General features: G+C 54.0%; 18 protein-coding genes, 1 long non-coding RNA gene and 3 pseudogenes across 38 annotated transcripts in view; 8 read left to right on the forward strand and 14 right to left on the reverse strand.

Moving 5' to 3' along the window:
* The first annotated feature begins 12,748 nt into the window (after positions 1-12,748).
* BAX (BCL2 associated X, apoptosis regulator) lies at positions 12,749-20,220 on the forward strand. 3 transcript variants are annotated; one of them, XM_010368617.2, is made up of 6 exons: positions 12,751-12,887; positions 13,474-13,525; positions 13,613-13,759; positions 14,121-14,256; positions 19,248-19,352; positions 19,956-20,220. In XM_010368617.2, exons 1-6 carry the CDS (start codon positions 12,854-12,856, stop codon positions 20,058-20,060), a joined length of 579 nt encoding a protein of 192 aa, XP_010366919.1. In that variant the 5' UTR covers positions 12,751-12,853; the 3' UTR covers positions 20,061-20,220. The 3 variants fall into 3 exon arrangements, with proteins under 3 accessions (XP_010366920.1, XP_010366919.1, XP_010366921.1); XM_010368618.2 differs by lacking the exon at positions 13,613-13,759 and having other exon boundaries at positions 12,749-12,887; XM_010368619.2 differs by lacking the exons at positions 13,474-13,525; positions 13,613-13,759 and having other exon boundaries at positions 12,793-12,887.
* Positions 20,221-23,878: 3,658 nt separating this feature from the next.
* Positions 23,879-25,787, forward strand: FTL (ferritin light chain). Its single transcript, XM_010368616.2, has 4 exons — positions 23,879-24,180; positions 24,342-24,488; positions 24,858-24,983; positions 25,487-25,787. Exons 1-4 carry the CDS (start codon positions 24,079-24,081, stop codon positions 25,637-25,639), a joined length of 528 nt encoding a protein of 175 aa, XP_010366918.1. The 5' UTR covers positions 23,879-24,078; the 3' UTR covers positions 25,640-25,787.
* Positions 25,788-27,993: 2,206 nt separating this feature from the next.
* On the reverse strand, positions 27,994-53,821 carry GYS1 (glycogen synthase 1). Of its 2 annotated transcripts, none has more exons than XM_010368614.2 (16): positions 53,443-53,821; positions 51,714-51,895; positions 46,210-46,401; positions 44,906-45,091; positions 44,519-44,663; positions 41,786-41,903; positions 41,319-41,439; positions 40,589-40,695; positions 36,922-36,981; positions 36,748-36,826; positions 35,244-35,357; positions 34,843-34,969; positions 30,791-30,886; positions 30,409-30,572; positions 29,616-29,696; positions 27,994-29,482 (listed from the first exon to the last, which is right to left on the reverse strand). In XM_010368614.2, exons 1-16 carry the CDS (start codon positions 53,558-53,560, stop codon positions 29,159-29,161), a joined length of 2,214 nt encoding a protein of 737 aa, XP_010366916.1. In that variant the 5' UTR covers positions 53,561-53,821; the 3' UTR covers positions 27,994-29,158. The 2 variants fall into 2 exon arrangements, with proteins under 2 accessions (XP_010366916.1, XP_030798121.1); XM_030942261.1 differs by having other exon boundaries at positions 27,999-29,482; positions 51,714-51,950; positions 53,443-53,772.
* On the forward strand, positions 33,633-41,895 carry LOC115900714. Of its 2 annotated transcripts, none has more exons than XR_004060389.1 (3): positions 33,633-33,891; positions 41,307-41,460; positions 41,622-41,791. It is a non-coding gene; the product is annotated as an uncharacterized LOC115900714 (long non-coding RNA). The 2 variants fall into 2 exon arrangements; XR_004060390.1 differs by having other exon boundaries at positions 33,636-33,891; positions 41,763-41,895.
* Positions 53,822-53,892: 71 nt separating the features above from the next.
* On the forward strand, positions 53,893-76,496 carry RUVBL2 (RuvB like AAA ATPase 2). 2 transcript variants are annotated; one of them, XM_010368613.2, is made up of 15 exons: positions 53,893-54,368; positions 60,300-60,354; positions 63,647-63,702; positions 64,626-64,767; positions 67,648-67,777; positions 67,932-67,998; positions 70,199-70,305; positions 70,396-70,489; positions 70,911-71,034; positions 71,412-71,506; positions 71,605-71,723; positions 75,057-75,176; positions 75,593-75,722; positions 76,144-76,258; positions 76,386-76,496. In XM_010368613.2, exons 1-15 carry the CDS (start codon positions 54,357-54,359, stop codon positions 76,409-76,411), a joined length of 1,392 nt encoding a protein of 463 aa, XP_010366915.1. In that variant the 5' UTR covers positions 53,893-54,356; the 3' UTR covers positions 76,412-76,496. The 2 variants fall into 2 exon arrangements, with proteins under 2 accessions (XP_010366915.1, XP_030798123.1); XM_030942263.1 differs by having other exon boundaries at positions 54,007-54,293.
* Positions 76,497-76,545: 49 nt separating this feature from the next.
* LHB (luteinizing hormone subunit beta) lies at positions 76,546-77,642 on the reverse strand. The gene is made up of 3 exons (XM_010368612.2): positions 77,627-77,642; positions 77,107-77,274; positions 76,546-76,878 (listed from the first exon to the last, which is right to left on the reverse strand). Exons 1-3 carry the CDS (start codon positions 77,639-77,641, stop codon positions 76,636-76,638), a joined length of 426 nt encoding a protein of 141 aa, XP_010366914.2. The 5' UTR covers position 77,642; the 3' UTR covers positions 76,546-76,635.
* Positions 77,643-78,374: 732 nt separating this feature from the next.
* Positions 78,375-80,025, reverse strand: LOC104666579 (annotated as a pseudogene).
* Positions 80,026-83,991: 3,966 nt separating this feature from the next.
* On the reverse strand, positions 83,992-86,510 carry LOC104666578 (annotated as a pseudogene).
* A 201-nt stretch (positions 86,511-86,711) lies between these two features.
* On the reverse strand, positions 86,712-87,439 carry LOC104659065 (choriogonadotropin subunit beta-like). Its single transcript, XM_030942264.1, has 2 exons — positions 87,263-87,439; positions 86,712-87,026 (listed from the first exon to the last, which is right to left on the reverse strand). Exons 1-2 carry the CDS (start codon positions 87,413-87,415, stop codon positions 86,712-86,714), a joined length of 468 nt encoding a protein of 155 aa, XP_030798124.1. The 5' UTR covers positions 87,416-87,439.
* Positions 87,440-93,704: 6,265 nt separating this feature from the next.
* On the reverse strand, positions 93,705-95,210 carry LOC115892045 (choriogonadotropin subunit beta-like). Of its 3 annotated transcripts, none has more exons than XM_030942266.1 (3): positions 94,793-95,210; positions 94,273-94,440; positions 93,705-94,036 (listed from the first exon to the last, which is right to left on the reverse strand). In XM_030942266.1, exons 1-3 carry the CDS (start codon positions 94,805-94,807, stop codon positions 93,722-93,724), a joined length of 498 nt encoding a protein of 165 aa, XP_030798126.1. In that variant the 5' UTR covers positions 94,808-95,210; the 3' UTR covers positions 93,705-93,721. The 3 variants fall into 3 exon arrangements, with proteins under 3 accessions (XP_030798126.1, XP_030798127.1, XP_030798125.1); XM_030942267.1 differs by having other exon boundaries at positions 94,674-94,816; XM_030942265.1 differs by having other exon boundaries at positions 93,722-94,036; positions 94,663-94,816.
* Positions 95,211-100,812: 5,602 nt separating this feature from the next.
* Positions 100,813-101,898, reverse strand: LOC104665000 (choriogonadotropin subunit beta-like). The gene is made up of 3 exons (XM_030942268.1): positions 101,884-101,898; positions 101,364-101,531; positions 100,813-101,127 (listed from the first exon to the last, which is right to left on the reverse strand). The coding sequence occupies exons 1-3, from the start codon at positions 101,896-101,898 to the stop codon at positions 100,813-100,815; spliced, it is 498 nt and encodes a 165-aa protein (XP_030798128.1).
* A 5,917-nt stretch (positions 101,899-107,815) lies between these two features.
* On the reverse strand, positions 107,816-109,241 carry LOC104665237 (choriogonadotropin subunit beta). The gene is made up of 3 exons (XM_030942943.1): positions 108,903-109,241; positions 108,383-108,550; positions 107,816-108,147 (listed from the first exon to the last, which is right to left on the reverse strand). Exons 1-3 carry the CDS (start codon positions 108,915-108,917, stop codon positions 107,833-107,835), a joined length of 498 nt encoding a protein of 165 aa, XP_030798803.1. The 5' UTR covers positions 108,918-109,241; the 3' UTR covers positions 107,816-107,832.
* Positions 109,242-114,715: 5,474 nt separating this feature from the next.
* Positions 114,716-116,179, reverse strand: LOC104666576 (choriogonadotropin subunit beta-like). Its single transcript, XM_030912586.1, has 3 exons — positions 115,805-116,179; positions 115,285-115,452; positions 114,716-115,047 (listed from the first exon to the last, which is right to left on the reverse strand). The coding sequence occupies exons 1-3, from the start codon at positions 115,817-115,819 to the stop codon at positions 114,733-114,735; spliced, it is 498 nt and encodes a 165-aa protein (XP_030768446.1). The 5' UTR covers positions 115,820-116,179; the 3' UTR covers positions 114,716-114,732.
* A 279-nt stretch (positions 116,180-116,458) lies between these two features.
* LOC104667174 lies at positions 116,459-118,721 on the reverse strand (annotated as a pseudogene).
* A 3,149-nt stretch (positions 118,722-121,870) lies between these two features.
* NTF4 (neurotrophin 4) lies at positions 121,871-126,336 on the reverse strand. Of its 4 annotated transcripts, none has more exons than XM_010369435.2 (3): positions 126,215-126,336; positions 125,100-125,223; positions 121,871-122,756 (listed from the first exon to the last, which is right to left on the reverse strand). In XM_010369435.2, the coding sequence occupies exon 3, from the start codon at positions 122,742-122,744 to the stop codon at positions 122,112-122,114; it is 633 nt and encodes a 210-aa protein (XP_010367737.1). In that variant the 5' UTR covers positions 122,745-122,756; positions 125,100-125,223; positions 126,215-126,336; the 3' UTR covers positions 121,871-122,111. The 4 variants fall into 4 exon arrangements, with proteins under 4 accessions (XP_010367737.1, XP_030768901.1, XP_030768903.1 ...); XM_030913041.1 differs by having other exon boundaries at positions 122,073-122,756; positions 124,977-125,223; XM_030913043.1 differs by lacking the exon at positions 126,215-126,336 and adding an exon at positions 125,952-126,088 and having other exon boundaries at positions 122,073-122,756; positions 124,977-125,223.
* A 2,372-nt stretch (positions 126,337-128,708) lies between these two features.
* Positions 128,709-134,222, reverse strand: KCNA7 (potassium voltage-gated channel subfamily A member 7). The gene is made up of 2 exons (XM_010369437.2): positions 133,336-134,222; positions 128,709-132,152 (listed from the first exon to the last, which is right to left on the reverse strand). The coding sequence occupies exons 1-2, from the start codon at positions 133,888-133,890 to the stop codon at positions 131,337-131,339; spliced, it is 1,371 nt and encodes a 456-aa protein (XP_010367739.1). The 5' UTR covers positions 133,891-134,222; the 3' UTR covers positions 128,709-131,336.
* A 12,487-nt stretch (positions 134,223-146,709) lies between these two features.
* Positions 146,710-169,714, forward strand: SNRNP70 (small nuclear ribonucleoprotein U1 subunit 70). 2 transcript variants are annotated; one of them, XM_010369438.2, is made up of 10 exons: positions 146,710-147,160; positions 147,924-148,080; positions 151,650-151,712; positions 151,817-151,871; positions 159,295-159,359; positions 159,510-159,572; positions 162,257-162,338; positions 165,470-165,571; positions 168,733-168,820; positions 168,901-169,714. In XM_010369438.2, exons 2-10 carry the CDS (start codon positions 147,934-147,936, stop codon positions 169,547-169,549), a joined length of 1,314 nt encoding a protein of 437 aa, XP_010367740.1. In that variant the 5' UTR covers positions 146,710-147,160; positions 147,924-147,933; the 3' UTR covers positions 169,550-169,714. The 2 variants fall into 2 exon arrangements, with proteins under 2 accessions (XP_010367740.1, XP_010367741.1); XM_010369439.2 differs by having other exon boundaries at positions 168,928-169,714.
* An 8,468-nt stretch (positions 169,715-178,182) lies between these two features.
* Positions 178,183-182,287, forward strand: LIN7B (lin-7 homolog B, crumbs cell polarity complex component). 2 transcript variants are annotated; one of them, XM_030912870.1, is made up of 6 exons: positions 178,183-178,292; positions 178,688-178,806; positions 179,099-179,170; positions 180,093-180,302; positions 181,683-181,846; positions 182,179-182,287. In XM_030912870.1, exons 1-6 carry the CDS (start codon positions 178,256-178,258, stop codon positions 182,198-182,200), a joined length of 624 nt encoding a protein of 207 aa, XP_030768730.1. In that variant the 5' UTR covers positions 178,183-178,255; the 3' UTR covers positions 182,201-182,287. The 2 variants fall into 2 exon arrangements, with proteins under 2 accessions (XP_030768730.1, XP_030768731.1); XM_030912871.1 differs by lacking the exon at positions 179,099-179,170 and having other exon boundaries at positions 178,203-178,292.
* C12H19orf73 (chromosome 12 C19orf73 homolog) lies at positions 182,228-182,954 on the reverse strand. The gene has a single exon (XM_010369440.2). The coding sequence runs from the start codon at positions 182,840-182,842 to the stop codon at positions 182,285-182,287; it is 558 nt and encodes a 185-aa protein (XP_010367742.1). The 5' UTR covers positions 182,843-182,954; the 3' UTR covers positions 182,228-182,284.
* A 382-nt stretch (positions 182,955-183,336) lies between these two features.
* Positions 183,337-214,673, forward strand: PPFIA3 (PTPRF interacting protein alpha 3). The gene is made up of 29 exons (XM_030912867.1): positions 183,337-183,542; positions 190,594-190,848; positions 191,099-191,200; positions 191,589-191,753; positions 192,120-192,194; positions 192,729-192,803; positions 193,114-193,335; positions 196,141-196,287; positions 196,394-196,528; positions 196,924-197,007; positions 197,161-197,292; positions 197,766-197,828; positions 197,963-198,042; positions 198,862-199,006; positions 199,805-199,992; positions 201,603-201,825; positions 202,704-202,867; positions 202,996-203,123; positions 204,451-204,544; positions 205,379-205,460; positions 206,168-206,368; positions 209,600-209,662; positions 211,730-211,905; positions 212,313-212,410; positions 212,639-212,814; positions 212,903-212,971; positions 213,205-213,376; positions 213,727-213,798; positions 213,883-214,673. The coding sequence occupies exons 2-28, from the start codon at positions 190,609-190,611 to the stop codon at positions 213,783-213,785; spliced, it is 3,558 nt and encodes a 1,185-aa protein (XP_030768727.1). The 5' UTR covers positions 183,337-183,542; positions 190,594-190,608; the 3' UTR covers positions 213,786-213,798; positions 213,883-214,673.
* A 159-nt stretch (positions 214,674-214,832) lies between these two features.
* On the reverse strand, positions 214,833-220,075 carry HRC (histidine rich calcium binding protein). 2 transcript variants are annotated; one of them, XM_010369444.2, is made up of 6 exons: positions 217,686-220,075; positions 217,540-217,610; positions 215,964-216,032; positions 215,659-215,713; positions 215,159-215,195; positions 214,833-214,972 (listed from the first exon to the last, which is right to left on the reverse strand). In XM_010369444.2, exons 1-6 carry the CDS (start codon positions 219,841-219,843, stop codon positions 214,936-214,938), a joined length of 2,427 nt encoding a protein of 808 aa, XP_010367746.2. In that variant the 5' UTR covers positions 219,844-220,075; the 3' UTR covers positions 214,833-214,935. The 2 variants fall into 2 exon arrangements, with proteins under 2 accessions (XP_010367746.2, XP_030768728.1); XM_030912868.1 differs by lacking the exon at positions 215,659-215,713.
* A 2,225-nt stretch (positions 220,076-222,300) lies between these two features.
* Positions 222,301-252,304, forward strand: part of TRPM4 (transient receptor potential cation channel subfamily M member 4) — a 46,417-nt gene continuing 16,413 nt past the window's right edge. For 2 of the 7 annotated variants that reach the window (XR_748648.2, XM_010369445.2), the window contains exons 1-16: positions 222,301-222,425; positions 222,716-222,783; positions 230,760-230,934; positions 231,696-231,876; positions 232,041-232,204; positions 232,506-232,689; positions 238,046-238,107; positions 238,247-238,438; positions 238,678-238,777; positions 243,245-243,357; positions 243,860-244,204; positions 244,379-244,513; positions 248,336-248,465; positions 248,640-248,785; positions 249,915-250,027; positions 250,399-250,476. Coding sequence is in view for 6 of the 7 variants with exons in the window: in XM_010369445.2 (XP_010367747.1) it covers positions 222,402-222,425; positions 222,716-222,783; positions 230,760-230,934; positions 231,696-231,876; positions 232,041-232,204; positions 232,506-232,689; positions 238,046-238,107; positions 238,247-238,438; positions 238,678-238,777; positions 243,245-243,357; positions 243,860-244,204; positions 244,379-244,513; positions 248,336-248,465; positions 248,640-248,785; positions 249,915-250,027; positions 250,399-250,476 (2,210 nt within the window). In the remaining variant the exon portion in view is untranslated. Of the gene's footprint in view, positions 222,426-222,715; positions 222,784-230,759; positions 230,935-231,695; positions 231,877-232,040; positions 232,205-232,505; positions 232,690-238,045; positions 238,108-238,246; positions 238,439-238,677; positions 238,778-243,244; positions 243,358-243,859; positions 244,205-244,378; positions 244,514-248,335; positions 248,466-248,639; positions 248,786-249,914; positions 250,028-250,398; positions 250,477-252,304 lie in introns of those variants that run through there. The other 5 variants (XM_030913425.1, XM_030913422.1, XM_010369447.2 and 2 more) reach the window with 5 other exon arrangements.

Here is a 252,304-nt window from a genome sequence, read left to right on the forward strand (position 1 = left end):
AAGAAAGAAAGAAAGAAAGAAAGAAAGAAAGAAAGAAAGAAAGAAAGAAAGAAAGAAAGAAAGAAAGAAAGAGAGAGGAAATAATTCGGGCAGAATGATGTGGGAAGGCCAGGCGTGGTGGCTCACACCTGCAATCTCAGCACTTTGAGAGGCCAAGGTGGGAGGCTTGCTTGAGGCCAGGATTTCGAGACCAGCCTGGGTAACATGGCAAGATCTTGTCTCTACAAAAAATAAAAATATTATCCAGGCATGGTGGCCTGCACCTGTAGTCCTAGCTACTTGGGAGGCTGAAGTGGGAGGACTACTTGATTCCAGGAGGTTGAAACTGCAGTGAGCCATGATTGCACCACTGCACTTCAGCCTGGGTGACAGAGAGAGACCCAGTCTCAAGAAAAAAAGAAAAAAAAAAAAAAGATTTTGGAGAGGGAGGAATGTGCAGGGTCAGGAACACATTCCCAGAAGCACCTGGTACAGACACCTATGGGCAGATCCACCGTTTACCTGCCATGGCCTCTCTGGGGTGTGACCCTCATTGCCTTGGAGTGACTTTTGCAAAACAGCCTGATTTCTCATCTCAGAAATCAGTCTGTTTCTGGACTCCTGAAAGCTACTCAACTTTTGTTCTTTTTGCTCTTCCTGCCTGTAATTGCCTTTCCTTGAATTCAGCATAGTAGTCAGGCTGTTCCTTTGGAAAGTGTCAGAAACACAACTCAGAATGTCTCCACAAGGCCAGGCATGGGGGCTCACACCTGTAATCACAGCACTTTGAGAGGCTGAAACAGGAGGATCACTTGAGGCTAGGAGTTTGAGACCAGACTGGGCAATATAGTGAGAACCCATCTATAAAAAAAAGGAAAAAAGCCTGCACAGGAATGGAGTGCTTGGTAATTAAAGCCTTCAGGGCAGGGCAGGCATCAGCCCAGGACTCTGTTTTTCTCTGTCTCTTGACTTTCCTTGGCTTGGGTTTTTTTTTTTTTTTTTTTATTGAGACGGAGTCTCGCTCTATCACCCAGGCTGGAGTGCTGTGGCCGGATCTCAGCTCACTGCAAGCTCCGCCTCCCGGGTTCACGCCATTCTCCTGTCTCAGCCTCCCCGGTAGCTGGGACTACAGGCGCCGCTACGTCGCCCGGCTAGTTTTTTGTAGTTTTTAGTAGAGACGGGGTTTCACCGTGTTAGCCAGGATGGTCTCCATCTCCTGACCTCGTGATCCTCCCGTCTCGGCCTCCCAAAGTGCTGGGATTACAGGCTTGAGCCACCGCGCCCGGCCAGCTTGGGTTTTAATGGCAGCAGTGGGTTGTCTGGTACAGCTGCTGCCATCACACTGGCTGCTGTCGGCGGGGGGCACAGAAAAGAGATGGACAGCCCCTCACCGCTGCAGTCTGCTTCCCTGGGGGCTTCCCCCATGGGACTGGGCTGGGTTTTGTGCCAGGGGAGGGGGAGCTCCAGGCCATCTCTGAGTGCCAGGGTCACAGGAGGAGCTCACAGCCATATTTCCCCTGCCTCCGATGCCAGCCCAGTCCTAGCGAGGACCCAGAGCCCCCACCTCAGGCTGCACAGGGGTACAGTCAGGTGCCATGCTTCATGGAGCCAGCAGGAGTTGGGGACACGCGGCAGCCCTGCCCCTTCCAAGCTCAGGGCGGTGAGAGCTTCCCAGGAGCAACTGCAGCTGTCCAGGCCGTGGCTGCAACCCAGATACCCCTGTGCTATTGGGAGCTGGGAGTAGACAGGAGCCCCACCCAGTTGTGTCTGTGGCTGTGGGTCTCCTGCTCTACAGTGCAGGCAGGAGCCCCGCCCCCCAGGACACAACTGCAGCCCCCCAAACCAGGGCTGTAGACCCAGGCATCCTTGCACTCCTGAGAGGCCTGGTAAGGCCTCCTTTGTCCTTGTAGGCTCAGAGGTGCCTGCTACCACTGCCTGGCCTCTCCCCACCCCGTCTCCTGCTCCGATCTCAGAGTGGGGTTGGGGCTGAGCCCAGGTGCTGACATTGTCTGCCAGGTGTGCACATGCTCAGAGCAGTGCTAACATGCGAGCACCCTGCCACCTCAGCCTCCTCCAGACATTAGGTGCCAAGGAGTGCAAAAGAGGAACCTGAAGGGGTGCTAAGGGTGGCTGGGCGCTGGCCTGAAGGTGCCCCTTGGTGCCAGCAGCCTGGGCACCATGGATGGCCATGGGAGGCAGACAGGTTCCTGGGCAGAAGGGGGCAGGTCCCCAGTGAAGCACCACCTTCAGGCCAGGGCAGATCTGAAGCCTGGGGGCCAGGGTGCCAGTCCTGTGGACTGAAAGGGAAACTCATGGTGCTTTTTCCTGGGCCCTCCCATGGCTGCCATGGACCAATAAGCATGCACTTCCCCTCTCTGAGGCTCATAAAAGCCCCAGGCTCAGCCACAGCAGGCAGAGGACAGAGAGACAACAGGATGACCAGCTATAGAGTGGAGCTACCCTTTCCAGGGCCTCCTCTCTGCTGAGAGCTGAGCAGAGACAACCTGCCTACAGAGAGGAACTACCCACTGCGGGTCTCCTCTGAGCTGTTGTAATACTCAATAAAGCTCCTATTTGTCTTGTTCACCCTTCGCTTGTCTGCGTACCTCATTCTTCCTGGACACAGGACAAGAACTAGGGCAAAGGCACCACCAACCACAGAGGTTTCTGGCCAGAAAAGCAACACCCCAAAGATCCCATAACAGTTTCACCAATTAAGTGTAGGCCTGGGCACTGGAGCCGGACGGCGCCTGTGACCTCAGGAAACTAACAGTGTGTGGGTAGGAAGTGCCCCTAAATATACTCCGCCTGTGACCTCAGGAAGCTAACAGTGTGTGGGTAGGAAGTGCCCCTAAATATACTCCGCCTGTGACCTCAGGAAACTAACAGTGTGTGGGTAGGAAGTGCCCCTAAATATACTCCGCCTGTGACCTCAGGAAGCTAACAGTGTGTGGGTAGGAAGTGCCCCTAAATATACTCCGCCTGTGACCTCAGGAAACTAACAGTGTGTGGGTAGGAAGTGCCCCTAAATATACTCCGCCTGTGACCTCAGGAAACTAACAGTGTGTGGGTAGGAAGTGCCCCTAAATATACTCCGCCTGTGACCTCAGGAAACTAACAGTGTGTGGGTAGGAAGTGCCCCTAAATATACTCCGCCTGTGACCTCAGGAAGCTAACAGTGTGTGGGTAGGAAGTGCCCCTAAATATACTCCGCCTGTGACCTCAGGAAGCTAACAGTGTGTGGGTAGGAAGTGCCCCTAAATATACTCCGCCTGTGACCTCAGGAAGCTAACAGTGTGTGGGTAGGAAGTGCCCCTAAATATACTCCGCCTGTGACCTCAGGAAGCTAACAGTGTGTGGGTAGGAAGTGCCCCTAAATATACTCCGCCTGTGACCTCAGGAAGCTAACAGTGTGTGGGTAGGAAGTGTCCCTAAATATACTCCGCCTGTGACCTCAGGAAGCTAACAGTGTGTGGGTAGGAAGTGTCCCTAAATATACTCCGCCTGTGACCTCAGGAAACTAACAGTGTGTGGGTAGGAAGTGCCCCTAAATATACTCCGCCTGTGACCTCAGGAAACTAACAGTGTGTGGGTAGGAAGTGCCCCTAAATATACTCCGCCTGTGACCTCAGGAAACTAACAGTGTGTGGGTAGGAAGTGCCCCTAAATATACTCCGCCTGTGACCTCAGGAAGCTAACAGTGTGTGGGTAGGAAGTGCCCCTAAATATACTCCGCCTGTGACCTCAGGAAGCTAACAGTGTGTGGGTAGGAAGTGCCCCTAAATATACTCCGCCTGTGACCTCAGGAAGCTAACAGTGTGTGGGTAGGAAGTGCCCCTAAATATACTCCGCCTGTGACCTCAGGAAGCTAACAGTGTGTGGGTAGGAAGTGCCCCTAAATATACTCCGCCTGTGACCTCAGGAAACTAACAGTGTGTGGGTAGGAAGTGCCCCTAAATATACTCCGCCTGTGACCTCAGGAAGCTAACAGTGTGTGGGTAGGAAGTGCCCCTAAATATACTCCGCCTGTGACCTCAGGAAACTAACAGTGTGTGGGTAGGAGGTAGAAGTGCCCTAAGATATACTCCGCCTGTGACCTCAGGAACTAACAGTGGTGGGTAGGAATGCCCCAATATACTCCGCCTGTGACCTCAGGAAGCTAACAGTGTGTGGGTAGGAAGTGTCCCTAAATATTCTCTCTCCCAGCCTCTTTGTTGCTTCATCAGTAAAGGGGTGCTACTACCTTTCCTCTGCTGAGGAACAAATGAGATGCTGACTGATACGTAGCTTGGATCTGAATCCCTGCCCAAATCTCATCTTGAAATTTAATTTCCAGTTTTGGAGGCAGGGCCTGGTGCGAGGTGATTGGCTCATGGCATCATGCGGCAGCTTTCTCATGAATGGTTTAGCACCATCACCTTGGTACCACTCTCACGACAGTGAGTTCTCTCGAGATCTGGTCGTTTAAAAGTGTGTAGTGTTGGGAACAGGCCCCCAAACTCTGGCCATAAATTGGCCCCAAAACTGGCCATAGACAAAATCTCTGCAACACTGTGACATGTTGGTAATGGCCATGACGCCCACGCTGGAAGGTTGTGAGTTTACCGGAATGAGGGCAAGGAACACCTGGCCCGCCCAGGGCAGAAAACCGCTTAAAGGCATTCTTAAATCACAAACAATAGCATGAGTGATCTGTGCCTTAAGGACATGCTCCTGCTGCAGATAACTAGCCAGAGCCCATCCCTTTATTTCGGCCCATCCCTTTGTTTCCTGTAAGGAATACTTTTTGTTAATCTACAATCTATAGAAACAGTGCTTATCTCTGGCTTGCTGTCAATAAATACATGGGTAAATCTCTGTTCAAGGCTCTCAGCTCTGAAGGCTATGAGACCCCTGATTTCCCACTCCACACCTCTATATTTCTGTGTGTGTCTTTAATTCCTCTAGTGCCGCTGGGTTAGGGTCTCCACCGCTGAGCTGGTCTTAGCAGTGTAGCACCTTCCCTACTCTCTCCTGCTCATTCTCCCGCCATGTGAGACGCCTGCTCCCCCTTCACCTTCTGCCATGAGTGGAAGCTTCCTGAGGCCTCCTCAGAAGCAGATGCCTGTGTTACACTTCCTGTACACAGTCTGCAGAACCATGAGCCAATTAAACCTCTTTTTTTTTTTGAGATGAAGTCTCACTCTGTGGCCTAGGGTGGAGTGCAGTGGCACGATCTCACCTCACTACAACCTCCGCTTCCTGGGTTCAAGCGATTCTCCTGCCTCAGCTTCCCGAGTACCTAGGATTACAGATGTGCACCACTGCACCTGGCTAATTTCTTTTTTGGTAATTTTGGTAGAGACGGGGTTTCACCATGTTGGCCAGGCTGATCTTGAACCCCTGACGTTAGATAATCTGCCCACCTTGGCCTCCCAAAGTGCTACAGGATTATAGGCGTGAGTCACTGAGCCCGGCAAACCTCTTCTGTTTATAAATTACCCAGCCTCTGTCAGGTGCAGTGGTTCATGCCTGTAATTTGAGCACTTTGGGAGGCTGAGGAAGATCAATTCAGGTCAGGAGTTCAAGACCAACCTGGCCAACACAGTTAAACCCCATCTCTACTAAAAATACAAAAATTACTGGCTGCAGTGGCTCATGCCTGTAATTCCAGCACTTTGGGAGGCCGAGGCGGGCGGATCATGAGGTCAGGACATCGAGACCACCCTGGCTAATACGGTGAAACTCCATCTCTACTAAAAATACAAAAAATTAGCTGGGCATGGTGGTGGGCGCCTGTAGTCCCAGCTACTCGGGAGACTGAGGCAGGAGAATGGCGTGAATCTGGGAGGCGGAGCTTGCAGTGAACCAAGATCGCGCCACTGCACTCCAGCCTGGGTGATAGAGCGAGACTGTCTCAAAAAAAAAAAAAAAAAAAAAAAAAATCAGCTGGGCATGGTGATGTATTCCTGTAATCCCAGCTACTTGGGAGGCTGAGGAGGCAGAGATCTCTAACCCAGGAGGCAGAGGTTTCTGTGAGCCGAGATCACACCACTCCACTCCAGCCGGGGTGACAGAGTAAAACTCCATCTCATAGAAAGAAAAGAAAAAGAAAGAAAGAAAGAAAGAAAGAAAGAAAGAAGAAAGAAGAAAGAAGAAAGAAAGAAAGAAAGAAAGAAGAAAGAAGAAGAAGAAGGAAGGAAGAGGAAGGAAGGAAGGAGGAAGGAAGGAAGGAAGGAAGGAAGAAGGAAGGAAGGAAGAAGGAGGAAGGAGAAGAAGAAGGAAGGAAGGAGGAAGGAGAAAAGAAAAGATCCGAAGAAAAACGACACAGACAGACAGACCCCTCCTAACGAAACTCCCGCTAGACCACCACCCTAAATACCGAAATCCCAAAAACCTAAAAAGAAGGCCTTCTTCCGTAAGCCTTACTGCCTTCCTTACCTTCCTTCCTTACGCGGAATAAGGCGAGAAGTCGAGGAAAACTCAATGGTTTAGCTTAGGTGGGTGACTCCAGCTCAGGGTCTCCCTGAAAATTGCAGTCATGATACCAGTCAGGGCTATCTTCACCTGAAAGCTTGACTGGGGCTGAAGAATCCCTTTCCAAAGTGATTAACTCACCTGGCCAGAGGACTTGGTTTCCTGCCACCCATGTTCCACCAGAGTATGACTGCTTGAGTGTCCTCACTGTCACACACGTCCATGTGAAGAGAACACCAAACGGGCTTTGTGTGAGCAACAAGGCTGTTTATTTCACCTGGGTGTAGGCGGGCTGAGTCCAAAAAGAAAGTCAGCAAAGGGTGGTGGGATTATCATTAGTTTTTATTTATTTATTTTTTGAGATGGAGTCTTGCTCTGTTGCCCAGGCCGGAGTGCAGTGGTGAGATCTCGGCTCACTGCAAGCTCCACCTCCCGGGTTCACACCATTCTCCTGCCTCAGCCTCCTGAGTAGCTGGGACTACAGGTGCCTGCCACCACGCCCGGCTAATTTTTTTGTATTTTTAGTAGAGACGGAGTTTCACGATGTTAGCCAGGATGGTCTCGATCTCCTGACCTCATGATCCGCCCACCTTGGCCTCCTGAAGTGCTGGGATTACAGGCGTGAGCCACCGCGCCCGGCAATCATTAGTTCTTATAGGTTTGGGATGGGGTACAAAGTACATTCTCAAAGGCAGGGAGAATATTACAAAGTACCTTCTTAAGGGCAGGAGAGATTATATCATATCAGGGTGGGGCAGGAACAAATCACAGTGGTGGAATGACTTCAGTGAAGGCAGGAACTGGCTGTTTTCACTTCTTTTGTGGCTCTTCAGTTGCTTCAGTCCATCTGGATGTCTACGTGCAGGTCACAGGGGATGTGATGGCTTCGCTAGGGCTTGGAGGCCTGACACTCACAACGTGGCAGCTGGCTTTCCCTAAAGGAAGTGATCTGAAAGGGAATGAGGTGGAAGCTGTAGTGACTTTTCTGACCTAACCTGTGAAATCACACACTGTCATTTCCACAGTATCCTCTTGGTCACACTGTTTAGCTCTATGGAGTGTGGGCGGAGACCACACAGGAGCGTGAATACCTGGAGGTGAGACTCCTCAGGTGCCATCTTTGAGGTGGGCTTAATAGTTGTGATACAGCATCTTTATTATTATAAAGAGTGTGGTCGGGCGCAGTGGCTCACGCCTGTAATCCCAGCACTTTGGGAGGCTAAGGCGGGTGGATCATGAGGTGACGACATCGAGACCATCCTGGCCAACATGGCATGGCGAAACCCCCGTCTCTAATAAAAATACTAAAATTAGCGGAGCGTGGTGGCGGGCGCCTGTAGTCCCAGCTACTCAGGAGGCAGAGGCAGGAGAATCACTTGAACCCGGGAGGCAGAGCTTGCAGTGAGCTGAGATGGTGCCACTGCACTCCAGCCTGGAGACAGAGCAAGACTCCCTCTCAAAAAACAAAAACAAAAACAAAAACAAAGAGTTGGCCGGTCACAGTGGCTCACGCCTGTAATCCCAGCACTTTGGGAGGGGGGCGGGTGGATCACGAGGTCAGGAGATCGAGACCATCCTGTCTAACATGGTCAAATCCCGTCTCTACTAAAAATACAAAAAATTAGCCGGGCGTGGTGTTGGGCGCCTGTAGTCCCAGCTACTCGGAAGGCTGAGGCAGGAGAATGGTGTGAACCCGGGAGGCAGAGTTTGCAGTGAGCCGAGATCTTGCCACTGCACTCCAGCCTGGGCAACAGAGTGAGACTCCATCTCACACACACACACACATACAAGTTTTAGTCAGTCACAGTGACGCATGTCTGTAGTCCCAACACTGTAGGAAGCTGAGGCAGGTGGATCACTTGAGCCCAGGGGTTTGAGACCAGCCTGGGCAACATGGCAAAACCCTCTCTCTATATAAAATACAAAATTAGCAGTGCGTGGTGGTGCACACGTGTAGTCCCAGCTACTCCAGAGGCTGAAGTGGGAGGATCCCTTGACCCCAGGAGGTTGAGGCTGCAGTGAGCCACAGTTGTGTCATTGCACTCCAGCCTGGACGACAGAGGGAGACCCTGTCTCAAAATAAATAAATAAAAATAAAAACAAACAGTTTTGACTTCACAGCTAGCTAAAAAGTGTATTCCCGGCCGGGCGCGGTGGTTCAAGCCTGTAATCCCAGCACTTTGGGAGGCCGAGAGGGGCGGATCACGAGGTCAGGAGATCGAGAACATCCTGGCTAACACGGTGACACCCCGTCTCTACTAAAAAAAATACAAAAAACTAGCTGGGTGTGGTGGCGGGTGCCTGTAGTCCCAGCTACTCGGGAGGCTGAGGCAGGAGAATGGCGTAAATCCGGGAGGCGGAGCTTGCAGTGAACTGAGATCGCGCCACTGCACTCCAGCCTGGGCGACAGAGCGAGACTCCGTCTCAAAAAAAAAAAAAAAAGTATATTCCCTCACTCAGTGATTGTACTGTTCAGAGGCGTGTAGCTGCATTAAAAGCCCTTTCTTTCCTTCTCTGTAACTGGGGTCGGAGGAGGGCTATCTCACTGAACTGGAGTAACACAGATAAAGCTGGCTGCCAAGTTAACAAGAGACACTATGTCTCTCAAGGATATGCTTTGTTTGTTTTTTTTGAGATGAAGTCTCGCTCTGTCATCCAAGCTGGAGTGCAATGGCATGATCTCTGCTCACTGCAGCCTCTGCCTCCTGGGTTCAAGTGATTCTCTTGCCTCAGTTCCTCGAGTAGCTGGGATTACAGAAGCACACCACTATGCCCGGCTAATTTTTGTATTTTTAGTAGAGACAAGGTTTAGTTGGCCAGGCTGGTCTCGAACTCCTGACCTCAGGTGATCTGCCGTCTTGGACTCCCAAAGTGCTGGAATTACAGGTATGAGCCACCGTGCTGGCCAAGGACATGGTTTTTTTTACCCATGGAGAGACTTTGTTCTCTAAATTCATAAATTGTTGGAAATTCTATCAGTAAAAATGAAACATCTGACTCTTGCTTGGAGGATCTAATCCACTTGATACAGAGTAGCAGCCTTGATTTCCAAAGCAGGTGCAGCGCTTCAGATAAAGGGTTTCTGGATGCAACATTTCACATGTACCTTCTTGTTTCCAATGATTCAGGACACTGGTTTCACTTGACAGTCCTGACCCGATGTTGACCTTGTTTTGCTCTAAGCTAGTCATTTGGTTGTCACCTAAACTCTACCCTCCCCCTTTATCTTGGCTTTTTCTTTTTGAGACAGGCTCTGACTCTGTCACCCAGTCTGACTGCAGTGGTGCAATTGATCACAGCTCACTGCAGCCAGGACCTCCCAAGCTCAAACAATCTTCTCACCTCAGCCTCCCAAGTAGCTGGGACTACAGGCATGCACCGTTTTTTTGTTTTGTTTTGTTTTGTTTTGTTTTTTTTGAGATAGAGGCTCGATCGGCTGCCTAGGCTGGGGTGCAGTGGCACGATCTTGGCTCACTGCAACCTCTGCCTCTCGGGTTCAAGCGATTCTCCTGCCTCAGCCTTCCAAACAGCTGGGACTACAGGCACGCACCACCACTCCCAGCTAATTTTTTTTGTATTTTTAGCGGAGATGGAGTTTCGCCATGTTGGCCAGGCTGGTCACAAACTCCTGACCTCAGATGATACACCCACCTCGGCCTACCAAAGTACTGGGATTATGGGAGTGAGCTACCACGCCCGGCCCCCACCCACCTTTCTTTTTTTTGTTTTAGTTGATACAGGGTCTCACCATGGTACAGCCCAGGCTGGTCCTGAACTCCTGGCTTCAAGTGATCCTCCTGCCTTGGCCTCCCAAAGTGCTGGGACTATAGGAATGAGCCATCACACCTAGCCCCTTTCTTCAGTTTTCAAATCAAAATGATCCTTCAAGATCAAAGGGAAATACTTCCTCTGAGAAGTCTCTGAATGTCAGAGACAGACAATGTCTTCTTTCTTTTTTTTTTTTTTGAGATGGAGTCTCGCTCTGTCACCCAGGCTGGAGTGCAGTGGCCCGATCTTGGCTCACTGCAAGCTCCGTTTCCCGGGTTCACGCCATTCTCCTGCCTCAGACTCCCGAGTAGCTGGGACTACAGGTGCCCACCACTCACGCCCAGCTAATTTCTTTTTGTATTTTTAGTAGAGACGGGGTTTCACCGTGTTAGCCAGGATGTTCTCGATCTCCTGACCTCGTGATCCGCCCAACTCGGCCTCCCAAAGTGCTGGGATTACAGGCGTGAGCCGCCGCGCCCGGCTGACAATGTCTTATTTCTGTGTGCTCCCCAACATTCAGTCATGCAGTTATTGAATAACACATTTTGAGAGATAACTATGAATCAAGTAACATGCTGGTTTCTGGGAGAATTGAGGACAAATTAACCTTGTCGAAATTTTAGGTGGATGAAAAAGACCAAATTAAATTAAAACACTGCACACATCTACAGTTGTGAGAAGCATTATAAATCCTGGGTGCTATGGGAGTTTTTGTTTGTTTGTTTGTTTGTTTGTTTTGAGTTGGAGTTTCCCTCTTGTTACTGAGGCTGGAGTGGAAGGTCATGATCTCGGCTCACTGCAACCTCTGCTTCCAGATTCAGACGATTCCCCTGCCTCAGCTCCCGAGTAACTGGGACTACAGGTGCCTGCCACCACACCTGGCTACTTTAGAATTTTTAGTAGAGATGGGGTTTCACCATGTTGGCCAGGTTGGTCTCAAACTCTTGACCTCAGGTGATCCACCCATCTTGGCCTCCCAAAGTGCTGGGATTACAGAAGTGAGCCACTGTACCCAACCAGGAGCTCTTTTGAGAAAGAAGGAAGTCCAAGAGATCTTCCTGACACCCTAGTCTGACTCTGCCCTTTGCCTGCTCAAAACTTTCCCATGGTTCCCAGCTGCCTTCTAGACATAAATCAAGTCCCTTCTCTGATAGGCCCAACCCCTTTATCATCTGATCCTAGCTCATTTTTCTGAATTTTCCTTAGTTGCTATTATTTTCTTTCTAAAGTGACACGTCATAATATTCACAAAGCACACAAGTCTTACGTGTACAGCTCAATGAATTGTAAATATGTGTATACCTGGCTGGGCACAGTGACTCACGCCTGTAATCCCAGAACTTTGGGAGGCCGAGGCGGGTGGATCACTTGAGGTCAGGAGCTTGAGACCAGCCTGACCAACTTGGTGAAACCCCGTCTCTATTAAAAATACAAAATTAGCTGGGCGTGGTGGCTCATGCCTGCAATCCCAGCTACTTGGGAGGCTGAGGCAAGAGAATCACTTGAACTCAGGAGGCAGAGGTTGCAGTGAGCCGAGATCGTGCCATTGCACTCTATCCTGGGCAACAAGAGTGAAACTCTGTCTCAATAATAATAATAATAATAATATAAGTGTATACCCATGCAAATACCATTCAGATAAAAATATGGCATATTTGGGGCACCCGAGGAGTCTCTCTTGTGGCCCCTCCCTTCCATACCCTGCTGATCTATCAGCACAGATTAGTTTTTGTCACCTTTTGAACTTCGTATTCCTTTTCTTTTTATACAAACACAAACACTCGAGTCATGACTGGGTAGGGTGGTTGAAGCCTGTAATCTCAGCACTTTGGGAGGCCAAGATGTGAGGATCGCTTGAGCCTGGGATTTCAGAGACCAGCCTGAGCAACATAGAGAGACCTCATCGCCACAAAAAAATTAAAAAAAATTAACCAGGGGCGGTGTAGTCCCAGCTACTTAGGAGGCTGAGGTGGGAGGCTTGAGCCCGGGAATTCCAGGCTGCAGTGAGCCATGATTGGGCCACTGCACTCCAGCCTGGGCAACACAGCCAGACCCTGACTCAAAACAAGCAAACATACAAACAACAGAAAAGCAGGACTGGCTCGGTAGCTCATGCCTGCAATCCCAGCGCTTTGGAAGGCTGAGACGGGGGTATCGCTTGAGCTCACAAGTTAAGAGACAAGCCTGGGCGTGGGCTATATAGCGAGATCCAGGTCTCTACCAAAAACAAAACCACTCAGTTTTTAGTCATCTACAACGCCCTGCCTGGAAGCACGCTATTTTGGGCCTCTGAGCCTTTGCACTTGCTATTCCTTCTGCGCTGGGGAGAGCACAAACCCTGCCCGAAACTTCTAAAAATGGTGCCTGGATAAATGAAGGCATCAGAGTTGCGATTGGACGGGCGTCTGTTGGATGGCGCCACGGCTGGCACTTATTGGGAGATGCTCATTGGACAGTCACGTGACTGGACCAAGCCTCCCGAGGGAGCGAGGCAGGTGCGGTCACATGACCCGGCGGCGCTGCGGGGCAGCGGCCATTTTGCGGGGCGGCCACGTGAGGGACGCACGTTCAGTGGGGCTCTCACGTGACCCGGGGCGCGCTGCGGCCGCCCGCGCGGACCCGGCGAGAGGCGGCGGCGGGAGCGGCGGTGATGGACGGGTCCGGGGAGCAGCCCAGAGGCGGGGGTGAGGCGGGAGGCAGACGGGCGGGAGGAGGGCGAGCCCCCTCGCCGGCGGGTCCCAAGATCCTTCCTCTCGGCCTGGGGCTGTGCGATCTCCAAGCACTGAGGGGCAGAAACTCCCGGATCGGGCGCTGCCACACTGCAGCCCCCTCCGTCCTCGGAGGTTCCTGGCTCTCTGATCCCCGTGCCCCGATCCCTGCCTGTCTGGCGCTCTCGGACCCCCGAGAACTAGGGGATCTCGGAAGCCAAGCCCCCGGGCAGGCCCGGGCTTGTCGCCCGCACCACTTCCTGCCTCTGGCACTGGTGGGAGGGGCGGGTCTCGCCTCTGCCCCCTCAGGCCAGGGGTCCGGATGCATTTAGTGTTCCGCTACCCTCTTTCCCCAGGGAGAATGTAGGATACAGGCCCAGCGTCCTGGCCTTTCTCCATCAGGGACTCAGTTGTCTGGGCCTCCCCGTCACATCATCTGCTAGGGTCCCAGAAGTCCAGGGTCCCCAGCTCTGCCCTCCTTCAGGGACCGTGAGCCTCCGCAGCCTCCTGATCCCCTAGAACCCAAGAGTCCAGGCACCTCTTCCCTTCCTTTCTCCTCTAGGGCCCACCAGCTCTGAGCAGATCATGAAGACAGGGGCCCTTTTGCTTCAGGGGTGAGTTTGAGGTCTGATTATTGTGGCACAGATTTGAGGAGCGACACCCCGTTCTGATTCTGCACCCTCACTCCATCCCCACTCTAGTTTCATCCAGGATCGAGCAGGGCGAATGGGGGGGGAGACACCCGAGCTGGCCCTGGACCCAGTGCCTCAGGATGCGTCCACCAAGAGGCTGAGCGAGTGTCTCAAGCGCATCGGGGACGAACTGGACAGTAACATGGAGCTGCAGAGGTGTGGGCCCCGGGACCCAGAAATCCAGCCACTGGGCTCCCTGAGAACACAGGAGTCTCAGCCCCGCATTCTCCTCCTCCCCTAAGAATTAGAAGTCTTGGCCCTACAACTCAGCGCAAGCGTTCTGGGCTCCCAGCCGTCCTCTCCACCAGGATCTTAAAACCCTCCTTCAGGGAGTCATTTTTCCCACCTTCCTCAATGTGTGTCTTGTCCCCTTCCCTTGCCCCCCGTTGGCCTGTTGTTTTTCATGTCAGCCTGGCTTGGGCCTCAGTCTCCTCATCTTTAGTGTGCGGTGGATGTGGGGATGTCCACCATCAGCCTGATGCTGGCTCCCCAGCACTGGTTCTCCTCTCTCCTGCAGGATGATTGCCGCCGTGGACACAGACTCCCCCCGAGAGGTCTTTTTCCGAGTGGCAGCTGACATGTTTTCTGACGGCAACTTCAACTGGGGCCGTGTTGTCGCCCTTTTCTACTTTGCCAGCAAACTGGTGCTCAAGGTGGGCAGCTGCAGGGCAGTGAGCCCAGGGGTGCTCCCCTCAGACCTGTGAGGACCTAGGGATCGTGGGATCAACCCCCTGCAGTGGCCCAGTGACCACAGAGGGCATGGAGAGAGATGGCTGTGCGCTGGGTGTCTGCTTATTTTATTCATTCAACAAGCATTTACTGGGCCTGCTATGTGCCAGGCCTGTACCTGGCACCTGGGACACAGCACCGTACAAAGCAGGCTGCATCCCTGCTCTCAGGGACTTCACATACAGGGGCGAAGTAAAGGGGACAGTGTGATTTAGCAGAGTGGTCAGGAAAGACTTCTATTTTTTTTTTTTTTTTTTTTTAGACGGAGTCTTCCTCTGTCGCCCAGGCTGGAGTGCAGTGGTGCGATCTTGGCTCACTGCAAGCTCTGCCTCCCAGGTTCACACCATTCTCCTGCCTCAGCCTCCCGAGTAGCTGGGACTACAGGCGCCCGCCACCACGCCCCGCTAATTTTTTTTTGTATTTTTAGTAGAGACGGGGTTTCACCGTGTTAGCCTGGATGGTCTTGATCTCCCGACCTCGTGATCCACCCGCCTCAGCCTCCCAAAGTGCTGGGATTACAGGCGTGAGCCACTATGCCCGGCCTATTTTTTTTTTTTTTGAGATGGAGTTTTGCTCTTGTTGCCCTGGCTGGAGTGCAATGGCATGATCTTGGCTCACTGCAACCTCTGCCTCCCAGGTTCAAGCGATTCTCCTGCCTCAGCCTCCTGAGTAGCTGGGATTACGGGTGTGCACCATTATCCCTGGCTAGCTTTTTTTTTTTTTTTTTTTTTTTTTTGTAGTTTTAGTAGAGACAGGGTTTCACCATGTTGGTCAGGCTGGTTTTGAACTCCTGACCTCACGTGATCCACCCACTTTGGCCTCCCAGAGTGCTGGGATTACAGGCATGAGCCACTGCAACCAGCCAGGAAAGACTTCTAAGAGCAGGTGACATTAAAGCCAGAGTTGGAATGACAAGAAGGATGCATTGATCTATAGTGATTGGGGGAAGAGGCATCCGGTAGAGGGAACAGCAAGTGCAAAGGCCCTGAGGTAGGACCAAGCCTTGTGTTCTGACGGTAGGGAGGAAGCCAGTGCTGTTGGAACAGAGTGAGCTGGGGGAGACGGTGGGAAAGGAGGGCACAGTTGGGCAGGGGCAGATTGTGTGGAGTTTTTTGGGCTGCTGGAAAGACTTTTTTTTTTTTTTTTGAGACAGGGTCTCGCTTTGTTGCCGAGGCTCGAGTGCAATGGCACCATCTCAGCTCACTGCAACCTCCACCTCACAGGTTCAAGTGATTCTCATGCTTTTTAGCCTTCCAAGTAGCTAGAATTACAGGCACGTACCACCATGCCTGGCTAGCTTTTATATTTTTAGTACGGGGTTTTGCTGTGTTTTCCAGGCTAGTCTTAAACTCCTGGCCTCAAGTGATCCGTCCACCTTGGTCTCCCTAAGTGCTGGGATTACAGGCGTGAGCCACCGCGCCCAGCCTGGAAAGACTTTAAATTTACTCTGAGTGTTATGGGAGTGACTGGCTGGTTTTAAATATGGAAGTGACGTAACCTGATTTATAAATTTAAGGGATTATTCTAGGAAGTATAGATGCCCCTTGACTCGCAATGGTGTTACATGTACCTAGTAATCCCATCATAAATTGAAAATAACATAAGTTGAAAATGCATTCAATGCCCTGATAAACCCATAGTAGGGTCAAAATTGTAAGTCGAACCATCGTAAGTTGGGGACTGTCTGTATAGCAAAATGTTCATTGTAGAACCTAGGTGGCGGTTATATGGCTGTTAACTGTGGAATTTTTTTCACTTTTCTTTATGAAGATTCTCATAAGGAAATATGATGGGGGAGGTGGTGAAATGATCCTGGCTGTTGGCCAAAAAGAGATCATGGGGTACAAGGGCAGAAGCAAGGAGGCTGGAGAGGTGGCACCTGTCATAGTCTTGCTGAAAGATGACAAGCCCAGGCCTGGGTGGTAGCAGCAGAGGTGGGGGGGTGGATTTAAAGAAGTGGGGTCTTGCTCTGTTGCCCAGACTGGAGTGTAGTAGTGATCATAGCTCACTGCAGCCTCAAACTGCTAGGCCCAAGCAGTTCTCCCACCTCAGCCTCCAGAGTAGCTGGGACTATAGGAGCATGCCACCATGCCCCACTAACTGTGGCATTAGCCTTTTTCTGTAGAGATGGGGTCTCGCTATGTTGTCCAGGCTGGTCTCCAACAGGGAGGGATATTTCTTTTTGGAAGTTTTGTTTGTTTGTTTTGAGACAGGGTCTTGCTCTGTCACCAAGGCTGAAGTGCAGTGGCGTGACTTGGGCTCACTGCAGTCTTCACCTCCCGGGTTCAAGTGATTCTCCTACCTCAGCCTCCTGAGACGCTGGGATTACAGGTGCTCCCCACCATACCAGCTAATGGGAGGGATGTTTCTTTCTTTTTTTTTTTTTTTTTCCTGAGATGGAGTCTCGCTCTGTTGCACCCAGGCTAGAGTACAATGGCGCGATCTCGGCTCACTGCAACCTCCACCTCCTGGGTTCAAGCGATTCTCCTGCCTCAGCCTCCAGAGTTGCTTGGGATTATAGGCGTCCGCTACCACACCTGGCTAATTTTTGCATTTTTAGTGGAGATGAGGTTTCACCATGTTGGCAGGCTGTTCTCGAACTCCTGACCTCAGGTGATCTGCCTGCCTCAGCCTCCCAACGTGCTGGGATTACAGGCCTGAGCCACCACGCTCGGCCGAGAGGAATATTTCTTGATGTGTTTTCAAGATTGAGCTGATGGGGCTTGAACGTCGGAGGTGAGGGGAATAGTAGTGCAGGTGACGGTGGGGCCTACAGAGCGGGGATGACAGAATAGAAGTGGCCAGATAAAGGCTGAAGGAGAAGTCTTGGGAGTTGGGAGAGAAGGTCAAGGATCCATGGGCAGGGGCTAGTCTTCTCTGGCCGGGCGCGGTGGCTCATGCCTGTAATCCCAGCACTTTGGGAGGCTGAGGTGGGTGGATCACAAGGTCAGGAGATCGAGACCATCTTGGCTAACACCGTGAAACCCTGTCTCTACTAAACATACAAAAAATTAGCCGGGCATGGTGACGGGCTCCTGTAGTCCCAGCTACTCGGGAGGCTGAGGCAGGAGAATGGTGTGAACCCGGGAGGCGGAGCTTGCAGTGAGCCGAGATCATGCCACTGCACTCCAGCCTGGGCGACAGAGCGAGACTCCGTCTCAAAGAAAAAAAAAAGAAAATTCCTCTCTGGAGAAGTGACATTTGCCCTGAACGCTGAAGGGTGAGAATTTGCTTGGTTGAGGCCCGTTTGGGCGGAAACAGGAGCACATGAAGAGGTCCCGAGGCAGGAAGAATTTGATGGGAATTAAAAAAAAAAAAAAAAAAAAGGGGGCCGGGCGCGATGGTTCACATGCAGCACTTTGGGAGGCTGAAGCCCACAGATCACCTAAGGTCAGGAGTTTGAGACCATCCCGACCAACATGGTGAAACCTGTCTGTACTAAAAATACAAAAAAAAATTAGCCCAGTGTGGTGGCAAATGCCTGTAGTACCAGCTGCTTGGGAAGCTCAGACAGGAGAATAACTTAAATCCGGGAGGTGGAGGTTGCAATGAGCCGAGACTGCGCTATTGCACTCCAGCCTGGGCAACAAGATCAAAACTCCATCTCAAAAAAAAAAAAAAAAAAATTAGCCAGGCATGTTGGCAGGCACCTGTAATCCCAGCTCTTTGGGAGGCTGAGGCAGGAGAATTGCTTGAACCCGGAAGGCAGAGCTTTCAGTGAGCCGAGATTACGCCACTGCCCTCCATCCTGGGTGACAGAGCAAGACTCCATCTTAAAAAATAAAAAAAAAATGGAAGCAGCTCAGTGAGGCACAAAACAGGAAGTGGAAAGGTGGAGCGAGGTCAGGCTAGAGCCTGCACACAGGGCTTGTGGGCTGCGTTGTGCCTTCAGGTCTTCATCCTGAGGGTACTGGGGAGCCACAGAAGGCTCAGGGGTAGGGCAGTTGAGAGTAACATGATCTTGTTTACAATTTTATTTAATTAATTAATTTATTTTTTGAGACAGACTCTTGCTCTATTGCCCAGGCTGCAGTGAAGTGGTGTGATCTGGGCTCACTGCAGCCTTTGTCCCCTGGGTTCAAGCGATTCACCTGCCTCAGCATCCCAAGGAGCTGGGATTACAGGTGCTTGCCACCACACCCAACTGATTTTTGTATTTATTTATTTATTTTGAGATGGAGTTTTGCTCTTGTTGCCCAGGCTGGAGTGCAATGGCGCGACCTCGGCTCACCGCAACCTCCGCCTCCCGGGTTCAAGCGATTCTCCTGCCTCAGCCTCCCAAGTAGCTGGGAGTACAGGCATGCACCATCATGCCCGGCTAATTTTGTATTTTTAGTAGAGATGGGATTACTCTGTGTTGGTCAGGGTGTTCTTGAACTCCCAACCATAAGTGATCCGTCTGCCTTGGCCTCCCAAAGTGCTGGGATTACAGGCATGAGCTGGCGCACCTGGCCATGTTTACAATTTTTTTTTTTTTTTTTGAGACGGAGTATCGCTCTGTCACCCAGGCTGGAGTGCTGTGGCCGGATCTCAGCTCACTGCAAGCTCCGCCTCCCGGGTTTATGCCATTCTCCTGTTCAGCCTCCTGGGTAGCTGGGACTACAGGCGCCGCCACGTCGCCCGGCTAGTTTTTTGTAGTTTTTAGTAGAGACGGGGTTTCACCATGTTAGCCAGGATGGTCTCGATCTCCTGACCTCGTGATCCGCCCGTCTCGGCCTCCCAAAGTGCTGGGATTACAGGCTTGAGCCACCGTGCCCGGCCCATGTTTACCATTTTTGAAGCCGACTTCAATTGTGGGTGGCAGAAATCTTTGAGGGGAGGCAAAGAATTGAGAAAGGAGGCTTGGGGCCACTATCGCCAGGCACAGGCACTGGGGACAAGGTTCAGTCCGTAACACCCACTCCACTCCCCACAGGCCCTGTGTACCAAGGTGCCCGAACTGATCAGAACCATCATGGGCTGGACACTGGACTTCCTCCGGGAGCGGCTGTTGGGCTGGATCCAAGACCAGGGTGGTTGGGTGAGACTCCTCAACCCTCCTCACCCCAACCACCGCCCCTGCCCCACTGTCCCTGCCCACCCGCCACTCCTCTGGGACCCTGGGCCTTCTGGAGCAGGTCATAGTGGTGCCCTCTCCCCATCTTTGGATCATCAGATGTGGTCTATAATGCATTTCCTTACGTGTCTGATCAATCCCTGATTCATCTATCCCGCTGACCTCCCGGTGACTTCTGACCTCACTGTGACCTTGACTTGATTAGTGCCTTCTGCCCTCCCTGGAGCCTCCACTGCCTCCGGAATTGCTCAAGTTCATTGATGATCCTCTGACCCCAACTCTTTCCTTTTTTTTTCCCCCACTGAGAAGGGGTCTCGCTATGTTGCCCAGGTTGGTCTCGAACTCCTGGCCTCAAGCAATCCTCCTGCCTCAGCCTCTCAAAGTGCTGGGATTACAGGTGTGAGCCACCATGCCTGGCCTGAGCCCAGCTCTTTAATGCCCATTCATGTTAGTCCCCTGCCCACAATCCTGCGTTCTGACCTCCTCCTCCCTCCCTGATCCTGCCTGTGCCTGCCCAGGGGCTGCCCCTGGCTGAGTCGCTGAAGCGACTGATGTCCCTGTCTCCAGGACGGCCTCCTCTCCTACTTTGGGACGCCCACGTGGCAGACCGTGACCATCTTGGTGGCTGGAGTACTCACCGCCTCCCTCACCATCTGGAAGAAGATGGGCTGAGGCCCCCAGCTGCCTTGAACTGTGTTTTCCTCCATAAATTATGGCATTTTTCTGGGAGGGGTGGGGATTGGGGGACATGGGCATTTTTCTTACTTTTGTAATTATTGGGGGGGTGGGGAAGAGTGGTCTTGAGGGGGTAATAAACCTCCTTCGGGACACACTGCGGCATCTGAGTCACTGGGCCTCTGCCCTGCTCCCTGGCACATCAGGAGAGCAGGCCCTGCCCACCGCCCCATGCCAGGCCTGCCGTCTGCTCACCTAGAGATACCTGCTCGGGCCACTCAGGGACATGGGGCTCTCTGCACTCCCTTGACATCTTTTTCTGAGGTGCCCAGTGGGGTCTGTGGGTTAGGGATGAGTTGGTCCCGGGCCTGCCCCGCAGGAGCCCACAGTCCTGAAGGGAAAGGAAGGTGACTGGTAGCACATCTGTCGCAGCCCAGGATGATCTGTGCAGGACGGAGGCAGTGGCCTGTGAGACCTGAGCAGGTGTGTGCGTAGGGGGAAGAACAGCACAGCTGGCTGCAAAGCAAGCCTCCAGGGCCTGGGACCAGAGCCTGGAGTGTCACACATGGGACCTCAGGAGGCCATACCTTTACTGAGCTGGAGAATGGGGGTGGGAGGAGGAGGGATGGGAGGACCAGGGAAGCAGGAAGGGCTCTGGAGCCTGGTGGTGATGTCACTGGAAGGTGGCAGGCTGAGGACACCAGGGAAATAGGGCCCACGGAAGAGGCCTCCTGAGCTGGGCTGATGACAGAGAGGAAGGGACCTGGCTGGGGACTGAGAGGCTGGAGGGCAGGGCAGAGGAGAAGGAACCTGGTCTGGCCCCGCAGCTGGGTGGGGCCCCCCTGGAGAGGAACTCCCGGAAGAAGCTGCTGAACTCAGAGGCCCAGTGACCTCAGACAAGGGCGGAGCGAAGACAAGGGGGTCAGAGGATGTGGGTTCTCAGTCACAGAGTCTCTGGCGCCCCCTCTCTCTGGCTCTGTCATTCCCCTCTGGGTCTTTACCCCCTCCCATCTCTGGGCCTCTGTCCCCACTTCTCTCTCTGAGTCTCTGTTCCCACCCCACCTTTGGCCCTCTTTCTCTGGGCTCTTTCCACCCCTCATCCCCAGACCTCTGGCCTCCTCTCTCTGGATCTCTGTCCCCCCCTCTGAATCTGTGGCCCCCCATCTCTGTGTCTCTGTCCCCCCACCCTGAGTCTCTGTCCCCCTCCCTCTGGGTCTCTGTCCTCCTCTCTCTGGGTCTCTGTCTCCCTCTCTTGGGTCTCTGTACCTCCCCTCTCTCTGGGTCTCTTCTCCCCTGCCCTGTCTCTGTCCCCCCCCATCCCTGTCCCACCCTCTCCCTGGGTCTCTGTTCTTCCACCTAGTCCCTGTCCCCTTCTGAGTCCCTGTTCCCCCTCTCTCTGGGTCTCTGTCACCCTCTCTCTCTGGATCTCTGACCCCACCTCTCTCTGGATCTCTGTCCCCCCTTCTCTCTGGATCTCTGTCCCCTACTCTGGATCTGTACCCCCACTCTGGATTTCTACTCCCCCCGGGTCCCTCTGGGCCTCTGTCCCCCCCACCCCTGGGTCTCTGTACCTCCCTGCCTCTGCTCCCCCCACCTCTGTCCTCCTCTCTCTGGGTTTCTGTCCCCCTCTCTCTGGGTCTCTGTCCCCTCCTCTCTCTAGATCTCTGTTCCCCTCTCTCTGGATCTCTGTCCCCCTCTCTCTGGATCTCTGTCCCCCTCTCTCTCAGGGTCTCTGTCCCCCTCTCTCTCAGGGTCTCTGTCCCCTCCTCTCTCTCAGGGTCTCTGTCCCCCTCTCTCTGGATCTCTGTACCCCTCTCTCTGGGTTTCTGTCCCCCTCTCTCTCTGTCCCTCTCTCTCTGGGTCTCTGTCCCTCCCCCTCTCCCAGGGTCTTTGTCTGAGTCTCTTTTTCTCTGGGCCTCTGTCCCCACCCCACGTTCTCTGTGGTCTTAAGATCCTGTCTCTCTCAGCCCCTCCTCTACCTCCACCTATGGGCCCCAAGGCCCCTCTCGGGACTAAAGGTCTCTGGGCTGAGGTATGACATTTGGTAAATGAGTAACTCGGGTCCCACAGTCAACAGGGTGCTTTGGGTGGCTGCCCCTCCTCCATGGACTCTTCCCAGAGACCCTAAGTGAGGGGAGAGAGAGGAGAATAGGATCAATGAGTGTCCACTGAGCCACCACCCAGAGTGAGGGGACAATATGGCCACAGGCAGGATCCCAGGGGAAAAAAAAACATGGGAACCAAAAAGACACGGAGACAAAGCACACAGCCGGCTTCCAACAAGAGGGAATCTGGGGGGTGGGGGCCCGATTTGGGTCTGAGCCAGGTCTAGTTCTGAGGGTCCCACCAAAAAACTCGGGGAGTGCCAAGGGGATGAGGTCAGCGAGTGGCCCCACCCCCATCCTTTCCCGCGGGGGCCCCTTCCCGCGCTGAGCTCAGCATGACTCAGCAGTCGCTGCCTGCAACAAGGACCCCAGATACCGGCCTAGCGAGGCATCTGCAGATCCCCTCAGTCAGGGGCTGCCCCGCCTGGGCTGCTCGGAGCGGCTCCTCTGTAGAGCGGGGCCTGACCTCACACCCCACGCCCCAGTGGCTTCAGCTCCCTGCCCAGCGCACGGGCTACCTGCATCGGGGCACTTAAGCAGGGTCAAGGTTTGCGCCTACTCCGTCTCCCAGAAATCAACATGGACCAGGTCCACTTAAAAAATACGCATTAGTTGAAGACAGACGTCTCGTCCATAGGTCCCCAGACTGTTTGTCCACAACGCAGGGCTTCTCTTTGTGGGCCTGAAAGAGCACACCTCAGGCAAGACACGAGGGCAACTTCAGAGACACTGTTTTCAGGGCCAAGGAGAATTCTCGGAGTCTATGAGTTGCCTCCAAAACAGCCCCCAGGACATGCAGTCCCAGAGACACCGCAAAGCTGGAAACAGACATTTCATTCCTTCCCATTTCCACTGCCAGAAAACGACTGGGCCCTTGAAAGAGCTCCAAGGTATCCCCAAAGTCCCAGCCAGTCTTTGGAGGGTTTCAGAGGGCTGTCTAGGGTTCCAGAAGTCACCCTACCTCATACAATGCTCCTCCTGGGCTTCCCGCACGGGGTGAACCCCACGGCTCCAGAACAACTGCCCTTTCCAACTTGCAGAGCACCTCAAGGACCTAAAGATCGCCCCGGGGAGGGCTCCAAAATATAGAGTTTGCATCGTGAACTCCCACCTCTGTAAAGCCCAGGACTCCAGTCCTCGCACCCCTCCGTCTCCCAGAGAACCCCAGGGGTCCAGAAATACCATCTCACTGCCTTCCAAGCTTCCCAAGGATCCGGAGACTCCTTAGCTCGCAGCACAAACCTCAGGCAACTACAGGTCCTCCCTGCAACTCTGAGTTGCCCCTCCCCCCAACTCAAGGTTCCAGAAAAATCCATGCCCTCCAAAACCCCAGAATCTGACTTACTTTCCCGAGGCACCCCCAGGACCCCAGGGTCATCATTTCACGGGACTCTTAATGCTCCCATAAAACTATGGCCTCCCAGAGGGACCCCAGCCCCCATCCCCCCGCCCACGAAACCCTCCATTCCTCGAATCAGCCCCTGGGCCTCAACCCCACCAAGCCCCCATTTCACAACACACTCGCGCTACAGGCGCGTGACTTCCCCCTGCTTTGGGGCGGGGGCTGAGACTCCTGTGTGCTCCGGATTGGTCAGGCACGGCCTTCGGCCCCGCCTCCTGCCACCGCAGATTGGCCGGTAGCCCGCTCCGAGCGCCCCGCCTCCGAGGGCCAGCGCACTATAAAAGAAGCCGCCCTAGCCACGTCCCCTCGCAGTTCGGCGGTCCTGCGGGTCTGTTTCTTGCTTCAACAGTGTTTGGACGGAACAGATCCGGGGACTCTTTCTTCCAGGCCCCGAGCGCCCTTCGATTTCATCTCCACTTGCAACCTCCGGGACCACTTCTCGGCCATCTCCTGATTCTGGGACCTGCCAGCACCGTTTTTGTGGTTAGCTCCCTCTTGCCGACCAACCATGAGCTCCCAGATTCGTCAGAATTATTCCACCGACGTGGAGGCAGCCGTCAACAGCCTGGTCAATTTGTACCTGCAGGCCTCCTACACCTACCTCTCTCTGGTGAGTCCCCAGGACGCCCCTGGCCCTAATTTCCCCCAGCTGCGCACGTTCGGCCCTCAGCGCAGGCGCCGGCCTTCTTTGTCCGGTCGAGTAAACAGAGGGCGGAGTCCCCCTTGGCCTCGCCTCCCGCTAAGCATTGTTCCCTCCATCTCTTTCCGTAGGGCTTCTATTTCGACCGCGATGATGTGGCTCTGGAAGGCGTGAGCCACTTCTTCCGCGAATTGGCCGAGGAGAAGCGCGAGGGCTACGAGCGTCTCCTGAAGATGCAAAACCAGCGTGGCGGTCGCGCTCTTTTTCAGGACGTCAAGGTAACTAGTGTGTGGGTAGGGTAATGGACTACATCTCCCAGCAGGCCGTGCGCGCGAGGAGCCTTGATTTGAGGGCTTAGATGTCGCGTGGGCTTCGGGGAGATTGAGTTCGGTCTTGTGAGCCCTTTTACGGCTGGAAATAGAGGCGCACGTCGTGCAGTACCCCCAAGACGCGGCTGTCCACACCGCTGCGTAGTCTTAAGGACGTGTAGCTGTAAGAGCTAGGACGGGGTGCGGAGAGTGATAAATACAAGCTATCACATGTCTTTGTGGCCTGGGCCTCTGACCCCCACCAACTCTTGGGAAATGTAGGTTTAGTTCCATGTGCCGAGTGTGTGTATTCTGAAGCCATTTCTCCTTTCCGTATAGAAGCCAGCTGAAGATGAGTGGGGTAAAACCCCGGATGCCATGAAAGCCGCCATGGCCCTGGAGAAAAAGCTCAATCAGGCCCTTTTGGATCTTCATGCCCTGGGTTCTGCCCACACGGATCCCCATGTACGTACCCCCTGCATCCATGGCTACCCAATCATACCCTTCAAGCCTTTGCTCTCTTTGGGCAGATTCCCTTCAGAGCCTCATTAATTTTTTTTTTTTTTTTTTTTTTTTTTTTTTTTGAGACGGAGTCTCGCTCTGTCGCCCAGGCTGGAGTGCAGTGGCGGGATCTCGGCACACTGCAAGCTCCGCCTCCCGGGTTCACGCTTCTCCTGCCTCAGCCTCCCGAGTAGCTGGGACTACGGGCGCCCGCCACCTCGCCCGGCTAGTTTTTTGTATTTATTTAGTAGAGATGGCGTTTCACCGCGTTAGCTAGGATGGTCTCCATCTCCTGACCTCGTGATCCGCCCGTCTCGGCCTCCCAAAGTGCTGGGATTACACGCTTGAGCCACCGCGCCCGGCCCAGAGCCTCATTTAACACCTGTCATATTTTAATCTGCAATTGGCAGCTCTTTCTCCCTCTTTTCCAGGGATCGGGTTTCTAATTTCTTCCTCTTCTCTCTCAGCTCTGTGACTTCCTGGAGACTCACTTCCTAGATGAGGAAGTGAAGCTCATCAAAAAGATGGGTGACCACCTGACCAACCTCAACAGGCTGGCCGGCCCGGAGGCTGGGCTGGGCGAGTATCTCTTCGAAAGGCTCACTCTCAAGCACGACTAAGATCTTGCCTTCTGAGCCCAGCGACTTCTGAAGGGCCCCTTGCAAAATAATAGGGCTTCTGCCTAAGCCTCTCCCTTCAGCCACTAGGCAGCTTTCTTAACGACCCTAACAAGCCTTGGACCAAATGGAAATAAAGCTTTTTGATGCAGCTGGTGGTTTTGTGTGTGGTATGGAAGATGAGGTGGGATCTGTTCTCATAAAGCTTCTGGCTGGGTTGGGGATGCCAGTGAAAGAGGAGTTGGCCTCATCTCCCATTTTCTTTTTTTTTTTTTTTTTTTTTTTTTTGAGGCGGAGTCTCGCTCTGTCGCCCGGACTGGAGTGCAATGGCCAGATCTCAGCTCACTGCAAGCTCCGCCTCCCGGGTTTACGCCATTCTCCTGCCTCAGCCTCCCGAGTAGCTGGGACTACAGGCGCCCGCCACCTCGCCCGGCTAGTTTTTGTATTTTTAGTAGAGACGGGGTTTCACCGTGTTAGCCAGGATGGTCTCGATCTCCTGACCTCGTGATCCGCCCGTCTCGGCCTCCCAAAGTGCTGGGATTACAGGCTTGAGCCACCGCGCCCGGCCCCATTTTCTTATCTCTTCTAAGACAAGAAGCTAACTGGGTAGTGTTGAACTTGAGGGTTCTCTGCTTGCCTGGCTGTTAACTGTCCCTCGCAGATGACAGAGAGAGCCTCCAGGGAGTTGAATTAAGACCTGGGTTGGTACCTGGAAACAGATCTGTTCGGTCTCAGCCAGAAACAGCACTATTTAACGAGTGATTATGGGCCCAGGTGGGCCAATGAGCTGATGTCAGGAGTTCGAGACCAGCCTGACCAACATGGAGACACCCCGTCTCTACTAAAAATATAAAATTAGCCGGGTGTGGTGGTGCATGCCTGTAATCCCAGCTAGTCAGGAGGTTGAGGCAGGATAATCGCTGGAACCTGGGAGGTGGAGGTTGCGGTGAGCCGAGATCAATGTCATTGCACTCCAGCCTGGGCAACAAGAGCGAAACTCCCCTCTCAAAAAAAACCAAAAAACATGTCTGCCTCACGGAGGTTGCAGTGAGCTGATACCGCGCCAATACGCTCCAGACTGGGCAACAGAGACTCGGTCTCAAAAAAAAAAAACCCTTCAATTTTGGGAGGCAGCTGAAATTATTAGGCCCTTTATGTGGGCACATTGAGGCTATTGCTATGCAACTTGCATGGCAACCAGGAGGCTCACTGAGGTCTTTGCTCCAGAGTTTACAGATTATGGCCCAAGCTTCAGTAATCCCAATGTGAGGCGCACACTGCGGAACTGACAAGTGGAGCTGAGCGGCCAGGCACACGTGATGCCCAAGCAATGCTGGACAAGGTGTTTAGGGTTCATCACAGAAATGGGATGTGAAACTTTGGGCCTGATTCTCCAAGCGGGAACTGAAAAAGCTGAAAACAGGCCTTAAAAAGCATCTGCTGCGTCCTAGCTGCAAAACTGCTATGTCAGCTCTGACTCCTCCCCTTCTTCCCCTGGGGCTGGGGTGGGGTGGCTCAAGCCTGTAACCCCAGCACTTTGCGAGGCCGAGGCAGGAGGATCACTTGAGCCCAGGAGTTTCAGACCAGCCTAGGCAACATAGGGAGCCCCCCATTCTCTAAAAAAAATAAATAAATGTAACGAGGTGTGGTGGCACGTGCCTATAGTCCCCGTTACTTGGAAGTCTGAGGTGAGGATCACTTGAGCTTGGGAGGTTGAGGCTGCAGTGAGCCATGATTTCTCCACTGCACTCCAGTCTGGGATTCAGAGGGAGATCCTGTTATCAAAAAAAGAAGTGGCCAGGCACGGTGGGTCACACCTGTAATTCCAGCACTTTGAGAGTCCGAGGCAGACAGATCACCTGAGTTTAGGAGTTTGGAGACCACCCTGGCCAACATGGTCAAACCCTGCCTCTACTAAAAATACAAAAATTAGCCCAGTGTAGTGGCGTGCTCCTGTAGTTCCAGCTACTCAGGGGGCTAAGGCAGGAGAATTGCTTAAACCCAGGAGGTGGAGGTTACAGTGAGCCGAGATGGCTCTCCACTGCACTCCAGGCTGGTGACACAGCCAGACTCCGTCTCAAAAAAAAAAAGCTACACAAGGTTCACAGCTGTCCTATAGATCTTCTTCCTAGTCACATAGCCCCTTTATGCCAAAGATGTCTTAAGCCAAATTTTTGCCACTTGCAAATCAAGGCCCAAGTAAGCAATCAGAGGTACCTTCCGTGAATGACACTGGAATTTTAGAACAGTAAAATCCAAGTCTCTCTAGAATAGGAGGATGAGCTCAGACCAGGGAAGGGGTGGCATTGGGGGGACGTCAGACCCAGGCCCACCAAGTATTCATGTCTGACCACACCTGGGATTCTTAAATATAGATGTATTTTTTTCATCTCATCTCCGGACACACTCCAATCACACCCCTCCTTCCCTCCCCTCCCAACTGCAAACCAAGCGGTGCAGACACAGCACAGCACACATGAGGGTCCCTCCTTTTCACCAAAGCTGAAGGCAGGGCACAGTTTGGGGATGGAAGAGCCTCGAGGTAAATGTGGGGGTTCTAGAACCCAGTGACCTCAGTTCCGGATCATGGGAAAGGGACTAGTATGCAGCAACGTGGTAAGGTTCCAGATCTAGAAGCCAGGACCTAGAACCTAGTGGTTTCACAGTGGGCTGAGCGGTTGGGAATAAGCCAGGTCAGGGGTGGGGGAAGACAGCCAGCTCTGTCCTCTGCAGGCAGATTCCCTGGAGGGAGATCTCAGATAAAGAAAGGAGGAGTAGGATCTGGTCCAGAAAAGGCCAGAAAGGCAGGAAGGCATCTGGACTGAGACTGTGTGTCCTCCAGAAGGAATGAGCAGCCAAGTGGTTCTGCCACCTCTGGCTTGGCCAAAGTGTAGGGGATGACAGGAGCTGGATGGAGGGATCCTCCAGGCAAAGCCTGGCTCTGACATGCCAGGGAGGGCTAGAACATGAGCCCATCCCAGAGCCCAAGTTCTGGAGTTGAAATGGAGGACCATCTGCTCTCAGTTACCTTCAAACTCTGAAAAGTGCCCCGGCTCTGGACTTGATTGCCCCATTCGCAGGGACACCACGTGGTTTCCAGCACTTGGTGGCCCGCATGCTGGGCCTGAGCGTGGCCTGCTCTGTATGCTGTAGAATTTGCAAGCCTCACGGGGGCTCTAGGAGCCCCAGACCTGAAAGCACCATGCCAGGTTTCCTAAAACCTCTGGCACCACCGCAGAGTAATGGCAGATGCCTGGCCTCTGGGAAGCGGTCCAGGCCCAGGGGATTCCAGGGCGCGGATTATGCACTCTGGAATCAGAGAAAGGCACGGCTTTGTGGATTCTGGAGTGCAGGAACTTGGAAAGTGGAGGTGGAGGGGCTGGAGTGTTTGGCGGACTGAGGGAGGGCACGGCGGGGCCACACCCAGTGCGGATCTGGAGCAGGGGTTTAGGAGCAGTCCCGCTCTGCATCCTCTCTCTGGAGCAGGGAGGCAGGACAGGCAGGGAGTGTGGTGGGGGGGACTTAGTTACGCTCCTCGCCCAGAGAGCTGGTGGGGCTGAGGGGCTCGCTGGGGGTGCTGAGCGAGCTGGAGGTGGCCGTGTCCACAGAGTTGCGCTTGCTCCCGCTGGTGGAGGAGGTGCAGGACGCTCGGCGCGGCCACTCTGGTGCACGAATGTTGCGCCTGTCCTTGGCAGCCTCCTCGTCCTCATCGTAGCGCTCGCTGTCTTCCTCCAGAGGCCCGTTCCGGGGATCCTCCTCGTCCTCGCTCTGGTGCGGGCTGGAGTGTCGTGACAGCGAGGGCGACGGTGGCACCGAGGCCGGCCGTGGGTAGCGGTACCCTTGGGCCTGCATACGGGGATATGGGTGCATATACCTCACAGTCCCACCCAGGCATCCAGCCACCTCTAGGCCTTCCCACTCCAGGAGGAACCCCCAGCCCTTTAGCTCCCGGCTAAGCAGAAATCCAGGGTCCACTCACCGCATCCGCCTCGCTGGGCTCGTAGGTGAAGTGCTCTGGAAAGGCCTTGGACAGCGCCATGTGGCGTGCAGACATATAATACTAGGGGAAAGGAAGGGAGGGGACAGAGGACGTGAGAGCCAGGCCGTGCCACTCCCAGGCAGATGATGGGGCTCCTGGCCATACCCTTTATGCAGATAAGCACACCCTGCTGCACCATTGAGCCTGCCCCATGCAAATAATCCATCTGACTCCACCCCTTATGGAAATAAGCAGACCTATGAATGGACAGTTTCTGAGCCACACCCCTCAAACAGGGGCCAAATTCTCAAGCAGGCACCTCTTTGGCCACACCTTTATGCAAATGAGAATGCCTGACCAATGTTCTTTTTTTCTTTTTAAACAGGGTCTTGCTCTGTTACCCTAGGATGGAGTGCAGTGAGGTTGATCAAGGCTCACTGCAGCCTCAACCTCCGGGGCTCAAGAGACCCTACCACCTCAGCCTGCCCAGTAGCTGGGACTAGAGGCACGCACCACCACACTCGGCTGATTTTTTTTTTATTTTTAGTAGAAATAAAATGTTGCCCAGGCTGGTCTCTTAACTCCTGAGCTCAAGCAATCCTCCCTCTTAGGCCTCCCAAGTGCTGGGATTACAGGGATGAGCCACCACCGCCATCGGCCTGGTTCATTGCTTAAAGGGACAGCAACTGTTGCAAGTAGGATGAGACCCTTCACCCTGCACCAAAGACCCAGAGCCAGGAGCGGCTGATTTCCCAGGAGAGGGTAGGAAGTGCGGGGGCGGGGGAGGTCCTACCCGGCCTAAGTATTTCCAGTCCAGAAGGTCGGAGAGCCGCTCCGTGCGGTTCCGCTGGATGATACGCTGCCGCCGGCTCTGCTGACAGAAGCTGTAGAGGAAGGAGGTGAGCTGCGAGCAGGAATCATCCAGGCTGCGGAACCGCCGGTCGAGAATGTAGATACCTGCGGAGGCCAGGACCTGGGTTCAGAAAATGTTCTGGGGAGATCTTCATTGTCTCCAGGACTCTGTGGCACCAGGACCCCTCCTCTCCAAGGGACCCAAGAGCCCCCCCATTTCCTGGTGCCCCTGGTCCCCAAGGGTGCAAGCTCCTCCTTCCCAGGATCCAGGAGTCCCGGCTCTCAAGCCCCCTTCTGGAATCCTCAGGGGCCTGGGCGCTGACCGTAAGCTGAGGGGTCTGCGATGTGTTCCTCCATGAAGCAGCCGAAGCCGGAGAGATTGGTGGAGACACTGGGGATGCCCATAACCGTGCACTCAGCTGCGGGAAGGCAGGAAAGAGACCCACTTAGCTTCCCCCATCTCCTACCGTCTTCATCGCAATAGACGCCTCAACAGCGCCCTCTACCAGTGCCTGTACCAAGTGCCAGGCGCGGTGCGGAGCGTCGCTGTGCAGAGCATCGCTGAGCCCCCACAACCAAGCTGTGCATTTCCCTGTTTCTCAGAGGGTATGCTAAGAAGCTCAGAAAAGAGAATTACTTGCTCTTGTTCCAAGGTCTCGGGATGCGGGAAAGTCTATAGTTGGGAGATAAGGATGCTAATTTATTGAGCGTTCCAATGTCCGTTTGACTTAACTCTCACAACCTGTAGGATTGGGCCAAGGTCCATCATTCTACTTAATTGTTCACAACCTGTAAGATCCTTTCTTGTGCCAGTATCTTGTACAGACTTAGTCTATTTTGATGGGGGGTAAGATAAGGTCTCTCATTATTAGTATCCCTGTGTACAGAGCATCTACTGCGTCTTGTTTAATACCTTTAACAACCTTGAGAAATAGTTCAAGGAATGTATTATAATTTTTTGATGGATTTTTATGCTTTTTTTCTTTTTTTCCTTTTGAGACAGAGTCTCACTCTGTCACCCAAACTGTAGTGCAGTAGCACAATCTCGGCTCACTGCAACCTTCACCTCCCAGGTTCAAGCGATTCTCGTGCCTTAGCCACCCGAGTAGCTGGGACTACAGGCGTACGCCACCATGCCCAGTTAGTTATTGTATTTTTAGTAGAGATGGGGTTTCACCATGCTGGTCAGGCTGGTCGCGAACTCCTGACCTTAGGTGATCCACCCATCTCGGCTTCTGAAAGTGGTGAGATTATAGGCGTGAGCCAGTGCACCTGGCCCAATGCTATTTTTTTTTTCTTGAGACAAAGTCTCACTTTATCACCCAAGCTGGAGGACAGTGGCTTGATCACAGCTCACTGCAGCCTTGACCTCCTAAGCTCAAGCAATTCTCCCACCTCAGCCACCCAAGTAGTTGGGACTACAAGCACACAACACTACGCCTGGCTAAAAAAAAACAAAAACAAAAACAAAAACAGCCAGGCATGGTGGCTTAAAAAAAAAAACAACAGCCAGGCATGGTGGCTTATGCCTGTAATCCCAGCACTTTGGGAGGCTGAGGTAGGTGGATCACGAGGTCAAGAAGAAAAAAAAAACATCCTGGCCAACATGGTGAAACCCTGTGTCTACTAAAAATACAAAAATTAGCTGGGTGTGGTGGCACGCACCTATAGTCCCAGCTACTCCAGAGGCTGAAGCAGGAGAATCACTTGAACCCGGGAGGCGGAGGTTGCAGTGAGCCAAGATTGTGCCACTGCACTCCAGCCTGGTGATAGAGCAAGACTCTGTTTCAAAGGAAAAAAAAAAATCTTTTATAGAGACAGGGTCTCACCATGTTGTCCAGACTGGTCTTGAACTCCTGGGTTCAAGTTATCCTCTCACCTCAGCCTTCCAAGGTGCTAGGATTATAGGTGTGAGCCACTGCTCCTGACCTATAATAATAATAATAATTATTATTATTATTTTAGACAGGGTCTGACTTTGTCGCCCAGGCTGGAGTGCAGTGGCGCGATCTCAGCTCACTGCAACCTCTGCCTCTGGGGTTCAAACAATTCTCCCACCTCAACCTCCTGAGGGACTGGGATTACAGGTGCCTGCCACCATGCCCAGTTAACTTTTGTATTTTTAGTAGAGATAGGGTTTCACCATGTTGGCCAGGCTGGTCTCAAACTCCTGTCCTCAAGTGATCCTCCCACCTTGGCCTCCCAAAGTGCTGGGATTATAGGCGTGAGCCACCATGCCTGGCTTGATCTATAATTCTTATTTAAGTGTTTCTAAAAACCTCTGTAAACTGCAAAAATAGGCACTAAATATAATAGGTCTGGGCCAGGCACGGTGGCTCAAGCCTGTAATCCCAGCACTTTGGGAGGCCGAGATGGGCAGATCACGAGGTCAGGAGATCGAGACCATCTTGGCTAACACGGTGAAACCCCATCTCTACTAAAAAAAGTACAAAAAACTAGCCGGGCGAGGTGGCGGGCGCCTGTAGTCCCAGCTACTTGGGAGGCTGAGGCAGGAGAATGGCGTAAACCCGGGAGGCGGAGCTTGCAGTGAGCTGAGATCTGGCCACTGCACTCCAGCCTGGGCAACAGAGCGAGACTCCGTCTCAAAAAAAAAAAAAAAAAGGCCGGGCGCGGTGGCTCAAGCCTGTAATCCCAGCGCTTTGGGAGGCCGAGACGGGCGGATCACGAGGTCAGAAGATCGAGACCATCCTGGCTAACATGGTGAAACCCCGTCTCTACTAAAAAATACAAAAAACTAGCCGGGTGAGGTGGCGGGCGCCTGTAGTCCCAGCTACTCGGGAGGCTGAGGCAGGAGAATGGCGTAAACCCGGGAGGCGGAGCTTGCAGTGAGCTGAGATCCGGCCACTGCACTCCAGCCCGGGCGACAGAGCGAGACTCCGTCTCAAAAAAAAAAAAAAAAAAAAAAAAAAAAAAAAATATATATATATATATATATATATATATATATATATATATATTAGGTCTGTGAGGCATAGTGGGGTGCACCTGTAATGAGGAAAACAGATACTCAAGAGGCTGAAGCAGGAGCATCACCTGAACCTAGGAGTTCCAGGTGAGTCTGGGCAACATAGTAACACCCCCATCTCAAAAAACAAACAAATAGTAAAAAGTATTAAATATATATTTATGATATAGTTTGACTCTGTGTTCCCCCCCCACCAAATTTTATCTTGAAATGTAACCCCACGTGTCGAGGGAGGGAAATGATTGGATTATGGGGGTGGTTTCCCCCTCTGCTGTTCTCATGCTAGTGAGCGAATTCTCACAAGATCTCATGGTTTTATAAATGTTCGTTTTTCCCGCCCCTCACATACTTCTCTTTCCTGCCGCCAGGTGAAGAAGCTCCTTGCTTCCCCTTCTGCCATGACTGAGTTTTCTGAGGCCTCCCCAGCCATGTGGAACTGTGAGTCAATTACACCTCTTTCCATGATAAATTACCCAGTCTTGGATTTTTTTTTTATATAGCAGTGTAAAAACAGACTAATACTATCTATCAATCTATCTATCTATAAAACAAGCCCTATGGGAAAAGGGGAATTGGGGCCAACCACATGACTCCTAATTATCATGCCAGCACAGTTTGCAAGACTTGTTAAATTACTAATAAATTAGGAAATGGCACTTATTTAGCTTTTATTTATTTATTTATTTATTTTTGAGATGGAGTCTTGCTCTGTCACCCAGAGCACTGCACTGCTGGAGCACAGTGGCGTGATCTCAGCTCACTGCAACCTCCACCTCCCAAGTTCAAGCAGTTCTCTGCCTCAGCCTCCCGAGTAGCTGGGACTACAGGTGCGTACCACCACACCTGGCTAATTTTTGTATTTTTAGTACAGACAGGGTTTCACCATATTGGCCAGGCTGATTTCAAACTCCTGACCTCCTGATCTGCCCATCTCGGCCTCCCCAGGTGTTGGGATTACAGGCGTGAGCCACCACGCCCGGGCTTATTTAGCTTTAAAAACACTGGCTAATCTGAACCAACAAGAGGAAGGTAGAGTCGATGGGCACTGGCAATGTCTTGCGAGGAGACTTGGCCACACTCAGCTGTGTTTGTGAATTGTGCATTTCATTGCTGCTATTTGGGGGGCCAAATGCCCACACACTGGGACAAATCAGTGTGAACTGTGATATCCATTTGACACTAACTAGTCCTCAAAAGTCAGTCTTCTAGTTTCTCAATACATGAGCTATTGTGTCACAAAAGCAGGCGCTGTAGCAGAACAGATGACTACCATTGTTCCCGTTTTGCCAAGAAGGCAACAGGCTCAGAGAAGGCCAGTGCCTTGCCCCAGGACATGCTAGCTCTGACTAGGACGCCATGACCACGCTGTCCCCTGCCCACTACACTCACCCGGCGTGTAGCCCCAAGGCTCATAGTAGGATGGGAAGACCCCAAGGTGACAGCCACGGACAAACTCCTCATAGTCCACCGGGAGCAGGGGGCTTGTGGAGGAGAGGAACTCTGGGTGGAAAATCACCTGGTAGTGAAAAAGAAGGGCTCAGCCCAGGCGCCTTATTTAGCTAAGCCCTGAGATCCCAAGGTGGCCCAGAGAGGGTAAAAAGCTTGTCTAGCATCACACAGCATGTGTTTGGCAGGACCAGTATTCAAATCCAGGTCTGTTTGAAGCCAGGGTTCCTTCTAACCACAGCAATGCATTTGATAAAACACATGGGGGAATGGAGTGTGTGAGACCCAGGACCCAACCCCTTCCCTCTGCCGTGCCCAACCCAGCCCTGACCAAATGCCCTCACCTTCACCCTGTCGGCACTGCTATTGAAGAGGCCGATTCGGCGGATGGTGGTCAGGATGGGGTCTGAGGAGTCATCCAGCATATTGTGGGTGCACACAGGGGGAAAAGACTGCCGCTGTAGGAGCCACAAGAAGGGTAGGGGGTCATGGAAGGGACAGAGAACTCCCTACTTCCCCATGAGCCATGCTGACTCCAGGGAAGTCAAGGAGGCCACAAGTGCCACCAGGCCAAGGAGCAGCAAACCCGAGTGATTACTAGGAGTTGTGGATCCACCAGGCTCTGGTAAAACTCCTAAAAATACAAAAAATAGCCAGGCGTGGTGGCGGGCATCTGTGGTCCCAGCTACTTGGGAAGCTGAGGCAGGAGAATGGTGTGAACCCTGGAGGCAGAGCTTGCAGTGAGCCGAGATTGCACCACTGCACTCCAGCCTGGGAGACAGCAAAACTCCGTCTCAATAAAAAAAAAAAAAAAAAAAAAAAAAAAAAAAAGAACTACAATTCCCAGCTGTCTTTGAGGCAAAGCCAGTGTTAGCAACTCCCTTACCTCCAACGACTAAGAGGAGTTGTAGCTATCTTGTTATGTACTCTGGGCTCTATCATTAAAGAAACCCAAAGAAAGTATAACTGTCCTCAGTCAATGGGGGTGAAGACTGTACCAATATGGCAGCAAGCTTTGGAGGCTGCTGGGAGTTGTAGTTTCCTTATGAAAATTCACCTCCAATCGCCAGGGGCAGTGGCTCACGCCTGTAATCCCAGCACTTTGGGAGGTTGAGGCGGGAGGATGACAAGGTCAGGAGATCGAGACCCTCATGGCTAACACGGTGAAACCCTGTCTCTACTAAAAATACAAAAAAAATAGCCGGGTGTGGTGGTAGGCGCCTGTAGTCCCAGCTACTCGGGAGGCTGAGGCAGGAGAATGGCGTGAACCCAGGAGGCGGAGCTTGCAGTGAGCCAAGATCCGGCCACTGCACTTCACTGATACAACTTCACTTACGGAGGAACTTAGGGTGGGCGGTTTTCTGTGGCTTATTCTGCCACGGGGGTTGCTGGGAGGTGTGGCTTCTCTGGGACTCTGAGGTCAGTGAGCAAAGGGAAGCTTATTTATTTATTTTTATTGTATTTATTTATTTTGAGACGGAGTCTCACTCTGTCGCCCAGGCTGGAGTGCAGTGGTGCCATCTCGGCTCACTGCAACCTCCACCTCCCGGGTTCAGGCGATACTCCTGTCTCAGCCTCCCAAGTACCTGGGATTACAGGTACCCACCACCACGCCCGGCTAATTTTTGTATTTTTAGTAGAGACGGGATTTCACCATGTTGTGCCTCCGTAGGTGAAGTTGTACCAGTCAGCACATGCCCTTCTGTGGATCTCAGAATAGATCCCTTAATAAAGGGCTGCAGGAGAAAGCAGCACTCCCGGCAATCTCTGGGGTCTGAGCTGGCGTGGCAAGCTGCCTCTGGGGCTACCGGGAACTGCCATCTCTCTGCACAGAGGTCCAATCCATACCTGCGTTGCAAAGATGGCTCTCTTCATCATAGTGAAGTCTTCCTTATCCAGCATCTTGTTCATGTCAGGAAGGCTCCCACTGCCAGGCAAGCAGGGGCATGCATGTGAGAATGGAGTGGTGAGAGGGCTTAGTCAGGGCCTGGGAGGGCACAGGGCTGAGGGCGGGGCACTCACACCAGTAAGGATTCATAAAGCTTCCTCCCGAACTTCTCCTTCACCGTGTTGGCCGTGTCCCTGGAGGAAGCAGAGCAACAGGGTCACATACACACCAGCTGTCATTTACTGTTAGGCTTCTTTAGTTTGTTTGTTTATTTTGAGACAGAGTTTGGCTCTTGTCGCCCAGGCTGGAGTACAATGGCGTGATCTCAGCTCACCGCAACCTCCGCCTCCCGGGTTCAAGCGATTCTCCTGCCTCAGCCTCCCAAGTAGCTGGGATTACAGGCATGTGCCACCATGCCTGGCTAATTTTTAGGAGAGACGGGGTTTGTCCATGTTGGTCAGGCTGGTCTTAAACTCCGGACCTCAGATGACCTGCCCACCTCGGCCTCCCAAAGTGCTGGGATTATAGGCTTCAGCCACCACACCGGAAGTTTATTTCTTTTTTTTTTTTTTTTGACAGAGTTACTCTGTCACCCAGACTGGAGTGCAGTGGTACAATCTTGGCTCACTGCAACCTCTGCCTCCCAGGTCTAAGCAATTCTCCTGCCTCATCCTCCTGAGTAGCTGGGATTACAGGCACCTGCCACCATGCCTGGCTAATTTTTGTATTTTTAGCAGAGACGGGGTTTCACCATGTTGGCCAGTCTGGTGTTGAACTCCTGACCTCTGATTGGTAATTGGCCACCTCAGCCTCCCAAAGTGCTGAGATTACAGGCGTGAGCCACCGTGCCTGGCTACTCTTAGGTTTCTAGGGTAGCAAGGAAACTGAGGTGTGAGCAGGGAAGCCGTGCCCTGGGGCCTCCAAGCTGGAGGATGGGGACCGAGGGGGCAGGCCCTGGAAGGCTTAGATCCCACGTGCCTGACATCAGCTGTGTGGTCAGGGACAGTTGGCCTTCCCTCTCTGACTGCAGTGACTCACTTTTCAGATGAGGATGAAAATAGAATCGACCTCAGAGGTTTGCAATGAGGACCCAATGATGTCATGTGAAAAAGTACACATAGCAAGCCTTCTAGAAATGTCAGCTATTATTAGGACTTGTACTTGTCCTGCAGATGGCAATGCTAAGCCCCATGTTATACGAAAAGAAACATTCTGAAAAAGGACCATTTAGGCACACAAGTAAAACTAGCAGTGTCACATGACACCCCACGGTCACTCTTCTACTTAAAATCCTCCCATAGCTCTGGCCTCGTTTATTTTTCTTTTTCTTTTTTTCTTTTTTCTTTTGAGACAGAGTCTCGCTCTGTTGCCCAGGCTGGCGCAATCTCAGCCACTTTCTAGGTTCAAGAAATTCTCCTGTCTCAGCCTCCTGAGTAGCTGCAATTACAAGCATGCGCCACCACGTCTGGCTAATTTTTATATTTTTAGTACTGATGGGATTTCACCATGTGGACCAGGCTGGTCTCAAACTCCTGACCTCAAGTGATCCGCCCGCCTCAGCCTCCCAAAGTGCTGGGATTGTGAGTCACCACGCCCAGCCTCCTCTTTCTTTCTTTCTTTTTTTTTTTTTTTTGAGACAGAGTCTGGCTGTCACCCATGCTGGAGTGTATTGGCGCAATCTTGGCTCACTGCAACCTCTGCCTCCCAGGTTCGAGCGATTTTCCTGCCTCAGCCTCCTGAGTAGCTAGGACTACAGATGTGCATCACCACGCCTAGCTAATTTTTGTATCTTTAGTAAAGACGGGCTTTCACCATGTTGGTCAGGCTGGTCTCAAACTTCCAGCCTCAGGTGATCCACCCACCTCAGCCTCCCAAAGTGCTGGGATTACAGGTGTGAGCCACCACGCCTAACTTCTTTTTTCTATTTTTGAGACGGAGTTTCACTCTGTCCCCTAGGCTGGAGTGCAGTGGCGCAATCAGGCCTCACTACAGCCTCAACCTCCAGGGCTGAAATGATCCTCCTGCCTTAACCTCCCAGGTAGCTGGGTCTACAGGAGCACCCCACCATCCTGCCTCACTTTCTACCCCTTCTCTATGAGACATGCCGCTCCAGCCCCATGGGCCTACCCACCGTGTCTCAATCATGCCTCAGGGCCTTTGCATTTACTGTTCCCCAGATACCCACAGGGTTTGTTCCCTCATCACCTTCCCTCGTCTCTGCCCAATAACACTTTCTCAGTGTGGCCTGTCCTGACAACCCCATCTCATATTCCAGTTCTGCTTTATTTTTGCCCGAAAATATATTCCATCTACAGGATTTTCTAGCACACAAGCTCCATGAGGAAAGGGATCTTATCTTTCTGGTTCACAGCTGTATTCCCAGGACCTGGAATACCTGAGGGCGGATCACTTGAGGTCAGGAGTTCGAGACCAGCCTAGTCAACATGGTGAAATCTCATTGGTACTAAAAATATAAAAATTAGTCAGCACATAGTAGATACTCAGTATCTGCTGCTAATGAATGAACGGTTTTACAGATGAAGAAACTGAGGTTCGCTGGGAGGTAGAGGTTGTAGTGAGCCGAGATCACGCCACTGCACTCCAGCCTGGACAACAGAGACTTTTTTGAGACAGAGCTTCAAAAAAACACAAAAAACAAAAAACAAAAAAATCAGAGAAAAGAAAAAGAAACTAAGCTGGGCACAGTGGCTCACCCCTGTAATCCCAGCACTTTGGGATGCCAACGCGGCTGGATCACCTGAGGTCAGGTGTTCAAGATCAGCATGGCCAACATGGTGAAACCCCGTCTCTACTAAAAATACAAAAAAAGGCAAGGCATGGTGGCTCACGCCTGGAATCCCAGGACTTTGGGAGGCCGAGATGACTGGATCACCTGAGGTCAGGTGTTTGAGATCAGCCTCGCCAACATGGTGAAACCCCGTATCTACTAAAAATACAAAAAAAAGGTAAGTGTAGTGGCTCACGCCTGGAATCCCAGGGAGGATTCCTTGGCCAGGCAGGTGGATCACCTGAAGTCAGGAGTTCAAGACCAGCCTGGCCAACATAGTGAAACCCCATCTCTCATAAAAATAAAAAGTTAGCCAGGTGTGGTGGCACTCAGCTACTTGAGAGGCTGAGGCAGGAAAATCACTTGAACCCAGGAGGCGGAGGTTGCAGTGAGTTGAGATCGCGCCATCACACTCCAGCCTGGGTGACAGAGCAAGACTCTATCTCAAAAGAAAAAAAAAAAAAAAAGGTCGGGTGTGGTGGCTCATGCCTGTAATCCCAGCACTTTGGGAGGCCGAGGCAGGCGGATCACAAGGTCAGGAGTTTGAGACCAACCTGGCCAACATGGTGAAACCCCGTCTCTACTGAAAATACAAAAATTAGCCGGGCATGGTGGCGTACACCTGTAGTCCCAGCTACTCGAGAGGTTGAGGCAGAACTGCTTGAACCCAGGAGGCAGAGGTTGCAGTGAGCCAAGATCGTGCCAGTACACTCCAGCGTGGGTGACAGAGGGAGACTCTGTCTCAAAAAAAAAAAAAGAGCCGGGTATGGCAGTGGGTGCCTGTAGTCCCAGCTACTTGGGAGGCTGAGGCAGGAGAATTGCTTGAATCCGGGAGGTTGCAGTGAGCCAAGATTGCGCCACTGCACTCCAGCCTGAGCGACAGAGTGAGAGTGTCTCAAAACAAAAACAAAAACAAAACAAAACCAAAAGGCTGAGACTCTAGGAGAAACACAGGACCCAAAGTACACAGCTGGGAGTGGGCTGGGCCGGGGTCTGGAGTGAGGGCTGCTGACCAAAGCTGTTTGCGCACGGCTTGGCCTTTGAGGGTTTCCACGTTGAAATTGTTGGTCCGCGCCGGCATGATGAAGAAGGCAACCACAGTCTGCTCGCTGCCATTCACCTGCGCAGAAAGAAAGCAGGGGAAGGCCAGGATCATGTCGGGGAAGCCTGGGTCCAGCCAGCCTTTCTGCCAAGACTGCTGGGATCCTGCCATACCCCTTCCTGTCAAGGAGAATTATAGGACAGTCGCCACTTGGACTCTGCCCTTCTTTCTGGGTCTCTATACTCCCCTCACGGCACCCCAACACACACAGGTGCTTTCCTACCCCCATCTTCCTGGCTTCCTGGGTTTCTGTTCTCTCTGTTATTTTTTGTTTTGTTTGTTTGTTTTTGAGACAGCGTTCTTTTTCTGTCGACCAGGCTGGAGTGCAGTGGTGTGATCTCGGCTCACTGCAACCTCCGCCTCCCGGGCTCACGTGATCCTCTCCGTTCACCCTCCCTAGTAGCTGGGACTACAGGTGTGAGCCACCATGCCTGGCTAATTTAATTTTTGTATTTTTTGTAGAGATGGGGTTTCACCATGTTGCCCAGGCTGGTCTCCATCTCCTGGGCTCAAGTGATCCTCCTGCCATGGCCTCCCAAAGTGTTGGGATTACAGGCGTGAGCCACTGCGCCTGGCTATTCTCCCCAGTTATAAACTGCTTTGCTTGCCCTCCCTCTGTCCCCTCATAGCCCAGGCCTCACTCTGAGCAGATAGTTGAGCCGGGCCAAGGCCTCCAGGAAGACGTCGGCACCCTTGTTGGAGAACTCATAGCGGCCAGCGATAAAGAAGTACAAGGTCTTGTCCAAGTTGAAGTCCAGATGCCTAAAGAACCCACAAGGCACGGTAAGGCCCAAAGCCCTCACCCGCTAGCCCTGGCCTCAAAACTATAAATCCCAGAAGCTATGGGTAGGGGCAGAGGATGTCTTAGGTAATACAGAGGCATCATGGGGCCTCCTGGAAGTTGTAGTTCTTCTCTTCAGATGGGGCTTTCCTTTAATCCTCAGCCCATTGTTCCGGTGCTCAAGAACTAAGGAGGCCGAATACCCAGGTGCCCCCTCCCTCAGACCCAGGAGTCTGGGCCCCCAGCTGCCCTCTCCCTCCCCCAGACCTAGATGGTTAGGCTCCCAACGCCCTCCTCTCTTAAGACCTAGGTATATGCCCCACGTACCCATAAAAATGGCCCCGCACAAACTCCTGGATTCGAGCCTTGCTCTGAGCATGGAGGTTCTGGAACTCATGCATGGCAGAAAACTTCTTCACATTCAGCCCATTGGGGGTCACAATATCTGGGATTGGGGGTGAGGGTCCCATGTTTTATTTGTTCATTCAGATCAATGTTGTGGTTGAATGAATACATGAAGAAAACACCCTTTATCTGCCTTTTGCAATTTCTTTGTTTTAATAACGTTCCTTTGAGGTCCCCCCTCCTGCCTTTTTTTTTTTTCTTTGGAGACAGGGTTTTCCTCTGTCGCTCAGGCTGAAGAGCAGTGAGTGGCACAATCACAGCTCATAGCATCTCTGACCTCCTGGGGTCAAGCAATCCTCCCACCTCAGCCTCCCAAGTAGCTGGGACTACAGGTGTGTACTACCACACCCGGCTAATTTATTTATTTTACTTTTGTAGTGATGGGGTCTTGTCATGTTGCCCAGGCTGATCTCAAATTCCTGGCTTCAAGCAGTCTTCCTGCCTTGGTCTCCTAAAGTGCTGGGATTACAGGTGTGAACCACCATGGCTGGTCAGTTACCTTGGTGACACATGTACCCTGACTCTGAGATGCCTTCTTGCCTAATATTACTTGCACAAGTTCATAAGCACAAGTATAAGTCTCCTTGGCTCCTGCAAATGGCTTCCAGGGATCTGATCCACACTGGTGATTCTAGGAAAGCTGTAGTTCTTTTGTTTCCCCTTAGTCCACCCTAAGATGGAAATGATTAAACATCCCCAAAGTCCTGCTTCTCCTAGGATATATCCTCTACTTCCAAGCTTCTTACAGGGACCCAATCATTTCTTTTCCTCACAGAAATTAAAGTATATCAATGAAAAACTACAACCCCCATCAGCTCCTAGGGCAAAGTTCTGGGAACAAATGGAGCTAACCAGTCAAAGGCTTTCTGGGAGTTGTAGTTCTCACCTTATACTCACTGAGAAGGGATACCAAGGGCTGGGAAGAATGCCCAGTTCCGACCTTACCTTTTTCAAAAACAAAGTCCACTGATCTTCCATTCCCTTTCATAAGACCAATCTACATTAGTCAATTATAGAATTTTATCATATCTGAAATTAACATGAAAGAAATTATACCTCCCATTAGCCTCCAGAGTATATAGTCAGAGGGCCTCAAATATAGGTCACAACCCCCACAGCCTTCTGGGAGCTGTAGTTCTCTATTCTTCAGGAAAATAATGGTAACTGATGGCCCCCAACTTAGGACTTAGGATGGTCCAAGTTATGATTTTTCTTTTCTTTTTTGAGACAGAGTTGTGCTCTTGTTGCCTAGGCTGGAGTGCAGTGGCACAATCTTGGCTCACTGCAACCTCCACCTCTTGGGTTCAAGAGATTCTCCTGCCTCAGCCTCCCAAATAGCTGGGTAGCCAGGATTACAGGTGCCGGCCACCATGCCCAGCTAATTTTTGTATTTTTGGTAGAGACGGGGTTTCACCTCGTTGGCCAGGCTGGTCTTGAGCACAAGATCTCAGGTGATCTGCCCACCTCGGCCTCCCAAAGTGCTGGGATTACAGATGTAAGCCACCGTACCCAGCCAAGTTATGATTTTTCAACTTTATGATAGTGTGAAAGTTACACACATCCACATGTGTCCAATTTTGAATTTTGATGAGATATTCAACACTTTATTTTTTGAGATGGAGTCTCGCTCTGTCATCCAGGCTGGAGTGCAGTGGTGTGATCTCAGCCCACTGCAACCTCTGCCTCCCAGGTTCAAGCGATTATCCTGCCTCAGCCTCCCGAGTAGCTGGGATTACAGGCGCCCACCACCACACCCAGCTAATTTTTGTATTTTTAGTAGAGATGGAGTTTCACCATGTTGGCCAGGCTGGTCTCGATCTCCTGACCTCCCCTTCTGCCCGCCTTGGCCTCCCAAAGTGTTAGGATTACAGGTGTGAGCCACTGTGCCCGGCCTATTCAACACTTTATTATAAAATACGTTTGTATTAAAATTAGCCAGGCGGGTGCCTGTAGTCCCAGCTACTCGGGAGGCTGAGGCAGGAGAATGGCATGAACCTGGGAGGCGCAGCTTGTAGTGAGCCGAGATAGTGCCACTGCACTCCAGCCTGGGCAACAGAGTGAGACTCTGTCTCAAAAATAAATAAATAAATAAATAAATAATAAAATAGGTTTGTATTGGATGATTTTGCCCAGTTGTAGGCTAACATAAAGTGTTCTGGGTACATTTAAGGTATACTAGCCTAAGCTATGATGTTCACTAGGTTAGGTATATTAAATGCATTTTTTTATTTTTTGAGACAGGGTCTCACTGTGTCACCCAGGCTGTGACAAGGTCTCTCTGGGCCACCCAAATCATGCAATGGCACAATCACAGCTCACTGCACCCTTGACCTCCTAGGCTCGAGCAATCCTCCCACCTCAGCCTCCTGAGTCGCTAGGGATACAGGCAAACACCACAATGTCTGGCAAATTTTTTAGCCAGGGATTCACCATGTTGCCCAGGCTGGTCTCAAATTTCCGGGCTCAAGTGGTCCTCCTGCCTTGGCCTCTCAAAGTGCTGGGATTACAGGTATAAGCCACCATGCCCAGCCGAAATACGTTTTCGGTTTCTGCTATTTCAGCTTACAGTGGGTTTCTTGGGATGACGAGCAACTGGCTTTGGCATAGACAGCTGCCTACCTCATTCATGTCTGGGGACTTTAGCCCAGCCCCTACCTGGTTTCCTTTTGAGCAAGTGCTGTGCCTCGATGGCGGTGATCTGGGACACAGTAGTGAAGACGTGAGCGCAGTGGGCTGCCGCTCTTTCCATGCAGTAGCGGTGATAAATCTGCCTCTCCCCTGCTTCCTTGTCCACATTGAACTGGGTGGGAGGTGACAGCATTCAGGTTAGAAGGACTGGGGAGAAGAGTCTGGAGGTCCAGACACTGGGGTCCTAAGATAAATTGGTGCCTGCGGCTGGATTATTGGGTCTGAGGTAGGAAGGGTCTGGGCACTTGGACTCCTGGATCCTGGGAGAAGAGGGGGCCGTCCCCTTGGGCCCCCTGGAGCTTTGGGTTTCCCTGGCATACTCGCAGTCCCCCATCTGCCACGGTCCCAGCTCACGTTCTCCAGGTTGTTGTAGAAGTCCACAGCACCGGCACACAGGTAGCGCCCCAGCAGCGTGGCATGGGTGGTGAAGATGGTTGCTACAGGCAGTCGTCGGGCACGACACAGGCAGAGTCCAATGCCTGCCAACCACTCATGGAAGTGAGCAACCACGTGTGGCTTCTCCTCACTCTGCGCGAGGAACTGTGGGCAACAGGGACAGGGCTGCTGTCTCCACGAGTGTCGGGAAGAGAATTGGTAATCCCCAATAGGGACAAGCACTCGGGGAGAGGCAAATCTGTCACCACTACTGCACAGAGTGGGCGGCGGCCCACTGCAGCAATCCCTACCGGATGGGGACCTGTAAATCTCTGAGCCACCCCAGGCTGGTCTTGAACTCCTGGGCTCAAGTAATTGCCCCTCCAGGGGTTGACAAGAACTGAGGATCTTTTGGCCAGCCTTCTAAGTCCTGGCAGGGTAAGACTGGAAAGACCGAAGTTTTCACGTCCCCAGGTCCTGGACATAGTCCCTAAAGAACCCTTGTCTCAAGGGTATGCTGTCTGCACCCAACACTGGCAAAAAAGGACTACAACTCCCAGAATGCCATAGGAGCAGCCAGTTCCTGAATTATTTGTCTCAGGGCATGGGAAATTAAGCTTTTTTTTTTCTCCTCTGTCGCCCAGGCTGGAGTGCTGTGACACGATCTCAGCTCACTGCAATTCCCACCTCCTAGGTTTAAGCAATTATCCTGTCTCAGCCTCCCAAGTAGCTGGGATTTGGGATTATAGGTGCCCACCACCATGCCCAACTAATTTTTTTTGTATTTTTAGTAGAGACGAGGTTCGGCCATCTTGCACTCCTGGCCTCAAGTGATCTTCCCCCATCGGCCTCCCAAAGTGCTGGGATTACAGGCGTAAGCCACCGCATCCAGCCTGGAAACTAAGCTTCTTGAGCCTTTTAAAACCTAGAAGGGGGTCAAAACCAGGTCAGTCTGGAGATTTATAAGCATCCAGGGCAGCATCTGAGAGCTGAGCCCAGCAATATCACACTAGAGAACTACAACTCCCAGAATTCCTTGGATAAGCCCACCTGCCTCACTTTGCGCTATAATCCCTGCGCTTGGAAGACTGGAGTAAATGAAGTTGGCATCAAGAGTAGAGCCTGGGCCCTGGATGTCCACGTCCCCAAAGGCCAGGGCTAATCCTTGGATTAAAGGACCCTATGGCTCCCAGAATGCCCAGGGAGAAACCCCAGCCTCTGGCCCAGGGGTTGATGGTCATTGTAGTTTCAGGTATGGGTGGAACGTGTCAGACAGGGCCTACCTCACCCAGGAACCAGGTGGTGAGAAAGCCAAAGAGGACAGCATCGTTGGCCTCGCGGTCGTACCACGGCACTCCGATGTTGCAGGTATCCCAGAGCTCTCCCTTCCAGCGCTCCAGGGCCCAGGCTGAGGCCCCCACATCCAGGAGCACCACCAGAGGGCCTCCCTCGATCAACCAGCGCCCAAAATACACCTGGAAGGGGGTAGGGTGGGCACCATAGGGAGGCTCAGGGCTTCAACCTCGCATATGTATGCATCTGTGGTTCTTCCATTTGCAGGCAAATGTCTAGACTTAAGCCTTAGCTTCCTTACCTTCTGTTTCCGTATCTGCTGCTAATTTCTCACCTGCTGCCTTAGCTTTATTTTTCTATTTGCATGATTTATTCCTGCCACACATTTTTTTCCATTTCTGTTGCAATATTTTCCCTGCCACACATTTTTTCCATCTCTGTTGCAATATTTTCCCTGCCCCTTGCTTTCTTTCTTTCTTTCTTTCTTTTTTTTTTTTTTTGAGACGGAGTCTCGCTCTGTTGCCCAGGCTGGAGTGCAGTGACCAGATCTCAGCTCACTGCAAGCTCCGCCTCCCGGGTTTACCGCCATTCTCCTGCCTCAGCCTCCCGAGTAGCTGGGACTACAGGCGCCCGCCACCTCGCCCGGCTAGTTTTTTCTATTTTTTAGTAGAGACGGGGTTTCACAGTGCTAACCAGGATGGTCTCAATCTCCTGACCTCGTGATCCGCCCGTCTTGGCCTCCCAAAGTGCTGGGATTACAGGCTTGAGCCACCGTGCCCGGCCTTTCTTTTTTTTTTAAGATGGAGTCTCGCTCTATGGCCCAGGCTGGAGTGCAGTGGCGCAATCTCAGCTCACTACAACCTCCACCTCCCGGGTTGAAGCAATTCTCCTGCCTCAGCCTCACAAGTAGCTGGGATTACAGGCACCCACCCCAACACCTGGCTAATTTTTTGTATTTTTAGTAGAGATGGAGTTTCACCATGTTGGCCAGGCTGGTATCAAACTCCTGACCTCAAGTGATCTGCCCTCCTTGGCCTCCCAAAGTGTTGGGATCACAGGCTTGAGCCACCGCACCTGGCCTCATCTTTAATTTCTTTTTTTTTTTTTTTTTGAGGTGGAGTCTTGCTCTGTCGCCCAGGCTGGAGTGCAGTGGCATGATCTTGGCTCACTGCAAGCTCCGCCTCCCAGGTTCAAGTGATTCTCCTGCCTCAGCCTCCCAAGTAGCTGGGACTATAGGCACCTGCCACCACGCCTGGCTAACTTTTTTTGTATTTTTAGTAGAGACAGGGTTTCACAGTGTTAGCCAGGATATTCTCCATCTCCTGACCTTGTGATCCACCCGCCTCAGCCTCCCAAAGTGCTGGGATTACAGGCATGAGCTACCACACCCAGTTTAATTCCTGTTTAATTCCTATAACTGCTACCCTTCTCCCACTCGCTGCCTCCTTTCTCTGCTTATAACCACACATGTCACATGTCCTGTCTCTCTGCCCCCACTGCCCTGTCTGACCACTCTGCAAATAATTTCTCCTACCTGCTGCCTGGTTTCTGTAATTGTTGCCACATTTCTCTTACCAACCATCTGCATCTCCCACTGTCTTTTCTTTCTGATGCTAATTCCTTCCATGGGATGCTTCTTTTTTGTTTTGAGACAGGGTCTTGCTCTGTTACCCAGGCTGGAGTGCAGTGGTGTGCACATGGTTCACTGCAGCCTCAACCTCCCTGGTTCCATTCCCCCACCTCACCTCCTATGGGTGTGGGCCACCATGCCAGGCTAAGTTTTCAATTTTTTGTGGAGATGGGGTCTCACTATGTTGCCCAGGCTGATCGTGAACTTCTATGTTCAAGCAATTTTCCTGCTTAGCGTCCCAAAGTATTGGATTAGAAGTGTGAGCCACCAAACCAGGCCCTTTTTTATTTTCAGAGACAGGGTCTTGCTCTGTCCTCCAGCCTGGAATGGAGTGGTGCAATTATGGTTCACTGAAGCTTCGACCTCCCAGGCTCAAGCAATCCTCCCACCGCAGCTTCCCACATAGCTGGGACCACAGGTACACGGTACCACAACCCGGCTAATTTTTTAATTTTTTATAAGGACAGGGTTTCACCATGTTGCCCAGGCCGGTCTCAAACTCCTGGTCTCAAGTGATCCACCTGCCTCGGCCTACCAAAGTGCTGGGATTACAGGCGTGAGCTACTGCACCCAGTCTGTAATTATTCTCTTACTGTCCATGCTGCCTCTTTTCTTCCCCTTGCCACCTTGTTTCTCTTCCTTTCGTCACATATCTGTCACCTGTGACCTCTTTCCTCTATCCATAGGCCCATTTTGTAGTACACAACCACCTTCCTCCCTCCTTCCCTTCCTTCTTCCTTCCCTCCCTCCGTCTCTCCTTTCTTTTTCTTTCTTTCCTTTCTTTCTTTCTTTTTTTTGACAGGGTCTCACTCCAGTCGCCCAGGCTTGAGTGCAGTGGTGCAATCGTGGCTCACTGGGCAGGGCACAGTGGCTCCCGCCTGTAATCCTAGCACTTTGGGAGCTTGAGGCAAGCGGACTGCCTGAGCTCAGGAATTTGAGACCAGCCTGGGCAACATGGTGAAACCCTGTCTCTACTAAAATACAAAAACTTAGCCGGGCGTGGCAGCATGCGCCTGAGGTCCCAGCTATTCGGGAGGCTGAGGCAGGAGAATTGCTTGAACACGGGAGACGGAGGTTGCAGTGAGCCGAGATTGCACCACTGCACTCCAGCCTGAGCAACAGAGTGAGACTCTAGCTCCAAAAAAAAAAAAAACATGGCTCACTACAGCCTTGACATCCCATCCTCCCACCTCAGCCTCCTGAGTAACTGGGATCACAGGCACGCACCACCACGCCTGGCTAATTTTTTGTATTTTTTTTTTTTGAGATGGAGTCTTGCTCAGTCACCCAGGCTGGAGTGCCGTGGGCGGATCTCAGCTCACTGCAAGCAAAGCCTCCCGGGTTCCCGCCATTCTCCTGCCTCAGCCTCCCAAGTAGCTGGGACTACAGGCGCCCGCCATCTCGCCCGGCTAGTTTTTTGTATTTTTTAGTAGAGACGGGGTTTCACCGTGTTAGCCAGGATGGTCTTGATCTCCTGACCTCGTGATCCGCCCATCTTGGCCTCCCAAAGTGCTGGGATTACAGGCTTGAGCCACCGCACCCGGCCTAATTTTTTGTATTTTTAGTAGAGACGGAGTTTCACCATGTTGCCCATGCTGGTCACGAACTCCTGGGCTCAAGCTACCCTCCCACCTTGGCCTCCCGAAGTGCTGGGATTCCAGGCATGAGCCACCACGCCCGGCCATGCTGCACATTTCTAACATAGCCCATCCTCTGTCCATGCCCCAGGGCTGCATTTTTCTTTTCTTTTCTTTTTTTCTTTTTTTTGAGATGGAGTCTCGCCCTGTCACCCAGGCTGCAGTGCAGTGGCGCAATCTTGGCTCACTGCAAGCTCCGCCTCCCAGGTTCACACCATTCTCCTGCCTCAGCCTCCTGAGTACCTGGGACTACAGGCGCCCACCACCATGCCCGGCTAAGTTTTTGTATTTTTAGTAGAGACGGGGTTTCACCGTGTTAGCCAGGATGGTCTCCATCTCCTGACCTTGTGATCCGCCCGCCTCGGCCTCCCAAAGTGCTGGGATTACAGGCGTGAGCCACCACGCCCGGCAAGGGCTGCATTTTTCTAGCCACTGCCATGTTTCTAAGACTTGCTGTCTCACTTCTGCCTCTGCCACATTTCTCCAGTTGGCTGCTTTCCTCCCTGAGACTGTGGCCTTGGTTCTGGGCCTGCTGCCACAGCAGCGAAGAAGCCCCACTCCTCGCCGACCTGGCTTTTTCCTGCCTGGAGCCTCACTCTGAGGTCCCTCCCCCTCCCAGCTGTTGTCTGCCCTTTTGCTGGGGGGGATATTCTTAGGCCCCCAGCACGTGGGAAGCAGCTGCCCTCAGGAAGGGACTGGGCTGTTCTGGGTTCCCTTAGGGACACAGTCGGGCCTGAATGGATTCCAGACCCCACCCCAAACACGAGGCTGTGAATGAGTGAAGGAATCACAGTGCCTCTCCGTCCCCGGCCCGGACCTGTCTGTCCCTCAGCCTGCTGCCCGATGGCTTTCTCCTTGGACAACAGTGTGTCTCTTTCCATCTTCATCCTGGGGCCCTGGATCTCCCCCTCCTCTCTAATCCCTCATCTGCCCATCTCAGACTCTGTCCTGTGGATCTGTCCACTGACCTCTCCTCTCTTCCCCGATATTCCATGCTTCTCTCTCCTTCTAGGACTGACTTTCTGAAACATCTGGCGGCCTCTCTTCTGTCCCTAGTCTGTCTATTACTCTTGCCCATGGCTCCATCCACCCTTCTCCCTTTGTCTGCCTGGCCCCCTCACTCTCCAAGCTTGGCTGTTAGTAACAATAATGATGACGATCATAATAATAACAATGACGGCCAGGCGCGGTGGCTCAAGCCTGTAATCCCAGCACTTTGGGAGGCCGAGACGGGCGGATCACGAGGTCAGGAGATCGAGACCATCCTGGTCTACACGGTGAAACCCCGTCTCTACTTAAAAATAGAAAAAACTAGCCGGGCGAGATGGCGGGCGCCTGTAGTCCCAGCTACTTGGGAGGCTGAGGCAGAAGAATGGCGTAAACCCGGGAGGCAGAGCTTGCAGTGAGCCGAGATCGCGCCACTGCACTCCAGCCTGGGCGACAGAGCGAGACTCCGTCTCAAAATAATAATAATAATAATAATAATAACAATGACAATCACGGCCCACACACTGTGCTAACTTCATGCCAAGAACTCTACTAACCACTTTATCCTTATTAACTGCTTCCTCCTCCTGGCACCTCTAGAAGGTAGATGCTATTAGCATGTCCCTTAGCCAAGGACACACAGGGGCAAGTGGAGGGGTGAACTTGAACTTCAGGCTCCAGAATCCTGTTCCTGCCTGAACCCAGGCCCACTTCTCCCCAGCTCTGCCTGGCTGACTGGCTTTCTTTTATGAGACAGAGTCTCGCTCCATTGCCCAGGCTGGAGTGCAGTGGCCCAATCGCAGTTCACTGCAACCTCTGCCTCCCGGGTTCAAGCGATTCTCCTGCCTCAGCCTCCCGAGTAGCTGGGATTACAGGCGCCTGCCACCACGCCTGGCTAATTTTTGTATTTTTAGTAGAGACGAGTTTCACCATGTCGACCAGGCTGTCTTTCGATCTTGCTCTCTTTCTCTCTGTAAACGTGAGGACCTTGGCCTCTTGGATCTCCGTCTCAGTCTGCCTCACACTTGCCATCTGTCTGTCCATTTGCCCATGTCTGGGATCCACCCGCCCACTTCCAGGCCCTGCATCTGTCTGGGTGTCCTATCACACCTCCTGCCTGTGTCCAAGCCTGCCTCGTTCTCTGGCTAGGGCTGTCCACCCTGCCCCCTCTCTGTCTGTGGCTCCCACCCGGATGTCAGGCTGTCCACCCACTTCTGCCCTGGGCTGGGCCATGTCCCACCTTGCAACCCTTGCTGTTCATGGAATCCAGTGTCTTCTTCAGGGCCGGGGTGGGGGCCTCCAGCAGTTCCACCTGGGTCCTCACGCCCTGCTCCGTGTACGGCCCCACCAGGTAGTAGTTGTCGCCCCATTCGTCCCCCGTCACCTTCGCCTTCGTCTGCAGCACCGTGTAGATGCCACCCACTGCGGGCCCAAGCGTGTGAGGGCAGGCCCCGGCCGAGGTCCATAGTTCTGGGGCCTGGGGTGGGGTGGGCCGGGGATATAGGGGGCACTCAGGCCCCAGACAGCTAGCTCAGGGGGAAGAGGGGACTGGGAGCCCGCAGTTTGGAGTAGGGGTTGGAGGCTTGGATGAAGGGAACAGGGGGGCTGGGGGGCAGTCCTCCTGGGTCTAAGGGAGAAGGGGCTGGGGTCAGGACTCTGAGGGAGGAAGGGGCTCAGGTTATACTTCTGGGTGTGAGAGAGAAGGAGCTGGGTGCTGGGACCCCTGGGTTAGAGGGAATTAGGTACGGGGGCTCTAAGGACGGCAGACCTGAGGACTACCTGGACCCAGGTTCTCGAGTTCCCAGCTCACAGGAGCTGGGTTTAAATCACAGCCAGGCTCCAAAACCCCATGAAGGAGACCTCCTCATGGCCAATTCAGCGTCTCACCATTGCCCAAGAGAAGCCTGCATGGTCATTCCCTGCCCCCAGGGACCCTGCTGACCTGCCTCCCAATTTCCTCTCCCTGACTAGGGACACGAACATGCAGGGCCCTGCCTCTCCCATGACCCCATCCCAGACCCTGGAGCCCCAGCCCCCAGCCTCCTCCCCTCCTGGAGCCCAGGCCCTGGCGATATCTGGCTGTGTGTTCATCGGCCCCCTGTTCTCCTGGGAGACACAGTCCCTTTCCCCTCCAAGACCCAGCAAAACAACCCCCCAGACCCTGCTCTTTGAAGTGTGAGATTGGCTTGTTCCTGCGGATTTCAGCCCCAGCGTTCTCCAAGGCCAGAACCTCAGCTTTTTGAAGCCCAAGACACAGAAAAGCGGGCTCCTGGCCCCTCCCATCCTAGGGCCCAGCCCCTGACTAACTCAGGACTTCCCAGCCTTCCCCTATTCCAGCATGCACGTGTCCCAGGCCACGGGCTCCTCTACTCCTAGGAACTAATAGCTCAGGCCCTCAGCTCCTTGAAAGCCCAGGCATTCAGGCCCGCAAGCCTCTCCCACCATAGGATCTAAGGATTAGAGTCTCCAGCCCGTCCCATCTTTATTCTTAAGCAGCCAGGTCCTCAGGTCCTCCCATCGCCGCTCAGGCCTCCTATCTCCCAGTCAGCTCTCTCTCAAATCTGGAGTTTTATCCCCTAGACTATGCTGTTAGGGTCACAGGTCTGAAACCCCGGCAGCTTCCCAGGTTTGCACGCAGAAATCCCATCCCTCCATCCCCTTCCCTGTTCAGGACCCAGGTATCTAGTCTCTCGGAAGCCTCCCTCCAGGACCTAGGAGTCTCATTTTAGCGCCCTCTTCCCTAGGACCCAGAACCTGGGCTTCCAGCCTCCTTTCATCGCAAGTCAAACTAACCATCGCTCTCCCACCCACCTCCGGCCTCCCAGCCCCTCAAGGACACAGGAGTCACAGCCTCCTTGCCCTGGTCCCAAGGGTTCCCCTCGTAGCCCCGTTCTCCTACAACTCAGAGTTCTGGGCCCCCATCCACTACTGTCCTTCTCGTCAAGGAACCCGACGCCTGGCGTGCTCACCCTTGTTGGCCACCTCCCAGGCCACTTCGAAGAGCACTGTGTTCTCCAGGTCGAATTCATCCTCCCAGTCCTCCAGTCCTGGCAGTGAGGACATGGACAAAGTGCGGTTTAAAGGCATGGCTGGCACAGGAAGGGGGCTCCGGGGACCTCAAGGTAGGCACCCCGGAGGTGTCCAGGGAATGCACCAGGTAGGGTGCGGGGCCGAGTAGCTGGCGCCGACGGGAAGCTTGCAAGAAGCTCAGCTTCCTATTGCAAGACCGCACCCCCGCCCCGAAGCCTCCGGACCTAGGCAGAAGGCGGCCGCAGCGTCACTGAGCCCAGTGGCACCCCTGCAGTGAAACCTCGCAGCCGTCAGGAGGCAGTGGCCGCCTCCGCAGCCAGCGCCATTGGCTCACGCCCGGGGGCGGGGATTTCCGCGTGTCCTCATTGGTGGAACGGGTTGGAGTCGCTGTGTCCCGGCCCCGCCTCGGCCGTGAGATCTCCAGGGGGCGGAGCTTGCCGCTGCGCTCTACGGAAACGATTGGCCTTCAGCTCTGTCAATCTGAAGCTGGAGGCCTCAAAGTTGGGGGGAGGAGGAGGGTGGGATAAAGAGGAAAGGAGCGTGGAGGACGTGTGGTTACTCAAAGAACAGCTAAGAATTTTGCAATCAGCCTGAGCGGGGCGGTGGTGGGGCTGAGCAAAAGGAGGAGGAGCCAGGAGGCACTGGGAATGGACCCAGGAGTTCCGGACACCCGTCTTCCAGCGCAGCCTCTGTGGGAGGGCAGGACCTAAAGTCCCGTCACGCCCCCACAGGATTTACATATTTATGAGGAACCATCGAGATCTTTGGAGAACCAGCTAGCCTAGAGGAGGTAGGACATCTCGCTCCTCGCGCGTTTCCGTTTCCGCTAGGACACTGGCGGTTGGTGAGCATCATGGCAACCGTGGTAAGTGTGGGTGAGTGGAGGGTGAGGAGCGAGCTCGCAGTCTCGAGTTTGAGAGAGGAGGATGCTGGAGGCCCTCACTCCTGGGTCTGAGGGAGGAGGGATATGGGGGTCCAGACTCCTGAGTCTGAAGGAGGAGGAAGCTCAGCCTCCCACATCTGGGGGAGAAGGGGACATGGGGGCTGGACTTTCTGGATCTGAGGGAAGGAGGGAGCTGGGTACCAGGGCTCCTGGGTCTGAGGGAGTGAAATAAAGAAGGGGCTGGGATCCCGGAATCTCAGGTCTGCCCCATCATGCTATAGGGAACTCCAACTTTCAAAATCCTCTTGGCGCAACGGCGGGTTCCGCAGTCCTTGGCGCCAGTGTGATGAGGAATATTGTAGGACCTTGCGCTTCGAGCCATTTGGGAGCCTTGGATTGTTAGTGGTGCTAATGGCACTTGAGTTCCAAGCTGGAAGCACAGGCGGGTACCTGTTGTGTGTGTCTGAGAGCGCGAGGGCGCCTAGTGAGCCTTTAATGGGAAGAAATTGTCGAGGAACAAGAGAGTCTTCGTGGAGAGGACTAAAAGATTAGGGACCCAGAAATCGGGATCTTGTCATGCGACCGTTTTGGCCATTTTCATATTTCCAGTATTTCACATGGGCTATGTCTCGGTGTGAATGCTCAATAAATTATCACTTGAATATTTGAATGAATGTATGCACGTGAATGAAGTAGAGGCCAGGAAACGGCCTGGCACCTGCGCAAGAAATACCTGAATAAAGAAGTGATTTTGGCCGGGCGCGGTGGCTCAAGCCTGTAATCCCAGCACTTTGGGAGGCCGAGGTGGGCTGACTAGGTCAGGAGATCGAGACCATCCTGGCTAACACGGTGAAACCCTGTCTCTGCTAAAAATACAAAAAATCAGCCAGGCGTGGTGGCGGGCGCCTGTAGTCCCAGCTACTCAAGGAGAATGGCGTGAACCCGGGAGGCAGAGCTTGCAGTGAACCCAGATCGCGCCACTGCACTCCAGCCTGGGCGACAAAGTGAGACTCTGTCTCCAAAAAAAAGAAAAAGGTGATGTGACCTGAACTTAGGGACTGGGCTGGGCTTCCAGGTGCCTCAGTTTCCATGATGAGCCCAGTCAAGACGGAGGAAGGGAGGGAGAGAAAGTTGCTGGTAGCTGGGGTGAGATTTGAGTCTGTTGCTGTCACCAGGGTGAGGAGGAGGAGAAGGTGGATAGGGAAGTAGAAGAGAAAGGCTATGACCAGAACTTCTGTGGAGAAAGTATTGGAAGTATGAGGGAATGGTGGGTACTAAGTTTTGAAATGATCTTGGTTTTCATGGGGCCAGCAGGCAGCAAGGTTTTGGAGAGACTTACGGTGAAAGAGAAAGTCTCTGTAGCAGACAGTCTTTGGTAAGGGGCCTGTTTATGTTGACAGAGCTAAATTTGGGATTCCTGGATTCATGTCTTTTTTGTCGGGCGGGGATGCCTAGTCTTCTGGTTGTAGTCTGGGGGTAATATCCTATGTTCCTGGGTTCCAGCTTTCTATAGGAGACAGTAGGTGGGAAGGTTCACACAGTGACAGGGAAAGCTTGTGACCATTGATGGCCAGAAAGTCTAGACGATTGGCTCCAGAGGGAGGAGTCTTCCTTTGGGCTAGATAACTGTATGTCCTCTCCGGGGGAAGAAGAAAAGAAAGACCTGTAGGCTGGGCACAGTGGCTCACGCCTGTAATCCCACACTTTGGGAGGCCGAGGTAGAAAGATTGCTTGAGCCCAGGAATTTAAGACAAGCCGTGGCAACATAGTGAAACCTTGTCTCTACAAAAAAAATAAGAAAATTAGGCCGGATATGGTGGCTCACACCTGTAATCTTAGCACTTTGGGAGGCTGAGGTGGGCAGGTCACGAGGTCGAGAGTTCGAGAGCAGCCTGGCCAATATGGTGAAACCCCATCTCTACTAAAAATACAAAAAAAAAATTAGCCAGGCGTGGTGGCACATGCCTGTAGTCCCAGCTACTCTGGAGGCTGAGGCAGGAGAAGTGCTTGAACCCAGGAGGCAAAGGTTGCAGTGAGCCAAGATCGTGCCACTGGGTCGACCCAGCCTGGGTGACAAAGTGAGGCTCTGTCTCAAAAAAAAAAAAAAAGAAAGAAAAAAGAAAATTAGCCAAGTGTGGTGGGACTCACCTGTAGTCCCAACTCCTTGGGAGGCTGAGGTGGGAGGATTGCTTGAGCCTGGGAGGTGGAGGCCATGGCAGTCCAGCCTGGGTGACAGAATGAGATCTTGTCTCAAAAAAAAAAAAAAAAAAAAAAAACACACACACACACACACACACACACAAACCTGTGGGAAGGAAGAAGAGTTGGGGATAGGTGGCCTAGGTTAGCGTGCTGGCTTCTTAGCCTTCCTTTTCCTCATTAGAAATTATGAATTATTCCTCGGGAGGCTGAGGCAGGAGAATGGCGTAAACCCGGGAGGCGGAGCTTGCAGTGAGCTGAGATCCGGCCACTGCACTCCAGCCTGGGCGACAGAGCGAGACTCCATCTCAAAAAAAAAAAAAAATTATGGGCCGGGCGCGGTGGCTCAAGCCTGTAATCCCAGCACTTTGGGAGGCCGAGACGGGCGGATCACGAGGTCAGGAGATCGAGACCATCCTGGCTAACACGGTGAAACCCCGTCTCTACTAAAAATACAAAAACTAGCCGGGCGAGGTGGCGGGCGCCTGTAGTCCCAGCTACTCGGGAGGCTGAGGCAGGAGAATGGCGTAAACCCGGGAGGCGGAGCTTGCAGTGAGCTGAGATCTGGCCACTGCACTCCAGTCTGGGCGACAGAGCAAGACTCCGCCTCAAAAAAAAAAAAAAAAAAAAAAAAAATTATGAACTATTCCGAAGTGTCAGAAAATAATGTAACAGACGTGCAAAGATCCAGCATCCAGGATTGTTTCTTTGTTTTGCTTTTTTTCAAGACAGAGTCTCACTCTGTCTCTCAGGTGTAGTGCAATGGTGTGATCTTGGCTCCCTGCAGCCTCTGCCTCCCAGGTTCAAATGATCCTCCTGCCTCAGCCTCCTGAGTAGCTGGGACTACAGGTGCACCATGCCCAGCTAATTTTTGTATTTGTGTGTGTGTGTGTGTGTGTGTGTGTGTGTGTGCGCGCACATGTGTTAGTGATAGGGTCTTGCTCTGTCTGTCGCCCAGTCTGGAGTGCAGTGGTGCGATCTGTGCTCACTACAACCGTCTCCTCCTGGGTTCAAGCATTTCTCCTGCCTCAGCCTCCCAAGTAGCTGGGATTACAGGCACCCGCCACCACGCCTGGCTAATTTTTTATATTTTTAGTGTAGACTGGGTTTCACAATGTTGCCCAGACTGGTCTCGAACTCCTGACCTCAAGTGATCCACCTGCCTTGACCTCCCAAAGTGCTAGAATTACAGGTGTGAGCCACCGTGCCTGGCCTAATTTTTGTATTTTTAGTAGAGACAGGGTTTCACCATGTTGGCCAGGCTGGTCTTAAACCCCTGACCTCAAGTGATTTGCCTGCCTCAGCCTTCCAAAGTGCTGGTATTACAGGTGGGAGCCACTACGCCCAGCCTGTTGTTTTTCTTCTTAATAGCTTTATTGAGATAGAATTCACATACTACATAATTCACCCATTTAAAGTATACAGCTCAGTGTTTTCTAGCATATTCACAATTGTGCAGCCATTTCCACAGTCAATTTTAGAACATTGTCATCACGCCAAAAAGAAACGCCATGCTACTTACCTGTCACCGCTAATCCTCCCATACCTCCCGTCTTCAGTTCTAGGCAGCCACTAGTCTTTCTCTGTATATGGATTTGCTTATTGTGGCTACTTCATGTAGCCACATACAATACGTGTCTTTCGTGTGTGGCATCTTTCAGTCAGCATAACGTTTTCAAAGTTCATCCACGTTGTAGCATGTATTAGAACTCCATTCCTGGCCAGGAATGGTGACTCACACATGTAATCCCAACACGTTGGGGTGCCAAGGCTGGTGGATCTCCTGAAGTCAGGAGATCAAGACCAGCCTGGCCAACATGGTGAAACCCCATCTCTACTGAAAAATACAAAAAAAAAAAAAAAAAAAAAAAAAATTAGCCAGGCATGGTGGCAGGTGCCTGTAATCCCAGCTACTCGGGAGGCTGAGGCAGGAGAATCGCTTGAACCTAGGAAGCGGAGGTGGTAGTGAGCCAAGATTGTGCCATTGCACTCCAGCCTGGGTGACAGAGTGAGACTCTGTCTCAAAAACAAGGAAAAAGAACTCCATTCCTTTTTATGACTGAATAATATTCCGTTGCACAAATAGACCACATTTTAGTTCGCCGTTCATCAGCTGATGGACATGTGGGTTGTTTCTACCTTTTAGCTGCTGTGAATACTAGTGTCCATGTTTAGTGTGGACCTCCAGAGGGGCTCCTGAATTGTCCCAGGTGGTGTTTACTCACCTCCCTCTCCCATGTGAGAAGGCGTGGTAGCTGGCTTCTCTCTTTGGAGAACTGTCAACATGGGAGGCCTCAGTGTATTCTTGTTGAATGAGCTCAACACTTTAGAGTATCCCTTATGCAAACCACAGACATTGAGTCCCGAGGTAAACAAGAGAGACACAGGCTGTGCCCTTCATGGGACTCATGTCCACTGGAGCTGAGAATGTTGATCCATCCATCCCCCTTAGGAATGTGAGATTAGGCTCCCGGGGAGGACTTTCAACTGTCTGAATGTCTAGAGGTCCTAAAACTAGGGTGGCAGGGGTGGTGGTCAGAAAGGGCCTCCCCTAGGGGGCAGCACTTGATCTAATTCAGCGAGAAAGCAGGGAGCGCAGTCTGGACTCAGGCCAGCATGTGCGAGGCCTGGTGGTTGAGAACTGGGGCCGCCTGGTACAAGGGATGCTGGGAAATTAGCAGGGGCCAGACCATGTCCAGCTTCATGCCTGCTCCTCATTGATGTCTGTCCTTAAGGAGCTCACAGTTATTAGAAATGGGGAGGACTTGTCAGGGCACGGTGGTTCACACCTATAATCCCAGCACTTTGGGAGGACGTGGCGGGCAGATCACTTGAGGTCAGGGGTTTGAGACCAGCCTGGCCAACATGGCAAAACCCCATCTCTATTAAAAATACAAGAAAAATTAGCCAGGTGTGGTGGTGTGTGCCTGTAGGCCCAGCTACTCAGGAGGCTGAGGCAGGAGAATCGCTTAAACCCAGGAGGCAGAGGTTGCAGTGAGCTGAGATTGGGCCACTGCACTCCAACCTGGGTGACAGAGCAGACTCCATCTCAAAAAATAAAATAAAATAAAGAAATAGGGAGGACTTGGACAGGCATAGTGGCTCATGCCCATAATCCCAGCCCTCTGGGAAGCCAAGGCTCGCATATCACTTTAGGCTAGGAGTTTGAGACCAGCCTGGCCAACATGGCAAAAACCCATCTCTACTAAAAATACAAAAATCAGCCAGGTGTGTTGACACGTACCTGTAATCCCAGCTACTCAGGAGGCTGAGGCAGAGAACTGCTTGAACCCAGGAGGCAGAGGTTGCAGTGAGCCGAGATTGGGCCACTGCACTCCAGCCTGGGTGACAGAGTGAGACTTTGTCTCAAAAAAAAAAAGAGAGAAAGAAAGAAAGACAGAAAGAAAGAAAAGAAAGAAAGAAAGAAAAGAAAAGAAAAGAGGGAGGACTTAATTCTTTCACCAAATAACCAAATACGTGCTGGACCCTGAGGACCGAGCTGTGGATGAGACAGACAGTCCTTGTCTTCTTGGGGCTCAACCAAGCAGCCATTAGGCTGTAACAGGCAAGAGGGGTGGGGGTGACTGGCACCTGACCCATCGCCTACCTGTGAGGGGAAGGAGTGGAAAGGACCATCTCATGGGAGGGACAGAGGGGCCGTTGGTGAAAGCTGGGACCACACTAGTCCTCTGACACATCTTCTTGCACCCCCAGACAGCCACAACCAAAGTCCCGGAGATCCGTGACGTGACAAGGATTGAGCGAATCGGTGAGTGAGTTGGGTCAGGAATAGGAGCTAAGCCCTGCCTGCCATATGCCCTGATTGAGCAAACCTATTGAGGACCCCTAAGATGGAGAGGGAGGTGGTCTGCACACCAACTGCCCCCCACTACTGTTCCCCCTCTCCCTCTGTCTGCTGGGGGAGGAGGATCCTCAGTTCCAGAGTTGGGTCAGATGATGCAGTGGGGGCCAGGCTGCTAGCTTGGCTATCCTGGTGGGGTTCCCGGGTGTATTTGCCTGGAGGTCATAGATATTTATTGGGTGCTTTACTGGGTTTGACCTCGTATACCCAGTACACACTGTGGGGTGAGTGCCCTGAGGGCAGGGACCGGGTCTGTCTCATTCCTAGCTGTGTCCCTAGCACAGGACCTGACAGAGCAGATGATCAAGAGATAACCATTGAATGCACGAGTTTGCGTCCCGTGGAACCCTTGCAGTAACCCCATGAGGTGCATATTACAACTGTTAGCTGACTGAACTGAATTTTCAGAACAGCGAAATCACTGGCCCCAGCTCACAGAGCAGGAAGCTGAGGTGCAGTGAGGCCAGCAGGGTGCGCTCTCACAAAGAGCTTTACCGTCAGGAAAGAGACCGCATTCATTCATGCAGCAGACTCATTCAGGGCCTCTGAGAAAGGCAGTAAGGGCTCCTGGCTGTGAACATGGGTTTTAGAAGCCCAGTGCTGGATTCCTGAAGCTTAGCTCTGCCACTTTTCCACCATGTGGCCAAGGACTAGTTCCTCTCTGTGCCTCAGTTTCCTAATCTGCAAGATAGTTCACCTCATCAGTTAATGTAAGATTCAATAAAGTAGTTGATATAAAACACTTCGGGGCTGTGTGCCAACACTGTTTCATCTATTAAAAGTACCAGGGTGCTGAGCACAGTGGCTCACGCCTGTAATTCCAGCACTTTGGGAGGCCGAGACCAGTGGATCACCTGAGGTCAGGAGTTTGAGACCAGCCTGGCCAACATGGTGAAACCTCGTCTCTACTAAAAATATGAACATTTGCTGGGCGTGGTGGCGCACACCTGTAATCCCAGCTGCTCAGAGGCTTAGGTAGGAGAACCCCTTGAACCGGGAGGCAGAGGTTGCAGTGAGCCAAGATCATGCCATTGTATTCCAGCCTGGGTGACAAGAGTGAAACTCTGTCTCTAAATAAATAAATAAATAAAAGTGCTGAGGCTAGGTTAAGTGTCTCATACCTGTAATCCCAGCACTTTGGGAGGCCAAGGCAGGTGGATCACCTGAAGTCAGGAGTTTGAGACCAGCCTGGCCAACATGGTGAAATCCCGTCTCTACTAAAAATACAAAACTTAGCCAGGCATGGTGGTGCATGCCTGTAATCCCAGCTACTAGGGAGGATGGCTTGAACCTGGGAGGCAGAGGTTGCAGTGAGCCAATATCGTGCCACTGCGCTCCAGTTTAGGTGACAAAGTGAGACTCCATCTCAAAAACAAATAAAAAGTGCCAAGTATGGCCGGGCATGATGGGTCATGCCTGTAATCCAAACACTTTGAGAGGCGGAGGCAGGAGGACTGCTTGAATCAGGAGTTCAAGACCAGCCTGAGTCACATAGTCACATGACCCTGTCTCTAAAAGAAATAATAAAATAAAATGAAAAAATTAGCAGACAGTGGTGGTGCATGCCTGAGTCCCAGCTACTTGGGAGAACTGCTTGAACCAAGGAGGTTCAGGCTGTGGTGAGATGTGACTGTACCACCGCACTGCAGCCTGGGTGACAAAGTGAGACCCTCTCTCAAAAAAAAACAATAAAAAATTTTAAAAAATTAAAAAAAAAGAAAAGATGAACAGCCAAGCACTACTTGGGAGCTGAGGACCCAGTAGAGACTAACTGCACCCAGGAGCCACCCTTGGGGTGCTCATAGTCAAGCACTGGTGTCAGCAAATCTTTCTTAAAGTGTCAGATGGTAAATCTTTCCTCGTTGAAACTACTCAACTCTCCTCTTGCAGTGCGAAGGCAGCCCCAGACAGTATGTAAATGAACTGGCATGGCAGTGTTCCAACACAAAGATTTTTTGGTTGGGTTTTTTTTGTTTTGTTTTTTTTGAGATGGAGTCTCACTGTGTTGCCCAGGCTGGAGTGCAGTGGGGCGATCTCAGCTCACTGCAACCTCCACCTCCCAGGTTTAAGCGACTCTAGTGCCTCAGCCTCCCAAGTATCTGAGACTACAGGTGCATGCCACCATGCCAGGCTAATTTTTGTATTTTTTAGTAGAGATGGAGTTTCACCATGTTGACCAGGCTAGTCTCAAACTCCTGACCTCAGGTGATCTGCTTGCCTCTGCCTCCCAAAGTGCTGGAATTATAGCCATGAGCCACCATGCCCAGCTCCAATAAAATTTTATTTGCAAAAATAGGTGGCTGATCTACAGGCTGAGGTTTGCTTAACCCTTAGCTAATGTAAAGCATTGGAATCCCATCTTCCCCTCTCGCTGGCTGTGTGGCTGGGGCTTGGGACCTAACGTCTGTGAGCTCCCTCCCCATTCATATCAATAGGTCCTGGGACTCTGGCCATTTTGATACCCAGGAGTGTTTTCAGGGTGATAGCAGCCAGGACTCTTGTTTCATTGTATTTTGTTTTATTGAGACAGGTCTTGCTCTGTCGCCCAGGCTGGAGTGCAGTGGTACAATCTCGGCTCACTGCAACCTCCGCCTCCCAGGTTCAAGCAATTCTCCTGCCTCAGCCTCCTGAGAAGCTGGGATTATAGTCATCTGCCACCACGCCTGGCTAATTTTTGTATTTTTAAGAGAGACGGGGTTTCACCATGTTGGCCAGGCTGGTCTCGAACTCCTGACCTCCAGTGATCCGCCTGCCTTGGCCTCCCAAAGTGCTGGGATTACAGGCATGAGCCACCGCGCCCGGCCCCGGCCAGGGCTCTTTTTTTGCAGGGTCATATGGAATAAACTGAGAACATGTGGGTGCTGTGTAGGCCATAAACACGAAGTAATTGTGATCGTTAGCCCTTGTGGTTAGTTCTTAGTACGATGATGTGCTTAATCAGGTCTCATTGACTTTCATTTAACTAGGATGCATCCTCAGAGCAGCTCCAGTTCATTGAGTATTTACCACCTTCAGCCATCTTGCTAGGGAGGTGCCAATTTGGGATATCCTTCCCCTGTGCCCCTTCATTCCCCCAACCCCCTACTCCCTACTCCCACCCACCCCTTTGACAAGGAAGGAAACCAGGGCTCAGAGGGGTCAGGCCACACGTGCAGCAAGCTGGCTAGTAACTGAGTCTTTGTTCTTTCCCTTCACATAGGTGCCCACTCCCACATTCGGGGACTGGGGCTGGACGATGCTTTGGAGCCTCGGCAGGTAGAGCAGAGGAGGCTGGGGTGTGAGGGCCTCTCCATGAAGGTCTTAGGTGGTGGGTACCCAGGGCCCTGGGGAGTGTGGGGACTACGTTACGGTCTTCTGGACCTTTGGCTACATATCCATAAACTTCAGCCACACGTGGGTTTTCTTGGTACTAAAGAATTGGTTAGGCTGGGTGTGGTGGCTCATGCGTGTAATCCCAGCACTTTGGGAGGTCCAGGTGGGTGGATCACCTGAGGTCAGAGTTCAAGACCAGCCTGGCCAACATGGTGAAACCCCATCTCTACAAAAAATACAAAAATTAGCCGGACGTGGTGGTGCATGCCTGTAATCCCAGCTACTCAAGAGGCTGAGGCAGGAGAATCGCTTGAACCTGGGAGGTAGAGGTTGCAGTGAGCTGAGATTGTGCCACTGCACTCCAGCCTGGGTGACATCTCAAAAAAAAAAAAAAAGAATTGGAATTGGGTAGCAATTACTTTGCCACCTTAAAAAAAAATTTGGCTGAGTGCAATGGCTCATGCTTGTAATCCCAACACTTTGGGAGGCTGAGGTGGGAAGATTGCTTGAGCCTAAGAGTTTGAGGCCAGTCTGGGTAACATAATGAGACCCCGTCTCTACAAAAAATTTTAAAAATTAACTGGACATGGTGGCGCACATTTGTGGTCCCAGCTACTCAAGAGGCTAAGGTGGAAGGATCTCTTGATCCCTAGAAGTCAAGGCTACAGTGAGCCATGATCGTACCACTGTACTTCAGCCTGGGTGACAGAGTGAGATCTTGTCGCAAAAAAAATGGAGAAAGCTTTTTTGGCTTTTCCCAGAAGTCCTGCTAGTAATATCTGCTTCCATCTCACTAGCCAGGATGTGGTAGAAATGCAGTGGTAGCCCCGTAGGAAATCACCTCATGTGCTGCCTCCCACCCACAGGCTTCGCAGGGCATGGTGGGTCAGCTGGCGGCACGGCGGGCAGCTGGAGTGGTGCTGGAGATGATCCGGGAGGGGAAGATTGCCGGGCGGGCAGTCCTTATTGCTGGCCAGCCAGGGACGGGGAAGACGGCCATCGCCATGGGTAAGAAACCTCCCAGGGCAGGAACTCTCCTTGTCCCTGGTAAATAACTCCTCCTATGTGGGTCAGGGTCAGGATCAGCCACATTTAACCGATGACCCAAAGTGACGGTGGCTTAAACACTCAGAATTCATTCTCGGCTGTGGAAGAATCTAGAGGTAGGCCATTTGGGACTTATTAAGTAGTTCCAGGAAGTCTTCCATCTTCCTGCCTCATCATCCCCTGCACTTGGTTCCAGTGTCAAGAGGACGTCATGTTCTAAGAGGGCTGCCGGAGCTCCAGCCTTCCCATTCATAATCCAGGCAGCAGGAAGAAAAGAGCATGATGGTGAACCCCCTCGAGTTGGCTTCCTTTAAGCAGTCATCTTGGAAATCCTCCATGCTTCTGCTTATATCTCATTGACTAGAATTTAATCATATGATCACACTCTGTTTTTGGGGAGGCTGGGACATTAAATGTTTTTTAAAATTTCATAATTCGGACCATTTTTGCCTTAAGAAAATGAAGATTCTTCTGTTGGACAACAGGTTGTAAAAATAAAAAATTTTAAAAAAGAAAACAGGAGGGCCGGGCACGGTGGCTCAAGCCTGTAATCCCAGCACTTTGGGAGGCCGAGACGGGCGGATCACGAGGTCAGGAGATCGAGACCATCCTGGCTAACACGGTGAAACCCCGTCTCTACTAAAAATACAAAAACTAGCCGGGCGAGGTGGTGGCACCTGTAGTCCCAGCTACTCGGGAGGCTGAGGCAGGAGAATGGCGTAAACCCGGGAGGCGGAGCTTGCAGTGAGCTGAGATCCCGCCACTGTACTCCAGCCTGGGAGACAGAGCCAGACTCCGTCTCAAAAAAAAAAAAAAAAAAAGAAAAGAAAACAGGAAAGAAAATGAGGGTTCTGGAACTAAGGAAGAAGGGGAAGGTGGGTATTGAGGAGTCACCCAGCATCTCTGTTGCAGTCCACTAGTGATTTATGATTTTTTCACTCCCAGCTGTTCTTCTTCTTCCTTGTTGAACTCCTATTTATCCTTCAAAACCCTACTTCAGCATCTCTGCCCCACTGAAGCTTTTCCTAACCCACTGCTCTTCCCACTCACTCCCACCTCTGTGCTGAGGATGGAGCCAGGCAGGAAGAATCAGAATAACAGCCAGGTCTTCAGTGAAGATAAAGCAGTGCCTGTTGGGGTGCCAGGCCTTGGACTGGACACTGGGGACCCATAGATGAGTTAGACCAAGGCCTGACTTCAAAGAGCTCCTGGACTGGAGGAGGTGGTCATGGACATGATCCCTTCCAAGGTGACGTGTTACAGCGGAGGTAGCATGTGACAGAGGAGGCACCTGACCTTGGTAGGAAAACGGGGCATGTGGTGGCATTTGTCGGTGGAGGCTTCCAGAGAAGTGGATACCTGAGCTAAGCCTAGTAGGATGGCCAGGAGGCTCCTGGGCGGACACTGGGGACAGCATGTCCAGGCCCAGAATGTGGCACACACAGTGCCTTCCTTCCCTCCATCCTTTCTCCTTTCCTCTTCTTTTTTTTTTTTTTTTTGAGACAGTTTCACTCTGTTGCTCAGGCTGGAGTGCAGTGGTGTGATCTTCGCTCACTGCAACCTCTGCCTCCCGGGTTCAAGTGATCCTCCTGTCTCAGCCTTCCAAGTAGCTGGGATTACAGATATGTGCCACCACACCCAACTAATTTTTGTATTTTTAGTAGAAATGGGATTTCACCCTGTTGGCCAGGCTGGTCCCGAACTCCTGACCTCAGGTGATCCACCCGCCTGCCTTGGCCTCCCAAAGTGCTGGAATTATAGGTGTGAGCCTGTAGACTTTATTTTTTAGGCATGTTGTGACTGTGCCTAGCCTCGCCTTTCCTCTTCTTGTGTCTCCCAGGCAAAGCCTCCTGCAGGCCAAACCCTGTGCTGGGCAGCACTGGGGTGAGGCCGGCCTCGCCCTGGGGGGGACGCTCCTTAGTCTAGTGAAGGAGGCAGAGAGGACCCCTGGTGTCCCCAGGTGGCATGGGCCATGCTCGTCCACTCAGTCCTCAGCAGATACTTGCTGAGTTCTGTGATGACGGCCATTGTGCATCTGCAAAGGGGACCAAGAAGAAGTACCACTTGACACTGGGCAGGAGGGTGTGGCAACAGCCTGTCTGTAAGGGCATGCCCCACATTGGGCCAAACCTTGTGGCCAGGAAGGTGGAGGGAAAGGTCTGGCGCTCAGAGCCGTTGCTGGAGACAGCCCTGCTTCCTGCCGGCCACCCCAGGCCACAGGCGGTCGAGCGCCCTGCCCTGTGCCGGTTTCAGGCTGTGCAATCATGTTACCACTGAGCACCAGTGCGTGCCTGCCTGCCTACCCATAGTTGCTCCTAAGCAGGGTGTCATGCCATGCCGGCACCTGTTATCCCCATTAGACCGAGGGGGAAACAGGCTCGGGGAGCCGTCCAGATCACACGGTGCCGACTGCACTAAGTGGTGGATCTGGGATCAGAACCCAGGCAATCTGCCTTCATCACTTGTAACTATTGTGGCAGCCCCTTAGCCTTAGTCCCTGCTCCCCATTGCCCAGCTCTGAGGCTAAACAGCTCATAGAGGCTGGGAGACAGATGTGGCGAGATTCTAGGGTGTACCCTCTGGGCAATGTGGGATTCTAAGCCAGGCCTGCCAGAGCAACCTGCCCTCCCTGTCTTCTCATTCACTGTCTGCCTCGTGGCTGAACCCTTCTCTCCAGTTCCCGCTCCCCAGGGCTCTGCTCAGCTCAGAGCCAAGTCCTTACATGTAGGATGGCACTGAACCCTCTTTCCTGGGGTGGGAGAAGAGCTAGTTTGCCACAGAGCAGGTGTCGGGGACCTAGGGCCAGAGCGGCTTCACCTACCCGGATTGCCTCCTCCCCAGGCATGGCGCAGGCCCTGGGTCCCGACACACCATTCACAGCCATCGCCGGCAGTGAAATCTTCTCCCTGGAGATGAGCAAGACTGAGGCGCTAACGCAGGCCTTCCGGCGGTCCATCGGCGTTCGCATCAAGTAAGCAGGCGACCCGAGGCGGGTGCCAGTCCCCAGAGCCTGGGAGCAACTCCACGCCCCGGGCGGCTTGTCCTTTGTCCCGGAGCTCTGGGAAGGTTGTGATTCCCGAGGGCACAGGTGTCAGGCTGTCTCCTCAGATCTGCTCTCTGGCTAGGGAGGAGACGGAGATCATCGAAGGCGAGGTGGTGGAGATCCAGATTGATCGACCGGCAACAGGAACGGTGAGTCTGCGTGAGTCTGTACCGTGCTGAGGCCACCTCCAGCGCCAGGGTTGGAGACAGTAGGTGTCAGGTGTGCACTGAGGTCAGAATCCCATGGAATGTCCTAGCTGCAGACTAGAACCCAAAGTGCTGGGATTACAGGCGTGAACCACCATACCTCTCCTTTTTCTTTTTTTTTTTTTTTCAATTTCTGTTTTCTCCTTTTTGCATAGCTGTGTTTTCTGATTTTGCGATCAACAAAAACAACTTCTATTTGGGTATAAATAAACTGACCTACAGTAGGAGGTCAGTTAACTTGACAGTGACTTATCCCCTCATGAGGGACATTATAAGCAATAGAAACTGAGGTAGTGAAATAACGAGAGAGATCTGTTAGGGAATTCTCAACAGACTTCAAAACCCATTCTGTGGCCAAAAGGCATGTCCTGTCCAGCTTACGTGATACAAGTGATTTGCTCTTTTTTTTTTTTTTTTTTTTTCCGAGACAAGTCTCTCTCTGTGTCCCCCAGGCTGGAGTGCAGTTGTGCGATCTCAGCTCACTGCATCCTCTGCCTCCCGGGTTCAAGTGATTCTCCTGCCTCAGCCTCCCGAGTAGCTGGGATTACAGGTGTGCACCACCAGGCATAGCTAATTTTTATATTTTTAGTAGAGATGGGTTTCACCATGTTGGCCAGGCTGGTCTCGAACTCCTGACCTCGTGATCTGCCCACCTCGGCCTCCCAAAGTGCTGGGATTACAGGCGTGAGCCATCGTACCTGGCCTTTTTCTTTTCTTTGTTTTTTTTCAATTTCTGTTTTCTCCTTTTTGCATAGCTATGTTTTCTGATTTCGCGATCAACAAAAACAGCTTTTATTTGGGTATAAAATAGGAATGTCAAAGTGTGGCCTTTGGCAATTTTGCGAGACCTTGGGCCTATGTTGTTTATAATAGACTTTATTATTTATTTATTTTGAGACGGCATCTCACTCTGTTGCCCAGGCTGGAGTGCAGTGGCGTGATCTTAGCTCACTGCAAGCTCCGCCTTCTGGGTTCATGCCACTCTCCCGCCTCAGCCTCCCGAGTAGCTGGGCAGATTACAGGTGCCCGCCACCACGCCTGGCTAATTTTTTGGTTTTTTTAGTAGAGACGGGGTTTCACTGTGTTAGCCAGGATGGTCTCGATCTCCTGACCTCGTGATCCACCTGCCTCGGCCTTCCAAAGTGCTGGGATTACAGGTGTGAACCACCGCACCCGGCCAATAGACTTTATTTTTTAGGCATGTTTTTTGTTTACTATTTTTATTAAGAGTTTTATTGAGTTTTGACCGGGTGTGGTGGCTCACGACTGTAATCCCAGCACTTTGGGAGGCTGAGGTGGGTGGATCACTTGAGGTCAGGAGTTCAAAACCAGCCTGGCCAACATGGTGAAACCCCTTCTCTACTAAAAATACAAAATGGCCAGGCACGGTGGCTCATGCTTGTAATCCCAGCACTTTGGAGGCTGAGGTGGGCGGATCACCTGAGGTCAGGAGTTCAAGACCAGCCTGACCAACATGGTGAAACCTTGTCTCTACTAAAAATACAAAAAATTAGCTGGGCATGGTGGTAGGCGCCTGTAATCCCAGCTACTCAGGAGGCTAAGGCAGGAGAATTGCTTGAATCCAGGAGGCAGAGGTTGCAGTGAGCTGAGATCGCGCCATCACACTCCAGCCTGGGCAACAAGAGTGAAACTCCGTCTCAAAAAACATTAAAAATAATAAAAATACTAAACAATTAGCTGGGCATGGTGGCACACATCTGTAATCCCAGCTACTTGGGAGGCTGAGGCAGGAGAACTGCTTGAACCTGGGAGGTGGAGGTTGGAGTGAGCCGAGATTGCACCACTGCACTACAGCCTGGGTGACAGCAAGACACCATCTCAAAAAAAAAAAAAAAGAGCTTTATTGAGTTTTAATTGACATACAGAAAGCTGCACACATTCCAAGTGTCCAGTATGGTCGATTGGGACATACATGTTCACCCGCGGAGCCATCACCATGTCAGGCTGGTGAGCACACCATATCTCTTCCCCAAAGAGCTTCCTTGTGTCGTGCCCATTTTGAAGCTGTGTAAGCAGAGGCCAGAGCACAGCCAGAAGCTTATCAACACTGGGGACACTGGGGGCACTGGGGCAACAGCAGGGCCCTCTCTGATCCCCTTCCCTGGCTTGTCCCCACTCTCAGGGCTCCAAGGTGGGCAAACTGACCCTCAAGACCACAGAGATGGAGACCATCTACGACCTGGGCACCAAGATGATTGAGTCCCTGACCAAGGACAAGGTCCAGGCCGGGTGAGCAGTCAGGGGCCATGCCAGGCAGCCAGGGGAATGGGCAAGCTTGGGCCCATTCCTTTCCTTACTCCACCCCCTATCCCTCTGTAGGGACGTGATCACCATTGACAAGGCGACAGGCAAGATCTCCAAGCTGGGCCGCTCCTTCACACGCGCCCGCGACTACGACGCTATGGGCTCCCAGGTGCGGCCGGGAGTCCTGCGATCCCCTCACCCCCAGCACTGTGGTGTTTTCACCTCCTCCATCACCCCCGTGACCCATGGGGTCTGGATCTTCCTGTCACTCTGACTTTTTGTCCTGGTATTCCTGGGTCTTCCCTGTAACCCTAGGACAGCTGGGCCCCTCAGCCTGGCACTGTAGTTTCACATCACCACATGTGGCCTGTGGCTTCTGAGGTCCTCCAGGAGCCCCCATGACCCTTAGCTCTCTGGAACACCCCTAGTCCTGACTACCTCCTGGGCCTGGGGTTTCCGGATGACCCCATTTAGCCTCCCAGCTCCATTTCCTGGAGCTCCAATCTCCCCCAGACAGAGGCCTTTAGGGGCCCCCTTCATACCCATCCCTGCCCTGTCTTCTCCCTTCTTCTCCCACCCCCGCCCCATAGACCAAGTTTGTGCAGTGCCCGGATGGGGAGCTCCAGAAACGCAAGGAGGTGGTGCACACCGTGTCCCTGCACGAGATCGACGTCATCAACTCCCGCACCCAGGGCTTCCTGGCGCTCTTCTCAGGTGAGGCTCCTCCTGCCCTGCCCTGCCCCAGGCCTGGCAGCCTCCTTCGGGCCCCCTCTGTTCCTGAGCTCCTAGTGTGGCCCACTTGCTCCGCACCCTTTCCTGTAACTCTGGCCTGTGGCTGCCTCTGTTCTCCACCTGCAAGTCCGCTTCGTCCCCCGCTGCTGGTGCTGTGATGGGGGTGTCGCCCTGCCCTCTCCCCATCCTGTGTTCTCTGCCTCTGTTCCTCCTCTCTGGGGATGTTTCATTCTCCTCGTCCCTCCTTGTTTTGCTCCCCTTTCTCCACCCCTGCATCATCCTTCTCTGTCTTAGTCACACTGTGGCCCTGGAACCCACCTCCTCTCTGACTTCCCTGATGCAACCTGTGCCTCACGTAGGTGACACAGGGGAGATCAAGTCAGAAGTCCGCGAGCAGATCAATGCCAAGGTGGCAGAGTGGCGCGAGGAGGGCAAGGCAGAGATCATCCCTGGAGTGAGGACCTGGGACATGGCTGGAGCAGGTGGCGGGGTGGGGGTGGGCTGGGGAAGCAGGGACATGGGTGGCGACTCTCACACACACCCCAATCCCAGGTGCTGTTCATCGATGAGGTCCACATGCTGGACATCGAGAGCTTTTCCTTCCTCAACCGGGCCCTGGAGAGTGACATGGCGCCCGTCCTGATCATGGCCACCAACCGTGGCATCACGCGGTGAGCCAGCTACAGGGGCCTCTGGGGAAAACGGGATGCTCCGGGCAGTGGATGTGGTCAGAGGGTCCACAGGGAGCCTGTGTTGACACCTGGTCAGGGAGGGACTGGTGACTGCGGTGTGCGCTCTTCCCTCACAAAAGGCGGGTGGGAGGCAGCTCTGCTCCCGAGGAAGCCCGAGACTGTGTTCTTGCTGCCTTTCTGTCTTGCTACTCCTTTGGCCCCCAAGGCTGCAGTTTTGAAAGTGCGTGCCGAAGCGCCCCAGGGTGGTGCAGGACACCACAGGAGTGCTGTGGGATGTTTTCTGATCTTGAGGGAAGCACAGTGACATCTGTTAGACACAACATAAACTACGACTGTTCAGTCACTTCGACCCAACAACTTCATTCACAGAACTCTTAGTGTTGTGTTTGGCCTGAGGATGCCAGGGACAGAGTCCCATGACACAGAGGGTACCATGCTCTGCTGAAGCCTGGGAACCTCATCTCCCAGGTGTTGCCAGCACCCTGTGCGTGGGGAACTCTTAGTGTTGTGTTTGGTCTGAGGATGCTGGGGACAGATTCCTGTGACACAGGGTACTGTGCTATGCTGAAGCCTGGGAACCTCGTCTCCCAGGTGTTACCAGCACCCTGTGCGTGGGGAACTCTTAGTGTTGTGTTTGGTCTGAGGATGCCAGGGACAGATTCCTGTGACACAGAGGGTACTGTGCTGTGCTGAAGCCTGGAAACCTGGTCTCCCAGGTGTTGCCAGCACCCTATGTAGCTGGGATTATGGGCACTCGCCACCATGCCCGCTGGCTGTCTTCTCCACCTCGCCACATTTTGGCCCACAGGAAGCAGGGGGATGTGGAAGGCAGACAGCCCCATAGGCTGTGATCCACAGGCTGCACCCCACCCTTGTACCCACATCCCATTGCCCGGCACTGCTCAGTCTCAGGGCTGTACCTGGTGGCAAAGAAGGCTGGGGACTGTCAGCTGCAGCACTGCAGCTGTGGGCCCAGCTGAAACTGGGCGGTTGGGGTGGGCACCACAAAAGAGACGAAGCGGGCATCCTACAGAGGATGGGGGGCCGCTGTGCCTGGCTCTGTGTTTGGCTCTTTTAACTCCTTGGATCTGCAGAAGAAGCTCTGAAGGTAGATATCACCTCAGCCCCATTTTACAGGGCAGGAAGTGAGGCCCAGTGACTTACTCAGGTCACAAGTCTAGAAAGTGGCAGAGCCCGAATTTGATCTCTCGGTGGCTGGACACTGGAAGAGACCCCCAGGGCTGATGGTGTTTTCATAGAAACTGCAGGTCAGGGCCTGGGGACTGCCCAGGGGCACCTCCTGTGGGAGGCAGCAGCTACGGGCAGCCCTGATGGTTTGTAGACTCCGTATCTGAGAATCTCCTTGTTTGCTAAGATTTATTTGTAATCCGCAAGTAAATATCTGCCCTGCTTTCGACCACAAATTCAAGTCACCTGGCACCCACTTTCCTAGCTGAGTGTGAACGAGGCAACACTGCCTGCTCCCTTTAGCGCTCATGCTGTAAATAAGTGTCCTTGTTGTATTCTATTTAGTGCTACGTTTTCACTTTTCTTTTTTGAGATAGGGTCTTGCTCTGTTGCCCAGGCTGCAGTGCAGAGGCACGATCATGGCTCACTGCAGCCTCAGTGCCTGCCACACACACATACACACACACACACACACACACACACACACACACACACACACACACACCACCCCTGGGGCTCAATCAATCCTCTGGCCTCAGCCTCCTCATCAGCTGGGACTATGGGCGTGCACCACTATACTTAGCTAATTTTTGTTTTTATTTTGAGGCAGAGTCTAACTCTCTTGCCAGGCTGGAGTGCAGTAGCACGATCTCGGCTCACTGCAAGCTCTGCCTCCCGGGTTCAAGCAGTTCTCCTGCCTCAGCCTCCCGAGTAGCTGGGATTACAGACACCCCCAACCATGCCTGGCTAATTTTGGTATTTTTAGTAGAGACGGGGTTTCACCATATTGGCCAGGCTGGTCTTGAACTCCTGACCTCGTGATCTGCCCACCTTGGCCTCCCAAAGCGTTGGAATTACAGGGGTGAGCCACTGCGTCCAGCCTAATTTTATTTTTTTATTTTGTATTTTGTATTTTTGTATTTTTTTTGTAGAGATGGGGTTTTGCCATGTTGCCCAGGTTGGCCTAAAACTCCTGGGCTCAAGCAATCCGCCTGCCTCAGCCTCCCAAAGTGTTGTCATGTTTTTGTGCCTTTTTTCAAAAAAAAACTTTTTGGGGCCATTTGTTGGTGATCCTGCCGTTTGAAATGTCCCCTGTGCACAGTGCTGAAGTGCTGTCTGGTATTGTAAGTGCAGGGAGGCTGTGATGCCTGACGGAGGAAATAGCGTGTTACAGACGCTTCGCTGAGCCCAAGTTAGAATGCTGTTGACATGAGCTCCACGTTCGAGAATAAACAGTGATATTACATAAACACATGAAAATAGAAACACACATAAATGAGGCCAGGCGCAGTAGCTCACTCCTGTAATCCCAGCACTTTGGGAGGCTGAGGTGGGCAGATCACGAGGTCAAGAGAACGGCGAGACCATCCCAGCCAACATGATGAAACCCCGTCTGTATTAAAAATAGAAAAAATTAGCTGGGCATGGTGGCAGGCGCCTGTAGACCCAGCTACTTGGGAGGCTGAGGCAGGAGGATCGGTTGAACCCGGGAGACGAGGGTTGCAGTGAGCCGAGGTCACACCACGGCACTCTAGCCTCGCAACAGAGCGAGACTCCGTCTTAAAAAACAAACAACAGAAACCCACAAATGAAAACACGCATAGACCCAGATTATATATATATTGATTGACGAAAATACTGTGAGTAGAGGGTCAAGAGAGCCTAGCCCTGTGTTCCACTAGGAGCAGTGGCTCAGGATCGGCTAACTGCAGTGTTCACGGTGACTTTCTAGAACCTCACTGCGGTGAATAAGGGGAACTGACTGTATACCCTGGCACCAGCCCTGGGCTGGCCCCGCTGCAGCAGGGAACAAGACAGGTTCTGTCCCCAGCTTTGTGAAGCTTTGTGTTGAGCACGGGAGTGGGACCTTGATCCAGTAATCCTGGAGGCAGAGAGCTAGCTTAAAGCAGCCCAGCTCTGCGGAAAGGTGCCCTTGGGGGACTGACACAGTTGTGGAAGGCTGCGTCATCAGGGGGTGATGTCATCATGTGACAGGAGACATGAGCTAAAGGTTAAGTGGTGTTGGGCCCAGTGAGTGGGTGGTGATGGGAGGTGGGAGTGTTCCCAGCAAAGGGAATGAAAAGGGAGCATCCCCCGACAGCCCCCTTTCTACCTCTTCCTCAGAATCCGGGGCACCAGCTACCAGAGCCCCCACGGCATCCCCATAGACCTGCTGGACCGGCTGCTTATCGTCTCCACCACCCCCTACAGCGAGAAAGACACGAAGCAGATCCTCCGCATCCGGTGCGTGCAGGACCAGGCCGTGCGCCTGAGAGGCGGGGCTGGGGTCTACCCTGTTTGACAAATGCCGACACTGAGGTCTGGCGGACTGGCATGGTGGCTGGGCCTGCAAAAGAGAGGGCTGATCTGGCACCCAGACAGTGGCCGCCGATCCAGGAGCAGGAGCCATGGTGGAAAAGGGAGGCGAGGTACCTGTGACTGGTGTGGGGGCCAGCGCCCTGGGGGGTGGTCAGGAGGCCTAGGTTTTAGGTCCAGCCCAGCCCGTCTCTGTGGCTCTTCTAGCCTCAGCATTCTATGGTTCTAAGATGGAGGTGCCACATATTCCCAGTGGGGAAGGGCCAGAGGGTTGCTGTGGCCACTTTTGCTGCAGTCAGAGGCTAGGCCCTGGCTGAGCCACCCCCGTCCCCCACTGCTTGCAGGTGCGAGGAGGAAGATGTGGAGATGAGTGAGGACGCCTACACAGTGCTGACCCGCATCGGGCTGGAGACGTCACTGCGCTACGCCATCCAGCTCATCACGGCTGCAAGCCTGGTGTGCCGGAAACGCAAGGTCAGCCGGCCGAATTAGCCAGCAGGGCCAGATGGCGGCAGTGAGTGACGCACTGCTTCAGGGGCTGCCAGGGTTCCGATTTCAACCTAGGATGTACATTTTCAGAGGCAGTGAATTTTCATCCCTCAGGTTGTCTTCTGTATCTCCCCACCTGGCCTCCAGTAGGTGCTCAGTAAATCTCTGTTGACTGTAAGTAGATGCTGTTAGGTCCACCTTACAGATAAAGAAACAGGAATGAAGAGGCTGGGCCCACAACCAGGAGATGGCCAGGCAGGATTTGGACCCAGGCGATCTGGCCCAGAATGCCCTCCCCTCACATGCCACCCTCTGCTGCCTAGAACATGGAGGTGGCATACGCTGGGGTCTGTGCCGTGAGCCTCACGGAGAGGGGCCCAACTCAGGACCTGCCCTCCCCCTCCAGGGTACAGAAGTGCAGGTGGATGACATCAAGCGGGTCTACTCACTCTTCCTGGACGAGTCCCGCTCCACGCAGTACATGAAGGAGTACCAGGACGCCTTCCTCTTCAATGAACTCAGTAAGAATCCCTACCCTGCACTTGTACTGCCAGAGCCAACCTCAGGGAGGAAGAGGGAGCTCGGCCTAGAAGTCTTAGGCCCTGCCCCAGGGCCACACTGACCATGTGGCCTTCCTTCTCCCCACAGAAGGCGAGACCATGGACACCTCCTGAGCTGGATGTCATCCCCTGTCCCCACCCTGTTTTTACCAGAGTTCTGACACTGTGACTTTGTATAATAAAATGGTTTGAAGCTGCACCCACCCTGTGTGTGGTTGCCCTGAGCCCACAGAAAGACACCTCCAGAGTGCGCACTGAGAAGCCTTTATTGCGGGAGGAACGGGGTGCCTGCTGGCTCCAGGAGTCGGGATGGACTTGGAAGGCTGGGGGGAGGGTCTTTAGAGGAAGAGGAGGCCTGGGAGTTGGGGGTGGTCACAAGTCAAAGGGTGGTCCTTGGGACCCCCGCAGTCAGAGGTGCTGCGGCGGCAGGGTCCACAGCGACAGCTGAGAGCCACAGGAAAGGAGACCACGGGGTCCACGCCGGGCAGGCATCCAGGGAGCTGGATGGACTCGAAGCGCACCTCGCGGTAGGTGCATACCACCTGGGGCAGGGCCGGCAGGGCCACCTGCAGCACCCGCATCTGGAGGACATGTGGATAGCGGAGTGAGCATGTGCCTGGGGCCAGCGCCTCAGCTGAGCTCCCAAGCTGCCCCCAAAGGTCCCAGACTCAGGTGTCCAGGAAGCCCTCTGTTCCTGCCCTCTCACACCCCATTCCCCAGCTCCTGACCAGACCACCCTTCCTCCCCCACTGCCTCTGTGAACCCGGCCCCGAGGTGGCAGCACCTGCTCCTGGCCCGGGGCAGCTCACCATGGTGGGGCAGTAGCCGGCACAGATGGTGGTGTTGACGGTGATGCACACGGGGCAGGCCTCCTTCTCGGCAGCCAGGGTGGCATTGATGGGGCGGCACAGTGGCCGCAGTGGCTCCCTGGATGCCTGTGCCCCACCTGTACTCAGCAGCAGCCACAGCAGCAGCCTCTGGGACAAGGACACTGCTTCAGCCCAGTCTGAGACCGCAGCCACGTGCCCTGGCCCTCCCATGCCCTGGGGTACACCACCCTCAAGGACCCAGAGACCCTTCCCGGCATCTCCTAGTCAGGACCCACCGCCCGGACACCTTCCTTTCAGCGCCCACCCCACAGCCCAGAGAACCTGAGATACCCCAACATTTTAGATCCCCACCCTCAGAGATTGCCCCACCTGAAGCTTACTGGGGGTCACGCCCCTCCAGAAAGAGGCCTCCTTCCACAGCTCACACGCGTCTGCCCCTTCTCATGCCAGTGATGGCCTGGAAGGAGGTGGAAGGTGCCCAGGGGCCCTGCAGTCTTACCTGGAGCATCTCCATCCTTGGTACATCCCCTGCCTCGTGTACCTGGCTTTATACTTCGGGGTTGTGGGGGCGGCAAGGCCACCAGGAGGTGGTAGGATGCTGGGGTAACCTGGACACTAATCCCCCCGGGGGCGAGAGGTGCACAAGGCCAGGGAGGCACAGGAGTGGCTCAGCAGAGTGCCCCAGCCCTCTCTCCTCAGTGCTCCAACGCCAGGGATGAGGCAGAGACCACCGTGAAGTGACCTCAGAGACTCATCGATGGAGTGCTAGGGTCTAGTCGGTGTTGGAGGCACAGGGAGTAGGGTGTAGGAAGGCCTGTCTCTGCCTATCCTGTTGTCTTGGGAGCCAGGAGGAGGCGGTGACCCGAGAAAGGTGCTGGACTGAAGCCTCAACCCTCCTCCACTTGATGCATTCCTATGCCACAGTCCTCACCGTGACTGTGCTGCCAGGGAAGCCACTTGACCCAGATGCCCCCAACCAGGGATTCAGCCAGAGCCCCACCTCAGCCTTAGGGACCTCTGCCCACCACACCCTCAAGCTAGGATGCCCGGAGGGGTCCGCGGAAATGTGTGGTTCTGGTGATTTAACTCATTTAATACGCCCGCAGGGTGCGTGTCCTGCCCGCAGGGCCACAGCCTCCAAGGATATTATCTGGACTTAGTCCCCTCCCCGCGATGCCGCAGCCGAGGGGTCGTATGTGGGCTAGTCCCGCCCCCACACTGCCAATAGACAATAGTCTGGACCCCTCTTAGTGAGCGGAGGTCCCGAGCTCGGCTCCGCCCCGCGGCCCAGGGGGCGTGTCCGGGGTGGGGCTGGCCCGGCCCGCTCACGCCAGCGTCGGCTTCAAGCTGCCATAGCTGGAGTTCTCTGTACTGTAGGCTTTCGGCACGCTGTGGATGCCCGGCAGGGGCTTCCAGTGGGGGCCGCCCCAGGGCGCCTCCAGCGGGCAGAAGCGGTCGAGCCCCCGGAGCGGGTGCAACGGGGGGCTGTAGGACTCCTGAGCCAGAGACAGGGCTCCGCGGTGCGGCAAGGCCGAGGTCACCGGCCTGGCGCGTGGCACGCGGACCCGCGGTGGTCGGGGCGGCCGGCAGGAGCGCGGACAGGGCGGCCGCTGCGGGCCGTGGCCCCGGACCTGGGGCGTCTCTTCGAAGCTCCAGTAGGTCAGGGAGTCCTTGCGGGGGTATCCGGACAGCTCCGTCCTGTGGGAGCAGGGCAGGATAGTGAGGACCGTAGCCTGCGTTCCTGGGTCCTCGAGGTACTTAACGTCCTGGAAACAGCTTTCACATCCTAGCGAAGGAAACGGGGGCTTTCGCTTCCTTGGGAAGGAGTATGTGGGGGCTCAAGTACGGAAAGAGGCCCTGCCCTCTGATCCAGAATCCCCTCGAGCCGCTGTGCAGGCTTCCTGTCCCTACCGCCGTTCCTGAGAGTTGACACTAAGGACTCCTGGGTGCTAAAAGAGGGAGGGGTTGGGGCCTGAATTTTGGTTCTTGCTGCTACAGGATTCGAGGCTGAGACCACCGGGTCAGAGAATGGGAGCCAGCCCAGAGGCTCGGCGTGCAACGGCCAAGGCAGGAGGCGGTGCCGAGGGAGAGCCCGGCTTACTTGGGATAGAACCGAAAGTCCCGCGCCGAGGTGGTCAGATAGAGCTGTCGGCGGTCCAGGACGCCCCGGTCGGATACTGTGAAAGGCCGGCCAGACAGCTCGGGGTTCTTCGTCCAGGGGATTAGAGCCTGAGCAAGATTGGGGGAGGAGGCATACCCAAAACATAGATTTCTTACCCCGTTCAAAGCCCTAGGTCTAGCCCCGCAGCAGCTTCGGAGCCCTGAAGGTGAATTTCTAGTCCCTGGTCCTTCTGGCCTAGCCTGAATGCCTAGCCCCTCCCCCAGCCCCTCTAACCTCCGGATCCCGCCCCAGACCCTTTAGCCGCGCCCTAAGGCCGTGATTTCTTCTGGCCCCGTCCCAGGCTCCCGGAACTCTGCCCCGTCTCGCCAGCGCCGGCTTCTACCCGGCCACCTGGGAAGGCCCCCCGCGGTGGTGGTCTGCGAGTTGTAGGGGCTGGGGCCCGACGTATTCGGGGACGCGCGCGTCCGGGTCGGGAGAGCCCCTGTACTGCGCCCTCGTCTCGCTGCGCCGATACTTTGTGGTCAGTGGGAGGTGCCAGCCGCGGCGTCTGAGCTGTGGAAAGGCGACCCGGAGACCCATGTGAAGGCGCAGAGGACTCAAATGCAGTCTCCCGCCCTGTCCCCCGCGGACTCCGGCACTCCCCAAACCTTACCTTTTCTCCTAAATCCTTGATACCTACAGTCCGCGTGGGGTCTGCAGGCTCTGGGGCTCTGGGCTGGGCGCAGGGCCCACCATGGGTCTTGGGCACGTAGGCCGAGCCAGAGGTTGTCTCCCATCTGCTGAGGACCTCGTCGAAAGCCCAGATGCGAGAATTCTGCTTTGCAGCCGGAGGTAGAGGGTCCGCGACCGTGGACTGGAGAGAAGGCGCTGCCCATCAGCTAGAAAGACTCAGGAGTCCCTATCACCCCCCACCCCAAGCTCTGACCTCTTCCAGTCGGTCCCCAGCCCTTTCTCTGCAATCCCTGGCATTCAGCTTCCCTGGTGCCTCCTCTCAGACCCAGGACTCCAGGACCCTCCTCCCTCAGAGAGGAGTCCAAGCTCCCAGTCGCCTTTACTTAGCCCCTATCTTTCTGGGTCTCCAGGCCCCACAGGGCTTCAGCCTAGGGTCTGCCCACCTGCACCGTTGGCGGGATGATGGGTATGGGTGGGATAATGCGGTGGGCAACGTAGCTGCTGGTGCGATGCCAGTTGGGCCTGGATCCAGGTACCTCGGTTGCAGAGAAAGGGCACCACGCTGGGCCACAGCACAGAGCCAAGCTGCCACTGGCCATAGTTTCACCCCCACCCGGTAGCCAAGCAGGAGCTGGCTTGTTGTGGTTGTTGCCCCAGGTGACAGAACCCGCCCACCCTGCAGCCAATCGAGGGCCTGCAGACATGTGGATGGATGGAGTGAGAAGGAGACCCAGAGACAGAGGGACAGGGACCCCAAGAGGGGCACAGAGAAACACAGGGAGGGGGATGGAGACTCAAAGAGAGGAGGTCGGAAAGGGAAGGAGAAGTTCAGAATTTCAGAGACCCAGCGGGTGGGGGACAGAGAAACCCAAAAAGAGGGATAGGGACCTGGAGGTGTCAAGATCCAGACAGAGAGACAGAGACCCCTGCACTGCACCTAGCAACTCAGGACCTCCATGAGAAACACCCCGCTTTCTTCCAGGGCCCAGATGCTCCCGGCTACTTCCTCCGTCTACCAGGCCTGCCCACCTCTGGGTAACGATTTCCAGACATCCCCAGGGCTCCCCTACCCTCCCTGCACGTGCTGAAGTAATCAGCACCAGCATTGGCTGTCCTGCCTGCCTTTGATTTGCCTGAAAAGTTCCACCTGGATAGGCAGAGTGTGGAACGAGGAAGGGAACCACGAGGAGTGCACAGGGACATAGCGAAAAAGATGGGCTTTGATGAGTGAGAAAGAAGTACAAGAGAGGAGAGAGACAGGAAGGAAGAAACAGACCACGTTGGAAATGGAGCTATTAGGACTGACCCAGAGGCTAGAGCCACTGGAAGTTAGAGACAGAGAGGAAGGTAGCAAAAAAGAGCAAAATCACAGATGGTAAACAAGGAGATGTAGAAACAGTCAGCCATGCCCGAGCCCGCCCAGGGGCCTGGTCTGTACAGATGGGTGGAGGGGATGCCTATGTCTTTTGCTCAAAGCTGGACCTGAGAGAGGGAGAGAGACAGAGAGATTGTGTGTGCGTATGTGTGTGTGTGTTGGCAACACATGTGGGGCGATGGGTAATACATGATGGGCTGTTGTGAAGGCCTATGATCTCGCCGTGGCTTCCCTGTAACTTCTTCACTATAAAGAGCTTTTGGTCACCAGGCACGGTAGCTCACTCCTGTAATCCCAGCACTTTGGGAGGCTGAGGCGAGCAGATCACTTGAGGTGAGGAGTTTGAGACCAGCCTGGCCAACATGGCAAAACCCTGTCTCTTCCAAAAAATACAAAAATTAGCCACGCTTGGTGGCGCGCACCTGTAATCCCAGCTAAGGCAGGAGAATCACTTGAACCCGAGAGGTGAATGTTTCAGTGAGCTCAGATTGCGCCACTGTACTCCAGCCTGAGCGACAGAGCAAGACTCTATCAAAAAAAAAAAAAAAAAAAAAAAAAAGAGCTTTAGGTCAAGGCTTCTGCCTCCTCAACCCCCATCATTTCATCTCACCAGCCCATTCTTCAGACAAGGAAAACTGAGGCTGCCTTCTGCAGCCAGGCCCAGAATCCCACTTACCCCTCCTCCTCCATTCAGGCTTCTGGGCCCTTCTATTGGATTTTTCTGGCCCTACTCAAGGGCTCTCAATGCACAGTGACCCCCTATTCTAGCCAGGAGGCAGGCTAGTTAGTCAGAACCTCATGCCCCACTCAAGCTGGACAATTTTCTTTTTTTCTTTGGAGACAAAGTTTCACTCCTTTTGCCCAGACTGGAGTGCAATGGCATGGTCTTGGCTCACTGCAAGCTCTGCCTCCCAGGTTTAAGCAATTCTCCTGCCCCACCCTCCGGAGTACTTTGAATTACAAGCACCTGCCACCACGCCCAGCTAATTTCTTTTTATAATTTTAGTAGAGACGGGGTTTCACCATGTTGGCCGGACTGCTCTTGAGCTCCTGACCTCAGGTGATTTGCCCACCTCGGCCTCCCAAAGTGCTGGGATTACAGGTGTCATCCACCACATCCGGCCATCAAGCTAGACAATTTTTTTCTGTTTTTTTTTTTTTTTTTTTTTTTTTTGAGACAGAGTCTCCCTCTGTCGCCCAGGCTGGAGTGCAGTGGCCGAATCGCAGCTCACTGCAAGCTCCGCCTCCCGGGTTTACGCCATTCTCCTGCCTCAGCCTCCCAAGTAGCTGGGACTACAGGCGCCCGCCACCTCGCCCGGCTAGTTTTTTGTATTTTTTTTAGTAGAGACGGGGTTTCACCGGGTTAGCCAAGATGGTCTCGATCTCCTGACCTAGTGATCCGCCCGTCTCGGCCTCCCAAAGTACTGGGATTACAGGCTTGAGCCACCGCGCCCGGCCAAGCTGGACAATTTTAAGGTCTGTTTCTTTCCCAATGTAGGGTAAAAACTGGGACAAGGAAAAGGGCTAGAAACCTGACTCCAGCTTCCCACCCAGGCCTGAACTCTCCAGCATCCTGATCACTTCTCATTCAACCTTGTTTGTACTCCCCCTGTGATGGGGGGCTCGTTACCTCACAAGAGACTATTCTAAGCCAACGCCTGCCCCCTCTCACCAAGTAAAATTTCCCATTTGAACCCCAGCTCCCAGACACTTAAAGGCCTTCTGTGGACCACGTTTTCAAAGTCCCCTGGCCATCTGCTTGCATGTTCCAGTGTCTATCCTCCCCCAACCACATCTTGAAATGTCCCCTCCCAGTCTCCAGGATGAGCAAGGTGGTAACCTCTGAGACTAAGTAGTCAGTAACTTAATGCCAAGGGCCACCAATGATCAAATCCATGAGAGTTGATCTGAGGAGTTTTGTATTAGGACTAAGAAACAGTAAACACTCAGTAAATAGTGGCTCTTATTATCATCATCATCTTTTTCTTTTTTTTTTTTTTTTCTTTTTTTTTTGAGACGAAGTCGTCTCGCTCTTGTCCCCCAGGGTGGAGTGCAGTGGGGTGATCTCAGCTCACTGCAAACTCCACCTCCCAGGTTCAAGCAATTCTCCTGCCTCAGCCTCCTGAGTAGCTGGGATTACAGGCACCTGCCACCACGCCCAGCTAATTTTTTTTTTTTTTTTTTTTTTTTTTTTTGTATTTTTAGTAGAGACGGGGGTTCACTGTGTTAGCCAGGATGGTCTCGGTCTCCTGACCTCGTGATCCGCCCATCTCCGCCTCCCAAAGTGCTGAGATTACAGGCGTGAGTCACCGACCGCGCCCTGCCAATTTTTTCTATTTTAAGTAGAGATGGGGTTTCACCGTGTTGGCCAGGTTGGTCTCAAACTCCTGACCTCAGGTGACCCACCCACCTTGGCCTCCAAAAGTTCTGGAATTACAGGCATGAGCCACTGCACCTGGGTATCATCATCATCATTCTTACCCTCAAGTTGCTCTGGGAGAACTCCTATTCAACCTTCAAAACCCCATATGGTTTCACCCATCCTGCAGAGACTGAGCTCAAAATCGTAGAATTGTGATTTTGTGATCATTTGATGAGTTCCCAAACTGGGATCCTTAGAGCAACTGGGCCCCCTGAGGTCTCTCAGCATCCAGCTCTGTTCTTTTTCTGCCTGACCAGTTCCTGGGCATGGGCCTCAGGCCCAGCCAGTCCAACTGAGGAGTGTGCAGGCACAGACAGTGTCAATTCGAATCCATCGCCAGCCCACACGGCCCTGAGCATCAGCAATCAATGCCCGCACATAGGACTGCTTGGTCTTGCACTCAGACATCCAGTGCCTTTGGTCCACACCCCAGCAGCCCCCTCCACCTGCCCCTGGGCCACCTTCCTCAGAGTTATCAGCCTTGCAGTGGGTTTCAAAGAAGTACTGTCGGAGGGGACTGCCACCAGCTGCAGGTACCTCGCCCAACACCTCCACCTCGCGCCCACGCAAGTCCACAGCGGTCCGGCGGTCTGTCACCCAGCCGCTGACTGCATCGCGGCCAGTTCACCCTGATGACTCCCTGTTGCAGTTTCGCTCACCCAACACCAGCTGCGGTTGGCCAGGGTGCCTGCTGACTCTCCAAAGGCCCCAGCCTCCAGCAGGAAGAGCAGAGGGGGCCCAGCAGAAGCACCCCTAGACAGGACCACTCGGTGAGGGGGACAGAAGGTCCCACTCGGGGCCAGAAATGGGGGTAATGTCGAGGGTGAGGTTGGGACTCAATTGGCACACTGGGGAGGAGGAAAAGGAAGAGGATGGGGAGGGAGCATGAGGGGAGGGGGACCAGTTCTTAGAGCACCTGGAGACAGAGAGCAGGAGGCTGGGATTAGAGAAGGGGGTGAAAACTTCAGTGGGGACAGAAGTTGGAAACCCTAGGGGAGGCTTGCCTTCCAGGACTGTGGGGAAGCTCTTGTTCTAGAAGTTTGGGGGACCCTATATGTAACACTTGCATAATGTCCAAATTGTAGATTAATAATAAGTATACAACTACTATTGTGACTCACGCCTGTAATCCCAGTGCTTTGGGAGGCCGAGGTGGGCGGCTCACGTGAGGTGAGGAGTTCAAGACCAGCCTGGCCAACTTCGTGAACCTCTGTCTCTACTAAAATTACAAAATTAGCCAGGCATGGTGGCGCACGTGCCTGTAATCCCAGCTACTCGGGAGGCTGAGGAAGGAGAATTGCTTAAACCCAGGAGGCGGAGGTTGCAGTGAGCCGAGATTGTACCATTGCACTCTAGCCTGGTCAACAAGAGTGAAAATCCATCTCAAAAATAAATAACAATAATAGAATAAAAATAAGAATTCAACTACTATTACTTAATAGCAACAGATGATTAAATACAGGCTCAGAGAAAATAATGATTTGTGTCCGGTCACACAGCCAGCAAATGGCACAGATGGGACTTAAAATCTGGGTAACTGCACTCTGCCATCCTTCCTGTACAACTCTGAGGAAACATAAGTTTTGCATCTTGTAGGATGTTCCAATCAATTTTTTTTTTTTTTTGAGACAGAGTCTTACTCTGCCCAGGCTGGAGTGCAGTGGCACAATCTCGGCTCACTGCACCGTCTGCCTCATGGGTTCAAGTGATTCTTCTGCCTCAGTCTTCTCAGTAGCTCGAATTACAGGTGCCTGCCGCCGTGCCCAGCTGATTTTTGTACTTTTAGTAGACATGGGCTTTCACCATCTTGGCCAGACTGGTCTTGAACTCCCGATTTCAAGCGATACTCCTGCCTTGGCTTCCAAAACTGCTGGGATTACAGGCGTGAGACACCACGCCTGATCTCAAACAACTTGTTTCAATATGAGATCTTGCTGATTCCTCGCTGCACTTGAAATCCTGGGCTCAAGCAATCCTCCTGCTGTGGCTCCTGAGTAGCTGGGACTACAGACTCAAGCCACCATGCCTGGCCACATTCCACAATTTGGAGAAAGGCCACAACCTGGAATCCTAGGGAGACCCCATTTCACCTCAAAACTGCCACTAAGGAGGTAAAACGCTGCCCCTCTGAGACAGGCTTCAGTTTTCCCATGTGTGAAATTGACCTGGTGCTGGGAGAGGCTGGTGGAGGCGTGGATGTCGCAGTTTCTCTACAACATTCTGGAAGCCTGTGGTTCTGGGAAAGGGTAGCGTGGAGAAGACTGGGAAACAGCCAGTGGTTACCACACCTGTCAGCACCTCCTCCACCTCGGAGCTCTGGGGCTGGGAGTCCCCAGGTTTCCGGGGCGTCCCTGTGGAGGACACAGGTGGCCCCCTCCTTCCTGACATCTCAGGAGAGGGAGGGGGCAACCACCTAGGGGAAGAAAAGATCAGGCAGGGTATACAGGCAGGTGGGGAAGGGGCCAAATCAATGAACATCTCCTTCCCAGAGTTCCTCTTGAAGTTCAGGGTACCCAGGGGTCAAGGCCCCGCCCCCTTTCCAGAGGCCGCTTCTCTACTCAGGTGATGGCTCCTAGCTGGGATGGGAAACAGATGGAGAGAGGGTAGGGAAGAGGAGGAGAAGGGAGAGGCAGTGTTTGAAGGAGGCTGGAAGAGATGACATCCCCCTCCGCCCATTCATCCCATTCTGGTTCCCACCCCCGCACCTGCATGGTCAGTGCCACCCTGAGAGGGAGGAACAGGGAGCTCTGCCTAGAAGGCTCAGGCCCCGTGCCCTGGGCCACACTGACCATGTGGCCTTCCTTCTCCCCACAGAAGGTGAGACCATGGACACCTCCTGAGCTGGATGTCATCCCCTGTCCCCACCCTGTTTTTACCAGAGTTCTGACGGTCAGACTTTGTATAAAATGGTTTTGAGACTGGACTCACCCTGCGTGTGTGTGGTTGCCCTGAGCCCACAGAAAGACACCCCCAGAGTGCAGATTGAGAAGCCTTTATTGCGGGAGGAACGGGGTGCCTGCTGGTTCCAGGAGTCGGGATGGACTTGGAGGGCTGGGGGGAAGGCCCTTTGGGGAAGAGGAGGCCTGCAGGTGGGGGTCATCACAGGTCAAAGGGTGGTCCTTGGGACCCCCACAGTCAGTGGTGCTGCGGCGGCAGAGTCCACAGCGACAGCTGAGAGCCACGGGGATGGAGACTATGGGGTCCACGCCAGGCGGGCAGCCAGGGAGCCAGATGGACTCGAAGCGCACCTCGCGGTAGGTGCATACCGCCTGGGGCACGGGCGGCAGGACCGCCTGCAGCACCCGCATCTGGGGGACATGTAGATAGGGGAGGGAGTATGTGCCTGGGGCCAGCGCCTCGGCTGAGCTCCCAAGCTGCCCCCAAAGGTCCCAGACTCAGGAGTCCAGGAAGCCCTCTGTTCCTGCCCTCCCACACCCCATTCCCCACCCCCTCACCAGACAGGCAGACCACCCTTCCTCCCCCGATGCCTCTGTGAGCCCCGTCCTGAGGTGGCAGCACCTGCCCCTGGCCCCGGGCAGCTCACCATGGTGGGGCAGTAGCCGGCACAGATAGTGGTGTTGACGGTGATGCACACGGGGCAGGCCTCCTTCTCGGCAGCCAGGGTGGCATTGATGGGGCGGCACAGTGGCCGCAGCGGCTCCCTGGATGCCCGTGCCCTGCCCATGCTCAGCAGCATCCACAGCGGCAGCCCCTGGAACAAGGACAGTGTTTCACCCGGGTCTGAGATGGCAGCCCTTCACCCTGGCCTTCCCATTCCCCGGGGTACAGCACCCGCAACCACCTAGAGACCCTTCCCAGCATCTCCTAGTCAGGACCCACCTCCCATACACCTGCCTTTCAGCGACCACACCACAGCCCAGAGGACCTGAGATACCCCAGCATTTTAGATCCCCACCCTCAGGGATTGCCCCACCTGAAACTTACTGGGGATCACGCCCCTCCAGAAACAGGCCTCCTTCCACAGCTCACACGCGTCTGCCCCTTCTCATGCCAGTGATGGCCTGGAAGGAGGTGGAAGGTGCCCAGGGGCCCTGCAGTCTTACCTGGAGCATCTCCATCCTTGGTGCGTCGCCCTGCCTCGTGTACCTGGCTTTATACCTCTGGGTTGTGGGGGCGGCAAAGCCACCAGGAGGTGGTAGGATGCTGGAGTGACCTCGACACTAACACCCCGGGGGATGAGAGGTGCCCAAGGCCACGGAGACGCAGGGGTGGCTCAGCGGACCACCCCAGCCCTCTCCCCTCAGTGGTCCAGCGCCAAGAGTGAGGCAGAGACCACGGTGAAGTGACCTCAGAGACTCAGTGGTCGAGTGCTAGGGTCTAGTCGGCGTTGGAGGCCCAGGGAGTAGGGTGTAGGAAAACCTGCCTCTGCCTGTCATGCGGTCTTGGGAGCCAGGAGGAGGCGGTGACCCGAGAAAAGTGCCGGACTGAAACCTCAACCTTCCTCCACTTAAGGCATTCCTGCGCCACAGTCCAACCTCCCAGGAGGGGCGCGGCTTCGGACTTAGCTCCTGCCCAATCCGCGAGGGCAACCCGGTGACTGTGCGGCCAGGGAAGTCGCTTGACCCGGATGCCCCGCAGCGAACGATTCAGTCAAAGCCCCACCTCTCCCTTAAGGACCTCTGCCCACCCTACCCTCAAACCAGGATGCCCGGAGCGGTCCCCGGAAATGGGGGTGGCTCAGATGATTTAACCCATTATTTAACACGCCCGCAGGGGGCGTGTGCTGCCCGAGGGGTCAAGCCTCGACGGACATTATCTGGACTTAGTCCCCTCGGTACTGCAGCTGAGTGGGAGTGTCTGACTTAGTCCCGCCACCACATTGCGGACAGGAGTAATAAGTGGGAGCCAGCCTGGGTCTGGACCCCTCGTAGTGGGCTTACTGGGGGTCACGCCCCTCCAGAAAAGGACCTTCCACAACGCACACGCGTCTACCCCTTCTGATGCCAGTGATGGCCTGGAGGAAGGTGGAAGGTGCCCAGGAGCCCTGCAGCCTTACCTGGAACATCCACATCCTTGGAGGTCCGGAGCTCGGCTCCGCCCCGAGGTCAGGGGGCGTGTCTGGGGTGGGGCTGGCCCGGCCGACTCTCACTAGCGCCGGCTTCCAGCTGCCGGAGCCGGAGTTCCGGGGCTGTAGGCTTTCGGCACGCTGTGGATGCCCGGCAAGGGCTTCCAGTGGGGGCCACCCCAGGGCGCCTCCAGCGGGCGGAAGCGGTCGAGCCGGCGGAGCGGGTGCAGCGAGGGGCTGTAGAATTCCTGAGCCAGAGTCAGGGTCCCGCGGTGCTGCGGTCATCCCTCTCCTTCCGCCTCCACAGCCATGACGGCCACGGCCCTCGCACCCCGACCCAGAGTCAGAGCCCTTCCCTCCACCCACGCCAGGGAACTTCAGCTTCCTTCCTCACCCCGAACCCCTCTCAGCTTCACCTCCCTAAATCCAAGCACCTCCTGCTGCTCAAGGAACTCACACCCAAGCCCCCAGCCACAAAAAACAACCTCCCTGGTTCCGCTCCCGGGCTTAAACCGTCTTGGTGTGGCCACTGGAGCTGAGCTCGCCCTGTTCCCATCCAACCCCGACTCAGAATATTCTAGTCTCGTCCCCACCCACAGTCCGCCGTGTAGCTCGGCAGCGGCTTAGGAGCCCTGAAGGTGAGTTTCCAGCCCCCGGTCCTTCTGGCCTGGCCTCGAGGCCCAGCCCCTCGCGGTGGTGGTCTGTGACTTGTGAGGGGCTGGGGTCCGACGTATTCGGGGGCGCTGGCGTCCTGGTCGGGAGAGCCCGTGTACTGCGCCCTCGTCTCGCTGCGCTGGTACTTTGTGGTCAGTGGGAGGATCCAGGTGCGACGTCTGAGGTGCCGAAAGGCCACCTGGAGACCCATGTGAAGGTGCAGGGGACTCAAATGCAGTCTCCCGTCCTGTCCCCTGCAGACTCCGGCACTCCCCAAACCTTAACTTTTGTCTCGATTCCTTGATCCCTACAGTCCGCGTGGGGTCTGCAGGTTCTGGGCTCTGGGCTGGGCGCAGGGCCCGCCATGGGTCTTGGGCCCATAGGCCGAGTCAGAGGTACCCTCCCATTTGCTGAGGACCTCGTTCAAAGCCCAGATGCGAGAATCCTGCTTTGCAGCCGGAGGTAGAGGGTCCACGACCGTGGACTGGAGAGTAGGCGCTGCCCATCAGCTAGAAAGACTCAGGCGTCGGTATCACCGCCCCCCACCCCTAACTCCGACCTCTTGCAGTCGGCCCCCAGCCCTTTCCTCTGCAATCCCTGGCATCCAGCTTCCCTGGTGCCTCCTCTCTCAGACCCAGGGCTCCAGGACACTCCAACTTCAGAGAGGAGTCCAAGCTCCCAATCCCCTTTACTCAGCACCTAGCTTTCTGGGTCCCCAGGCCCCGCAGGGCTTCAGCCTAGGGTCAACTCACCTACACCGTGGCTGGGGGAAAGGGCACGGGTGGGATAATGCGGTGGGCAACGCAGGTGCTGGTGAGATGCCAGTTGGGCCAGGATCCAGGCATCTCGATTGCAGAGATGGAAGACCACGGGGCAGGCCACAGCCCAGAGCCAGGGTGCCACTGGCCATGGTTCCACCCCCTCCCTGTAGCCAAGCAGGTGCTGGCTTGTTGTTGCTGTTGCCCCAGGTGACAGAACCCGCCCATCCTGAACCTAGCCAATGAAGGGCCTGCAGACATGTGGATGGATGGAGTGAGAAGGAGACCCAGAGACAGAGGGACAGGGACCCCAAGCGGGGCACAGAGAAACGCGGGGAGGGGGATGGAGATTCAAAGACAGGAGGGAAGAAGAGGAATGAGAAATTCAGAGTTTCAGAGACCCATGGGGATGGAGAAGACAGATCCAGAAAGAGCAACAGAGACCAGGGAATCCAGACAGAGAGACAGAGCCCCCTGCACTGCACAGAGCACCTCAGGACATCCATGAGAAACACCCCTCTTTCCTCCAAGGTCCAGAAGCTCCTGCTGCTTCCTCCCTCTGCTAGGCCTGCCCACCTTGGGGTACTGATTTCCAGACGTCCCCGGGGCTCCCCCACTCTCACCGCATGTGCTGGAGGTGTCAGCAATGGCGTCGGGTGTCCTGCCTGCCTTACATGTGCTGGAAAAATTCCACCTGGGTAGGCTGGGTGGGCAAAGAGGAAGGACCCACAGAGAAGTGCACAGGGACATAGTGAAAAAGACGGGCTTCAACGTGTAAGAAGGAAATACAACAAGAAAAGGGAGAGACAGGGAGGAAGAAAGAGACTACGATGGAAAGGGAGCTGTTAGTTCTAACCCAGAGGTGAGAGACACTGGAAATTAAGACAGAGAGGAAGGTGGCAAAAAGACCAACATCACAGATTGAAAACAAGGAGATGTAGAAACGGAGGCAACCGTGCTCCACCCCGCCAAGGGCCTGGTCTGTGTAGATGGGGGGAGAAGAAGCCTATGTCCCTTGCTCAAATCTCCACGTGAGAAAGAGAGAGACGGGGGGGGGGGGGTGGTTGTGTGTTTGCAACACATGTGGGGAGATGGGTAATAGGTAAAGGGCTATTTTGAAGTCCCGTGGTCTGTCCCAGACAGAGAGAGAGAGAGAAAAAAAAAGAGAAACTCTGTGTGTGTGTGTGTGTGTGTGTGTGTGTGTGTGTGTGTGTGTGTATTAGCAACACATGTGAGGAGATGGGTAATAGGTAAAGGGCTATTGTAAACTCCTTTGGTCTGTCCCTGGCTTCCCTTGTCATTTCTTGACTATGAAGAGCTTTTGGTCAGTGGACGCAGTGGCTCGCTCCTGTAATCCCAGCACTTTGAGAGGCTGAGGTGGGTAGATAACTTGAGGTTAGGTGTTTGAGACCAGCCTGGTCAATGTGGCAAATCCCTGTCTCTACCAAAAAACATAAAAATTAGCCAGGCATGGTGGGACCCACCTGTAATCCTAGCTAAGGCAGGAGAATCACTTGAACCCGGGAGGTGAATGCTGCAGTGAGCTCAGATCGTGCCACTGCACTCCAGCCTGGGCAACAGAGCAAGACTCTATCTCAAAAAAAAACAACAAACAAACAAACAAAAAAAAAAAAACGAACTTTAGGTCAAGGCCTATGCCTCCAGAACCCCCATTACCTCATCCCATTGGCCCATTCTTCAGACGAGGAAAACTGAGGCTGCCTTCTGCAGTTAGGCCCAGAATCCCACTTACCCCTCCTCACCCATTGAGGCTTCTGGAACCCTTCTGTTGGATTTTACTGGCCCTACTCAAGGGCTGTCAATGCCCACTGACCCCCTGATCCAGCCAGGGGGCTGGCGAGTTAGTCAGAACCTCATGTCACACTCAAGCTTGACTTTTTTTTTTTTGAGACCGAGTTTCCCTGTTTTTGCCCAGCCTGGAGTGCAATGGCAGAGTCTCAGCTCACTGCAACCTCTGTCTCCCAGGTTCAAGTGATTCTCCTACCTCACCCTTCAGAGTAGCTTGGATTACAGGCACTCACCACCATGTCCAGTTAATTTCTTTCTATAATTTTAATAGAGACGGGGTTTCACCTTGAATGCTTGACCTCAGGTGACTGGCCTGCCTCGGTCTCCCAAAGTGCTGGGATTACAGGCATGAGTCATCACACCTGGCCATCAAGCTGGATAATTTTAAGGTCTGTTTCTTTCCCAATGTAGGTTAGAGGTTGGGACAGGAAAGAGGGCTAGAAACCTGACTCCAGCTCCCCGCCCAGGGCTGAACTCTTCAGCATCCTGATCACTTCTCATTCAACCTTGCTTGTACTCCCCGTGTGATGAGGGGCTCATTACCTCACATCAGAATATTCTAAGCCAAACCCTGCCCCCTCTAACCAACTAATATTTCCCATTTGAACCCCAGCTCCCAGACACTTAAAGGCCTTCTGTGGACCACGTTCTCAAGGTCCCCTGGCCATCTGCTTACAGGTTCCAGTTCCTCTCCTTCCCCATCCACATAATGAAATGTGTCCTCCCTCTCTCCAGGATGAGCCAGGTGGTGTCCTCGGTGACTGGGCAGTCAGCCACTTAACACCAAAGGCCACCAATGATCAAATCCATGAGAGTTGATCCCAAGAGTTATGTATTAGGGCTGAGAAAGAGTAAACACTCAATAAATACTGGTTATTCTTATCATCATCATCACAATTACTACCCTCAAGTTCCTCCGGGAGAACTCCTGTTCAATTTTCAAAACCCCATATGGTTTCACCCATCTTGCAGAGATTGAGCTCCAATTCAGAGAGTTGTGATATTGTGATCATTTGTTGAGTTCCCAAACTGGGGTCCTTAGAACAACAAGGCCATCCCTGAGGAGGGGAAGGGAAAGGCAGTGGATGAAGGAGAATGGAAGAGATGACATCCACCTCCGACCATTCATCCCTTTCAGATCCCCACGCCCGATTTGTACTGCCAGTGCCACCCTCGGAGGAAGAGACCGTTTGGCCTTGAAGACTCAGGCCCTGCCCCATGGGGACACAATGACCATGTGGCCTTCCTTCTCCCCACAGAAGGCGAGACCATGGACACCTCCTGAGCTGGATGTCATCCCCTGTCCCCACCCTGTTTTCTTTTTTTTGTTGTTTTCGATGGAGTCTCACTCTGTGGACCAAGCTGGATTGCAGTGGCACCATCTCGGCTCACTGCATACTACCCCTCCCGGGTTCATGCCATTCTCCTGCCTCAGCCTCCCAAGTACCTGGGATTACAGGCACCCGCCACGACTCCCAGCTAATTTTGTATTTTTAGTAGAGGCGGGGTTTCACCATGTTAGCCAGGATGGTCTGGATCTCCTGACCTAGTGATCCGCCCACCTCAGTGTCCCAAAGTGCTGGGATTACAGGCATGAGCCTCTGCATCCAGCCATCCAGCCATCCACCATGTATTCTATCAGAGATCTGACAGTGTGACTTTGTAAAATGTGCTTTTGAAGCTGGACCCACCCTGTGTGTGTGTGGTTGCCCTGAGCCCACAGAAATAAACCCCCAGAGTGCAGATTGAGAAGCCTTTATTGCGGGAGGAACGGGGTGCCTGCTGGTTCCAGGAGTCGGGATGAACTTGGAGGGCTGGGGGGAAGGTCCTTTGAGGAAGAGGAGGCCTGCAGGTGGGGGTCATCACAGGTCAAAGGGTGGTCCTTGGGACCCCCACAGTCAGTGGTGCTGCGGCGGCAGAGTCCACAGCGACAGCTGAGAGCCACGGGGATGGAGACCACGGGGTCCACGCCAGGCGGGCAGCCAGGGAGCCGGATGGACTCGAAGCGCACCTCGCGGTAGGTGCATACCGCCTGGGGCACCGGCGGCAGGACCGCCTGCAGCACCCGCATCTGGAGGACATGTGGATAGCGGAGTGAGCATGTGCCTGGGGCCAGCGCCTCAGCTGAGCTCCCAAGCTCTCCCCAAAGGTCCCAGACTCAGGAGTCCAGGAAGCCCTCTGTTCCTGCCCTCCCACACCCCATTCCCCACCCCCTCACCAGACAGGCAGACCACCCTTCCTCCCCCGCTGCCTCTGTGAACCCGGCCCTGAGGTGGCAGCACCTGGCCCTGGCCTGGGGCAGCTCACCATGGTGGGGCAGTAGCCGGCACAGATGGTGGTGTTGACCGTGATGCACACGGGGCAGGCCTCCTTCTCCGCAGCCAGGGTGGCATTGATGGGGCGACACAGTGGCCGCAGCGGCTCCCTGGACGCCTGTGCCCGGCCCATGCTCAGCAGCATCCATAGCAGCAGCCCCTGGAACAAGGACACTGCTTCAGCCCAGTCTGAGACCGCAGCCCCGTGCCCTGGCCCTCCCATGCCCTGGGGTACACCACCCTCAAGGACCCAGAGACCTTTCCCGGCATCTCCTAGTCAGGACCCACTGCCCGGACACCTTCCTTTCAGCGCCCACCCCACAGCCCAGAGGACCTGAGATACTGCAACATTTTAGATCCCCACCCTCAGGGATTGCCCCACCTGAAGCTTACTGGGGGTCATGCCCCTCCAGAAAGAGGCCTCCTTCCACAGCTCACACACGTCTGCCCCTTCTCATGCCAGTGATGGCCTGGAAGGAGGTGGAAGGTGCCCAGGGGCCCTGCAGTCTTACCTGGAGCATCTCCATCCTTGGTGCGTCCCCTGCCTCGTGTACCTGGCTTTATACCTCTGGGTTGTGGGGGCGGCAAGGCCACCAGGAGGTGGTAGGATGCTGGGGTGACCTCGACACTAACACCCCGGGGGGTGAGAGGTGCCCAAGGCCACGGAGACGCAGGGGTGGCTCAGCGGACCACCCCAGCCCTCTCTCCTCAGTGGTCCAGCGGCAAGAGTGAGGCAGAGACCACGGTGAAGTGACCTCAGAGACTCAGTCGTCGAGTGCTAGGGTCTAGTCGGCGTTGGAGGCCCAGGGAGTAGGGTGTAGGAAAACCTGCCTCTGCCTGTCGTGCGGTCTTGGGAGCCAGGAGGAGGCGGTGACCCGAGAAAAGTGCTGGACAGAAGCCTCAACCTTCCTCCACTTAAGGCATTCCTGCGCCACAGTCCAACCTCCCAGGAGGGGCGCGGCTTCGCACGTAGCTCCTCCCCAGTCCGCGAGGGCCTCCCCGTGACTGTGCAGCCAGGGAAGCCGCTTGACCCAGATGCCCCGCAGCGAACGATTCAGTCAAAGCCCATCTCCCGGTAGGGACCTCTGCCCACCCTACCCTCAAGCCAGGATGCCCGGAGCGGTCCCCGGAAATGGGGGTGGCTCAGATGATTTAACCCATTATTTAACACGCCCGCAGGGGGCGTGTGCTGCCCGAGGGGTCAAGCCTCGACGGACATTATCTGGACTTAGTCCCTTCCCTGGATACTGCAGCTGAGTGGGCGTGTATGTGTTAGTCCCGCCACCACATTGGGGACAGAAGTAATAAGTGGGAGCCAGCCTGGGTCTGGACCCCTCGTAGTGGGCTTACTGGGGGTCACGCCCCTCCAGAAAAGGACCTTCCACAACTCACACGCGTCTACCCCTTCTGATGCCAGTGATGGCCTGGAGGAAGGTGGAAGGTGCCCAGGAGCCCTGCAGCCTTACCTGGAGCATCCACATCCTTGGAGGTCCGGAGCTCGGCTCCGCCCCGAGGCCAGGGGGCGTGTGTGGGGTGGGGCTGGCCCGGCCGACTCCCACTAGCGCCGGCTTCCAGCTGCCGGAGCCGGAGTTCCGGGGCTGTAGGCTTTCGGCACGCTGTGGATGCCCGGCAAGGGCTTCCAGTGGGGGCCACCCCAGGGCGCCTCCAGCGGGCGGAAGCGGTCGAGCCGGCGGAGCGGGTGCAGCGAGGGGCTGTAGAATTCCTGAGCCAGAGTCAGGGTCCCGCGGTGCTGCGGTCATCCCTCTCCTTCCGCCTCCACAGCCATGACGGCCACGGCCCTCGCACCCCGACCCAGAGTCAGAGCCCTTCCCTCCACCCACGCCAGAGAACTTCAGCTTCCTTCCTCAAAACCGAACCCTTCCCAGCTTCAGCTCCCTAAATCCAAGCACCTCCTGCTGCTCAAGGAACTCACACCCAAGCCCCCAGCCACAAAAAACAACCTCCCTGGTTCCGCTCCCGGGCTTAAACCGTCTTGGTGTGGCCACTGGAGCTGAGCTCGCCCAGCTCCCATCCGACCCCGTCGCAGAATATTTTAGTCTCGTCCCCACCCACAGTCCGCGGTGTAGCTCGGCAGCGGCTTAGGAGCCCTGAAGGTGAGTTTCCAGCCCCCGGTCCTTCTGGCCTGGCCTCGAGGCCCAGCCCCTCGCGGTGGTGGTCTGCGACTTGTAAGGGGCTGGGGTCCGACGTATTCCCGGGCGCTGGCGTCCTGGTCGGGAGAGCCCGTGTACTGCGCCCTCGTCTCGCTGCGCTGGTACTTTGTGGTCAGTGGGAGGCTCCAGCCGCGACATCTGATGTGCCGAAAGGCGACCCGGAGACACATGTGAAGGTGCAGGGGACTCAAATGCAGTCCTCCGTCCTGTCCCCTGCGGACTCCGGCACTCCCCAAAGCTTACGTTTTCTCTCGATTCCTACATCCCCACAGTCCGCGTGGGGTCTGCAGGCTCTGGGGCTCTGGGCTGGCCGCAGGGCCAGCCATGGGTCTTGGGCCCATAGGCCGAGCCAGATGTTGTCCCCATCTGCTGAGAACCTCGTCCAAAGCCCAGATGCGAGAATCCTGCTTTGCAGGCGGAGGTAGAGGGTCCACGACCGTGGACTGGAGAGTAGGCGCTGCCCATCAGGTAGAAAGACTCAGGCATTGGTATCACCGCCCCCCACCCCAATCTCTGACCTCTTCCAGTCGGCCCCCAGCCCTTTCCTCTGCAATCCCTGGCATCCAGCTCCCCTCGTGCCTCCTCTCTCAGACCCAGGGCTCCAGGACACTCCAACTTCAGAGAGGAGTCCAAGCTCCCAATCCCCTTTACTCAGCACCTAGCTTTCTGGGTCCCCAGGCCCCGCAGGGCTTCAGCCTAGGGTCAACGCTCCTGCACTGTGGGCGGGGGAAAGAGCACGGGTGGGATAATGCGGTGGGCAACGCAGGTGCTGGTGAGATGCCAGTTGGGCCAGGATCCGGGCATCTCCGTTGCAGAGATGGAAGACCACGTGGCGGGGGCCCACAGCCCAGAGCCAGGGTGCCACTGGCCATGGTTCCACCCCCTCCCTGTAGCCAAGCAGGTGCTGGCTTGTTGTTGCTGTTGCCCCAGGTGAAAGAACCCGCCCATCCTGAACCTAGCCAATGAAGGGCCTGCAGACATGTGGATGGATGGAGTGAGAAGGAGACCCAGAGAAAGTGGGACTGGGAACATAAGCCGCGCACAGAGAAGCGCGGGGAGGGGGGATGGAGACGCAAAGACAGGAGGGCAGAAGAGGAAGGAGAAGTTCAGAGTTTCAGAGACCCAGGGGGATGGGGGAGACAGAGACCCAGAAAGAGCAACAGAGACCTGGGAATCCAGACAGAGAGACAGAGCCCCCTGCACTGCGCCTAGCACCTCAGGAAATCCATGAGAAACACCCCTCTTTCCTCCAAGGTCCAGAAGCTCCTGCTGCTTCCTCCCTCTGCCAGGCCTGCCCACCTTGGGGTAATGATTTCCAGACGTTCCCGGGGCTCCCCCACTCTCACCGCATGTGCTGGAGGCCTCAGCAATGGTGTCGGCTGTCCTGCCTGCCTTTAATTTGCTGGAAAAGTTCCACCTGGGTAGGCTGGGTGGGCAAAGAGGAAGGACCCACAGAGAAGTGCACAGGGACATAGTGAAAAAGACGGGCTTCGACGTGTGAGAAGGAAATACAACAAGAAAGGGGAGAGACAGGGAGGAAGAAAGAGACTACGTCGGAAAGGGACCTGTTAGTTCTAACCCAGAGGTGAGAGACACTGGAAATTAAGACAGGGAGGAAGGTGGCAAAAAGACCAACATCACAGATTGAAAACAAGGAGATGTAGAAACGGAGGCAACCGTGCTCCACCCTGCCAAGGGCCTGGTCTGTGTAGATGGGGGGAGAAGAAGCCCATGTCCCTTGCTCAAATCTCGATGTGAGAAAGAGAGAGAGACACACACAGAGAGAGAGAGAGAGAGAGAGAGAGAGAGAGAGAGAGGTGTGGTTGTGTGTTGGCAACACATGTGGGGAGATGGGTAATAGGTAAAGGGCTATTTTGAAGTCCTTTGGTCTGTCCCAGAAAGAGAGAGAGAGAAAAAAAGAAAGAGAAACTCTGTGTGTGTGTGTGTGTGTGTGTGTGTGTGTGTGTGTGAGTGTGTGTGTGTGTGTGTGTGTGTGTGTGTATTAGCAACACATGTGGGGAGATGGGTAATAGGTGAAGGGCTATTGTAAACTCCTTTGGTCTGTCCCTGGCTTCCCTTGTCATTTCTTCACTATAAAGAGCTTTTGGTCAGTGGGCGCGGTGGCTCGCTCCTGTAATCCCAGCACTTTGAGAGGCTGAGGCAGGTCGATAACTTGAGGTTAGGTGTTTGAGAGCAGCTTGACCAACGTGGCAAAACCCTGTGTCTATCAAAAAACATAAAAATTAGCCAGGCATGGAGGGACCCACCTGTAATCCCAGCTAAGGCAGGAGAATCACTTGAACCAGGGAGGTGAATGCTACAGTGAGCTCAGATCACGCCACTGCACTCCAGCCTGGGCGACAGAGCAAGACTCTACCTCAAAAAAAAAAAAAAAAAAAAAAAAAAAAAAAAAAAAAAAGAGCTGTAGGTCAAGGCCTCTCCCTCCAGAACCCCCGTTAGCTCATCCCACAGGCCCATTCTTCAGACGAGGAAAACTGAGGCTGCCTTCTGCAGTCAGGCCCAGAATCCCACTTACCCCTCCTCACCCATTGAGGCTTCTGGAACCCTTCTGTTGGGTTTTGCTGGCCCTACTCAAGGGCTGTCAATGCCCACTGACCCCCTGATCTAGGCAGGGGACTGGCGAGTTAGTCAGAACCTCATGTCCAACTCAAGCTGGACCTTTTTTTTTTTTTTTTCTATTTTTTTTTTTTTTTTGAGACGGAGGAGTTTCCCTCTTTTTGCTCAGGCTAGAGTGCAATGGCACAGTCTCGGCTCACTGCAACCTCTGCCTCCCAGGTTCAAGTGATTCTCCTGCCTCACCCTTCAGAGTAGCTTGGATTACAGGCGCTCACCTCCACGTCCAGCAGATTTCTTTCTATAATTTTAGTAGAGACAGGGTTTCACCTTGAAAGCTTGACCTCAGGTGACTGGCCTGCCTCGGTCTCCCAAAGTGCTGGGATTACAGGCATGAGTCATCACACCCGGCCATCAAGCTGGATAATTTTAAGGTCTGTTTCTTTCCCAATGCAGGGTAGGGGTTGGGACACGGAAGAGGGCCAGAAATCTGCCTCTAACTCCCTGCCCAGGGCTGAACTCTCCAGCATCCTGATCACTTCTCTTTCAACCTTGCTTGTACTCCCCCTGTGATGGGGGGCTCATTACCTCACAACAGAATATTCTAAGCCAAACCCTGCCCCCTCTCACCAACTAATATTTCCCATTTGAACCCCAGCTCCCAGACAGCTCCTTCTGTGGACCACGTTCTCAAGGTCCCCTGGCCATCTGCTTGCATGTTCCAGTTCCTCTCCTTCCCCATCCACATAATGAAATGTGCCCTCCCTCTCTCCAGGATGAGCCAGGTGGTATCCTCTGAGACTGGGCAGTCAGCCACTTAACACCAAATGCCACCAATGATCAAATCCACGAGTGTTGATCCCAAGAGTTATGTATTAGGGCTGAGAAAGAGTAAACACTCAATAAATACTGGTTATTCTTATCATCATCATCATAATTACTACCCTCAAGTTCCTCCGGGAGAACTCCTGTTCAATTTTCAAAACCCCATATGGTTTCACCCATCTTGCAGAGATTGAGCTCCAATTCAGAGAGTTGTGATATTGTGATCCTTTGTTGAGTTCCCAAACTGGGGTCCTTAGAACAACAAGGCTATCCCTGAGAAGGGGAAGGGAAAGGCAGTGGATGAAGGAGAATGGAAGAGTAGACATCCAACTCAGATCATTCATCCCATTTACATCCCCACGCCCGATTTGTACTGCCAGTGCCACCCTCGGAGGAAGAGACCGTTCGGCCTTGAAGACTCAGGCCCTGCCCCATGGGGACACAATGACCATGTGACCTTCCTTCTCCCCACAGAAGGCGAGACCATGGACACCTCCTGAGCTGGATGTCATCCCCTGTCCCCACCCTGTTTTCTTTTTTTTGTTGTTGCGATGGAGTCTCACTCTGTGGACCAAGCTGGATTGCAGTGGAACCATCTCGGCTCACTGCATACTACCCCTCCCGGGTTCATGCCATTCTCCTGCCTCAGCCTCCCAAGAACCTGGGATTACAGGCACCCGCCACCACTCCCAGCTAATTTTGCATTTTTAGTAGAGGCTTGGTTTCACCATGTTAGCCAGGATGGTCTGGATCTCTTGACCTAGTGATCCGCCCACCTCAGTGTCCCAAAGTGCTGGGATTACAGGCATGAGCCTCGGCATCCAGCCATCCACCTTGTATTCTATCAGAGATCTGACAGTGTGACTTTGTAAAATGTGTTTTTGAAGCTGGACCCACCCTGTGTGTGTGTGGTTGCCCTGAGCCCACAGAGAGACACCCCCAGAGTGCAGATTGAGAAGCCTTTATTGCGGGAGGAACGGGGTGCCTGCTGGTTCCAGGAGTCGGGATGGACTTGGAGGGCTGGGGGGAAGGTCCTTTGAGGAAGAGGAGGCCTGCAGGTGGGGGTCATCACAGGTCAAAGGGTGGTCCTTGGGACCCCCACAGTCAGTGGTGCTGCGGCGGCAGAGTCCACAGCGACAGCTGAGAGCCACGGGGATGGAGACTACGGGGTCCACGCCAGGCGGGCAGCCAGGGAGCCGGATGGACTCGAAGCGCACCTCGCGGTAGGTGCATACCGCCTGGGGCACGGGCGGCAGGACCGCCTGCAGCACCCGCATCTGGAGGACGTGTGGATAGCGGAGTGAGCATGTGCCTGGGGCCAGCGCCTCAGGTGAGCTCCCAAGCTGTCCACAAAGGTCCCAGACTCAGGAGTCCAGGAAGCCCTCTGTTCCTGCCCTCCCACACCCCATTCCCCAGCCCCTCACCAGACAGGCAGACCACCCTTCCTTCCCCGCTGCCTCTGTGAACCCGGCCCTGAGGTGGCAGCACCTGGCCCTGGCCTGGGGCAGCTCACCATGGTGGGGCAGTAGCCGGCACAGATGGTGGTGTTGACGGTGATGCACACGGGGCAGGCCTCCTTCTCGGCAGCCAGGGTGGCATTGACGGGGCGACACAGTGGCCGCAGCGGCTCCCTGGATGCCTGTGCCCGGCCCAAGCTCAGCAGCATCCACAGCAGCAGCCCCTGGAACAAGGACACTGCTTCAGCCCAGTCTGAGACCGCAGCCCCGTGCCCTGGCCCTCCCATGCCCTGGGGTACACCACCCTCAAGGACCCAGAGACCTTTCCCGGCATCTCCTAGTCAGGACCCACCGCCGAGACACCTTCCTTTCAGCGCCCACCCCACAGCCCAGAGGACCTGAGATACCCCAAAATTTTAGAAACCCACGCTCAGGGATTACCCCACCTGAAGCTTACTGGGCGTCACGCCCCTCCCGAAAGAGGCCTCCTTCCACAGCTCACACACGTCTGCCCCTTCTCATGCCAGTGATGGCCTGGAAGGAGGTGGAAGCTGCTCAGGGGCCCTGCAGTCTTACCTGGAGCATCTCCATCCTTGGTGCGTCCCCTGCCTCGTGTACCTGGCTTTATACCTCTGGGTTGTGGGGGCGGCAAGGCCACCAGGAGGTGGTAGGATGCTGGGGTGACCTCGACACTAACACCCCGGGGGGTGAGAGGTGCCCAAGGCCACGGAGACGCAGGGGTGGCTCAGCGGACCACCCCAGCCCTCTCTCCTCAGTGGTCCAGCGGCAAGAGTGAGGCAGAGACCACGGTGAAGTGACCTCAGAGACTCAGTGGTCGAGTGCTAGGGTCTCGTCGGCGTTGGAGGCCCAGGGAGTAGGGTGTAGGAAAACCTGCCTCTGCCTGTCGTGCGGTCTTGGGAGCCAGGAGGAGGCGGTGAACCGAGAAAAGTGCGGGACTGAAGCCTCAACCTTCCTCCACTTAAGGCATTCCTGCGCCACAGTCCAACCTCCCAGGAGGGGCGAGGCTTCGGACTTAGCTCCTCCCCAATCCGCGAGGGCCTCCCCTTGACTGTGCAGCCAGGGAAGCCGCTTGACCCAGATGCCCCGCAGCGAACGATTCAGTCAAAGCCCCATCTACCCGTAGGGACCTCTGCCCACCCTACCCTCAAGCCAGGATGCCCGGAGCGGTCCCCGGAAATGGGGGTGGCTCAGATGATTTAACCCATTATTTAACACGCCCGCAGGGGGCGTGTGCTGCCCGAGGGGTCAAGCCTCGACGGACATTATCTGGACTTAGTCCCCTCGGTACTGCAGCTGAGTGGGAGTGTCTGACTTAGTCCCGCCACCACACTGCGGACAGAAGTAATAAGTGGGAGCCAGCCTGGGTCTGGACCCCTCGTAGTGGGCTTACTGGGGGTCACGCCCCTCCAGAAAAAGACCTTCCACAACTCACACGCGTCTACCCCTTCTGATGCCAGTGATGGCCTGGAGGAAGGTGGAAGGTGCCCAGGAGCCCTGCAGCCTTACCTGGAGCATCCACATCCTTGGAGGTCCGGAGCTCGGCTCTGCCCCGAGGCCAGGGGGCGTGTGTGGGGTGGGGCTGGCATGGCCGACTCCCACTAGCGCCGGCTTCCAGCTGCCGGAGCCGGAGTTCCGGGGCTGTAGGCTTTCGGCACGCTGTGGATGCCCGGCAAGGGCTTCCAGTGGGGGCCACCCCAGGGCGCCTCCAGCGGGCGGAAGCGGTCGAGCCGGCGGAGCGGGTGCAGCGAGGGGCGGTAGAATTCCTGAGCCAGAGTCAGGGTCCCGCGGTGCTGCGGTCATCCCTCTCCTTCCGCCTCCACAGCCATGACGGCCACGGCCCTCGCACCCCGACCCAGAGTCAGAGCCCTTCCCTCCACCCCTGCCAGGGACCTTCAGCTTCCTTCCTCACCCCGAACCCCTCTCAGCTTCACCTCCCTAAATCCAAGCACCTCCTGCTGCTCAAGGAACTCAAACCCAAGCCCCCAGCCACAAAAAACAACCTCCCTGGTTCCGCTCCCGGGCTTAAACCGTCTTGGTGTGGCCACTGGAGCTGAGCTCGCCCTGTTCCCATCCAACCCCGTCTCGGAATATTCTAGTCTCGTCCCCACCCACAGTCCTCCCTCTCGCTTTGCAGCAGCTTAGGAGCCCTGAAGGTGAGTTTCCAGCCCCCGGTCCTTCTGGCCTGGACTCGAGGCCCAGCCCCTCGCGGTGGTGGTCTGTGACTTGTGAGGGGCTGGGGTCCGACGTATTCGGGGGCGCTGGCGTCCTGGTCTGGAGAGCCCGTGTACTGCGCCCTCCTCTCGCTGCGCTGGTACTTTGTGGTCAGTGGGAGGCTCCAGGTGCGACGTCTGAGGTGCCGAAAGGCGACCCGGAGAGACATGTGAAGGTGCAGGGGACTCAAATGCAATCTCCTGTCCTGTCCCCTGCATACTCCGGCACTCCCCAAACCTTAACTTTTCTCTCGATTCATTGATCCCTACAGTCCGCGTGGGGTCTGCAGGTTCTGGGCTCTGGGCTGGGCGAAGGGCCCGCCATGGGTCTTGGGCCCATAGGCGGAGTCCGAGGTTCTCTCCCATTTGCTGAGGACCTCCTCCAAAGACCAGGTGCGAGAATCCTGCTTTGCAGCCGGAGGTAGAGGGTCCACGACCGTGGACTGGAGAGTAGGCGCTACCCATCAGCTAGAAAGACTCAGGCGTCTGTATCACCGCCCCCCACCCCTAACTCCGACCTCTTCCAGTTGGTCCCCAGCCCTTTCCTCTGCAATCCCTGGCATCCAGCTTCCCTGGGCCTTCCTCTCTCAGACCCAGGGCTCCAGGACACTCCAACTTCAGAGAGGAGTCCAAGCTCCCAATCCCCTTTACTCAGCACCTAGCTTTCTGGGTCCCCAGGCCCCGCAGGGCTTCAGCCTAGGGTCAACTCACCTACACCGTGGCTGGGGGAAAGGGCACGGGTGGGATAATGCGGTGGGCAACGCAGGTGCTGGTGAGATGCCAGTTGGGCCAGGATCCAGGCATCTCCATTGCAGAGATGGAAGACCACGGGGCAGGCCACAGCCCAGAGCCAGGGTGCCACTGGCCATGGTTCCACCCCCTCCCTGTAGCCAAGCAGGTGCTGGCTTGTTGTTGCTGTTGCCCCAGGTGACAGAACCCGCCCATCCTGAACCTAGCCAATGAAGGGCCTGCAGACATGTGGATGGATGGAGTGAGAAGGAGACCCAGAGACAGAGGGACAGGGACCCCAAGCGGGGCACAGAGAAACGCGGGGAGGGGGATGGAGATTCAAAGACAGGAGGGAAGAAGAGGAAGGAGAAGTTCAGAGTTTCAGAGACCCAGGGGGATGGGGGAGACAGAGACCCAGAAAGAGCAACCTGGGAATCCAGACAGAGAGACAGTGCCCCCTGCACTGCACAGAGCACCTCAGGACATCCATGAGAAACACCCCTCTTTCCTCCAAGGTCCAGAAGCTCCTGCTGCTTCCTCCCTCTGCCAGGCCTGCCCACCTTGGGGTAATGATTTCCAGATGTCCCTGGGGCTCCCCCACTCTCACCGCATGTGCTGGAGGCCTCAGCAATGGCATGGGTTGTCCTGCCTGCCTTTAATTTGCTGGAAAAGTTCCACCTGGGTAGGCTGGGTGGGCAAAGAGGAAGGACCCACAGAGAAGTGCACAGGGACATAGTGAAAAAGACGGGCTTCGTGTGTGAGAAGGAAATACAACAAGAAAGGGGAGAGACAGGGAGGAAGAAAGAGACTACGATGGAAAGGGAGCTGTTAGTACTAACCCAGAGGTGAGAGACACTGGAAATTAAGACAGGGAGGAAGGTGGCAAAAAGACCAACATCACAGATTGAAAACAAGGAGATGTAGAAACGGAGGCAACCGTGCTCCACCCCGCCAAGGGCCTGGTCTGTGTAGATGGGGGGAGAAGAAGCCTATGTCCCTTGCTCAAATCTCGACGTGAGAAAGAGAAAGCGAGAGAGAGAGAGAGAGAGAGAGAGAGAGAGTTGTGGTTGTGTGTTGGCCACCCATGTGGGTAATGCGTAATAGGTAAAGGGCTATTTTGTAGTCCTGTGGTCTGTCCCAGAGAGAGAGAGAGTGGAAAAAAAAAAAAGAAAGAAAGAGAAACTCTGTATGTGTGTGTGTGTGTGTGTGTGTGTGTGTGTGTGTGTGTGTGTGTGTATGTATGTGTATTAGCAACACATGTGAGGAGATGGGTAATAGGTAAAGGGCTATTGTAAACTCCTTTGGTCTGTCCCTGGCTTCCCTTGTCATTTCTTGACTATAAAGAGCTTTTGGTCAGTGGACGCAGTGGCTCGCTCCTGTAATCCCAGCACTTTGAGAGGCTGAGGCAGGTCGATAACTTGAGGTTCGGTGTTTGAGACCAGCCTGGTCAATGTGGCAAATCCCTGTCTCTACCAAAAAACATAAAAATTAGCCAGGCATGGTGGGACCCACCTGTAATCCCAGCTAAGGTAGGAGAATCACTTGAACCCGGGAGGTGAATGCTGCAGTGAGCTCAGATCGTGCCACTGCACTCCAGCCTGGGCGACAGAGCAAGATTCTATCTAAAAAAAAAAAAAAAAAAAAAAGAACTTTAGGTCAAGCCCTCTGCCTCCAGAACCCTCATTACCTCATCCCACTGGCCCATTCTTCAGACGAGGAAAACTGAGGCTGCCTTCTGCAGTCAGGCCCAGAATCCCACTTACCCCTCCTCACCCATTGAGGCTTCTGGAACCCTTCTGTTGGATTTTGCTGGCCCTACTCAAGGGCTGTCAATGCACACTGACCCCTGATCCAGCCAGGGGGCTGGCGAGTTAGTCAGAACCTCATGTCGCACTCAAGTTGGACTTTTTTTTTTGAGACGGAGTTTCCCTGTTTTTGCCCAGCCTGGAGTGCAATGGCAGAGTCTCGGCTCGCTGCAACCTCTGCCTCCCAGGTTCAAGTGATTCTCCTGCTTCACCCTTCAGAGTAGCTTAGATTACAGGCACTCACCACCATGTCCAGCTAATTTCTTTCTATAATTTTAATAGAGACGGGGTTTCACCTTGAATGCTTGACCTCAGGTAATTGGCCTGCCTCGGTCTCCCAAAGTGCTGGGATTACAGGCATGAGTCATCACACCCGGCCATCAAGCTGGATAATTTTAAGGTCTGTTTCTTTCCCAATGTAGGGTAGAGGTTGGGACAGGGAAGAGGGCTAGAAACCTGACTCCAACTCCCCGCCCAGGGCTGAACTCTTCAGCATCCTGATCACTTCTCATTCAACCTTGCTTGTAATCCCCCTGTGATGGGGGGCTCATTATCTCACAACAGAATATTCTAAGCCAAACCCTGCCCCCTCTCACCAACTAATATTTCCCATTTGAACCCCAGCTCCCGGATACTTAAAGGCCTTCTGTGGACCACGTTCTCAAGGTCCCCAGTCATCTGCTTGCATGTTCCAGTTCCCCTCCTTCCCCATCCACATAATGAAATGTGCCCTCCCTCTCTCCAGGATGAGCCAGGTGGTGTCCTCTGAGACTGGGCAGTCAGCCACTTAACACCAAAGGCCACCAATGATCAAATCCACGAGTGTTGATCCCAAGAGTTACGTATTAGGGCTGAGAAAGAGTAAACACTATAAATAGCGGTTATTCTTATCATCATCATCATAATTACTACCCTCAAGTTCCTCCGGGAGTACTCCTGTTCAACCTTCAAAACCCCATATGGTTTCACCCATCTTGCAGAGATTGAGCTCCAATTCAGAGAGTTGTGATATTGTGATCATTTGTTGAGTTCCCAAACTGGGGTCCTTAGAACAACAAGGCCATCCCTGAGGAGGGGAAGGGAAAGGCAGTGGATGAAGGAGAATGAAAGATATGACATCCACCTCAGATCATTCATCCCATTCAGATCCCCACCCCTCACTTGTACTGCCAGTGCCACCCTCAGAAGGAGGAAGAGAGAGCTTGGCCTTGAAGACTCAGGCCCTGCCCCATGGGGACACAATGACCATGTGGCCTTCCTTCTCCCCACAGAAGGCGAGACCATGGACACCTCCTGAGCTGGATGTCATCCCCTGTCCCCACCCTGTTTTCTTTTTTTTTGTTGTTGCGATGAAGTCTCACTCTGTGGACCAAGCTGGATTGCAGTGGCACCATCTCGGCTCACTGCATACTACCCCTCCCGGGTTCATGCCATTCTCCTGCCTCAGCCTCCCAAGTACCTGGGACTACAGGCACCTGCCACCACTCCCAGCTAATTTTGTATTTTTAGTAGAGGCAGGGTTTCACCATGTTAGCCAGGATGGTCTGGATCTCCTGACCTAGTGATCCGCCCACCTCAGTCTCCCAAAGTGCTGGGATTACAGGCATGAGCCTCGGCATCCAGCCATCCACCTTGTATTCTATCAGAGATCTGACAGTGTGACTTTGTAAAATGTGCTTTTGAAGCTGGACCCACCGTGTGTGTGTGTGGTTGCCCTGAGCCCACAGAGAGACACCCCCAGAGTGCAGATTGAGAAGCCTTTATTGCGGGAGGAATGGGGTGCCTGCTGGTTCCAGGAGTCGGGATGGACTTGGAGGGCTGGGGGGAAGGTCCTTTGAGGAAGAGGAGGCCTGCAGGTGGGGGTCATCACAGGTCAAAGGGTGGTCCTTGGGACCCCCACAGTCAGTGGTGCTGCGGCGGCAGAGTCCACAGCGACAGCTGAGAGCCACGGGGACGGAGACCACGGGGTCCACGCCAGGCGGGCAGCCAGGGAGCCGGATGGACTCGAAGCGCACCTCGCGGTAGGTGCATACCGCCTGGGGCACGGGCGGCAGGACCGCCTGCAGCACCCGCATCTGGAGGACGTGTGGATAGCGGAGTGAGCATGTGCCTGGGGCCAGCGCCTCAGCTGAGCTCCCAAGCTGTCCCCAAATGTCCCAGACTCAGGAGTCCAGGAAGCCCTCTGTTCCTGTTGTCCCACACCCCATTCCCCAGCCCCTGCCAGACAGACAGACCACCCTTCCTCCCCCGCTGCCTCTGTGAACCCGGCCCTGAGGTGGCAGCACCTGGACCTGGCCCGGGGCAGCTCACCATGGTGGGGCAGTAGCCGGCACAGATGGTGGTGTTGACGGTGATGCACACGGGGCAGGCCTCCTTCTCGGCAGCCAGGGTGGCATTGATGGGGCGACACAGTGGCCGCAGCGGCTCCCTGGATGCCTGTGCCCGGCCCATGCTCAGCAGCATCCACAGCAGCAGCCCCTGGGACAAGGACACTGCTTCAGCCCAGTCTGAGACTGCAGCCCCGTGCCCTGGCCCTCCCATGCCCTGGGGTACACCACCCTCAAGGACCCAGAGACCTTTCCCGGCATCTCCTAGTCAGGACCCACCGCCGGGACACCTTCCTTTCAGCGCCCACCCTGCAGCCCAGAGGACCTGAGATACCCTAACATTTTAGAAACCCACGCTCAGGGATTGCCCTACTTGAAGCTTACTGTGGGTCACGCCCCTCCCGAAAGAGGCCTCCTTCCACAGCTTACACGCGTCTGCCCCTTCTCATGCCTGTGATGGCCTGGAAGGAGGTGGAAGCTGCCCAGGGGCCCTGCAGTCTTACCTGGAGCATCTCCATCCTTGGTGCGTCCCCTGCCTCGTGTACCTGGCTTTATACCTCTGGGTTGTGGGGGTGGCAAAGCCACCAGGAGGTGGTAGGATGCTGGGGTGACCTCGACACTAACACCCCGGGGAGTGAGAGGTGCACAAGGCCAGGGAGGCGCAGGGGTGTCTCAGCGGAGCACCCCAGCCCTCTCTCCTCAGTGTCCAGCGCCAAGAGTGAGGCAGAGACCACGGTGAAGTGACCTCAGAGACTCAGTCGTCGAGTGCTAGGGTCTCGTCGGCGTTGGAGGCCAGGGAGTAGGGTGTAGGAAAACCTGCCTCTGTCTATCGTGCGGTCTTGGGAGTCAGGAGGAGGCGGTGAACCGAGAAAAGTGCGGGACTGAAGCCTCAACCTTCCTCCACTTAAGGCATTCCTGCGCCACAGTCCAACCTCCCAGGAGGGGCGCGGCTTCGGACTTAGCTCCTGCCCAATCCGGGAGGGCCTCCCCGTGACTGTGCAGCCAGGGAAGTTGCTCGACCCAGATGCCCCGCAGGGAAGGATTCAGCCAGAGACCCACCTCTCCCTTAGGGACCTCTGCCCACTCTAGCCTCAAGCCAGGATGCCCGGAGCAGTCCCCGGAAATGGGGGTGGCTCAGATGATTTAACCCATTATTTAACACGCCCGCAGGGGGCGTGTGCTGCCCGAGGGGTCAAGCCTCGACGGACATTATCTGGACTTAGTCCCTTCCCTGGATACTGCAGCTGAGTGGGCGTGTCTGAGTTAGTCCCGCCACCACACTGCGGACAGAAGTAATAAGTGGGAGCCAGCCTGGGTCTGGACCCCTCGTAGTGGGCTTACTGGGGGTCACGCCCCTCCAGAAAAAGACCTTCCACAACTCACACGCGTCTACCCCTTCTGATGCCAGTGATGGCCTGGAGGAAGGTGGAAGGTGCCCAGGAGCCCTGCAGCCTTACCTGGAGCATCCACATCCTTGGAGGTCCGGAGCTCGGCTCTGCCCCGAGGCCAGGGGGCGTGTCTGGGGTGGGGCTGGCCCGGCCGACTCTCACTAGCGCCGGCTTCCAGCTGCCGGAGCCGGAGTTCCGGGGCTGTAGGCTTTCGGCACGCTGTGGATGCCCGGCAAGGGCTTCCAGTGGGGGCCACCCCAGGGCGCCTCCAGCGGGCGGAAGCGGTCGAGCCGGCGGAGCGGGTGCAGCGAGGGGCGGTAGAATTCCTGAGCCAGAGTCAGGGTCCCGCGGTGCTGCGGTCATCCCTCTCCTTCCGCCTCCACAGCCATGACGGCCACGGCCCTCGCACCCCGACCCAGAGTCAGAGCCCTTCCCTCCATCCACGCCAGGGACCTTCAGCTTCCTTCCTCACCCCGAACCCCTCTCAGCTTCACCTCCCTAAATCCAAGCACCTCCTGCTGCTCAAGGAACTCACACCCAAGCCCCCAGCCACAAAAAACAACCTCCCTGGTTCCGCTCCCGGGCTTAAACCGTCTTGGTGTGGCCACTGGAGCTGAGCTCGCCCTGTTCCCATCCAACCCCGTCTCGGAATATTCTAGTCTCGTCCCCACCCACAGTCTGCCCTCTCGCTCCGCAGCAGCTTAGGAGCCCTGAATGTGAGTTTGCAGCCCCCAGCCCCCGGTCCTTCTGGCCTGGCCTCGAGGCCCAGCCCCTCGCGGTGGTGGTCTGTGACTTGTAAGGGGCTGGGGCCCGAGGTATTCCGGGGCGCTGGCGTCCTGGTCGGGAGAGCCCGTGTACTGCGCCCTCGTCTCGCTGCGCTGGTACTTCGTGGTCAGTGGGAGGCCCCAGCCGAGACGTCTGAGGTGCCGAAAGGCGACCCGGAGAGACATGTGAAGGTGCAGGGGACTCAAATGCAGTCCCCCGTCCTGTCCCCTTCGGACTCCGGCACTCCCCAAACCTTACTTTTTCTCTCGATTCCTCCATCCCCACAGTCCGCGTGGGGTCTGCAGGCTCTGGGCTCTGGGCTGGGCGCAGGGTCCGGCATGGGTCTTGGGCCCATAGGCCGAGCCAGATGTTGTCCCCATCTGCTGAGAACCTCGTCCAAAGCCCAGACGCGAGAATCCTGCTTTGCAGCCGGAGGTAGAGGGTCCACGACCGTGGACTGGAGAGTAGGCGCTGCCCATCAGCTAGAAAGACTCAGGCGTCCCTATCACCGCCCCCCACCCCAAACTCTGACCTCTTCCAGTGGGTCCCCAGCCCTTTCCTCTGCAATCCCTGGCATCCAGCTTCCCTGGTGCCTCCTCTCTCAGACCCAGGGCTCCAGGACACTCCAACTTCAGAGAGGAGTCCAAGCTCCCAATCCCCTTTACTCAGCACCTAGCTTTCTGGGTCCCCAGGCCCCGCAGGGCTTCAGCCTAGGGTCAACGCTCCTGCACCGTGGGCGGGGGAAAGAGCACGGGTGGGATAATGCAATGGGCAACGCAGGTGCTGGTGAGATGCCAGTTGGGGCAGGATCCGGGCATCTCAGTTGCAGAGATGGAAGACCACAGGGCAGGGGGCCACAGCCTAGAGCCAGGGTGCCACTGGCCATGGTTCCTTCGCCTCCCTGTAGCCAAGCAGGTACTGGCTTGTTGTTGCTGTTGCCCAGGTGACAGAACCCGCCCATCCTGAACCTAACCAATGAAGGGCCTGCAGACATGTGGATGAGTGGAGTGAGAAGGAGACCCAGAGACAGAGGGACAGGGAACCCAAGCGGGGCACAGAGAAACGCGGGAAGGGGGATGGAGACTCAAAGACAGGAGGGAAGAAGAGGAAGGAGAAGTTCAAAGTTTCAGAGACCCAGAGGGATGGAGAAGACAGATCCAGAAAGAGGAACAGAGACCAGGGAATCCAGACAGAGAGACAGAGCCCCCTGCACTGCACAGAGCACCTCAGGACATCCATGAGAAACACCCCTCTTTCCTCCAAGGTCCAGAAGCTCCTGCTGCTTCCTCCCTCTGCCAGGCCTGCCCACCTTGGGGTAATGATTTCCAGACGTCCCCGGGGCTCCCCCACTCTCACCGCATGTGCTGGAGGCCTCAGCAATGGCGTCGGCTCTCCTGCCGGCCTTACATTTGCTGGAAACATTCCACCTGGGTCGGCTGGGTGGGCAAAGAGGAAGGACCCACAGAGAAGTGGACAGGGACATAGTGAAAAAGACGGGCTTCGACGTGTGAGAAGGAAATACAACAAGAAAGGGGAGAGACAGGGAGGAAGAAAGAGACTACGATGGAAAGGGAGCTGTTAGTACTAACCCAGAGGTGAGAGACACTGGAAATTAAGACAGGGAGGAAGGTGGCAAAAAGACCAACATCACAGATTGAAAACAAGGAGATGTAGAAGCGGAGGCAACCGTGCTCCACCCCGCCAAGGGCCTGGTCTGTGTAGATGGGGGGAGAAGAAGCCAATGTCCTTTGCTTAAACCTGGACCTGAGAGAGAGAGAGACAGTGTGTGTGTGTGTGTGTGTGTGTGTGTGTGTGTGTGTGTGTGTGTGTGTGTGTATTAGCAACACATGTGAGGAGATGGGTAATAGGTAAAGGGCTATTGTGAACTCCTTTGGTCTGTCCCTGGCTTCCCTTGTCATTTCTTCACTCTGAAGAGCTTTTGGTCAGTGGGCACAGTGGCTCGCTCCTGTCATCCCAGCACTTTGAGAGGCTGAGGCGGGTAGATAACTTGAGGTTAGGTGTTTGAGAGCAGCTTGACCAACGTGGCAAAACTCTGTCTCTACCAAAAAACATAAAAATTAGCCACGTATGTAATCCCAGCTAAGGCAGGAGAATCACTTGAACCCGGGAGGTGAATGTTTCAGTGAACTCAGATCCTGCCACTGCACTCCAGCCTCGGCGACAGAGCAAGACTCTATCTCAAAAACAAAACACAAACAAACAAACAAACAAACAAAAAGCCTTTAGGTCAAGGCATCAACCTCCAGAACCCCGTTATCTCATCCCACCGGTCCATTCTTCAGAGGAGGAAAACTGAGGCTGCCTTCTGCAGTCAGGCCCAGAATCCCACTTACCCCTCCTCCCCCATTCAGGCTTCTGGAGCCCTTCTGTTGGATTTTGCTGACCCTACTCAAGGGGTGTCAACGCACACTGATCCCCTGATCGAGCCAGGGGGCGGGCGAGTTAGTCAGAACCTCATGTCCCCCTCAAGCTGGACTTTTTTTTTTTTTTTTTTTTTTTTTTTTGAGACGGAGGAGTTTCCCTCTTTTTGCTCAGGCTAGAGTGCAATGGCACAGTCTCGGCTCACTGCAACCTCTGCTTCCCAGGTTCAAGTGATTCTCCTGCCTCACCTTTCAGAGTAGCTTGGATTACAGGCACTCACCACCATGTTGAGCTAATTTCTTTCTATAATTTTAGTAGAGACGGGGTTTCACCTTGAACGCCTGACCTCAGGTGATTTGCCTGCCTCGGCCTCCCAAAGTGCTGGGATTACAGTCATGAGTCATCACACCTGGCCATCAAGCTGGATAATTTTAAGGTCTGTTTCTTTCCCAATGTAGGGTATAGGTTGGGACAGGAAAGAGGGCTAGAAACCTGACTCCAACTCCTTGCCCAGGGCTGAACTCTCCAGCATCCTGATCACTTCTCATTCAACCTTGCTTGTACTCCCCCTGTGATGGGGGACTCATTACCTCACAACAGAATATTCTAAGCCAAACCCTGCCCCCTCTCACCAACTAATATTTCCCATTTGAACCCCAGCTCCCAGATACTTAAAGGCCTTCTGTGGACCACGTTCTCAAGGTCCCCTGGCCATCTGCTCTCTTGTTCCAGTTTCTCTCCTTCCCCATGCACATAATGAAATGTGCCCTCCCTCTCTCCAGGATGAGCCAGGTGGTGTCCTCTGAGACAGGGCAGTCAGCCACTTAACACCAAAGGCCACCAATGATCAAATCCACGAGAGTTGATCCCAAGAGTTATGTATTAGGGCTGAGAAAGAGTAAACACTCAATAAATACTGGTTATTCTTATCATCATCATCATAATTACTACCCTCAAGTTCCTCTGGGAGAACTCCTGTTCAACCTTCAAAACCCCATATGGTTTCACCCATCTTGCAGAGATTGAGCTCCAATTCAGAGAGTTGTGATATTGTGATCATTTGTTGAGTTCCCAAACTGGGGTCCTTAGAACAACAAGGCCATCCCTGAGGAGGGGAAGGGAAAGGCCGTGGATGAAGGAGAATGAAAGAGATGACATCCACCTCAGACCATTCATCCCATTCAGATCCCCACCCCTCACTTGTACTGCCAGTGCCACCCTCAGAAGGAGGAAGAGAGAGCTTGGCCTTGAAGACTCAGGCCCTGCCCCATGGGGACACAATGACCATGTGGCCTTCCTTCTCCCCACAGAAGGCGAGACCATGGACACCTCCTGAGCTGGATGTCATCCCCTGTCCCCACCCTGTTTTCTTTTTTTTGTTGTTTTCGATGGAATCTCACTCTGTGGACCAAGCTGGATTGCAGTGGCACCATCTCGGCTCACTGCATACTACCCCTCCCGGGTTCATGCCATTCTCCTGCCTCAGCCTCCCAAATACCTGGGACTACAGGCACCCGCCACCACTTCCAGCTAATTTTGTATTTTTAGTAGAGGCAGGGTTTCACCATGTTAGCCAGGATGGTCTGGATCTCCTGACCTAATGATCCGCTCACCTCAGTGTCCCAAAGTGCTGGGATTACAGGCATGAGCCTCGGCATCCAGCCATTCACCTTGTATTCTATCAGAGATCTGACAGTGTGACTTTGTAAAAAATGGTTTGAAGCTGGACCCACCCTGCGTGTGTGTGGTTGCCCTGAGCCCACAGAAAGACACCCCCAGAGTGCAGATTGAGAAGCCTTTATTGCGGGAGGAACGGGGTGCCTGCTGGTTCCAGGAGTCGGGATGGACTTGGAGGGCTGGGGGGAAGGTCCTTTGAGGAAGAGGAGGCCTGCAGGTGGGGGTCATCACAGGTCAAAGGGTGGTCCTTGGGACCCCCACAGTCAGTGGTGCTGCGGCGGCAGAGTCCACAGCGACAGCTGAGAGCCACGGGGACGGAGACCACAGGGTCCACACCAGGCGGGCAGCCAGGGAGCCGGATGGACTCGAAGCGCACCTCGCGGTAGGTGCATACCGACTGGGGCACGGGCGGCAGGACCGCCTGCAGCACCCGCATCTGGAGGATGTGTGGACAGGGGAGTGAGCATGTGCCTGGGGCCAGCGCCTCAGCTGAGCTCCCAAGCTGTCCCCAAAGGTCCCAGACTCAGGAGTCCAGGAAGCCCTCTGTCCCTGCCGTCTCACACCCCATTCCCCAGCCCCTCACCAGACAGGCAGACCACCCTTCCTCCCCCGATGCCTCTGTGAACCCGGCCCTGAGGTGGCAGCACCTGCCCCTGGCCCCGGGGCAGCTCACCATGGTGGGGCAGTAGCCGGCACAGATGGTGGTGTTGACGGTGATGCACACGGGGCAGGCCTCCTTCTCGGCAGCCAGGGTGGCATTGATGGGGCGGCACAGTGGCCGCAGCGGCTCCTTGGATGCCCGTGCCCTGCCCATGCTCAGCAGCATCCACAGCAGCAGCCCCTGGGACAAGGACACTGCTTCAGCCCAGTCTGAGACCGCAGCCCCGTGCCCTGGCCCTCCCATTCCCCGGGGTACACCACGTGCAACAAGCCAGAGACCCTTCCCCGCATCTCCTAGTCAGGACCCACCGCCAGGACACCTTCCTTTCAGCACCCAACCCACAGCCCAGAGGAGCTGAGATACCCCAACATTTTAGATCCCCACCCTCAGGGATTGCCGCACCTGAAGCTTACTGGGGGTCACGCCCCTCCAGAAAGAGGCCTCCTTCCACAGCTCACATGCGTCTGCCCCTTCTCATGCCAGTGATGGCCTGGAAGGAAGTGGTAGGTGCCCAGGGGCCCTGCAGTCTTACCTGGAGCATCTCCATCCTTGGTGCGTCGCCCTGCCTCGTGTACCTGGCTTTATACCTCTGGGTTGTGGGGGCGGCAAGGCCACCAGGAGGTGGTAGGATGCTGGGGTGACCTGGACACTAACACCCCGGGGGGTGAGAGGTGCACAAGACCACGGAGACGCAGGGGTGGCTCAGGGGAGCGCCCCAGCCCTCTCCCCTCAGTGGTCCAGCGGCAAGAGTGAGGCAGAGACCACGGTGACGTGACCTCAGAAACTTAGTCGTCGAGTGCTAGGGTCTAGTCGGCGTTGGAGGCCAGGGAGTAGGGTGTAGGAAAACCTGCCTCTGCGTATCGTGCGGTCTTGGGAGCCAGGAGGAGGCGGTGACCCGAGAAAAGTGATGGACAGAAGCCTCAACCTTCCTCCACTTAAGGCATTCCTGCGCCACAGTCCAACCTCCCAGGAGGGGCGCGGCTTCGGACTTAGCTCCTGCCCAATCCGCGAGGGCCTCCCCGTGACTGTGCGGCCAGGGAAGTCGCTTGACCCAGATGCCCCCCAAGGAGGGATTCAGCCAGAGACCCACCTCTCCCTTAGGGACCTCCGCCCACTCTACCCTGAAGCCAGGATGCCCGGAGCGGTCCCCGGAAATGCGTGTGGTTCAGGTGATTTAACTCATTAATTAATATGCCCGCAGGGGGCGTGTCCTGCCCGCGGGGCCACAATCTTCAAGGACAATATCTGGACTTAGTCCCTTCTCCGGGATGCCGCAGCTGAGTGGGCGTGTCTGGGGTAGTTGGACCCCCGACATTGCCGATAGACGTAATGAGTTCCCGACAACTAAGTCCCGACACCGCGTAGTGGGCGGAGGCCCCGAGCTCCGCTCGCCGCGAGGCCAGAGGGCGTGTGTCGGGTGGGGCTGGCCCTGCCGGCTCCCACTAGCGCCGACTTCAAGCAGCCAGAGCGGGAGTTCGGAGGGCTGTAGGCTTTCGGCACGCTGTGGATGCCCGGCAAGGGCTTCCAGTGGGGGCCACCCCAGGGCGCCTCCAGCGGGCGGAAGCGGTCGAGCCGGCGGAGCGGGTGCAGCGAGGGGCTGTAGGATTCATGAGCCAGAGTCAGAACCCTGCGGTGCGGCGCTCGGTGCGGCCGGGAGGAGCACGGACAGGGCGGCCGCTGCGGGTCGTGACCCCAGAGTTTGGGCGTCTCTTCGAAGCTCCAGTAGGTCAGGGAGTCTTTGCGGGGGTATCGGGACAGCTCCGTCCCGTGGGAGCAGGGCAGGATAGTGAGGATACAGCTGAATCCTTGGGGAGGAGGTTCAGACCTCGGGATTTAAGGAGTCTGCACACCCAAACTCCTGCATTTCCAGGCGAGGGCCCCTTAGGAAGGACGGACCGGGCGCGCGTAGCCTGTGTTCCTGGGTCTTCGAGGTACTTAAGGTCCTGGAAACTACGCTTTCGCATCCTTCGGAAGGAAACGCGGGCTTTCGCTTCCTTGGGAAGGAGTATCTGAGGGCTCAAGTACCGAAGGAGGCCCAGTCCTCAGATCCAGAATCCCCTCCAGCGCCTGTGCAGGCTTCCTGTCCCTACCTGAGAGTTGACACTAAGGACTCCTGGGTACTAAAAGAGGGAGGGTTTGGGCCCTGAATTTTGGTTCTTGCTGCTACAGGATTCGAGGCTGAGACCACCGGGTCAGAGAATGGGAGCCAGCCCAGAGGCTCGGCGTGCAACGGCCAAGGCGAGGGCTGTGCAGGAGGCGGTGCCGAGCGAGAGCCCGGCTTACTTGGGATAGAACAGAAACTCCAGCGCCGAGGTGGTCAGATAGAGCTGTCGGCGGCCAGGACGCCCCGGTCGGATACTGTGAAAGGTCGGCCAGACAGCTCGGGGTTCTTCGTCCAGGCGATTAGAGCCCGAGCAAGATTGGGGAAGGAGGCATACCCAAGACATAGATTTCATACCCCCTTCCAAGCCTTGGGTCCCCGGTTCAGAATCCCTCTCCTTCGGCCTCGACAGCCATAACGGCCACGGCCCTAGAACCCCGCCCCAGAGTCAGAGCCCTTCCTGCCACCCAGGCCAGGGAACTGCAGCTTCCTTCCTCACCCCAACCCTTCTCAGCCTCACTTCCCTAAGTTCAAGCACGTCCTGCTGGTCAGGGAACTCAAACCCAGGCCCCCAGCCACACAAACCCCCCTCCCCGGTTTCTCTCTCGGTCTTAAACCGTCTTGGTGTGGCCACTGGAGCTGAGCTGCATCTTGAGCAACAATTCCACGTTACCTCTCCCAGCTCCCACCTGACGCCGTCTCAGAATATTCTAAACTCGTCCCCACCCACAGCCCATCGTCTAGCCCCGCAGCAGCTTCGGAGCCCTGAAGGCGAGTGTCCAGCCCCTGGTCCTTCTGGCCTGGCCTCGAGGCCCAGCCCCTCCCCAGGCTCCTCTAACCTCCGGATCCCGCCCCCGACCCTTTAGCCGCGCCCCAAAGCTGCGGTTCCTTCTGGCCCCGCCCCAGGATCCCGGAACTCCGCCTCGTCTCGCCAGCGCCGGCTTCCACCTCGCCACCTGGGAAGGCTCCCCGCGGTGGTGGTCTGCAAGTTGTGGGGGCTGGACCCGACGTATTCCGAGACGCGCGCGTCCGGGTCGGGAGAGCCAGTGTACTGCGCCCTCGTCTCGCTGCGCTGGTCAGTCGTGGTCAGTGGTAGGCGCCAGCCACGGCGTCTGAGCTGCGGAAAGGCGACCCGGAGACCTCTGTGAAGGCGCAGGGGACTCAAATGCAGTCCCCCGCCCTGTCCCCCGCGGACTCCGGCACTCCCCAAACCTTACTTTTTCTCCTAAATCCTTGATTCCCACAGTCCGCGTGGGGTCTGCAGGCTCTGGGGCTCTGGGCTGGGCGCAGGGCCCGCTATGGGCTATGGGTCTTGGGCACGTAGGCCGAGCCAGAGGTTGTCTCCCATCTGCTGAGGACCTCGTCCAAAGCCCAGATGGGAGAATCCTGCTTTACAGCCGAGGGTAGAGGGTCTGCGACCGTGGACTGGAGAGTAGGCGCTGCACATCAGCTAGAAAGACTCAGGACTCCGTATCACTCCCCACCCCAAACTCTGACCTCTTCCAGTCGCCCCGCAGCCCTTTCCTCTACAGTCCCTGGCATTTGGCTTCCCTGGTGCCTCCTCTCTCAGACCCAGGACTGCAGGACCCTCCTCCTTCAGAGAGGAGTCCAAACTTCCAATCCCCTTTTCTCAGCCCCCAGCTTTCTGGGTACCCAGGCCCCGCAGGGCTTCAGCCTAGGGTCTGCTCACCTACACGGTGGGCGGGGTGAAGGGCAGTGGTGGGATAATGCGGTGGGCAAGGCAGCTGCTGGTGAGATGCCAGCTGGGCCAGGATCCAGGTGCCTCGGTTGCAGCGATGGAAGACCACAGGGGGCCACAGCGCAGAGCCAGGGTGCCACTGGCCATGGTTCCTCCCCATCCCCGTAGCCAAGCAGGAGCTGGCTTGTTGCTGTTGCCCCGGGTGTCAGTACCCACCACTCTGAATCCAGCCAATGAAGGGCCTGCAGGTACGTGGATGGATGGAGTGAGAAAGAGATCCAGAGACAGAGGGACAGGGACCCCAAGAGGGGCACAGAGAAACACGGGGAGGGGGATGGAGAGGCAGGCAGTAGTGGACGGAGAAGTTCAGGATTTCAGAGACACAGAGGGTGGTGGAGACAGAGACACAGAAAGAGGGACAGAGACCTGGGGGTGTCAGAGATCCAGACAGAGAGACCCCTGCACTACACCCAGCACCTCAGGACATCCATGAGAAACACCCCTCTTTGCTCCAGCGTCCAGAACCTCCCAGCTGCTTCCTCCCTCTGCCATGCCTGCCCACCTCGGGGTAGACTTACTGGGGCTCCCCAACTCTTCCCGCACATGCTCAAAGAGTCAGCCCTGGCGCGCTGGCATCGTCGGCTGTCCTGTCTGCCTTTGATTTGGTTGAAAACGTCCAACTGGGTAGGCTGGGTGGGGGAAGAGGAAGGACCCACAGAGAAGTGCACAGGGACATAGTGAAAAACATGGGCTTTGATGAGTGAGAAAGAAATTCAACAAGAAAGGGGAGAGATAGGGAGGAAGAAGGAGACCACGATGGAAAGGGAGCTATTAGTCCTGCCCAGAGGTGAGAGACACTGGAAGTTAGAGACAGAGATGAAGGTGGCAAAAAAGACCAAAATCACAGATGGAAAACAAGGAGATGTAGAAACTGAGGCAGCCACGCCCCACCCCGCCCAATGGCCTGGTCTGTATAGATGGGGGGAGGGCATGCCTAAGTCCTTTGCTCAAAGCTGGACCTGAGAGAGAGTGGACAACGCATGTGGGGTGACGGGTAACACATGACAGGCTATAGTGAAGGACTGTGGTCTGTCCCTGGCTTCCCTTGGCACTTCTTCACTATAAAGAGCTTTAGGTCACCAGGCGCAGCACTTTGAGAGGCTGAGGCAGGCAGATCACGAGGTCAGGAGATCGAGACCATCCCGGCTAACACAGTGAAACCCTGTCTCTACTAAAAATACAAAACATTAGCCGGGCAGGCGTGGTGGTCGTGGGCGCCCAGAGTCCCAGCTACTCAGGAGGCTGAGACAGGAAAATGGCATGAACCCGGGAGGCGGAGCTTGCAGCCCAGATGGCGCCACAGCACTCCAGCCTGGGTGACAAAGGAAAAAGAAGGAAAAAAAAGAAAAGGAGCAAAACTCCATCTCAGAAAAAAAAAAAAAAAAAAAAAAAAAAGTTGTCCAGCTTGAGTGGGGGCATGAGGTTCTAACTTGCTGGCCCGCTGGCTAGGATCAGGGGGACACTGTGCACTGAGGGCCCTTGAACAGGGCTAGCAAAATCCAACAGAAGGGCCCCAGAAGCCTGAATGGGGGAGGAAGGGTAAGTAGGATCCGGAGCCTGGCTGCGGAAGGCAGGCTCAGTTTTCCTTGTCTGAAGAATGGGCTAGTGGGATGAGATAATGGGGGTTGAGGAGGCAGAGGCCTTGACCAAAAACTTTTTTTTTTTTTTTTTTTTTGAGATGGAGTCTAGCTCTGCTGCCCAGGCTGGGGTGCAGTGGCACGATCTGAGCTCCCTGCAACTTTCACCTCCTGGGTTGAAGTGATTCTCCTGCCTTAGCTGGGATTACAGGTGTGTGCCACCACGCATGGCTACTTTTTGTATTTTTTGGTAGAGACAGGGTTTCGCCATGTTGGCCAGGCTGGTCTCAGACTCCTAACCTCAAGTGATCCACATGCCTCGGCCTCCCAAAGTGCTGGAATTACAGGCGTGAGCCACCAAGCCCGGCCCGGAGTTTCGCTCCTTTTGCCCAGGCTGGAGAGCAGTGGCACAGTTTTGGCTCACTGCAACCTCTGCATCTTGGGTTCAAGCGATTATTCTACCTCACCATCCAGAGTAGCTTGGATTACAGGCACCTGCCACCACGCCCAGCTAATTTCTTTTTGTAATTGTAGTAGAGACAGGGGTCTCACCATGTTGGCCAGGCTGGTCTCAAACTCCTGACCTCAGGTGATTTGCCCGCCTCAGCCTCCCAAAGTGCTGGGATTACGGGCGTGAGTCATCACACCCGGCCATCAAGCTGGATAATTTTAAGGTCTGTTTCTTTCCCAATGTAGGGTAGAGGTTGAGACAGGGAAGAGGGCTAGAAACCTGACTCCAGCTCCCCGCCCAGGGCTGAACTCTCCAGCATCCTGATCACTTCTCATTCAACCTTGTTTGTACTCCCCCTGTGATGGGGGGCTCATTACCTCACAACAGAATATTCTAAGCCAACCGCTACCCACTCTCACCAAGGAAGATTTCCCATTTGAACCCCAGCTCCCAGATACTTAAAGGCCTTCTGTGGACCACATTCTCAAGGTCCCCTGGCCATCTGCTTGCCTATTCCAGTTTCTCTCCTCCCCCACCCACATTGTGAAATGTCCCCTCCCACTCTCCAGGATGAGCAAGGTGGTGTCCTCTGAGACTGAGTAGCCAGCAACTTAACACCAAGGGCCACCAATGATCAAATCCATGGGAGTTGATCTGAGAAGTTACATATGAGGGCTAAGAAACAGTAAACACTCAGTAAATAGTGGCTATTATTATTACCATCATCATTATTAACCTCAAGTTGCTCCAGGAGAACTCCTATTCAACCTCCAAAAACCCATGTGATTTCACCCATCCTGCAGAGATTGAGCTCGAAATCAGAGAACTGTGATTTTGTGATTATTTGATGAGTTCCCAAACTGGAGTCCTTAGAGTAGCTGGGCCACCCCTGAGGTCTCTCAGCATCCAGGTCTGTTCTTTTTCTGCCTGATCAGTTCCTGGGCATGGGTCTCAGGCCCGACCAGTCCGGCTGAGGAGTGTGCAGACGCAGGCGGTGTCAATTCGAATCCATCGCCAGCCCACACGGCCCTGGGCATCAGCGGTCAATGCCCGTACATAGGACTGCTTGGCCTTGCACTCAGACATCCAGTGCCTTCGGTCCACACCCCGGCAGCCCCCTCCACCTGCCCCCGGGCCACCTTCCTCAGTGTTATCAGCCTTGCAGCGGGTTTCAAAGAAGTACTGTCGGAGGGGACTGCCACCAGCTGCAGGTACCTCGCCCAACACCTCCACCTCGCGCCCACGCAAGTCCACAGCGGTCCGGCGGTCTGTCACCCAGCCGCTGACTGCATCGCACACGGCCAGTTCACCCCGACGACTCGCTGGTGCAGTTTCGCTCACCCCACGCCGGCTGCGGTTGGCCGGGGTGCCTGCTGACTCCCAAAAGGCCCCAGCCTCCAGCAGGAAGAGCAGAGGGGGCCCAGCCGGGGCACCCCTAGACAGGACCACTCGGGGGGACAGAAGGTCCCACTCAGGGGCCAGAAAAGGAGGCAATGTTGAGGGTGGGGGTTGGGACTCAATTGGCACACTGGGGAGGAGGAAAAGGAGGAGGATGGGGAGGGAGCATGAGGGGAGGAGGAGCATCTCTCGGAGCACCTGGAGACAGAGAGAAGGAGGCTGGGATTAGAGAAGGGGGTGAAAACTTCAGTGGGGACAGGGGAGGCTTGCCTGCCAGGATTGTGGGGAAGTCCTTGTTCTAGAAGTTTGGGGGACCCTATATCTAGGACTTTCGTAATGCCCAACTTGTAGATTAATAATAAATATTCAACTACTACAGGCCAGCACCGTGGCTCACACCTCTAATCCCAGCACTTTGGGAGGTTGAGGTGGGTGGATCACTTGAGGTCAGGAGTTCGAGAGCAGCCTGGCCAACATGGTGAAAACCTGTCTCTACTAAAAATACCAAAAGTAGCCGGGCATGGTGCTGCGTGCCTGTAATCCCAGCTACACGGGAGGCTGAGGCAGGAGAATCACTTGAACCTGAGAGGCAGAGGTTGCAGTTAGCTGAGAGCGCACCACTGCCCTGCTACCTGGGCGACAGAGTGAGACTCTGTCCCAAAAATAAAAATAAGGCTGGGCAAGGTGGCTCACGCCTGTAATCCCAGCACTTTGGGAGGCCGAGGCGGGCAGATCATGAGGTCAGGAGATCGAGACCATCCTAGCTAACACGTTGAAACCCCGTCTCTACTAAAAATACGAAAAAAAAAAAATTAGCCAGGAGTGGTGGCGGGTGCCTGGAGTCCCAGATACTTGGGAAGCTGAGGCAGGAGAATGGCGTGAACCCGGGAAGTGGAGCTTGCAGTGAGCCGAGATGGTTCCACTGCACTCCAGCCTGGGCGAAAGAGCGAGACTCCGTCTCAAAAAGAAAAAAAAAAAAAAAAAAAGAAAAAAACCACAATAATAATAATAATAATAATGGTCAGGCGTGATTGCTCAGGCCTTAATCCCAGCACTTTGGGAGGCTGAGGCAGGTGGATCTTGAGGTCAGAAGATCGAGACCATCCTGGCTAACACGATGAAACCCCGTCTCTACTAAAAGTACAAAGAATTAGCTGGGTGCGGTACCAGGCCCCTGTAATACCAGCTACTTGGGAAGCTGAGGCAGGAGAATGGCGTGAACCTAGGAGGCAAAGCTTGCAGTGAGCCGTGATTGCACCACTGCACTCCAGCCTGGGCGACAGAGCGAGACTCCGTCTCAAAAAAATAAAATAAAATAATAATAATAATAAAATAAGTTCAACTACTATTACTTAATAGCAACAAATGTTGAAATACAGGCTCAGAGAAGTTAATGATTTGTGCCTGGTCACACAGCCAGAAAATGGCAGAGACAGGACTTAAACTCTGGGCAACTGCACTCTGCCATCCTTCCTGTACAACTCTGAGGAACCGAATCTTGAATCTTGAATCTTGGAGGATTCAAGTCTTGAATCTTGGAGGATGTTCAAAACATTTTTTTTTTTTTTGAGACAGGGTCTCACTCTGTTGGCCAGGCTGGAGTGCAGTGGCTCAATCACGGCTTACAGCAATGTCTGCCTCTTGGGTTCAAGGGATTCTCCTCCTGCCTCAGCCTTTTGAGTAGGTGGGATTAAAAGTGCCTGCCAGTTTTTCAGCTAATTTTTGTACTTTTAGTAGAGATGGGGTTTCGCCATGTTGGTCAGAGTGGTCTTGAACTCCCAACCTCAAGTGATACTCCTACTCTGGCCTCCCCAAGTGCTGGGATTACAGGCATGAGCCATGGCACCTGGTCCCAAACAAAGTTTTTTTTTTTGAGACGGAGTCTCGCTCTGTCACCCAGGCTGGAGTGCAGTGGTGCGATCTCGGCTCACTGCAAGCTCTGCCTCCCGGGTTTATGCCATTCTCCTGCCTCAGCCTCCCGAGTAGCTGGGACTACAGACGCCCGCCACCACGCCCGGCTAATTTTTTGTGTATTTATTTTAGTAGAGACGGGGTTTCACCATGTTAGCCAGGATGGTCTCGATCTTCGGACCTCATGATCCTCCCGTCTCGGCCTCCCAAAGTGCTGGGATTACAGGCTTGAGCCACCGCGCCCGGCCACAAATTGTTTTAAGACCAGGTCTCGCTATGTTTCCCCGCTGCACTTGAACTCCTGGGCTCAAGCAATCCTCCTGCTGTGGCTCCTGAGTAGCTGGGACTACAGACTCAAGCCACCACACCTGGCCACATTCCACAATTTGGAGAAAGGCTACAATCTGGAATCCTAGGGAGACCCCATTTCATCTCAAAACTGCCACTAAGGAGGTAAAACCCTGCCCCTCTGAGACAGGCTTCAGTTTTCCCGTGTGTGAAATTGACCTGGCGCTGGGAGAGGCTGGTGGAGGCGTGGATGTCGCAGTTTCTCTACAACATTCTGGAAGCCTGTGGTTCTGGGAAAGGGTAGCGTGGAGAAGACTGGGAAACAGTCAGTGGTTACCAGACCTGTCAACACCTCCTCCACCTCGGAGCTCTGGGGCTGGGAGTCCCCAGGCTTCCGGGGGCCCCTGTGGAGGACACAGGTGGCCCCCTCCTTCCTGACATCTCAGGAGAGGGAGGGGGCAACCACCTAGGGGAAGAAAAGAATAGACAGGTTATAGAGGCAGGTGGGGGAAGGGGCCAAATCCCTGAACACCCCCTCCCCAGAGTTCCTCTTGAAGTTCAGGGTACCCAGGAGTCAAGGCCCCGCCCCCTTTTCAGAGGCCCCTTTTCTACTCAGGTGATGGCTCCTAGCTGGGATGGGAAGCAGATGGAGGGAGGGGAGGGGAGAAGAGGGGAAGGGAGAGGCAGTGGATGAAGCAGGCTGGAAGAGATGACATCCCCCTCAGCCCATTCATCTCCCAGATGGGGCGGAACTGACCTGGACACCTGGGTCCCTGAGGGCCCACACTCAAGAAGCCCTGGTTCCCCAAGCTGTTTCCTGGAATGTTCCCTCCTCCCAGGACAGGCCAGGGCCCGCCCAAGACTTCTGCACATACCTGGAGTGACTGCCTGCCCTGGTTCCTCCGTACAGGAAAGGGGACGGGTGGAGAGTGAAAGGAGCCCAGGCTGACCCAACCAGGACTGCCTTCTCCCTTAGACCCCAGGGCCTCCACCTTCAGACCCAGGAGTTCAGATTCCCAGCGCCCTCCTCCCTCAGACCCAGGAGGAATCCAGGCCTCCAGCACCCTTCTCCCTCAGACCTAGGAGTCCAGGCCCCCCAGCGCCCTTCTCCTTCAGATCCACGAGTCCATGCCCCCAGCGCCCTTCTCCCTCAGACCCAGGAACCCAGGCTCCCAGCGCCCTCCTCTCTCAGACCCAGGAGTTCTGGAATTCAGGCTCCTCCTTCTCGGGTACTAAGAAATGCAGACTCCGGGTTCCTCATCCTCCAGATTTGGGTGGGGGGTCTGGACTCCTGAGACCCCTCAGGGGAAACCGGCTGCGTATCTGGGACACTTCCCTCCTGCCTCAGTTTCCTCAGCCAAGCCCCGCCCCCGTCGGCCCCGCCCCCGTCCCTCCCCACCCGAGGGCAGGGCGACCAGGACGCCGGAATCCCGGGGGAGGAGGCGCGGAGCTCTTACCTGGGGCGCCCTCTTTGGCTCCCCCAGCTGCCCTCGGCCCAGCAGCAGCTCCTCCTCCTGCTCGCTGGCTGCAGGGACGCTCGCTGGCCCGCCGGCTGCTCGCTGCTCGCGCTCGGCAGGGCCCGGGTCGGGGGCGGGGGCGGGGCGGCGCCGGACGGCAGAGGAGGGGCCGGGGGATCCTGCCTTGCACAGGCGTGCCGGGACCTTGGAAGCCAGGCCTGGCTCGTTCAACCCGGCCGCCTTGGTCACAGGAGTCCCAGTCTCCAGCCGCCTCCTCCTTTAGACCTAGTAGTCCAGGCCCCCAGCCCTTTCTCCCTCAGACCCAGGAGTCCAGGCCCCTAGCCCCTCCTCCCTCAGACCCTGGAGTCCAGGCATCCAGCCCCTCCTCCCTCAGACCCAGGACTTGCGACCCCAGCCACTTCTCCCCCGAGCCCCAGGCGCCTGAGTACTAAGCCCACAGTTCCCCCCACCACCTCCCAACCCCGCCCCGTCTCAGACTCAGGAGTCCAGCCCCCAGCCTCCTCCTCCATTAGCCCCAGGAGTCTGGGCCTGAGATTCCTTTGCCGTCTTTTGCCAATTGCGTGTCAATCCCGGGGCAGATTCCCACTCTCTGCTCTCCTCCCCACTTCCCAGGAGCTCCACGCCAGACATTAACCAGCTGGGCTTGGGCAGTGATAAGGCCCCAGGCCCGGGGAGACAGTGGATGTGGGGGCTCCCGCATACTCCTCTCCCCTGGAATTTCCTGGATGGGGACCTGGGAGAGGGTCTTGTCCTGAGCTCGGATAAGAGACATGCAAGGTACATAGGACCCAGAGATAGACAGATGTGTCTTAAGAACAATCAGCTCCTTCCAGAAATGGTGCGCGGTGACAGATGAAGGCACGGAAAAGTGGGGAGAGACCAAAAGAAAGAGGGGGATCAAGACTAGAGAGAGTGGGGGAGGGCAGAAGCCCAGAGAGAAGACAGAGGCCCAGAGAGAGTGAGGGCAGACCCTCCCTTGAAGGGGACAGAGCCCCTGAGAGACCCTCAGAAAGACAGGGATGGGATCGGAGCTAGAGTGTCCCAGGACAGTCATGAGGGCAGCCGGGCTCCTCACCCCACCACACCTCCACCCTGAGACTCTGCCTCCCTCTGCCTGTGCTATTTTCAGAAGGAAAATGGACACCTGCCTCGGGGGTCATCCCACACCCCCTCCGCCTAAATATAGCATGGCAAGGTGGCAGGAGGGTGTCCCCAGTTAGGGTGTTTCCTGCTCCTCACACACAAGGCCGCTCCAGTTATTTATTGGCGGGGCGGGGGGGGGGGTGGGGGGGGGAAGGGCCACTTCCCAGGCTTTGGGTGTGTGTTCGGGTCACCTCTCTGGCTTCTCCACACTTCCCTGTTCCTAAACACCCACTCCATCCTGCCCCATAGCAGGAGGACTCTAGCTTCTAGCTTCTAGTCCTGGAGGGGATAGTAGGGATGAGGTTTCCAAACAGAGTGACTGAGAAACAGTCTCTGTCCCCCTATCTCCAGATGTCTGTCTTCTCCCTGTCTGGATCTCTGTCCTCCTGTCTCTGGATTTCTGTCGCCTTCCAACTCTGGGTCTGTCCTTCTCTCTCTGGGTCTCTGCCCTGCCCCCTCTGGGTCTCTGTCCACCCCTCTGAGTCTCTGTCCCCCTCTCTCTCTGGGTCTCTGTCCCCTTCTCGCTCTGGGTCTCTGTCCCCTTCTCTCTCTGGGTCTCTGTCCCCCTTTCTCTCTGGGTCTCTGTCCCCCTCTCTCTCTGGGTCTCTGTCCCCTTCTCTCTCTGGGTCTCTGTCCCTCTCTCTCTCTGGGTCTCTGTCCCCCTTCTCTCTGGTCTCTGTTCCCCCCCAGGTGTCTGTTCCCCCCCCTTTCTGGGTCCCAGTTTTCTTCTCTCTGGATATCTGTCCTCCGTCGCTGGGTCGCAGTCTCCTTCTCTCTGAGTCTCTTGCATCCTCTCTCTTGGGGTCACTGTCTGCTTCTCTTTCCCATTGTGGGGGTCTCTGTCCCCCCTCCCGGCCATCTGCCCTCTTCCCCCTCGCCCTTGGATTTCTCTCTTTTGCTCTGGGCCCCTCCTCCCTCCCGGCCTCAGTTCCTCTCTGCATCTCCTCTTCAGGTCTCTGTGCTGGAGTCCGACTTGTCTCTTGTCACTGTGAGGTCCGTCTCCATTCTGTCCCTAAATGTGGCTTTCTCTCCATTTCAGAGACAAGTGACTACCTAAAGCTTCTATTAATTTCCACCATTATCAAACTCTTCCCACCATCTGTGCCTTCTTCTCTTTAGCTGTATGAAAAGGTGCTCAGATGACACCAGGGGTTTCCACACTGAATTCCTGAGCTGCATTTTGAGTTGCCAAGAGGAGGCGTGTTCTCCTCCAACCAGTTCTCTTCCCATGCTTCCCACTGGTGTCTCTAAGGAAGATTTATTTGACCCAAAAAAGGGGTGGGTATGGCTAAAAATAACAACAACAGTCTGTAAACCACTGGATAGGTTTTAATAAATTAATCCAAGTAAAGTACTTTGTTACCAAAGGAAGCCCTATATGTGTTAGTGATTTCAGCCTTCCTTCTCCTCTAAATGCCCTTTGAGTTCCGAAAGACTTCTGAAAATGTTCGGCCTTGTGACCTTGGGTAACATCCGCCGCTCTGAGCCTCAGTTTCCCTGTGTGTAAGAAATGAGGCTATGGAACTCAGGAGGACCTGTGTGTCCCAGCAGGCTGACAGGGACATGTGAAGCAGACAGACAGCCTGCCTGGCCCCTGGGGACAAGCTGCGAGACCTTGGGAAGCCACTCCCCTGCTCTGAGACTCAGGTTTCTCCCCTGGAAAACAGAGTGAGGCCCCCAGCCTGTCTGACAGCCTTCCTGAGCTGTGGGGAGGGTAGGTGACAGGCCTGGTTTAGGATCGTTCTGTGATTCTATGGAATAGACTATACGTCACTCTTGGGTTCAGGGGCACCAACTTTTTCTGCCTTTTTCTTTTTTCTTTTTTTTGAGACGGAGTCTTGCTCTGTCGCCCAGGCTGGAGTGCAATGGCCGGATCTCAGCTCACTGCAAGCTCCGCCTCCCAGGTTCACGCCATTCTCCTGCCTCAGCCTCCCCGAGTAGCTGGGACTAAAGGCATCCGCCACCGCACCCGGCTAATTTTTTTGTATTTTTAGTAGAGATGGGGTTTCACCGTGTTAGTCAGGATGGTCTCCATCTCCTGACCTCGTGATCTGCCCGCCTCGGGCTCCCAAAGTGCTGGGATTACAGGCGTGAGCCACACGCCCGGCCTTTTCTGCCTTTTTCTATTGTGGTTCTCTTTCCCTGAGACTCTGTTGTTCTGTCTCCAACTCTGGGCGCCTGACACTGCCCTCTGGGTCTCTGTCCCCCCACTCTTTTTGTTTGTTTGTTGAGATGGGGGCTCCCTCTGTTACCCAGGCTGGAGTGCAGTGGTGCAATCATGGCTTAATGCAGCTTCTATCTCTCAGGGTCAAGGGATCCTTCTGCCTCAGCTTCCTGAGTAGCTGGCATCACAGGCATGTGCCACCACAGCTAATTTTTGTATTTTTTGTAGAGATGGGGTCTCACCATGTTGCCCAGTCTGGTCTTGAACTTCTGGCCTCAACCAATCCCCCTTCCTTGGCCTCCCAGAGTGCCAAGATTACAGGAGTGGGCCACTTCGCCCGGCTTCTATCCCCCGCTCTTGGTCTCTGTCACTTTCTCCCTCTGGATTTCTGTTCCCCTTTTCTTTATCTCTGCCATACCCCACCCTCCAGGTCTTTGTCTTCCTCTCCCTGAGTCTCTATGTTGCTCCCTTTGGGTCTCTGTCTCTTTGGGTTTCCATCTCTTCTTTTTTCTGGGTCTCTTTCCCCATCCTTTTGGCTCTGTCCCTCTATCATGTCTGGACAGAGTACAGTTTTCTCCCCCTCTCCCCCTTCCCTTGTGGTTCTGACCTCCATGTCTGAGCATAAAACTGTAGGGGAGATTGGGGGTGAACAGCACAATAAAGTGGATGTGGGGTAAACAGGAGGAGCATCCACCTTTTCCTAGTTCACCCCAATCACCTCTGGATGAACACCCAATCCCATGGATACAGAATCCAGTCCCGCCCCCTACAGTGAGCTGGGGAGCCAGCTCAGCACATCTCCCAGAGCCCTCGCCACCGCATTTGCTCCCTGATACACGATGCTTCCTCATTGCTATTACCTTTGGGTCCTGGTGCTACCACTAAACGCAAAACAGCCCGACGTGCCCCTATGGAACTCATTCACACAGTCCAACTCAACCCAACTTCCTATAGGACTCACATAGTGACACAACTCAATGGAACTCAACTCAACGTGGCCCTATGAGACTCAAACAGTGGCATGACCCAACTGAACTGGCCTTACAAGGCTCATATGGTTGTACAATTCAACACAACTCAACTCACTGTGGCCGTGAAAAATGTCCAGCCACACACCTCTACACAATTCAGCCCAGTAGAATTCTACAAGATTAATTTGGTCATACATACTTAACCCAATGTTACCTAGAAAGCTCAAATTCTACCGCTTGACTCTTCACATTTCTACATGACTCACAAGTTCACAAAACCTAAAATAACATGGCCCTAGAAGAATCACAAAGCTACACAATTTCTACCATGTCTCAATGAAACTGAACACCACACACAATCAATCTCAACCATGCCATGGGGGACCATCTAACTTGACCCAACATGGCCTTAGGGGACCCACCAAACCACAGAATCCTACACAATGCAGCTAGACAACCCTCACCCAGACTCACAACCCAACGAAACCCAACACTGACTAGGAAACTCACAAAATGATATGACCAGACCTATCTCAACACTACCCCAAAAGGCTCCATGAGCTTTGCACAACTCAGTGTAATATGAACCGAGTCTTCATTAACACAACACAACCCATTGCCATTCGCTGCTGCTTCAGGAGATACCCACAGGAGCTACCAAACCACACAACCCAAGACCCAACAAGACTCAGTGTTTCCCCATTTGTTACCACTTAACCTAGCTCTTCCTAAACCCAATCCCCTCCCCCCAGCCTTGCCCTCCACCCTGCCCTCCCTCCCTCCCTCTAGGGAGGTGTGAGGTCCTGCAGACCTCAACTGTCCCTCACACTTCGGTGACGAGATGTTTCCCTGGGGGTGCCCAGAGTGGAGGTGGTAGCTCAGGTACCTCCCCATCCACCAGCCCCCCATTGGCCTTGCCCTCCAGTGGGCCACAAGGCTGCGTGTCCACATGGCTGAACATCCCAGCCTCTTCGCCCTCTGTCTCCCGGTGATAAAAGTAGCTGAAATTGGAGACAATGACAGGCACAGGCAGGGAAATGGTCAGCACGCCGGCAATAGCACACAGAGAGCCCACTATCTTGCCACCTACAGTGACGGGTGCCATGTCTCCATAGCCAACTGTAGTCATGGTGACCACTGCCCACCAGAAGGACTCAGGGATGCTAGTGAAATGGGAGTCCACCCGGTCGACTTCGGCAAAGTAGACTGCGCTGGAAAAGAGGACCACGCCGATGAAGAGGAAAAAGATGAGGAGGCCCAGCTCACGCATGGAGGCCCGAAGCGTCTGGCCCAAGATTTGCAGGCCCTTTGAGTGCCGGGACAGCTTGAAGATGCGGAAGACACGCACCAATCGGATGACTCTCAGGATGGCCAGTGACATGGCCTGTTGGCCCACCCCTCGCTGCCGGGCCAGCTCGGTGCCCAGTGCCACGAAGTAGGGCAGGATAGCCACAAAATCAATGAGGTTCATCACGTTCTTGAAGAAGATCGCCTTGCTTGGACAGGCCAGGAGGCGTACTAGCAGCTCAAAGGAGAACCAACAAATACACAGCGTCTCCACTACGAAGAATGGGTCATTGAAGGGCAGGCGGGGTGGATTTCCAGGCACTTGGCTGGAGCCATTCAGCCGAGCGGGGAACTGCAGGGAGAAAAGTGTTCAGGGAGGGTCAGGCTGGGGCTGGGACACGGGGACAGCCTTAATCATCATTTAAATACGCAGCTCCTCTTTACACATTGGTCAGTAGCCGCTGCACCAAGGCCCTCGGTGACCTGGTTGTTCCGGACTTCCTCCCAGGATCCCAGGGATCATCCCTGGGCCATTGACTTTCTGGTTTCCTGACCTGGTGGGTGGCTGGAGAGGTGGCTCCTGCCCCTTCATGCGTGGGAACTCATGTTTGAGTAGGGTGCAACCTCTTCTCTCCGAAAGTCCCGCCTCCAGTGTTGATTTGCTAGATGGGGAGGGTCCCTGCCCTGGCCCCACCACCTTGTGCCTAGCTTTTCCTTGCCCTCCCCAGTCCCAGCCCAGACTGTAATGAGGCCAGGCGCAGTGGTTCACGTCTGTAATCCCAGCACTTTGGGAAGCTGAGGCGGGCGGATCACGAGGTCAGGAGATAGAGACCATCCTGGCCCACATGGTGAAACCCCATCTCTACTAAAAATACAAAAATTAGCCGGGCGTGGTGGCCTGCACCTGTAATCCCAGCTACTTGGGAGGCTAAGGCAGGAGAATCGCTTGAACCCGGGAGGCGGAGCTTGCAGTGAGCCAAGATAGCGTCATTGCACTCCAGCCTGGGCGACAGAGCAAAACTCTGTCTCACAGAAAAAAAAAAAAAAAAAAAAAAAAGAAAGAAAGAAAGACCTCTGCAAGCTGAGCACTAGGCCCCTCCTCTGGCCCCTAAGCCTGGCTTTCTTTCCATAGATTTCTCCTACTCTCACCCCTCGGGCTCCAGCACCCTCAGCGGGCGTTATTCAGGGCCTGGCTTTCATCACCCACAGCACATCCTTCCCAACCGCACAGACCCCGGAGTTTTCAGGCTCTCCTGGGCCCCCTCAGCTCTGATTTTTAAGGTTCCTGTCCTCCTACCCCTTGCACCAAGGGCCCTGCCCTCTGCTCACCGGGTTTCTCACTGACCTCAACCCCACCTTCTGATGGGGCCGGTCCTCTGACTCGGATCCTCAGGCCCCGCCTCCCGCCCACCCTGTCTTTCGCTGGCCCACCCCTCGCAGCCCCTGGCCCCGCCTTATTATTGGCCAGGTCCCCTCTGGACCCCGCCCATCTCCTCCCAAACCCCGCCCATCTCCACCCACGCCCCGCCTCTCACCGGGCCAGCTGCGGCTACAGCAGCAAGCCCCGGGCCGTCGCGGTCGTCGCGGAAGTCAGGCAGCGTCTCGAGGCAGAAGACGACGATGGAGACGAGGATGACCAGCACGGAGACTACGGCGAGCACGCGCGCGGCCTGCGAGCTCTCGGGAAACTCGAAGAGCAGCCACAGCTGGCGCGCGAAGGCGCGGCGGGGCAGGGGGCGCTCCGGCGGCACTGGGCAGCCCTCGTCCTCGCGCAGGCGCGCCAGGGCCGCCGCGCCCAGCCCGTAGAAGGCCACCTCCTCCAGGAAGACGTCGAGCGGCACGTGCGCCGGCCGCCGCAGCCGCCCTCCCGACTGGTAGTAGTAGAGCACGGCGTCGAAGCTGGGCCGGTGCCGGTCGAAGAAGTACTCGCGGCGTGCGTCGTCGTAGAAACGGCCGCGGCGCGCGGGGTCCCCTAGCAGAGTGTCCGGGAAGCGGCCCAGCGTGCGCGCCCGCGTCTCGAAGCGCAGCCCCGCCACGTTGAGCACCAGCCGCTCGCAGCAGCCGCAGGGCGGTGGGCACCGCGGCTCCATGGCGCGCGCAGCCCCGGCGACCCGCGAACGGACGTGTGGCCCCGATGCCCGGCCCCGGTGCGGCCCCTCCTCGGCCGCCGCCGCCGCCGCCCCAGCCCCAACCCGGTGTCCGGTGTCCGCGCATAAAAATAGCCCGGCAGGGCGGCCAGGGCGCGGGGGAGGGGGCACTGTGACCCCGGCGGAGTGGAGGGTGACAGGGCGACCGCGCGCCCTCTGCCGGGACACCCGACCTGCCCCGCCGCCGCCGCCCGCACCTGCTCTGCGCCTTTCCCGTCCCGGGGTCCCCTTTCCCTCTGTCCCTCTGCCGCCGGGATCCTGTCCTGCGTCTCTCCAAGTTTCCACGTGCGTGTGTCTCGTCAGAATCTGAGCCTTCGGTTGCGGTGGCCTTTTCTTTTTTTTCTTTTCTTTTCTTTTCTTTTTTCTTTCCCTCCCTCCCTCCCTCCCTCCCTTCCTTCTTTCCTTTCTTTTTTTTGAGACACGGTTTCCCCCTGTTGCCCAGGCTGGAGTGCAGTGGCGGGATCTCGGCTCACTGCAACAACCTCTGCCTCCCGGGCTCAAGCGATTCTCGTGCCTCAGCCTCCCTAGTAGCTGGAATTACAGGTGCCACCAAGCCCAGCTAATTTTTTTTCTTTTTTCTTTTTTCTTTTTTTCAGTAGAGACGGGGTTTCGTCATGTTGGCCAGGCAGTTCTGGTACTCCTGACCTCAAGTGATATTTCCGCCTTGGCCACCCAAGGTGCTGGGGTTGCAGGCGTGAGCCACCGCGCCCGGCCTGGAGTTCCCTTTTTGCATCTCTGTCTCTCTCTTGTGTGTCTGTGTCCAGCTGTCCCCTGTGGGTCTCTGTCTCTGTTGGAATGTATTTCTGAGTATCTCCATGAGTCATTTATTTCTGAGATTCGTCGTTCTGGGGGCCTCTGTATGGGTCCGTCCAGCCTCTACGTCTTGATCTCCGTCTTTATTTTGACTCTTGGTCTGTCTCCGTTTATCTCTTGTCTTTCTTGGTCTCTTTGTCTCTCCTCTCTAGGTCTCTTTTTGCTCATTATCTCTTAGCCCTCCATGCCTCTGCCTCAGGGTTCCTCTCCCCCTCCCCTTTGGGTCTCCCCTTAGCGTCTCTAGAGGACTTAGAGTCTCGGGAGTCATTATCTCTGAATCTCTCCCTGACCATCACCCCATGTGGGTCCTGCCACAGTCCCGGTGGCTGTCCCGTCCTAGGGTCACTCTGGCAGCTGCAAACCACTGAGCAGTGCACGCACGCCCCATTCTCTCCCCAGAGTTCGCCCTAGAGTCTCCACCTGGCTTCTTCGCAAGACTGTCTGAGAACCAGCAGGGCCTGAGCTGTGGCTATGACTCGCAAAAGGAGGCTGGGCTTGCCAGGAACGGGTGGGGGTGGGGGTGTGGGCCGGGGAGATGCCACAGGGTCATTCTCAGGAACTGAAGGGCGTAGAGACAAGACGGTGGCCTTCTAGGCACTGGTATCCGGTGACACTGCATAAAAATAGCCCCATCGGATGGGCTCGGGGGAAGTGGAGGGGATTGATCACCGAGACTCCCAGGAAAGAAGTCCCGGTCGCCCTCTGCTGGGGGTGTGGAGAGAGGCACTAAGGGGTTAGAACACCCTGCTAATCCTGGCGCTCTTTATCTGTCTTCTTTCCTTCCATTCCTGCTTCCTTCCTCCCTTCCTCCCTTCTCTTTCTTTTCTTTTCTTTCTTTTTTATTTCTCTTGAGACAGAGTTTCACTCTTGTTGTCCAGGCTGGAGTGCAGTGGTGTGATCTCAGCTCACTGCAACCTCTGCCTGCGGATTTCAAGCGATTCTCCTGTCTCAGCCTCCTGAGTAGGTGGGATTCCAGGCACCCGTCACCATGCCCACCTAATTTTTGTATTTTTAGTAGAGACAGCGTTTCACCATGTTGGCTAGGCTGGTCTCGAACTCCTGACCTCGTGAACTGCCTGCCTTGGCCTCCCAAAGTACTGGGATTACAGGTGTGAGCCACCATGCATGGCTATTTTTTGTAATTTTTGTAGAGGCGGGGTCTCACTATATTGCCCAGGCTGGTCTTCTACTCCTGAGCTCAAGCAATCCACCATGCTAGACCTCTCCAAGTGCTAGGAAAAAGTGTAAGCCACTGCACCCACACTTTTTGGGGTGCTGTGTCCCCTGGACTTCTGTATCCCTCTCTCTGGGTCTCTATCTTCCCTCTGAGTCTGTTCATTTATTTCATGGTCTTTGGGCTTCTCTATTTCTCTCTGTCCCCCAGCTTTCTGGTCTCTGTCTCCTCTTTTCTCCGATTCTCGTTTTTTCTTGTTTGTTTGTTTTAGCTTTTGTTTTGAGTCAGTCTTGCTCTTGTTGCCCAGGCTGGAATGCAGCGGCACAATCTCAGCTCACTGCAACCTTCGCCTCCTGGGTTCAAGCAATTCTCCTGCCTCAGCCTCCTGAGTAGCTGGGATTACAGGCGTGCACCACCACACCAGCTAATTTTTTTTTTTTTTTTGAGATGGGGTCTTGCTCTGTCGCCCAGGCTGGAGTGCAGTGGTGTGATCTTGGCTTACTGTAACCTTCGCCTCCTGGGTTCAAATGATTCTCCTGTCTCAGCCTCCGAAGTAGCTGGGATTACAGGTGTGCGCAACCACACCAGGCTAATTTTTGTATTTTTAGTAGAGATGGGGTTTCACCATGTTGGCCAGGCTGGTCTCAAACTCCCAACCTCATGATCCGCCCACCTCGGCATCCCAAAGTGCTGAGATTACAAGTGTGAACCACCACGCCCAACCTAATTTTTGTATTTTTAGTAGAGATGAGGTTTCACCATGTTGGCCAGGCTGGTCTCGAACTCCTGACTTTAAGGGATCCACCTGATTCGGCCTCCCAAAGTGCTGAGATTACAGGCATGAGCCACCGCACCCAGCCAAGGTGCCATTTTTTGCTCAATAAGTTAGAACAAAATTTAGGCCGGGCGCGGTGGCTCAAGCCTGTAATCCCAGCACTTTGGGAGGCCGAGACGGGCGGATCACGAGGTCAGGAGATCGAGACCATCCTGGCTAACACGGTGAAACCCCGTCTCTACTAAAAAAAAATACAAAAAACTAGCCGGGCGAGGTGGCGGGCGCCTGTAGTCCCAGCTACTCGGGAGGCTGAGGCAGGAGAATGGCGTAAACCCGGGAGGCGGAGCTTGCAGTGAGCTGAGATCCGGCCACTGTACCCCAGCCTGGGAGACAGAGCGAGACTCCGTCTCAAAAAAATAAAAAAAAAAAAAAAAAAAAAAAAAAAAAAATAAAAATAAAAAAACAAAATTTAAAAGGTGGGTCAGGCACTGGGGCTCAGCACTCCTGTAATCCCAGCACTTTGGGAGGTCAAGGTGGCTGGATTGCCTGAGGTCAGGAGTTCAAGACAAGCCTAGTCAACATGGTGAAACCCCTTTTCTACTAAAAATACAAAAATTAGCTGGGTAGGGTGGCTCGCGCCTGTAATCCCAACTACTCTGGAGACTGAGGAGGGAGAATCACCTGAACCTGGGAGGCGGAGGTTGCAGTGAGCTGAGATGGCACCACTGCACTCCAGCCTGGGTGACAGAGTGAGACTCTGTCTCAAAAACGAAACAAAACAAAAAGCCAGGTGTGTTTGTGCACCCCAGTAATCCAGCTACTTGGGAGGCTGAGGTGGAAGGATCATTTAAGCCAAGAAGTCAAGGCTACAGTGAGCTATGATCACACCACTGCGCTCTAGCCTGGGTGACAAAGGAAGACCCTGTCTCAAAAAAATAAAAAATAAAAAATTGAGGCTGATGAGTTAGGGAGATTATTTTGGATCAGTTGGGTAGGCACACTAATCATAAAGGTCTTTAAAATAGGGATGTAGCTGGGTACTGGGGCTCACGCCTGTAATCCCAGCACTTTGGGAGGCTGAGGTGGGTGGATCACCTGAGGCCAGGAGTTCAAGACCAGCCTGGCCAACATGGCAAAACCCCATCTCTACTAAAAATAACAAAAATTAGCTGGGCATGGTGGCGGGCGCCTGTAATCCCAGCGACTGGGGAGGCCGAGGCAGGAGAATTGCTTGAACCCAGGAGGTGGAGGCCGCAGTGAGCCGAGACTGAGCCACCGCACTCCAGCCTGGGCAACAGAGTGAGACTCTGTCTCAAAAAATAAAATAAAATAAATAAATAAATAAATAAGAGGGATGCAGGAAGGTCTGATTCATGGAAGATGTGAGCATGGACATAGAGGTCAGAGAAGAGAGGATGCCATGGTGCTGGCTTTGAACTTTGAAGATGGAGGAACAGCCATGAGCCAAGGAATGGGGGTGGCTTCCTGAAGCTAGAAAAGGCAAGTAAACAGACTCTCCCCTAGAGCCTGCAGAAGAAACACAGCCGTGCCACCCCATTTTAGACGTCTAACCTCTAGACCTGCGTTCTTTTCTTTTTTTTTTGAGACAGAGTCTTGCTCTGTCACCCAGGCTGGAGTGCAGTGGCGCGATCTCGGCTCACTGCAAGCTCCGCCTCCCGGGTTCACGCCATTCTCCTGCCTCAGCCTCCGGAGTAGCTGGAACTACAGGCGCCCGCCAAGTTTTTTTTGTGTGTTTTAGTAGAGACGGGGTTTTACCATGTTAGCCAGGATGGTCTCGATCTTCTGACCTCGTGATCCGCCCGTCTCGGCCTCCCAAAGTGCTGGGATTACAGGCGTGAGCCACTGCGCCTGGCCTTTTTTTTTTTTTGAGACAGAATCTCACTCTGTTGCCCAGGCTGAAGTGCAGTGGTGCGATCTTGGCTCACTGCAATCTCTGCCTCCCAGGTTCAAGCAAGTCTCCTGCTTCAGCCTCCTGAGTGGCTGAGATTACAGGTGTGCACCACCATGCCCGGCTAATTTTCTTTAAAATTTTTGATAAAGATAAGGTCTCACTATGTTGCCCAGGCCAGTCTTAAATTCCTGGGCTCAAACAATCCTCTCGCCTCAGCCTCCCAAAGTGCTAGGATTACATGTGTGAGCCACTGGCCCTGCTCTTTTTTTTGTTGTTGTTTTGAGACAGTCTTGCTCTGTCACCTAGGCTGGAGTGCAGTGGCGCAATCTTGGCTCACTGCAACCTCCACCTCCCAGGTTCAAACAATTCTTCTGCCTCACCCTCCCAAGTATCTGGGACTACAGGCGCGTGCCACCATGCCCGGTTAAAATTATTTTGTATTTGAGGTGGAGATGCGGTTTCACTGTGTTATCCAGGCTGGTCTCGATTTCCTGACCTTGTGATCTACCCAACTTGGCCTCCCAAAGTGCTGAAATTACAGGCATGAGCCACCGTGCCGAGTCTAATTTTTGGTCTCACTATGTTGGCCAGGCTGGTCTCGAAATCCTGACCTGAGGTAATCCACCCACCTCAGCCTTCCAAAGTGCTGGGATTACAAGTGTGAAGCTATTGTGCTGGGCCCATTTTGTTTCATTTTCACTTTGAACTGTTTTTAGCCTTACAGAAGAATTACAAAGATTGTACAGACATTTAAAAAATATCACCCACGTTCCCCAAATGTTAAAATGTTGCATTGCTTTGGCAACATTTGTTAATGTTCAGACATTGGCCAGAGCAGTGGCTCATGCCTGTAATCCTAGCACTTTGGGAGGCTGGGGGGGCGCGGATCACCTGAGGTCAGGAGTTTGAGACCCAGCCTGGTCAACATGGTGAAACCCTGTCTCTACTAGAAGTACAAAAATTAGCTGGGCATGGTGGCGGGCCCCTGTAGTCCCAGCTACTCCAGAGGCTGAGGCAGGAGAATCGCTTGAACTCGGGAGGTGGAGGTTGCAGTGAGCCAAGATCGTGCCACCGCACTCCAGCCTGGGCAAGAGAGCAAGACTCTGTCCCAAAAAAACAAAAAACAAAAAAACGACATTGAGGTGGCACAATACTTTTGACGAAATGACAGAGTTCATTCGGGTTTTCTGTGTTTCCACTAATGCTTTTTTTCCATGCTAGGCTGCAGTCTGGGTTACTCTGTTGCATTTGGTTGTCATACCTTCTTAGTCTTCTGCAATCTGTGATAGTTTGTTACTTTTTCCTTGTCTTTCATGATCTGGAAACTGTCTCTCAATTTGTGTTCCTCTGATCTGTTATCTTGATTGGTTTGAGGTTATATTTTTTGTGGGGTGGGGGTAGAGAGAATGCTACAGAGAGGCATTGCTCTTCTCATTATATCATACTGGGGGCATATGACGTCCATATGCCATATCACTGGTGATGTTAATGTTTTTTTCTTGAGACAAGGTCTCACTCTGTTGCCCAGGCTGGAATGCAGTGTCACTATTGCAGCTCACTGCAGCCTTGACCTCCCAGGCTCAAGCAGATCCTCCCACTTCAGCTTCCCAAGTAGCTGGGACTACAGACCTAAGCCACCACACCCGGATGATTTAAATTTATCTTTTTCTTTTTTTTTTTTTTTTTTTTTTTTTTTTTTTTTTTTTTTTTTTTTGAGACGGAGTCTCGCTCTGTCGCCCAGGCTGGAGTGTAGTGGCTGGATCTCAGCTCACTGCAAGCTCCGCCTCCCGGGTTTACGCTATTCTCCTGCCTCAGCCTCCCGAGTAGCTGGGACTACAAGCGGCCGCCACCTCGCCCGGCTAGTTTTTTTATATTTTTTAGTAGAGACGGGGTTTCACCGTGTTAGCCAGGATGGTCTCGATCTCCTGACCTTGTGATCCGCCCGTCTCGGCCTCCCAAAGTGCTGGGATTACAGGCTTGAGCCACCGCGCCCGGCCTCTTTTCTTTTTTTGACGTAGTTTGACTCTTGTCACCCAGGCTGGAGTGCAATGGCACGATCTTGGCTCACTGAAACCTCTGCCTCCTGGGTTCAAACGATTCTCCTGCCTCAGCCTCCCAAGTAGCTGGGATTACAGGTACCCACCACCATGCCCGGCTAATTTTTTGTATTTTTAGTACAGATGGGGTTTCACCATATTGGCCGGGCTGGTCTTGAACTCCTGGCCTCAAATGATCTGCCCGCCTCTGACTCCCAAAGTGCTGGGATCATAAGCATGAGCCACCGCACCTGGCCCACATCTTTTCTTTATACATTGCCCTGTCTCAGGTATTCCTTTTTAGCAATGCAAAATGGACTCACACAGAAAATTAGCAGAGTGGGGCATTGCTATAAAGATACCTGAAGATGTGGAAGCAGCTTTAGAATGGGTTAGTGGACAGAGGTTAGAAGAGTTTGGAGGGGCCATAAGAGCATAACAATATCAGGGAAATTTGGAACTTCTTAGAGACTGGTTAAATGGTTGTGACCAAAATGCTGATGGAAATGTGGAGAGTGAAGTTCAGGCTGATGAGGCCTCAGGTGGAAATGAGGAATTGTTGGGAACTGGAGTAAAAGTCACTTGTGCTACAATCTAGCAAAGAGCCTGGTACATTGTTTCCATGCTCCAGGGATTTGTGGAAGGTTAAGAATGGTGCTTTGGGAGGCCGAGGAGGGCAGATCATGAGGTCAGGAGATCAAGACCATCCAGGCCAACATGGTGAAACCCTGTCTCTATCAAAAATACAAAAGTTAGCTGGGCGTGGTGGCACGCGTTTGTAATCCCAGCTACTGAGGAGGCTGAGGTAGGAGAATCACTTGGAACTGTGAGGCGGAGGTTGCAGTGAGCCGAGATCGTGCCATTCTCCAGCCTGGTGACAGAACTAGATTCCATCTCAAAAAAAAAAAAAAAAAAAAAAGGATGACCTAGGGTCTCTAAGCATCACAGCGTTCAAGTAGTGATGTGGCTGCTTCTAACAGCCTATGAGCAGACACAGGAGTAAAGACACAACTTAAAGTTGGAATTTATAATTAAAAGTGCACCAGGCACGGTGGCTCACACCTGTAATCCCAGCACTTTGGGAGGCTGAGGCAGGCGGATCACGAGGTCAGGAGATTGAGACCATCCTGGCTAACACGGTGAAACCCTGTCTCTACTAAAAATACAAAAAATTAGCCAGGCATGGTGGCGGGCGCCTGTAGTCCCAGCTGCTCGGGAAGCTGAGGCGAGAGAATGGCATCAACCTGGGAAGCGGAGCTTGCAGTGAGCTGAGATCACGCCACTGCACTCCAGCCTGGGCAACAGAGGGAGACTCTGTCTCAAAAAAAAAAAAGAGAAAAAGGAATTTATAATTAAAAGGGCGCCAGGCATGGTGGCTCAGCTGGACGTGGTGGCTCACACCTGGCTGAGGCAGGTGGATCACTTGAGGTCAAGAGTTCAAGATCAGCCTGACCAACATGGTGAAACTCCATCTCTACTAAAAATACAAAAATTAGCTGGGCATGGTAGTGGGCGCCTGTAATCCGAGCTACTTGGGAGGCTGAGACAGGAGAATCGCTTGAACCTGGGAGGCGGAGGTTGCAGTGAGCTGAGATTGCGCCACTGTACTCCAGCCTGGGTGACAGAGTGACACTCTGCTTCCAAAAAAAAAAAAGGGCCAGGCACGGTGGCTCACACCTGTAATCCCAGTACTTTGGGAGGCTGAGGCAGGTGGATCACGAGGTCAGGAGATCAAGACCATCCTGGCTAACACGGTGAAACCCCGTCTCTACTAAAAATATAAAAGATTAGCCAGACGTGGTGGCGGGTGCCTGTAGTCCCAGCTTCTCGGGAGGCTGAGGCAGGAGAATGGTGTGAACCTAGGAGGCGGAGCTTGCAGTGAGCCGAGATCACCCACTGCACTCCAGCCTGGGCGGCAGAGCGAGACTCCGTCATAAATAAATAAAGGGAGGCAGCCAGGCTCTGTGGCACGTGCCTGTACTCCCAGCTACTTGGAGGCTGAGGCAGGAGGATTGTTTGAGCCCAGGAGTTCTGGGATGTAGTGTGTTATGCTGATTGGGTGTACATACTAAGTTTGGCTTCAATATGGTGACCTCCCAGGCGTGGGAGACTACCAGGTTGCCTAGCAGGGGGTGAACTGACCTAGGCTGGAAGTGGAGTAGGTCGAAACTCCTGTGTTGATCAAGAGTGGGATCATGCCTGTAAATAGCCACTGCCCATGAGCCTGAGTGACACAGTGAGACCCTGTCTCTGAAAAATCAATCAGTAAATAGGAAACACAGCATAAAAGTTTGGAAAAGTCACAACCTGGCAATGTGGTAGAGAAAAGAAGAGCATTTTTTAGGAGAGAAATACAAGCAGGCTGTATTACCTTGCTAGAGAGGTTTGCGTGACTAAAAGAAAGCCAAGTGCTAACAGCCAAAACAATGGGGAAAAGGTCTTGAAGGCATTTCAGGAGTCTTCAGTACAACCTCCCCCATCAGAGGCTCTGAGGCATATGAGGAAAGAGTGGTTTCTTGGGCCAGATCCAGGGCCCTGTCTCCTGTTCAGCCTGGGGACACTGCTCCCCTGCATCCCTGCTGCTCCATCTCCAGCCATGACTCACAGGGTCCCAAGTATAGCTTGGGCCACCACTCCAGAGGGTGCAAGCCATAAAATTTGGCAGCTTTCGGCCGGGCGCGGTGGCTCAAGCCTGTAATCCCAGCACTTTGGGAGGCCGAGACGGGCGGATCACGAGGTCAGGAGATCGAGACCATCCTGGCTAACACGGTGAAACCCCGTCTCTACTAAAAATACAAAAACTAGCCGGGCGAGGTGGCGGGCGCCTGTAGTCCCAGCTACTCGGGAGGCTGAGGCAGGAGAATGGCGTAAACCCGGGAGGCGGAGTTTGCAGTGAGCTGAGATCTGGCCACTGCACTCCAGTCCGGGCGACAGAGCGAGACTCCACCTCAAAAAAAAAAAAAAAAAAAAAAAAAAAAAAAAAATTTGGCAGCTTTCATGTGGGATTAAGCCTGTAGGTGCACAGAATGCAAGAGTGAAGGAAGCTTAGCAGCTCCCACCTAGATTTCAGAGGATGTGTAGGAAAGCCTGGCTGTCCAGGCAGAAGTTGGCTGCACAGTTGGAGTCCCTACAGAGAGCTTCTACTAGGATATTGCCGAGGGGGAAAGGTGGGGTTGGAGGCCCAACATAGAGTCCCCACCAGGGCATTGACTAGTGGAGCTGTGAGAAGGGGACCCCTGCCCTCTAGACCCCAGAGTGATAGATCTGCCAGCAGATTGTACCCTGAGCCTACAACAGCTGCAGACACTAAACTCCAACCTGTGTGAGGAGACATTGGGGCTGGACTCTGCTACCCAAGACTTTGGGAGCCCACTCCTTGCACCAGTGTGCCCTGGAGGCAGGGCATGGAATCAGGGATTATTTTGGAGCTGTAAAGTTTTTTTTTTTTTTTTTTGAGACAGTCTTGCTCTGTCGCCCAGACTAGAGTACAGTGGTGCAATCTTGGCTCACTGCAACCTCTGCCTCCTGGGTTCAAGCGATTCTTCTGCCTCAGCCTCCTGAGTAGCAGGGATTACAGGCACCCACCACCACGCCCGGCTAATTTTTGTATTTTCAGTAGAGACAGGGTTTCACCATCTTGGCCAGGCTGGTCTTGAATTCCTGACCTTGTGATCCACCCACCTTGGCCTTCCAAAGTGCTGGGATTACAGGTGTGAACCACTGCGCCCGGCCAGAGCTTTAAAGTTTAATGTCTCCTCTGCTGTGTTTCAGACCTCCGTTTTTTTGTTGTTGTTGTTTTTTGTTTTTTTTACACTGAGTCTCGCTCTGTCACCCAGGCTGGAGTGCAGTGGTCCGATCTCCGCTCCCTGCAAGCTCCACCACCTCCCGGGTTCACGCCATTCTCCTGCCTCAGCCTCCCGAAAAGCTGGGACTACAGGTGCCTGCCACCACGCCTGGCTATTTTTTTGTATTTTTAGTAGAGACGGGGTTTCACCATGTTAGCCAGGATGGTTTCGATCTCCTGACCACGTGATCTACCCGCCTCGGCCTCCCAAAGTGCTGGGATTACAGGCATGAGCCACTGCGCCCGGCCAGACTTCTGTTAAGCCTATTATTCCTTTCCTTTGGCAGATTTCTCTCTTTTATTTTATTATAATTTTTTTTTTTTTTTTTTTACTGTTGTTTTGTTTTTTTGAGACAAAGTCTCACTCTGTTGCCAGGCTGGAGTATAGTGGCGCGATCTTGGCTCACCGCAACCTCTGCTTCCTGGGTTCAAGCGATTCTCCTGCCTCAGCCTCCCAAGTAGCTGGGACAACAGGCATGGGCCACCATGCCCAGCTAATTTTTGTAGTTTTAGTAGAGATAGGGTTTCATCATGTTGGCCAGGATGGTCTCAATCTCCTGACCTCATGATCTGCCTGCCTCGGCCTCCCAAAGTGCTGGGATTACAGGTGTGAGCCACAGTGCCCAGTCATCATTATTATTTTTTGAGATGGAGTCTTGCTCTGTCCAGGCTGGAGTGCAGTGGAACAATCTCAGCTCACTGCAACCTCCACCTCCCAGGTTTAAGCAATTCTCCTGCCTTAGCCTTCGAAGTAGCTGGGATTACAGGTGCATGCCACCATGTCCAGCTAATTTTTGTATTTTTAGTAGAGAAGGGGTTTCGCCATGTTGCCCATGCTGGTCTTGAACTCCTGATCTCAGGGATCCTCCTACTGTGGCCTCCCAAAGTGCTGGGATTACAGGTGTGAGCCACCACACCCGGCCTATTTTATTTGTTTTTTTGAGACACATTCTCACTCTGTTGCCCAGGCTGGAGTACAGTGGCACAATCTCTGCCTCCCAGGTTCAAGCATTTCTCCTGCCTCAGCTTCCCGAGTAGCTAGAATTACAGGTGCGTGCCACCACTCTCAGCTAATTTTTGTATTTTTAGTAGAGATGGGATTTCACCATGTTGGCCAGGCTAGTCTCGAACTCCTAACCTCAAGTGACCCACCTGCCTTGGCCTCCCAAAGTGCTGGGATTACAGGTGTGAGCCACTGCACTCGGCCTTTTTCTTGAAACATAAAATTAGTCAATTGAATTTTGCAGTAATTTCTGCAGTTATTAAACAGGCTATTGAATCTATCCACAAAACTTAAGATACTTAACAACAGGGCTCCAAATAACATAAGTGCCAGCTCTCTGATCTCATGGCTAACAACCTGAGATTTCTGCCATCTGGTCCCAGCTCAGGACCTTTGCACTTAAACTGTTAAACACCACCACCACCACCACCACCTCCCCCCGCCCCACTCCAGATCTCGCTTCTATCTGGCTTTTGTTCAAATGTTACCTCTTCAGAGGAGGCTTCCATTATCACCCTTTCTAAAATAGACTCGCTCTCACTTCCCATCCCTTTATTCTGCTCCATCGTTCTTCATTATGCTGGCCACTATCTCAAAATATCTTTTATTTTTTATATTTATTAATGTTTGAGACGGAGTCGCTCTGTCGCCCAGGCTGGAGTGCAATGGCACCACCTCGGCTCACTGCAAACTCCGCCTCCCGAGTTCAAGCGATTCTCCTGCGTCAGCCTCCGGAGTAACCGGGATTACAGGCGCGCACCGCCACGCCCGGATAATTTTTGTATTTTTAGTAGAGACAGGCTTTCACCATGTTGGTCAGGTTGGTCTCGCACTCCTGACCTCAGGTGATCCGACCGCCTCAGCTTCCCAAAATTCTGGGCTTACATGCGTGATCCACCGCGCCCGGCCTCAAATTATCTTTACTCAGTTAAATGCTTTTATTGTCTCTCCCAGTACAGTGTAAGCCCTAGCAGGAGAAGACTTTGCTTTAATCACGTGCTGTAGCCCCAAAGCCCAGACAGTGCCTAGCACACACGAGATGCTCGATAAACAGTTATCGATTGAATAGATTAGACATCAACGCAATCAGGCTATTCACTTAGGGACTCTTTGCTAGTCGGCGGAGAGGTACATTATAAGTCTCTACGCAGAACGCATGCGCTCAAGATCCGGGAAGTGTGATTGGAAAGGGGCGGAGCATCCGGGAGAGCCTCGCGGACATAGGCGGTTTGGAGCGGAAAGCGAGGTGGAGGGGCGGCTTGGGGCTAAGCGCGCGCGCGCAGTGCAGACGCCAGCTCCCGGCGGTTGAAGTACTCAAGGTCCCTGAAGGCGGGGTAGTGACCTCGCGCGTGCGCTGTGGCCGCGGCGGCGCCTGGTCCTAGCGTGTGGGTTGTTCTTGGCCTCGCGCGGCGCGTGCGTAGTGCAGACGGCGGAGGGATTTGCGGCCGGGACCCACCCCCTGCTCCAGTCGCTAGCCGAGGCCGCGCGGGTTCTTGAGCAGCGGCCTGGTGCGCTCGCTGCGCGGGCGACGGAATCAGACGGACGCAGACTCCCCCAGAGTGGAAGCCGAAGCAGGAGCTGTTGTTGCTGAGGGGCCGCCGCAGCCGCCGCGAGCCTCCAGACAGACACCAGCGCTAGGAGGGCGCTGCGCGGCGAGTGAGTGTGACTGAGTGGCCCGACGGGGAGCGGGGCCGCTACCCAGAAGCCCCAGCGGTGGGCCCGGGCCTCTTCCCCGCGGCCAGGCCCCCTTCCCACGTCCCCGCCACAGGTCACTTCTGCATCCCGTTCCCGGACCCTGAGTTCTCTGGGCACCCACGCCCGCTTCCCACATCGCCCTCGCGATTCCCTACCCACAGGCCCTTGCGGTGTGTGGCTTTTTTTCTTTTTCGTTTTTCTATGTTGTCCTGGACCCTTACCCATAATTCCTTTCGCCTTTTCGGGGTCCAGGTCTGTTACCCACAAGCACTTGGTTTTGGGGCTTCGCTCCTTATGTTTCTCTTTCTTTGCTCGGAGACTTCCGACCTCCAGGCCTTTGCAAACTGCGTCTAGTAATTTGCTCTCCGCGGTACGGGACGAGCAGCCACAACTGCTCTGGGCCTCGCTCCTCGGGTCCTTGATTACCCCAGAAATTCCCAGGGAACCTCTCCGCCCCACAGCTCGTGTCTCAGGACTCTGAGACTTCACTACTCAGGAACCCTTTTTCAGCCTTTATTTTTGTTTCCTTTACCGGCCTTTCACCTCCACGCCCAACAAGACTTTTACCCTTTTCTCCGTAACACAGGACCGTTCTCTGCCCTTACAAAGCCTGTTTTAATTCCGAGACTTTTTTCCTTCCTTTCTTATTTTGAGAGGCAAGGAGTAATAGGGGCTTTCTCTGCAGACCCGATCTAACCTAAGGCTGTCCTGCTTCTGCTCTCAGACTTGGCAAGATGACCCAGTTCCTGCCGCCCAACCTTCTGGCCCTCTTTGCCCCCCGTGACCCTATCCCATACCTGCCACCCCTGGAGAAACTGCCACATGAAAAACACCACAATCAACCTTATTGTGGCATTGCGCCGTACATTCGAGAGTTTGAGGTGAGTTCACTGAGCAGGCCAGGAATGGTTTGGGTTCTGGGGAGCAAGGGGTTGGATTTGCGAGTCCAGCCTCTGACCATTTTGCTAGCTGTGTGATTTAAATGAGGGGCTTAATGTTTGTGATCCTCAGTTTCGCTGTTTTAAATGGGGTTGCAGCCGGATGTCGGGTGTGGTCAAGTGCGGCAGTAGTCCTAGCTACTCAGGAGGCTGAGGTGGGAGGATTGCTTGAGCCCAGGAGTTGGAGACTGGAGTGCTCTGTGATTGTGCCGCTATACTCCGGCCTGGGTGACAGAGTAGGACTTTGTCTCTCAAAAAAAAAAAATTTTTTTTAAAAGTGGGGTTGTGGTCCAATGCGGTGGCTCACGCCTGTAATCCCAGTGCTTTGGGAGGCTGAGGCAGGCGGATCACCTGAGGTGAAGAGTTCAAGACCAGCCTGACCAACATGGTGAAACCCCGTCTCTACTAAAAGTAACAAAATTTAGCCGGGCATGATGATGCCTGTAATTCCAGCTACTTGGGAGGCTGAGGCACGAGAATCACTTGAACCCAGGAGGTGGAGGTTGCAATGAGCTGAGATCGTGCCGCTGCCCTCCAGCCTGGGCAACAGAAGAAGACTGTCTCAAAAAAAAGTGGGGTTTGATAGTACCCCTTTTGTAGAATTTTTGTGAAAATTCATTGAGTAGTGGTTGAGGATTTGCACTTAACCCGCACCATTTATCAGCTCTGACTTTGGACAAATGTTGTATCCTCTTCATGCATTGGTTTCTTTATCTTTAGTAAGGGGATAGTGGTAGCACCCTCATAATGCTGGAGAATTAAATGGCAAAGTGTGTATCAGGGGACTTGGCACCAAAGCAGTCAGCACATGTCAGCCTTTGTTACTCTGTTTACCATTTTTATTGTTAATAAGATGATGTTCATAAAGACTTAGCACTCAGTATTGAGTGTTGGAGGGCTTAAAGCTGCAGATGGGAATTTTAGCTCTGCACCTTCGGGGTAAATAGGAATGAATGACTTAGGCTCCTGGACCTCTTTGTTTTTATTTGTGAAATGGGATGACAAAGGTCATCTCTTAGGTGCATCAGAGCACACCTGAGAAAAACTGGCACACAGCCAGAAGTTACAAGAACATTCTGGCATCGGGTAGGGAAGGGCAGCTGGAGGCGAGGGAGTTGCACAGCAGAAGTTTGTAGATAACAGAAAAGTGTATCTTCAGTGGGATTTGCCACCCTTGGTGAACCTGCATTTGAGAAATGTTACTGGCCAGTTAAATTAACTTAACGGGCACAGGCCGTGGTAGGTGCCCTTTGATGATGCAGGTCATGTGCCAGTTACTATTTGTTTGTTTGTTTATTTATTTATTTATTTATTTTTGAGAGGGAGTCTCGCTCTGTCGTCCAGGCTGGAGTGCAGTGGCGCCATCTCAGCTCACTGCAAGCTCCGCCTCCCGGGTTCACGCCATTCTCCTGCCTCAGCCTCCCGAGTAGCTGGGACTACAGGTGCCCGCCACCACGCCCGGCTAATTTTTTTGTATTTTTAGTAGAGACGGGGTTTCACCATGTTAGCCAGGATGGTCTGGATCTCCTGACTTTGTGATCCGCCCACCTCGGCCTCCCAAAGTGCTGGGATTACAGGCGTGAGCCACCGTGCTTGGTCTCAGTTACTATCTATTTATTTATTTATGAGACAGTTTTGCTCTGTTGCCCAGGCTCGAGTGCAGTGGCATGATTTTAGCTCACTGCAACTTCTAGTTCAAGCAGTTCTCCCGCCTCAGCCTCTCAAGTAGCTGGGATTACAGGCATGCGCCACCACGCCTGGCTAGTTTTGTATTTTTAGTAGAGATGGGGTTTCACCATTTTGGCCAGGCTGGTTTCGAACCCCTAGTCTCAGGTGATCCACCCGCCTTGGCCTCCCAGAGTGCTGGGATTACAGGTGTGAGCCACCATGCCTGGTAGCCAGGTACTTTTTTTTTTTCTTTTGAGACGGAGTATCACTCTGTTGCCCAGGGTGTAGTGCAGTGGCGCGATCTTGGCTCACTGCAACCTCCGCCTCCTGGGTTCCAGGGATTCTCCTGCGTCAGCCTCCTGGGTAGCTGGGATTACAGGCATGTGCTACCATGCCTGGCTAATTTTTGTATTTTTTGTAAAGACGGGGTTTCACCATGTTGGTCGGGATGGTCTCAAACTCCTGACCTTGTGATCTGCCTGCCTCGGCCTCCCAAAGTACTGGGATTACAGGCATGAGCCACCGCACCCCACCAGCCAGTTACTATTTAATGTGTGGTTGGTGAGACCTTAAAGAACTGCCTTGGCCCTCAGAGAGTGTGCAGTTGTGGGCTTTGGAGCCCTGTTCTGTCAGCTCATGTTGCTTCAGGCCTGGTCCTCTTCACTGGCACTCATCAGCAGGGCCTTGTCATCACTCCATTCCCATCACGTCCTCTGGCAGTTTGTTCAGTGCGAGTGATACTTGGAGCTGTGAGAAGCAATGTGTTTCCTAAATACTATATTCTTAAGCTAGATGTCACCCATACCAGTGCTTTTTAAACTGTCTTAGGTGAAGGACAGATACTATTCCCAATCTGTTTGCTTTTGGTAAATATGATGGAAATACTTCTTGAGGACCTCAGACAGGAGTTCGAGACCAGCCAGGCCAACATGGTGAAACCCCATCTCTACTAAAAATGCAAAAACTAGCCAACATGCTATCATGTGCGTGTAATCCGAGGTATTCAGAAGGCTTAGGCAGGAGAACCGCTTGAAGGATTCTAGTCAGTTCCTGGGTTCGTTTTAGAGACACAGGAACACGGGGGAAAGCGGGACTTAGAATCGCTTGAACCTGGGAAGCAGAGGTTGCATGAACTCAGATCGCGCCATTGCACTCCAGTCTGGGCGGCAGAGCACAACTTTGTCTCAAAAAAAAAAAAAAAAAAAAAAAAAAAGATCTGCAGAATAAAAGACCGAATTTGTATTAGAGTCAGTGGACATCAAACTGTGAAATTATTGTAGAAGTTTCTAAACACTTACTCATGGTTTCTGTACTTACCTGTACTCATCACAGTCCAGCAACAGTTTGGATAGTACTGGTCCGTGGACCATGCTTAGTTTTTGAGACAGGGTCTTGTTCTGTCACCCAGGCTGGAGTGCAGTGTCACAATCATGGCTCACGGCAGCCTTAACATCTGGTGCCCAAAAGATCCTTCCCCCCCTCAGCCTCCCTAGTAGCTGGGACTATAGGTGTGTGCCATTACGCCTGGCTCATTTTTAAATTTTTTGTAGAGATGGTGTTTCACTGTGTCCCAGGCTAGTCTGAAACCCCTAGGCTCAAGCATTCTTCCTGTGTCGTCCTCCCAAAGTGCTGGGATTACAAGTGGAAAGCCACTGTGCGTGGCCGCAGACCATGCTTTGATCTGTGCCACTCCCCTCCCTGCACTGTGACAGGGGAAGGGTGAGTGGATGTTTATTTTTGTAGGGGGTGGGGGTGGGAGGGTTGACCTGCTTATTTCTTTGGTGAGTGACCCTTGCCATTTCCCCTAGTCCTTCCCACCCTGTCACCTCTCTTCTTGTTCCCAGGACCCTCGAGATGCCCCGCCTCCAACTCGTGCAGAAACCCGAGAGGAGCGCATGGAGAGGAAAGTATGTCATTGTTGCTTCCTGACCCCCTGTTTTGCCACTGTCTGCAGATGGTCCTTGACACTTCTATCTGCATTTACTTCTCTACCTCCCCTTTCTCCTGACAGAGACGGGAAAAGATTGAGCGGCGACAGCAAGAAGTGGAGACGGAGCTTAAAATGTGTAAGTCTCTCATCCACCATATGGCTCTCTCCTCCCTCAAACCCTCTGTGTTCTTCCCAGGTCATACCCAGGGCCTTGCTGTCACCCAAAGCCTGTTTTGCAGGGAGCAGGGTTGTTAGTTTATTTATTTAGCCCCTGCCACTTGGCAAGCACTGTTTTTGGTTTAGGCTTTTCAGCAGCAGAACATAGGGTAAAAATTGGCAGGAAGGGAGACCCCGGTACCTTGGGCTCCTCCTGCAGGGGAGGACAGTTAAGGGACTCCCACAACCTAGCTGGGTGTCACAGGCTGAGGCGATGAGTTGTGGGCGAGTGGGTCTGTCCTGGCTCTAACCTTAGCTCCTCGGCTGAGGTTGTTCCATCCCCTCCACATAGAGGAGGAATTGGAGTACAAGACAGGTATATTGTTGCCATTAAGCAAACTCATAAGAGGATCAGATGTCAATCTCCAGTGGCTCTTTATTGTGAGGGTGAAAACTGTACAGTCACACGCAGCATAACAGTGTTTCAGTCAGCAGGGGACTGTGGATGTGATGGTGATCCTATAAGATTATACCATATTTTCCCGGGTGCAGTGGCTCACGTCTATAATCCCAGTACTTTGGGAGACCGAGTCGGGTGGATCATGAGGTCAGGAGTTCAAGACCAGCCTGGCCAACATGGCGAAATCCTGTCTCTACTGAAAGTACAAAAATTAGCTGGGCATGGTGGCAGGCCTCTGTAATCTCAGCTACTCGGGAGACTAAGGCAGGAGAATCTCTGGAAGGCGGAGGCTGCAGTGAGCTGAGATCGCATCCGCTCTCTGCAACCCAGCCTGGGCAACAAGAGCGAAAATCCATCTAAAAAAAAAAAGATTATACCATATTTTTATTGTACACTTTCTATGCTTAGATACGTTTAGATGCACAAATACTTAGTATTGTGTTAGGGTTGCTGTAGTATTTGGTGTAGTAACATGCTTGGCCTCGGAGCAGTGGGACGCACCTCTAGTCCAGGAGTGTTGTGAGGTATACCATCTAGGCTCGTGGAAGTGCCGTCTCATGTTTGCATATCGATATCACCGTCAAACAACTCACTTCTCAGAACATGACATGACTCTAGTGAGAAGACAGGTTTTCCTCCTATGCCTGTGAACTTCGATGAATCCCTTTCCTCCAAATCCTGGAGTGCAGGGTTTCCTCAGGGTGCTTACGCAGAAGTGTGACAGAGGCATCTGGCGGTGCGCTCTTTGGACACTGGCTGTCGGAACGCTGCCTTCATGTCTTTCCTCAGATGCCTCAGAGGCATCTCAGAATCAGTGTCCAAACCACAGGGCTTTTCCCTCGCCCCCAACCTGGTTTCCTTTGGGTGTTTTCTCTGGGACGTAGACATTCAACTGTGCTGGTCATGACCTCATTTTTTGCCATGCAATTTGTTTCTAACACCTTTTCTAACCCTTTGCTCAGTCTCTCAACAAGACCTATTTGTGTTACTTTCTAAGTCACAAACCTGACTCTTCTTTTCATGTCCATCACCACCACCCAGGTCACCTCTTGCCTGGACAGCGCAGTCACAGTCTGTTATAACTAGTTTACCTACGTCTCTTTTTTTTGAGAGGGAGCCTCGCTTTGTCGCCAGGCTGGAGTGCAGTGGTGCAATCTTAGCTCACTGCACCCTCCGCCTCCCGGGTTCAAGCGATTGTCCTGCCTCAGCCTCCTGAGCAGCTGGGACTACAGGTGTGCGCCACCATGCCCGGCTAATTTTTGTAATTTTAGTAGAGATGGAGTTTCACCATATTGACCAGGCTGGTCTCGAACTTCTAACCTCGTGATCCACCTGCTTCAACCTCCCAAAGTGCTGAGATTACAGGCGTGAGCCATTGCACCCAGCCTAGTTTATCCATGTCTTAACCAACCAAAATCCACTGTGGGTCTTTTTTTTTTTTTCTTTTCTAGAAAAACTTTAAAACTGAGATGGGATCTCACTATGGTGCCCAGGCTGGTCTTGAATTCTTGGGCTCAAGTGATCCTCCTGCCTCAGCCTCCCAAAGGGCTGGGATTACAGGTGTGAGCCACCACACCCAGCCAAAAATGTTCTTTTTTTTTTTTTTTTTTTTTTTTTTGGAGATGGAAATTTGCTCTTATTGCCCAGGCTGGAATGTAATGGTGCGATCTTGGCTCACTGCATGCAACCTCTGCCTCCCGGGTGGAAGCGATTCTCCTGCCTCCTGAGTAGCTGGGACTACAGGCATGCGCCACCATGCCTGGCTAATTTTGTATTTTTAGTAGAGATGGGATTTCTCCATGTTGGTCAGGCTGTTTTTGAACTCCTGACCTCAGGTGATCCGCCCGCCTCAGCCTCCCAAAGTGCTGGGATTACAGGCGTGAGCCACCACACCCGGCCACAAATGCTTTTTAAAAACAGTTCCGCCCGGGTGTAGTGGCTTACACCTGTAATCCTGCAAGACAGATGGGTCACCTGAGATCGGGAGTTCAAGACCAACCTGGCCACCACGGTGAAACCCTGGTGTAATTCTTTTGTAAGAATACAAAAATTAGCTGGACGTGGTGGCAGGCACCTGTAATCCCAGCTACCTAGGAGGCTGAGGCAGGACAATCGCTTGAACCTGGGAGGCGGAGGTTGCAGTGAGCCGAGATCACGCCATTGCACTCCAGCCTGGGTGACAGCAAGACTGCATCTCAAAGAAAAAAAAAAAGTTCCAGGCTGGGGACGGAAGCTCACGCCTATAATCGCAGCACCTTTGGGAGGCCAAGGTGGGCAGATGACCTGAGGTTAGGGGTTTGAGACCAGCCTGGCCAACATGGTGAAACCCTGTCTCTACTAAAAATATATATATAAAAAAAACAAACTAGGCAGGCGTTGTTGTGGGCTCCTGTAATCCCAGCTACTCGGGAGGCTGAGGCATGAGAATTGCTTGAACATGGGAGGCGAAGGTTGCAGTGAGCCGAGATCGCGCCATTACACTCCAGCCTGGGCAATAAGAGCAAAAGTCCATCTCAAAAAAAAAAACAAAAAAATTCCAATTGAGGAATTTGGACACTGGATCATAGATGAGGTTAAGGAATTAGTAAATATTAGCTCTTTAAGATGTAATAGTGGCACTGTGGTTATGATGTTTAAAAGTCTCTATTAGAGACCAAAGTGGTGTGCTATCTGGAATTTCATTTAAAATAATCCAGCTGGTCACAGTGGCTTACGCCTGTAATCCCAGCACTCTGGGAGGCTGAGGTGGGAGGATCACTTGAGTGATCCAGGCTGCTCAGGAGTTTGAGCGGTGAATATGGTGAAACCCTGTCTCAAGTGAAAATATAAAAATTATCCAGGTGTGGTGGCAAGAGCCTGTAATCCCAACTACTTGGGAGGCTGAGGCAGGAGAATCGCTTGAACTCGGGATGCAGAAGTTGGGGTGAGCTGAGGTCATGCCACTGTACTCCAGCCTGGGTGACAGAGCGAGACTCCGTCTCAAAAAAAAAAAAAAAAAACCAAATGCAGTGGGCTGTGGGAGGATAGGGATGAAACAACTCTGGCCGCATGTTGATAATGGAAGCGGGCTCATGGGAGTTCATTGTACTGTTCTCTACTTCCATTAAGTGCTTGAACTTCTCCATAAAAGAAAAGAAATAAAAGAACGGATCAAGTTCAGTAGGGGTTTCTGCGCCCTTGAGAGCCTCCACTCGTAACTATAGAAGCTTGCTGTGCCTTATCACAATGAACAGCTCCCGTCAAGGGGACCGTGCCTCCTTGCTGAGCACTTGTACTTCGTGTTACTGACTTCTCACAGCTTCCAAGTGCAGCAGGGGTTGCGACTCCCATTTTTAAGATAAGGAAATGGAGGCTTATTGAGGCAAGCACGCTTACAAAGAGTGAGAGTTCGGAGATGGGACCTCGAGCACCTCAAAGCCTAATTCCCGACTCCACGGCCCAGTTCCTTTGAGTTTCTGCTCTGGGCTGCTCTGGGTTAAGATGAGCCCCTAACCAATGATTTCCTAAGGGAGAGGTGCTGGCAGGGCTCTCTGCACACATACACTGACTGGTGGGGCACTGCCTGGCATTGGGTCTGTACTACCTTCTTTGAGCTTTCGTGCTCTCTGTCTTCAGCAATTGGGTACCATTGCTTTGCTGCATTTTCTTTTCCCTTTAGTCACGTTTGTGGCCCCCCCCCACCCCAGGTAAGCAAGCACTCCAGGAAACTCAGGCGGTGTGCTGGGGTGGTTTCCTTATGGCTGTCCTTCAGGAAGCTCAGCTGTTGTTTGGCCTTCGTCCACTCCCCAACCCTACAGCATTCATTGGTCCCACTGTAGTGTTAGTGTTCCACAGTAACTGTTAGAATGCCTGCTGTCTGGTGTTGCTGGGTGTGTTTCCTTGCTGCTGTGACAACCTTCAGCTTCTCATTAAATATTAGCATCTTATGAGGTCTTTCCTAACCTGCCTTATAAAGTCACCTGTTTCTATCTCTGGTCATCTGATGTGATCATATGATCTCCTTATTTACTTCTTCCATTAGCATATGAACCCCACGAGGGTAGACACCTTTTTTGTCTGTCTTTCTTTTTTTTTTTGAGACAGTCTCACTCTGTTGCCCGGGATGAACTACAGTGGCGCGATCTCGGCTTACTACAATCTTCGTCACCTCCCTGGTTCAAGCGATTCTCTTACCTTAGCCTCCTGAGTAGCTGGACCATGGCCAGCTAATTTTTTTGTGTATTTTTAGTAGAGACGATGTTTTGCTATGTTGGTCAGGCTGGTCTCGAACTCCTGGTCGCAAGTGATCCACCTGCCTCGGCCTCCCAAAATGCTGGGATTACAGCTGTGAGCCACTGCGCCCAGCACCTTTTTTTTTTTTGAAATGGAGTCTCGCTCTGTTGCCCAGGCTGGAGTGAGTGAAGTGACACGATCTCTGCTCACTGCAAGCTCCGCCCCCCGGGTTCATGCCATTCTCCTGCCTCAGCCTCCCGAGTAGCTGGGACCACAGGCGCCTGCCGCCACGCCCGGCTAATTTTTTTGTATTTTTATTAGAGACGAGGTTTCACAGTGTTCGCCAGGATGGTCTGGATCTCCTGATCTCATGATCCACCCGCGTTGGCCTCCCAAAGTGCTGAGATTACAGGCATGAGACATCGCACCCGGCCAACCTTTTTTGTCTTATTTACTGCCAAATCTCCAACAACTACAGCATTTCCAGGCACATAGTAGACGCTTAAGAGTTACCTATTTACAAAAGCACAAACATCGGCAAAAAAAAAGAATTACCTTTTGAATGAATGAGAGTTAGCTGGTGCAGGAAAAAAAAAAAAAAAAGCCAGTGCAAATTGAGAGACCTGGCCATAGAAAATTACAATGCTCAGGGATGTGGTATGGCAAGGAACTTTTTGTTTTTTTTGAGACAGAGTCTCGCTTTATTGCCCCGGCTAGAGTGCAGTGGCACCATCTTGGCTCACTGCAACCTCCGCCTCCCAGGTTCAAGTGATTCTCCCCTGCATCAGCCTCCTGAGTAGCTGGGACTGTAGGCACACACCTCCACACCCTGATAATTTTGTATTTTTAGTAGAGATGGGGTTTTGCCATGTTGGCCAGGCTGATCTCTGACTTCTGACCTCAGGTGATCCGTCCGCCTTAGCCTCCCAAATTGCTGGGATTACAGGTGTGATCCACCGAGCCCAGCCTGGCAAGCAACTTTGAGGATTGGGTGGGGAGAACACCGAGATGGAGTTGTTTTCAGACGTTTCCATTCGTCCTAGATAGCAATTCCCTTAAATTGTGGCTCAAGCTTCTGCTTTCTAAAACATCCCTTAGGCCAAGGCACGGTGGCTCACGCCTGTAATGGCAGCACTTTGGGAGGCTGAGGCAGGTGGATCACCTGAGGTCAGGAGTTCGAGACCAGCCTGGCCAACATAGTGAAACCCCATCTCTACTAAAAGTACAAAAGATTAGCTGGGCGTGGTGGTGTGCCTCTGTAATCCCAGCTACTTGGGAGGCTGAGGCAGGAGAATTGCTTGAACCCGGGAGGCAGAGGTTGCAGTGAGCCAAGATCGCACCATCCATTGCACTCCAGCTTGAGCAACAAGAGTGACACTCTGTCTCAAAAAAAAATCTGATACTTTATTTCTCTAGCTTCTGGCAACACCCACACTGTCTTCCTGAAAAGGTAGCACCCTGGGGTTCGGGGAAGGAGCCTGGTAGTTCGAGTGCGGGGTGAGAGGTGAAGTCTGCCTTGGCCCTTTGCCACTTTGACACCTCCCTTTTTCTGTGTCTCGAGTTCTGTTTTGCTTCCATTGGCAAAATAGTAATAAACAAATATCAGTATCCAGCACTGTGTCTGGGCCATAGTATGTGCTCAGTAAATTATATGCCTAGTGTTCCATTACTGGAATGCTAAGCATGTGGGAGTTATTTATATCCTGCTCAGGGTCATCGCCAGGGTCTGATTTTTCACACGTCTGCAGTTCAAAAAATTGCAACCTCTGGGTTAATGTTACTCCTTTTCTCATACTCTCCCAGAATGTGACAGGGCTTCTGAGGGGAGCCCTATGCCATGGAAGAACCGGCAGTGTCCTTAAGGCCCCGGCAGGAGTCAGGGTCGTTATGTGCTGGGGCCGCCATATTTGGTGAAAAGGACTTATTCCCAGGCCTGACCCAGCAGGATCACTATGGAATTGGTTTCTCAGGAGATTCCTGGCTCTTTTCTTTGGAGATTGTTATTCCTTAGTCACCAGGTAGGACAGTTTGCCTCACAGCGAGACTGGAGTGAGGATCTAATCTGATGCTCGGCAGTTCTGGGTTCCTTTTAGAGACACAGGGCAGAGACCGGAAAGCAGAGCTTACTTAGCCTTTGCTCTTCTGGCTCTCATTCATAGCCTTGGGGTCACTTGGTCTCAGGTTTTCCCGTGGGCTGTAGTTGCAGTCTGTGTCCAGTGGGTGGCAGGGTGGCCCTGCCTACAGGAGGGACCTCTCCCTCCCTCTGAGGATACGACCCCCTCCTCCATGTACCCCCAGTTCAAACACCCTGACCCACTCCACTTACTCTTTTGATGCGTCCTGGGGGCATCAGCTGCATTTCCAGGGAGTCCCAGTTGGGCTGTTACTGTTTGGATCACCTTGCATCTGGGAGCGATGAGGCCCTAAGGGTTTATGTAGGTCTGAAATGGCAGTTGGGCCTGCCACATCCTGTCAGCTTGAAGTCAGCCTTACCTCCTCCCCTCAGCAGCCTGGATTATCTCTCAGCCACTCTGATAAAACCCACTGTGCCTCAGAGAAACAGGTTCAGAGAGGGGCGTGCCTGAGGTTGCCAGGTCACCACCCATGTTCCTCCAGCTAGGGGCCTTTCCCAGTGCCACCGTTTTCTTCTTGGCCTCTGCCCATCGTATTTGTTTTGCTACGTGAGACCATGGACACCTTCAGCTTACAAAATTCCCTTCCTCCTGCACAGGGGACCCTCACAATGATCCCAATGCTCAGGGTGATGCCTTCAAGACTCTCTTCGTGGCGAGAGTGGTAAGTCCCCAGCTCCCAGCTCCTGGAACCCCATGCTGCTGAGAGCCTGGGTCTGGCCCAAAGGGCAAATAGGCTAGGTACTGGGGAATGTTCCAGGGGCTGTGGGACAGCTCTGTTCTCCCATTTAATGTCATACCCATCTCCTTGTAGAACTATGACACAACAGAATCCAAGCTCCGGAGAGAGTTTGAGGTGTACGGACCCATCAAAAGAGTAAGTGGAGTGGGGTCAGGGTGTTTGAATTGAGGGTGCATGGAGGAGGGGCCATGTCCTAAAAGGGAGGGAGAGAGGTCCCAGCCCTGAGCATGGCTCACACCATTTCAGGGCCTGGGTTTATGCATCCTGACTGTATTTCCATGCAGCAGACCTTGGGTAGCAGAAGTAAAATGAGAAGTAATGACTGCTGGTGGTTGATTGAGAGCAGGGGTTGGCAAACTGCAGACTTATTGCTTGTAAATAAAGTCTTCCTGCTGCTCAGCCAGGCAGGTCTGTTTGTTTACACATTGTCTTTGGCTGCTACTGTTGTAAGGCAGGGTTGGGTTGTTGCAAGAGTATGTGGCCGTCAAAGCTGGAAATATATACTCTTTGCGTCTTGGCAGAATACGTATGCTGAGTCTTGTTTTAGAGGAAGGCTTTGTTTTACCAGTCTTCTTTTAAGTCACTTAAGTGCTGTGCCTGATTTCCTTTAACATGGGAGACATACGCCTTCCTTGAGCAGTAGTGAGGGCTCGAGGCCACCTGCACACAAACTCGTGTTAGCCATGTCTCTTCTCCTCCCTACTCTGTTTTTGATACATCTTTTTAAAATACTTACACATGTCAGGCCGGGTGCAGTGGCTCACACCTGTAATCTCAGCTCTTAAGGAGGCAGAGGCGGGAGGATAGCTTAAACCTAGGAGTTCGAGACCTGCCTGGGCAATATAGTGAGACCCTGTTCTCCACAAAAAGGAAAAAAAAATATTGTTGGGCCAGGCGTGGTGGCTCATGCCTGTAATCCCAACACTTTGGGAGGCCAAGATGGGCAGATCACCTGAGGTCAGGAGTTCAAGACCAGTCTGACCAACGTGGTAAAACCTGGTTTCTACTTTAAAAAGTACAAAAATTAGCTGGGCATGATAGCGGGCGCCTGTAATCTCAGCTACTCAGGAGGTTGAGGCAGGAGAATTGCTTGAACCCGGGAAGCGGAAGTTGCAGTGAGCTGAGATCGTGCCACTGTACTCCAGCCTGGACAACAGAGTAAGACTCCGTCTAAAAAAAAAAAAAAGTATTGTAGGCCGGGCGTGGTGGCTCACGCCTGTAATCCCAACACATTGGGAGGGCGAGACAGGCAGATCAGCTGTAGTCAGGAGTCAAGACCAGCCTGGCCAATATGGCGAAACCCCGTCTCTATAAAAATACAAAATACTGGCCAATTGTGGTGTCTCGTGTCTGTGTGTGTGTTTGCATATATCTGTGTATGCCTGTGTATATATGTGTATACACATGGTGCTCTGCCCTGCGCAGTCCAGTGATAACCTTGGCCCCACCCTTGTCCCTCTGATCCCATTCGAGTCAGGAATCTCGGTTGTGTTTTGGAGGCTGTGGGGTCCCAGGTTCATCCATGATAGCGGTTGGTCGCCGACTGGTAGTGATGTGAATGGAGAACTAGCCATCCTTGAGGGACCAGCTCAAATGCTGTCACCTCCCAGAAATCTTCCTTGGTTCATTCTGGCCACCTCTGTCTCAACAGCCCTTCCTTGCCCATTGTTCTCCCTTACATGGTCCCCGAGGGGTCTTTCTGACATCCAGAGCTGACCCCATCTCCTCAGCGGTCAGCGTCCCATGGGTCACTAGCATGTTAGGACAGGTCCAGCTGTGACCATCTGACCTTACAGGACTCTTCCCCAAGCTGTGTGGCCTCGTGGACCTCCACCCCACCCCCCACCCCCCTTCTCTTGCTGCCATCCTCGGAATGGGACCCATCCCTCAGCATGCCACATTCTCTCAAGCCTCCCTGGATGTGCACATGTCCTTGCTTTTTCTCTTAGAACTCCGCTGTCCCTGGCCAGGTGCGGTGGCTCACGCCTGTAGTCCCAGCACTTTGGGAGGCCGAGGAGGGGGATCATGAGGTCAGGATTTCAAGAGCAGCCTGGCCAACATGGTGAAACCTCGTCTCTACTAAAGATACAAAAAACCCAGGTGTGGTGGCGGGCGCCTGTAATCCCAGCTACTCAGGAGGCTGAGGCAGGAGAATCGCTTGAACCTGGGAGGTGGAGGTTGCAGCGAGCTGAGATCGCGCCATTGCACTCCAGCCTGGGCGACAGAGCGAGACTCCACCTCCAAAAAAAAAAATTTCCCCTGTCCCATTGGCATTCACAACTCCCTCCTGTTTCCCTAAGTCCATTTGTGTCCTTCTGACTCCACATAGACCACTCACATTGGCCCTTCGTTGCTCAACACCCTTCCCAGCTCCTCAGCGACCATGCTTCTCGGCCTGGCGCTGGGGCGCTTGACCCTGGGCCTGCTCACCTTTGTGGCCTCATCTCCTGGGGCTCTCTGTCATCAGTACGTGAGCCAGCTCTGCTGAAGTGCATCCCCAGCCTCCTGCCCTCCTGCCACCAGGCCATTGGACCTCTGGAGTTACTGCTTTTCCTCCTGACAGGCTGACTCCTCACTGTCCTCCTTCATCTCTCTTCTTTCTTTAGGTCTTAAGTATCATTTTCTCCAGGAAGCCGGCTCTGTGCCCTCTGTGTGCCCTCTGGTCCTACAATTAGAACATAAGTCACTCAGGGCTCTTGAAGGACAGAGAGCGTCTGAGACCTCACCTGGCCCAGGGCCTGGTGCGCAGGCTGTTGTGGGGTTGGTGGGGTGGAGCTGCTCTGTGGCGGGACTCACCCCTGTCCCCATGCGCCCCACAGATACACATGGTCTACAGTAAGCGGTCAGGAAAGCCCCGCGGCTATGCCTTCATTGAGTACGAACATGAGCGAGACATGCACTGTGAGTACCTCCCGCCGAGCCTTGCCCTCTGACCCGCTCTCACTTCTCTGCTGCCCCAGCCCCTCCCAGTCTGTCCCCTCCCCCACCCTGCCACACCTGACATTAGCGATGTCTCTTTTCCTCCTCCCTCTGTTTCTGATGTATCTTTTTTTTTTTTATATATGTGATTTTTAAAAAAAACCAAATCCCCCACAACGTGTGTGTGTGTGTGAACCTGGGGAGGTAAGTGTCACACGTTGAACCTCAGGGGCAAAGAGGGAACTGGGTGGGGGGCTGGGGCCAGTTGGAGGTGGGGGAAGGGGTCGGATTTTGGGGGAGTCTTTCCCCATTATTCCCCCCACCGAAGTTGGGGGTGGCCAGGTTGCAATGAGGACTGGCCTTTGAACCTGTCGTCTCTTCCCCCCCAGTAGAACTGGGGCTGGGCCACCCGACCCTCTGCCTCCCCAACCCTGGCCCCCCACCCTGTTCCTCAGTGGTAGGCATGTTGAGCGCCTGCCCCTACAGTTCCAAAGCCCCCTTTGAGGCTGCCGCGGCGTCCACATGGGCAGGGATGGGTGGGGGAGGGTGGGCAGGGCTGCGGCGTGTCCAGGGGCCGCCGTATTAATTGATTGTTCTTATTGTCACTGCAGCCACCACGCAGCTGGCTTGCAGCTGATGCTTACGCTCCCCTTACAACACCTCAGTGTATGGTTGGTATAAGGGTTTGTATCATGGGTAAGATCACTCAGCACCGCACACCAGCCCAGCTTAGCCAGGCAGCTCAGGAGCAGCGAGGCGCCCCTCCTCCCGCCCCAGTCGCCCCCGCAGCCTCCCCGCACCCATGGCCCTTTCCTTGTTTGGGTGCCCTTTGTCCCTCCTGCCCCGATCCGTATGCTCTCCGAGAATCTTGCTGATCCCAGGAGGGGAAGGATGAACCCGGTAGGAAAGGCGGTGGCCTCTCCGCTTGGGTTCCACCCAGCCTCTGATGACCCGGCTTTGCGATGTCAGCGGCGAGGTGGCGGGAACACCGAGGGCGGGGCACCAGGCCAGGGCTCCACTGGAACCCTTCAGCCTTCCCTCCCTGCCCCCGTGCTTTCTGTGGGGCTGCTACTGTGCTGGCCCTGGAGAGTCTTTTTGGCTGCTAGTTTTGGGGTGCTCTGCGCCCTTCCTGTCTTCCTTCCTGTGGTTGAGGCCTCCCGAGGGGGCTGGCTGTGGTGTCCAGCCGCTCTCCAGAGGTGGTCAGGAGCTCCCCAAAGTGCATGGAATTGGGGCTTGGGGTGTGGGAGGGACCAAGGGGTAGGCTGCCAGCAGCTGAAGGTGTCAGTAGGTTTTTACTAAAGAACCTTCCACTGTCTAGAGACTTGAGAGAGGGAAAGAGAGAGAGAGGCCTAGACGAACACAATCACATGTTTTCTTTGCTGTTCCTCCCGGGATGGGCCTCTTTTGGGGTTTGGGACTCTGAACCCGAGCGGGGTTCCTTCGCTTGACTTTGATCCTGGTCCTTAAATGCCTTTCCCCACTCCCCTCCTGTGGGTTCAGGGGCCAAGTGGCCCCTCCTTAGAGCACGGGCAGCACCGTCTCCTGGACCCCTGTGTGCCAGCCTCTGCAGACGCAGCTGGTGGGAGGGAGCATGGAGTTGGAGGTGGAGAAGTCGCGGGGGGTGGGCTGTGTGCCTAGTTTAGTGTGACTTGGGGACTGGTGAGGTTGGACAGGTTTTTGAGGCCTCCCCAGCCTTCTTTGTAAATTCACACGAGATAGTCCAGGGCTTTCCAGTGCCCAGCTTGGATGATAATCCTCGTCTCCCCGACTCTAAGGCCTCCTTGAGATTTCTTTGGGGTCCACCACGTCCTCTGCCTGTCTCCAGGTGGTACAGGAGATGTGGTTCCTCTCCCTCTCCTGACTCCCTAGAACCCCCAACTTCCCCTCCCTGTAGCTTTAGCTGACCCCATGGTGGTGGGTGTGGGGTCTGTGCGCGTGCTCAGGTAAGCTTGGGGGCTCCAGGTAAGCGGTCCCGTGTCCCCCCCCGGGAAGCCCGCCTCCTCGCCAGGCCCCCAGGAGTTGCCGAGCCCCCCCCATCCCGCTCGGTTTGGACACCCGCAAGGCCGGCATCGGTAAATGGCACCTTTTTCTCTTCCTCTGGTTGTTATTTGGGGGGGAGCGGGCTGGGGCGGGGCAGGGTATTACGGTTGGTTGAGGACAGCCCCCTAGGCCAGGGCTGGGTGGGGGAACAGGGACTTTTTGGCCTTCCTGATAGCCCCACGTGATCACAGGCCAGGGCTTCAGGCTTGCCTTCTGCTGTGCACTACCCGAGAGCAGCAGTGAGCCTCTCTCCCGTCTCCCCTCTACAACTCCCCTTTCCTGGCAGGCTCAGGCTGGGGTGCGCTCCCAGCGCTCGTTGAGCCAGGGGTGTGGAGGGCGAGATGGGGCGGGGCTGGGGGGAGGCAGAGTCAGTCATCTCAGGTAAGGCAGGGATTTTCAGTAGCACCGCACGGCACCCCATGCTTCCTCCACTGCCCCTCTCCCCTGCTGCAGGGGCCCTGCCAGGCCCCCTGGGAGTGTATAACCCGCCTCTCTGCTCCCTGCCATTTCCTGAAGATTTCTCCCACCCCCTTCTGGTTCATTTTCTGTTCTGATGTCTGTTCCCCCCACACTCACCCCCCTCCAAAAAAAAACAAAAACAGAAAAACCGGTGTGGTCTGGGGTGCGGAGCGTCCCAGCTGGGCCTCCTGCCCTGGCTTGTGTCTCAGGGTGCATGCTTGGGGTTGTGGAGGAGCCCCCTCCCCCACAGCAGAGTCCAGCGTGGAGTTAACCTTCAGTTTCTTTGCAGCGATTTTGGCCGCCCTGGCGGGAGGGGGCTGTTCCATCATGTGGGAGAGGAAGGACGGGGATCCCAGGGGGTGGCGGGTGAGGGTGAACATCTCCCTCGACCAGGAGTGGTTGGGGTGCTGAGAGGAAGCAGAGGCTGAGATGGAGCAGGCCCTTCGCCGGTTTGGGAGAGGGTTGGTCTGGCTGTCAGTTGCCTGGCTGTCTGTTGGGCGTGTGCGTGTGGGTGATGATGGGGACACGGGGCGGGGATTCTGTAGAGCCGGGCCTGTCCTGACTAGAGGACCCTCTGGGGACTCCTCCCCTCCCCCTCCCCACATCTGTTACAGCCGCTTACAAACACGCAGACGGCAAGAAGATTGATGGCAGGAGGGTCCTTGTGGACGTGGAGAGGGGCCGAACCGTGAAGGGCTGGAGGCCCCGGCGGCTAGGTGAGCACGTCCTGCCCTCGACGGGCTCTCAGGGACCCTGGACCTGGTGGCCTTGTTCTCCCTTCTTTGCTGCTTTCTGCTTCTCTGTCTCCTGCTGGCTCACGTCTCCCATCGCGTCCTCATCTCCAGCTTCTCTGTTTCGTGGCCATCACATTTCTGACAGCCGCCTGTCTCCTCGTTCTGGGTTACTGTGAGGAGCAGGGGCACCAGCCTGGAGAGGCCTGAGCCCACATGCTGGCGTCCCCACTTGCTTGCTGGGGGTCCCTCTTCCTGCCTCATTGTCCTCCTCTTAGTGGAAATAACCTGAGTTTGCTGCGCTCAGTGTACTGGGTGCCCAGCTTGGCAGTGGCGTATTCTGGAGTTGTAAATGTCACTTGCTCATCTGCTTCTGCTGCTTGTTCTTGCTCTTGTTCGTTCTTTTACTGATTCAGCAAGTACCTATTTGATCACCAGCCGTGTGCCAGGCTTCTAGTCAAGAGCAACACAGAGGCAGCCTCTGCCCTCTGAGCCTCCTGCATTCAGTCTCCTCATTGTCGTTCGCGGTCTCAGGCAAGGTCAGTTTGGCTGCAGGTATCAGAAATAAACTTGAGCTTCCTGAAACATAAAAACATAAAAAAAGAAACATAATTCTGTTGATAGAGAATTATGGGCATCCTTTGGAGTTCAGAGGTATGTGATGCCCATGGATCTAAGAGGACCTGGTAGCTGAAGCTGTTAAGAGCTGGGGCAGCCAGGTCAGGCACAGTGGTTCACGCCTGTAATCCCAGCACTTTGGGAGGCCCAGGCGGGTGGATCACGAGGTCAGGAGTTCGAGACCAACCTGGCCAAGATGTTGAAACCCCGTCTCTACTAAAAATACAAAAATTAGGTAGCCGTGGTGGCGGGCACCTGTAATCTCATCTACGCAGCAGGTGGAGGTTGCAGTGAGCCGAGATCGAGTCACTGCATTCCATCCAGCCTGGGTGACAGAGGAAGACTGTCTCAGAAAAAAAAAAAAAGCTGGGATGACTCACCTGTGATGTGTGACGGCCCACAGCTTGCTTCTGCCTCCTTAGCCTCCATGCAGCTGGGTCTGTCCCATGCCTCTTTGCACTGGCCCAGCGCAGGCATGCCACAGGCCCCGGCTTTACACTCAGTCCTGGATGGGTCTCTTGTTTCGGGCTGGGCACATCTGATTGACTCAGTGTTGGGCCTGGGGTCCTGCTACTCAGGCATGCTTATTGACGACTGAATCCTGCAAAGCTGAGTGACAGTTGTCAGAGAAGATGATGATCCCTGGGCAGACACCCAGGCAGTAGTAGCCACTTGGGACTCCTGTCCTGCCTCCCAGCCCTGTGTCCTCGCTCTGGATTCGCCTGTGCTAGGGAGATCACACTCTAAGCTGCTGAGCCTCTGAGTTTACCAGGCATGTTCTTACCTTACTCTGGTCTCTCCGGGGTGGAGTGGGTTCTTACAGCTCTGCTGTTTCCTGTTGGGGCAGGAGAATTCTGGAATCTCAGCCTTTCCAGAATCTCAGACTCTTCTAGTTCAATTGCCATTCAAACATTTTGTTGGTGTTAGCCAACAACATCTTGACTTGGTGCACCTGCAGAAATACTACAACCTAAAGTTTGAGGAAACAGTTTTTTCTGTGTAGTAAGTATATAGTTGTATTTTATATTCTGCTGTTTTGTTTTTTAAGATGTTGGTTGCAACCCATCAGACTGATGATGTGACTCATTGCTGGGTCATGACTTGAAAATAGTAAAGGCTAGTCTAGCTGCCCTGTGCCTGTGATATGGCAGGTGCCTGGTCTGCTGCCGGCTTCCTATAAGAATATCTCCCTGGCTGGGCACGGTGGCTCAAGCCTGTAATCCCAGCACTTTGGGAGGCCGAGACGGGCGGATCACGAGGTCAGGAGATCGAGACCATCCTGGCTAACACGGTGAAACCCCATCTCTACTAAAAATGCAAAAAAACTAGCCGGGCGAGGTGGCGGGCGCCTATAGTCCCAGCTACTCCGGAGGCTGAGGCAGGAGAATGGCGTGAACCTGGAGGCGGAGCTTGCAGTGAGCAGAGATCCAGCCACTGCACTCCAGCCCGGGCGACAGAGCAAGACTCCGTCTCAAAAAAAAAAAAGAAAAAAAAAAAAAAGAGTATCTCCCTGCAGCCTTTTTTCTATACAGAACTCAGCCCTGCCTCACGGAAGCTTTTCCAGGCAGTGGGATAGAGGAGCACTTGAGAAGGCAGGTTCTGCAGCAGACGGCAGTGACAGCCCAGTTCTGCACCTTCCTTGCTGAGTCACTGTGGGCCAGTGACTTGATCTGAGATTGTTTCTCCATCATAACCATGAGGTTCCTTGGGGCTGTTCATCTGTTCGCTTGACACACACACATCCACCTTTCTATACCAGCTGCAGCGCCACCTGCTGGTACCGTGAGCAAGAGCCGAGTGCGCCCACAGTCCCGGTGCCTTGCAGTCTGGTGGGAGAGGCAGGTAGGGGTCGACTCAGACAGGTAGCAAACCTGAAACTCCGGGGAAAGGAAGCGTTTCTGCAACTGTGAGTACGTAGGACTGTGAGGAGAGGCTTCCGGAGGAAGGGATGTTCGGGCTAGCCTTAAGGGTGAGTGGGAGTTCGCCAGAGAAGGAAGGGGAGACCAGTCCAGGGCAAGGAGAATGCGCAGACACTGGCAGGAAGGTGAGCGCGGGGACACTGGGAAAGCCTAGGACGCGCAGCCAGGGGCTGCGGCTCAGACGCTAGCGGGGCCCACTCTTGCTGCTGCTACCACCAGTTGACAAGGAGTTTGGACCTCAGGCTGGGGGACGCCACCAGAGGCTTCTAAGCCGATCACATTTTTGGGTGGAAAGATCTTTAGCTTCGGGCTTGTGTGAGGATGAGGATGATTGGAGGCTGTGAAGTGCGCTGTGGTTAATATGATGCACTTTGGGGTCAAATGTGGGTTCCAGTAACGGCTGTTTCCTAGCGAATGCTTTGTGTGAGTTACTTAAGGAAGATGTGGCTGTCTTGTGATGGGAGTGCGTGGGATGAACTGCAGAGGGGGACCCAACCCTGTGAACACTAAGCCAGGGGCTGCCTTTCTGCATTTGGAGCCGGCTCATTTCTGCTCCTCCGGGCCCTGCCCCTGCCCCTACTGACCCTCTTGTGTGTCTGCCCTGCTCAGGAGGAGGCCTCGGCGGTACCAGAAGAGGAGGGGCTGATGTGAACATCCGGCATTCAGGCCGCGATGACACCTCCCGCTATGATGAGAGGTAAGATTGGGCGACCGGTGTCCTGGGTCGGGGCGGTCACGGGGGGAGCCCGGCCACACAGGTCTGCCCACCTCATCCAGGCCCGGCCCCTCGCCGCTTCCGCACAGGGACCGGGACCGGGACCGTGAGCGGGAGCGCAGAGAGCGGAGCCGGGAGCGAGACAAGGAGCGAGAACGGCGACGCTCCCGCTCTCGGGACCGGCGGAGGCGCTCACGGAGTCGCGACAAGGAGGAGCGGAGGCGCTCCAGGGAGCGGAGCAAGGACAAGGACCGGGACCGGAAGCGGCGAAGCAGCCGGAGCCGGGAGCGGGCCCGGCGGGAGCGGGAGCGCAAGGAGGAGCTGCGTGGGGGCGGTGGCGACATGGCGGAGCCCTCCGAGGCGGGTGATGCGCCCCCTGATGATGGGCCTCCAGGGGAGCTCGGGCCTGACGGCCCTGACGGTCCAGAGGAAAAGGGCCGGGATCGTGACCGGGAGCGACGGCGGAGCCACCGGAGTGAGCGCGAGCGGCGCCGAGACCGGGATCGTGACCGCGACCGTGACCGCGAGCACAAACGGGGAGAGCGGGGCAGTGAGCGGGGCAGGGATGAGGCCCGAGGTGGGGGCGGCGGCCAGGACAACGGGCTGGAGGGTCTGGGCAACGACAGCCGAGACATGTACATGGAGTCTGAGGGCGGCGATGGCTACCTGGCTCCGGAGAATGGGTATTTGATGGAGGCTGCACCGGAGTGAAGAGGTTCTCTCCACCAGCTGTGTTTGGACGCGTTCCTGCCCACCCCCTTGCTGTCATCCCCTCCCCCAACCTTGGCCACCTGAGTTTGTCCTCCAAGGGTAGGTGTCTGATTTCTTCTGGCCCCTTGGATTTAAAAATAAAATTAATTTCCTGTTGATGGTGGGCACCTCGGTTTCTTCCTCACTGCTGTCCTCCCCAGAAGGTTGTCCCTGACTTTTGCTAGCCCTGCTTGGTTTGGTTTCCAGGGAGTAGTTACAACGTGAGGGTTAGGACGTGAGGCTGGCCCTGCCCAGTAGCCAGAGCTGTTGAAGGTGGGGGAGGAGGCCTCTCTAGGGCTCCTTGTCTCCCCTGGTTTTTCACCCTCTTTTTCCTTTTTCATCTCTGGCATACATTCCTCAGGGCTGACCATACCCCTGTCTTGGTAGGGGGCTGGGAATTAATTAGGAGGGGACATGATTACTCCAGGGAAGCTGCAGTTTTGAATATGCAAGGAAAGCTGCCATCTGCACGGGAGAGCGGCATACATGGTGAGGAAAGGCAGAAGAAACGCACTGGGCACGGGTGAGATGGGGCAGAGCAGGAAGGGTGGACTCACATCATAGTAGTGACAGGTGTAACGAGCAGAAACAGAAGAAGTCCTACCAGCAATTGAGATTTCAAGCAAATTCCTGGACAAAAGATGAAAGCCATCGGTGGTGAGAACACTTCAGTCTGGTGAGTGCAGAGAAGGAAGCCAGTCAGCCTTGCAGAACCCTAGAGGGTCAAGGCTGCAGCTCCAGGAGAGCGAGGGTGGGAGGCCAGAGGCAGAGCTCGGGACAGAACAGTTGGCCTCCTTGTTGGCACTCAGGATGCCTGGGAGCTGGGCCTGGGGGGTGCCTAGGCAAACCAGCTTGTGTTCAGACCTGCTTGTGTCTTTTAGAAGCATCTCAGCCTGAAGGCAAACTTGGCCTGGTAACTCAGAGGGTCTGTGACTGACCCACAGGATTTGAGTCTGCTTTTTAATGGTTTCAGTTTAACCAACTAAGGATACCCAGATATTTGAGGAAAAGCAGACCAGAAGATAAATAGAAAAACTGACCCTGGAAGAAATGATTTAGGATTAAAAGAACTTCTTACCTCTAATTAGTATATTTCATAGATACCCCAGATACTGCAACTATAGATTTCTAGTATTGGCTACAAAAAGCCCATTTTGGACTCACATGGCACAAACTGGTTATATAAAGGCTGGACAATAGGCAAAAACTTAGGAAAGGCACCAGAGCGCGGCCAGCTTTGATGAGGTTTGAGGGGGTGTGATCCGTTAAGAGAACACTTACGGGTGTGTTTCGTGCTTAACTTGCCTTTTCCTTGAGGATGTTTTGCCATTTAGCATGGGGAAGAGACTATCAGGCGGGACTGACTTCCACTGGGCCAAGTTCACAGAGGTTCAGCCAGGCAGCTGGGACTTGACAAAATAGGAGAGGAGGGCACTGAGCTCCCAAATCTACGTGCACCCTCCCTTAGAAGCATCTGCCAAGTCAACTCACTGTCTATGCAAGACCCCCAAGAAACTCATCAGAATGCAGTAACTGTGAGGCTAAGGAACTGATGGCCTGGAGACTGCAGCAGCCATGCTGTTTTGGGGCAGACAGGTTGTGGTTCAAGGCCCACCACAGTGGATTGACCCTGCTTGAGATGGCCAGGGTGCCTCAATGTCAGAGTAAGGCCATAACAGGAGAAATCAGACTAAGAGGCTGGGTGCGGTAGCTCACGCCTGTAATCCCAGCGCTTCGGGAAGCGAAGGTGGGTGGAGTACTTGAGGTCAGGAGTTCAAGACCAGCGTGGCCAACTTGGCAAAACCCCTTCTCTACCAAAAATACGAAAAATTAGTCGGGCATGGTCGTGAGCGCCTGTAATCCCAGGTACTTGGGAGGCTGAGGCAGGAGAATTGTTTGAACGTGGGAGGTGGAGGTTGCAGTGAGCCGAGATGGCGCCATTGCACTCCAGCCTGGGCAACAGAGTGAGATTGCATCTCAAAAAGAGTAAATAATAATCAGGCTAAGAAAGCCTAAAACCAGACTTTTTCAGGATTTAGGCAATCTTCTAGCCAGAAGAAAAGTCTGAAAGAAGATAACGTTCCGAGTCTCCACACGTACTATTTTTAGTACCCATTATTCAGCATCTACTCAATAGTTACCAGCCTTGCTAGAAAGGACTTAATTTGCTGAAAACCAAGAGGGAAACAAAATAGACAATAGAAAGAGACCCAGGCAGGGGTGATTCAGATGTTGGAGTTATAACTATGAGATACATTCACAAAGTAAGGAGAAGATGGAGAATGTTGAGATATCTGGAATCTGGCTACTTGAGAGGCAGAGGTAGGAGGATTCCTTAAACCAAGGAGTTTGAGATTACAGTGAGCTATGATCACATCACTGCACTACAGCCTGGGTGACAGGAAGACCCTGCCTCAAAAAAAAAAAAAAAAAAAAAAAAAATCTGGAATCTAACAAAAAGTTAAATGGCAATTCTAGAACTAGAAAACAACTGAAATTAAGAATTAAGTAGGTGGCGGCCAGGCACGGTGGCTCTGTAAACTCAACGTTTTGGGAGGCCAAGGTAGGAGGATCACCTGAGCCCAGGAGATGGAGACAAGCCTAGGCAACATGGCAAAAGCCTTTTCTCTAAAAAAATACAAAAATTAGCCAGACGTTGGTGGCGTGCGCCTATGGTCCCAGATAGGAGGCTGAGGTGGAAGGATCACCTGCGCCCGGGGAGGACAAGGCTGCAGTGAGCCCTGATTCCACAACTGCACTTCAGCCTGGGCAACAAAGTGAGACCCTGTAACAACAACAAGAACAACAAAATACCACACACACAACCACACACACAAAAAAACACCACACACAAACACAAAAACACAAACACCACACACAACCACACACACCACACACACAAAAACACATAAACACCACACACACAACACACAACCACACATAAACACAACCACAAACACCACACACGCCACACACAACCACACACAAGCGCACATAAACACCACACACACACATACACAAACACAAAATTTAGTAGACAACCAGGCACAGTGGCTCACGCCTGTAATTCCAGCACTTTGGGAGGCCAAGGCAGGCGGATCACCTGAGGTTGGGAGTTCGAGACCAGCCTGGCCAATATGGTGAAGCCCCGTCTCTACTAAAAATACGAAAGTTAGCTGGGCATGGTGGCGGGTGCCTGTAGTCTCAGCTACTCGGGAGGCTGAGGCAGGAGAGTTGCTTGAACCCGGGAGGCGGAGGTTGCAATGAGTCGAGATTGTGTCACCGCACTCCAGCCTAGGGGACAGAGCGAGACTCTCAAAAAAAAAAAAAAATTTAGTAGTTAGTGAGACACTAGATAACGTGGAGTCCTCCTTATAAATGCTAGGAAAGATTGACTTGAACAAACTTTTTATTTATTTTTTTTGGGGGGGGTGGGCGGACGGAGTCTTGCTTTGTCAGCCAGGCTGGAGTGCAGTGGCGCGATCTCAGCTCACTGCAAGCTCCGCCTCCCAGGTTCACGCCATTCTCCTGCCTCAGCCTTCCGAGTAGCTGGGACTACAGGCACCCGCCACCATGCCTGGCTAATTGTTTTTTGTTTTTTTTAGTAGAGACAGGTTTTCACCGTGTTAGCCAGGATGGTCTCGATCTCCTGACCTCGTGATCTGTCCGCCTTGGCCTCCCAAAGTGCTGGGATGACAGGCGTGAGCCACCGCGCCTGGGTACAAACTTTTTTTTTTTTTTTGAGAAGGAGTTTCGCTCTTGTCACTCAGGCTGGAGTGTAATGGGCAATCTTGGCTCACTGCAACCTCCGCCTCATGGGTTCAAGCAATTCTCCTGCCTCAGCTTCCTGAGTAACTGGGGTTGCGCCACCACGCCTGGCTAATTTTTGTGTTTTTAGTAGAGACGGGTTTCACCATGCTGGCCAGGCTGGTCTTGAACTCCTGACCTCAGGTGATCCTCCCACCTCAGCCTCCCAAAATGCTGGGATTACAGGCAAGAGCCACCGCGCCTGGCCTCAAATTTTCTTGAAAGAGACATCTCACTACCTCTTTAGGAATAACTGAAGTCATACTTCACTGAAATGAAGGATTTACAAGAAGAAACTGGATCTAATTCAGGAGATTGGTGGAGGGAAGTTCTAGGATGGCAGTTTCTAGACAGCAATTTGGTTCAGAGTTGGGTAAGAGGACTGAAGTTTCCCAAAAGTTTAGAGAGAAGATGGTAAGAGCAGAAAATCAATCTGTAATCTATTAAATCTAAATTGATAAATCAAGGGCCAGATGCAGTGACTACTAAAAATACACAAATTAGCCAGGTGTGGTGGGGGGCATCTGTAATCCCAGCCACTCAGGAGGCTGGGGTAGGAGAATCGCTTGAACCCGGGAGGTGGAAGTTGCAGTGAGCTGAGATCGTGCCACTGTACTCCAGCCAAGGCAACACAGCGAGACTTCATCTCAAAAAAATTAAAAAATAGCCATGCACGGTGGCTCATGCCTGTAATCCCAGCACTTTGGGAGGCCGAGGAGGGTGGATCACGAGGTCAGGAGTTCAAGACCAGTCTGGCCAATATGGTGAAACCCCGTTTCTACTAAAATTATAAAAAATTAGCTGGGTGTGGTGGCGCATGCCTGTAGTCCCAGCTGCTTGGGAGGCTAAGACAGAAGAATCACTTGAACCCAGGAGGCAGAGGTTGCAGTGAGTGGAGATCGCAGCCACTGCACTCCAGCCTGGGTGACAGAGAGAGACTCCACGTCAAATAAATAGATAGATAGATGACGGATATATATATAGAGAGAGAGAGATAAATAGCATGTTACTTAGACACAGAAGCAGCTCTCAGACTAAACATCTGTAAGTTCCCTCTCGCATTGAGTAGAGTTAGGAGAGGTACAGAGGCTGGTGTTTTTCACTATTAGCCTGTCTGTGTTATTTGATTTTGTTTTTAATCCCATAAAGACACTACTTTTTGCTAAAGAGAGAACTACAGTGAAGGAGCCGGACAAACCTACTTTAGTCCTCCCACTTGGAACAAGCCTTTTTCTGGACTCCATATCGCCACCCAGTGGAAACAGAAGAGCAGCAGCCAGACTTCTTGAAAGTCTTGTCCACATCTCAGCCTCTCTAGAGCATGATACCACTGACCACTTCCTTTTATTATTATTTATTTATTTATTTAATTTTCTGAGACGGAGTTTCACTCTTATTTCCCAGGCTGGAGTGTAATGGTGCAATCTTGGCTCACTGCAACCTCCACTTCTGGGTTCAAGCGATTCTCCTGCCTCAGCCTCCCAAGTAGCTGGGATTACAGGCACCCGCCACCATGCCCAGCTAATTTTTTCAATTTTCAGTAGAGACAGGATTTCATCATGTTGACCAGGCTGGCCTCAAACTCCCAACCTCAGGTGATCCACCCGCTTCAGCCTCCCAAAATGCTTACAGGCGTGAGCACCACGCCTAGCATCACGTTTTTTTTTTTTTTTTTTTTTTTTTTGAGATGGAGTTTCACTCTTGTTGCTCAAGCTGGAGTGCAATTGCACGATCTCGGCTTACCGGAACCTCTGCCTCCCGGGTTCAAGCAGTTCTCCTGCCTCAGCCTCCCCAGTAGTTGGGATTACAGGCACGCACCACCACGCCTGGCTAATTTTGTATTTTTAGTAAAGATGGGGTTTATCCATGTTGGTCAGGCTGGCCCTGAACTCCTGACCTCAGGTGATCCACCTGCCTTGGTCCCCCAAAGTGCTGCGATTACAGGCATGAGCCACCACGCCCAGCTACACTTCTTCTTTTTAAGAACACTCTCAGGCAGGCACAGTGGTTCATGCCTGTAAACTCAGCACTTTGGGAGGCTGAGGCAGGAGGATTGTTTGAGCCCAGGAGTTCAAGACCAGCCTGAGCAACAAAGACCCCTCCGTCTAAAATAAACAAAAAGATAAAATTTAAAAACCTCTCTTCTCATGGTTTCACCCACCTGGGTTTCTGCCTACATTTCAGGCCATTCTCTGCTGTCCTCCTGACTTTTAAGTGTTAGAGAGGTTTGAGGACCAGTCCTAGGCCCTCTTAATATTCGCTTGCCCCTGACATTCTAATCCACTCCTGTGGATTTATTTACCACCTATGCCCCAATACTCAAACATGCCTGCAGACCAGGTTGCTCTTTTGAGCCCTAGACCTAGATCGATAGTTTCTCCCCATGAATTCTGCATAGGCTCCTCAAATTCAAAATATCCAGTATCGGTCAGGCAAGGTGGCTCATGCCTGTAATCCCAGCACTTTGGGAGGCTGAGGTGGGTGGATCACTTGAGGTCAGGAGTTCGAGACCAGCCTGGCCATCATGGTGAAATCCCGTCTCTACGAAAAATACAAAAATTTGGCAGGTGTGGAGTTGTGCGTCTGTAGTCCCAGCTACTCAGGAGGCTGAGGCAGAAGAATCGCTTGAACCCGGGAGGCAGAGGTTGCAATGAGCTGAGATCGCGCCACTGCACTTGAGTCTGGACAGAGGGAAGACTCTGCCTCTGAAAACAAACAAAATATCCAGTATCCCTCCTTCAGTGTAGACCATCTTAAAAATGGCACCAAAGCACCTCAATACTGTCTTCTCCTGCACCTCCCAATCCTCATATATAGCCAAGCACCAAGGCTTATCCAGACATTTCCACATCTGCCCACCCATCTTCTGTGCCTTGGCCCTGGTGCCAGCTGCCACCGGGATGGCTGTGGTACCCTCCTAAGCTGCCCCGCTGCTTCTCCTCTTGTTCTTGTCCAAACCAGTCTCCATAGTGGCTACAGTGATTTTTTTTTTTTTTCCCCATAGATATGCAGTCTCACTATATTGCCCATGCTGGTCTTGAACTCCTGGGCTCAAGTAGTCCTCTCGCTGCATGCAGCCTCTCAAAGTGCTAGGATTACAGGTGTGAGCCACTGCGCTCAGCCCAGTGATTTTTTTTTGTTTGTTTTTTTGAGACAGGGACTCACTCTTTCACCCAGGTATAGTGCAGTGGTGTGATCATAGCTCACTCCTGCCTCGACCTCCTGGGCCCAAGCGATCCTCTCACCTCAGCCTCTAGAGCAGCTGGGACTACAGGCACATGCCACCACGCCTAGTTAATTTTTTTTTTTTTTTTTTTGTAGAGATGGGGTTTCACCATGTTGTCCACGCTGGTCTTAAACTCCTGGGCTAAAGTGATCCTCCCACCTCAACCTCCCAAAGTGTTGGGATTATGTGCTGGGATTACAGGCCTGAGACACAGCGCCCGCTCTGCCCAGAGCTCTTTTAAGCGATGGAGTCTCGTTCTGTCAGGCTGGAGTGCAGTTGCCATCTCGGCTCACTGCAACCTCCGCCTCCTGGGCTCAAGCAATTCTGCCTCCCACTCTCGTGTGGCTGAGAGTACCGGCGCACACCACCATGCCGGCTATTTTTTTGTATTTTCGTAGAGACGGGGTTTCACCATGTTGCCCAGGCTGGTCTCGAACTTCTGAGCTCAAGCTATCCGCCCCCCAAAGTGCTAGGATTATAGGCGTGAGCCACCGCGCCCGGCCCCAGTGATCTTAAAATACAAATCTGAGGCCCAACCTGGGCGACAGAGCGAGGCTCCGTCTCAATAATAATAATAATAGGCCGGGCGCGGTGGCTCAAGCCTGTAATCCCAGCACGTTGGGAGGCCAAGACGGGCGGATCACAAGGTCAGGAGATCGAGACCACCCTGGCTAATACGGTGAAACCCCGTCTTTATTAAAGAATACAAAAAACTAGCCGGGCGACGAGGCGGGCGCCTGTAGTCCCAGCTACTTGGGAGGCGGAGGCAGGAGAATGGCGTAAACCCGGGAGGCGGAGCTTGCAGTGAGCTGAGATCCGGCCACTGCACTCCAGCCTGGGTGACAGAGCCAGACTCCGTCTCAAAAAAAAAAATAAATAAATAAATAAATAAATTAAATAAATAAATAATAATACAAATTTGAGTGTCATATTTTACTCTTAGGAGTTTGCATGAAGCCCGAAATCCTCAAGGCTCATATGCCAACGCAGGAGCCCAGGCATAAACTGTATCCGGCCGGCCTTTTCACCTCATCATCAACCAATCCTAACTCTGCTTCCAGCCCCGTGGGCTCTTTCTGCGTGGTGGGGGTGACCCAAGCTCCACCTCTTGTTCATCTTACCTCCCAGGACTGTATGTCAATGTCCCTGCTCTAGGATCTCCTTCGTCTTCTAGATCCTTACCTCCCCACTCTCAGCTCTCATTACAGCCGTGGCTGGTCGTCTACCTCCCCCATAGACTGGAAGCTCCGTTCGGGCCGTGGGCTTGGCTGCCCTGCTCACCACAGTGTCCATGCCTTGGGCCCAGATGTTTCACAGGAGTTTGTTGAATGTGGGAAAAGAATGGACAGGGGATAGACAGGTGTGGAGGGCAGGCTGACACTGATCCTGAAAGGGAAACACAGACCGAACCTACAATGGGAGGAGTCACCAACAGGACGGACTGGCCGGGACAGAGGGCAGGGCCGCGGGTGGCGCGCGGCAGGGGGGTCGGGGCAGTCCGGCGCGGGGGAGCTGGGCGCTCTCCAAGCTACGCCTCCGCAGGGGGCGCCCGTGGCCCGGGGCGTGGCCTCGCGCAGCCCCGCCCTCCTCGCCCGCGCCGGGGCAGGCGGGCGGCTGGCAGCTGTGGCGCCGACATGGCTGCGCTGGTGGAGCCGCTGGGGCTGGAGCGGGGTAAGCGCGCGCCAGGGGGCCCTGCCCACCCGGGCCGCGGCCTGCATACCCAGCCCCCGGTCCCCGCCCTTCCCGGGCCAGGCCAGTGCGGGTGGGCCAGCGGACCCGGCGGGGGTGGGCGGGGCGGGCGCCTGGGCCGGGCGGTCGCGGGGTGTGGGAGGCTCCCTGAGCCCGGGCCGGGGCGGGGGACGCCCGCCTTACACCCCGGCCTGTGGAGGGGTCCCGGGGCCGCAGGGCGCCCGGCTGGTGGCGGTCTCTCCTGCGCCACCCTGGACTCTGCGGGGTGTCCGACTGGGCTTCGGCGGTCCTCCCCGGACTGTGCGCTCGGCCTCACTCCGCCGCTCTCCTTGCTTCTCTGCGTATCTGGGTCTCTGCGCCCCGCCCCCGCCCCGCAGACGTGTCCCGGGCGGTTGAGCTCCTCGAGCGGCTCCAGCGCAGCGGGGAGCTGCCCCCGCAGAAGCTGCAGGCCCTCCAGCGAGTCCTGCAGAGCCGCTTCTGCTCCGCTATTCGAGAGGTGAGCGGCGCGCGGCGCAAGGGCGCGAGCTGGTGACCGCCGTCCTCTTCCTCCTCCTCCTGCTCGTCCCGAGCCCGGGGACTACGCCTCCCGGCAGTTCCCGAGGCGGCCAGCCTTGGGGTTCCCACGCTTCAGCTCAGTGGTTCTTCGGGAGTTGTAGTTTCCTCGGGCTCCGGTTGCGGGGGCGGGGCGGATCCTTGCGTGGCAGCGGGAGAGGGTCTAGGGGCCCGGACTCCTGCGTCTAGGGCTGGAGGAACTGGCAGCTCCCTGATGCCGCTGCCTCCTCACCCAGGTGTATGAGCAGCTTTATGACACGCTGGACATCACTGGCAGCGCCGAAATCCGAGCCCATGCCACAGCCAAGGTGGGCCCCGCACCTCATTGCTCCTGGTGTCTATTTAACTGCCTGGTCGAGCTCAGTATCTCCTTCATGCCAGTCATTTCTGTTTCCTCCCTCATGATTTTTGCTAAATCTATGTGCCACTCTTACCATTATTAAATAATCGCACATTTTTAACTTAAATGTCATACGAAGGCGTCTTTAGCAACTGCAAATGGAAACCAGTGTGGCATGACTGGCTAGAAGATAACCTTCAACATCTGTACAGTGCAAACCAGGAAAGTCATGGCGCTCTGACCTCTCACTGCACAATAGTGAGATGCTACCTCTTGCTGCTGCCCGGAGGCTCCGATCTCCCTCCAGGCCTGGCTTTCCTCTGTTTAAAAGTAAGATTGCGGCCAGGCACGGTGACTCACGCCTGTAATCCCAACACTTTGGGAGGCCGAGGCAGGTGGCTCACTTGAGGTCAGGAGTTCGAGACCAGCCTGGCCAACATGGTGAAACCTCGTCTCTATAGAAATACAAAAAAAAAAAAAAAAAAAAAAGCTGATCGTGGTGGCGGGTGCCTGTAATCCCAGCTATTCGGGAGGCTGAGACAGGAGAATCGCTTGAACCCAGGAGGCCGAGGTTGCAGTGAGCCAAGATCATGCCACTGCACTCCAGCCTGGGCGACAGAGCGAGACTTCATCTCAAAAAAAAAAAAAAAAAAAAAGATTGGCAAGTATGGGGTATTCAAGACACACACCAAATGGACACTTTCTCTTGCAAGTGAACAGAAAGGGACGCACAGTCATTACAGGGGAATCTTGCATTGTGCCATGGCACGTGTCCCATGCTTGGGGATAGTAACCCAGGCTAAATCGCTGTCCTCGGTTCAGATCCCCCACCCCAGCCTTCTTGCCCACCTGGAAGGGGCCCTCATCTTCAGTCGCTTTCTCTCTCCCAGGCCACAGTGGCTGCCTTCACAGCCAGCGAGGGCCACGCACATCCCAGGGTAGTGGAGCTACCCAAGACGGATGAGGGCCTGGGCTTCAACATCATGGGTGGCAAAGAGCAGAACTCGCCCATCTACATCTCCCGGGTCATCCCAGGGGGTGTGGCTGACCGCCATGGAGGCCTCAAGCGTGGGGACCAACTGTTGTCGGTGAACGGTGTGGTGAGTGGAGGGCTGAGGCAGTACTGCGGGACACAGTCTGTCTAAGGTAGCATAGCCCCTGCTTTTGACATTCACTCAACACACACTGACTGAGCTCTGCCTCTATGGCTAGCCCTGTGCTGGCCAATGTTACAGACCCTGAGAGATGTTGGTCTCAGCTCCTACACTCAACCTTCCCTCTCTAGGGAGGGCAATAGGCCCCGGCTGAAATAGTCCTAAGCCAGAGACATAATAATGAGGAAGTGCAAAGTACTGTGACAGCCCAGATGTGGCACTAGGCCAGCATAGATACAGAAAAGTTTTGCAGAGTAAGGAATATTTGGGTTGGGTGTTGAAGGATCAGTAGGAGTTCTCCAGGCAAACAAGGTAAAGGGTGTTCCTGCTGAGTGTACTGTAGATAAGGATAATGACTTGGCATACCTCTGAGCTGAAAAGAAAGGGCTTAGTTCTGATGGAGGTCTGGGGCATGCAGGTAATTAAAATCACTGTGGTTAGGCCGGGTGTGGTGGCTCACACCTGTAATCCCAGCAATTTGGGAGGCTGAGGTAGGTGGATCACTTAAGGTCAGCAGTTCAAGACCAGCCTGGCCAACATCGTGAAACCCCGTCTCTACTAAAAGTACAAAAAATCAGGCGTGGTGGCAGGCATCTGTAATCCCAGCTACTTGGGAGGTGAGGCAGGGGAATCGCTTGAACCTGGGAGGCAGAGGTTGCAGTGAGCCGAGATAGTGCCACTGCATTCCAGCAAGAGTGACAGAGTGAGACTCCCTCTCAAAAAAAAAAAAAAAAAAAATCATTGTGGTTAGAGTTGAGGGAGGCATTCCTGGAGAGGTAGCTGGGGTCAGCCATACAGGACCTGAGTGCCAGCCTGAGAATCCGGGACTTTGTCCCATGGGTGCTGGGGAGCTATGGGAGGGGTGAGCCAGGGATAAGCTCAGCTTGCAGGTGCAGAAGGACCCCTCTGGGACCCTATGGGAGATGAACTGAGGGGAGAGACTAGAAGCCAGAAGGCCAGGGAGGAGGCTGGGCTAAGTCTAGAGGAAAGGGGACAAGGCCTGAGCTGGCCCAGGGCTGTGGGGACAAAGAAGAGGGAGTCAAGGCAGGTGGGCATTAGTGGGCTGTGTGCAGGGAAGCCACAAAGATGGGTCTGGATGTTTGAGCAGGGACTGAGGGAACATGGGGCTGTCCCTAACATGGGAAACCTGGGAGGTTTTGGAGGAGGACACTGAACCAGGAGTTAATGACTCTCCCACGAGGAGGACATGAGGTGTTAGCATCTCAGGGCTGGCACCAGGCTCACCAACAGTGGGTCCCATCTCCCAGTGGGGGCTGGGCGAGGGCAGCGGGCCCCAGGCCCAGCTGTCTGTGTTGGGCCCCACAGAGCGTTGAGGGTGAGCAGCATGAGAAGGCGGTGGAGCTGCTGAAGGCGGCCCAGGGCTCGGTGAAGCTGGTCGTCCGTTACACGCCGCGAGTGCTGGAGGAGATGGAGGCCCGGTTCGAGAAGATGCGCTCTGCCCGCCGGCGCCAGCAGCATCAAAGCTACTCGTGAGTCCCTGGGTCACCACATCCCTGGGGCCTCCACTGGCTCCCTTTAACCCCAGGCTCCCAAACCAGGGCAGTGCTTCCTGGACCTTCCGGCCCTGGCCCCTCCTCTGGGATCCCGACCCTTGACCCCTGGCCCAGGCTCTCACCCCAGGCTAGTCTGGCCAAATCCCCTGGGGACCCCTTAGCTTCCTTCCATCCCAAGATATGGAACCTACTGTGGCTGGGATCCCTCAGCCCACTTCCCTGGGCCCTTGCCTCTGCAACCCCAGTCCTGCCTCTCTCATCACCCGGAGCCCCCCTGATCCCGGGTCCCTTCTCCACCCTTCTTGCAGGTCCTTGGAGTCTCGAGGCTGAAACCACAGATCTGGGCGCTCACACGCATTCTCTCCCTGTACAGTATTTATTGTCCCTGGCACTTTATTTAAAAGTCTTTTACCCTCACGGAGTGTCTGTGTGTCTGTCCTGCATCCCTGGGTTGGTGTCTTGAGATGTGGAGGGAATGCGAGGAGCTGAGGTCAGGCCAAGCCCTTGAGAAGCCCTTTTCAGAGTCTGAGGACAGAGGCTGAGACCTCTCCCTAGGTCTGAAGGCGGAGACAGGCCGGCTTCCAAGGGACTAGTCCGAGGGCGGAGGCCGGGACCCAGTCTGGGTCTGAGTGCAGGGGCAGAACTGAGGACAACGCCGCCAACCCTTAAGAGCGTCTGAGGGTGAAGGCCAAGTCCCTTCCTCCAGAGTCCTGAAACGCAGCCGGAGCCAGTGGGCGGCCTCTGTGTGGGCGGGGAGGAGCGAACCATTAGCCTCGTCCGCCGGGGGAACCCTGCAGGCCGCACTACCGTCTGCGTGGGAGTCGCGGGTGGGGGTGCTGCGTGCAGTTCCCGAGGCGGGCGCAGGGCTGCAGAATGAGGTGCCCTCGCCCACCGGGCGCTCACTCCACCTTCCAACCAGAGCGCGTCTTTCCGGAAGCTGCCCCCGCCTTGAAATCCAACCTTTAGTCCCATCCCGCTGCCTGCCCAGCCCTCGTGTCCCGTGCGGCGCGAGGGCTAAGGCGCGCCACAGCCGGGAGCCGAGGTCGCGACTCGCGTTCCACGGCGCGCGCTACTCGCTCCAGGTGACATCATCCCCCTGCCGGGCTCCGCCCCCCGCCCCAGCCGCCGCACGCCGCGCGCCTATTGGTCGACGCGCCTTATGCCCCGCCTGTCGCTCTCCGCCCGCGCGACCCCTCCCTGCCGGTGTGGAGGCGGGGTCTAGTCGCCGGCCGGCGCCGACGCTGCCTCCCATTGGCCGCTCGTCGCCGTCTGTCAGTCTCCCGTTAAAGGGGCCACGACCGCCCGGGAGCCGTGGGGGGGGAGGGGGAGGGAGGAGGAATTTTTTTGGGGGGAAGGTGGGATTTGGGGGGCGCTGGTGGGCACCCCTGGATCTGGCGGCTGCGGCCTCGCAGGGGGAGGCTGATCAGTGACAGGGGCAGGGGGCTATTTTGGGGGTAGAAGGCAGTGAGACCGTGAGGGGGAGGGGGGTCCCCAGCGCCCGAGCCGGAGCCAGAGACGCGGAGCCCGCGCGAGCGTCGGAGACAGGGCTCCAGGGCTCCGAAGCGACAGAGCCGGGCCCCGGCCGCTGCCAGGGGCCCCGCCCGGCCCCTCCACTCCACCCCACGTCCCTCCTGCAGCCCAGCTCCGCCCGCAGCCGCCGCGGACCAGGCAGGTAAGATCCCGGCCCGGCCCTCCTGGCAGCGCCCACCCCGGGGACCCCTTGGCGAGCCTCCCCCGCCTCCCCGAGATCCCGGATTCCCTTCCTCATCCCAGGGGACCCCCGAGCCCAGATTTCACAGCCCAATCCCGGGGACTCAGGCGTGCCCCTCCCGGCGCCCAGAGTCCGCGACCGAACCCTAGAATCCCAGGCGTACCGCCGCCTCGCGCCTCCTCCAGGGCCCAGGAGCTTGGATTTCCCGGTCCGGCCCCGGGACCCCTCTCGAGCCTAGATCCCCCTTCCTGACCCTGTCTTGGGAGCTCCAGACACCCGCCGCGGCGGTGCCAGACTCCCCAGGCGCGTCCGCATAGTCCCGGCTTCGCGCACCCAGTCTCCCGTCGCCAGCCTCAGGCTTGCACAGCCGGCCGCTTCCCTCGGTCCAGGCAGGCTCGGCGGCTGCCCTGGACACAGGCCCGCTCTGGAGCTGTCCATGGTCAGCGCGCTCGGCAGCTTCGCCTCCCCCCACCGCCCGCCGCCGCCACCAGGGAGGGGGCGCAGGCGGCGCGGGGATCTCCCCCGCCGCGCCTTTGACCCGGGAATACCCGGGCCCTCCCCGACCCGGGCGCCCCGGCCTCAGGGTTCCGCCGGCCAGGCTTGTGGCCCAGTCCTTGGCACCCCAGGTTCCTGGGACTCCAGCTGCTCCCTGAGGAGCCAGGGCTTCTGAATTTTTCTGTTCTGGTCGCCGTGCAGACCATGGCACCCGGGCATGCAGCTCCCACCCCATTCGGGTAGCCTGTCCGTGCCTACACCTCTGCTGGCCCCAGGTGGTAGCCCTCACCCCGTCAGAACCTAGGAATCCTGTTCCCCAGCGTTTGCTCTGCTTAGAACCTCGTTCAACAGCCCCTGTGCCCTGCAGACACACAGACTCAACCTCCTGGCACCCAGCATCTGCTCCCTGAGGGACTCAGGCGCCATGACTCGCTTCCTTTGGGGGACCCAGAGTGTGATTCTTAATGCAGTTCTCTGACTTCTGTTCACACTCCCCGCTTGGGGACCTACATGTCCTGGTCCCAGTCTTGTATCCCCTCAGGGTCCCAGGAGTTCAGACCCCAGCTTCTGTACTTCCCACCAGCTTTTACCCAGGCTGTCTGCCTCAACTCTTTCTCCAAACAAGACCTCAGGCTCTCAGCTTCCAATCCCCCATCATTTACCTCCACATGGATTCAGGAGTCTAGGCTCCCAGCTCTGTCCACTGCCTCCCCAGCAGTTATCTGGTTCTTCAGCTCTCACTTTTAGGAACCAAGTCTTCACAGCCTCATCACTCTGCCCCATCAACTTCACATCTCCTGTGGCCTTAACAAACCCCTGTCTCATCCTCATGTCACCCCAAGTGGTGGGCTTCAGGACTCTCTCCCCTAAGACGCAGCTTCTTGAGATGTTTCTAGCACTCCATTGCCCCCTGAGGCTCAGATGAGTTCCCATTCTCCAAGCACACTCTCCCAGGCCAATAAGCCGAACACACATCACTTCCTCCAGATATATTCTGTGGCCTGGGCTCACAGAAGTTACCTGCTGTCATACAAATTTCTTTATTTCTTTTCTTTTCTTTTCTTTCTTTCTTTTTTTTTTTTTTTTTTTTTTTTTTTTTTTTTTTTTTTTTTTTTTGAGACAAGGTCTCTGTTGCCCAGGCTGGAGTGCAGTGGCACAATCACAGCTCACTGCAGCCTCCACCTGCTGGGCTCAGGTGATCCTCCCAACTTAGCCTCCTGAGTAGCTGGGACCGCAGGCACGCACCACCAGGCCTGGCTAATTAAAAAAAAAATTTTTTCGGCCAGGTGTGGTGGCTCATGCCGGTAATCCCAGAACTTCGGGAGGCTGAAGTGGGCGGATCACCTGAGGTCAGGATTTTGAGACCAGCCTGGACAACATAGAGAAACCCTGTTTCTACCAAAAATACAAAATTAGCCAGGTGTGGTGGCACATGCCTGTAATCCTAGCTACTCAGGAGGCTGAGGCAGGAGAGTCGCTTGAACCTGGGAGGTGGAGGTTGCATTGAGCTGAGATTGAGTCATTGCACTCCAGCCTGAGCAACAAGAGTGAAACTCCGTCTCATTTTTTTTGGTAGAGATGGGGGTTTCACAATGTTGCCCAGACTGGTCTGAAACTCCTAGGCTCAAGCGATCCTTCTCTCTCGGCTCCCCAAAGTGCTGGGATTACAGGCATGGCCACCACGCCCAGCCCGGTCACATTTCTTGTCGCACATGTGCTCTTACTTTGCTCCATGTTCTAGATTCCTTCTAAACACAAGAACACTCTCGGTTGATGTCTGTTCTGTGTTCCATTTTCATTCCAGGCATGGTCTGAGTTCTAGGCCAGATGCCAAATTCTAGGCATGTCTTTTCCTTTTTTTTTTTTTTTTTTTTTTTTGAGATGGAGTTTTGCCCTTGTCACCCAGGCTGGAGTGCAATGGTACAATCTTGGCTCACCACAACCTCCACCTCCCGAGTTCAAGTGATTCTCCTGCCTCAGCCTCCTGAGTAGCTGGGATTACAGGCGCCCGCCACCAAGCCCGGCTAATTTTTTGTATTTTTAGTAGAGACGGGGTTTTTCCATGTTGGTCAGACTGGTCTCAAACTGCCAACCTCAGGTGATCGCCCACCTCGGCCTCCCAAAGTGCTGGGATTATAGGCGTGAGCCACTGTGCCCAGCCTTTGTTTTTTCAAATGTTTAGATAAGACCCCTGAGCCAGATTCTGATCCCACCGCATCTTCAGACATGTTCCAAAGTTTTAGCAACCAGTCCTTCCTTCTTTGCTAAATGTTCATTTCAAGTGTGTTCCAGGTTTCAGCCACATTGTTCTAAATTCCATTCTCTTCCCAGGGACAATCTAACTTCTAAAATGTGTGTGTTCCAAGTATGTGCTCTAGGCTTCCTAATTCGTGCTATTGATTCTAGAATGCCCTTCCCTGTTTCCCTGTTTTAGGTTCTAAGTTCTATCTAATTGTACATTCTTTTGTTGTTGTTGTTTAGCTTTTTTTTTTTTTTTTTTGAGACGGAGTCTCGCTCTGTCGCCCAGGCTGGAGTGCAGTGGCTGCATCTCGGCTCACTGCAAGCTCCGCCTCCCAGGTTCACGCCATTCTCCTGCCTCAGCCTCCCGAGTAGCTGGGACTACAGGCGCCCACCACCACACCCGGCTAATTTTTCATATTTTTAGTAGAGACGGAGTTTCACCATGTTAGCCAGGATGGTCTCGATCTCCTTATCTCGTGATCCACCGGCCTCAGCCTCCCAAAGTGCTAGGATTACAGGCGTAAGCCACTGTGCCCAGCCTGTTGTTTAGTTTTTATTTTATTTTTCAGATGGAGTCTTGCTTTGTCACCCAGGCTGGAGTGCAGTGGTGTGATCTCAGCTCACTGCAACCTCTGCCTCATGGTTCAAGCAATTCTCCTGCCTCAGCCTCCCAAGTAGCTGGGACTACAGGCACATGCCACCATGCCTGGCTAGTTATTTTTGTATTTTTAGTAAAGACAGGGTTTCACTATGTTGGCCAGGCTGGTCTCAAACTCCTGACCTCAAGTGATCCCTCTCCTGCCTCCCAAAGTGCTAGGATTACAGGTGTGAACCACTGTGCCTGGCCTATTATTGTTGTTTAGACATTGGGTCTCATGTTACTGAGGCTCATCTCCAGTGAAGCGATTCTCCCACCTTGGCCTTCCAAAGTGCTGGAATTACAAGCATGAGCCACTGTGCCTGGCCCTAAATTCACTTTTTTTTTTTTTTTTGAGACTGAGTCTCACTTTGTTGCCCAGGCTGGAGTGCAGTGGCGCAATCTCAGCTCACTGCAACCTCCGCCTCCCAGGTTCAAGCAAGTTCTCCTGCCTCAGCCCCCCGAGTAGCTGGGATTACAGGCGTGTACCACCACGTGGTGGTGCACGCCTGGCTAATATTTGTGTTTTTAGTAGAGACGGGGTTTCACCATGTTGGCCAGGCTGGTCTCGAAATCTTGACCTCAAATGATCCACCCGGCTCAGCCTCCCAAAATGCTGGGATTACAGGCGTGAACCACGGCACCCGGCCTTATATTCTTAAATGTAAAAGATTCCCAATGAAGTGTTCTACATAATGTTTTCCTTCCCCCGGTTCTAGGTTCTAGGCCCATTCATTTTCTGTCATTTTTTCCCCAGTGCAGCCTTAGTTTAGAACTTGTCCCCTGGTGGATCGTGGGTTTTATCCTCCATCTGCCACTTTGGCATTCTAAGCTTGTTCTAGGCTCTCTCTTATTCTGGAGGCTTCAGCCTAGAAATGTCCTTATTTCCAGAACAACCCCCCTCCTTTGCCAGCTCAGTCTTTATTCCAGGAAATGCTCAATTCTCAACATGCATCCTTTTGATCCCTCCCCCTCCCCGCCCCATAGACACTTCTAAGTTCCAAGCAAACTCTTAGACACATGACAAAACCAAGGATGTGACTCCTGCTGCTATATTATTTTTTTAAAATGTAATTAAATTTTTAAAATCCATTTATTTATTTATTTCGAGACTGGGTTATGAGACTGGTTAATTTTTTTTTTTTTTTTTTTTTTTTGTACAAATGGGGTTTCACCATGTTTCCCAGGCTGGTCTCGAACCCCTGGGCTCGAGCGATCCTCCCACCTTGGCCTCCCAAAGTGATGGGATTACAGCCGTGAGCCACCGCGCCCGGCCCCCTGCTGTATTCTGTGTTATATCTTCATCCCTAGCAGGTTCTGAGTTCTAGATTTTATCTGCTGACTATGTTTGCTATGTATTGCATAAGGTATATTCATGGGTGTCATTATGTATGTGGGGTTCTGGGGTGACCTGGACACTAAGTTATTGGGTTGCTCTTGGCTGGTTCTAGGTTATAGGCTTCAGAACATAGTTCTAGATTATTCTGCTTAGTCCTATGAGCAGTTCTTACTCCAAGCCAATGAAAGCGTGGAAGCATACGTCTATTCCCCACCCTGACTGTGTGTAGTAACTTTCTAGGTTCTATGTCCAGCCTTGCTGTGTTTTTTATTTCCTTCTCGGTGAATTTAAGGCTGTGGAACAGCCTCCCTAAAACATCTGTATTGCATTGTCTGAGTGGGTTGCTGGTTTTAGATACCATATTGGGGCTGGGCGAGGTGGCTCATGCCTTTAGTCCCAGCACTTTGGGAGGTCGAGGCGGGCGGGATCATGAGGTCAGGAGATTTAGCCCATCCTGGCTAACACGGTGAAACACCGTCTCTACTAAAAAAAAAATAATAATTAGCCGGGCGTGGCGGCAGGAGCCTGTAGTCCCAGCTACTCGGGAAGCTGAGGCAGGAGAATCGCTTGAACCCAGGAGGCGGAGGTTGCAGTGAGCCGAGATCGCGCCAGTGCACTCCAGCCTGGGCGATAGAGTGAGACTCCGTCTCAAAAAAAAAAAAAAAAAAAAAAGTTGGTTTTTGGTCTACGGCTGGCTTGCCCTCTTAGAATCGTTTTCCTGAATCTTTCCTCTGAGTGTGGAATTCGCCTGCCTAGATTCTCAGATGCACCACTTCAAACATCCAAGGAGACAGGAACCCAGTTGCCTCCTCTCCCAGGGCCCACGGCCCTCAGGCCCTCCTCTCCTCACAGGAGTCCACGGCCCCAGTCCCAGGCTTTGGACATAGTCCGCATACTGGGTGGGGCTGGGAATTATCCACGGTCAGAACCGGTTATGCGCTGCCCGCAGGGGGAGAAGGAAAAGAAGGAACTGAGTGAAAGTCCCTCCTGCTTTCGGCCGGGCCAGCTGGACCCGTCGGACCTGATGTGTGCGGAGGGAGCGGTTCAGTGAGCCTGGCTTCATCTCCGCCCTGTCCCTAGTTCCAGGCACCCAAGTCCCGCCTTCCTGCCCCAGAAACCCCGCCCCTTCCTTGTCCCCCGCCCTTGGGTATAGCCCCAAGAGGGCTGGGGCTGGAGTTGGGAGAAGCATCCCAGAACTCCTGGGTCCTGGCGAAGGAGCTGTGCACCCGGGGGCCTGGGGGAGGAGGGGCCTGAAGGAAATTGAAGGAGGCGGAGTTGGGCTGGCTAGTAGGTGAGACCAACCCTGTGACATTATACAGGTAACCACATCCTAGTGACCTAATCCTGGGTCCCTGGCCCTTTGGCATTCTTAAGGCATGGTTCTGCTCTGGGCCTCAGTTTTCCTACCCGTGCAGTGGGTTGAGGGGGATACTTAGTAGAGCCAGACTAGATAGAAACTGATTTTCTCCACATTCACTCACACGATGCCAGGGTCACCCAGCTTTGGTACCTTTGAGTGGGCTAGGCTTAGGTTTACTGCCAATGTCTGATGGAGTCTGACCTCAGTTTTCCCAAATCCTCTCACCCAGGTAGCCAGGACTGTTTTCCTAAGAGCAATGGCACAGGCATGGTGGCATACTTTGGGATGCTGAGGCAGGAGGATCCCTTGAGTCCAGGAGTTTGAGACCAGCCTGGGCAACATAGTGAGACCTTGTCTCTACCAAAAAAAAAAGAAAGGTCAGGCACGGTGGCCTACGCCTGTTATCCCAGCACTTTGGGAGGCCAAGGCGGGCAGATCACGAGGTCAGGAGTTCAAGACCAGCCTGGCCAACATGGTGAAACCCTATCTCTACTAAAAATACAAAAATTAGCTGGGCATGGTGGCGCGTTCCTGTAATCGCAGCTACTCGGCTACTGGGGAGGCTGAGGGAGAATTGCTTGAACCGGGACCCGGGAAGTGGAGGTTGCAGTGAGCCGAGATCGCATTACCGCACTCCAGTTCAACAACAACAACAACAACAACAAAAAAAAAAAAAAAGGAAAGGAAAAGAAAAAAGAATAGGACTCAGTTTCCTCTGGCAGCACCTCGCGGCCAATCTTTGGTTTCCCTGGTGGAGTGACAGGGTGACGATGCCTGTTTCCCTGTGTCATGATCAGAGTGCCTGGGCCTCAGTTTCTCCTGTGTAGTGCTTGGTTTGCCCCAACTGTTTCTCCTACATGGTATCCGAGTGGCCGTGCCTCAGTTTCTCTGTTGTGCCTTGACAAGGCCGGTCTATTCCTTGCCCCTCCCCGTCCCGCAGGCCCGCACCGCCGCCATGATGTGCGAGGTGATGCCCACCATCAGCGAGGATGGCCGGCGGGGCTCGGCGCTGGGCCCGGACGAGGCGGGCGGGGAGCTGGAGCGCCTCATGGTCACGATGCTCACGGAGCGCGAGCGCCTGCTGGAGACGCTGCGCGAGGCACAGGACGGGCTGGCTACAGCGCAGCTGCGGTTGCGCGAGCTTGGCCACGAGAAGGACTCGCTGCAGCGTCAGCTCAGCATCGCGCTGCCCCAGGTCTGGGCGGGGCATGGGCGGGGCCTGAGGGGCGGGGCCTCGGGGAAGAAGGCAGTCCGGAAGGGGCCGGGCTTGGCGCCTGGAAGGGAGGAGTCTGGGCGACGCTTGCTGTTAATGGGCGGGGCCTGAGTGGCAAGGAAGAGCGGGACTTAGCAGGGAGGGCGGGACCTTCAAACTTCCAGTCCCAGGGAATGAAGGAGATAGGGAAAGGATTGAGCCGAATGTCCGGATCTTGCCAATGTCTGGACAGGAGTTTGCAGCTCTGACAAAGGAGCTGAACTTATGTCGGGAGCAGCTGCTGGAGAGGGAGGAAGAAATTGCAGAGCTGAAGGCGGAACGGAACAACACGCGGGTGAGGAGTGTTGAGGGCAGGGCCTAAGTGGGGCGGGGCCTCGTGGTGTTGAAGTGGGGGGCGGGGCCTCGCAGTGTTGCAGCCTGACCTATTTTTTTACCCCATCTCGCCTTTTCTGCCTTCTCCTCTTCCCTGCTCCCACTTCCTGGCTGGTCTCCCACTCTGGTCCCACTCCTTCCTCCCTGTCTCTATAAGTTGTCTCTTCTCTCTTCTGTACCACCCCTTCCTTGACCCCGACCTTCTCTCTTTTCCTGACCTGTCTCTCTCCGTGCTCCTTTATTTGGCTCCATCTTTTCCTCCATGTGTCTGCCCTACCTGTCACCCCTTTTCTCAACTCTGCCCCTTTTCCTTTGCCTCTTTTCCTTGACCCCATGCCGTGTGCCTGTAGCTGCTCCTGGAACACCTGGAGTGCCTGGTGTCCAGGCACGAGAGGTCACTGCGCATGACCGTGGTGAAGCGCCAGGCCCAGTCCCCGGGTGGGGTCTCCTCGGAGGTAGAAGTACTCAAGGCTCTAAAGTCTCTCTTCGAGCACCACAAGGCCCTGGATGAGAAGGTATGAGGATTAGAAGAGCAAGGGTGGAGAATGGAAACCCATAGTTGACTGGGGCTGTTCTGAGTGGGAGAGATTCTGGCCGTGATTGGTTGGGGATGTTCTGAGTTGGAAGAATGTTGACTGTGATTGATTGGGACAGGTTACATAGACTGGGACCTGACTGGTTGATAGCAGAAAAATAAACCAGGATGGCGGCTACCAGTGGATGGGGCAGACTAGGTAGCTTGTTGCGGCTGCATACCCGTTATGGAGACAGGAGCCCCAAGGCTGCCCTATCAGATCCGTCCCAGGGGTGTTCTGGGCCAGGGGCAACTGTCCTAAATTGGGTCTGGTCTCCAGCTGACTATTGCCCTGCCCCATCCCCAGGTCCGGGAGCGGCTGCGGATGGCGCTGGAGCGCGTGGCAGTGCTCGAGGAGGAGCTGGAACTGAGCAATCAGGAGGTGTGGGTGTGGCCAAGAAGGGGAGGTTGAATCCAAGCGGAGGGGCTAAGGGGCTGCACATGGGGCGGAGCCGGTTGGGAGGGTTCCAGAAAGAATCTATTGGGGCAGGACTACGGCAGACAACCAATGGGGATGGACTATGGAGAGAAACCAGTGGGGTTCCTAAGTGGGCACACAGCAGTGCTACGGAGAGAACCTCCCAGTGAGAGTGAGATTAAGGGTAGAAACAGGGACTGGGGCTCAGGCTGAGACTAAGGAGGAAGTGATTGGATGGGGAAAGGCGGGGCTAAAGCAGAAACTTTGCCCAGGAGGCTAAGAGGAAGAGTAAGCGTAGGCGCCCTCCATGGTGGCAGCTAAGGAGGGATATAAAGAGGGACGGGGCCTAAGGGTAAACCGTGGGGTAGGCATGGCCCCAGCACGACCGGAGGCATCTCAGATGGGGCCGCCTATCCCCTTAGAGGGCCAGTGGCAGTGAGAAGTCGAGCTGGGGGTTCAGGGAGCCCCTGTGCTCTGATTCCCCTTTCACACTTGCAGACTCTGAACCTTCGAGAGCAGCTGTCTAGGCGGCGGTCAGGGCTGGAAGAGCCGGGCAAGGATGGGGATGGGCAGGTGAGACATGGAAGTCCCCTCCCTGTGAGCTCCATTCAACTCCCTGACTTTGTTATGGTGTTTGTAATGTTTGGCATAATCCTCATCGGCCCTAAGATGGATGCACCTCTAAGACTGTCACAGAGTTTTGACCTCTGATTCAGGTCACCTAGCTAACTTCTGTGACCTCCTTCACTGACCCCTGTGGACTCTGACCAGCATGATCCATATTGATCTTTGATCTCCTTTCAGCTGATTGACTTTCTCCTTGGATTTCCTCTGTGTCTTCGGAGACACTCTGAGATCTTGTCCCTTCCTTCCCTCACTCCAGACGCTTGCCAATGGCCTGGGTCCTGGCGGGGATTCCAACCGGCGCACAGCAGAGCTGGAGGAGGCCCTGGAGCGGCAACGCGCCGAGGTGTGCCAGCTGCGGGAGCGCCTGGCGGTGCTGTGCCGTCAGATGAGCCAGCTGGAGGAGGAGTTGGGCACTGCGCACCGCGAGCTGGGCAAGGCGGAGGAAGCCAACTCCAAGCTGCAGCGCGACCTCAAGGAGGTGAGGCCCCAGGGAGGTGGGCTGCCCTCGGTCCCGCTTCTTTCCGTGGCGCTGTCCCTCGCTCATTGCTTATGAATGGCAGAACCTCGATTCAGTCCGCAGGCTGGGTGACTCTTCCTCTCTGAGATTCAGTTTCCTCACCTGTGAAAGGAGATGTATGATTCTCATCAGAGGGTGAGCCTGTGGCGCAGAGTAGGCGCTCCATAACTGCTCCTAATTACTTTATTACCTAACTTTGGGTCCTTCTCTGGTGCCTCTAAATGGATTTTTTTTTTTTTCCTTTTGTGAGACAGAGTCTGGCTGTGTCGTCCAGGCTGGAGTGCAGTGGCATGATCTCGGCTCACTGCCACCTCTGCTTCCCGGGTTCGAGCGATTCTCCTGCCTCAGGCTCCCAAGTAGCTAGAACTACAGGTGCCCGCCACCACGCCTGGCTAATTTATTTTTTATTTTTTATTTTTAGTAGAGATGGGGTTTCACTATGTTGGCCAGGCTGGTCTTGAACTCCTGACCTCAGGTGATCCACCCGCCTCGGCCTCCCAAAGTGTTGGGATTACAGGTGTGAGCCACCACACCCAGCATTTTTTTTTTTTTTTGAGATGGAGTCTCGCTCTATCACCCAGGCTGGAGTGCAGTGGTGCAATCTCGGCTCACTGCAACCTCTGCCTCCTGGTTCAAGCGATTCTCCTGCCTCAGTCTCCCGAGTAGCTGGGACTACAGATGTGCGCCACCATACCTGGATTTTTTTTTTTTTTTTTTTTATCTTTAGTAGAAATGGGGGTTTCACCATATTGGCCAGGCTGGTCTCGAACCCCTGACCTCAAGTGATCCGCTTGCCTTGGCTTCCTAGAATGCTGGGATTATGGGTGTGAGCCACTGCGCCCAGCCTCTAAATGGCATCTTTTGTGGGTATTTCACCCCTTCCTAGCTTAAGCCACTTTATCCTAATCCCGGTGACCCCAGGGCGCTGCTGGGAAATGTGGACCTGGATTCTTGAAGGCAGTGGATGAGAAAGAAGAGTGAGCACTAGGATTAGCCTGGGCAACATAGTGACACCCTGTCTCTACTTTAAAAAAAAAATAGCCGGGAGTGATGGCGGGTGCCTTTAGTCCCAGCTACTAGAAAGGCTGAGGCATAAGAATCACTTGAGCTTGGGAGGTGGAGGTTGCAGTAAGCCGAGATCCGTACCACTGTACTCCAGCCAGGGTGCTAGAGTGAAACTCTGCCAAAAAAAGAAAAAGAAAAAAATAGAAAAAGAAAAAGAGGCCGGGTGCGGTGGCTCAAGCCTGTAATCCCAGCACTTTGGGAGGCCGAGACGGGCGGATCACGAGGTCAGCAGATCGAGACCATCCTGGCTAACACGGTGAAACCCCGTCTCTACTAAAAACTACAAAAAACTAGCCGGGCGACATTGCGGCGCCTGTAGTCCCAGCTACTCGGGAGGCTGAGACAGGAGAATGGCGTGAACCCGGGAGGCGGAGCTTGCAGTGAGCTGAGATCCGGCCACAGCACTCCAGCCTGGGTGACAGAGCCAGACTCCGTCTCAAAAAAAAAAAAAAAAAAGAAAAGAAAAAAAAGAAAAAGAGACCGGGCGCGGTTGCTCACGCCTGTAATCCTAGCACTTTGGGAGGCCGAGGCAGGCAGATTACCTGAGGTCAGGAGTTCAAGACTAGCCTGGCCAACATGGTGAAATCCCTGTCTCTACTGAAAATACAAAAATTAGCCAGGCGTGGTAGCGGGTGCCTATAATCCCAGCTACTAGAGAGGCGGAGGCAGGAGAATTGCTTGAACCCAGGAGGTGGAGGTTGCAGTGAGCCGAGATTGCACCACTGCACTCCAGCCTGGGTGACAGAGCAAGACTCCCTCTCAAAAAAAAAAAAAAAAAAAAAAAGGAAAGAGAGAGAGAGAGTCTTCATCTGGGATTTTTAAAAAACCTGAATAGCCACGGGGGCTTTTGGGAAATGTAGCCCCACCATGTGGGCTACCAGATGGGGGTCCATCTCCCATGAGACCTTGGAGCACCTCTTTTGGGGTTCTAAGCCTCTGGTACCCTGGTAGTTCTTGGGAGGTGTTGTCTTCTAGGTAGAAGGGATCCTTATTTCCCATGAGACCACAGGACACTTCTGTTTGATTCTAAGTCTGCTGTATGCCAGAAATTAGTGAAAAATCCAAGCCCTGGGTTTTGAGGAAAGGGCTGGAATGGAGCCTTCACATCCTACAGGCCTCAGATCCTCTGCACCTAGAGGATCTGAGCCTGCAGCGTCCTAGAAGCTCATGGGAGGTGTAGCACCACCATTTTAACTCGCAGGCGGCAGGGACTTAAGATGGGCTAGTTGGCTGGGCGCGATGTCTCAAGCCTGTAATCCCAGCACTTTGGGAGGCCGAGACGGGCGGATCACGAGGTCAGGACATCGAGACCATCCTGGCTAACACGGTGAAACCCCGTCTCTACTAAAAAATACAAAAAACTAGCCGGGCGAGGTGGCGGGCGTCTGTAGTCCCAGCTACTCGGGAGGCTGAGGCAGGAGAATGGCGTGAACCCAGGAAGTGGAGCTTGCAGTGAGCTGAGATCGTGCCACTGCACTCCAGCCTGGGTGACATAGTGAGACTCCGTCTCAAAAAAAAAAAAAAAAAAAAAAAAAAAAAAAAAAAAAAAAAAGAATGGGCTAGTCCTGGGAGCTCTTACCAGGTGTGATACCACCATTCTGATTCCTGCGTCAGGGCACTTTGTTTACCAGGAAACAAGGGGATGCCCCATCCGCTCCCCCAGGGGCTCGCAGTCCAAGGGGCCCTTTGCCACCTCCGCAGGCACTGGCGCAGCGGGAAGATATGGAGGAGCGGATTACGACACTGGAGAAGCGCTACCTGAGCGCCCAGCGCGAGGCCACGTCTCTGCACGACGCCAACGACAAACTGGAGAACGAGTTAGCTAGCAAGGAGTCACTGTATCGGCAGGTGGGGGCGCAGGGCAGGTGGGGGCGCAGACCGGGAGGGGCGATGGGGCGGCGCCGGGGCCCAGGTGACGCAGCCCGTGCCCTCCCCCTGCCTCTCCCTCCCCCAGAGTGAAGAGAAGAGCCGTCAGCTGGCCGAGTGGTTAGACGATGCCAAACAGAAGCTGCAGCAGACGCTGCAGAAGGCGGAGACCTTGCCCGAGATAGAGGCGCAGCTAGCGCAGCGCGTGGCGGCGCTCAACAAGGTGAGGGGAGGACTTGGGTCGCGACCTTGCGTGGGGGAAGGGGTGGGGCCTGGAGGAGGCAGGGTCGCAAATCTGGAGGGGTAGGAGCGAGGTCAGAACCCTGGATTTGGGGGAAAGTGTGAGGCCTAGGGGCTGGGAAAGGGACAGGACTTGGAATGAGGAGGGCCTGGAGGTTTGCACGCAGGAACGGGGTTCTCTAGCCTAGACTGAAAGGACTGGTGGCCTGGAACCTGAGAGGGAAGGAATAGGTCCTGAAAAAGTGGACTAGGCGCAGGGGCGGGGCCTGACTCATAGCTGTAGGGGAGGAGCCTGGCGCTCAACCTTGGAGGAGGTGGGGCTCGGAGCCTGACTGATCCTGGAAGGGTAAGTCACACGCCATGAGTTCCATCCTCTAGGCTGAGGAACGTCATGGGAATTTCGAGGAGCGCCTTCGGCAGCTGGAGGCCCAGCTGGAAGAGAAGAATCAAGAGCTCCAGCGGGTGAGGGGGCGGAAGACAGCACAGAGGGTGGGGCTTCGAGGCTGGGGCGGAGCTTAATGAGGAGGCTGGGGGCCCGGGGGCGGGGCTTAGATCAAGGGCCGTGGTCTGGGCAGGATGAGCTTGAGCACGCCCGTCCCGCTCTGCTTTGCACAGGCCCGGCAGCGGGAGAAGATGAACGATGACCACAATAAGCGGCTGTCCGAGACGGTGGACAAGCTGCTGAGCGAGTCCAACGAGCGCTTACAGCTTCACCTCAAGGAGCGCATGGGGGCGCTGGAGGAGAAGGTGCGGCCCCCATCCAGGACTGCGGGACGCGGAATTCTGGGACTACCTCTTGCTGGAATCCTGAGGCCCCAGGCCTTTCTCTCAGATCTGTTATCGGAGGCCTCCCTAAACCCCGGCATCCTGAGTTGGGCAGCCTTCTCTGCTGTATTGCCGAGACCCGCTTTTTCACCTATTCTAGACGTTCCAAGAGCCGAATTCTGGGGCACCCATGCCTCAAGTCCTTGACTTTTCCCAAAGCCTCCAACCCCATGGACCCCCAAACCCTGAACCCTCTGAGATTGCACAGGGTATTGCATCCCAGGGCTTCTCTCCCCAGAAACATCGTTGTCCCTGCTCCCCTGAAACTCACCATTTGTCCATCTCATTCCTTCTGGGTCCCCTCAGGCCTGTCTGTGTGCATTGGGAGCTGCCTGCAGCCCCACGGGCGTGCCCCTCTCAGGTCCCACTCCCTCACTTCACCTCTGTCTTCACAGAACTCCCTGAGCGAGGAGATAGCCAACATGAAGAAGCTTCAGGATGAGCTGCTGCTAAACAAGGTAGGGGGCCCTGAGGGGACAGGACGAGGAAGTTGGGGCAGTGTTTGCTGAGGCTAGGATCCGCAAGTCTAGCAGGGGCTGTTCCTCCTGGGCGGAGCAGATTCTAACCCGACACCTCCAACACCGGCCCCCAGGAGCAGCTCTTGGCCGAAATGGAGCGGATGCAGATGGAGATCGACCAGCTGCGGGGGAGGCCACCATCCTCCTACTCCAGGTGACAGCAGCCCTCCTGCCCTGCCTCCACCATGGCGCCCCGTTGGCCAGGCTCCTCCCTTCTAATCCCCACTTCCTATCCTCCTGAGACTTCTACTGATCCCTGGGGTTTTTTGTTACTCAGTCGCCCAGGCTGGAATGCAGTGGCACGATTCTGGCTCACTGCAACCTCCGCCTCCTGAGTTCAAGCAATTCTTGTCCCTCAGCCACCTGAGTAGCTGGGACTACAGGCGTGTGCCACCACAGCCGGCTAATTTTTGTAGTTTTAGTGGAGACGAGGTTTTGCCTTGTTGGCCAGGCTGGTCTGGAACCCGAGACCTCAAGTGATCCTCCCGCCTTGGCCTCCCAAAGTGCTGGAATTACAGATGTGAGCCACCGCGCTTAGCCCCCTCTGGTTTTACCCTGACTTTATTTATTTACTTTTTCTTTCTTTTGAGACAGTCTCACTCTGTTGCCCGGGCTAGAGTGCAGTGGCACGATCTCAGCTCACTGCAACCTCTGCCTCCCCAGTTCAAATGATTCTCCTGCCTCAGCCTCTAGAGTGGCAGGGATTACAGGAACCCACCACCATGTCCAGCTAATTTTTTTAATTTTTAGTAGAGATGGGGCTTCACCATGTTGGCCTGGTCTCGAACTCCTGACCTCAAGTGATCTGCCCACCTCGGCCTCCCAAAGTGCTGGGATTACAGGCCTGAGTCACCAGGCCTGGCCCCTTGACCCTGACTTCAGGGCCCTGGCCCTAGGTCTGTCTCTGTGACCCCTTACCTCTGTGCCCTTTTCCTGACCCCTTGGTCCCTGACTGCTTCCCTCATGCCCACAGGTCTCTTCCTGGCAGTGCCCTGGAGCTCCGTTACTCTCAGGCACCCACATTACCTTCTGGTGCCCACCTGGATCCCTATGTGGCTGGCAGTGGTCGGGCAGGCAAGAGGGGCCGCTGGTCGGGGGTCAAAGAGGAGCCCTCCAAGGTCAGCAGCTGCCTCTGGAGCCTGGACTGAGCAGGGCTTGGGTGGGCAGCGGTAGGAAGTGGAACTAAATCCGTGGGACTCTGGGAGGAAGCTGAGTTGAGAGGCAGGATCTCCTGGACTCACCCATTCACCCTTTCTTCTCTCCTTCCCTGCAACCCTCTTGCCTGGATGTCTCCTGTGGATGTCCTGCCACCTGGTGAGAACCTGAGAGTAATGATGATGGGACTGGGAGGGGCGTATGGAATCCCAGAGTAGGCGGGGTTAGGTGAGCCAGCTGAGTCATGGGAATCAGGCGCAGGAATGGAGTCATAGCTGTGGGCGTGGCTTGGAGAGGGTTCGGGGAGGGATCAAGGACAGGGACCTGTCAAGAGAAGAAGTTGGAGGCCGGGCAGGGGGGTCCATGCCTGTAATCCCAACACTTGCTGGCACCGAGGCAGGCAGATCACTTGAGGTCAGGAGTTTGAGAACAGCCTTGCCAAAATGACGTCTCTAGGAAAAATGCAAACATTAGCCGGGCGTGGTAGCGGGCACCTGTAATCCCAGCTACTGAGGAGACAGGCAGAAGAATCATTCGAACCTGGGAGGCAGAGGTTGCAGTAACCCGAGATTGCGCTACTGTACTCCAGCCTGGGCGACAGAGAGAGACACTGTCTCAAGAAAAAATAAAAAAACAAAGAAATAAAGCTGGGCTGGGAAAAGCATCAATGAGGTTAGGAAAGGTCAGGATCATGAGCCAAGACCCAGCGCCAACCTCGGCCCCCACCCACCTGATGTCGCTCTGTCCCCACACAGGGACAGGATTGGGAGCGGTCTGCCCCTGCGGGCTCCATACCACCCCCATTCCCTGGGGAGCTGGACGGCTCAGATGAGGAGGAGACAGAGGGGATGTTTGGGGCCGAGCTGCTGTCCCCCAGTGGGCAGGCTGACGTGCAGACGCTGGCCATCATGCTTCAGGAGCAGCTGGAGGCCATCAACAAGGAGATCAAGTGAGCCCTGGCCTGCCCTGTCCTGCCTGAGCTGACACCACAGCCCTTTTGGCTCTGGAGACCTGAAAGCCTGAGTCCATCTCCTCTTACACCATCCACAGGAATTCTTCCAGCCCAGTACTCACTCTACTGTCCAGGCATCCCCTAAGATACACTCAGAAGTCTTCTATGTGCTACCTACACATATACCCCCAGCCAGTACTCACCATTCCCCAACACACCAAAGACTTCACCCCAAAATACCCCAGTTCTTCTCAGTGCATCAAGAATCTTCCATTATGCCATCAATTTTGTGGTTTCACATAACGAGTGCCCAGAGCCTTCCACTACCCTAAGAATCTCAAGACAACACAAGGTTCCCAACCTCAAACACCAAGAATCTCATCCTAATGCCCTAATCAAAACCTTCACCTCCGGGCCGGGCGCGGTGGCTCACGCCTGTAATCCCGCACTTTGGGAGGCCGAGGCAGGCGGATCATGAGGTCAGGAGATCGAGACCCTCCTGGCTAACATGGTGAAACCCCATCTGTACTAAAATACAAAAAATTAACTGGGCATGTTGGCAAGCGCCTGTAGTCCCAGCTACTCAGGAGGCTGAGGCAGGAGAATGGCGTGAACCTGGGAGGTGGAGCTTGCAGTGAGCCAAGATCGTGCCACTGCATTCCAGCCTGGGCGACAGAGCGAGACTCTGTCTCAAAAAACAAACAAATAAGGCCGGGCGCGGTGGCTCAAGCCTGTAATCCCAGCACTTTGGGAGGCCGAGACGGGTGGATCACGAGGTCAGGAGATCGAGACCATCCTGGCTAACACCGTGAAACCCCGTCTCTACTAAAAAATACAAAAAACTAGCCGGACGACGTGGCGGGCGCCTGTAGTCCCAGCTACTCGGGAGGCTGAGGCAGGAGAATGGCGTAAACTCTGGAGGCGGAGCTTGCAGTGAGCTGAGATCCGGCCACTGCACTCCAGCCTGGGCGATAGAGCGAGACTCCGTCTCAAAAAAAAAAAAAAACAACAACAAACAAATAAAAACTTCAACTCCATATACCAAGAATTTCTAATACAAAAAACATCCCTAACTTATTAAGAAGCCTCCAGTGATGTAACGTCTACCCCAATTCACCAGCAATGACCATATTCAGCAATTCTGCTATAACGCACTCCTCATGAGCCTTCAGCAAATATACCGTGACCACCACCTTCCATACTGAATGACTCCATGCCCTTCCCAGATCCTAGAGTGACCTGAGTCCGTGATCTCACACTGCTCCTGTTATGACCTTGCTCTTACAGTCCACCTTGAACTTGACCTTTTGTCCACAGTAATCCCTTCATGATTTTCCAAACCACTATCATCAGGGCCACCCTGATGCAGACCTTGATCACCTTGACAGCCCTAATCCTGCAATGACTTCCTGAGACTATCAGGACTCCTTGACTCTCCTTGAGCCTGGGAGTCCTTCAGAAACCCACCAAAGCCCTCTGATGTCATTGCACCTTCCCCAGAATTCCCCTTGTCCCCACCAAGCTTTTCTGGCCCCTTGTGCTCCCAGATTCCCTCTCCCACTGTCTGCTGCAGCCCCTTACCCAGTTTCCCCTGTTTCCCTCCTCAGGCTGATCCAAGAGGAGAAGGAGACAACGGAACAGAGGGCAGAGGAGCTGGAGAGCCGGGTGTCCAGCTCTGGCTTGGACTCGTTGGGCCGCTACCGCAGCAGCTGCTCCCTGCCCCCCTCCCTCACCACCTCTACCCTTGCCAGCCCCTCCCCTCCCAGCTCTGGCCACTCAACTCCCCGCCTGGCACCCCCTAGCCCTGCCCGTGAGGGCACCGACAAGGCTGTGAGTGTTCTAAAGTCTCCCCAGCCTAGTAGGGGGATGGGGAGAGGTCAGAAGCAGGGCTCTGCAGTGAACAACAGTAACCCCTCATAGCAGTTGTTTTCCAAAGCAACCTTAGCTTTCCCTAAAGGTTCAAACTCAAAGAGCAAAGGGGAGGTGGAGTCACTGGGTTCTTGAACCCTAACTTTCACTTTAGTCAGATCTGGTGTACTTTTATTTCTCATGCATCAAGTTTCTGCATAGGATTTTAAAAAGTTTCTGGGCCGGGCGTGGTGGCTCACGCCTGTAATCCCAGCACTTTGGGAGGCCGAGGCAGGCAGATTGCGAGGTCAGGAGATTGAGACCATCCTGGCTAACACGGTGAAACCCCGTCTCTACTAAAAATACAAAAAATCAGCTCAGCGTGGTGGCGGGCGCCTGTAGTCCCAGCTATTTGGGAGGCTGAGGCAGGAGAATGGCGTGAACCCAGGAGGCAGAGTTTGCAGTGAGCCGAGATCACGCCACTGCACTCTAGCCTGGGTGACAGAGCGAGACTCCGTCTCAAAAAAAAAAAAAAAAAAAAAAAATTAGCCGGGCGTGGTGGCACATGCCTTTAATCTCAGCTACTTGGGAGGCTGAGGCAGGAGAATCTCTTGAACCTGGGAGGCAGAGGTTGCAGTGAGCCGAGATTGTGCCACTGTACTCCAGCCTGGGTGACAGAGTGAAACTCCATCTCAACAAAAAAAGTTTCTGCAACTCACCCTCACTTGAGCTAGACTACCTTTGGATACTGTTCTAAACCAGGGTCACCCCACACACCCCTCAGTAGACATCTCAGTTAATAAAGCGCCCCCAACATGACTCCTTGAACTCAGTCCAGCATCTGTGCCCTCTGTCCTCAGAATCATGTCCCTAAGGAGGAAGCTGGAGCTCCACGAGGGGAGGGGCCGGCCATCCCAGGAGACACCCCACCACCCACTCCCCGCTCTGCCCGTCTTGAAAGAATGACCCAGGCCTTGGCACTGCAGGCGGGGTCCCTGGAAGATGGGGGACCCTCACGGGGAAGGTCAGCAGGGAGAAGGGATAGGGACAGGGAGAGGCTGGCTTGGGAAGATGAGAAGGGGTGGACAAGGACTTGGGAGGAGAGGAGGCATCCCAGCCAGGATATGCTCTCATTCTCTCCTTCTTTCCCAGTGAGGGTACCCCAGACTCCCTGCACAAAGCCCCCAAGAAGAAGAGCATCAAGTCCTCTATAGGCCGTCTCTTTGGCAAGAAAGAGAAGGGACGAATGGGACCCCCAGGCCGGGACAGCTCTTCTCTGGGTGAGTACCTCACTCTAACCCTTCCCTCCTTTGTTCCTTCCTCCCTTCCTTTCTTTCTTCTTCTTTGTATGTTCATTTGACTTCATTCATGTCTTCATTCATTTGGTGACTTATTTCGAATTTGGAAGGAACACAGCTTGCTAAGGTAGGCAGGAGGAGGAGGGAAAAGGAAAGGCACTCTAGGGCCTGCTTGGGTGACTGGGTGGGTAAATGAATTGATTTCCTTTACCTATTTTTGTTGTTGTTGTTGTTTGGTTTTTGTTGTTGTTGTTTTGAGACGGAGATTCGCTCTGTCACCCAGGCTGGAGTGCAGTGGCGCGATCTTGGTTCACTGGAACTTCCACCTCCTGGGTTCAAGCAATTCTTCTCCCTCAGCCTCTTAAGCAGCTGGGACTACAGGCACCTACCACCATGCTTGGCTACTTTTTTTTTTTTTTTTTTTTTGTATTTTTAGTAGAGATAGGGTTTCGCCATGTTGGCCAGACTGGTCTTGAACTCCTGACCTTAGGTGATCCAACAGCCTCAGCCTCCCAAAAGTGCTGGGATTACAGACTCATTTACTTTTTTTTTTTTTTTTTTTGAGACGGAGTCTTGCTCCGTCGCTCAGGCTGGAGTGCAGTGGTGCAATCTCAGCTCACTGCAAGCTCCGCCTCCCAGGTTCCCGCCATTCTCCTGCCTCAGCCTCCCGAGTAGCTGGGACTACAGGCGCCCGCCACCACGCCCGGCTAGTTTTTTGTATTTTTAGTAGAGACAGGGTTTCACCATGTTAGCCAGGATGGTCTTGATCTCCTGACCTAGTGATCCACCCGCCTCAGCCTCCCAAAGCGCTGGGATTACAGGTGTGAGCCACCGTGCCTGGTGACCTATTTTTTAAACAGAGGAAGAGGGTAGGGCATCCTCAAGGCAGGGCACCTTCCTGTGGTGTGCTGGAGCCTGCTCTCACTAGCTCAGGAGATCCGCTATTTCAGGAATTGGCTGATATCACACTGGTAGCTTGAAATTGGCCATGGTGGGATTATTTACACCACAGAAATGGACAAACGCCACACATCAGGGATTCCCTTCTGCCTTCCCAAGAAGCCAGTTGTTAGGCATTTACCAGCACACCACTGCCACCTTACTAAGGACAGCCCAGTGCATCCAGCCGTATTTGGGGGATGACTCCAATTCATGGGTGCTTGTCTGGCTTTACCACTTCCTCGATGTGGCCTCACTCACTACTCCCTCAGGGTCTCTGCCTTTCCTGCATTTGCCTCATCACCTCCAGCATGAAAGATTCTGCCTCCCCCTTGAGATTTTCCAAATTTCAACCCCTCCCTGCCTCCAGCTGGAACACCCTCAGATGAGACACTGGCCACTGACCCTCTGGGACTAGCCAAGCTGACAGGCCCAGGAGACAAGGACCGAAGGAACAAGAGGAAGTGAGTGTGTGTGTGTGAATGTGTGAGTGTGAGAGAGTGTGTGTGAGTGTGGTGTGACGACTGTGTGTGGTGTGTATGAGTGTGTATGAGTGTGTGTATGAGTGTGTGTGTGTGGTGTGTGTGTGTGTGTGTGTGTGGTGTGTGTTAGTGAGAGTATGTGTGTGAGTGTATGAGTGTGTGTATGAGAGTGTGTGTGTGTGATGGTGCGAGTGTGCATGTGTGCCCACGAGTGTGTGTGTGTGTGACTGTGTGTGGTGTGTGAGAGTATGTGTGTATGAATGTGTGAGTGTGGTGTGAGTGACGACAGTGTGTGTGGTGTGTGTGTGTTAGTGAGAGTATGTATGAGTGTGTGTGTGAGTGTGGTGTGAGTGACGACAGTGTGTGTGGTGTGTGTGAGTGTATGAGTGTGTATGAGTGTGTGTGAGAGTGTGATGGTGCGTGTGAGTGTGCATGAGTGTGTGCCCGCGAGTGTGAGAGTGTGTGTGTGAGTGTGCGTGTGTGCAGCAGTGGTGGTGAACAGAAATGAGAATTCAATGCTGGGAGGGGGTGTCCGTGACCCTGAACTTGCTTTCCTGGAAACCCACCAGCTCCTAGAGTTATTTTTTCTTTCTTAATTTTTGTGTTTTTTTCATTTATATTTTTTGTTTTTCTTTTTTCTCTCTTTTGATAGGGGTTGGGGGAGAGGATTTAGATTCACATGTATTTTTTGACCTTCTGCCGTGTTTTATACATTCATAAAAGGTGCGTGTGTGCGTGTGTGGTGATGAGGACCATCCACAGAGCAGGGGGTCTCCACCCCTGACAGCTTCTATCCTGGCCCCTTCACCCCTACAGGCATGAACTCCTGGAGGAGGCCTGCCGCCAGGGCCTACCTTTTGCTGCCTGGGACGGGCCCACCGTGGTGTCCTGGCTGGAGGTACTGGGGCCCAGAAATGCCCTGACTGTTGGTCCCCAACCCCTGTGACAGCCCTACTGGTAGAGGCTGCCTGGTCCTCCTGGCGCCACCCTGCTTCTAGCCCCGAGGTGGGGGTGGCCATGGGCCGGGCAGGTGAGGACCCAGGACGGCTCAGCCTTCCTCTTCATCTAAACAGCTTCTTTCTCCTTCTCCTTCCGCCCCTGCCGCTCTGGCCTTGCCCATCTGGGTCATGGTCTCCTGTCGTTCTCTCTACTCTCTCTTTCTGGATTCTCTGTCTCTATTTTTCGGCACGATTACCATCTCTGACCACGCTTTTGTCATCCCCCATATTTCTCCTCATGTCTCCGATCGCCCTGCCGTGTCTCCCTGTCTCCCGCTTCCTGTCTCTCCCCACCCTCTCTTTTCTTTTCCTTTCCTTCTTTTTCTTTCTTTTTTCCCTTCCTTCCTTTCTCTCTTTCTTTCTTTCTCTTTCTTTTCTGTTTTTTCTTTCTCTCTTCCCCTCCCCCCACCCCCCGCCATTTGTCTCCCTTGGACTCTTCCTCATCTCGTCCACGTCTCTTTTCCTTGTCCTGTTTCTTCTTCCTGCGAACTTTTCCACGTCACTGTTTCATCCCCCACACCCCCTTGCCCATCCCCCCTCCCTGTCCCCCCATATCTCCGGTTTTCTCCTCCTCTGTCCCCTCTGTCCATCTGTCCCTCTGCTGCAGCTGTGGGTAGGCATGCCTGCCTGGTACGTGGCCGCCTGCCGGGCCAATGTCAAAAGCGGTGCCATCATGGCCAACCTGTCAGACACAGAGATCCAGCGCGAGATCGGCATCAGCAACCCGCTGCACAGACTCAAGCTTCGCCTCGCCATCCAGGAGATGGTCTCGCTCACCTCGCCCTCGGCCCCCGCCTCCTCTCGCACTGTGAGTGTCCGGCAGCCAATTCCAGCCTTCGCTTCCTCAGGGCCCCGCCTCTTGCCCTCAGTCTAGCCAATCCTGGGCTTGCCACTCATCTGTCCCACGACCGTGCTTCTCATTGGCTCTCACCCCCTCAGCCTCCCCTCTGCTCCCGACTTGGCCTGTGGTCCATGTGGTACTCCAGGAGGGGCCCAGCCCACCTCCTTCCCTGACTCTCTCCCTCTCCTCAGCATTTGCTGTCCCACTCAAATGTCACCACCTCCAAGAAGCTTTCCTTGTCAGCTAAACTAGTTTCCCCCATCATTCCAGCATATCAGCACCTTCTAATTTTCCCCACAGCATTTATTGCCTTCTAATTATTTTATCTTTTCATTCCAACTTTTTTTTTTTTTTTTTTTTTTTTTGAGATGGAGTCTCGCTCTGTCGCCCAGGCTGGAGTGCAGTGGCGCGATCTCGGCTCACTGCAAGCTCCGCCTCCCGGGTTCACGCCATTCTCCTGCCTCAGCCTCCGAGTAGCTAGGACTACAGGCGCCCGCCACCACGCCAGGCTAGTTTTTTGTATTTTTAGTAGAGACGGGGTTTCACCATGTTAGCCAGGATGGTCTTGATCTCCTGACCTCGTGATCCACCCGCCTCGGCCTCCCAAAGTGCTGGGATTACAGGCTTGAGCCACTGCGCCCGGCCTTTTTTTTTTTTTTTTTTTTGAGACAGAGTTTCGCTCTTGTTGTCCAGGTTGGAGTGCAATGGCGCGATCTCGGCTCACTGCAATCCCCTCCTCCCGGGCTCAAGCCATTCTCCTGTCTCAGCCTCCTGAGTAGCTGGGATTACAGGCGCCTGCCACCATGTCCGGCTAATTTTTGTATTTTTAGAGACAGGGTTTTGACATGTTGGCCAGGCTGGTCTTGAACTCCCGACCTCAGGTGGTCCGCCCGCCTCGGCTTCCCAAAGTGCTGAGATTACAGGCGTGAGCCCCCACGCCTGGCCCTCGTTTCAACTTTTTATTACGAGAAATTTCAAACGTACAGGATATCATGTGTACCCAGTTCAGCAATTCTCAACCTTTTGCTGTACCTGCTCTGTTGTGTGTGGGGGGTGGCGGGAGTGGGGAGTACAGGTTGAGTATCCCTTACCTGAAATACCTGGGACCAGAAGTGTTTAGAATTTCTGATTTTAAAAAGTTTTGTTTTTTTTTTAATATTTGCATAGAAATGAAATATCTTGGGGATGGGAGCCAAGCCTAAACATGAAATTCATTTATGTTTCATATGCATCTCATACACATGCCTAAAAAGAATTTTATACAATATTTTAAATAACTTTGTGCATGAAACAAGGTATTGACTGCATTTTGATTGTGATCTATCACATGAGGTCAGGTGGGGGATTTTCCTCTTGTGGCTTCATATCAGCACTTAAGAAGTTTAGGGCCAAGTGCCGTGGCTCACACCTGTAATTCCAGCATTTTGGGAGGCCTTGGGTGGCCGATCTCTTGAGCCCGGGAGTTCAAGACCAATCTGGGCAACATGGCGAAACCCCGTCTCTACTAAAAATACAAAAATTAGTCGCGTGTGGTGGCGCATACCTGTAGTCCCAGCTACTCAGGAGGCTGAGGTGGGAGGATCCTATGAGCCCAGGAGATCGAGGATGCGGTGGGCTGTGATTGTCCCACTGTACTGCAGCCTGGGTGACAGAGAGAGACTGCATCCAAAAAACAAAAATTTTTTTTTAGAATTCTGGAGCATTTTGGATTTTTAGATTTTCAGGTTGGGGATGCTGAGAGACCTATACTTGAATGTCATTTGAGGTCATCATAACAGCTTAGCCTCCAAAATTACTTTAGTGGGTCTTTTTCTCTTTTTGAGATGGAGTCTCGTTCTGCTGCCCAGGCTGGAGTGCAGTGGCGTGATCTCGGCTCACTGCAAGCTCCGCATCCTGGGCCTCAGCCTCCAGAGTAGCTGGGACTACAGGCGCCTGCCACCAAGCCCGGCTAATTTTTTGTATTTTTTTAGCAGAGACGGGGTTTCAGCATGTTAGCCAGGATGGTCTCGATCTCCTGATCTGCCCACCTCGGCCTCCCAAAGTGCTGGGATTACAGGCATGAGCCACTGCGCCCGGCCTAGTGGGTCTTTCTCTTCCTTGTAAACACCACATTCTTTATCATACCTAAGGGCATTCACATTGTTGTTAATTTCTTTTTCTTTTCCTTTTTTTTTGTTTGAGACGGAGTCTCACTCTGTTGCCCAGGCTGGAGTGCGGTGGTGAGATCTCAGCTCACTGCAACCTCCACCTCCCTGGTTCAAGCGATTCTCCTGCCTCAGCTTCCTGAGTAGCTGAGATTAAAGGCACAGGCCACTATGCCCAGCAAATTTTTGTATTTTTAGTAAAGATGGAGTTTCACCAGTGTTGGCCAGGCTGGTCTTGAACTCCTGACCTCAGGTGATCCACCTGCCTCTGTCTCCCAAAGTGCTAGGATTACAGGCCTGGGCAACATGGTGAAACCCCATCTCTCATCCTAATTTTTGTATTTTCAGTAGAGACGGGGTTTCTCCACGTTGGCCAGGCTAATCTCATACTCCAAAAGTGATGTGCCCGCCTCAGTCTCCCAAAGTGCTGGGACTACAGGTGTGAGCCACCGCAACTGGCTACAGTTGTTAATTTCATCGACTATTCAATCTGTATTCAAATTTCCCCAACATACTTAAAATATGTTGATTATTTCTTCCCCAGTTCTATGAAAAGGGTCTGTTGTGTCCCTAGCCATATCCCACACCCTATGATGGTGACTGGTGCCTGATACTCACTAGGAGATACATACATGTTTTTATCCTTGTATGGATTCCTAACTCGTGGGGTTGTTGGGAGCAGAAGATCAATAAATGTGAACCCCGCCACACCCCCTAAACATTTGCCCCATGGCTGTGTCTGCCCCCCACTTTTGAATCCTCATTCTGTACCTCTGTGTGAGGTCAGCGAGGTGACGTCACTTGCACAGGGCCACACAGCAAAATGCATGGCAGGGTCCCAATTCCAACCTGAATTTGTTCAACTCCAAAGTCACATTGCCCAGTACATGGCAGGTGCCCGATAACAAGGATCATTCCTTTTCTCTGTTACTGCTTGTCCCAGAAAGCAGGAGGGACATAAACGTATGGCCCAGGGCCTTCAGGAGGACACCCTCCTTCCTCTCCCCCATGCGAAGCCCTCTCCCACCATCCATTAACACTCCCTGCCCCTCAGTCCACAGGAAACGTGTGGATGACACACGAGGAGATGGAGTCCCTTACGGCCACGACCAAGCCCGTGAGTGCCCCCTGCAGGCCGCCTTGGGGGTGGCACTAACCCTCTTTGGGGGTGGGGGCAGGGACCGAGTCTGTGGCCATCCCTAAGTCCGCTCCTTGCGTCCTCCTCTGCCTGCCCCTTAACTCACCCCTTCTCTCCCCTCTTCCTACTAACGGGTCAGGAGACCAAGGAGATCAGCTGGGAGCAGGTAGGGGACGCGGGGCGGGGCGTGAGCGCATGAACAGGCTGTGCACGACGCATGGATGCTCCTCTTCCGAGCCCTGCCCCTGTCCTCACCAGAACATGCCATCATCCCCATGGGGGGGCGCTGTGCCAAGCTTGGCTCTGGACTGTTCCATTATGGCTTGGTGGTGGGGAGGGTAGAGGGGATGCGATGTGGAAGCCCAGACTGTTGCATAGTCAGCCTTATGCATGGACCATTTCATCATCGTGGATTGTGGGGGCTCTAAGGGGCTTCAATTCTGTAGCTTAGGAGAGACGCTGAGCAGCAGGTGTCCCTATAGTGGAGGGGGCCGGGGCTACAATGGACTCCTCAGTGTACCAGGGCCAAGGAGGAAGCATTGGCTGTGGTGGTGGTGAAGTAGCCAGGCTGAATAAGAAACTGGGGTGGAAGAGCTACACTTTGTTCTCAAGAAACAAGAGGTGGCCAGGCGCGGTGGCTCCTGCCTGTAATCCCAGCACTTTTGGAGGCTGAGGTGGGCAGATCACCTGAGGTCAGGAGTTTGAGACCAGCCTGGCCAACATGGTGAAACCCTGTGTCTACTAAAAATACAACAATTAGCCGGGCACAGTGGCTAGCGCCTGTAATCCCAGCTACTTGGGAGGCTGAGGCAGGAGAATCACTTGAACCCAGGAGGTGGAGATTGCAGTGAGCAGAGATTGCACCACTGCACTCCAGCATGGGTGACAGAGTGAGATTCCGTCTCATAAAAACCAAACAAACAAACAGAAAAATCAAGAGGTATGAGCTGACTGTCCACGGAGGAATTATGTTTGACTGTGGTCATAGATCACATATTTCTAGCCAGGGGGAGGTGTGGATTTTGTGCTGATGCTGAAAGGAGTGAGGGACTTGGGGCTCATCTGGAATATTGTCCTGGGCCAGATACAACATTAGACAAGTATTTTCAGGACATTGCAAGAGTGATGGCCCTTTCTTAGTGGGAGAGCTGCCTTGAAAGAATTCATTGTCCTGACTTGGGGGTGTAGTGACGTTGGACTGTAGTGAGACAGAGTTAAAGCAGTGCTTCCCCAAATTTAATGGGTATTGTGGTGGCATGCACCTGTAGTCCCAGCTACCTGGAATACTGAGGCAGGAGGATTGATTGAGCCCAAGAAGCCAAGGTCAACCTGGGCAACATAGTAAGACCCTGTCTCTAAAAAATAAACAAATATGGCCGGGCGCAGTGGCTCATGCCTGTAATCCCAGCACTTTGGGAGGCTGAGGTGGGCGGATCCCTTGAGGTCAGGAGTTCGAGACTAGCCTGGCCAATGGTGAAACCCCGTTTATACTAAAAAATACAAAAGTCAGCCTGGCGTGGTGGCATGTACCTGTAATCCCAGATACTCGAAGGTTGAGGCAAGAGAATTGCTTGAACCTGGGACGGGGAGGTTGCAGTGAGACGAGATCGTGCCTCTGCACTCCAGCCTAGGTGACATAGCAGACTCTGTCAGAAAGAGAAAGAGAAATAAAATAAAAGAAGAAAGAAGGAAATTAAAAAATAAATATAATGTATATTTCAAATCACCTGATGGTCTTGTGAAAATGCAGATACCGACTTCAGCAGGCCTGGAATAAGGTCTGAGATTCTACAATTCCAGGAAGTCCACAGGTGATGGTGATTCTCTAGGTCTCAGGACCACTGTTTGAGTAGCCAAGAGTATATGTTGTCATGAAGAACTAGGAGACAGCTCTGGATTGGTCCATTATCCTGAGCAGAGATTGGTCATTGTGCTACTATGGGGTGGGAAAAAACCTTGGATTGGGAGGTTGGACTGTACCCCTCTCATGCACAGTGGGAAGGGGCCAGAGGGTCTGATTCCTCCCTCACCTGCCCATGGCCCCAGATCCTGGCATATGGCGACATGAACCACGAGTGGGTGGGGAACGACTGGCTGCCCAGCCTGGGGCTGCCCCAATACCGCAGCTACTTCATGGAGTCGCTGGTGGATGCCCGAATGTTAGATCACCTTAACAAGAAGGAGCTCCGGGGCCAACTCAAGATGGTGGACAGCTTTCACAGGTGGGGGCTGCCTGGCCAATGGGTACAGTCCAAAGGAAAGCCCCACCCCAGAGAGTCTTTGGCCAATGGGATTGGCCATGGGAGATTCCTAGGCTTATCTTGGCCCTTTTAGCCTGAGTTCTCAGGATATCCTCACTCTGTGCCCCTTTCACCAATGAGATGGTCCACAGGAAAAGTTCAGATCCTGAGATGGCTTGGCTAGTTAACCCTGTATCCCCTCCAGGCTGGCCAATAGGAAGTGCCTATTGTTGAAAATGCCTCACCTCCTGAGGCGGTCAACAGTCAATAGAACCGATCAGTTCCCCACCCTTTCCAAGAAGAGCACAGCCAGTGGGGAGGGACCCGTAGGAGCAGCAGCCAGGGGGATTGGAAGGCTCATCCGTGACTCCACTTCTCCTGCTGCTCAGGGTGAGTCTACATTATGGGATTATGTGCCTCAAACGGCTCAACTATGACCGGAAGGACCTGGAGCGGAGGCGGGAAGAAAGTCAGACCCAGATCCGAGGTAAGTCGAGTGTAAGGGCCCCTTTGGGAGCCAGGTGGAGGGTGTAGAGCTGGATGGGGAGGAGAGGGGGTGGGGAGAGGCCGGAGAAGAAGATCGGCACCATAACCGAGGGGTGGGGCCAGCGTGGGGGGCGTGGCCCGAAGAGAGGAAATGGAGGTGTAGGTATGGGCTAAACTGAACTCTCCAGGCCACGGGAGGGGCGCGGCTGAGGGTCCTTTCCGTCCCCAGACGTGATGGTGTGGTCCAATGAGCGGGTCATGGGTTGGGTGTCCGGGCTGGGCCTGAAAGAATTTGCCACGAACCTCACGGAGAGCGGGGTACACGGGGCACTGCTCGCCCTGGACGAGACCTTCGACTACTCCGACCTGGCCTTGCTCCTGCAGATCCCCACGCAGAATGCACAGGTGAGCTGCCGCTGGGCCCGGAGCATGCTAGGCGTCCCCACCTCGCAGACTGCACGCTCCAACCGCCCCCTCCACCTCCTCTTTCCAGGCCCGGCAGCTCCTGGAGAAGGAATTCAGCAACCTTATCTCCTTAGGCACAGACAGGAGGCTGGACGAGGTGGGCGCGGCAGCAGCTCAGAGGGCTCTGCCCCCAGCCCCCAGCGGCTCCTCGAGAGGCGGCGCTGAGGGGGCGGGGCCTGACTTTATTAAAGAGTTACAGTGGGAGGCGGGGCCAGGAGAGGGGCGGGGTTAAGGGAGAGGTGCGACCCGGAGAGGGGTGGAGTCAAAGGAAGGGGCGGAGTCAGACGAGGCCCGAGTAGCCCTCACCGGCTGCCCGGCTCCTGTACCTAGGACAGCGCCAAGTCTTTCAGCCGCTCCCCATCCTGGCGGAAGATGTTCCGGGAGAAGGACCTCCGAGGCGTAACTCCCGACTCAGCTGAGATGTTGCCCCCCAACTTTCGTTCGGCTGCAGCAGGAGCCCTGGGCTCTCCGGGGCTCCCTCTCCGCAAGCTGCAGCCAGAAGGTGGGGGGCTCCCAAATGCGACATCCCCTCCTCTCTTCCCTTGGGTTGGACATGGACCACCTCAGTAGTCCAGGTTCTGGAATGGCCTAGTCCTTTCTCGCCCACCCCTGAAGAATGGACTGCTCCAACGTTCCGGACTCCCCCCTCAGGATGGAATGGATAAATCCCACTCCCCCTTCCCAAGGCGGGAGTGAACTCGCCCAAAGCGAGTTTGAGTCGGAAGGGAGGGAAACCCATGTGGAGCCGGGCGATCGTTGTGACATCGGGAAGGGAAGTTCAAAGGGAGGAATCCTGGAGAGGAACAGGGAGGAGGGTACTCCAGGCTGAACCGCTGCTCGCTCTCCCTCCAGGCCAGACTTCTGGGAGTTCCCGGGCAGACGGCGTTTCGGTCCGGACCTATTCCTGCTAGTGCAGGCCTCCAGGTGAGGACCGTGCTGGGCGACCTTGGGGGTGCGGGGCGGCACGGTGGATATTCACTGCTCCACGCGCTGCCCGGCGTCATGCAGGTGACCTCACTCGGACGGAAGAATCTTCCCGAGGCTGGGCTGTTCCCTCTCCTGCCCGGACTGTGGCCTCGCCGGGGAGAGCGGGCGGGGGAGCTCGCGCCTAGGACTGGACCATCCGTACAGACCAGCGGGCGTGCGCGCGCCCGCCTCGCACAGGGCCGGGGCCTGGACCAAACCACATGAACTGGACTGAGGGGGAAGAAGCGGGCAGGAAGAAATCCCGCCCCAAACGTCCGCCTTCCTTTTCTCTACTTTGTAATTTATTGATCAGTTTCTGTTGGGAGACGGGTGTCCTTTACCCGCGGGAAGGGGGTGGGGCTTCCCTTCCGGGCCGCATGCGGGGAGAGGCTGCCCCTCCCCTTTTTCCTGCCCAGTTGCGGGGCCCAAGTCTTCCTTCTTCGTCCGAAAGGAGGGGAGGGGAGACTCGCTGCTACAAGCCTCGCCCCCTGTGCCACTCAGCTCCGCCCCGCCGCGTCCGGTCGCCGGTCCCCCGGGTCATCTGCGGGCGGGGTCCCCTCTCCCTCCCCCGTGTCTCGTGTCCCCGGGGCCTCACCGCCCCCCGTGCTGTGGCCGTGTCCGTGCCCCAGGGGTAGGGGGCGCAGAATGGCGCCCCCCCTTCCCCTCTGGCTCCGGGGTTTGCATGGGAGAATCCTCTTTCCACGATGCCGCTGGGCGACGTGGCGTGGGGGCAGGGGGGCAGTGGGGGAGCCCTCGCCCCCGACTCTCGGTCGGCCTCCCCGCCCCAGGCGTCACTCAGTGATCACGGGTAAAGAGAACTGTTTCAAAAAGCTCCTTTGTTGACTGATTTTTTTTTTTGGTAGGGGGGCGTGTTCAACCAACCTCCTCGAGCCAGGAGTCCAGGCCCCTCATCCCTCAAGTCTAGGTCCAGGTCCCTAGAGCCTACTCGCATTCCCTGCTGCCCTGAGATTCCCAGACCCCACGTCTCACAATGAGATTTCGGGGAGCACGTTTATTCAGAGAAATAAATATGGCTCATGGAAAGGGGTTGGAAGGCAAGGGGAGGTACCGCTGTGTCGCAGTCGAGCGGCTGGGTCAGCGTTCCGGCGTTTCCAGCATGTCCGCCAGGGCTCTGGAGAGGAGGACGCCAGAAGTTAAACAGCTGGTGTTCAAAGCTCACACCAGGACGCTTAGAGATCATTAACCTGCCCATTTCATGGACGAGGAAATGGAGTCCCAGAGTCATCCGATAACTCATAGCGAGACAACCACTTCTCTAAACGGGGTTTTACACACTCTCCTCCCCCAGTACACTTACTGATATAGGGACGAGGAGAAATAGTCGACGTAGCTTCCTGTGGGAGAGCAGAGAAAAGAGGCTTGAGGGGTACTGCACGAGCAAAGTTAGGTGGCCACTCACTATAGCGTGCGAGATTAGTGCTTGTGCCACCTCCTTTTCCCTAATTCCTTCCTCAAACTGAATCCCTTCTACTGGACCCCTTTTTCGTTCTGGGTGATTCCATTCTCCAGTAGCCCCGCCCCTTCGATTCCTACTTGAGTTGACCTCTCCCATTAGGCTCTAGGCCTGCACCTCAGCCCTCCACTCATTTCTGTCCCTTGACTTCAGCAGCTCCACCTGGTGATCCTCGAGCCAGGTCCCGGCCCACGTGCTCACAGCTTTGGCCACGCCTCCCCTCTTAACCCCCCCCACCAGTCTTCTGGGCCAGTCCCTCAGGTTTGGCTCCGGCCCCCACCAGGATTCACCACGCTGGGCCTGACACCTTCTTCAGGTTTTTCCAGGGCCCCGACCATGCTCACCTGGAGTGCAGACCGTTTCGCAGACCAGCGGGCAGAGATAGCAGAACTGACAGTGCTGGGGGTGGGGACGGGGAGAGAGAGTGAGCGTGGGGCGTGGCTGGGGGCGGAGTTAGGATGGGGCCAGGACCAGACCCGGACCAGAGGCTAGGTCTAGGTTAAGGTTGGAGTCAGGATCGCTTGTGGAGTCAAGGTTGCATCGGGGTAAGGGGTTAGGTCAGAGGCCAGGATTTAGGAGTGGGGGTCCTCAGAGGGTCCCGGTGCATCCTAAGGCCCAGTGGAGCCTTGAGTGTGAGGTGAGGTCTCACCTGGCACTGGTCGCAGTGCTCACCCATGTTCTCCTCATCACAGTGACAGCTCTCACATTCAGTGCATCGCTGGGGACCAGGGGAGCCTGGTTAGACGGAAACTCTAACCCCACTTGGGAGACACCTGCCCCTGGTCCACCCCTGCACCCTGGACGCTTCCCCAGACTCTACCCTCTTTATCTCTAACACTGAGCTCTGTATCTGCCCCCACAAATCAGCCTCTCTCCCCTCCACTGCCCCTGGTTTGTTTCCTTTCTTCTTTCCTTCCTTTCTTTTTTTTTTTTTTTTTTTTGAGACGGAGTCTCGCTCTGTCGCCCGGGCTGGAGTGCAGTGGCCGGATCTCAGCTCACTGCAAGCTCCGCCTCCCGGGTTTTACGCCATTCTCCTGCCTCAGCCTCCCGAGTAGCTGGGACTACAGGCGCCCGCCACCTCACCCGGCTAGTGTTTTGTATTTTTTAGTAGAGACAGGGTTTCACCATGTTAGCCAGGATGGTCTCGATCTCCTGACCTCGTGATGCGCCCGTCTCGGCCTCCCAAAGTGCTGGGATTAGAGGCTTGAGCCACCGCGCCCGGCTTTTTTTTTTTTTTTTTTTTTTTTGAGACGGAGACTTGCTCTGTTGCCCGGGCTAGAGTGCAGTGGCTGGATCTCAGCTCAATGCAAGCTCCGCCTCCCAGGTTTACGCCAGTCTCCTGCCTCAGCCTCCGGAGTAGCTGGGACTACAGGCGCCCGCCACCTCGCCCGGCTAGTTTTTTTGTATTTTTAGTAGAGACGGGGTTTCACCGTGTTAGCCAGGATGGTCTCGATCTCCTGACCTCGTGATCCACCCGTCTCGGCCTCCCAAAGTGCTGGGATTACAGGCTTGAGCCACCTCGCCCGGCCTGGCTTTTTTTTTTGAGAGGGAGTCTCTCTCTGTTGCCCAGGCTATAGTGCAGTGGCACAACCTTGGCTCACTGCAACCTCCGTCTCCCGGGTTCAAGCGATTCTCCTGCCTCAGCCTCCTGAGTAGCTGGGATTACAGGTGCATGCAACCACGTCCGGCTAATTTTTTGTATTTTTTAGTAGAGACGGGGTTTCACCGTGTTAGCCCGGATGGTCTCGATCTCCTGACTCCGTGTTCCGCCTGCCCTGGCCTCCCAAAGTGCTGGGATTACAGGGGTGAGCCACCATGCCCGACCCTGCCCCTGGTTTTCTATCTCATGGCGACCCCATGTCCCCCACTCAGGGTGGGCTCAGGTGCTCTCTCCACCCCCTCTCTCCCTATTCTCCCCCTAGCCTATCAGCCCCTGTGCCATCCCTCCTTCCCCCGACTCTCTTTGCCACAGACCCCTGTCTCTGTCCCCACACCCCAAGATGCAGCTTGGGTCTTGTCCTCTCCTACCTGAATCACTGCCCCAGCCTCTTCCCCAGCCTCCCAGCCTTCAGTCTGTCCTCACCTCACATGCCTGCATAAGGATCTCTTCATTCAGAACTGACCCTGGCCTGACCTTGCTCTGAGCCCTCCCACAGCACCACCCCAGGGCCCCTGGGACAGATTCTGGGGACACCTTGGTGGGTGGATCTGGGCTGGGGACATACATTGCAGAAGGAGCAGTAGCCACACAGGGACCCTGGCTGGTAGTTCCCATACTCCTGAGCGTCCTGTGGACCTGCGGGGACAGAAGAGCAGCAGTGACCCAGGCTGACACGGTTCCTCCACACCCACACCAGCCCAGGCCACTTACCTGTGTCCTCACCGCTTTCCTCCTCACTGGAGGCACCTCCAGCCTCCTCTCTCCTGTGCAGTGGGTTGGGGATGATGGTGAAGTGGGGCTCATCTTCCTCCAGCCCCTCCTCCTCCTCCTCCTCGCTGTGGTCCCGGCTCAGTGGGGCCCCAACTTCAGCCCTCTCTTCTCTCCTCTCCTCCTCTTCTTCTTCCTCCTCCTCCTTGTTTTCCTTTTCTTCCTCCTCCTGATTCAGGCTGAGGCCATGACCTTCCTCCTCATCCTCCTCATCTGCCTGGTCCCGGCTGCCATGGTGGGTGCCTTTCTCTCCCTGCTCTGAACTTTCATCATCTTCCTCATGGGAGCCGGGGTCCTCTTCCTTCTCCTTTTCCTCCTCAGAATCATCCTCCCTCACATGGCTTCTATCCTTGACCACTGTGTGTCCTGGGGGGTGATGGCTCATCTCTGTGATGGACCCTCTTTGACCATGGCCAGTTTCTTCATCTTGGTGGCTTTGCCTGTGGTTGGGGACCTGGTGGGCAAGCTCAGCGGAGACCTCCTCATCTTCCTCCCTGGGGACTCTGTGGTGGTGATGGTGAGGGACTTCTGTTTTATACTCATCTTGGAAGTCCGCTTCATCACTCTTGTGGTCTTGAGGTTGGTGGCTTACAACACGGTGGCTGAAATGGACTGTGATCTCCTCTTCTTCCTCTTCCTCATCTACAAGGCCATAGTGGACACGTTGGGGACCCTGGTGCCAATGTTCAGTGGACACATCCTCATCTTCTTCCTCATCTCTGTGGCCTTGGTGCCTGTGGTCAGGGACATGATTGTGGTGTTCACCTGAGACAGGCTCATCCTTTTCCTTTCTGTGGTCTTGGTGCCTGTGGGCCTGGTGTCCATACTCAGTGGAGACATCATCATCATCATCATCTTCTTCTTCTTCTTCTTCTTCTTCTTCTTCTTCTTCTTCTTCTTCTTCTTCTTCTTCTTCTTCTTCTTTGTGGCCTTGGTGTCTGTGGCTGGGGCCATGATGGTGGTGTTCACCTGAGACATCCTCATCCTCTTCCTTTCTGTAACTTCGGTGCCTGTGGGCCTGGTGTCCATATTCAGTGGAGACATCATCATCATCGTCATCTTCTTTGTGGCCTTGGTGCCTGTGGCTGGGGTCACGATGATGGTGTCCATCTGAGACATCTTCATCCTCTTCACTCCCGTGGCCTCGGTGCCTGTGAGCCTGATGTCTATACTCAGTGGAGACATCATCATCATCATCACCATCATCATCATCGTCGTCATCTTCTTCGTGGCCTTGGTGCCTGTGGCTGGGGCCATGATGATGGTGTCCATCTGAGACATCATCATCTTCTTCACTCCCGTGGCCTCGGTGCCTGTGGGCCTGGTGTCCATACTCAGTGGTGACATCATCATCATCATCATTGTCATCTTCTTCATGGCCTTGGTGCCTGTGGCTGGGGCCATGATGGTGGTGTCCATCTGAGACATCCTCATCCTCTTCACTCCTGTGGCCTCGGTGCCTGTGGGCCTGGTGCCTATACTCAGTGGAGACCTCCTCTTCTTCCTCCTCCTCCTCGTCCTCTTCTCCTTCATCATCTTCCCCATCATGGCCTTGGTGTCCATGCCTGAGGATATGATGGCGATGCTCACTGGACACAACTTCGTCCTCATCCTCGTCTTGATGGCTGTGGCTCCTGTGGCTGGGGAGGTGGTGCCTGTGCTCAGCTGAGTCTTCCGTGTCTTCACTCCCATGGCCTCTGTGCCCACGGGCCTGCCCACCATGCTGTGCAAAGACCTCCTCACCTGAGACATCCTCGTCTCCAACTTCGTGGTCTTGGGACCTGTGGCCTGGGAGTAGGTGCCCATATTCCTTGGGGACATCTTCATCCTCCTTGTCACGGTCTGGGTGGCTCCAGAAATGATGCCCATTCTCTGTGGAAACATCCTCGTTCTCATCTGGATGGTCTCTCGGGCTGTGGAGGTGGTGGCCAAGCTCTGCCGATGCCTCCTGGGAGAGCCCGGTGACTCCGGCGTTGTTGTTCCAGTTGCTGAAGCCCAGCCCGGCCCCTCTCAGCTGCTGGGTCATGGCCGGGGGGAGGAGCAGGCTGGCCACCCCAGCCCAGAGGACAGAAGTGTGCAGCCATGGCCTACGGCGGCCCATGGGGACGGACAGGCAGCACCGACTCCAGCTGCCTCTGCGGCGAGGTGGACGAATGTTCGGGTCTTTGTCCCTTTGGGGTCGGTCTCTTTTTTTCTCTGTGTCTCTCCTTTGCTTTGTCCTTTCGGTCTCTGTCCACCTTCTTCTGGTCCTTGCTGCCTGGCTCTGGACACCCCTCTGAGGCTGTCTCCAGAGCCCCCTGACCCCCCTCTGGGGCCCTCCCTCCCCATTCCCCAGCCAATAGGGTCTTTCCCCTCCCCTCTCTCCGGCTCAATTTACTCTCAGCCCTGAGTTATTCTGGGTCAGTCCCCGCCTGCCACCTCCTGCTCCTCCTCCTCCCAGCTGGGGAGGGGACCAGTGAGGGGTCTCTCCCCGGCCAGGAGATGGGGGCCAAGGGACTTGACTTTGACCTACCAACAAGCTCATGTTTGGCAGCTGCAAAGACAAAGGCTAGACTTTTAGCAGGTTTTTGGGGGAGCCTGGGGCACCTGGGGGAGGCAGAAGAGACTTATCAGAGGGGAGAGACCCCTTGCATGGAAGGACTGGGAGTTCGATTGTGGGGTGTTTCCAGCCGGAATGACACGCGCTGGTGAGAGAGTGATGCCAATATTGAGGCCCTGGAAGCGGGGGAAGGAACATGGCCCCCAACACACGTGCCCATGACCTCCTGTCCCTGGAACTCAGATCTGGGGGCAGGGACTGAGCTAGGCCAGGGCTATAAATACAGCTGGGAGGGGTAGGGGGACTCAGGTTACGGAGGCCACAGCTGTCCCCGTCACAGAGGGCTGGCAGGAGACAAGTGGCCTTGCCCGTCTCTGTTTCAGTATCTCCTGCTCCTCACCGATCATGACTGCCCCCGCTAGCGTCTCCCTTCCTGTTCACAGGTCCTCCTCTCTCTTCCATTCTGTCATCTGCTCTTTCAGGGTCCCTGTCCCTCCTCCATGGCATTGCCTCTTCCTCTCACTCTGGGCTTCCGTCCCGCTCTCATCTGAGTGTCTGTCCTCCACCCAAGTCTGTGTCCCTCTCTCTCCCCTGTGCCCTCTCCCCTAAATCTCTGGCCCCTCCTTTCTGAGTTCCTGCCCTTTGCTCAATTCTTTGGTTTTTGCATCCCCCTCTGCCCCTTGCCTCAGTCAAGGTGTCTCCTCCCCATCTCTGGCATCCACCTTTCTGGGTCCCTGTCCCCCACTCTCTCGGAGTCTCTGTCCACCTCTCCCTGGGTCTCTGTCCCCGTCTCTCTCTGGGTTTCCCTCCCTCTCTCCCTGGGTCTCTATTCCTCTCTCCGTGGGTCTCTGTCTCTCTCTCTCTGAGTCTCTGTCCCCCTCTCTGGGTATATGTCCCCATCTCTCTCTGGGTCTCTGCCCCCTTCTCCCTGGGTCTCTGCCCCTTTCTCTGGATCTCTGTTCCCCTCTCTTTCTGGGTCTCAGTTCCCCCCTCTCTCTGGGTCTCTGTCACCCTCTCTCTTGGAGTCTCTGTCCACCTTTCCCTGGGTCTCCGTCCCCCTCTGTCTCTGGGTATCAGTCCCCCTCTCTCTGGGCCTCTATCCCCTTCTCCCTCTGGGCCTCTCTCCCCCTCTCTCTCTGGGTATCTGTCCCCCTCTCCCTGGGTCTCTGTCCCCTCTCTCCAGGTCTCTGTCCCCCTCTCCCTGGGTCTCTGTCCCCTCTCTCCAGGTCTCTGACCCCTCTCCCTGGGTCTCTGTCCCTCTCTCTCTGGGTATCTCTCTCCCTCTCCCTGGGTCTCTGTCCCCTCTCTCCAGGTCTCTGTCCCCCTCTCCCTGGGTCTCTGTCCCCCTCTCTCTGGGTCTCTATCCCCCTCTCTCTCTCTGGGACTCTGTCCTCCTCTCTCTCTGGGTCTCTGTCCCCCTCTCCCTGGGTCTCTGTTCCCCACTCTCTCTGGGTTTGTCTTCCCCTCTCCCTGGGTCTCTGTCTCCCTTTCTCTGGGTCTCTGTCCCCTCTCCTGGGTCTCTGTCTCCATCTCTCTCTGTGGGTCTCTCTCCCCTCTCCCTGGGTCTCTGTCCCCCACTCTCTGGGTCTCTGTACACCCCTCTCTGGGTCTCTGTCCCCCTCTCTGTCTGGCTCTCTCTTCCCCTCTCCCTGGGTCTCTCTCCTTCTCTGTCTATCCCTGGGTCCCTGCTGCCCCACCTTCTGATTCTCTGTCCCCTAAGTCTTTGTCTCCCTCTTTTTGGGTTAAATTGTCCCCTCCCTGTCTGGCATCCTCCGAGTCTCTGTTCCCTCTCTGCCACTGGCCCCCAACTCCTTCTGTCCCCATCTCGCTCTTGCTCTCAGAGTCTCCCCTACCTGTCTCTGGGCCCCCACAGCCCCTGGCTGGGGCCTCTGCACCCCCCAGGTCGCTGTCCCTCTGTCCCCTTATCGTGGCCTGGGACCCGCCCTCTCCCCGCCTCCCGCTTTGGCGTCTCCAAGACTCCCCGCCCCGCAGACCTCGCCCCGCCCCAGGCTGGGCTGGAAAGTGGAGGATCCGGTTTGCCCTGGGCGGGTCTGGAATCAGAGCAGGCCGAGAGAGCACCGGGGACCTGGGCTGCTGGAGGTTGCGGCGGCCGCGACAGCATGGTGGTGTCAGAGAAGGAGCAGGTGAGCGCCGGACCCGGGTCTGCGGGAGCGCGGAGCTGGGGACCTCGCCTCCAGGCTTCCAGCGCTGGACACCCAGATTCCTGGGTCAGACCAAGGAGGGGGATGGGAGGGTCCGTGTTCCAGGGTCCCTGGCATGGGGGTCGAGATTCCTGAGTCGGGAGCGGGAGGGCGCTGGGGGCCCGGACTCCTGTGTTCGTGGGGAGCGCACAGGGTGGGTGGCTCTGTGTCCCATAGGACGGAACTGGGTGCCCCCACCCCACTTCCACTCCTACACTTGTTCCTGTCCCCAGAGCTGGATCCCCAAGATCTTCAAGAAGAAGACCTGTACGACGTTCATAGTTGACTCCACAGATCCGGGGTGAGGAGTTCGCCCCTGGACTGACCCCAGAGGGTCCGAAGCCCGCTGACCCCGCCCGCGGATGGCCACGCCCCGGCCACGCCCCTTCCCCATTCCAGGACTCGGGGGCCTTCCCAAGGGCGTTCCCTGCCGGCTCTCTCCCTCCAGGAGCGTTTGGGTCTATGTAGACATCCCCCACCCCCCGTTCGCTATTCTCCCGCTCAGGGTCAGTGTAGACATTCCAGGGCTCGGTTCTGCTTCTTTCCTCCCCGATGTCTCTTCTGTGTGCCTTTGTTGCTTCGTGTCACTTTCTGTGTCTCTGTCTTTCCCTTTTGGGTATTTCTGTTTCATTCATTCATTTATTCGTTCATTCATTCATCCATCCATGCAAGAAACCCTCACTCAGCGCTCCCAAGGGAGGAGGTCCCTTTAGCCTAATTCAGTGGCCCTGCCAGGGTTCAAATTTCCCTGGGACACGTGCTGTGTGGCTTTGGGCAAATCATTTCACCCTCTGGGTCCCGTTTCTCATGTGAGCATGAAAAGAAGCTTGATCTCCCGGGGTTATTATGAGGATTAAACAAGTTAATGCTTGTGATATTCCTGGCACAGTGCTCAGCAAGAACGCTGGCAAGTATCTGCAGCTCCCACTGGGAGGTGGCAATTATTACCGCGGGCAGGCGCTGTGCTTGGTGGCCGGGGACACCACTTGAGCTAGATAGGGTGTGTGTGTCGGTGAGGAGCTCTTGCCTTTCAGTGATGGCCTCTCAAGCGGATCCAGGCTTTCTAGTTTCTTTCTTTCTTTCTTTCTTTTTTTGAGACGGAGTCTCGCTCTGTCGCCCAGGCTGGAGTGCAGTGGCGCATCTCGGTTCACTGCAAGCTCCGCCTCCTGGGTTCACGCCATTCTCCTGCTTCAGCCTCCCGAGTGGCTGGGAGTACAGGCGCTCACCACCACACCTGGCTAATTTTTTTGTATTTTAGTAGAGATGGGGTTTCACCATGTTAGCTAGGATGGTCTTGATCTCCTGACCTCGTGATCTGCCCACCTCGGCCTCCCAAAGTGCTGGAATTACAGGCGTGAGCCACCGCATCCGGCCAATATTTTTTTTATTTTTTATTTTTTTATTTTTTATTTTTGTAGAGACGAGGTTTCACCGTGTTAGCCAGGATGGTCTCGATCTCCTGACCTCATAATCTGCCCACCTCGGCCTCCCAAGGCACTGGGATTACAGGCGTGAGCCACCGCACCTGGCCCAGGCGTTCTAGTTTTTTTTTTTTTTTTTTTTTTTTTGAGACAGAGTCTCACTCTATCGCCCAGGCTGGAGTGCAGTGGCCGGATCTCAGCTCACTGCAAGCTCCGCCTCCCGGGTTTATGCCATTCTCCTGCCTCAGCCTCCCGAGTAGCTGGGACTACAGGCGCCCGCCACCTCGCCCGGCTAGTTTTTTTTTTTTTTTTTTTTTTTTTGTATTTTTTAGTAGAGACGGGGTTTCACGGTGTTAGCCAGGATGGTCTTGATCTCCTGACCTCGTGATCCACCCGTCTCGGCCTCCCAAAGTGCTGGGATTACAGGCTTGAGCCACTGCGCCCGGCCTTTTTTTTTTTTTTTTTTTTTGAGACAGAGTCTGGCTCTGTCACCCAGGCTGGAGTGCAGTGGCGTAATCTGGGCTCACTGCAACATCCACCTTCTGGGTTCAAGCAGTTTTCGTGCCTCAGCCTCCCGAATAGCTGGGATTACAGGTGCCCACCACCACACCCAGCTAATTTTTTGTATTGTAGTAGAGATGGGGTTTCACCCTGTTGCCCAGGTTGGTCTTGAACTCTTGACCGCAGGCAATCCACCTGCCTTGGCTTCCCAAAGTACTGGGATTACAGGTGTAAGCCTCCGCGCCCAGCCCTCTAGTTGTTTTTCAGGACAGTTTTTGGGGTAGGGGAAGTATCCACATTCCTCCTTCAGTGTGTATTTTGTTATGACTATATATTAGTGCAGTATTGCTTGTCAATTGTGGATAAATAAACAGATATGCACTTGTTGGATGTGAGTGCTCAAAACCTTTTTACTGATGGGGCAGCGTGTTCAAGACAATTTAGGAAACTCTGGTCTGGCCTGAGGAGGAAGAAATGCAGAGGATAATTATAGTAAGGCAAGGGGTTGCAGCTCCCAAGGACGAGCCACTGGGCTCTGTGGGAGCTGGGGGGAGGTGTCTGCTTAAGACTGGGAGGGTACATAGGGTGTCACTAACGGTTTCTGGAGGAGGAAGAGTGGCTAGTGAGGTGACATTTGAAAGTGGGCTGGAGAGAGGCCCATGGAAAGCGATTTGGGGCCGGGCGTGGTGGCTCACACCTGTCATCCCAACAATTTGGGAGGCCGAGGCGGGTGGATCACCTGAGGTCAGGAGTTTGAGACCAGCTTGGCTAACATGGTGCAATCCCGTCTCTACTAAAAATACAAAAATTAGCTGGGTGTGTTGGCGCACACCTGTAATCTCAGCTACTCAGGAGGCAGGAGAATTGCTTAAACCTGGGAGACGGAGGCTATAGTGAGCCGAGATCATGTCACTGCACTCCAGCCTGGGTGACAGAGCAAGACTCCATCTCAAAAAAAAAAGAAAAGAAAAGTGATTTGAACAGCGTGTGCAAAGTCCTTGATAAGGACCATAAGGTGCAGCTTGAATATGAATCAAAGTTCAGGGTGCAGGGAGCACTGTCAAGAGAGAAGAGGCTGCAGAGGAGGGCACGGCCACGGCTTGCAGGGTGTCAGAGGCCACCCTAAGGGGCTGGGACCTTGTCCTGGGGAGCTGGGGCATCACCGTAGTGGTGGGGTTGACTCTGGGTGTGGAAAAGCCTTCTGGGACTGGGAGAGGATGAACAGGAGCTCTGGAGGAGTCTGGATAGAGGTTCTGAGTGGGAGGCGTAGTGGCCTGAGCCAGGTCAGGGCTTTTGGGACACAGAGAGGAGGGGATGGGGCAAAGACTCGGGGAGCAGGAAGGCAGAGCTTGGGGACTGATGAACAGGGGGAGAGAGGGGGTGCCCCCATCGGTGGATGGCTACCGGACATATGGTCTGCTGACTGGGACACAGTGGGGCTGTCCCCGAGATGGAGCTCAGGAGGGCGAGCAGGTTTGGGAAATGCCGCTAAGTGCGATGTCGGACTCTGCATATGAGCGGCCTAGGGGAGCCAGGGGCATGTGGTGACTGAGACTTGGGAAAGGTCTGGACTAATGTCCAGGATCTGAGAGGTCTGAGATGTAGATGGTAATTGAAACTGGAAGTAGGTAAGACGTCACAGGGAAAACAACGTGTAAAGTCAGGGGAGTTGCAAACTGGCAATTCTATAGTCAATTTGTGTGTGTGTGTGTGTGTGTGTGTGTGTGTGTGTGTGTTTAGAATAGCATTTAAAAACATCTGTCTTCTGTCTCTCTTTTTTTTTTTTTTTTTGAGACAGGGTCTCGCTCTGTTGTCCATGCTGGATTGGCACGATCCATGGTTCACTGCAGCCTTGACCTGCTGGGCTCAAGCGATCCTCCCACATGAGCCTCCTGAGTAGCTGGGACCACAGGCTTGCACCAGCATGCCTGGCTAATTTAAAAAATTGTTTTTGTAGAGACCAGGCTGGTATCAAACTTCTGGACTCAAGTGATCCTCCCACCTCATCCCGCCTGCCAAAGTGCTGGAATTACAGGCAAGACCCACCATACCCAGCTACCTCTTTTTTTTTTTTTTTTTTTTTTTTTTGAGACCGAGTCTCCCTCTGTCGCACAGGCTGGAGTGCAGTGGTGTGATCTCGGCTCACTGCAACCTCCACCTCCTGGGTTCAAGTGATTTTCCTGCCTCAGCCTCCCGGGTAACTGAGATTACAGGCGCCCACCACCATGCCTGGCTAATTTTTGTAGTTTTAATAGAGATAAGTTTCACCATGTTGACCAGGCTGATCTCGAACTCCTGACTTCAAGTGATCCACCCACCTGGGCCTCCCAACGTGCTGGGATTACAGGCATGAGCCACCGTGCCTGGCCCTGGCTACTTCTTTCTGTTGAGTTACTTGCCTGGCCTCTGCATGCATCGAGTTTGAGAACCATGTAGGGAAGGCTTGCACTGGGAACATCTACACTAAAGGGAAGTGAAAAGGAAGAAAAAGCCACAAACAAGGCAGGCACGAAGCAGCCGGGGCTGGGAGGAAGGCCAGAGGGGCAGGCATATCCTGCCAAGGAAAAGGTTTTCCAGAATGAGAGCCTTTTAGCTGTGGCCAGGGCCACTTTTGATACAGTCAGATGAAACCTGAATAAGGGCCATTGTATATGGAGCCAGGCAGGTAATTGATGATTTTAATCAAGAACAATTTCAGGCCAGGCACGGTGGCTCACGGCTATAATCGCACTACTTTGGGAGGCCAAGGTGGGCTGATCACTTGAGGTCAGGAGTTGGAGACCAGCCTGGCCAACGTGGTAAAACCCCATCTCCACTAAAAATACAAAAACTAGCCAGGCACTGTGGCACATGCCTGTAATCCCAGCTGCTCAGGAGGCTGAGGCACGAGAATCACTTGAGCCCAGGAGGCAGAGATTGCAGTGAGCCGAGATCGCACCACTGCATTCTAGCCTGGGAGACAGAGTGAGACTCCATCTCAAAAAAAAAAAAAAAAAAAAAAAAAAGAATTTATTTCAGTTTCTGTGGCTCCACCGAGGAAAGAGGGCAGGAGGCAAGGTGTGCAGAAGGAATAGCTCCTAGCACTGAACATCAGAATTTTCCACGATTTTGGAAACGTTCTATATCCACATCCAGTACAGCAGTCCTGGCCACAGGGGGCTACTGGGCACTTGGAATATGGCCATTGTTCCTGAAGAACTGATTTTTTGGTTTGTTTGAGATGGAGTCTCGCTCTGTCGCCCAGGCTGGAGTGCAGTGGCGCGATCTTGGCTCACTGCAACCTCCGCCTCCCGGGTTCACACCATTCTCCTGCCTCAGCCTCCCGAGTAGCTGGGACTACAGGCTCCCACCACCATGCCAAGCTGATTTTTTGTATTTTAGTAGAGACAGGGTTTCACCGTGTTGGCCAGGCTGGTCTCAAACTCCTGACCTCAGGTGATCCACCCTCCTTGGCCTCCCAAAGTGCTGGGATTACAGGCATGAACCACTGCACCTGGCCTGAATTTTTTATTTGATTTAATTTTAACTTATTAGAACAGAAAGAGCTCCATGGCTGTAAAGAACCCCATGCAGCCATCATATTGGACAGCACAGGCTCTGGACTATTCCTTGAAGACCTTTTATTTTATTATTATTATTTTTTTTGAGGCAGAGTCTCGCTCTGTTGCCCAGGCTGGAGTACAGTGGCACAATCTCTGCTCACCACAACCTCTGCCTCCCGGGTTCAAGTGATTCTCCTGCCTCAGCCTCCTGAGTAGCTGGGTCTATAGGTGCGCACCACCATGCCCAGCTAATTTTTGTATTTTTAGTAGAGAAGGGGTTTCACTATGTTGGCCAGGCTGGTCTCGAACTCCTGACCTTGTGATTTGCCCTCCTTGGCCTCCTAAAGTGCTAGGATTAGCACGAGCCACCGCGTCCAGCCTTATTTCTTGTTTTTAGTGACATGGTCTTGCTCTGTCACCCAGGCTGGGCTGCAGTGGTATGATCATGGCTTATTGCAGCCTTGAACTCCTGAGCTCAAGTGTTCCTCCTGCTACAGCCCCCTAAGTAGCTGGAACCACAGCCATGCACCACCATACCTGGCTAATTTTTAAATTTTTTTTTGTAGGGATGGGGTCTCGCTCTATTGCCCAGGCTGTTCTCAAACTCCTGGGCTCAAGCAATCCTTCTGCCTTGACCTCCCAAAGTGCTGTGATTGTGCCTAGCGTCCTAGAAGTTTTGCTCCGAAGAGCAAACTTCCCGGGAAGTAGCTGCAGGGGAACTAGGGACTTCAAGGATGGAGCTGAAATGGGTGAATGGACAAAGTGGGTAAACTGAGGCATGCCAGGGCCCTGGAGGTAGACTCAGGAAGGAAGAGGACACAGTGAGTAGTTCTCACTGTGCCAGGACCTGGCCTAAGCGTGTTTGGTTCATCCCATGTGTGGATCAGTTAGCTGTTCTTTTAGTGTTTTTACGGCTTTGCCAAATCCTTGTAGCATCTCCGCTATCCCTTCCGTAAAATTGCTCTTAAATCTGCTCACTAGGTTTGTGTAAATACGGGTCTCCCCTGATATCTGAACTCCTTCTGGAATCTGGAACAAAATAATTTAGATACATTTTTCTCTTTCTTCTCTTTCCTTTCTTCTTTTCTTCTTTCTTTTCTTTCCTCCTTCCCTCCCTCCCTCCCTCCCTCCCTTCCTTTCCTTCCTCTCTGACTCTCTCCCTCCTTCCCTCCTTTCTTTCCTTATTTTATTTTATTTTTTTTTGAGATGGAGTTTCGCTCTTGTCGCCCAGGCTGGAGGGCAATGCTGTGATGGCTCACTGCAGCTTCTGCCTCCTGGGTTCAACCTATTCTCCTGCCTCAGCCTTCTGAGTAGCTGGGATTACAGGCACCCGCCACCGTGCCCAGCTATTTTTGTTTTTTTTTTTTTTTAGTAGAGACGGTGTTTCACCATGTTGGCCAGTCTAGTCTTGAACTCCTGACCTCAGGTGATCCACCCACCTCAGCCTCCCAAAGTGCTGGGATTACAGGCATGAGCCACTGTGCCCGGCCTCTTTCTTTCTTGCTTGCTTGCTTTTTTCTTTTCTTTTCTTTTCTTTTTTTTTGAGACAGGGTCTCACTCTGTTACCCAGATTGGAGTGCAGTGGTGTGGTCACAGCTCTCTGCATTACTGCAGCCTTGATCTCCCAGGCTGAAGTGATCCTCCTGCCTCAGCCTCCTAAGCACGTACTGCCACACCTGGCTAATTTTTTTTTTTTTTTTTTTTTTTAGAGATAGGGTGGTCTCACTATATTGCACAGCTGGTCTCGAACTCCTGGGTTCAGGCGATCCTCTGGCCTCAGCCTCCCAAAGTACTAGGATTACAGGCATGAGCCATAGCACCCGACCCTACATTTTCAAATGAAATTCTCATTCTCCAAACCTGTTACTTACTCTGGTGCCAATCACCTTCAGATAGCAAGAGAGACTTGTGCATTTTTTTAGGTGGGGGAAAGTTTTATATGTGATCACCATAAATGGAAAACCTGTTCCATTTGGCACAGAGAGGAATAAGCAAGCCACACAGAAGCCAAATACAATGAAAAGCAAACAAAGGTGTTTCCCTACTTGCTAGGTGGCTGTTGCCAGCTCCACTTTTTGAGCCCGAGGCCTGCTTTTCTCGTTCAAAAGAGTAGCAAAGGGTTAGGCATTCAAAAATATTCCAGCACCCAGCTGAGCCTCTCTCCTTGACAGTCGTCAGGAGAACTGAAAAAGGAATGACTTTCTCACTGCGTTATTCAAGGTTATTTTAAGCTCCGTGTGAAGTTCGTGTCGCGTTGCCTCTGGCTGGGACTGGTATGCGAGCCTCATTTCAGGAAACACTGCGTTCTTTCCCTGGCTCCTCATAGCTCCGTGAAGTAGGCTGCGCTATTACTGTCTTTTCATTAGAGGAGGAAATTTAGGCTCAGAGAGGTGAAGCCGCTCGCCCAAAGTCACACAGCCGCGTCAGCCCCTAGCACGTGGGCTGTCCCTAAGTTACCCTCTGGATGTCCTTTCTCATGGTGAACATCTTGTGTTTGGATGGGGGCACAGCGAGGATACCCCCAGTGGCCCTCTGCCTTTGCACTTGAGGCTCCGCAGATGATGGTGACCCACCTCTTCCTGCTCAGGCTTTCTGGACTCACTGGCTTCCTTCCCATGGGGAAGGGGGACTGTCCTCGGCTCCAGTCTCTCCCTGAGGCGATCAGAGCCAGGGCCAGGGGTAGCGTGGACTCTGACTGCCTCTGCGGGTGCGGGGTCAGTGTCAACAGCCCCTCTCCAGAAGCATGAACACACCGACCGGATGCTGGGGTCGGGGGGCAGCCCTGGGTTCACGCTCCGCCCTCGCACCCCCAGAGGGACCTTGTGCCAGTGTGGGCGCCCCCGGACCGCCCACCCTGCAGTGGCCATGGAGGATGCCTTCGGGGCGGCCGTGGTGACCGTGTGGGACAGCGATGCACACACCACGGAGAAGCCCACTGATGCCTACGGAGAGCTGGACTTCACGGGGGCCGGCCGCAAGCACAGCAACGTGAGGCAGGCCTGTGTGGGCAGGGCCCGGGCACCAGGGGCTGCATGCTCAGGGCTCCACAGTGGAGCCGGGACGCCCGCGCTGAACGCTGGTCCTCTCCGCCCATCCTTGTCTTTGCTCTGTGTGTCCCCTCCGCCCCACCTGTCTTCTCTCTGAGGTGGTCTCCTTCTCTCTGTGTCTCTGTCTCCCTCTGTCTCTGTGTCCCTCTCTCTGGATCTCTATCCCCCTCTCTCTCTGGGTCTCTGTCCCCCTCTGTCTCTGGTTTCTATCTCTCTTTCTCTGTGTGTGTCTCTGTCCCCCTCTCTCTGGATCTCTGTCTCCCTCTCTCTCTGGGTCTCTGTCCCCCTCTGTCTCTGGGTCTCTGTCCCCCTCTGTCTCTGGGTCTCTGTCCCCCTCTGTCTCTGGGTCTCTGTCTCTCTCTCTGTGTGTCTCTGTCCCCCTCCCTCTGGATCTCTGTCTCTCTGTCTCTGGGTCTCTGTCCCTTTCTCTCTTGAGTCTCTGTCTCTCTCTCTTTCTGGGTCTCTGTCCCCCTCATCTGGGTCTCTGTCTCCCTCTCTCTTGGGTCTCTATCCCTGTCTCTCTGGGTCTCTGTCCTGTCTCTCTGGGTTTCTGTCCCCATCTCTCCGGGTCTCTGTCCACATCTCTCCGGGTCTCTGTCCACATCTCTCTGGGTCTCTGTCCCTCTCTCTCTTGAGTCTGTCTCTTTCTCTCTCTGGGTCTCTGTCCCCCTCCCTGTGTCCCCCGCTTCCATGTGTCCACAGTTCCTCCGGCTCTCTGACCGAACGGATCCAGCTACAGTTTATAGTCTGGTCACACGCACGTGGGGCTTCCGTGCCCCGAACCTGGTGGTGTCAGTGCTGGGGGGGTCGGGGGGCCCCGTCCTCCAGACCTGGCTGCAGGACCTGCTGCGTCGTGGGCTGGTGCGGGCTGCTCAGAGCACAGGTGACCGAGGGTGGGTGGGGGCTGTCTCCCGGGCCTTGGCCTGCCTGCCATCTCCCCCACGACTCTGGGTGGCCTCCCCCGCCACCCAGTCTCTGTGTGTGTGTCTCTGTCTTACTCTCGGTTTTTCTCCCTCTGCCTCTGCGTGTTCCTCGGCGTCTGCGTAGGAGCCTGGATTGTCACTGGGGGTCTGCACACGGGCATCGGCCGGCATGTTGGTGTGGCTGTGCGGGACCATCAGACAGCCAGCACTGGGGGCACCAAGGTGGTGGCCATGGGCGTGGCCCCCTGGGGTGTGGTCCGGAATAGAGACACCCTCACCAACCCCAAGGTACAACCCAGGGACTTGGAAAAAAGGGACTGGAGGCCTGGGTTCCTGAAGTCTGAGGAAGGAGAGGCTGGGGGCCCGGATTCCTGGGTCTGAGGGAGGAGGGGCTGGGGGCCTGGGTCTGAGGGAGGAGGGGCTGGCGATCTGGACTCCTGGGTCTGAGGGAGGAGGGGCTGGGGATCTGGACTCCAGGGTCTGAGGGAGGAGGAGGGGCCCGGACCCCTGGGTCTGAGGGAGGAGGAGGGGCTTGTGTCTGTCCTGGCCCTGATGAGGAGACGCCCTGGTCTGGCCATTTTTCCCCTAGGGCTCGTTCCCTGCGAGGTACCGGTGGCATGGCGACCCGGAGGACGGGGTCCAGTTTCCCCTGGACTACAACTACTCGGCCTTCTTCCTGGTGGACGATGGCACGCACTGCCGCCTGGGGGGCGAGAGCCGCTTCCGCTTGCGCCTGGAGTCCTACATCTCACAGCAGAAGACGGGCGTGGGAGGTGAGTGGCTTCTTGAATCCGTGACCCACAACCCACGACCCCAGTGCTCAAGATCCTAGTAGTTTGGTCTGGCCGAAATTTGGGGAATTACCTATGGTTAAGTGTCTTTCCCCATCATTATTCATGTTTTTAAAAACCTCTGAGGCCGGGCGCGGTGGCTCACGCCTGTAATCCCAGCACTTTGGGAAGCCGAGGCAGGTGGATCACGAGGTCAGGAGATCGAGACCATCCTGGCTAACACGGTGAAACCCTGTCTCTACTAAAAATACAAAAAATTAGCCGGGCGTGGTGGCGGGTGCCTGTAGTCCCAGCTACTCGGGAGGCTGAGGCAGGAGAATGGCGTGAACCCGGGAGGCGGAGCTTGCAGTGAGTGAGATCGCGCCACCGCACTCCAGCCTGAGCGACAGAGCAAGACTCCGTCTCAAAAAAAAAAAATTAATTAAAAACAAACAAATAAAAAAAAAAAAAAAACCTCTGTCTGGGAGTGAGGTAGCTCACATCAGTAATCCCAACAATTTGGGAGGCCCAGGCGGAAGGATTGCTTGAGGCCAGGAATTCAAGACCAGCCTGGGTAACAGAGCAAGACCTTGTCTCTACCAAATAATAATAATAATAATAATAGAGAATAAAACATTTAAAAAAATTAGCCAGTTGTGGTGTCGTGTGCCTGTAAGCCCAGCTACTTGGGAGGCTAAGGCGAGAGAATTGCTTGAACCCGGGAGGTGGAGGTTGCAGTGAACCAAGATCAAGCCACTGCAATCCAGCCTGGGCGACAGAGCAAGACTCCATCTCAAATGAACAAACAAACAAACAGACTTTATTTTGAAATCTCTCATGCATACAGAAAAATGCATGAAGGGGACAGCTTGATGCATTTTTTGTCTTGAGACGGAGTCTTGCTTTGTTGCCCAGGCTGGAGTGTAGTGGCGCGATCTCGGCTCACTGCAGCCTCTGCCTTCTGGGTTCAAGCAATTCTCCTGCCTTAGCCTCCCGAGTAGCCAGGATTACAGATGCCCGCTACCACACCAGGTAATTTTTGTATTTTTAGTAGAGACGGGATTTCACCATGTTGGCCAGGCTGGTCTCGAACTCCTGACTTCAGGTGATCTGCCCACCTTGGCCTCCCAAAGTCCTGTGATTACAGGCGTGAGCCATCGCACCCGGCCTACACATTTTTCATGACCATCCTTTTCGGTTTAAACTTCTCTGTCTTGCTTCTTCTCCTAATTGCTGCCTGATCTTCCTTAGTAAGGATGTACCCTTTCCTTTTTCTTTGTTTGAGACTGGGCCTCACTGTCACCCAGGCTGTGTGCAATGGCACAATCATGGCTCACTGTAATCTCAACCTCCCCAGGCTCAGGTGATCCTCCCACCTCAGCCTCCCGAGTAACTGGGACAACAGGCACATGCCATCACACTGAGCTAATTTTTGTATTCTTTGTAGAGGTGAGGTCTCTCTATGTAGCCCAGGCCAGTCTTGAACTCCTAGGCTAAAGTGGTCCACCAACCTTGGCCTCCCAAAGTACTGAGATTACAGGCATGAGCCACCGTGCCTGTCCCCATCTGTTATTTAAAAATTTCCCCAATCTAAGGCCAGGTGCAGTGGCTCACGCCTGTAATCCCAGCACTTTGGGAGACTGAGGCAGGCAGATCACCTGATGTCAGGGGTTCGAGACCAGCCTGGCCAACATGGTGAAACCCCATCTCTACTAAAAATACAAACAATTAACCAGGCATGGTGCCGCGCGTCTGTTATCCCAGCTACTTGGGAAGCTGAGGCAGGAGAATCACTTGAACCTGGGAGGTGGAGGTTACAGTGAGCGGAGATCATGCCACTGCACTCCAGCCTGGGCGACAGAGTGAGACTTCCTCTAAAAAAAAAAAAAAATTCCCCAATCGAATCTTTCGTGGGATTACAGTTTAAAAAAATAAAAAAAAATTCCCAGTTTATGGATATCTAAGGTTTACTAATGTTTGACACTACAAATGATGCTAAATAAAAGGTCTTTTTTTTTTTTTTGAGGTAGGGTCTCACTCTGTCACCCAGGCTGGAGTGCAGTGCTGCAGTGGTGTGATCTTGGCTCACTGCAATCTCTGCCTCCTGGGCTCAAGGAATCCTTCCACCTCAGCTTCCTGAGTAGCTAGAACCACGGGTGCACATCACCACACCACGCCCAGCTAATTTTTTGTGGTTTTGGTAGAAGCGGGATTTTGCCTTGTTGCCCAGGCTGGTCTCGAACTCCTGAGCTCAAGCGATCCACCCACCTTGGCCTCCCAAAATGCTGGGATTACAGGCATAAGCCATTGCGCCCAGCAACAAAATGTAAAAAGCGACTTTTATATGGTGTCTATTGCTATAAAAAAATCCTATGATTTTTATGGGGTTAGATATAGCTTTTGTCTCTTTTATAACCCCTTGGCTGCCTGTCTTAGAAAGTCTCATCCCACTCCAAGACAAATATTCTCGTAAGTCGTCTTTTAATATCTCTTAGTTTTATATTTAAACCTTTAATCCATCTGGAAATGATTTTTTACATATTTGAGGTCAGGAGTCTATATTTCTGTTCATCCAAAGGAGAAGCTATGTTTTCTTTATGACCATTTATTTTTTTTTTATTTTTATTTTTTTTGTTGAGATGGAGTCTCGCTCTGTCGCCCAGGCTCGAGTGCAGTGGCCGGATCTCAGCTCACTGCAAGCTCCGCCTCCCGGGTTTATGCCATTCTCCTGCCTCAGCCTCCTGAGTAGCTGGGACTACAGGCGCCCGCCACCTCGCCCGGCTAGTTTGTTTGTATTTTTTTTAGTAGAGATGGGGTTTCACCGTGTTAACCAGGATGGTCTGGATCTCCTGACCTCGTGATCCGCCCATCTCGGCCTCCCAAAGTGCTGGGATTACAGGCTTGAGGCACTGCGCCCGGCCTTATGACCATTTAATAAACCATCCTTTCCTAGCTAAATAGAATTCTTGTGGTTGTGTATTCAGATCCTTTATCTGTTGAAATCCGTTTTGAAAACTTTTTTTTTTCTCTACTTATATATTCCTGGGTCCAAACTATGCTTTGATTACAGCAGTTTAAAGATGTTTTAAGGCCAGGTGTGGTGGCTCATGCCTGTAATCCAGCACTTTAGGAGGCCAAGGCGGGTGGATCACTTGAACTCAGGAATTCAAGACCAGCCTGGCAACATAATGAAACTCCATCTCTACAAAAATAAAAATAAAAATAAATTGCCAGGCATGGTGGCACATGCCTGTAGTCCCAGCTACTGGGGAGGCTGAGGTGGGAGGATCGCTTGAGCTCAGGAAGTGGAGGCTGCAGTGAGCCGAGATGGTATCACTGCACTCCAGCCTGGGTGACAGAGTGAGACCCTGTCTCAATCATAAAAATAAATAAATAAATAAATATGCTTTAATATGTGTTAATGAAAGCTCCTTCTCACTGTCCTTTCTGAGCAATTTCTTGGCTCTTCTCTGACACTTATTTTTCCATATGAAGTTTAAAATGATTCTGTTCCATTCAAAATAGGGTAAACACCTCCAGACTTCCTCTTAACCTCCCTCTTTCTCCAGGCTGTATTGAATTTATACGTTAATTTGTGACAAGTTGACTTACTGTTAGTTTTTCCATTTATTAGACCTGTCCTTAAATAAAATTTGTAAGATTCCTCATAAATATCCTGTGCCTTTCTGGATTAATTAATTCCCAGGTATCTCATAATTTTCTTTCTTTCTTTCTTTCTTTCTTTTTTTTTGAAAAAGGGTCTCTCTCTGTCGCCCAGGCTGGAGTGCAGTGGTGCAATCACAGCTCACTGCAGCCTCTGCCTCCTGGGCTCAAGTGATTCTCCTGCCTCAAACTCCTGAGTAGCTGGGATTACAGGCATGTGCCACTATGCCCGGCTAATTTGTATGTTTAGTAGAGATGGAGTTTTACGATGTTGGTCAGGCTGGTCTCGAACTCCTGACCTCATGATCTGCCCGCCTCAGCCTCCCAAAGTGCTGGGATTACAGGCGTGAGCCACCACGCCCGGCCTAATGTTTGTATTTTTAGTAGAGATGAGGTTTCACCATGTTGGTCAGGCTGGTTTTGAACTCCTGACCTCAGGTAATCCAACCGCCTCGGCCTCCCAAAGTGCTGGGATTACAGGTGTGAGCCACCTCGCCTGGCCTAGTTTCTAATTTTAATGGGAATAGAGTTAGTATAATCTTATCTTTATGGTGCAATTGGATTTTAGTACATATCTATATTGTGCTTGCATAGCCCTTTCTATTTTCATTTCCTTTACTTTCTGTTTGAACTTTCACTCCCTCTGGCTCCTGATGGTTAATCAATTACAGGATTGACGCATGCAAGAAACACCTGCCTCATTCAGGGACTCAGGAGTCGAGGTCCTCAGCACCCTCCTCCCCGGGGAAGTTAAGCATTACTGTCTTCAAAATCTAGCTCCCTCCTGAAGTGTTCAAAGACATGACAATTCTGGCCGGGCACGCTGGCTCACAGCTGTAATTCCAGCACTTTGGGAGGCCAAGGTGGGAGGATCCCTTGAGTCCAGGAGTTCGAGACCAGCCTGGGCAAGATGGCAAGACCTCCATCTCTACCAAAAATTAAAAAGTTAGCTGGGCATGGTGGTGCATGCCCGTCGTCCCAGCTGCTTAGAAGGCTAAAGTAGGAGGATCAAGACTGCAGTGAGGTGTGATCATGGCCCTGCACTCCAGCCTGGGTGAGAGAGTGACACCCTGTTTCAAAAGTTAGGCTGGTGGCTGGGCGCGGTGGCTCAAGCCTGTAATCCCAGCACTTTGGGAGGCCGAGACGGGCGGATCACGAGGTCAGGAGATCGAGACCATCCTGGCTAACACGGTGAAACCCTGTCTCTACTAAAAAATACAAAAAAAAAAAAACTAGCCGGGCGAGGTGGTGGCGCCTGTAGTCTCAGCTACTCGGGAAGCTGAGGCAGGAGAATGGCGTAAACCTGGGAGGCGGAGCTTGCAGTGAGCTGAGATCCGGCCACTGCACTCCAGCCTGGGTGACAGAGCGAGACTCTGTCTCAAAAAAAAAAAAAAAAAAAAAAAGTTAGGCTGGTGCGGTGGCTCATGCCTGTAATCCCAGCGCTTTGGGAGGCCAAGTTGGGAGGATTGCTTGAGGCCAGGAGTTCGAGACCACCCTGGCCAACACAGCAAGATGCTCATTTCTAAAATAAATACATAATTAAGTAAAAAAGAAATGACAATGCCAATGAGCCTCTGAACAGAAGATTAGGACAAGGCTGATATTTGCCCCAGGGACTCCTGGGATATGTGGTGTTCTCCTATCTCCAGCAAAGGCTGATGGGAGATAATCAAGCTCCCTTCTCTTCTTGCCTCAGGGACTGGAATTGACATCCCTGTCCTGCTTCTCCTGATCGATGGTGATGAGAAGATGTTGACGGTACAGGGGCCTGGATACCTGGATCTAAGGGGGAAGGAGAGTTGGGGGCTAGGACTCCTGGGTCCTGAGTCATAGGGAGGGTCTGGGGGTCTGACTCTGGGTAGCCTTCTCTGACGTGACTCTTCCCTTTATCCTGTAGCAAATAGAGAACGCCACCCAGGCTCAGCTCCCCTGTCTCCTCGTGGCTGGCTCTGGGGGAGCTGCGGACTGCCTGGCGGAGACCCTGGAAGACACTCTGGCCCCAGGGAGTGGGGGAGCCAGGCAAGGCGAAGCCCGGGATCGAATCAGGCGTTTCTTTCCCAAAGGGGACCCTGAGGTCCTGCAGGCCCAGGTATGACACTGGGGGCCCAACTCTGGATCCTGAGATGGGAGGGAGCTGGGGACTTGGGCTCCTGGGTCTGAGGGAGGAGGGGCTGGGGGCCTGGACTTCCAGGTTCCAGGAGTAGAGGGTTCTGGGCACCTAGACTATTAGGTCCTGGGGGGGAATGGCCTCCTCTATCCCTTTGGACAGGGCCCAACAGGAGCTGGGGATGGAGCTGGGCTAGGGATCCAGAACTGGCTATTCCACAGGTGGAGAGGATTATGACCCGGAAGGAGCTCCTGACAGTCTATTCTTCTGAGGATGGGTCTGAGGAATTCGAGACCATAGTTTTGAAGGCCCTTGTGAAGGGTAAAAGTTGTACCCTCCAGTCCTCCCCCTCTCTCAGTTCAACCTTGGACACCTTTCCTGGCCTGGGCACTTCATCCACCCTCTCTAATCCAAGGCCCATGCCCCCTTTACCCCTCTTAATATCTTTCCCCTTTGGGGCTTTGCATGGTGCTATTTGGGTAGTTTTCCCGGATGCTTCCATTATGTTCCAGCATCTGCTTTCCTCTATGGGATCCATCCAGCCATTCTTTCATCTTTCCAGCCATCCATCCATATGTACAGGTCGGTCTTTCCATCTCTTTACCTACCCATCCTTCCAGTCATCTGTCATTCTTTCATCCATCCATCCTTTCACCTGTCCATCCACACATCCACCAACAATTCCTGAGAATTCCATCCACTCATTCCTCCATTCATCCATCTTCTCACCTGTCTGTCCACACATCCATGGACAATTCCATCCACTCATTCTTCCATCCACTCATTCCTCCATCCATCCATCTTCTCACCTGTCCATCCACACATCCATGGACAATTCCATCCACTCATTCCTCCATCCATCCATCTTCTCACCTGTCTGTCCACACATCCACGAACAATTCCATCCACTCATTCTTCCATCCATCCATCTTCTCACCTGTCCATCCACACATCCACTGGCAATTCCTAAGAATTCCATCCACTCATTCCTCCATCCATGCCTCTTCTCACCTGTCCGTCCACACATCCACTGACAATTTCATCCACTCATTCCTCCATCCATTAATCTTTCATCCATTTACCCATCTACCCCTCCATCTTTTCTTTTCTTTTTTTTTTTTTTTGAGACGGAGTCTCGCTCTGTCACCCAGGCTGGAGTGCAGTGGCCGGACCTCAGCTCACTGCAAGCTCCACCTCCCGGGTTTATGCCATTCTCCTGCCTCAGCCTCCCGAGTGGCTGGGACTACAGGCACCCGCCACCTCGCCTGGCTAGTTTTTTGTATTTTTTTAATAGAGACGGGGTTTACACCATGTTAGCCAGGATGGTCTCGATCTCCTGACCTCGTGATCTGCCTGTCTCGGCCTCCCAAAGTGCTGGGATTACAGGTTTGAGCCACCACGCCTGGCCTACCCCTCCATCTTGTCATTCATCCATCCAACTGTTCTTCCATCTATCCATCCACCCACCCGTTCTTCCTTCCCTATATGCTTCCAATATGCGTGAAGCACTCTGTCTAGACATGAACCAAAACACTGTCTCCCTGTGAGGAAGTCCAGATATTTCACTAGAAATGGCAGCTTGGAGGATGGAATGATGAAAACCAAGACGGGGAAGCATAGTACCCACCTGGAAGAGGCTGCGGTGGGGTTTATTTATTTATTTATTGAGACAGGGTCTTGCTCTGTAGGCCAATCTGGAGTATAATGGTGTGATCATGGCTCATTGCAGCCTCAACCTCCCAGGCTCAAGTGATCCTCCTACCTCAGCCTTCTGAGTAGCTGGGAACACACCTGCCCGCCACTACACTGGTAAATTTAAAAATTTTTTTTTTTTTTTTTTTTTTTTGGTACAGACGAGGTCTTGCTCTGTTGCCCACGCTGGTCGTGAACTCCTGGCCTCAACTGATCCTCCCGCCTCAGTCTCCCAAAGTGCTGGGGTTACCACTGCATTTCAGCCTGGGCGACAGAGCGAGACTCTGTCTCAAAAAGAAACAAACCAGCTTGGCCTCTTTCTTGCTGTGTGGTCTTGAGAAAGCAGCTTCCCCTCTCTGAGCCCCAGTTTCTCTCTGTGGAAAGTGATAATATCTTGCAGGAGTGTTATAAGCCTCCAAGGCAAGGTATGAGTTATGCCTGGTCCCTGGTGGGGGCCCAGTAAGAGGGATCTCGTCTTAATATGATTCCATTTCCTCTGGGGGCACATCCTTCAGTATAAGGTGACTCTCAGTGGGCAAATCTGATTCACTCTGCGGAAGTTAACTCAGCAGCCTCCTGAGAGAAAATAAGGCAGCTCTGTAAGATGCGGTTTGCGGGGGTGGTGTTGTAAGCCCAGCAGGAGCGTGTAAGTGATCGCAGTCCACTGGGGGAACTGTAGATGGCTGATAGGCCTGGGGATAGCAGAGTTGAATGGATGGAATTTCAGCAAGAAAGAAGGGGCAAGGTCTTTTTTTGTTTTTGTTTTTGTTTTTTATTTGAGACGGAGTCTCGCTCTGTCGCCCAGGCTGGAGTACAGTGGCGCAATCTCGGCTCACTGCAAGCTCCACCTCCCAGGTTCAAGCGATTCTCCTGCCTCAGCCTCCGGAGAAGCTGGGACTACAGGTGCCCGCCACCACGCCTGGCTAATGTTCGTATTTTTAGTAGAGACGGGGTTTTACCGTGTTGGCCAGAATGGTCTTGACCTCCTGACCTCGTGATCTGCCCACCTCGGCCTCCCAAAGTGCTTGGATTACAAGCATGAGCCACCGCCCCCGGCCCATGAATGCTTCTTAAGAGTCTAGCATAGGCAGGCCTAGTGCTGGGCAGTTGGTATACTCCTTTGCCCTTCATCTCCCTTCCCTGCCTGCAAGGATTATCACTCCATTTTGCAGATGAAGAGACTGAGGCTCAGAGAGAGGAAAAATCGCATGCCCAGGGTCATCTGGCTAGTAGCAGGGGTCAGGCTTTTCATGTGAGTCTGTATAATTCTCAAGCCCATAGGAAGGGGCATGTTTGGAGAGAGGTCAGAGGCTCGCAGGGTTGGTATGTATCATTGGCATGAAGGGAGTGTTGGAGACAAGGCCAGTAAGGCGGGTAGGGCCAAACCACCCAGGACCTCAAATGCCAGGCGGAGGGTCTAAAGGCTGTCCTTGAGAGGCAGCAGAGGACCAAGGTCGGTTGTGTGGATAAAAAAGACTCTCTGGGGCTGGGCGCGGTGGCTCACGCCTGTAATCCCAGCACTTTGGGAGGCCGAGACGGGCGGATCATGAGGTCAGGAGATCGAGACCGTCCTGGCTAATACGGTGAAACCCCGTCTCTACTAAAAACTACAAAAAACTAGCCGGGCGAGGTGGTGGGCGCCTGTAGTCTCAGCTACTCGGGAGGCTGAGGCAGGAGAATGGTGTAAACCCGGGAGGCGGAGCTTGCAGTGAGCTGAGATCCGGCCACCGCACTCCAGCCTGGGCGACAGAGCGAGACTCCGTCTCAAAAAAAAAAAAAAAAAAAAAAAATCATAGAAAAGCCCGCTCTGAATGGACATCTGGGTTTTGAAAGAGCACAGAGAGCCATGTGGTCCTAGACATGTGACTGCCTTTCTGGGCCTCTGTTTCCTCAACTACAGCCTTAGAGGCTACACTGGTCAAGCTACAGAGTCACCACAGCGTGGAACTTCTTCCCACAGTTACTGTAATTGGTTACAGTGCTCTGAAGGGGGTGCCACTATCTTCCATTTCATAGATGAGGAAACCGAAGCTCCCAAGGTTCAATGGCTTGCCTGAAGTCACTCAGCTGGTACTGGTGGACTGAGGACTGGAACCCACGTCTGCCTGCCCCAGAGCTCGTTGCTCATCTCCACTGCATGAGATTATCTCTTTCTGTGGTACCAGTTTTTGGAGCAACCAGAATGAGATGAATTTGTTTTGGAGATAGATACAGAGCAAGTGGAGGCAGAAGGAAACCTAACTCCATGTCACAACAAATGCCCTTCAGGACTTTTCATGCCCCTATTGACTGTACATGTTTGGATCCACTAAATAGCTGGATCAAATTTTTAAGGGTTTCTTGTTCTCTCTTGCTGTTTTAGTGACCTCCAGGGTCTCTCTGAGTCCCTCTCAGGTTCAGATTTTTTCCAATCTCATTTTCTGCTGTTGTCACCTCTTTCCCCTCACAACATACCCCAAGTTTCAGAAATGAGAGTGACTCACATTTGTCATCATCTGCTGTGTGGTTTTTTTTTGTTTGTTTTGTTTTTGCACCCAGGCCTTTGCTTCTGCTGTGCCTGCTGCTTTGAACGCCCTTTTCCTATCTTAGATGCACACCTCCCAATCCTGGTGGTCTTCAAAGTGCTACCTCAACACACATTCTCTGGGAGCTGTCTTGGGCCACTCTATACCTCTGTGACCATATCCTCCTCTGGGTCCTAATCATATTATATGCCCACCTCTGAGGGCACCGAGCACTCTGAGGGTAGTTATGTGTTGGGGGGGCATATTTCCCCCAATAGAACCAGCTTCTTCAGGGTAGGAACTGTATCCGATTTCTCTCTCCACTGCTTGGTCCGTAACATACCTCAATAAATATTAAATGAATAAGTGATTCCTTTTCTTTCTTCTTGGGGGCTGTAAACCAGTGGTCTCTGCTCTGGCCCTGAGCCAAATGACCTTATGCTTATCATAACCTGACTGCTTAAAGACCCCCACACTCTGCCCAGTAGCACCCCCTTTATGCAGAGTTTAAAAGTCAGGCATGCAAAATAGACATTCATAAGATGTCCCTCCTCCCCTGACTTCTTGCCCCCTCTCCCTCTAATCCTTCCAGCCTGCGGGAGCTCGGAGGCCTCAGCCTACCTGGACGAGCTGCGTTTGGCTGTGGCTTGGAACCGCGTGGACATTGCCCAGAGTGAACTCTTTCGGGGGGACATCCAATGGCGGGTGAGGGGTCAGGGCCTGGGGGTTGCGCATCCTGACAAAGGGACTGTGCTATCCTCCCTCTCTGCCTTCTTAGACACCTTTCCACCCTGCCTTCCATTATGGCCTGTCCAGCCTTCCCTTAATTGCCCATCCATCTCTGATTGTCCATCTGCCCCAACATGTTTCCTCCCCATCCATCCCTCTGTCCATCTATCCATCTCTCCACGCTGTACATCCATCTATCCATTCATCCGTTCATTCATCTATTTATCTATCCATCCATCCATTTGTCTGTCCGTCCGTCCGTCCATCCATCCATCCATCCATCCATCCATCCATCCATCCATCCATCCATTTTATCCATCCATCCGTTTGTCCATCCGTCCGTCCATCCATCCATCCATCCATCCATCCATCCATCCATCCATCCATCCATCCATCTGTCCCTCATACCGTTGTACCCCCGTCTCTTGTCCTTAACCTTTGAGCTAATCTCTTCCCCCATTCATCCCACCCCCGCCAGTCCTTCCATCTCGAAGCCTCCCTCATGGACGCCCTGCTGAATGACCGGCCCGAGTTCGTGCGCTTGCTCATCTCCCACGGCCTCAGCTTGGGCCGCTTTCTGACCCCGATGCGCCTGGCCCAACTCTACGGCGCGGCGCCCCCCAACTCGCTCATCCGCAACCTTTTGGACCAGGCGTCCCACAGCGCAGGCACCAAAGCCCTAGCCCAAAAAGCGGGAGCTGCGGAGCCCCGGCCCCCTGACGTGGGGCATGTGCTGAGGATGCTGCTGGGGAAGATGTGTGCACCGAGGTACCCCTCCGGGGGCGCCTGGGACCCTCACCCAGGCCAGGGCTTCGGGGAGAGCGTAAGGACCGGGCAAAGCTGGGGGGGCCCCCTCTCCATGGGAAGGACCTGGGGGCGGGATTACATCAGGAATGGGGCGTGGCCAGAGCAGGGGTGTGGCCAAACCAGGGGCAGGGCTGGTGGTGGCCAGTGTTGGGGAGGGGCCAGTCCTCACCACCCCTCCTTTTGCTGGCAGATGGGTCTGCTCTCGGACAAGGCCACCTCGCTGCTCTCACTGGATGCTGACCTCGGGCAGGCCCCCTGGAGTGACCTGCTTATTTGGGCACTGCTGCTGAACAGGGCACAGATGGCCATGTACTTCTGGGAGATGGTGAGTGCTGACTTGGCGCTCCTGCATCCCTGTCCTTTAGGCCACTGGATGCCAGCGTTCACCATACAATTACTATACAATTCCCCGACCCCTGACATCACCTGACCGGCGCCCCATCCTCCATCCGTGATACATGCCTCCAACTGCTTCCTCTTTCTTTTCTCTCCCTCATATCAAGCATTATTTTATACTTTTACTTTTCGAGACAGAGTCTCGCTCTGTTGCCCAGGCTGCAGTGCAATGGCATGATCTTGGCTCACTGCAACCTCAGTCTCCCAGGTTCAAGTAATTCTCCTGCCTCAGCCTCCCAAGTAACTGGGATTACAGGCACCTGCCACCATGCCTGGCTAATTTTTGTTTTTTGTTTTTTTTTTAAGTAGAGATGGGGTTTCACCATGTTAGCCAGGCTGGACTGCTGACCTCAAGCGATCCGCCTGCTTCGGCTTCGGAAAATGCTGGGATTACAGGCATGTGCCACCATGCTCGGCCAAGATTCTCTCTTTGTTTTGGCCTTTGATAACATATCTCAGTGTGGATCTCTCTGAATTTATTTTACTTGGAGTTCCTTGAGCTTCCTGGATGTGTAGACTTATGTCTTTCATCAAATTTTGGAAGTTTTTAGGACATTATATCTTCAAATATTATTTCTTTCCCTTTCTCTCTTTCTTTTCCTTTTGGACTCTCATTATGTGTGTATTAGTATTCTGTATGGTGTCTTGCAAGTCCCTTAGGCTCTACTTATTTTCCTTCATTTGTTTTTCTCTTTTCTCCTCCAGCTGGATAATCTCAATGAACTTAGCTTCAAATTCACTGATCTTTATTTTGCCTTTTTTATGAATCTACTGTTGAGTCCCTCTAGTGGTTTTTATGTTTCAGTTATTGTGCTTTTTAGCTTCAGAGTTTCTGTTTGGTTCCTTTCTGTAATTTCTATCTCTATATTCTTTTTTTTTCTCCCCTGGTCCCACTACAAAACTTTATTTTTGATTAGAGTACCATTCTCAATCTCTTCTATAAGAAGCAGGAAAAAAAAGCGCCACTTCACTCAAGACCTATGTACATATAAGATGTTTTCTGGTTTTTTATTTTTTATTTTTTTTTAAATTTTTATTATTTTTTAAAAAATAAATTCAGTGTTCAAAATTTCTATAAAGAATTAACCCAGTTTCAGGAAACACTGCCTCTATCTCTGTATTCTTATTCTCTAGGTGGTGAGACATCTTTTTCCTGGCTACCTTTAGTTCTTTTTTCATGATTTCCTTTAGCTCTTTGAGCATATTTAAGACAGGTTATTTAAAGTCTTTGTCTAGTAAGTTCAATGTCTGAGTTTCTGCAGGGATAGTTTCTATTCATTTATTTATTTTTCCTACTCATTTCTATTCATTTCATTTATTTTCCTTTCTTTTCTTTTTTTCTTTTTTTTGTTGTTGTTGAGACAGAGTCTCATTCTGTCACTCAGGCTGGACTGCAGTGGTGTGACCAGAGTTCACTGCAAACTTGACCTTCTTGGACTCAAGCGATCTTCCCACCTCAGCCTCCTGAGTAGTTGGGTCTACCGGCCACATGACAAGCTAATTTAAAAAAAATCTGCATGGTCGGGCGCGGTGGCTCAAGCCTGTAGTCCCAGCACTTTGGGAGGCCGAGACGGGCGGATCACGAGGTCAGGAGCTCGAGACCATCCTGGCTAACATGGTGAAACCCCATTTCTACTAAAAAATACAAATAACTAGCCGGGCGAGGCAGCGGGCGCCTGTAGTCCCAGCTACTCAGGAGGCTGAGGCAGGAGAATGGTGTAAACCCAGGAGGCGGAGCTTGCAGTGAGCTGAGATCCGGCCACTGCACTCCAGGCTGGGCGACAGAGCGAGACTCTGTCTCAAAACAAACAAACAAACAAACAAACAAAAACTTTTATTGTTAGAGACAGGGTCTTCCTCAGTCATCCAGGCTGGAGTGCAGTGGCATGATCATGGCTCACTGCAGCCTCAACTTCCTGGGCTCATTTGATCCTCCTACCTCAGCCTCCCTAGTAGCTGGGACTACAGGAGCAAACCACCACGCCTGGCTAACTAAAAAAAATATTTTTTTTGAGACGGAGTCTCGCTCTGTCGCTCAGGCTGGAGTGCAGTGGCATGATCTCAGCTCACTGCAAGTTCCACCTCCCGGGTTCATGCCAGTCTTCTGCCTCAGCCTCCCGAGTAGCTGGGACTACAGGCGCCCGCCAGCACGCCCAGCTAATTTTTTTTTTTTTTTTTTTGTATTTTTAGTAGAGACAGGGTTTCACCATTTTAGCCAGGATGGTCTCGATCTCCTGACCTCATGATCCGCCTGCCTCAGCCTCCCAAAGTGCTGGGATTATAGGCATGAGCCACCACGCCCGGCCAAAAAAAATTTTTTTTGTAGAGATGGAGTCTCACTATGTTGCCTAGGCTGGTCTTGAATTCCTGGGCTCAAGCAATCCTCCTGCATCTGTAACCACCCAATGGGTTCACCTTGCCTGCTGCCTAGACAGAGCTGACTTATCAAAACAGGAAATTGTAATGGAGAAAGAGTAATTCACGCAGAGCCGGGCTGTGTGGGAGACCTCAGTTTTATTATTACTCAAATCAGTCTCCTTGAGGATTCGGGGATGAGACTTTTTAAAGATAATTTGGTGGGTAGGGGCTTGGGAAGTGGGGAGTGCTGATTGGTCAGGTTGGAGATGAACTCACAGGGAGCCCAAGTGAGTTTTTCTTGCTGTCTTTTGTTCCTGAGTGGGAAGGCAGAACTCATTGAGCCAGATTACAGTCTGGGTCATGTCAGCTGATCCATCCAGTGCAAGGTCTGCAAACTATCTCAAGCATTCATCTTAGGTTTTACAATAGTAATGTTATCCCCAGGAGCAATCTGGGGAGCCAGAGGCTGCATGGCCCCCTAACCATAATTTCTAATTTTTTTTTTTTTTTTTTTTTTTTGAGACAGAGTCTCGCTCTGTCACCCAGGCTGGAGTGCAGTGGCACAATCTTGGCTCACTGCAGCTCCGCCTCCCGGGTTCACACCATTCTTCTGCCTCAGCCTCCCGAGTAGCTGGGACTACAGGCGCTTGCCACCACGCCCGGCTAATTTTTTGTATTTTTAGTAGAGACGGGGTTTCACCGTGTTAGCCAGGATGGTTTCAATCTCCTGACCTCATGATGCGCCCGCCTCGGCATCCTAAAGTGCTGGGATTACAGGCATGAGCCACCATGCCCAGCCCATAATTTATAATCTTGTAGCTAATTTGTTAGTCCTCAAAGGCAGACTGGTCCCCAGGCAAGAAGGGCGTCTTTTGGGAAAGGGCTATGATCAATTTTGTTTCAGAGTCAAACCATGAACTGAATTCCTTCCCAAAGTTACTTGAGCCTATGCCCAGGAATGAGCAAGGACAGCTTAAGGGCTAGAAGCCAGATGGAGTCAGCTAGGTCTGATTTCCTTCACTGTCATCATTTCCTCAGTTGTAATTTTTGCAAAGGTGGTTTCACTTCAGCCTCCCAGCATGCTGGGATTACAGTCATGAGCCACTTTACCCAGCCTCCAACTGCTTCTTGACCTGTCTGTGACTGCTGAATTCATTCTAACCCCTGACTTGCATCCGTGACTTGCATCCCTGGTCTCTGAACCACCTGACTTCTGGCATTTTCAACTGACGTTCAGTTTCTTCCAGATCTGTCTCCAAACATTGCTTCTTCCTTGGCCTCTGATGACCCCAGTTAGTTTCTGACCTCTGACTCTGTCCCTTCCCTTGACTTCAGGCTTTCTCCCCCTCTATGAACCCTCTTTGAGGCATCTATGCCCTCTTTGCCTCTCCAGGGTTCCAATGCAGTTTCCTCAGCTCTTGGGGCCTGTTTGCTGCTCCGGGTGATGGCACGATTGGAGCCTGATGCTGAGGAGGCAGCACGGAGGAAAGACCTGGCGATCAAGTTTGAGGGGATGGGCGTTGGTGCGTGGAGCATAGTGCCTGGGAGCAGGGACGGGGGCTGCCGCCAGGGGAGGAATGTGCATCGCCGCACTCCTCACATATCCCTGCACCATCCCCTTAAATTCCCTTTCCTCTCCCTTCACACCCTCACCCTACTTCCCATCCCTGTCACATAACTAACTCCTCTGCCTCTAGACCTCTTTGGTGAGTGCTATCACAGCAGTGAGGTAAGGGCTGCCCGCCTCCTCCTTCGTCGCTGCCCGCTCTGGGGGGATGCCACTTGCCTCCAGCTGGCCATGCAAGCTGACGCCCGTGCCTTCTTTGCCCAGGATGGGGTACAGGTGAGTATCTGCGACATCAACATCCCAAACAGTCTCCAAGTGGACTCTGGGAAGTACAGGGATGAGCCCCTGCCATTGGGAACATCTATGGTCTTGACCAGCCCCTCTCCCTGGAGACTACCCAGAAAGTCTCTCTTCTCCCTCAGAAAGGCTGCTCTTCCCATAAGAAGCCTCACTCCCTTCCACTAAAAGCCAACCTTCCCACGGCAAAGCCCATCCTCCTAAAAAGTTCCACTCCAGATAGAGAAACTCCTGGTGACCCTATCAGGAAGTTCCACCTTTAACCTAAGAAGTCCTTCCCCCTTTCACGGAAGAGTCCATTTCTTTCAAAGGAAGTCCTAAGTCATCCACAGGAAGTCTGACGTCATCCACAGGAAGTCCCATGTCATCCACAGGAAATCCTTTCCACTTCTTTTAGAGGTCCCTAGTTTCAGTTCTCAGCAATTAGAATGGCCTTACCGAACAATTACGTTTTATTTTTGGACAAAAACTTTGGCCTAGGAAATCCCACCCTTTCTATAGGAAATTGTCTGCCTTGGGAAGCCCCACTTGCTCCCACAGTCTCTCCGATCCTGACAAGTTGACATTTTGGAAACATTATCAGTATTTTTAGTTTGAATCTGACAGGGGCTCAGAATCTCACTTCAGTACAGGAAGTTGTGCCCACCCGACAGGAAGTCCCATCCTCATCTGTTGGAATGGTTTGGCCCACATTTCAAACAGCTACCCAGAGTCCCTGGCTGTGGATAGTGGTTAAACTCATCCAGCTCTACCATATACAGGCTGTGTTTCTTTGGGCCATTTCCTTAACCTCTCTGTGCCTCATGTGTGCCAAGGAGGAGATACTAGTACCCACCCCCTTATGTGTCGAGGATTCAGTGGACTAATCTACATAAAGTGCTTAGCCCTGTATCTGCCATATAGTGTCAATTTAAGTGTTGGCTGTTTACTGTCAAAACCTGGCCCAAGTTGTCTTTGCCTTTCACCACCGTTTCCCTACCTCAATAGCTGTGGCTGTGACACTGGGCACTTGCTCTGTACTTTGGAGCTGTGGTCCAACCCTTGCTGGGCATCTTAGGGAGGGGGCTGTGGGGGATATTTGAATCCTAATCCTGCCCACCCCCCACAGTCTCTGCTGACACAGAAGTGGTGGGGAGATATGGCCAGCACTACACCCATCTGGGCCCTGATTCTTGCCTTCTTTTGCCCCCCACTCATCTACACCCGCCTCATCACCTTCAGGTCAGTACCCTGGGGTAAGAGTGGTGGGGATGGGGGCGGGGTGCTCAGTTTCTCCTTCCTGCTCACTCTGCCCACCTTTCTTCCCTCATCTGCCCATTGTGTCCCTTCCCTGGGAATGGGACTCTCTCTCCATCCACTATGGGAGTGCTGTGGGAGGTAAGTTTTGGGGGAATCCTCCCCGTGTCTCTAGTGGCAGTTACTCTGCCTTTCTGGCCATGGCTCTGGGGGAAGGTGCCTTTGGAGTGACTTTAGGAAACCACCTCTCTGTCTGTCTGCCACGTCTCCAGGTGAAGAAGTTTGAGTTTTGCTGGAGAATGCCTCTCCACCTCCTCTTCCCCTTATTTCTCACTCTGTGCTTCCCTCCTTGCCAGGAAATCAGAAGAGGAGCACACACGGGAGGAGCTAGAGTTTGACATGGATAGTGCCGTTAACGGAGAAGGGCCTGTTGGGTGAGTGGAGCCCCCAGCACTGTGTGAGGTGGGGACATCCTGGGCAGTTCAGGACATGTGGCACTTCCACGTTGTGTTAGTCCCCTCTTGAGTTGCTACAAAGGAATACCTGAGACTGAGTAATTTATAAAGAAAAGAGGTTTCATTGGCTCATGGTTCTGCAAGTTGTACAGGAAGCATAGTGTTGGCATCTGCTGCTGGTGAGCCCTCAGGAAGCTTCCACTCATGACAGAAAGTGAGGGAGGAGCCAGTGTATCACATGGCAAGAGCAGAAACAGGAGTAGGGGGTACCACATAGATCTCATGTGAACTAACTGAGCAAAAAGTCACCAAGGGGATGGTGCTAAGCCATTTATGAGGGACGTACCACCAGGACCCAAACACCTTCCCCAGGCCCAACCTCCAACATTAGCGATTACCTTTCTTTCCTTCTTTCTTTCTCTTTCCTTCTTTCTTTCTTTCTTTCTTTCTTTCTTTCTTTCTTTCTTTCTTTCTTTCTTTCTTTCTTTCTTTCTTTCTTTCTTTCTTTCTTTCTTTTCTTTCCTTCTTTCTTTCTTTCTTTCTCTTTCTTTCTTATTTCTCTTTCTTTCTTTCCCTTTCTTTCTTTCTTTTTTCTTTCTTTCTTTCTTTCTTTCTTTCTTTCTTTCTTTCTTTCTTTCTTTCTTTCTCTTTCTCTCTCTCTCTCTCTTTCTCTCCTTCCTTCCTTCCTTCCTTCCTTCCTTCCTTCCTTCCTTCCTTCCTGTCTTGTCTTCTTTTTCTTTTCTTTATTTTTTTTGATATGGAATCTCCCTTGGTTGCCCAGGCTGGAGTGCAATAGTGCAATCTTGGCTCACTGCAGCCTCTGTTTCCTGGGTTCCTGATCCGCCTGTCTCAGCCTTCCAAGTAGGTGGGAGTAGAGGTGCATGCCACTACGCCCAGCTAATTTTTGTATTTTTAAAGTAGAATCAGGGTTTTACCATGTTGGCCAGGCTGGTGTTGACCTCCTGACTTCAAGTGATTCGCCCACTTTGGCCTCCCAAAGTGCTAGGATTACAGGTGTGAGCCAGCATGCCCAGCCAGGGTTTACATTTCTTCCTTTTTTTTTTTTTTTTTTTGAAATGGAGTCTCAATCCGTCACCCAGGCTGGAGTGCAGTGGTGCGATTTCGGCTCACTGCAACCTCCGCCTCCTGGGTTCAAGCGATTCTCCTGCCTCAGCCTCCTGAATAGCTGGGACTACAGGCGCCCACCACCATGCCCAGCTAACTTTTGTACTTTTAGTAGTGACAGGTTTCACCATATTGGCCAGGCTGCTCTTGAACTCCTGCCCTTGTGATCCTCCCGCCTCAGCCTCCCAAAGTACTGGGATTACAGGCGTGAGCCATTGTGCCCGGCCCAGGGATTACATTTCAATGTGAGATTTGGAAGGGACAAACGTCCAAACTATATCACACATCCCATCAGGGACTGAGATACTGAGGAAGCTTCCCAAATGCCAAGCTCAGGTCAGCCTCCTAACTAGCAGGGAACGCAGGCATGTGCCACCAACAAAAAAATAAAAATAAAAAAAATTGAAGTCTGAGTCTTGCTATGTTGTCCAGGCTGGTCTCAAACTCCTGGGCTTAAGCTATCCCCAAACCTTGGCCTCCCAAAATGGTGTGAGCCACTGTATCTGGCCTCAAATTTAAATATATTTATGTATATACAGCTTTTTTGTTTGCTTGTTTTTTGAGACGGAGTCTTGCTCTGTCTCCAGGCAGGAGTGCAGTGGTGCGATCTCGGCTCACTGCAATCTCTGCCTCCTGGGTTCAAGCGATTCTCCTGCCTCAGCCTCTCGAGTAGCTGGGATTA

This window comes from Rhinopithecus roxellana, chromosome 12 (assembly GCF_007565055.1).
Source record: "Rhinopithecus roxellana isolate Shanxi Qingling chromosome 12, ASM756505v1, whole genome shotgun sequence".
NCBI lineage: Eukaryota > Metazoa > Chordata > Mammalia > Primates > Cercopithecidae > Rhinopithecus > Rhinopithecus roxellana.

Coding starts and splice junctions, on each gene's coding strand:
- BAX (XM_010368617.2), top strand. CDS start 12,854: ATGGACGGGTCCGGGGAGCAGCCCAGAGGCGGGG. Junction 13,526..13,612: donor GGGGCCCTTTTGCTTCAGGG/GTGAGTTTGAGG, acceptor TCCCCACTCTAG/TTTCATCCAGGATCGAGCAG. Junction 14,257..19,247: donor CCAGCAAACTGGTGCTCAAG/GTGGGCAGCTGC, acceptor CACTCCCCACAG/GCCCTGTGTACCAAGGTGCC.
- FTL (XM_010368616.2), top strand. CDS start 24,079: ATGAGCTCCCAGATTCGTCAGAATTATTCCACCGACGTGGAGGCAGCC. Junction 24,181..24,341: donor CCTACACCTACCTCTCTCTG/GTGAGTCCCCAG, acceptor CTCTTTCCGTAG/GGCTTCTATTTCGACCGCGA. Junction 24,984..25,486: donor CTGCCCACACGGATCCCCAT/GTACGTACCCCC, acceptor CTTCTCTCTCAG/CTCTGTGACTTCCTGGAGAC.
- GYS1 (XM_010368614.2), bottom strand. CDS start 53,560: ATGCCTTTAAACCGCACTTTGTCCATGTCCTCACTGCCAGGACTGGAG. Junction 45,092..46,209: donor CCACCTGGTTCCTGGGTGAG/GTAGGCCCTGTC, acceptor TGTTGCCCACAG/TTCCTCGCGCAGAGTGAGGA. Junction 44,664..44,905: donor TCTACAACAACCTGGAGAAC/GTGAGCTGGGAC, acceptor CCTCCCACCCAG/TTCAATGTGGACAAGGAAGC.
- RUVBL2 (XM_010368613.2), top strand. Junction 67,999..70,198: donor ATCGACCGGCAACAGGAACG/GTGAGTCTGCGT, acceptor CCCCACTCTCAG/GGCTCCAAGGTGGGCAAACT. Junction 76,259..76,385: donor CTTCCTCTTCAATGAACTCA/GTAAGAATCCCT, acceptor TTCTCCCCACAG/AAGGCGAGACCATGGACACC.
- LHB (XM_010368612.2), bottom strand. Junction 76,879..77,106: donor CCGGCTACTGCCCCACCATG/GTGAGCTGCCCC, acceptor CATGTCCTCCAG/ATGCGGGTGCTGCAGGTGGC.
- LOC104659065 (XM_030942264.1), bottom strand. CDS start 87,415: ATGCTGCTGAGCATGGGCAGGGCACGGGCATCCAGGGAGCCGCTGCGG. Junction 87,027..87,262: donor CCGGCTACTGCCCCACCATG/GTGAGCTGCCCG, acceptor CATGTCCCCCAG/ATGCGGGTGCTGCAGGCGGT.
- LOC115892045 (XM_030942265.1), bottom strand. CDS start 94,683: ATGACCCCCAGTAAGCTTCAG. Junction 94,441..94,662: donor TGACCCCCAGTAAGCTTCAG/GTGGGGCAATCC, acceptor TCCTTGTTCCAG/GGGCTGCTGCTATGGATGCT. Junction 94,037..94,272: donor CCGGCTACTGCCCCACCATG/GTGAGCTGCCCC, acceptor CATGTCCTCCAG/ATGCGGGTGCTGCAGGCGGT.
- LOC104665000 (XM_030942268.1), bottom strand. Junction 101,128..101,363: donor CCGGCTACTGCCCCACCATG/GTGAGCTGCCCC, acceptor CACGTCCTCCAG/ATGCGGGTGCTGCAGGCGGT.
- LOC104665237 (XM_030942943.1), bottom strand. Junction 108,148..108,382: donor CCGGCTACTGCCCCACCATG/GTGAGCTGCCCC, acceptor CACGTCCTCCAG/ATGCGGGTGCTGCAGGCGGT.
- LOC104666576 (XM_030912586.1), bottom strand. Junction 115,048..115,284: donor CCGGCTACTGCCCCACCATG/GTGAGCTGCCCC, acceptor CACATCCTCCAG/ATGCGGGTGCTGCAGGCGGT.
- NTF4 (XM_010369435.2), bottom strand. CDS start 122,744: ATGCTCCTCCTCCCCTCATGCTCCCTCCCCATCCTCCTCCTTTTCCTC.
- KCNA7 (XM_010369437.2), bottom strand. CDS start 133,890: ATGGAGCCGCGGTGCCCACCGCCCTGCGGCTGCTGCGAGCGGCTGGTG. Junction 132,153..133,335: donor CTGTAGCCGCAGCTGGCCCG/GTGAGAGGCGGG, acceptor TTCTCCCTGCAG/TTCCCCGCTCGGCTGAATGG.
- SNRNP70 (XM_010369438.2), top strand. CDS start 147,934: ATGACCCAGTTCCTGCCGCCCAACCTTCTGGCCCTCTTTGCCCCCCGT. Junction 148,081..151,649: donor CGTACATTCGAGAGTTTGAG/GTGAGTTCACTG, acceptor TCTTGTTCCCAG/GACCCTCGAGATGCCCCGCC. Junction 151,872..159,294: donor GGAGACGGAGCTTAAAATGT/GTAAGTCTCTCA, acceptor CCTCCTGCACAG/GGGACCCTCACAATGATCCC.
- LIN7B (XM_030912870.1), top strand. CDS start 178,256: ATGGCTGCGCTGGTGGAGCCGCTGGGGCTGGAGCGGG. Junction 178,807..179,098: donor TCTGCTCCGCTATTCGAGAG/GTGAGCGGCGCG, acceptor CTCCTCACCCAG/GTGTATGAGCAGCTTTATGA. Junction 179,171..180,092: donor GAGCCCATGCCACAGCCAAG/GTGGGCCCCGCA, acceptor TCTCTCTCCCAG/GCCACAGTGGCTGCCTTCAC.
- C12H19orf73 (XM_010369440.2), bottom strand. CDS start 182,842: ATGGGACTAAAGGTTGGATTTCAAGGCGGGGGCAGCTTCCGGAAAGAC.
- PPFIA3 (XM_030912867.1), top strand. CDS start 190,609: ATGATGTGCGAGGTGATGCCCACCATCAGCGAGGATGGCCGGCGGGGC. Junction 192,804..193,113: donor GCAAGGATGGGGATGGGCAG/GTGAGACATGGA, acceptor CCCTCACTCCAG/ACGCTTGCCAATGGCCTGGG. Junction 203,124..204,450: donor CCGGGACAGCTCTTCTCTGG/GTGAGTACCTCA, acceptor CCCTGCCTCCAG/CTGGAACACCCTCAGATGAG.
- HRC (XM_030912868.1), bottom strand. CDS start 219,843: ATGGGCCGCCGTAGGCCATGGCTGCACACTTCTGTCCTCTGGGCTGGG. Junction 216,033..217,539: donor GCTACTGCTCCTTCTGCAAT/GTATGTCCCCAG, acceptor CCTGGTCCCCAG/CGATGCACTGAATGTGAGAG. Junction 214,973..215,158: donor TTCTCCTCGTCCCTATATCA/GTAAGTGTACTG, acceptor CCTCCTCTCCAG/AGCCCTGGCGGACATGCTGG.